Source organism: Salmo salar, chromosome ssa15 (assembly GCF_905237065.1).
Source record: "Salmo salar chromosome ssa15, Ssal_v3.1, whole genome shotgun sequence".
NCBI classification, from domain to species: domain Eukaryota; kingdom Metazoa; phylum Chordata; class Actinopteri; order Salmoniformes; family Salmonidae; genus Salmo; species Salmo salar.
This window is the reverse complement of record NC_059456.1, coordinates 82,901,065-83,166,014: the sequence shown is the minus strand read 5'-3', so window position 1 is coordinate 83,166,014 and position 264,950 is coordinate 82,901,065. Positions and strand designations below refer to the sequence as shown.

Below are 264,950 nucleotides of genomic sequence, written 5' to 3'. Positions count from 1 at the left end.
GCCACACGGGATATGTGTGGAAAATCTGGAAACTATTTGGATCTGTTGCCCCCTTCAAAATATACACATTTGCCACTCAAAAAGCTCTTGCCTTCATAAGAGGAAAGAGCAACATGTTTTTAGTTCATTTTCATTATGGATTATTGGCTAGCTAAAATAACCTAGTAAGGTGGCTAACGGCCATGCCTCAGGGAGAAGTTAGCCTTTGCTAAATACATATGTACAGTTGAAGTTGGAAGTTTACATACACCTTAGCCAAATACATTTAACTCCAGTAAAAAGTCCCGGTTTTAGGTCAGTTAGGATCACCACTTTATTTTAAGAATGTGAAATGTAAGAGAATGATTTCTTTCAGCTTTTATTTCTTTCATCACATTCCCAGTGGGTCAGAAGTTATACACTCAATTAGTATTTGGGAGCTTTGCTTTTAAATTGTTTAACTTAGGTCAAATGTTTCGGGTAGCCTTCCACAAGCTTCCCACAATAAGTTGGGTGAATTTTGGCCTATTCCTCCTGACAGAGCTGGTGTAACTGAGTCAGGTTTGTAGGCCTCCTTGCTCGCACACACTTTTTCAGTTCTGCCCACACATTTCCTATAGGATTGAGGTCAGGGCTTTGTGATGGCCACTCCAATACCTTGACTTTTTGTCCTTAAGCCATTTTGCCACAACTTTGGAAGTATGCTTGGGGTCATTGTCCATTTGGAAGACCCATTTGCGACCAAGCTTTAACTTCCTGACTGATGTCTTGAGATGTTGCTTCAATATATCCACATTTTCCATCTTCATGATGCTATCTATTTTGTGAAGTGCACCAGTCCCTCCTGCAGCAAAGCACCCCCACAACATAATGCTGCCACCCCCGTGCCTCACGGTTGGGATGGTGTTCTTCGGCTTGCAAGCGTCCCCCTTTTTCCTCCAAACATAACAATGGTCATTATGGCCAAACAGTTCTATTTTCATTTCATCAGACCAGAGCACCTTTCTCCAAAACGTACGATCTTTGTCCCCATGTGCCGTTGCAAACCGTAGTCTGGCTTTTTTTATGTCCGTTTTGGAGCAGTGGCTTCTTCCTTGCTGAGCGGCCTTTCAGGTTATGTCGATATAGGACTCATTTTACTGTGGATATAGATACTTTTGTACCTGTTTCCTCCAGCATCTTCACAAGGTCCTTTGCTGTTGTTCTGGGATTGATTTGCACTTTTCGCACCAAAGTACGTTCATCTCTAGGAGACAGAAGGCGTCTCCTTCCTGAGCGGTATGATGGCTGCGTGGTCCCATGGTGTTTATACTTGCGTAGTATTGTTTGTACAGATGAACATGGTACCTTCAGGCGTTTGGAAATTGCTCCCAAGGATGAACCAGACTTGTGGAGGTCTACAATTTTTTTTCTGAGGTCTTGGCTAATTTCTTTTGATTTTCCCATGATATCAAGCAAAGAGGCACTGAGTTTGAAGGTAGGCCTTGAAATACATCCACAGGTACACCTCCAATTGACTCAAATGATGTCAATAAGCCTATCAGAAGCTTCTAAACCCATGACATTTTCTGGAATGTTCCAAGCTGTTTAAAGGCACAGTCAACTTAGTGCATGTAAACTTCTGACCCACTGGAATTGTGATACAGTTAATTATATATAAGTGAAATAGTAAGTGAAATAATAAGTCAACTAATCTTCCTGTAAACAATTGTTAAAAAAAATACTTATCATGCCCAAAGTAGATGTCCTAACACACTTGCCAGAACTATAGTTTAACAAGACATTTGTGGAGTGGTTGAAAAACTAGTTTTAATGACTCCAACCTAAGTGTATGTAAACTTCTGACTTCAACTGTATGCAAGCCTACAATCGGAGTGAAAAACAGTTTGAGTAATTACTGTAGTAATTACTCAAACTTTTTAATCAAATCTGAAGATGTTTTTAAGGCTAGATCAAATTCTAATCACAATAAAATACAATCACAAATTCACTCCCACCAGTTTTGTTTGAGAGCCGTTTGGTTTTGCTTAGTAGGTTGAAGGGTCAGCATATCACAGTAGTGTTCTGCAGGTCTGGCTCTCCCTCTTGTGGTCATTGCCTGTAAATACCACTTGTTATTTCTGTACATAAGGAAAAAGATGGCAAATACTAAGATAATTCAGTTGAGAAGAATGCTCTGGAGATATATGCAAAAATGAGATGGACTATTTTCTTATGTTGTACCTATCTTCGAGGTCTCAATAAGCTTTGACAACTATATATCTATAATTGTTTTACTTTGGACTGGTTTGATTTTAATCAAGATTGTTTCCTAAAATCAGCGTTCATTCAGCTGCGTCAAGACCTTCTCACATACCAAGGAGACGTTCTGACTCAACCTGCTGCTCTATAAAGCTGCTCTGTAAAGCTGCTCTGTAAAGCTACCATACCGTTGGAACCAGGAAAAAGACAACAAACACAATCATGCGCTTTACTACTAACACTGCCTCAACTCAAACTGACAAGGATACAGGCCAATCAATCAGTTATCGTAGCGACGGGCATGCCTCTCTTCAACAAGCCAACCAACGCCTCTTTTTCTGCAGTAGAACAGCAGCCAGCCTCGCAGGACTCTTCATAGCTTTAACGCGACCGCAGCCATTCAGGCCCAACTCGATGGTTGTAGTGCACCAAGGGCTGACGGGACTGAATTCGTGTGTAGTGGCTTTGAATTTGTCACTCAGATAGGTGACATCCCTTACCTAGGAAGTGACTGAACTGATCTAGCGAGGAGCACTTGGGGAGTTGGACTCGGGAGTGAACCCTGAGACTGTATAGCAAATTTAGAGATGAATTTTAGAATAAGAATCATAGAATACCGGTGTGCAGAGCGTATATTGATGTGTCCTCCTCCCGGCCCAAAGTGGTTTTCTCACACTGCAGCCCTTGTCCAGACCCCACTGTGTGTAAGCCAGGTCATGTGGAGACAGCTGGCTTTTTTTTAAACCTCCTATCACGTATGCATAAACCAATGTAAAGGAATGTAGGGAAGATGGGGTCAGGGGCTCTAATGGGAGGAACTCCTCCAAGAGCCATCTGCCTGCTGCCAAGCTGGCTCAGAAAGACACACCCCAAAAACTGCACCCCTCTCTCCCGACGCAGGTCAGCAACTTCACCTCGGTAGCCTTACAAAACTCTCAGTTCAACATTTAACAGATACCTCATTGAAACTGAAAACGTTCATAATAGCATAGAAGGGAACCAAACGTAACACAGTGACACAAACACACATGCATACATTCACACACACGCCATGACTTTCTCTTCGGCAACCTCTGCAGTGTTCTGTTTTTCGTCAAGTTTTTTGTTTGAAGTGAAACTGCCTAGAGAGATGCGTTGCAGACCCAGTATAGAGGGATCCCATTATTTTCACACACAAAGTGTCGGTCTGTTTTTCTTTATCACAGCAAGACAATCATGTGTACAAGAGGCAGGCCGCAACATTTCACAAAAAAAAACTATGAGTCATAGTGCGTCTGACTCAATGGTTCCCGCTGCCACTGTGTCCAGTCCTGATCAGTATTTTTATTGAGAGGAATAAGTGATGCTGAGGAATGACTAATAATATGTATATCATGCAGTCACCATGGCTGATTTGAGGCAGTGTCTCTGTGATCAGTGCCTTGTCAGGTTTACCAACATGAAATAACCTGACTTGGCAAAAAGAATACATAGAAGTAATAAATGTCTTGTTTCAGTGTAATATTAAGCTCTGTAAAAGGTTGCAGACAGATTCCTGATAAGGCACTGCTCACAGCGGCCCAGCCAGGTTTTTGGTGGCTCTGTTATATTCCTCTATTGACATGTGAAGCCAGCTGAATTCTGAATAGAGTTGCAAAAAACTTTTATTGAAAAGTTCCTGGAATTTTGCAACCCTAATCCTGAATCCCAGTTAGAGTTGATTGTATACAGAGTTGTGCCGCCAGGCGCTGTGTTAACCAAAACAAACTACCTCTCCCATCCGCACATGTATTTTTGGCATGATTGTTTCGTCTATTTTAACACTAATTCATTTTATTTATTCCTTTTACTTCTCAAATGCTGGATGATTTACCTCAACACATCTCAAAATAAGCCTACAGATCAAGAGGGGGCTGTCGCCACTCCACGTCTCTTAGTGTTGGGGGGGTTGAAATGGCTCCTCTTTTTATTAAGTGTCGCCTTCAATGCATTTATGCTAACAACTTGGTTTGGACAGCTTGTAGCTGGGATATTATGACATTGCTTCCTCATGCTAGAGGCCTCAGTTAGCAATCATACAGAGTTAGTAGGTGTATGATGTAGTGTCAAGATTTCTGAAAGGTTTTATGAAACGGTTATGTTGGGATCCTGTCTTGATGTTTTAGTTGTCTTATGTCTTTGACATTGCTTGCTCAGGCTGCTCTCAGCAAAGTGTTCTACTGCCCCTCTTACTCATAGCTCATTGCTCTGGAATCCAGGTCTTTATTGTAAAACGCTGACGTACAGGACACAGCCCTATGGTGGCACAGTGCTTTACCAACAAAGCATGCTCTTTAAATGTTTCTGTGAAGGACTCAAGGAAGATGTGTGTGTAATCATAGGAAGGGGGAGTGAAACTGTCTTTATTTTCTTCTTGAGGCAAAGCTTTTCTTTTGCTAGAGAGCGATGAGAAAAGAGATGATGGAATGTGTATATCTCTGAGGAGGAAAGACTCTTTTTTAGTCTGTAGTCATATTGGTCACTTTTGGAATCTTTTCGTTTTGCTGTGATCGTTATCTGCTACCTCTTAATATGCGCTTGCTCACACACATGTCACAAACAAACACAGAACTACAATATGTGCACACACTCGGTGTCCACACTTTCACCAGCAGTTTTTGCCAATGATATACTCATGTTTCTGTCTCTGTGCTCTGACTTACGTCTGAATTCTTTTACTGATGATCACTATAGCAAATCTGCAATGATGTAGGCATCGCAGGGTCATTTAACAGTTTGTCTTTTAACATGGAATGCACATTTAAGCGCCGTTACCTTGGTGTGCCTAGAACCCAGAGCCTTATTTTAGGACAATATCAGGGGTTTAATGAAACAAATTACTTTTTCTTTTTTTTTTTTTTTTGGACCTTGTTCAAGTGGCTTTTCACAACTACATTCCTTTTATTGTCAAATCAATCTTTAGTGGTTTAGAGAATAACCATCAGCTCACCCCTTCTGGGAAACACATGTCAAATGATGATCCACCGGACACAAATATGCTTCACATCTTTAAAGCTGTGGGGCTCTCTTTAGGCAGATTCCTTAAAACATAGGTGATGCTTTAGGGACATACGTAAGGCCAACACAACATGTATATAGACACCATGTCACACCTAACAGTTTTTATTTAATACTATAGACCATCATAGTGCATTGCTCTGCAGAGAGGATGTGGTTCAGTATATTTGTGTGAAATACAACAAATGGCCATTCTTCCTCATATTTATGTTAAGTGCCATGCTATGCTAACGTAGTTGTTATTAGAGCCTATGTATACTTCTGCCAAATACAGTTGGTACTCTGTATGTAGCGAAAGTGTCACTGGAATGGAAGGCGGCGTGAACTGTTCTGAATCTTTACTCCTATTGGATGCCAGTAAATAGTTGTTAGCAAGCACTAGTGGTCGAGTTCTCCTTATGTATGTTTGTTTATAATCCTAACCGCTTTCCTTGATGTGTTCTCAAAGGACAATATGTTACTATTGAGTTTATGAAGTAGCATCTAAATTGATCTTGTGAAAAGTTGGTCCAGAAATGCAACATAACTGGTAAACTCTTGGACTAGTTGAACGTGGAATTGGTTGACTGTGACTTCTGCTAGTCATACTATTACTCATTAGTAATCAATCATTGTAATTGATTTCAAAGTCCGAAGATAAGTACTTTTATACATGCACACCATGTAATTCTCAAGACTAGATGCTTCAAAATGTCTTTCAACATAGCCATGTCATTGATCTAATTGATAGTATTATCATCGTCTTTGTTCAATCACCGCCCGTTCTGTATGTTTTACGTTTCTTTTATTCTTAAGTTGATCCATTGTACAATAATTTATGTGCATTGTATGTAGTATATAATGTTTTGGAAAATCACAAATAAACCGCTGTACATAATAATGCAAAGATCATGTGCATTTTCCTATTTTCTCAAGAAGAAACATACTAGATCTGTTACCCTCAAGGAGGGCCTGTATAAGTCTTGAAAATTGAATTCATTTGTATACACGGCACAAAAGCTCATGCTGTTTATTGATGCCTTCCTCACCAAAATATTGCTCTTGTTTTGTCCCATTTGGCCAGTAGAGAGAGCTAGTCTCCTGCTTAGTCAACTTCTTTCTCAGTCAACTGGCCCTCCTCCCCAGTCATGTTGGGACTAATGTGAATCATGCATATATGGATGGGTTCTAGGGATCAGCGAGAGGCCGAGTGGGGAAAACTAATGAGGGTTTTGTTTGTCAGTGCGCATACGTAGTTGGCTGGTGGTTGTGATCATATGGCTTGCCTTCTGAAAGTTGAATGTTTGAGATTTGTAAGTGCAATTCAATGTGTGTGGGTGTGTTTTTTTTTTTTTTTTTATCGTCCTTACTTTACACATTCAAATTGGGCCCCATTATGGCTGAGCAGATGCACTCACGAGGAGGAGGCCGGCTGTTTGGCTTCTTTTATGAAAGTCATCCAAACATCATTAGGCCAATCTCCACTCTCTGCCATGTGACTATCGAGAATGCCTTCGATGTACAGAAGTCTGTACTTCCTGGGAGAGGCAGAGAGATGGTTGAAGAAAAGGAGAGACAATTCTGGGATATTTCTTCTGAGATGCAAAAGAGAAAATAATTCCTTAGCCTCGACTTGTCGGCATCGCAGGCTTGTGGGGTTAGGTCTCATCACAGCGTCTGATGTGGCTGTGAGGTCCAATCCATGAGAGGCAAACTTGGCCACAGATGTCACATTTGTAGGCCGGCCTGAATGTTGTTGTTACCTCTTTGCTTCTCTATGTTGAGCTAAGGCTAATTTCGCTTGTCTGCAGCCCTCTGCGAAGTCCCTGCTGCCAGCGGAGACGGTCCTGAGCGGCAGCTTCCCAGGTGTTGACGTTGATGGCAAAGGACTTGAGGTCTTGCTTGCAGACATCTTTATAGCGTAGCTGTGGGTGGTCAGTTGGTCTCTTTCCAGCGGACAATTCTGTATAGAGAATATTAATTCCAACGAACGTGGCCCAGCCTGCGAAGTCGTCGCTGCCCCAGGAGAGAGAACATACTGGGTAGCTGTGCTCTCTCCAGGTTATGTCCAATATTCGCCACAGGTGGTGCAGGTGGAAGTTGTTTTGCCTTCGCTCTTGTTGTGAGTATGATGTCCAGGTTTTGCTGCCATACAGGAGCGAGCTGGTGAGACAAGCTTTGTACTGTACCTTTGTGTGTACTGTGGTTGTTCCATACCCTGTATGCCAGTCTACCAAAGGTGGAGACTGCTTTTCCGATGCGGCCGTTGATGATGGTGGACCCAAGGTAAGTGAAGTTGCTGGCGAGGTGGGTGCCAGCACATCCTTGTTTAACTCCACCTCAGATTTTGAAGGGGTCTGAAGTGGACACGTCGAACTGGATGGTGCCTTGTTGCATGTTGGTGTGGAAGGACTGAAGTTTTTGGGTTGGCAATAACCTCATTTTTATGAGTGTCTTAAACACTAGCCAGATGCTATGAAACAAAGTGTTGATTGCTAATTATCTGTGTGCGTCATGATTGCCTCATGAAGGACTCACTCGGAAGTGTTTATAAAATGTCATTCCTGCGTATTGCTTAACAAACCGCTAACAGTCAAGTTATTGATTCAGCCCCCTTCTGAGATGATTAGTCATATCCTGCTCTGCTCAGAGATTCAGTTGTTCCTTCCTGGAATATCGCTGAGTATAACAGAATAAATACAGTGCATTTGGAAAGTATTCAGATCCCTTGACTTTTTCCACATTTTGTTACGTTAGTCTTATTCTAAAATTGATTAAATTGTTTTTTCCCCTCATCAATTTACACACAATACCCCATAATGTCAAAGTAAAAACAGGCTTTTAGAAATTTTTGCAAAAAAATTTAATCTAATTGCATTTCCATAAGTATTCAGACCCTTTACTCAGTACTTTGTTGAAGCACCTTTGGCAGCGATTACAGCCTCCAGTCTTCTTGGGTATGACGCTACAAGCTTGTATCCTGAGCTGTCTGGGGCAGGTTTTCATCAAGGATCTCTGTACTTTGCTCCATACATCTTTCCCTTGATCCTGACTAGTCTCCCAGTCCCTGCCGCTGAAAAACATCCCCACAGCATGATGCTGCTGCCACCACCATACTTCACTGTAGGGCTGGTGCCAGGTTTCCTCCAGATGTGATGCTTGGCATTCAGGCCAAAGAGTTCAATCTTGGTTTCATCAGACCAGAGAATCTTGTTTCTCATGGTCAGAGTCCTTTTTAGGTGCCTTTTGGCAAACTCTAAGCGGGCTGTCATGTGCCTTTTACTGAGGAGTGACTTCTGTCTGGTCACTCTGCCATAAAGGCCTGTTTGGTGGAGTGCTGTAGAGTTGGTTCTCCTTCTGGAATGTTCTCCCATGTCCACAGAGGAATTCTGTGGGGTTCTTGGTCACCTCCCTGACCAAGGCCCTTCCCCCCCCGATTGCTCAGTTTGGCCCGACAGCCAGCTCTAGGAAGAGTCTTGGTGGTTCCAAACTTATTCCATTTAAGTATGATGGAGGCCACTGTGTTCTTGAGGAGCTTCAATGCTGCGGACATTTTTTGGTACCCTTCCCCAGATCTGTGCCTCGACACAATCCTGTCTCTGAGCTCTACGGACAATTTTTTTCAACATCATGACTTGGTTTTTGATCTGACATGACTGTCAACTGTGGGACCTTTTATATAGACAGTTGTGTGCCTTTGCAAATCATGTTCAATTAATTTAATTTACAGGTGGACTCCAATCAAGTTGTACAAACATCTCATCTTTTTCATTATGGGGTATTGTGTGTAGATTGATTAGGGGGGGAAAAAACAATTGCATCCCGTTTTAGAATAAGGCTCAAACGTAACAATGTGGAAAAGGGGAAGGCATCTGAATACTTTCCGACTGCACTGTATGTTCAACATACCTCCGCTGGACTACACATCGCTCCTCTTGCAGTGGCCCAGATGGGCTAGTTTGAGTTTCACAGGGCTAGTTTGGTAGCTCTGAGGAGGGAGATTGTCCTTGACCTTGAGCTGTGGAGTGCTAGAGGGGCGCTGGGCGGTTCAGCTAAGGAGTAGAGGGGGGCTGGAGGCAGTGGCGTGGCGGTTTGGGCTAGACTGCTTTGGGAGAAGGAGGAGGTTAGGGGAGAAAAAATACCTACTGTAACAGTACTGACGCACGATTTGAAACATGAAGGGAGGGCAAATGGAATCCCTGGCAGGAATCTCTAATCCCAGTGACTGGGTCATGGAGCCACTGGCGACAGCGTGAATGTACTTTGCAACCCACATGAGGGGGGGGAGAATCTAGCACTCTGATAGCCGATAACTAACAATTACCTATTCACTATTTGCCTTGATCTAAGTGCTCCAGGGAAAGGGGATAGAATCTAGCACTTGTTAAAGGTTTGATAACTATCAATTACTTATTTTCTTCTGTCTACAGTATATGCAAGGGACCCTCGACCCAGAATGTTGTGTTCCATGGAGGGTTTATTAAACTGTAGCATCGGGAAGTATGATAGGTGAACAGAGCACGCAGCACGAGCTGGGGAGACCGACTCGAGAAAAACGACAAGCCTGCCTCTCCTGAGACGCATTGTTTGAGCAGCGGAAAGTAATGGACCTTTTGGTTTCCTACCCAACAGCACAGAAGCCACCGTCCGGCCTTCCTATCTGTAGCTAGGGAGGACAGGACGTGGCCTGGTGGAAGTGTCTGCTTGAGAAAACAGTGCCAAAAAGCCTTCCCTTAAAGGGAAGATATTGCTAACCAGTACTATCTACCATTATCAACACTTCTTCGCTTTACTATTGTGTGTGTGATCCATCTTGACACAACATACAGTTGAAGTCGGAGGTTTACATACACCTTAGCCAAATACAGTTAAACTCAGTTTTTCACAATTCCTGACATTTAATCCTAGTAAAAAGTCCCTGTCTTAGGTCAGTTAGGATCACCACTTTATTTAAAGAATGTGAAATGTCAGAATAATAGTAGAGAATTATTTATTTAAGCTTTTATTTCTTTCATCACATTCCCAGTGGGTCAGAAGTTTACATACTAATTGAGTGTATTTGGTAGCATTGACTTTAAATTGTTTAACTTGGGTCAAATGTTGTTTTGGGTAGCCTTCCACAAGCTTCCCACAATAAGTTGGGTGAATTTTGGCCCATTCCTCCTGACAGAGCTGGTGTAAATGAGTCAGGTTTGTAGGCCTCCTTGCTCCCACACGCTTTTTCAGTTCTGCCCACACATTTTCTACAGGATTGAGGTCAGGGCTTTGTGATGGCCACTTCAATACCTTGACTTTGTTGTCCTTAAGCCATTTTGCCACAACTTTGGAAGTATGCTTGGGGTCATTGTCCATTTGGAAGACCCATTTGCAACCAAGCTTTAACTTCCTGACTGATGTCGCTTCAATATATCCACATAATTGTCCTTCCTCATGATGCCATCTATTTTGTGAAGTGCACCAGTCCCTCCTGCAGCAAAGCACCCGCACAACATGATGCTGCCACCTCCGTGCTTTTTTCCTCCAAACATAACGATGGTCATTATGGCCAAACAGTTCTATTTTTGTTTCATCAGACCAGAGGACATTTCTCCAAAAAGTACGATCTTTGTCCCCATGTGCAGTTGCAAACCGTAGTCTGGCTTTTTTATGTCAATTTTGGAGCAGTGGCTTCTTCCTTGCTGAGCGGCCTTTCAGGTTATGTCGATATAGGACTCGTTTTACTGTGGATATAGATACTTTTGTACCTGTTTCCTCCAGCATCTTCACAAGATCCTTTGCTGTTGTTCTAGGATTGATTTGCACTTTTCGCACCAAAGTACGTTCATCTCTAGGAGACAGAAGGCGTCTCCTTCCTGAGCGGTATGTCGGCTGCGTGGTCCCATGGTGTTTATACTTGCGTACTATTGTTTGTACAGATGAACGTGGTACATTTAGGCATTTGGAAAATGCTCCCAAGGATGAACCAGACTTGTGGAAGTCTACAATTTTTTTTCTGAGGTCTTGGCTGATTTCTTTTGATTTTCACATGATGTCAAGCAAAGAGGCGCTGAGTTTGAAGGTAGGCCTTGAAATACATCCACAGGTACACCTCCAGTGGACTCAAATTATGTCAATTAGCCAATCAGAAGCTTCTAAAGCCATGACATCATTTTCTGGAATTTTCCAAGCTGTTTAAAGGCACAGTCAACTTAGTGTATGTAAACATCTGACCCACTGGAATTGTGATATAGTGAATTATGAGTGAAATAATCTGTAAACAATTGTTGGAAAAATGTATTGTGTCATGCACAAAGTAGATGTCCTAACCGACTTGCCAGAACTCTAGTTTGTTAACAAAACAATTGTGGAGTGGTTGAAAAACGAGTTTTAATGACTCCAACTTAAGTGTATGTAAACTTCCGACTTCAACTGTATGCTGTGTTGTGAGCATGTTCTTGCTTGCTCTTTAGTGATTATGTATTCGTGTGTTTCTATTGACAAACTGATCAGTCTGTATACACTTGAGTATAGAAAACATTTGGGAAACATGCTATTTCCATGACAGACCTATCAGGTAAATCCAGGTGAAAGCTATGATCACTTATTGATGTCACTTGTTAAATCCACTTCAATCAGTGTAGATGAAGGGGAGGAGACAGGTTAAATAATGATTTTTTTAGCCTTGAGACAATTGAGACATGAATTGTGTGTGTGCCATTCAGTGGGTGAATGGGCAAGACAAAAGATTCGGAGAGTATTCAAACCCCTTCACTTTTTTCACATTTTGTTACATTACTGCCTTATTTCTAAAATGGATGAAATAGTTTTTTCCCCCGCATCAATCCACACATAATTCCCCATAACACCCCTTTTTTTGTGCAAATGTATTCAGATCCTTTACTCAGTACTTTGTTGAAGCAGCGATTACAGCCTCAAGTGTTCTTGGGTATGACGCTACAGGCTTGGCACACCTGTATTTGAGGAGTTTCTCCCGTTCTTCTTTGCAGATCCTCAAGCGATGTCAGATTGGATGTGGAGCGTCACTGCACAGCTATTTTCAGGTCTCTCCAGAGATGTTTGATCTGGTTCAAGTCCGGGCTCTGGCTGGGCCACTCAAGGACATTCAGAGACTTGTCCCACAGCTTGAGACTAGGCGGATTGTGGCCTACCCTGTTCATAACTAAACTGCTAATGTACGGGAAATTCTAGGTCTCGATTACACCCCCACCCTTAACCGTACTCACAGAAACTTACAGTCCGCATCGAAGAATGGGGAGCCGCCTAGACCCATCGTAGTCAAATTCCACTACCTTCTTGGGAAGGAGGATGTCCTTTGTAAGGCATCACAATATAGTTGGAATAGTATTTTATTTACAGTACATGGCACAATTAGCTTTTACCAACTAGCTGCGGCTGGATAGCCTCGGTGCTAGGAGGCGCAGTACTAATTAGCCTAGTCGTGGGAAGGCTTGACTGTAATTCCATGGTGGCCCAAGTTGGACCATCCTTGTTTTCAAATGTAGAAACCTAATGAACACATTTAGATAAATTTGCTGACCAGTAGTGGTGTAAAAAATTGGGGGCTTAAGGATATACCCTTCTCATTCATGGATTTGACTTATTCCAAATTAAGTTGGAAATGTAGCTGTCCAGTTGTTTTGAACATTGACTTGGGAAATGGGAATAATTTGGAATAAGTGCAATAACCTAGGTAGGACAGTCATCTTAACAGAATGAATGTGACCTGCTAGTGAAAATGGGAAGAGACGACCACCTTATGAAATCCTTCTTAGTGCGCGCCAGGACTGTTTTAAAGTTCAGTTTAAACAGAGCCTTAAATGAGCTTGTGACCTTTATCCCCAAATAAAGACCTGATGCTCCACCTTAAATGGGAAATTGGCAAACCCAATTCCTTCTGCTAACTGATTAAGGGGGAGGAGCACACTTTTTGTTAGGTTTAACTTATAACCAGAGAATGTCCAAGAGTTAGGGTATGGACTCCACAGGGTTAGAGATGTATAAAAGAAGATTGTCTGCATATAAGGACACCTTGTGAGTTAAGTCGCCCCTTAATCCTCTAGTCCACGTGCAGGCTGATAGCAAGAGGCTCAATAGCCATATCAAATAGGAAAGGGGATAAACAGCAACCCCCCCTATGGAGAGGGAAGTAGCTGGAGGTAACATTGTTGGTGCGAACAGAAGCTACTGGGGACGAGTACAAAATCTTAATCCAGGAAAGGAATTTCTTTAGTACTGTAAATAGATATTCCCACTCAACCCGGTTGTAAGCCTTCTCAGCATCAAGAGAGCTGACCCAACCCTCTGAACACAGTTTTGCATGTGTAATTTAATTTAACATCACTTCTGTTTCTATCTTTTGCATTACGCTATGTCTTATGATACTCATATGATCCAACATTTTTACTTGGCATTTGTTAGTTTTGAATTACATGTATACCATACATATTCTGGGTGATCTATGCTTTGCGGAGTATTCATCCCTCCTTGCACGTTTATAAGCAAAATATCAATGATTCCCTCTTTATTGTCTCTCTACAACCTCTGGCTGTAGAGTTGAGAGGGCAGAATAAAGAAGAGTAAATAGCCAGCTCATATTATAGAAAGATGCCCTACCTGAGACAAATCAGGTTTGGTCAGAGTTAATTATATTAGCCATCACTGTCTCTAAATGGCGCAAAAGGACCTTGTGAGAATTGTATAGTCGCAGCACAAAAGACTTATAGGGCGGTATGAGCCACAGTCTAGGGGATTCTTGTCCTTTTAAGCAAAACCTAAATAGTCGCCTGGGGCAGTGTCTGACTAGAAAGGCTTTCATTGTACATTGAGCTGAGGATAGGGAATAGTTTAGAGGAGAAATTCTTTTTAAAATGCAATAGGGAAGCCATCAGGCCCAGGAGCTTCACCACTCTGCATGGACTGGATTGCCAGAGTAGCTTCATAATTTATTGACGCATCCATGTTAGTTTGTTCATCTGAATTGAGACCGGGGATGTCCAGATTGTAAAGAGCAGAGTAGAATTACTTAAATTGATTTGATTGATTTCTTTGGGATTGGTAGAAGTTAAATCAGCTGCAAAATAGATTTCAGGTATGGTGATGCAAGCAGCAGATTGTCGAAGCTGGTGAGAACTTGCCAGCTTTCTCTCCGTGTTCATAAAATGGCTGCCTCGACTTAAACAGAAGCTGCTCCATTTGTTTAGTGGAAAGATTGTCAAATTCCAATTGGTGTAGCAGTCTCTCTTTGTAGAGTTCAAGAGTCAGAGAAGAGGCATACCTGTTGTCCACATCTAGAATGAGTTGAGATAGCTCTGATATGCTTTTTGTCATGCGCTGTGTATGAAATAATTTGGCCCCTTGGATATGCTTTTAATGATTCCCAGTCAGTAGAGTGAGACACATCAGGGGTGCAGTTGATCTGTAAAAAGACATCAATGTGAGTTGATATGTATTTTTTAAAGGCACTACAGGATAGTAGTAGGGAGTCAAGTCGTCACTCGCGTTGTGACACAGTACTGTCCGGAAAGTGGATATCTAGCAGGACAGGGCTATGGTCTGAGATAGGACAGGGCTATGGTCTGAGACAGGACAGGGCTATGGTCTGAGACAGGACAGGGCTATGGTCTGAGACAGGACAGGGCTATGGTCTGAGACAGGACAGGGCTATGGTCTGAGACAGGACAGGGCTATGGTCTGAGACAGGACAGGGCTATGGTCTGAGACGGGACAGGGCTATGGTCTGAGACGGGACAGGGCTATGGTCTGAGACAGGACAGGGCTATGGTCTGAGACAGGACAGGGCTATGGTCTGAGACAGGACAGGGCTATGGTCTGAGACGGGACAGGGCTATGGTCTGAGACGGGACAGGGCTTGGTCTGAGACGGACAGGGCTATGGTCTGAGACGGGACAGGGCTATGGTCTGAGACGGGACAGGGCTATGGTCTGAGACGGGACAGGGCTATGGTCTGAGACGGGACAGGGCTATGGTCTGAGACGGGACAGGGCTATGGTCTGAGACGGGACAGGGCTATGGTCTGAGACGGGACAGGGCTATGGTCTGAGATAATGATGCTGTGATATTGGCTATTAGTTAGAAAAAGAAGAATGATATTTTCCAGCAGGAAAAAGTCAATCCTAGAGTATGAGTGGTGGACTGGAGAAAAAACAGTACTGTGTAGCAGTGGGATTGCTCCTCCTGCATGGATTAGACAAATTATAGGATTCTAGAAATGAGTTGATTACTGCACCTGATTTTGAAATAACATTGTTGGGCTTCAGTCTGGATCTGTCTAGACTTGGATGTAATACACAATTGAAATCTCCACCCAGTATAAAATGATGAGAGATAAGGCCAGGAGGTGTTGCAATGTGGTCTGAGCATAATTGAGCGTCATCTCAATAAGGACCATAGAGGTTAGCCAGAGTAACCTGTGTGCTAAACAATTTCCCCATCACTATAATATATCTGCCATTAGTATCTGAAATGACGTTGGAGGAGAAACACAAAGTGCCTTTTCTGATAAGGATGGCTGCCCCTTTGGCTTTAACACCAAAGTTTGAGTGAAATATTTGGTCTACCCATCCTCTCTTTAGTTTATCATGGTCGCTGCACTGGAGATGGGTCTCTTGGAGAAAAACAATGTCCGGATTTAAAGACTTAAGATAAGCATACACTCGGCTATGCTTGACCACATGGTTAATTCCTTTTAAGTTCCAGGTGATAAAGCATGTGGTGCCTGGAGTTTGTGTATTAGTCATAGTAATCGTACTAACATTCATTCTAATCACATGGCCAGTGTGCTGAAAAGTTCAGAGTAATGAAATATAAAGAAAAATAAAAACAAGAAAATACCCAGAAAACCTTGGACCCATATGCTGGCCTTGCTGCATCTACCTCTCCTAGACTAGAGCAAAATACTACCATGTTAAACCGAACCTCAGTAGAGGTCTATCCAACTCACTTCTCTAATGTATCTTATGCAATATAATATTTGAAGGATAATAAAACAATATACACTACCGGTGAAAAGTTTTAGAACACCGACTCATTCAAGGGTTTTTCTTTATTTTTACTCTTTTCTACATTGTTGAATAATAGTGAAGAGATCACAACTATGAAATAGCACATATGGAATCATGTAGTAACCAAAAGCTGTTAAACAAATCAAAATATTTTATATTTGCGATTCTTCAAATAGCCACACGGTTTTGCCTTGATGACAGCTTTGCACACACTTGGCATTTTCTCACCTGGAATGCATTTCAATTAACAGGTGTGCCTTGTTAAAAGTTAATTTGTGGAATTTCTTTCCTTAATGCAGTTGAGCCAATCAGTTGTGTTGTGACAAGGAAGGTGTGGTATACAGAAGATAGACCTATTTGGTAAAAGACCAAGTCCTTATTATGGCAAGAACAGCTCACTTGCACATCATCATCTGCACATCTATCACTCCAGTGTTAATGCTAAATTGTAATTATTTCGCCTCCATGTCCTATTTATTGCCTTACCTCCTAATCTTACTACATTTGCACACACTGAACATATATTTTTCTATTGTGTTATTGACTGTATGTTTGTTTATCCCATGTGTAACTCTGTTGTTTTTTTGTCGCACTGCTTTGCTTTATCTTGGCCAGGTTGCAGTTGTAAATGAGAACTTGTTCTTAACTGGCCTACCTGGTTAAATAAAGGTGAAAAAAATATAAACAGGAAAGGATGACCCAGAGTTACTTCTGCTGCAGAGGATGAGTTCATTAGAGTTACCAGCCTCAGAAATTGCAGCCCAAATAAATGCTTCACAGAGTTCAAGTAACACACAGCAACTGTTTAGAGGAGACTGTGTGAATCAGGCCTTCATGGTTGAATTGCTGCAAAGAAACTACCACTAAAGGACACCAATAATAAGAAGAGACTTGCTTGGGCCAAGAAACATGAGCAATGGACATTCGAGCGGTAGAAATTTGTCCTTTGGTCTGGAGTCCAAATGTTTGGTTCCAACCGCCGTGTCTTTGTGAGACGTGGTGTGGGTGAACGGATGACCTCTGCATGTGTATTTCCCACCGTAAAGCATGGAGGAGGAGGTGTTATGGTGTGGGGGTGCTTTGCTGGTGACACTATATCTGATATATTTAGAATTCAAGGTACACTTAACCAGCATGGCTACCACAGCATTCTGCATCGATTCGACATCCCATCTGGTTTGTGCTTAGTGGGACTATCATTTGTTTTTCAACTAGACAATTGCCCAACACACCTCCAGGCTGTATAAGGGCTATTTGACCAAGAAGGATAGTGATGGAGTGCTGCATCAGATGACCTGGCCTCCACAATCACCCGACCTCAACCTAATTGAGATGGTTTGTGATGAGTCGGGCACCAGAGTGAAGGAAAAGCAGCTAATAAGTGCTCAGCATATGTGGGAACTCCTTCAAGCCTGTTGGAAAAGCATTCCAGGTGAAGCTGGTTGAGTGAATACCAAGAGTGTGCAAAGGGTGGGCATTTGAGGAATCTCAAATATAAAATATTTTAATTTGTTTAACACTTTTTTTTAGTTTACTACATGATTCCATAAGTGTTATTTCATAGTATTGATGTCTTCACTATTATGTATGTCCCCCCCCGACCAACCCCATCCACTTGGGATGACTTAAAGAATCCATAAAAATATATATACAATAATTGGAAAACAAACCCAGTATAATTCAACATTATTATAAATGTAAACATCCTAACAAGCCAGAACACCGAAAAATGACTGGCAAATGCTTGGTAAATAATACCTGTCCTGCAGTATTAATTACCGGCTGTACAACCTGTGGTCCCGTGCCAGCAGCCACTAAGCACCAAGGTAGACCGACCAGTCAAATGGTAAAGAATAATACACGTTTGGGAGTACAAACTTGTTAGTATTATACATGCTCATGGTATGTTAGTAGGGTATCCTATTAAGACATGGAAAGAGAGCTCAGTGTTCTTAGGTAGCTTGGCACCCATGTTTTGAATCCCACTGTCAAGAACTCCCTTATAATCTGGTCCCAATTCCCAAAATCACTTTAGCCTTAAACAAGCAAGCTGCTTCTCTCCATTAACATCTAATCTTTAAAAAAAATATATTTCACCTTTATTTAACCAGGTAGGCTAGTTGAGAACAAGTTCTCATTTACAACTGTGACCTGGCCAAGATAAAGCAAAGCAGTTCGACACATACAACAGCACAGAGTTACACATGGAATAAACAAGCGTACAGTCAATAACACAACAGAAAAAAAAAGTATATATACAGTGTGTGCAAATGGCGTGAGGAGGTAAGGCAATAAAATAGGCCAATCTTTTCCCAGTGTAACAGTGTAGGTTCCGTCCCTCTCTTCGCCCCAACCTGGGCTCGAACCAGGGACCTTTGCACACATAAACAACTGACACCCACGAAGCATCGTTACCCATCGCGCCACAAAAGCCGCGGCCCTTGCAACGCAAAGGGAAACCCTACTTCAGGTCTCAGAGCGAGTGACGTCACCGATTGAAACGCTATTAGCGCGCACCACCGCTAACTACTAAGCATTTCACATCGGTTACACCAGCGTCACAGATTGACACGGCATTCCAGTTCTGACATAGGAATGGACTGGTGTTTTTGTGACCTATTTGTTGATGACACATTTGTCTCATTCGATGCTCTGAGGGTTAATATTCCCAATACCCACTTTTTTAGATACCTGCAAACTCTCAGCTTTGCCAAAAAACATTTCCCTTCATTTCTACTAAGTGTCCAGTCGAGAGGTGCTTAGATCTTAACCCGTATCTGAAGGGCACACACATCTCCAGATTATATCACATAATACAGAACATTAATCTCGCCTTCCTTGGCAAATTCTAAATCTGCATGGGAGCAAGACATGGGTGGCAAGCTACCCAGAGATGTATGGTTACAAAGTATTGAGCATATCCACATCTCTTCATTTTGCATAAGGCATGGGTTCATTCAGTTAAACATTTTGCACTGTCTCCATTACTCAAATGACAGATTGGCAAAAATATATCAAAATAATGACCAAGTGTTTGACATGACACCAGTGTCCAGTGACTGTGGGATACATTTTGGTCATGCCAATCTTTGAGTGGCTTCTGGGACCCCATTTTGAGGCATTCTCACATATGTGTAATACAACTGTTAGCCTCAACTCATTCACCGCCATTTTTGGGGTACTTCCCCTAGACCAGAATACTACCACGCATCAGGCGAATGCAATAGCATTTGCCTCGCTGCTAGCACACCGCCTTGTCCTCTTTCACTGGAAGTCTATAAATAAAAATATATAAATAAAGTACAAAAAAAAAATAACAAAGGGATAATGGCCACTGTGTTCTTGGGGACCTTCAATGCTGCAGAAATGTTTTGGTATCCTTCCCCAGATCTGTGCCTCGACACAATCCTGTCTCGGAGCTCTACGGACAATTCCTTCGACCTCATGGCTTGGTTTTTGCTCTGACATGCACTGTCAACAGTGGGACCTTATATAGACAGGTGTGTGCCTTTCCAAATCATGTTCAATCAATTGAATTTACCACCGGTGGAATCCAATCTAGTTGTACAAACAACTCAAGGATGATGAATGGAAACAAGATGCACCTGAGCTCAATTTCGAGTCTCATAGCAAAGGATCTGAATACTTACCTAAATAAGATATTTCTGTTTAAAAAAAAAATACAAAAATGTCACTTTGTCATTATTGTGTATTGTGTGTAGATTGATGAGGAAAAAAAATTGTTTAATCCATTTTAGAATAAGGCTGTAATGTAACAACGTGGAAAAATTGAAGGGATTTGAATACTTTCCGAATACATTGTAAGTGCCTTACAATGGGGTATGGTAGTAGGTGCCAGGTGCAGCAGTTTGTGTCAAGAACTGCAACGCTGCTGGGTTTTTCACACTCAACAGTATTTGCGCGTGCGTGAGTGCGTGCGTGCGTGCGTGAGTGCGTGCGTGAGTGCGTGCGTGCGCGCTTGCACACTCTTGGAGCAGGTCCAGTGGCTGGTATTTCTAACCCTGCTGTCAGGGCCTAGCTACAGTCAGACCGTGGGAATGTGGTTAAGGATTTCTGTGGTATTTTTAATGTTTGTTATTAAATACTCCCACATGGGACCATGACCAAACCCTCTGCCCCCCTCTCTCGCTCTCGCTCTCTCCTTCTTCTCTTCCTCCCCTACATATTTTTCTTTCCCGGGGAGGAAAAGCGCCCTGGATCCGATAACAGCGTGGCTCACGTTACCGTGGAGATCCGGGAAGAGCAGCTGACAACTGTTACTGCAGCTGAAGAAGCGAAGCATCCATTGTCACTGCCAAGAGGCAGACTCTACTTTATACCAGCCCCACCCTGCACACCAGCTACAATATACAGGTAACTGACAAAATAAAGGAAACACCACCATAAAGTGTGTTAAATGGCTTTGAGCCGCCAGACTAGCTTCAATGCGCCTTGGTATAGATTCTACAAGTGTTTGGAAATTCCATAATTTGGTATTTTGTTGATGGTTGTGGAAAACGCTTTCTCAGGCTCAAGTTTTACGTTGGTTTGAGATCTGGTGACAGACAGGCACACACCCTATGCTCCTTTTGAGACCCCTCTTTCAAAGTCACTGAAATCTCTTCTAGCCAGGATAGTCAAAAATAATAGGCAACTAGACATTTTTATACATGACCCTAAGTAAGATGGGACGTTAATTGTTTAACTCAGGAACAACACCTGTGTGGAAGCACCTGCTTTCAATATACTTTGTATACCTCATTTACTGAAGTGGTTCATTTATTTTGGCAGTTGCAGTACATGTAGCTGCTATATCACTGGCTTGCACTGGGAGGAATTTGTCAAAATATGTATCTATCTGTTTGTGATACCAAAGCTGGACAGTTTCAGTTATTTCAGCGAGACATTTCCCCCATTACCCAGTGGGATTCCCAGTTAGATATGGAGCAACAGGTGATACTGTGTCCGTTAGCCAACACAAAGCAGACAGAATTTAACAAATATCAGCAGCCTATTTAGCCAGTGAGAGCCAACCCTCTGATGAACACAGTTTTGCATGTGTAATTTAATTTAACATCACTTCTGTTTCTATCTTTTGCATTACGCTATGTCTTATGATACTCATATGATCCAACATTTTTACTTGGCATTTATTAGTTTTGAATTACATGTATACCATAGATATTCTGGGTGATCTATGCTTTGCGGAGTATTCATCCCTCCTTGCATGTTTATAAGCAAAATATCAATGATTCCCTCTTTATTGTCTCTGTGGACACTCAATGCCAGCCATTAATGTACTTAATCATACACTACTTTTATCCCCCAAAGTTTCCCCTCAACTATCTTTTTTTAAGGATGCACGCAAGAGAGCATTCACAGAGACATAAAAAACGTCTTTTCCACACAAGCAGCCAAATTTATCCTTGCGGTTTTCCGTGTGTTTATTTTCATTTCTGGAGGAACAACATATCTGCGGGAAAACCAAAAGCTCAGGGCTGGTGCTTTCCCTCTATGGAGTGTAACGCTGGTAAAAATAGGACGTCTTTTTTGGGGACTGGGATTGAAATGTGTATCCCAGGGGGTTTGCTCAGATGGCATGATGGGGAATCATACTCTTCTCACTCCACAGAAAATTGTAAAAAAAACATTCACCCTCAAGACAATAGGAACTGGAACATTGTAATTGTCCATTTGATATCCCAATGATTTATTGTATAACTTTCATATGGAACAGCCACTCTTTTTCCTCAATTCCACTCACTTGCACGGCTCTCCATACCAGCTAATTACATGTTGACGGCTGGAACTGTAGGAAGTATGTGTGGGTTGAGAGGAATTCTGTCATTGGAAAATCCTCCTCTGCTCTGACCTTTGGTTTGAACTATGTTAAGTTAAAACTTCTTCGGGATCAGTGTCCCTTCCACGGGACAGTTGAGCTAACGTAGGCTAATGCGATTAGCATGAGGTTGTAAGTAACAAGAACATTTCCCAGGACATAGATATATCTGATATTGGCAGAAAGCTTTAAATTCTTGTTAATCTAACTGCACTGTCCAATTTACAGTAGCTATTACAGTGATACCATGCTATTGTTTGAGGAGAGTGCACAATTTTGAACATAAGGTATTAATAAACAAATTAGGCATATTTGGGCAGTCTTCATACAACAGTTTGGACATAAATGCAATGGTTCATTGGATCAGTCTAAACCTTTGCACATACACTGCTGCCATCTAGTGGCCAAAATGTATATCGCACCTGGGCTGGAATAATATATTATGGCGTTTCTCTTGCATTTCAAAGATGATGGTACAAAAAAATGCAAAAGAACGGTTGTTTTTTTCTTTGTATTATCTTTTACCAGATCTATTGTTTTATATTGTCCTACATTCCTTTCACATTTCCACAAACTTCAAAGTGTTTCCTTTCAAATGGTATCAAGAATATGCATATCCTTGCTTCAAAGCCTGAGCTACAGGCAGTTAGGTTTGAGTATGTCATTTCAGGCGAATTCTTTTTTTAAAGCGGCGGGTCCTTATTAATTTCAGGAATCCATGGTCACTACTTCAAGGGCCACATTAAGCACAGCAGCACAACAAATACCAACACACCCTGGATAACTGGCAGTCTGGGACTGGCCTATTGTACCATGTTTACCTCTGAGTTAACAAAGGAGAATTCTATAGGACTCAAAGGCCCATTCCACTCTAAGTTATCCATAATTAGAATGTCTGTAGTCTGTGTGTATGCCAGTGTCTGTCAGTGTGTCCATCTGTCTGTCAGTGTGTCTGTCTCCTCTCTGTCCAGCTCCAAATTGCAGACCTGGTCTATACTCCACAGCCTGTCATCATATCACTGCAGCGGCTGGGAGATGGAGTGGAGAGAAGTGGCTGTCGCCGCTGGATTGGTGGCTGGATCTTCTGGTGAGTCAAGTCTCTCTGCTGCTCCTGGATGGGAGGAAGACCTGGCTGGGGATAACAGGTTCGTATGGGCTTAGTGTCACATCTAGAGGCTTGTCTCTGTTAGTGACAGTTTCCTCAATGACTTGTCATCTCCCTCAGAGATCATAGTATTCGGCAGCAGTCCGCTGTCCGTCAGGGTGCGGACGGTTGGCCGGTCCTCTGTAGGGGCCGGCCAGATAGTGTAACTGTGACTAATAGAAAACACAGAATCATGCAGCGTGCACAAACAAAGATGTGCCTGTGTGTCTCCAGAGCTGGGAATGGCCCAGATGATTGGCTGCAAGAGGAAATCATTTCCACAGTTGCCGCTCCATTTCATATAGAGGGGTTTTGTATCTGTGTATTTTGTTCTGCATGTCCTCATACTCTCCAGTTGTAAGACTTTACTACAGTGCCTTGCAAAATAATTCATACCCCTGGGATTTCTTCACATTTTGTGTTACAAAGTGGGATTACTCAAAATACTCTAAGGTCAAAGTGGTTGATTAATACAAATGTAATAACTAAAATATAGTTGTCGCATACATATTCAGCCCCTTTGTTCAGGCAAGCCTACATTAGTTCAGGAGTAAAATTTGGCTCAACAAATCACATAAGTTACATGGACTCACTCTGTGGGAAATAATTAGGGGTTAACATAATTTTTTTAATGACTAACCTTTCCTCTGTCCCCCACGCATACAACATCTGTAAAGGCCCTCAGTCAAGTACTGCATTTCAAGCACAGATTCAACTACGAAGAACAGGGTGAGCCTCAAAGAAGGGCAGTGATTGGTAGATGGGTAACAATAACAAATCAGACATTGAATATCTCTTTAAGCATGGCCAAGTTAATAAGGATGCTGTGGATTATGTATAAACCACCCAAACAGCTCAAAGATACAGTCGTACTTCTGAACTGAGCTGCAGGACAGGAATGAAATTGTTTAGGGATGTCACCATGAGGCCATTAAAACAGATACAGAGTTCAATGGCTGTGATGGGAGAATGAGAATGGATCAACAACATTGTAGTGACTCCACAATAATGACTTAAATGACAGTGAAAATAATACAAATATACAGAGGAAAAATTCCAAAACACTATTTTGTATGCGACAAGGCACTAAAGTAATACTGCAAAAAAAAACACTGCAAAGGAATACACTTTTAGGTCTAAACACATCACAGAGTAACTGCCTCCTTATTTTCAAGCGTGGTGGTGGCTGCATCCAGGGGCGGAAATCCCGGGGGGGACGGGGGGGACACGACCCCCCCATCCTGGGAAAAATATGATTTGTCCCCCCCAATATATCACTGAAACATAACTATGTAATTTAAATAATATTAATAATACGCAATGAAAGCAACTGTGCTGATTATAGACACTTAATAGCGCGTTTTTAAGTTTCAAAAGATTGCGACCCCCCCCCCCACTCTTTGCCTCACAATGGTTCGATCCACTGCCAGTTCCTTAGTTGGCAAGGTAACAGAGGGGTCGTATCCACTGTCTGAAAGGCACTCAATGAACGTAACTGACGTGAGGTTAATCCAGTCAATCGCGCACACACACTAGCTGAATATGCAGAGCTAGCGTGCAAATATGAACTATTAAGCTAGCTAGTACCTATTCCATTTATGTGGCCTCGTCAAAGATGGAATCTTTGCTATCGTCAATTTATTCCAAGATCAGCATGCAAATGATGTAAGTTAGTGCTTCAAAGTCCCTGTGATAAGGTTAGCGATAAACTGGAGTCCAAACTGAACAGAACTACACTCTCTTCTACCATTGTCTTAAATATATTTAATGGTCTCGTTGCAAAAGCTAAATTGTCGCAAGGGAACTTTTATTTATTTATTTTATTTCACCTTTATTTAACCCGGGTAGCAAAGATTATAGCAAACACCACTGAAACGGAATTGGTGCTTGCTAGCTTTGCAAATTCAGCTATTGTTGGAAGCCAGCCAATATGAAACAAACTATTAAAATTACAAAAGGTTGCAGCATATGTTGTGTAAATGGTGAACTCATACAGCTGTCAACTCTTGTCATTTTAATCCGTTTCACATTTGCTAGCTACCTTTTAGATCGAAGCCCAAATAGAATGATAAAAGATAAGATGATAGAAGCCCATATCCTACTGTAAATAACCTATGTGTGTGTGTAGCCAGCCAGCCAGGTAGAAAAATGGCAGAAAAATAAAAGACGGACATCAGAGTATTTTTCAGTACACCAAAACGCAAAGTAAGAACCCTAGTAGCCTAATATCTCAAAGACTAGTTGATAAAATGTTCATAAGAAAGAAATGAAATTCTAATGGAAATGTTTCACAATGATGTCATTAGGCAGAGCAGGCAACAGATGGCACACAGACAGCAGAGTTGGGGACAGATATGTAGGGACAGACTGGCAGAGACAGGGAGTCTCAGGTAAGTTTGTTGAGTCTTTGTTTGGCAACATTATGAAAGGTTCTCAATTTTTTTTACTTGTAAAATAGGAACATAATTGGAAAATGCCATGGATACCCCCACTCAACTTAAACTGGTAACTGAACTAAGATTTGTTAAAGGCAATGGTATTGCTGTTGTGATTAGTTGTGTAGTTTTGGGTACCGGTAGTTAGGAGTACGGCAAACACCTTATTTCTTTGTTTCCTCAATATACATTTACCATATTACAATGTAGGCTATGTGTTACAGCACTACTTTTGGTGTCCCCCTCAGGAATTGCTCTTGAGAAAATGTCATGTAATTGTCCCCTCCAAAGTTGATATCAGATTTTCGCCCCTGGCTGCATCATGGTATGGGTATGCTTGACATCAGCAATTACTGGTGAGTTTTTCCAGGATAAAAGGAAATGAGATGGAGCTAAGCACAGGCAAAATCCTAGAGTAAAACCTGCTTCAGTCTGCTTTACACCAAACCCTGGGAGATGAATTCACCTTTCAGCAGGACAATAACCTACAACACAAGGATAAATGTACACTGGAGTTGCTTACCAAAAAGACAGTGACTGTTCCTGAGTGGCCAAGTTACAGTTTGACTAAAATCTGCTAGAGATTCTATAGCAAGACCTGAAAATGGCTGTTTAGTAATGATCCCAAACATCTTGACAGAGCTTGAAGAATTATGAAAAGAATAATGGGCTAATATTGCACAATGCAGGTGTGTAAAGCGCTTAGAAACGTACCCAAGTAGACTCAGCTGTAATCACAGCCTAAGGTGTTTTATAACATGTATTGACTCAGCGCACTGAATATTTTAGTTATTTAATTCCTATTAATCTTAATTCCTATTAAAATGCTAAAATTGTTCTTCCACTTTGACATTACAGAGTATTTTGTGTAGATTGTTTGCCACTTTGCCCACTTTGGTCAACTGGAAGAAAAAAATGTCTTCATATTTTTATAGCGGATATAGTATATATGGATTCCTCTCAAAGGGGCTAGGAAATATTATTGAAGGTGCCATAAGAATATCAGCCACCTTCAATCTGTGAGTAGAAGTGTAAAATAAGGTTATAGACTATAGTAGAGCAGCCAGATGTATTTGATGACTAGATGGTGGTGCTACTACTGCTAGGTCTGAACATGAGGGTGTAGCCCCCAGACCTGTTACAGTATGGAGAACTGCAGTCATGACTGGCAAAAGACGGCAGGCTGCAGCAGCCACAGAGTCAGGGCTGTGCTGTGTGTCTTACAGGAAATGACTTCACGAGGTGCTGGGACCTCCACCCCGCTCCGGGGTTGGTCTCTTTGGTCTCTCTGGTCTCTCTCTCTCTCTTGGGCCGCATCCTTCAGTTCAGCCTCAGACAGCCTAAAGTGGGTTATTTATTTTAGTTCGCTTGTGAGAGTTAAAAAAGGAATGTTTCAGCAACATTAAAGGTTTCCTGTTTTGATGACTCCCCCTCTGAAAGCATTCCCTCTGCAGAAAAGTCTCTCAAAAAGGAGCAGTGATAGTCTGCAAAAAAATGTATTTATCCAATTGAATCAAATCAAATGTTATTTGTCACATGCTTTGTAAGCAACAGGTGTAGACTAACAGTGAAAAACTTACAGCCCTTCCCAACAATGCCGAGAGAAAAATTGTAAAAACATAACACAAGGAATAAATACACAATGAGTAACAATAACTTGGTTATATACATGAGGTACAGGGGTACAAGGTAATTGAGGTAGATAGCCTATGTACATATAGGTAGGGTTAAAGTGACTAGGCAACATGATGGATAATAAGCATTAGTAGGAGCGTGTGATGAGTCAAAATAGTTACGTGCAAAGGGGGGTCAATGCAGACAGTCCAGGTAGCTTTTTGATGAACTATTTAGCAATCTTATGGGTTGCGGCTATTGACGCTTTGCCTATTGGATGGCTCATCGGAGGTCGTAGCAGGATTTCTTAGTGTCTGGATTAGTGTCCCGCTCCTTAAAAGCGGCAGCTCTAGCCTTTAGCTCAGTGTGGAAACAGAAACAGTCCTGTATCACGTGTACTGTGCGTCTTAAAATGCCTGTATCTTTGCACGTGACAGGGTCGTTTGATTACTTCATCAGTAGTGCCTCTATGCAGTTGCAGAATTGGTGATGTGAGACAGTGTGGGGATGTGAGACAGTGTGTAGTGCCTCAGTCTCTGTCTGCAGCTTCACACCATCAAAGCTGTCTGAACCCCCCCAGCCAAGCCCTGTGGGGCCCTGCTGCTGCTAACCTAGTGAATGGGGAACTGACTGTATCTGGACAGAGCCTTGGCCCCTGTCTCTCTCCCTCCTCTGGGTCTGTCCCCCCCCTCACATTCCTCCCTCCTCCTGCCTGAGCTCTGCAGCTGCTCCTCTTACTCATGCTGCTGCATGAGAGAGAGAATTTGGTTTTGGGGCAGTTGTTATAATATGTATGTTTAATACACTATATACAAAAGTATGTGGACACTCCTTCAAATTAGTGGATTTTGCTAATTCAGCCACACCCGTTGCTGACAGGTGTTTGCATGACTATGTGTTTGATTGTAATCTCCAAAGGCAAACATTGTAAATGGAATGGCCTTACTGAAGAGCTCAGTGACTTTCAACATGCCACCGTCATAGGGTGCCACCTTTCCTACAAGTTAGTTGGTCAAATGCTCAGCCGCAAAGTGGTAGGCCACACAAGCTCACAGAACGGGACCGACCTTTGCTGAAGCTCAATGCGCGTAAAAATCATCTGTCGTCGGTTGCAACATTCACTACCGAGTTCCAAACTGCCTCTGGAAGCAACGTCAGCACAATAACTCTTCGTCAGTCGCTTCATGAAATGGGTTTCCATGGCCGAGCAGCCGCACACATGGTTAAGATCACCATGCGCAATGCCAAGCATCAGCTCGAGTGGTGTAAAGCTCGCCGCCATTGGACTGGAGCAGTGGAAATGCGTTCTCTGGAGTGATGAATCACGCTTCACCATCTGGAAGTCCAACAAACAAATCTGGGTTTGGTGGATGCCAGGACAACGCTAAAGTTTGGTGGAGGAGGAACAATGGTCTGAGGCTGTTTTTCATAGTTCAGGCTAGGCCCCTTTGTTCCAGTGAAGGGAAATCTTAACACTACAGCATACAATGATACTCTAGTTGATTCTGTGTTTCCAACTTTGTTTCTACAGTTTGGGGAAGGAACTTTACTGTTACAGTATGACAATGCCCCCGTGCACAAAGTGAGGTCCATACAGATATGGTTTGTCGATCGGTGTGGAAGAATTTGACTGGCCTGCACAGAGCCCTGACCTCAACCCCATCGAACACCTTTTGGATGAATTGGAACGCCGACTGCAAGCCAGGCTTAAACGCCCGACCGCACTAATGCTCTTGTGGCTGAATGGAAGCAAGTCCCCACAGCAATGTTCCAACATCTAGTGGAAGGCTTTCCCAGAAGAGTGGAGGCTGTTATAGCAGCAAAGGGAGGGACCAACTCCATATTAATGCCCATGATTTTGGAATGAGATGTTCGACGAGCAGGTGTCCACATACTTTTGGTAATGTACTGTACGTAGGTGGCACTGTGCATTATCATTTCTGTGTGTTCACGCTTATGGCATTTACCAACTGTGCTAATCTGCCAAATCTCTTCAATCACCATGTTTACATGATGTTATAATTATTTTGCAAGATAAATGTTTACTTGGGTGAGGATCTGAAATAGCTGTGTCTCTGACAGACAGGCCACAGCTGACTGGAACAGCAATCCCCCATCACACACCCCAACCCACGCACACACACGTACAATCCCTCACACAGTCTCTCACACAAATACCTTACTGTGTCTAAAGCACATTTGTCTCTACCAAACCAAAGCCTTTTCTGATGGCTTTCTAAAACCCCTCCATGTTCCTCCTCTACATTTATGGCTGGACCAACGGGACGGTGGGGAGAACACTATCCAATCAGCCACTACATGCCCTGAGACAACTGGCTCTGCTGGCCCCTGGAAGATCCAGCCTCTGGTTCCTTGCTGCCATTTTCCTTCCTCTGTTTCTCCCAGACTCTCTCTTTCCATGGGAATTTCAGTAACAGGGAAAAAGGATTTTCCTCCTGACCAGAAATGCTACACCAATGTCTACTGGGATGAAGTAATGGAAGCTAATCTGCACAGACATAATAACAATAAAGGTCAATTAATAGTCTGTCAGATACGTTAATATTAGGAGGACAGTAGGACATTGAGTATGCACAGGGTGTGTTTGTTCATATCTTTCGTATAGGTGTGTGCGTCTGTGCGTGTGCGTGCGTGCTAGAGAGAGTATTATGTGTGGCGAGAGAAACCATGCTCTAGTTTAGCACTACTCTGTAGGGAAGAGAAAACATGACCCACTGGGCAAAAACTGGTTGAATCAGTGTTGTTTCCACATCATTTCAACCCCCAAAATCTATGTGATGGTGTTGAATCAACATGGAAAACTAGTTGGATTTGCAAAAAGTATTCAACGTAAGGCCATTGTATATTTTTTTCATTATATTTTTTTCACCTAACTTATAACCATTTCACAATGACATGGTGAAATGTTTTGTTGATTACACGTTGAATTCACATTAGTTGATAACTGAAGCAAATGGAAATCAAAACTAGACATTGAACTGATTTCTGTGCCCAGACGTAACATAAAAGTGAATCTGTGACACTCAAGTTAGTATGATATTTTACGTTTGGTATGGTTGCATAAGAGAGATGGTTACTTAAGTCAAAAACAAAACTATGGTGGTTGGTCAGGATGGATGGGTTGCCGTATAACGCGAAAGTCTAGCAAACCCAAAGGTTGCGAGTTTGAATCTCATCACAGACAACTTTAGGATTGGAGCTCATTAGCAACTTTTCAACTACTTTGTACTTATTAGCTACTTTGGAACTACTTGGCATGTTAACTAACCCTTCCCTAACCCTTTAACCTCTAAACTTAACCTCAGCCCCTAACCCTAACCCCTAGCCTAACTAACATTAGCCACCTAGCTAGAATTTGTCACATACAGTATTGGGCCAAATTCGTAACATATTGTATGTTTAGCAAATTCGTAACATATAATACGAAATGGGTGATGCACATACACAAATGAAGACATACCGAAAGATATCATACTAAATGGAATGTCTCACATTTGTGACTCGTTTCAGGAAACTATGCGTATGTCGCGGGTCACTACTTCACAGGAGAGCCATTTGAACGTAAACTTTTTTTTTTAAATTCAAAATGCAGTTTTTGACAGAAATGTCTTCTGGTAGCTTCTGGTCTTCTGGTAGCTCGTAAATTCACTCTGGCTATCTACCCCGATATCAGAGCACTCTCGTCTGAGTGTGCCGGAGTGCAGAATAACTGACAAATGTACAAATGCTCAGCACCCGTTGAATATGGCCGGTGTCAGTAAACGTTGGCAAAAAAAGCGTAAATTGTTGCCAGCAGCACAGTTGCAGTCACCAACACTCTGGATAACATAAAAACAGCCTGCTAGGGTGAGAAATGGTCAGTGTGCAGTTCTCTCACGTTAGCTAGTTAGCTTAAGTAATTGACTGTTGTTAGAACAGAATGCTCAGATCAAATATTGTTGGCGCTGCGGACTAAGACACTGCATCTCAGTGCTAGAGGCGTCACTACAGACCCTGGTTTGATCCCGGGCTGTATTACAACCGGCCGTGGTTGGGAGTCCCACAGGGCGGTGCACGACTTGCCTAATTAAATAAAGAATACAAATACAAATAAAAAAAGAGATGGGTGGGGCTAAAGCTTAAGAGGGTGTGAACGATGTTGAATGGGTATAGACAGAGAGGAGCTCTCCAGTAGGTACCAAATATTCAAAGGTCATTTTCTCAAAAGTGAAGTTACAAGTTTATCAACTTTCAAAGCGGAATTACTTTCCCATTGTTCCTCAAATGCAGTATATGATATACCATTTTGTAGCTCTGTGTCTCTGCTTTTATCTAATGTAAAAAACACAATTTCAAATGTTGTTACATAAGACTGAATCAAGGCAGTTGGTCACATTTACTGAATAATACGAAATGCTCTGAGGCCAGGTTGCACTCCCTGAGAGGCCAGAGTCAGTACTTAAACCCTGGGACCAGTCAACATGGAGTCATTCATCACATAATACCAGACCCAAACCCCCCTACTCGTCTGTCTGAGAGCGCTCTCCCAATAGCCAACCTCTTAAGGATCGGACCCTTTTTTTCAATTTTCGCCTAAAATGACATACCCAAATCTAACTGCCTGTAGCACAGGACCTGAAGCAAGGATATGCATATTCTTGATACCATTTCAAAGGAAACACTTTGAAGTTTGTGGAAATGTGAAATTAATGTAGGAGAATATAACACATTAGATCTGGTAAAATATGATACAAAGAAAAAAACTGGCATATTTGTTATATATATTTTAATCATCTTTGAAATGCAAGAGAAAGGCCAGAATGTATTATTCCAGTTTAGTCGCAATTTCGATTTTGGCCGCTAGATGGCAGCAGCGTATGTTCAAAGTTTTAGACTGATCCAATGAACCATTGCATTTCTGTTCAAAATGTTGTATCAAGTCTGCCCAAATGTGCCTAACTGGTTTATTAATACATTTTCAAGTACATAACTGTGCACTCTCCTCAAACAATAGCATGGTATTCTTTCACTCTAATATCTACTGTAAATGGGACAGTGCAGTTAGATTAACAAGAATTTAAGCTTTCTGCCCATATCAGATGTGTCTATGTCCTGGGAAATGTTCTTGTTACTTACAACCTCATGCTAATCGCATTAGGGCACGTTAGCTAAACCGTCCCGTGGGGGGGTCACCGATCCCGTAGAGTCCCAACCCCTTCACATAATGTGCACCCTACAAAATATGTGCCCCCTAACTTCTTACATATTACCTTTGAACTTCATTAAGGGAATGTTCTAATCTGCGCATCCATTGATGCAATTTCTCTCTTATTTATTACTGGAAACCAAGGTAACCTTACTCCATAATTGATACAGTGAATAATGTTGAGAAACCAGAGTATTGCCACATACATAAATCTAAAAGTAGGTCAAGATGAAAAGTGTTTCCAAGTCTTTTCCATAAACATGTTGATGTAATGGTGACCTACAAAAGCAGATGGGGTTGGGGGCCCTCTACAGTCGCCTGGCTGTTTTGGCCCAAATGCCTGTTGGCTGTACAGGAGAAAAAGAGCACCGGCCCTTTAAAAATCGCCTTCTCAACACACCGTTATGTCCTGTTCACTTTTTTTCTGTTCTTAATGTTTTTGAGTTTGATTTCTGGCCGTGTCAATATTAAAACTGGATATAAACTATTTCCCAACAAATTCCTCCTCCTCCGTGAAACAAAGCGATAGAATAAAACATGTTTTATCCTACTGTTGTTGCTCTTTTTTCCAACAGTAGGCAGATATGCTCCACTTGATGGAACATAAAGAGTGGGGTCTCCTCTGAGTGAGCAGCAGCAGCCCAGGCTCTCTGTCTCCACGGAATCCATTATGAATCTCAGAATCATTACTAAGGTCAGGGGGTCAAAGGGTTATGTCTGCTCTTACATCACAACCACGACCAGTGTTAATTAGCATTATCCATCATGGCCTCTCAACTCAACTTTCTTTACTCTCAGGACCAGACCAGGCCGATCGAACCTGTGCTCAACCATGGTTTGACCATGTGATCCAGTTGATGACGACAGAGGGGACATGATGTACCAGATTTTAACCCAAGGAAACAGTCCTCTGGAGATGTTAAACATCCTCTTGTGTGACTGATATTGGTGTCTAATACATGGTGCAGAAGCATCCAAAGCATGCTGTTAAACCCACCACTATGTCCTTGAGCTGAGAGCTCTGTCTGCTACAATCATCAGATATGGCCTTAAAGATGGGCCTCACAGAGATTTTAACCCAGGCCCAGGCAAGCATCTGCAGCCTGGGCAACAGGGAGGGAGGGATTGGACACGGAGGAGGAGAGAAGAGCATGCATTCTTGCTCTGTTCTGGTTGCATGTGAAGCTGAAGGCTATATTGCGTTACTGTGGTTCTGTGTGCTGTGGTGAGTCAGGCCTGTTTCCCAACAGCACCACATACACAGCCGGACCAGACCACACAGACACCAGGACCCCGCTGGGACTCTCTGCCCGCCTCTCACAGAATCTCTCCCTCTTGCTCTCGCTGTGTGTGTATTAATCCCACTGGACTGTTTCCTCTGTCATTCTCTGTCCTCAGTTCCCCATGTTTTTCTTTCCACCGTCTTTTTATCTAAATGTTGAAGATTCTTTGTCAGTATGCGGAAGAGGAAGCGACAAATTATACTACAAATGAAATAGGAGTCTGCAGCTGAATGCACAGTGATCCAAAAACAATCTGAGTATTGTTATCATAGGGGTAGATTTATTTCACTGGTTGTAAGGGTTGTGTACAGGCCAATATTAAACAAGATGAAAGCCTAAATCAAGCAGGAGAAAGGGAGGTTGACTTGGTTCCAGCCCAGTGAAGGAATTCCTCTTTCCCAAAGGGGAGTCGTTACATGCCGATTTTTTTTTTTTTTAAATGTTGCATTTTACAAGGGGATTGTAACGGAGCTCGTTTCAGGATACAGTGAGGGGAATGTAAAATAAGACATCCCCCCTAGCCGGCAGAGAAACATTCCATTCATACACACTAAGGCTTCCAAAAGGGTTCTTCGGCTGTCCCCATAGGAAAACCCTTTTTTTGTTCCAGGTAGAACTCTTTTGGGATCCATATCAAACCCTCTGTGTAAACGGTTCTACATGGTACTCAAAAGGGTTCTACCTGGAACCAAAAACGGTTCTTCAAAGGGTTCTCCTATGGGGACAACCGATGAACCCTTTTAGGTTCTGGATAGCACCTTTTCTAAGAGTGTATGGGTTCCGCTCCACAGACTCCCCAGTCTGACTGAGATCAGTACCCATCCTTAGTGGCTTTCTACTTCTACACTCGTATAACTGTGGCCTTTGGCATCGAGTCAACATCCACCTAGACTAGAATGATATATATTCCACACCATGTTCTCTAACAGACAGATCTCCAGTATCATGGAATCTACATTCAGAAAATAATATTTTCACATTACATCCCCAAAACTCAGATTGAAAGATTAAGTCATTTATGAAATACTGTACATTCTCCATCAACGGCACAGTTGCATGGTCCCAGTTGTTGGACGTAAACATTGCATAAGAAGAACATGTACATTCATTCCACATCTCTTTCAAAACGGTGTACATTGTAAGCAGGGCTACAGGGAGTCTAGACTTAGTGCCTCCTCTCTCCTGACAGTTGGAGAGCAGCGTTAGATTTAAGGCTTAGCAGAGGGGTTGGTAAACAAAACAGAGGGGAGAGGACACAGATCAATCACTGCAAACATCACACATCCACATCTGTAGGTGTTTGTGTGTGTGTTTCGGTTTGTGCGTGTTACATACCCACTCTAGTAGGACCTCAGCCATGCATTTAGTCATGTTAATGATAAACACATTCACTGTATTTGTGTGTGTTACATACCCACTCTAGTAGGACATCAGCCATGCATTTAGTCATGTTAATGATAAACACATTCACTGTATTTGTGTGTGTTACATACCCACTCTAGTAGGACCTCAGCCATGCATTTAGTCATGTCAATGATAAACACATTCACTGTATTTGTGTGTGTTACATACCCACTCTAGTAGGACCTCAGCCATGCATTTAGTCATGTTAATGATAAACACATTCACTGTATTTGTGTGTGTTACATACCCACTCTAGTAGGACCTCAGCCATGCATTTAGTCATGTTAATGATAAACACATTCACTGTATTTGTGTGTGTTACATACCCACTCTAGTAGGACCTCAGCCATGCATTTAGTCATGTCAATGATAAACACATTCACTGTATTTGTGTGTGTTACATACCCACTCTAGTAGGACCTCAGCCATGCATTTAGTCATGTCAATGATGAACACATTCACTGTATTTGTGTGTGTTACATACCCACTCTAGTAGGACCTCAGCCATGCATTTAGTCATGTCAATGATGAACACATTCACTGTATTTGTGTGTGTTACATACCCACTCTAGTAGGACCTCAGCCATGCATTTAGTCATGTTAATGATAAACACATTCACTGTATTTGTGTGTGTTACATACCCACTCTAGTAGGACCTCACCAATGCATTTAGTCATGTTAATGATAAACACATTCTCTGTGTTTGCCATGCTGCTCTGCCGACAGTGACGCACAGCATTGTTTTATTTTTCCAGAATGAAATTCATCTGGCTTGAACAGCCTTCATAACCTGCAGCCAATTTATCAAGTCGTATTACATTAATGAATGTTTCTGTATGTGGAACTCTGCTCTCTAGTTTGATCCACAAAACTGCAGACTAATTAGTCAAACTGACCCAGTCAACAGTTTACTAACAATTAGCTAATCATCCCATCTACTATCAGCTCTCCACAGTGTGAGACGGGCAGCTCCACAAGAGACATGTTAATCCATGTCCCCCTGGTTCACCTTTCCCCCTGGAGAAGAAATTGAATTAGGGTGAAATCCATCCCCTTGTGTGTGCAGTCAGACTGGGGACAGAATACTGCCTGTTGTGGCCCAGCAGGAAAGGCTAAACAGGGAGTACTGGGGGAGCTACTGTTATCACAAGATATGATTTGTGTGTGTGTGTGTGTGTGTGTGTGTGTGTGTGTGTGTGTGTGTGTGTGTGTGTGTGTGTGTGTGTGTGTGTGTGTGTGTGTGTGTGTGTGTGTGTGTGTGTGTGTGCATTCCTAGCAGTGAAACAGTGATGTTGGTATACAGTAGGACAAACAGCAGGGCTAAAGATCTCTTATCTTTACCATTGTTGTTTTGTATATCATTGTTTGCAGTCGAGGCATAGTTTGTTTTCCATGTGGATGTCATTCTTTTTGCTCTTTTAAATGATTTTTGCATCTGTGTTTTGCCTCCTGATATAGTGCTTCCTGCCATTGTCTTTAGTAGACTGCCTCCGGCCCTCTCTGAGCAGTGCACGTCCCTCCTACCTTAACCCCCCCCCCCCGCCGCCGCCGCAGCTCTGCTCTCTCACTCACACCGCTACACACATCGCTACCCACACTCTAATCCTCCCTTTTTCTTTCTCTACTCTCCGCTTCAGCTTCTGATGCAACTCTGACATAAGCTGCCCCAGAGTCAGCAATGGGGGGGGGGGCAACGGCGTACAGGCTGGGCATACGTGTGACTGTGTGTGTGTGAGAGAGAGAGAGAGGGAGAGTCCACCAGTCAGCTCAGAGTGGTTCATCTCTTTCTCCCACTTCCTCACTCTCTCCCTCTGTGCCTTTTGTTCCCGCCCCTCACTTTCTCCCTGCTAGCCTGGATAGAGGGAGCTGACACTGTGCCTGCCTGCTGTGGACTGGATATGGCGTAGAGACACCCTGACGCTAACCAAACTGGATGTTCACCCTACGAACTGGTAAGACCCTGCTTCAGCTCTACTCTAACTGTGATAGTATGCACTAGAAAAAAAGGATTCCAAAAGGGTTCTTCGGTTGTCCCCCTTTTGGATTCTATGTAGAACCCTCTGTGGAAAGGGTTCTATATGGAACACAAAAGGGTTCTACCTGCAACCAAAAAAGGTTCTTCAAAGGGTTCTCCTATGGGGACAGCCGAAGAACCCTTTAAGGTTCTAGATATAACTTTTTTTCCCCACGATTGTGGAAGGAGAAAGTCTCTGTAGAAATGCCTTATTTTGTGTGTGAGAACTGGCTGTTAATATAACAAGTCATTGGTGTAATAACTTTATGTTCTATGTAAACTTTTATTTTTTTAAGTCCGTGCTTTAGATATTAACTTTGTACCCAATAAAAGTGCTCTCTCTATCATTCTCGCCCTTTCCCTGGCTTCTTTCCCTCTCTTCTCTTCTCCCCCGGCTCATTATGCATCCCCCTGCTCATGTTACCGGCTTCCTCCTGTGGTTTTCAGCACAGGTTTCTCCTCTGCTCTGAGTGTGCTCCCACGCTCCCTCAAAGAAAGGAAGGAAAACAATGAGAAGCGTCTGCGGAGCCACGAGACAGAGCTGCTTTAGTTTGGCCTGTGTCTTTAATAGAGTGGAACATTTAAGTGTGGCTTTTTTTGTTGCTTGTTTTGTTGTTTTTGGAAGAACGTTTTCTTTTTGGGGCAGAGGGGTGAGAAAATTGGAAACAGACCCACCCACACTTTAGTGAGTCAGCCTGCATTTGTGGAGTGTTAACTTTAAGAGGACAGAAAAATTGTCGAAGAGAGGACCTGCTAAAGGCAGAGGGAATTTGTCTTTGGTTATTCTGTTGATGTCACTTAATCCCCTTAGTTTACATGTGCTTAGGAACCAGAGAGGAGGGTGCTCTGGCCTCTGCCATGGGCTTTTTTCAAAGGGAGGGAGTGGCTTGTGTTCATCTGGGACAATCCCAAGTGCTGAGTGCTGAGACCCTGTTCCTCACCCTGTTCCTCACCCTGTTCCTCACCCTGCTCCTCACCCTGCTCCCCACCCTGCTCCCAAACACTGTTTCCCTTTGCATACACAACTGTTGGAGGGGTAGCAGAGTTAACTTGACTGTGCGTAGGCTGGGGGAAGTCAGTGCATATGTTATCATAATAACACCAGGGGTTTGTTATGGCGATACATACAGTATTTAACCACCTTGTCACTACAAACTCAAAATCGATCACTCTCCACAGTGAACCGCATGCAGATTTGTTTTACGTTCATATACTGTACAAACAGACAATCTCAAAGAATGCTTTCTATCAAATCTTAGTTGTTAGATTTGTGTATTTTTGTCACCGACCGTAACAAATACCTTAATCAGGCTGATAATGTGGCATGCACCTCACTTTAGAGTAGCCTATCATTAGAGTAGCCTATCATTCCCTGTCCACATCCCACATCCACTCTTTGATCCTATCAATTTATCTAACTTTCTATCCATGTAGCCTTTGTCTTCTCCCTCAATCTGACTTGCTGTCTGTCACTCATCCATCTCTCTCCCCAGCCCTCTTCCTCCCTGCTGGAAGGGCAGCCTGTGTAGTCAGTGATAAGGGGCAACAGCAGTAGCCCTTCCTGTCCTGGCAGGAAGTGTTGATTTCCACTCTAGTCTCTGGGCAACCCTGTGCTGCGTCCACTGGGAACCTCCTTCCACTCTCAGCATGTGAACAGCTCGCAACACACATGGATACACATGCACACACACTCACACACGATTATTTTGATCAGAGTGGCTGTGATTTCATGCCCTACTGAGTAACACCTCATTCAGACTGGAGGTAGCATAGTGGTGTGGAGGGTGCACAGTGGCTGTGTGTGCTGGGTCTGAGCTGTGTCTATGGCTGTAGGTCAGGAAGGGTTAAGGGGTCACAAGGAGCCCAGGAGCAGGAGTTCAGAGCAGGATATCCTGTCAGGATATGGTTCTCTCTCCCCTCTATTCCCAGGCACGGGGGGCTGTGTTGGAGCTTGGAGTCAAAGCTGAGAGTGAAGGCAGGGGGCAGGGTGGGTATTGGCCTGGTGTAAAATGTCCCTCATGTTTCAAAACACATGGAGCGACACAAAGTTTACACATTGCCATCCAAGGGTTGTGTATCTATGGCAAACTTGTTTGGCGTATTTGATGTTGAACAATAGACAATGGTAGGCCTGATTAGTGCCTAGTAAATCAATATGGAAGTTGGGAAATTATAGCCTACCTTTTGTTTTGTTTGGTATTCCAGAGATATTCTTATCCCTGTGGAGTCCACATGAAGTCTTTAAGTGAAGAGGTGATTCAGATGAAGGGGTTGAGAGGCCAGGGTTGAGAGTAATGAGGTGGAGTTAGAGGGGTCATGGAGAAGATGAAGCTACAGGGCAGCAGATGGTCCAGAGGAGACAGATAAAACACTGGGGTGATTTCCTATCTTACTGCCTGCCCCCCTCTGGTGATAGACTGTAACTACAGATGCTGAAATTCAGGCCTGATAACAAACAGTGTTGATTGTTACAATCAGAAAGTATTTTAACTTAGTACTCGTGTGACATTTTATATAATTCTAGGTACATACAGTTATCACATACAAGGACTAGATAGGCAACAGTTTCCTTGGCATCATACAAGTAACCGATGCAAAGAGAGACAAAGGAAAGACAGCAGGAGAAAGCGTGAAAGGCTGTTTTTGGATCTCCGTTTCCAACACCCACCTCCTTTGTCTTGTTATCGTTGAGAATGGTGTGTTGAGATATGAAATCTCATTCTGAATGTCGTTACAGATATTTTGGTGCCCCTCTGGGATTCCCCCTGGGCTATTTTGTTCTCTCGTACCATATTGATATTGTCTACAAAAAAAATGCATGAAATCAGTGTCAAGTTCCATTTGAGTAGGAGATTTGCTTAACTATTTTTTTTCATGACAACAGTTGAGGTTGATAACTGTTCTAGAGAGACCGCCGCTTGGGCTGTTTTGGTTGGTTTTGGAAAGTGACTCGATGAGCCTGGTGGGGTACTGAGTGTGAACAGAGCTGCTGATAATGTCGAGGATGAGCTGCTGTAACCAAGACTTTCCAGTTGGGCCTCTGACACAGCCGTATGTTTCAGACGCTCGCTCTCACACACCCGCCCACCACGTTAGTGAATAAATGGACACTAAAAAAAACATGGAAAATGTGTTCTGCGTGTCCCTGTGAATTTGTGTGTATGAAGTGTCTGATGTACGTGTGACGGATAAGCCAGGGCCAACTGACATACAGTATGCTCACCATCATGCGCCTAATTGGTGTCCACTGCAGTTAGTCATGTATGTGTACAGGGATGTTTTGGTTTCTGTACTGTAAGATGAAGGGATACTACTGTAAATAAACCTGATGGAACTTTGCCTCAGTGACAGGATTTTACCGAACTGGTTCTGGTTCGACTGTTTCTTCATGTAGCCATATAACAGAGAACAGAGTGCATCGTTTTACTACAAACAGTGTGCACAGTAGTTTGACCATATTGTGCAGAACCACACACAGGGTTAAGAGGAGAGCATTATATTTGTTTTATCATAAAACCAATGAAGAGCCCCAAAAAATGGCCCATTCTTAACCGACTGAGCACTTTTCTCATTTAAAACGTGTAACATGGGATTTCCACCAAGGTGCTGAGTGCTTGGCAGAGAGTTGAGATTCTTTGCCAGGCCTTACTGTTGTACAGAATGTGATTTAGTCTTGCAGCAGCATTGAAATATTGGCTTGGTGTAGATGTGGAATGACTCACAATCCTGTACTGTAAACCCAGACCACACCCTACCTCACTGCTGCTCCCTGCTTTTACAAAGCTAGCACACCCTGTTATCCAATTTCTGTCAACCTCTTTCAAACACACACACACAGTACACGCATGCACACACAGACATGCGACTCCACCCTTCTCTAAACTTCCACTGATCTCATTCTCAAAAAAACTGTCACTGCATAAAAATCCCTTCTCTCTCGCTTGCTCTCTCTCTCTCTCTCAAAATACTGTTAGTGTTATAACTGTATGGCTGGTTATAACTGTATGGCTGCTTCCATAACTCCTTATCCAATATTCATCACATTCCTGTTGGCTTCTTAAAGAGAAGGACCATGCTGGTCACTGGGACCTCACAGCAGACGCTCTACTCCCTCCTCTCCCTTTCCATCTTTTAGTTTCTTTCTCTCACACTGCAGTAACAAGGTAGAAGCCTATCAATTGACATACACTGTGTACAAAACAGTAAGGATATCTGCTCTTTCCTTGACATGACTGACCAGGTGCAACTCAATATAAGGAAGGTGTCCTTAATGTTTTGTAAGTGTATATTTCTCTGTTTCACGCTCCCACGGGCTAGTGTTTCTGTTCAAGGATATTTACCAGGAGGTTTTCTGCATATAGTCACTACACTACTGATACTATTCACACCATTGTGTATTGTGTTTCATATTGGTGAACTGAGTCATACTCCACAGATTTTAAAATTATCTCATTTATATACACTCAAGTAAATGCACAGTACTGAATTTTCATAAGCAGACAAATGCATTCTGTCCACACATGTAGCTAACATAAAGCCCAACAGTGCCTTGATCTAAACAGCCTCATGAAGTTTGATTCAGTGGAAAGTCTCTTAACAGCTGGTCCACAGAACTCTAATGTAGTTACATCTGTTTCTATATTGAATTAAAATGCTCGTAATTACCAACTTGCTGCTTTAGGAGGACTTAGTGCCTCGGTTCTCTTTTAAGCACAGAACAGAAGTGGTTCTCTTTTAAGCACAGAACAGAAGTGGTTCTCTTTTAAGCACAGAACAGAAGTGGTTCTCTTTTAAGCACAGAACAGAAGTGGTTCTCTTTTAAGCACAGAACAGAACAGAAGTGGTTCTCTTTTAAGCACAGAACAGAACAGAAGTGGTTCTCTTTTAAGCACAGAACAGAAGTGGTTCTCTTTTAAGCACAGAACAGAAGTGGTTCTCTTTTAAGCACAGAACAGAAGTGATTCAAGGCAGGAAAACATATTTCACACTAATATATAGATGAAAATTCACAAATGTAAATTCTAAAAAGCTCTATTCAGGAAGATACCCATTCACAACCATGTCTATATTTAAATAGTGAGAAAACAACATTTTTATTATTTCTTAAACCATATACACTGAGATGCTGAATTACTGTGGATATCTCTTATCTTGATCATTTGTTCAGTGGTGATGGAGTAGGCCTACAAGGCATAATTTATACAACAGAATGTTAAGTTGTGTGTGTGTAAAGATCAATTGAGAGGCAGGGTGTTACATGAGTTGTGGTAAGCTGCAGGCTGTCTGCCTGACATTTTACACTAAACAACAACCACCACTGTTGGCAATCTCTGGTCTCCCGGTAGCTGAACGCCACATCGAATCGGATTAAACTCCCTAAATGGACGGCTTTATAGCTATGCTACCCCTTCCCTGGTCATCTTGATCAGACATTGTACTAGACATCAGAAAAATTAAAAGTCCCTGTTTGTGAATGAGTGTGTGCGTGTGTTTCTGTGTGTTGGAGACAAGAGTGTAGAGTAGATGCATTGAGGCCAGGGCAGGCAGAGAGAGATGTAATCGGATATAGTTGTTTCATATGACCGGGTTTGCAGGCTGGCTGGCATTCAGGGGCCAAGAGGTTTCAATAAAGGTCACAATGACAAAGACACACTGTGCTTGTGTTGTGTGTGCATGACTGACTGAATGCTGACATACACTTCTGTATATTGTATGTGTATGAAGGTACACTACCGGTCAAAAGTTTTAGAACACCAAGGGTTTTTCTTTATTTGTACTATTTTCCACATTGTAGAGTAATAGTGAAGAGCTCAAAACTATGATATAACAAATCAAAATATATTTGAGATTCTTTAAATAGCCACCCTTTGCCTTGATGACAGCTTTTCACCCTCTTGGCTTTCTCTCAACCAGCTTCATGAGGTCGTCACCTGGAATGCATTTCAATTAACAGGTGTGCCTTAAGGTCATTTGTGGAATGTATTTCCTTAATGCGTTTGAGCCAATCAGCTGTGTTGTGACAAGGTAGGGGGGTATACAGAAGATAGCCCTATTTGGTAAAAGACCAAGTCCATATTATGGCAAGAACAGCTCAAATAAGCAAAGAGAAACAACAGTTCATCATTACTTTAAGACATGAAGGTCAGTCAATGCGGAAAAAAAGTTTCTTCAAGTGCAGTCGCAAAAACTACCAGTGCTATGATGAAACTGTCTCTCAAGTGATAATGGCGCTGGAGAAGGCGGCAGAGGTTTTACGTGTCCCCAACAGATAATTTTTTTGTTTGTTTATTTGTGTTTTTTGTAACAGATTTTTTAAAATATTATTTTGTACATAATGTTGCCGCTACCGTCTCTTATGACCGAAAATACCTTCTGGACATCAGGACTGTGATTACTCACCACGGACTGGCAGAATCCTTTTTTTCCTTTAACGAGCCCGACGCGAACGATATACTGCTTTCTCGGGAACGGGCCCAGATCCTCGTGATTTGCATGAAGAGGAGGCAGAGAAAAAGGGGCCAAACGGCAGGCTGCCTTCTGAGAATTCCTAGGTGATCGAATAAAACCCCCCTCTTCCTTCCATTCCTGAGCAAACTTGCAATCTTTGGAGAATAAAATAGATGACCTACGCTCAAGATTAAACTACCAACAGGACATTCAAAACTGTAATATCTTATGCTTCACGGAGTCATGGCTGAACGACGACACTATCAACATACAGCTGGCTGGTTATACGCTGTACCGGCAGGATAGAACAGCGGCGTCTGGTGAGACAAGGGCGGGCTATTTATTTTTGTAAATAACAGCTGGTGCACGATATCTAAGGAAGTTTCGAGCTATTGCTCACCTGAGGTAGAGTATCTCATGATAAGCTGTAGACCACACTATCTACCTAGAGAGTTTTCATCTGAATTTGTCGTAGCTGTTTACATACCACCACAGTCAGATGCTGGCACTAAGACAGCAAACAAGAAAACGCTCACCCAGAGGCGGCGCTCCTAGTAGCCGGGGACTTTAATGTAGAGAAACTTAAATCTATTTTACCAAATTTCTATCCGCATGTAAATGTGCAACCAGGAGGGGGAAAAAAACTCTAGACCACCTTTACTCCACACACAGAGATGCATACAAAGCTCTCACTCGCCCTCCATTTGGCAAATCTGACCATAATTACGGTGAGGGAAAAAAGTATTTGATCCCCTGCTGATTTTGTACGTTTGCCCACTGACAAAGAAATGATCAGTCTATAATTTTAATGGTAGGTTTATTTGAACAGCGAGAGACAGAATAACAACAAAAAAATCCAGAAAAACGCATGTCAAAAATGTAATAAATTGATTTGCATTTTAATGAGGGAAATAAGTATTTGACCCCTCTGCAAAACATGACTTAGTACTTGGTGGTAAAACCCTTGTTGGCAATCACAGAGGTCAGACGTTTCTTGTAGTTGGCCACCAGTTTTGCACACATCTCGGGAGGGATTTTGTCCCACTCCTCTTTGCAGATCTTCTCCAAGTCATTAAGGTTTCGAGGCTGACGTTTGGCAAGTCGAACCTTCAGCTCCCTCCACAGATTTTCTATGGGATTAAGGTCTGGAGACTGGCTAGGCCACTCCAGGACCTTAATGTGCTTCTTCTTGAGCCACTCCTTTGTTGCCTTGGCCATGTATTTTGGGTCATTGTCATGCTGGAATACCCATCCACGACCCATTTTCAATGCCCTGGCTGAGGGAAGGAGGTTCTCACCCAAGATTTGACGGTACATGGCCCCGTCCATCGTCCCTTTGATGCGGTGAAGTTGTCCTGTCCCCTTAGCAGAAAAACACCCCCAAAGCATAATGTTTCCACCTCCATGTTTGACGGTGGGGATGGTGTTCTTGGGGTCATAGGCAGCATTCCTCCTCCTCCAAACACGGCGAGTTGAGTTGATGCCAAAGAGCTCCATTTTGGTCTCATCTGACCACAACACTTTCACCCAGTTGTCCTTTGAATCATTCACTTATTCATTGGCAAACTTCAGACGGGCATGTATATGTGCTTTCTTGAGCAGGGGGACCTTGCGGGTGCTGCAGGATTTCAGTCCTTCACGGCGTAGTGTGTTACCAATTGTTTTCTTGGTGACTATGGTCCCAGCTGCCTTGAGATCATTGACAAGATCCTCCCGTGTAGTTCTGGGCTGATTCCTCACCGTTCTCATGATCATTGCAACTCCACGAGGTGAGATCTTGCATGGAGCCCCAGGCCGAGGGAGATTGACAGTTATTTTGTGTTTCTTCCATTTGCGAATAATCGCACCAACTGTTGTCACCTTCTCACCAAGCTGCTTGGCGATGGTCTTGTAGCCCATTCCAGCCTTGTGTAGGTCTACAATCTTGTCCCTGACATCCTTGGAGAGCTCTTTGGTCTTGGCCATGGTGGAGAGTTTGGAATCTGATTTATTGGTTGATTGATTGCTTCTGTGGACAGGTGTCTTTTATACAGGTAACAAGCTGAGATTAGAAGCACTCCCTTTAAGAGTGTGCTCCTAATCTCAGCTCATTTCCTGTATAAAAGACACCTGGGAGACAGAAATCTTTCTGATTGAGAGGGGGTCAAATACTTATTTCCCTCATTAAAATGCAAATCAATTTATAACATTTTTGACGTGTTTTTCTGGATTTTTTTGTTGTTATTCTCTCTCACTCTTCAAATAAACCTACCATTAAAATTATAGACTGATCATTTCTTTGTCTGTGGGCAAACGTACAAAATCAGCAGGGGATCAAATACTTTTTTCCCTCACTGTATATCCTCCTGATTCCTGCTTTCAAGCAAAAATGAACTAGATCAATAAAAAAGTGGTCAGATGAAGCAGATGCTAAGTTACAAGACTGTTTTGCACGCACAGACTGGAATATGTTCCGGGATTCCTCCTATGGCATTGAGGAGTACACCACATCAGTCATTGACTTCATCAATAAGTGTATCGATGACGTTGTCCCCACAGTGACCGTACGTACATAGCCCAACAAGAAGCCATGGATTACAGGCAACATCCAAACTGAGCTAAAGGCTAGAGCTGCCGCTTTCAAGGAGCAGGACTCTAACCCGGAAGCTTATAAGAAATCCCGCTATGTCCTCCGACAAACCATCAAACAGGCAAAGCTTCAATACAGGACTAAGATTGAATCGTACTACACTGGTTCTGACGCTCGTCGGATGTGGCAGGGCTTGCAAACCATTACAGATTACAAAGGGAAGCACAGCCGAGAGCTGCCCAGTGACACGAGCCTACCAGATGAGCTAAACTACTTCTATGCTCGCTTCGAGGCAAATGGCACTAAAACATGCATGAGAGCACCAGCTGTTCCGGGAGACTGTGTGATCACGGTCTCTGCAGCCGATGTGAGTAAGACCTTTAAACAGGTCAACATTCTCAAGGCCGCAGGGCCAGACAGATTACCAGGACCTATACTGCGAGCATGCGCTGACCAACTGGCAAGTGTCTTCACTAACATTTTCAACCTCTCCCTGTCCGAGTGTAATACCAACATGTTTTAAGCAGACCACCATAGTGCCTGTGCCCAAGTACGCTAAGGTAACCTGCCTAAATGACTACCGACCCGTAGCACTCACATCTGTAGCCATGAAGTGCTTTGAAAGGCTTGTCACGGCTCACATCAACACCATTATCCCAGAAACCCTAGACCCACTCCAATTTGCATACTGCCCCAACAGATCCACAGATGATGCAAAGCTTTCATCAAGGCAAAGGGTGGCTATTTGAAGAATCTCAAATATAAAATATATTTTGATATACACTTTTTTGGTTACTACATGATTCCATATGTGTTGTGTCATAGTTTTGATGTCTTCACTATTATTCTACAATGTAGAAAATAGTAAAAATAAAGAAAAACCCTTGAATGAGTAGGTGTTCTAAAACTTTGGACCGGTAGTGTATGTTGGTAGGTTAAGGTTCTATCTGCATTTTTGTCAAAATGTAATTATTGACGTAGCCTTGTTCTGTTCAATGTTCTCTACCTATATAGTTCTCTAAAAACCACAGTTCAAATTGCTGACACCATTCAAACCAATGAGGGTTCGGAACTTTGAAGCCAGTTATCTCAGAATCATCTTTTTGCAGATAGAACCTTATATATTTTAGATCCCTGTGCCATTGATTTCTGTGCAGTTGTTTTTGTTCAGTTTTAGCATGGTTTCAATCCCTTTCGACTCACATGATTGACTTTGACTTAAATGAACACATCAGACATGTCATTATCAGGAGCTACATCTCAGAAAAAAGACATTGGCTAACAGTTGACTGCGCTGTTGCTGTCATTCTGAGAAGTAGGGCTGACAAAGACGATGTAATTAAACGGATAAAGTTAGCTGAATCTAAATTTGACCTTGCATTTCATTGAGGGACATGATTTAGAGTGTGTGTGTGTCTGCCTGCCTGCTCAGAGACAATAACCAGTACTGAAGGTTTAGGCTAGAGGCTGGGCTCAGTGTTTACTCTAACCCGTGTGCCGCATGGTGCCACAGCATGGAGCTTGGTGTCCCAGGGGCCCAGCTGAGCCCCGCCTGGTACCCAGACAATGGCTGCCTTCATCCTGGCTTCCTCCTTCCTCCATCCCTGTCTGCTGCCCTGCCTCCATCCTCTCTGGACCACCTTGTGATCTGGGGCAGAGGTTGCCAGGTCTGATCCTGAAAGGCCTAAAATAATATCTGTATCTAGTTAAATGACTTGGAATATACAGAAAAGTACATCTTGCCTATTCTTATGTAACTTAGAGGAAGCCCACGATCTTGCCGTGGAACTAGGTTTGGGGAATGTATTTGAGAGTACTCATCTTGCATCTTTTTGGAATCTTTGACTTATTTTGCATAGTGATCTGACATTTAAAACTGTGTGTGAGACAGTGAATCCTTGTCAGTTTGTGTAATTGTGCAGGTGGGAGTTAACTACGCACATATAGAACCCAGCGCACCACATCCTGTACATATAGAATTAACATAGAGGCCTCTTCCTCTCAAATTAACTGACATCTGAACACTGCTAAGAATCTTACAAAAAATACATTTCAACATGTTTTCACAGTGTCCTCTCTGATTCTAGCTTCTGTTTGGACATTTTGGATACATTTGATTCAATTATATTCTTGGAAATCCTAAGAGTGTGTTGCATTGGCTTTCAAAGATTGGTATTTAAGAATTAGGCACTGCTTCATCTGGGGAAAATAAAACAGTTTAGCATCAGTCTAGAGAAACAGATTGGCCACTGCTGTCTTTTCCATTTGGGTGTTACATACAGCGTGGTTCACGTTGGCCAGCGCCTTGCCTCCTGGGAACCTAAGCTTGTGCCTGTGTTTGATCATATGTGTGTGCAGTGGCGGTCGGTGCCGTTTAAGATGAGGGAGGACGATTTTCTTTATTTAGGAGCGTGGCCTTATTTCTATTACAGCATTTGGATTCACACAGCTCAATGTAACATCGATAGGTTTAGGCCAGGGTTTTCCAACCCTGTCCCTGGAGAGCTACCTTCCTGTAGGTTTTCACTCCAACCCTGTCCCTGGAGAGCTACCTTCCTGTAGGTTTTCACTCCAACCCTGTTCCTGGAGAGCTACCTTCCTGTAGGTTTTCACTCCAACCCTGTCCCTGGAGAGCTACCTTCCTGTAGGTTTTCACTCCAACCCTGTTCCTGGAGAGCTACCTTCCTGTAGGTTTTCACTCCAACCCCAGTTGTAACTAACCTGATTCAGCTTATCAACCAGCTAATTATTAGAATCAGTTGTGCAAGATTGGGGTTGGAGCAAAAACCTACAGAAAGGCAGCAGGGCTGGAGAGCCCTGGTTTAGGCTACTACATGATACTTGATTTTTCCCTATACCCACCATGAGGTTGCTACAACCTAGCCAACAAATTATGGTTTACAATGTAGGGGCACAGGTCGTGAACATTCTTAGTAATTAAGGTGACAGACCATGACATTCAATAACGCCTTGCACACTCTTGCCTGCATCTAGCTCATCTACAGGTGTAATCATTAGTCCAACAATTGCAAACGAGAGTTGCTATTGGACAAATTCAGGTATGTTTATCCACATTTGCTTCTGTTTAAGAAATGTTTTTTTTAACAGTAATGGCAGATTGAATACATCCCTGATCACCCGCAAACACAGTTCACTTTCATAGCAGCCACATATAAACAGCATGATCACTTTGCTCATTGTATAACTCCTTCTCGCATCTACGCGCTCTCCTCTCACCTTTTCCCTTCTCTTTGCACAACACAACACAACAGTGACCAGGCGAAAAAACCTTTCCAAGCCAAACCTTCATACCATAATCGCTTACCGCTACACACAGCCTACATTGTTATCACCATATTAGCTAACGTCCTAGTCAACATAGCTACTAGAACTAACGCGTTAGTAAACCCGCTACAATCATGCAGTCCAGTGTACAGCAAGCAGTTTAGCAGCCAACTACTTACCACATTTTATGCACTGCAGTGCTAAGCTAGCTGCAACTTATGCTTTCAGTACTAGATTCATTCTCTGATCCCTTGATTGTTTGGACAACATGTCAGTTCATGCTGCAACAGCTCTGATAGGTTGGAGGACATCCTCCGGATGTTGTCATAATTACATTGTAAGTCTATGGAAGGGGGTGAGAACCATGAGCCTCCTAGGTTTTGTATTGAAGTCAATGTACCCAGAGGAGGACTGAAGCTAGCTGTCCTCCGGCTACACCATGGTGCTACCCTACAGAGTGCTGCTGAGGCTACTGTAGACCTTCATTGCAAAACAGTGTGTTTTGAGTTAATTATTTGGTGACGTGATTATATGTATTATAGTTTAATCTAACCCTAACTTTTTTAATGTTTCACTATTTTTATCTTTATGAAATTCACTGAGGAGGATGGTTTTCCCCTTCCTCCTTTAAGGAGCCTACACTGGTGTGTGTGTACCTCGCTGTGGGCTGCTAGACTGCTGTGCCATTTCACTGACACACAGGCTGTGGTCTCGTTATTTTCAGCTCATACCGGATGTGATTCAGATTGGGGGATTGTGTAATTGACAAGACAAACCACACACGCGCACACATTCATAAACACCCACACTTTGGGAGGATTTCTGGTAAGGGTGCTGGGCTCCCCCTGAGCTTATGCATTTAAAGGTGAGTATGGGCTAGAGCACAGCTTGCATTAGGTTTCGTTTTTGGTGTGCATGAACAGTTTGTTTTACTGTTGGGCTTGGAAACTGGATCACAGATGCTGAGTGGAAATAAAAGCAGTGCTCAAGCTGGGAAAACAGCCTTTGAAAGATTAACTAAACTCTTTCATCTCATTGAGCACTTTGTCATTTCCTGTCCTCAAAACACACACTGTCCATGCAGGTGATGGTCAACTCCCTTCTCAAACCCTCACATTGTATTCTACGCTTCTCTACAAACGATGCAGACAACTCTGTCATTCAAATGTTTTAATATAAACGTCACTGTTTATATCATTACTGTTATACAAAGCCTCAGGATTACATGAAGAGGCAGTGGGAGGCCTGTGCATCATGTGACAGATAAAGGGACGTGTATGGGTTACCTTGTCTGAGAAATACACAGGAAGCCCTTGGTAACTATTCCTTCCTCTTCCAAGAAACGTTAATCTGTGATGTGACTCATAACAGGAGGAGAAAGGTATTGGTCAAGGAGCACCGTTTCCTAGAAGGCTATGCACTCATTAAGACATTTTGTAGAATTCATCTGTGAAAATTAAAAATGTCTAGATAAAGCTGACAAACATGACGTTTTCACTTTAGTCTTTTCTCACAGTTTCATATTTCCCTGCTATGCTGCCTGCTTCATGAGCCAATAACTACTTGACCACTTGTAAACAATCTTTATCATACTGTGCAGTTTACTTGATTGTGGTCATAAATGTACAAATTAAGCTTTAACCATACATGCAAATGCTACTTTGAGAAACATTTTGGAAGAGTGGATATGCGTTACTACACAAGTTGTAACATGTTTATAGTAGTGTTGTCCAGAAAGTGCAAGTAAAGGACTGTTGTAACAGTTATTCTGTTGCAATAAACAGCTGTTGCTATGTCAGCAGGTGGAGCTGTAGAAGCCATCTGACAACATCAACTGTGAACAAAGTTTCAGACACTGATAAGTAGTGGTTCGGATTGGCTACACAGTGTACCAATAGAAAGCTCCTATGCGGAAACAATGGTAGAGAGAACTCGTGTGACGCTATTTTTGGTGCTACCCGCTTAGATTTCTATTTTCGTCTTCTTCAGCGGCTGGACATACCAAGTTGCTTGCGATAACTAATTATTTCTCCCTCACTTGTAGCCTACTGACGAATCTCATCCTTGGCCACTGGTCTCTTTCCCTGTATGTTGCTAGACAGTCCTTTCACAAATAGGCATCACAGGACGAGTAACAGACATCACTGGCTTTTTGGAGGAATATTTATAATGTGGATATAGAACCTGTTGCGTTGTTGTGACTTATTCTTACAAGGTAACATTTTCTTTCATGTGCATAACTTGTGGATATCAGCTAATTGTTCTGTGTTATACAGTATTACAGCAGTAGGTTAACCTACCTACCAGATGAATCTGAGAATGTAGCCTATTATTGGTACGTGCAGTTAGGTCTGTCATTCTAGAAATAGGCAGCTAGGCTACATTTCCAAACATAAGTCCATTTCAAAGGGGCTACAAGCATCGTATCCTGGTGGGATGTCTTTTAAACGCTGCCCTCGAAGCAGATGTTCAGGGCAGCAGTTGTTTTTCAGAGTGAGAGAATTTGCATTCCACTGCTGAATTGTTACACATTTCTCGGGAAAATGTCTCTTACAATTTTCAGGTTCTTTGTTTTAAACAGCCTACACTTCTCATATACTTTATTTTAAGTTAGCTATCATATAGGGGGCATGGATAATTCATTGCTGGTGGTTGTGAGTAATAAACTTGATCTCCCCCGTCTGCAGATGGAATCACGGCGCCGGGACCTACCGTAGACAAAGACCGACGGGACAGCTTTTTTTCAGGAGTGTCAGGTAGCCCCCCTAAACTTGTCACTTGAACCGTGCACTGACAAATATGTAACAACTCATTGCCACACATCACCTCACTGTCTTCAGAATAGTAGACTTACAAATATTATAGCTTTTTCCTCCAGAACGAGCCATATGTTTAGATAGGCTACGTCTGTTTGCAAATTAGTCATCCCCAACCAACTATTCAAGGTTGTTTGAACAGGTCTCAAAAGTAATGCAGTTTTCAGAAACTGTCAGACCTAGCCTATTTTGTATGTTGATAACAATCTATGCACTGACAAATATGGAAATATTCAGAAGAAACATTTTGTTGTGGTATATGCTGCTAATGAACATGTTTATTTTTACTTCATAATTTGTCACTAGCACGATTCTCTAGATATATTTACTTTTAGAGCAACACAGACACAGAAGCGAGAGCATGCAAGCACACCACAAGACTACAGTAGGGGGACATTGGCTATGTTCTTATGTTCTCACACCACAAAGTACTACCAGAATAACAAAGTAAACACAGTACACATGAAGAAGTAAAACATGTTCAGCATCTGTTTATTTTGTACTTTTAGAAAGGCTGATATGTGTGTGGAATAGTTAGCACTGAGAGCTAAAGTCTGACTGTCCGTTAGATCTGAGTGATAGCCCTAGCTCTTGCTGTGCCAGGCATATGTTCCATCCATGCAAAAGAGTCCATCTTCCTGGAAAAACAGAGTGAGGTCATGTCCGAAGCTGCAGTGTCCCATTTCATGTGTCAGTCCGGGCCAACTGACACGGCTCTTCTCTTTTGTGTCCCTCTAATCTGTCTAGGGTTGGAAAACGACGGTATATTAGTTGACCAGTAAACTATCATCATTTTGGTATCTTTGAAGGATTTTATGTAATCTATCACAAGACATCTAGTGACGCTTTTGGTACTTCCGATAATCACAGGTGTCTGTAATAATGTCTGGCCTTCTGTGTGGCCGTCTCACATGTAAAATACAGTATTTGAAATAATTAAATAAGACGATAAAAAAAATTGAATGACAAAGCTGTTAAACATTATCCTCCAACTTAGTGAATACCATTGGGGTTTAATATGGTGTGTTTATTTGACTATGTCAATATGTATTTGTTTTAATATGGTGTGTTTATTTGACTATGTCAATATGTATTTGTTTTCTATGTATTTGGCGTCAAACTGGTGGCAGTTGTGAAAAAAGGCAATAGTTGGACGAGTTACAGAGGTAATTAAAATAGTTTTAAGATACATTTTTCATTAACTAGGCTATATTCTATTGAACCATCTGGTTTATCTACTACAAACTCATAGACAATATGGACACAAATATAATAAATGAATACTATATATTAATACTTAAAAAAATGTTTTATTCAAGTATAAATTACCAAAGTTACGACAGATTGCCATAGATTTTCTGTTAATTACCAAAATTACTGAAGATTTCGTTAACTTTGGTAAATGACCGGTAGCTTTACAATCCTCTAATCTGTCCCTATTCATCAGAACACTCTGCCTCTCATTCTCCTGTAGCTGTTAATGCTGCTCCGATGAAACGCACCAAATCCCCCTTAACGAAGTCAACGAGGTTATTAAAACTAGGCTGTGGTCAGTCAGTACCTTGTGGTTGTTACTCAGCTCCTCCTGGTGTGATTCTACCGCCACAATGGGTTTTTGTAGAGGGAAGATAATGTTTCCGTGGTGGGTTATGTGCCCAGGTAATAGTAATGTATCATTCCATAGCATGAAGCTCAGCATCAGTTAAATATCTTTTCTAGTCATTTGGATCATGCCCCCCTGTTCAGAGACTTGAACCGTGTCTGTGGTTTGGTCCTTGCCTGGACAAGGTATCTGTTGCTTGTAAAACCACGTAGTGAAGGGTTGTGATACCGAGAGTGAAGAGGATGGGAACCTAATAAACATATGGTCTTACATTTCCTTAACATACCAGGAGAGGAGGAAAATGTAGAGTGATCACAATAGCAAGATTGTTTTGCAGGGAGCTGCAGTAAAGATAAAGTTTCCGGTTTCTGGTTGAAACCAGGGTCAGCTGACTCCCTCCTTCCCTCCACACCATCGCTGCTGTCTTGAGAGAAAAAGCCCAGAGGGTTGAACTTAACTCTTTTATTCTTAGTCAGGGAGCTGGAGACTTTTATTCCTGTCTTATTGCTACTGTATGTACGACACTACTGAAGGATGGAGTGATCGTTCACGGTGCCTTATATCCATGAAGTCATTTGATATGGTTAGAGTTTCATTGTCCTTGTAGGGCCAGACCTTGTGATCTCTGGAACCAAACGTTATTGAACGTTAAATGTGAGTCTGGATCCCTGAGCTAGGCCTGTAAATTCTGCTGTGTCAAATCAATTAGTCAGGGTTTAACCTGGTGACTTGCCCCTATTTAAGTTGTCCAGAATTTGCTTTGGTAATGGCAGCATATGCCTATAGCATTTCCCTCTGAGGACAGTTGGACATGGTAGAAAGTTCAACTTCCAGCTCTGCACCAGGAGCTCTGTCTCTGTACTCAGGTTGCGGCGGTCTGGGCGCTGGTCTGTTGTCTGTCAATGGTTTGGTGGTGGCAGTCAGACTCAAAGACCAATGACCGTGGGTGACTTGTACTGGTCTAGGATCCGATTGCCTGTTGTTGCCAGGCAGGTCATGTGATCCCCTTTAGTCTCCGGCGTCTGGCCTGTGTAATGCAGACCACGAGAAAAGAGCAAAGGCCATGGAGAGCTGCATTCCCAGGATGCACTGTGGCTCTCCTCTTTACCGTTCTCTGGTAGTCAGATCAGTTCGTGTGAGAGGCTGTTGCTATAACGACAAGCAGGGAATCATAGTCTCACCTGTCTCTCTATCCTCCACATCACACCTTCTCTTTTTTTCTCTTGCTTAAACTTTATGCTTGATACCGCAATGTCTCCGATAGACAAAATCCCCTTTGCTTTACTAGAACATGGCTGTTCACAGAGCACCACTAGTCTATAACATGGCCTTCCTGTGGTCACTTTAAATGCCAGGAACCAAGAAAATAAATCTACTTCTAGATGGGAGGCTTGTTTACTGGATTTATAGATTGATAGGTTTCTGGTCTCTGATAACGACTGTGGGTTTGCAGTTATGTATTCAGTGTGTGTGTGTGTGTGTGTGTGTGTGTGTGTGTGTGTGTGTGTGTGTGTGTGTGTGTGTGTGTGTGTGTGTGTGTGTGTGTGTGTGTGTGTGTGTGTGTGTGTGTGTGTGTGTGTGTGTGTTACCAAGAATGTTAACGCCCTCTTGTTTTTGTTCATTCAGTCAGAAAAGTGTGACTGCATATTCATGAGGTGTGTTCCCTTCAAAGGTTTTCCCAGCACATTTGTTAAAGTTTAAAGTCTCAGAGAGTTCGAGAGAAAAGAGGGGGAGAGATAGATAACGAGGGAGAGAAAAAAAACTTGATAACTGCAGAGGGACTCAGGGACTCAAACTCAAAGAGCAAAAAAAGAAGAGCAACATAGAGAAGGAAGAGAGCGCAGGAGAGAGGGAAGAGAGCGCAGGAGAGAGGGAAGAGAGCGCAGGAGAGAGGGAAGAGAGCGCAGGAGAGAGGGAAGAGAGCGCAGGAGAGAGGGAAGAGAGCGCAGGAGAGAGGGAAGAGAGCGCAGGAGAGAGGGAAGAGAGCGCAGGAGAGAGTGAAGAGAGCGCAGGAGAGAGGGAAGAGAGCGCAGGAGAGAGGGAAGAGAGCGCAGGAGAGAGGGAAGAGAGCGCAGGAGAGAGGGAAGAGAGCGCAGGAGAGAGGGAAGAGAGCGCAGGAGAGAGGGAAGAGAGCGCAGGAGAGAGGGAAGAGAGCGCAGGAGAGAGGGAAGAGAGCGCAGGAGAGAGGGAAGAGAGCGCAGGAGAGAGGGAAGAGAGCGCAGGAGAGAGGGAAGAGAGCGCAGGAGAGAGGGAAGAGAGCGCAGGAGAGAGGGAAGAGAGCGCAGGAGAGAGTGAAGAGAGCGCAGGAGAGAGGGAAGAGAGCGCAGGAGAGAGGGAAGAGAGCGCAGGAGAGAGGGAAGAGAGCGCAGGAGAGAGGGAAGAGAGCGCAGGAGAGAGGGAAGAGAGCGCAGGAGAGAGGGAAGAGAGCGCAGGAGAGAGGGAAGAGAGCGCAGGAGAGAGGGAAGAGAGCGCAGGAGAGAGGGAAGAGAGCGCAGGAGAGAGGGAAGAGAGCGCAGGAGAGAGGGAAGAGAGCGCAGGAGAGAGGGAAGAGAGCGCAGGAGAGAGGGAAGAGAGCGCAGGAGAGAGGGAAGAGAGCGCAGGAGAGAGGGAAGAGAGCGCAGGAGAGAGGGAAGAGAGCGCAGGAGAGAGGGAAGAGAGCGCAGGAGAGAGGGAAGAGAGCGCAGGAGAGAGGGAAGAGAGCGCAGGAGAGAGGGAAGAGAGCAACAGAGAGAGAGGGAAGAGAGCAACAGAGAGAGAGGGAAGAGAGCAACAGAGAGAGAGAGGGAAGAGAGCAACAGAGAGAGAGGGAAGAGAGCAACAGAGAGAGAGGGAAGAGAGCAACAGAGAGAGAGAGGGAAGAGAGCAACAGAGAGAGAGAGGGAAGAGAGCAACAGAGAGAGAGGGAAGAGAGCAACAGAGAGAGAGGGAAGAGAGCAACAGAGAGAGAGGGAAGAGAGCAACAGAGAGAGAGAGAGGGAAGAGAGCAACAGAGAGAGAGAGGGAAGAGAGCAACAGAGAGAGAGGGAAGAGAGCAACAGAGAGAGAGGGAAGAGAGCAACAGAGAGAGAGGGAAGAGAGCAACAGAGAGAGAAGAGAAGAGAGCAACAGAGAGAGAAGAGAAGAGAGCAACAGAGAGAGAAGAGAAGAGAGCAACAGAGAGAGAAGAGAAGAGAGCAGGCAGAGAGAGAAGAGAAGAGAGCAGGCAGAGAGAGAAGAGAGTAGGCAGATGTAAGGATGTCAGAAATATGTCATTATCTGCATTTTTGTGTGTGCTCATGTGCAGTTTAACTTAACCACTGAATTATACTGTAGCCTCTCCTGCTCAGGAAGCAGTAAACGTAGCAGAAACTCTCCTTCATGACTCTCTCTCTGCCAAGCTGGCCTTTGCTTGTTCTGTGTTCACAGTACCTTAGGGTTAGCCACCCAGGGGCCTTCCTCTCCTCTTCTCCATCTATCCCCACCAGGAGCCTTCCTCCATCTCTCCCCACCCAGGGGCCTTCCTCTCCTCCATCTCTCCCCACCCAGGGGCCTTCCTCTCCTCCATCTCTCCCCACCCAGGGGCCTTCCTCTCCTCCATCTCTCTCCACCCAGGGGCCTTCCTCTCCTCCATCTCTCCCCACCCAGGGGCCTTCCTCTCCTCCATCTCTCCCCACCCAGGGGCCTTCCTCTCCTCCATCTCTCCCCACCCAGGGGCCTTCCTCTCCTCCATCTCTCCCCCACCCAGGGGCCTTCCTCTCCTCCATCTCTCCCCACCCAGGGGCCTTCCTCTCCTCCATCTCTCCCCACCCAGGGGCCTTCCTCTCCTCCATCTCTCCCCACCCAGGGGCCTTCCTCTCCTCCATCTCTCCCCACCCAGGGGCCTTCCTCTCCTCCATCTCTCCCCACCCAGGGGCCTTCCTCTCCTCCATCTCTCCCCACCCAGGGGCCCTCCTTTCCTCCATCTCTCCCCACCCAGTGGCCTTCCTCTCCTCCATCTCTCCCCACACAGGGGCCGCCTTCTCCTCCAGCATTCCCCACCCAGGAGCCAGACCACGACTCAATACACAACACTCCCATAATGCTGACCTCTGACCTCTGAGTTAAGTGTCAGAACTTTTGTTTACCTGTTCCGCTCTCAGGGTGATGTAGGAAGAGAGGGCGAAAGGGAAGAAGAGGCTTCAGGGAAGAATAGTACTCCAACAGTGGAACTGGACTTGTAACTACCATGTAACTGCCATGTTTTATTTGTAATGACAAATTCCACATAAAGTTTTACTTTAATGAAAGCATCTCGCATAGTGTTTCTCTTTGAAGTCATGGTTATATAGTAAATGAAATCTAATGTTGTGTCACATGCGCCGAATACAACCGGTGTAGACCTTATAGTTAAATGCTTACTTACAAGCCCTTAACCAACAATGCCGTTTTAAGAAACATAAGTGTAATGAAAGTTCTTACTGGGGAAAAAAACGAATTACAAATAAAAAACCATAATGAATAATTAAAGGGCAACACAAAAAATGACAGTATCGAGGCTATATACAGGGGTTACCGGTACAGAGTCAATGTGCATGTAGGTAGAGGTGAAGTGACTATGCATAGATAATAAACAGTGAGTATCAGAAGCGTAAAAATGGGGGTGTCGATGCAAATAGTCCGGGTTAGCTGTTCAGGAGTCTTATGGCTTGGGGGTAGAAGCTGTTAAGAAGCCTTTTGGACCTAGACATGGTGCTGTGGTACTGCTTGCCATGCGGTAGCAGAGAGAACAGTCTATGACTAGGGTGGCTGGAGTCTTTGGCAATTTTTAGGGCCTTCCTCTGACACCACCTGGTATAGAGGACCTGGATGGCAGGAAGCTTGGCCCCGGTGATGTACTGGGCCTTACACACTACCCTCTGTAGTGCCTTGCGGTCGGAGGCCGAGCAGTGATGCAACCAGTCAGGATGCTCTCAATGGTGCAGATGTTGAACTTTTTTGAGGATCTGAGGAACCATGCCAAATCTTTTCAGTCTCCTGATGGGGAATAGGCATTGTCGTGCCCTGTTCATGACTGTCTTGGTGTGTTTGGACCATGTTAGTTTGTTGGTGATGTGGACACCAAGGAACTTGACGCTCTCAACCTGCTCCACTGCAGCCTCGTCGATGTGAATGGGGGCGTGCTCGGTCCTCCTTTTCCCGTAGTCCACGATCATCTCCATTGTCTTGATCACGTTGAGCAAGAGGTTGTTATCCTGGCACCACACTGCCAGGTCTCTGACCTTCCCCCTATAGGCTGTCTCATCGTTGTCGGTGATCAGGCCTACCACTGTTGTGTTTTCGGCAAACTTAATGATGGTGTTGGAGTCGTGCTTGGCCACGCAGTCATGGGTGAAGAGGGAGTACGGGGGGGGGGGGACTGAGGGGACTGAGCACGCACTCCTGAGGGGCTCCAGTGTTGAGGATCAGTGTGGCAGATGTGTTGTTACCTACCCTTACCACCTGGGGGCTGCCCATCAGAAAGTCCAGGATCCAGTTGCAGATGGAGGTGTTTAGTCCCAGGGTCCTTAGCTTAGTGACGAGCTTTGAAGGCACTATGGTGTTGAATGCTGAGCTGTGGTCAATGAGTAGCATTCTCACATAGGTGTTCCTTTTGTCCTGGTGGGAAAGGGCAGTGTGGAGTGCAATAGAGATTGCATTATCTGTGGATCTGTTGGGGCGGTATGCAAATTGGAGTGGGTCTAGGGTTTTTGGTATAATGGTGTTGATGTGAGCCATGACCAGCTTTCCAAAGCACTTTATGGCTACAGACGTGAGTGCTACGGGTTGGTAGTCATTTAGGCAGGATACCTTCGTGTTCTTGGGCACAGGGACTATGGTGGTCTGCTTGAAACATGTTGGTATTACAGACTCGGGACAGGGAGAGGTTGAAAATGTCAGTGAAGACACTTGCCAATTGGTCAGCATATGCTCGGAGTACACGTCCTGGTAATCCGTTTGGCCCTAGGGCCTTGTGAATGTTGACGTGTTTAAAGGTCTTGCTCACATCAGCTGCGGAGAGTGTGATTACACAGTCATCTGGAACAGCTGGTGCTCTCATGCCTGCTTCAGTGTTACTTGCCTTGAAGTGAGCATAGAAGTAATTTAGCTCATCTGGTAGGTTCGTGTCACTGGGCAGCTTGCGGCTGTGCTTTCCTTTGTAGTCCGTAATAGTTTGCAAGCCCTTCCACATCTGACGAGCGTCAGAACCAGTGTAATACGATTCAATCTTATTCCTGTATTGAAGCTTTGCCTTTTTGATGGTTCATCGGATGGCATAACGGAATTTCTTATAAGCGTTCAGGTTAGAGTCCTGCTCCTTGAAAGCGGCAGCTCTACCCTTTGGTTCAGTGCGGATGTTACCTGTAATCCAAGGCTTCTGGTTGGGGTATGTACGTACGGTCGCTGTGGGGACGATGTCATCAATGCACTTATTGATGAAGTCTGTGACTGAGGTGGTATACTACTTAATCCCATTGGATGAATCCTGGAACATATTCCAGTCTGTGCCAGCAAAACAGTCCTATAGCTTAGCATCTGCTTCATCTGACCTCTTCCGTATTGAGCGAGTCACTGGTACTTCCTGTTTTAGTTTTTACTTGTAAGCTGGAATCTTTAGGATAGAGTTATGGTCAGATTTGCCAAATGGAGTGCGAGCTTTGTATGCGTCTCTGTGTGTGGAGTAAAGGTGGTCTCGAGTTTTATTTCCTCTGGTTGCTCATGTAACATGCTGTTAGAAATGAGGTAAAACGGATTTAAGTTTCCCTGCATCAAAGGCCCTGGCCACTAGGAGCGCTGACTCTGGATGAGCATTTTCTTGTTTGCTTATGACCTTATACAGCTCGTTGAGTGCGGTCTTTGTGCCAGCATCGGTTTGTGGTGGTAAATAGACAGCTATGAAAAATATAGTGTGGTCTACAGTTTATCATGAGATACTCTACCTCAGGCGATCAAAACCTTGAGACTTCCTTAATATTAGATTTTGTGCACCAGCTGTTATTGACGTATAGACATAGACCACCATCCCTTGTCTTACCGGAGGCAGCTGTTCTATCTTGCCGATGCAGCGTAAACCCAGCCAGCTGTATGCTATCTGTGTCGTCGTTCAGCCACGACTCAGTGAAACATAAGGTATTACAGTTTTTAATGTCCCGTTGGTAGGATAGTCTTGATCGGAGCTAATCCATTTTATTATCCAATGATTGCACGTTGGCTAATAGGACTGATGGTAGAGGTGGATTACCCACTCGCCGTCGGATCCTTACAAGGCACCCCGACCTACGTCCCCGATATCTCCGTTTCTTTTTGAATCACAGGGATTTGGGCCTTGTCGGGTATCAGCAGTAAATCCTTGGCGTCCGACTCGTTAAAGAAAACATGTATATCCAGTACGAGGTGAGTAATCGCTGTCTTGATACCCAGAAGGTATTTTGGTCATAAGAGACGGTGGTAGAAACATTATGTAGAAAATTAGTTTCAAATTACGAAAAAAAAACACAGTGCCACAATTGGTTAGTAGCCCATAAAACGGCAGCCATCTCCTCCCGCGCAATCTCAGATTTGTCAGTGCAACAGGCTTGTGACACACCCACCCTGGGATGAGAGGCTGCTATGGAGGCCGTTACTGGGTGCATTCTCTAAACAACATGACCTAGAATGAAACATGCAAGACAAGTGCAACCTTCCATATCATACCACGTAGGCTGCGGCACAGCACAGCGGCACTTGATGCGTCTCGTCTGTCAGTAACGATGTTAAGTTTTTTATTTTCTCTCTAAGAGATAGGGTGCTGATACAGTGGTGGCATGGCTGAAACAGGTGTGTGTTGTTGTGTGGTTTGTTGATGTGGGTGTGTTGGGCCAGGCTGACAAGGGGACCATGCCGATTCCTTTCCTTTGAAAGAGCTGCTGTGTTGAGTGTCCTATCTCACTGGGGCTTTGTGGGGAATGTGTTTGATTTCGGAGGTGGGTGGAGACACAAGAAGGGCCATGGGGGAGGTGAGCAGACCCGGAGGTCTGGAGGGTGTAGGGTAAGACTGATATAAAGATGTCATCTGTCACGTCTTAGCTACAGCACACCTGGCTACAGCTCACTTCCAGGGAACCATGTCATCTATTGTTCATCAGTTCCTGTGTGTTTGTGTGCGTGTGTGTGTCTTAGTGCTGAGCGATTAACCAGAATTTCGGTTATTTTTGTTTTTAAACAACTGATTCACCACTGTTCAATTTAGTTATTTTTTTTCTGTGAGCTCAATGGCAGTTTTTCTAGAGATAAATAAGATCAAACCCGAACTGTGTGATGTAGTTTCCAACAGGCCAATATTCAACAGAGGTTAGCGCAGAAAAGTGCAAATTAACTACAATGACCATAATCCATTGTGCGCCTACTTGTCTTGTCTGTGTTTCTTTTATATCTGATACATAAAAGAGAGAAGAAGGCGTGATTGAGGGATAGAAAGCAGTTGCTTCGCGAGGTATCTCTACCTAAAAAAAAAATACATTATCTAAGTGATTGATAGTTGGTATTCAGAGGTGGTAAAAGTATGCCTTATTTACTTTGAAGAACTACTAAAATAGTGATTTTGTCAGACAGCAGCTCTATAGAGATGAGATGATGACTTAGAATTAAATAATAAAATGTAAAAATGTAGTATACACAACTGAAATATTTTGTATAGTATTGTGAATAAATGATGCTTAATAAGTGATAAGTAGTAATGGGCAGTCAGTACCATCATGGGACTTTTACTGTGTGTAATGTCTTCCCTGTGGCTCAGTTGGTAGAGCATGGTGTGTGCAAAGCCAGGGTTGTGGGTTCGATTCCCACGGGGGGCCAGTACAAAAAACGAACCAAAAAAATATATATATATTTAGCAGACGCTCTTATCCAGAGCGACTTACTGTAGTGAAGGCATACATTTCATTATATATATATATATAAAAATGCATGAAATGTATGCCGTCACTACAGTAAGTCGCTCTGGATAAGAGCGTCTGCTAAATGACTAAAATGGAAATGGAAATGATGTGGTTGGTCCACTAGGGCCATCGCTTTAGGGTCATTTCGACACAGAGGGACGGCGATGACTGGAATGTTTATGTAGTGAATGTGACTGAGTCTGAATTTAGAATGGCCTGGTATAGCTTTGACGTGCCTGCCGTGCATGGAATGCCTTGTAAAAATGATTCTAAAAACACCTGTCAAGACAAACGCAATGATTTACATCTTGTTTTTATGACTGCTCAGAATAAGTTCAGCTTTTTAAAGGCACTTTACACATCTTCATAAGCTTTATTTTGGAAACCTGCAATGCAATTGGACTAAATTACACACAGAGGTTAGCGTAGGTTGCACGCACCACTAAGACAAACGCTATGGCAGGACACACACTATATTATTCACTGGAAGACTAAGGTATGGACAAACGGAGATACCCTCGAAATACTCTGAGACAGACAAGCAGGCATCCACACCCGCGCGCATACACACACACACACACACACACACTGGCTTTAAAGGGATAATCCAAACCACTAATTCTTATGATTAACAGTGTTAAACAGTGATAAATAACATTAATATGTGAAAACAATATTTTTTGTGGATAAATGTTTCATTTTGTCATTATAACAAGGTTGGTAACAACATGTGAAAATAGTTGTGGAAATCTGTTGCAGCTCAATTGGACAAAAAAAAAACCACAATGCAATGCTCTCTTACGCTGTCTGGCTAGCTAGCTAGCTACACACAAAATGACCAAAGTCAATATCAGCATGTGAAGTAGCTAGCTAGCTGTAAAACCACCTAAACCAACTGCACTATTCATTTAAGAATTTCAACCTGCAGTTTGTCTCGAGTGCCGAGTATGTTGCTACGGCAACAATGGCCCTTTCCCACAGACACAGCAGGCGCATTGCAAGGTGGTAGGTTACTTGAAGAAGAAACTGAGTTGAATAATTTGGTGCAATGTTTAGATTGAACACATCTAAGCAAAATATAAACTTTGTCCTGTGGGTCGGCAGCTAGCCTAGCGGTTAAGAGCGTTGGGCTAGTAACCGAAAGGTCACTGGTTTGAATTTCTGAGCAGGCTAGGTGAAAAATCTGTGGATGTGCCCTTGAGCAAGGCACTTAACCCTAACTGCTCCTGTAAGTCTCTCTGGATAAGAATGTCTGATAAAAGACTAAAATGTAGAATGTCATGACGATATAGACTGATGGATGTGTTCTAGACAGTGTATGCCCATACCATCTATTGGCTGATTTGGTGATCTGAAGTACAGGTCATCATTTTAAAGTGTTATGAAATGTGATAAGGGATAACACTCTCTTCATTAACAAGGACCTTCTAGGTATGACAAGTTCCTACACGATTTCCTAATTTCACAGATGGACCACTTAGAAGTAAAATCATGGTGACCATTTTTATTTGAACCACTGACAGAGCATAGACTTTCACCAAATTGACAGGAATTTCATGATTTTCTTTGGGGGGGTGGATTATCCCTTTAAGGGAGTGACTGACCGGATAGCCTCACCAGCTGCTGCTGAAGCAGAGGGTCTGAATGGCCCTGACAGCTGTGGATTCCTTCAGACCCTCAACAAAAAAGAGAGAGAGAGCTATCAGGGTATACAGTATGTGAGTGACAGGTGTTATGATTGGAAATCCTGTCTTGCACAAGGTTGATTTAGCAACAGTTAAGAGAAAAACACCAATATCATGACTGTGGTAAGACACCACTGAATGCTGGGGAAGCACACATGTATTACACTACATTACTAATACATTCAGGTTTATAGGAGTCAATGGCCTTGATGAAACAGAGTAGCTTTTAACTATCAATCCCTTACTAACTCTTCCATCTCTCTTCTCTCTGTTGCTGTTGGTTAATTTGTTTGTTGTCCTGGCGCCTATGTAGTGAGTTATCCATTAATTCACTCAGTTGAATGGGTAGCAGCTCCCCTTCAGCCATTTACTGGCTGGGCTACTGGCTGCATGAAGCTGGGGATGGGGAGATGGGAGAGGAGAGTCCTGCTGGCCCCTAGTCTTTCAGCTCAAATTCCATGTGAGGAAGAAAGTATTTTTTTGGTCTTGACAATACTGAACTAGCAACACAATCATTTGACAGCCTGTCTGAATAGATGTAGAGTTATATCTCTACACTCATGGTTTGTTTGTAGAAACATCTGGTGTACATTATGTTTACTACTGTTCATTTCATAACAGCGTCACGTGGTTATTTAACAACAGTAGTAAAGTGCATATGTTCTATGTTTGCATCTGAAGTGTGTATTTGCGTTCATTTGGCCACTGTGAGCTTGGCTTTGGTTATAGCTTTACATAATACCATCTCACCAGAAGTTACTGGCTGGGAAGAAACCAAACCGAGGCTAAACTTTGCAAACAGGAAGTGTTTCTTTCTGTCTCATTGTTGTATTTTTATAGACTGCACTTCCTTTTGCCTGCTGTGGTTGCCATGGTTACATCCGCCCCCTGATCTCTGGTGGTGTTTATGGGATGGCCCAGGGCAAAGCAGAGCAAGGCTCGTCTGTCTGTCTGTCTGTCTGTCTGTCTGTCTGTCTGTCTGTCTGTCTGTCTGTCTGTCTGTCTGTCTGTCTGTCTGTCTGTCTGTCTGTCTGTCTGTCTGTCTGTCTGTCTGTCTGTCTGTCTGTCTGTGTCGAGCTGAGCCTGAATAACGGCAGTGAGAGGAGGAGGATGTGGTCTGCTCAAAGATGACTACAGAAGGGTGTAGCACCTCTGACTAATTATAGAGCACAGAGGCAGAAGTGCTGCTGTGTGTGTTTTCATCTCTTGCTATTTTGAAGCGTGGTTGGCTTGTTGTTTGGGACCTGGCCTTGTTTCTGTCTCCGTCTCTGTCCCCCTGTATGTGGCTGAAACATGAGTTCTGATCACTAAGACGTCCTTGCTTGAGCAGGAAACCAAACAATAGACTGCTATCAAAAACGATGTCAGGGGAGCAGTTGGTGGGGAGGGCTGTGTGTGTTTGTTTGTGTGCGTATGTCTAATGTAAAAAATGTCTGAGTGCTTTTCTGGTGAAGATTAAAGCACTTGCTCTGTTCTCCCTGCTCTCTGGGGCTGTCTGGCTCTCTGGAACCCATATTCACACTGCTCCGTCTTTGTAAAGGGAGTAATGGCTGGATACAAAACCTGAACAGAAGCCTGTCGAGAGCGAGAGAAAGGGAGAGAGAAAGGGAGAGAGGGTATAGAGAAACTGGATAAGTGCAGAGGGACGCAGACACTTGGTTGTGGCCCCTTTAAGAGCGGCGCAGGAGGTTTTAGGGCCCAGTTCTGAGAGCTTTTGTCCAACTTTTTGTACAGTGACAAATCTCACCCAATTAATACCAGTAGTATTTCAATCACCCATGTTACGGTAATGGAATCTTTCTAATGTTCCGTAGTAACACACTGTATGGAGAGACGGTGAAGCCCTCGTAATACATGGCCCATTGTGTTGTTTTCTCCCTGCACCTCCTGAACCTGCAAAAGGAAACCTGAGGTGTTCTGGAAACTCAGGTCAGGACAGAGGAAACCTTAGCCTGGACAGAATGCATAATGCATAAACCTCTGCTCCACTGTCAAAGAAAGAGGTAGACACACACACACACACACACACACGCATGCACACGCATGCACACGCATGCACACGCATGCACACACACACACATTGTGAGTTGATATTTGTTAGCTTTGACATTGTTTCCCTTGTCTACAGGTACCTGTAATCTATTCTGTCTTGAACAGTGTATATATAATGAGATGTGCTTGTCTTAGCTGAGAAGTTAGAGAGAAAGTCTCTGTTTTTATTCAGAAATTAAACTGGTCTGTGTTTTCCCTGGAGCTGTCAGCCATTGTTGACAGATCCATTTCACTTCACTATGTTTGTTATCCTTGTTATACAAGCTGCCCTGTGGGCAGAACCTTTCAATGCTGATCCCTCTCTCTCTCTATGCTAGAGCTGCTGCAATCAGATAACACACACAGAGGTAGGCCTCAGGTGATTTACATAACGATGAGGGCTGGAAGCACACCTTCCCTTGGTTGTCTATAAATAGCTCTCTGGCAGCCCTGTCCTACCACACAATCAAATGAGCTGGCCTGATAGGATCACATCACACTATACCAGTCACACTGACAGGATCACACTATACCAGTCACACTGACAGGATCACATCACACTATACCAGTCACACTGACAGGATCACACTATACCAGTCACACTGACAGGATCACATCACACTATACCAGTCACACTGACAGGATCACACTATACCAGTCACACTGACAGGATCACATCACACTATACCAGTCACACTGACAGGATCACATCACACTATACCAGTCACACTGACAGGATCACACTATACCAGTCACACTGACAGGATCACATCACACTATACCAGTCACACTGACAGGACAATCACACTATACCAGTCACACTGACAGGATCACACTATACCAGTCACACTGACAGGATCACATCACACTATACCAGTCACACCGACAGGAACATCACACTATACCAGTCACACTGACAGGATCACATCACACTATACCAGTCACACTGACAGGATCACACTATACCAGTCACACTGACAGGATCACACTATACCAGTCACACTGACAGGATCACACTATACCAGTCACACTGACAGGATCACACTATACCAGTCACACTGACAGGATCACACTATACCAGTCACACTGACAGGATCACACTATACCAGTCACACTGACAGGATCACATCACACTATACCAGTCACACTGACAGGATCACACTATACCAGTCACACTGACAGGATCACACTATACCAGTCACACTGACAGGATCACACTATACCAGTCACACTGACAGGATCACACTATACCAGTCACACTGACAGGATCACACTATACCAGTCACACTGACAGGATCACACTATACCAGTCACACTGACAGGATCACACTATACCAGTCACACTGACAGGATCACACTATACCAGTCACACCGACAGGATCACACTATACCAGTCACACCGACAGGATCACACTATACCAGTCACACCGACAGGATCACACTATACCAGTCACACCGACAGGATCACACTATACCAGTCACACCGACAGGATCACACTATACCAGTCACACCGACAGGATCACACTATACCAGTCACACCGACAGGATCACACTATACCAGTCACACCGACAGGATCACACTATACCAGTCACACCGACAGGATCACACTATACCAGTCACACTGACAGGATCACACTATACCAGTCACACTGACAGGATCCCATCACACTATACCAGTCACACTGACAGGATCACATCACACTATACCAGTCACACCGACAGGATCACATCACACTATACCAGTCACACCGACAGGATCACACTATACCAGTCACACCGACAGGATCACACTATACCAGTCACACTGCCAGCCTGAGAGAAGCCATTCACAGGACCCCATACAATGTCTTATTCCACAGCGGTTATTTTGGGCTTGTTTATATCTTCTTCCTATGGGAAAGTTTAAGCAATTGTATTTCAGAAGTCATACTAATCTCCAGTGCTTTATCAAGCTGGAGTTGTTTCTTTTCTGATGTCCCTGTTATGTGTGCTGTTTGTTTTTAGTTCTGTTCTAAAGTGTATTAGTGGGAGGTCGATGGACACAGTGGGCCATGAACATTCCTGCTGTAATTCCTGGCATACTTTCCCTGCAGAGAAAATATACATACTGCTGCTCTCTGTCAAACCCCTCTTTTATCTGACCCGACGTTCTGTCTATCATACTGCTACAGCTCAGAGAGAGGGGAGGATGGGAGAAGAGAGGACAGGGAGGAGAGGATGAGAGAATAGGAGAAGAGAGGAGAGGACAGGGAGGAGAGGATAAGATAACTGAGGAGAAAGGAGTGGACAAGGGAGGAGAGGATAAAATAATAGAGGGGACAGGAAGGAGAGGATAAAATAATAGAGTGGACAGGAAGGAGAGGATAAAAGAATAGAGGGGACAGGAGTGGACAGGAAGGAGAGGATAAAAGAATAGAGGGGACAGGAGGGGACAGGAAGGAGAGGAAGGAGAGGATATGTCATGTGTCAGTGTGCAGCGGTTAGGACAGAGTCAGGCGCAGGACACAGAACTGAGTAAAAGACGTACTTTACTCGAAAAGAAACAACAACAATTTCCACGCAGGGAAAAACACACCAGCTCACAGAGGTCTAGAACACTAAACAAAGAACTAACACACACAAAACCATGTGGGAACCAGAGGGTTAAATAGGGAATAAATTACAACTTAATGGGAACCAGGTGTGTACAATCAAGACAAAACTAATGGAAAAAAGAAACGTAGATCGGTGGCAGCTAGAAAGCCGGGGACGTCGTCCGCCGAACGAACAAGGAGAGGCACCAACTTCGGCGGAGGTCGTGACAGGATAAGAGAATAGAGAGGAGAGGAGTTGACCGGGAGGAAAGAGCAGGGTGGAGGGGAGGGGAAAGGTCCTGTTGAAAGGTTCAAACCAATAAAGCCCTTCATCCTCTAGCAGTGGACTGGAACATAGTTTAGCACTCCCAGTAGGATCCAGGCCAACCATCACAGCAACACATATCTCACTAGTGACTACCTACCCTGACTGACCCACAGCCAGACGGATAGGCCTCACTAGTGACTACCTACCCTGACTGACCCACAGCCAGACAGATAGGCCTCACTAGTGACTAACTACCCTGACTGACCCACAGCCAGACGGATAGGCCTCACTAGTGACTAACTACCCTGACTGACCCACAGCCAGACGGATAGGCCTCACTAGTGACCACCTACCCTGACTGACCCACAGCCAGATGCATAGGCTTCTGTTGTCAACAACTGCATTACAATGATCAAGAATACCGCTATATTGTATGCATATTTTGTATGCATATTTTGTATGCATTCAGTCCTAGGGTTGTAACAGTAATTGAATAACCGTGTAACTGACAGTTATAGATGAAGACTGCCATGAAAGTAAAACAACCGTCGAAACTGTTTTTGGCCTTCATTTGTAAAAAAATCTATTAAAAAACTGTTACTTTCTTTTCATGTAGATACGCTTTACCTAAGAGCGGGAGTGTTTACTAATGTTTTGTTAACTTAGTCTGTTAAACTGTCTACATCTCCTCCTCTTTCCAACTGTCATTAGATGGTCGAGCAGCTAATCCGCTAGATACATGGGGGTGGAGAAACACTAGTCTATAGGCCATGGCACTTCAGTAAAGAAATCCTGTGATGTGTGGACTTTGTTTTGTACAATGCACGTTTTCAAGGTTATTCTGGCTCTGAGGCCTATAATGCGCTAATGTTGTGTCAAATGGACAATGCACCAATCCTCTCCAACCTGCCATGGTATAATTTGATATAGATCTTTTCTTAATTTATAGTCTAATAATCGCTGATAAATAGGCTATGGATGTGTGTATTTGTTTCTCTTTTAATGATTGTCATACTATAACATAGCTGTCTCTCCCCTTCATACTTTCCCTGTTAATTCCTATTTTATAGCCTACTTTCGGAAAGCCTAATGGAGGCCTAGTTTTATTTTTAAAATGTTTTAAGTAAAGGAGAAATATTTGCTCTTGTGTATGACAGACGCTGGTGGCTTTAATTGACGGGTCCTTTTTATGGGGTGTTCGTTTGTGAGTTCGCTGATTCTCTCTCTAGGCCTGTGAGGTTGACCAAATGGTTGGATTGGAGCAGTGAGGAGGCAAATCGAGGAAGACTTTTGTCAATGTGAGGATTTTATTAGCAAACATGAAGCTGTAAAGCCGGCGACTCTACAAGTACCCAAGAAAGCAAAGGTAACTGAACTAAATGACTATAGCCCCATTGCACTCACTTCTGTCATCATGAAGTGCTTTGTGAGGCTAGTTAAGGATCATATCACCGCTACCTTACCTGACACCCTAGACACACTTCAATTTGTATTCCGCCCCAATAGATCCACAGACGATGCAGTCGCCATCCCACTGCACAATCCCATCTGGACAAGAGGAATACCTATGTAAGAATGCTTCCAGACAGCAACGTCACAAGGCCTATATACCAGTAGTATTATATTATGTAAATTCAGAAAGTGTCCTAAACTAGCATGTCTGGACTCCATCTCTTTAATAAGAATCAAACGCTTCTGTCATGATTTCATCTTATAAAAGGCCTATTTTTAGTAGCTTAGGCTACATTATTTCTATGACGACACGGGGCGAGACCCAGATGCAGACACAGGAGGCAGATGGTTCGAGTCTCTGATATTTATTAAAATGCAAGGGGCAGGTCGAGGACAGGCAGAAGTTCATAAACCAGGTCAAAGTCCGAAGGTACAGGGGGGCAGGCAGGCTCGAGGTCAGGGCAGGCAGAACAGGTCAGAACCAGGAGGGCTAGAAAACAGAGATTAGGAAAAACAGGAGCACAGAAAAACACGCTGGTAGGCTTGACAAGATAGTATGAACTGTCCATGACTGACCCAGCAGACTCGGACCGACTCCGCAACGCTGTCTCCCTGCAAGGAGCCACCATTGAAAAACACGATAAGCTACTTCAGAGCCTTATGGAAGGTCTCCATATGCTGTTTGGATGCCATGACCAGGGTTTCAAGACGTTACTAGAGCAATTCCATGGACTATCTATCAGGCAGCATGCCAACGGAGACCTCCCGGACGCTCAGTAATTCCCCAGCCAGTGATGATTTTGTACAGCCTACCCGGCTTCCCGAGAACCCCGCTTACTTCCTCCTGAGCGCTATGTTGGGGACCCTGGAACCTGCCAGTTGTTTCTTTCCCAGTGCTCCCTCATCTTTGACCTGCAGTCCTCTTTGTTCCCTTCGGACCATTCGAGAATAGCGTATCTTATAACGCTAATGTCTGGTAAGGCGCTCTCCTGGGCAACGGCGGTTTGGGAGCAACTATCCGCCATTTGCGTTCGTTTGTAGGATTTCATTGCGGAGGTGAGGAAGGTATTCAATTCTCTGGTGTCTGGGAGAGAGGTGGCCCAAAAGCTACTTCGACTACGCCAAGAACCGCGTAGTGTGGCAGACTACGCAGTAGACTTTCACACGTTAGCCGCCAAGAGTGCCTGGAAACCGGAGTCTCTGTTCCTTACCTTTCTTCATGGACTATCCGAGGAGATTAAAGACGAGCTCGCAGCTCGGGAGTTACCCCTGGACCTCAATTCCCTCATAGCCTTAACCATAAGGATCGATGGACGTCTATGGGAGCGCAGGAAGGAGAGGTCTGTTTTCGGCCCCACTCGTTCGTCCACGGCTGCTTGCTCACCCCCCAAGAACCCGGAAGTCCCCGACGCCTGCATTTCCGAGAGGATCCGAAGGCATCCGAAGGCAGTCCCCTCGGGAATCATCGGGAACGAGCGACTCATTTTCTACTGTGCCTACGCAATGGGGCAGAGCTAGGTTGTCGCTTCAGGGACGACTACAGAGGCTTAACTCCAACAGTTGCCTGTTGTGGTGCTACAGGCCATTACAAATCCGCCTGTCTGGTAAAAGACCAGACTCATCAGCTAGGTAAGAGTACTATGGTGGGCCAGTTAGTACTATAACGACACGGGGCGAGACCCAGATGCAGACACAGGAGCCAGATGGTTCGAATCTCTGATATTTATTAAAATACAAGGGCCATGACGAGGACAGGCAGAAGTTCATTAACCAGGTCAGAGACCCGAAAGGTACAGGGGGGCAGGCAGCAGAGGTGTGGACTCAAGCCACATGACTTGGACTCACTTTAAGTCACAAATATGATGACTTGCAGCTTGACTTTGACTTTAACACCAATGACTCGTGACTTAACTTGGACTTGAGCCTTTTGACTCGAACTGACTTGATACCCTCTCCAAGAAAATATTAAAAATGATGCTATTAAAAAAAGTGTGCAGTGCATCAACTCTTCATATAACGGATTACCGTTTGAATCGGACAGCAGCCAATCAAATTGTGCCAGCTGAGAAAAAGTTGCACGTGGCAATGCAGAGGAATGGTGGGTGAATTCAGTTGGAGCCCCTGGAAAGATGATACCCAAAAGTATTATTTTCGGATATAAAGACTACGCTGTAGTCAACAAAAAACGGATTGCAACTTGCAAAACATGCGGGACGAAAATGACAGACGGAGGAGCAACAACTTCCAACTTTGTTCGACATTTGAAGCTGCACAAAGAATGTTAAGTCGTGGCTAATATAGCCGACAGCTATATATAACTTTGCTTGTGTAGCATGTAGGCTAACGTAACATTAAGTCAACGAGCCTCTACACAGTCAATCAGTGCGGGAACGTAATCATTGCACCCAGGATTGAGCTACAACTGGCTAGGCAGTTGGTAGCCTAAATCCTGCCTGATGTTACTGCTGTTCCTAAAACCATTGACATACGTTAGCCTACTGTAACCAAACACACAGAGTGAGCCTACAGAGTGTGTGTGTGTGTGTGTATGTTAAGGTTGGGTATTGTGTACAAGCCTACATCACCCGATTGCGCCCCATAGTGGGGGTCTTTCTCATGGCTACCCATGTATTTCCATGGAAATATGTTTATTTGGAAAGTAATATATATATATATATATAAATATATATATATATATATATATATATACACTGCTCAAAAAAATAAAGGGAACACTTAAACAACACATCCTAGATCTGAATGAAATAAATAATCTTATTAAATACTTTTTTCTTTACATAGTTGAATGTGCTGACAACAAAATCACACAAAAATAATCAATGGAAATCCAATTTATCAACCCATGGAGGTCTGGATTTGGAGTCACACTCAAAATTAAAGTGGAAAACCACACTACAGGCTGATCCAACTTTGATGTAATGTCCTTAAAACAAGTCAAAATTAGGCTCAGTAGTGTGTGTGGCATCCACGTGCCTGTATGACCTCCCTATAACGCCTGGGCATGCTCCTGATGAGGTGGCGGGTGGTCTCCTGAGGGATCTCCTCCCAGACCTGGACTAAAGCATCCGCCAACTCCTGGACAGTCTGTGGTGCAACGTGGCGTTGGTGGATGGAGCGAGACATGATGTCCTAGATGTGCTCAATTGGATTCAGGTCTGGGGAACGGGCGGGCCGGTCCATAGCATCAATGCCTTCCTCTTGCAGGAACTGCTGACACACTCCAGCCACATGAGGTCTAGCATTGTCTTACATTAGGAGGAACCCAGGGCCAACCGCACCAGCATATGGTCTCACAAGGGGTCTGAGGATCTCATCTCTGTACCTAATGGCAGTCAGGCTACCTCTGGCGAGCACATGGAGGGCTGTGCGGCCCCCCAAAGAAATGCCACCCCACACCATGACTGACCCACCGCCAAACCGGTCATGCTGGAGGATGTTGCAGGCAGCAGAACGTTCTCCACGGCGTCTCCAGACTGTCACATCTGTCACATGTGCTCAGTGTGAACCTGCTTTCATCTGTGAAGAGCACAGGGCGCCAGTGGCGAATTTACCAATCTTGGTGTTCTCTGGCAAATGCCAAACGTCCTGCACGGTGTTGGGCTGTAAGCACAACTCCCACCTGTGGACGTCGGGCCCTCATACCACCCTCATAGAGTCTGTTTCTGAGCGTTTGAGCAGACACATGCACATTTGTGGCCTGCTGGAGGTCATTTTGCAGGGCTCTGGCAGTGCTCCTCCTGCTCCTCCTTGCACAAAGGCGGAGGTAGCGGTCCTGCTGCTGGGTTGTTGCCCTCCTACGGCCTCCTCCACATCTCCTGATGTACTGGCCTGTCTCCTGGTAGCGCCTCCATGCTCTGGACACTACGCTGACAGACACAGCAAACCTTCTTGCCACAGCTCGCATTGATGTGCCGTCCTGGATGAGCTGCACTACCTGAGCCACTTGTGTGGGTTGTAGACTCCGTCTCATGCTACCACTAGAGTGAAAGCACCGCCAGCATTCAAAAGTGACCAAAACATCAGCCAGGAAGCATAGGAACTGAGAACTGGTCTGTGGTCTCCACCTGCAGAACCACTCCTTTATTGGGGGTGTCTTGCTTATTGCCTATAATTTCCACCTGTTGTCTATTCCATTTGCACAACAGTATGTGAAATGTATTGTCAATTAGTGTAGCTTCCTAAGTGGACAATTTGATTTCACAGACGTGTGATTGACTTGGAGTTACATTGTGTTGTTTAAGTGTTACCTTTATTTTTTGGAGCAGTATAAATATATATATATATATATATATATATATATATATATACTTCTCAAAAAAATTAAGGGAACATATATATATATATATATAAAGCATTCATGATTTGCGTAAATGTAATATACTAACTATTACTCTTGTTAAAAATATGAAAACCACGCTGGTAGGCTTGACCAGAAAGCACAAACTGGCTACAGAGAACACAGGTATAAATACACTGGGGATAATGCGAAGATGGGCGACACCTGGAGGGGGGTGGAGACGAGAACAAAGGCAGGTGAAACAGATTAGGTTGGAGTGGAGGCAAGCACAAAGACAGGTGAAACAGATCAGGTTGGAGTGGAGGCATGCACAAAGACAGGTGAAACAGATCAGGTTGGAGTGGAGGCATGCACAAAGACAGGTGAAACAGATCAGGTTGGAGTGGAGGCATGCACAAAGACAGGTGAAACAGATCAGGTTGGAGTGGAGGCAAGCACAAAGGCAGGTGAAACAGATTAGGTTGGAGTGGAGGCAAGCACAAAGACGGGTGAAACAGATCAGGTTGGAGTGGAGGCATGCACAAAGACAGGTGAAACAGATCAGGTTGGAGTGGAGGCATGCACAAAGACAGGTGAAACAGATCAGGTTGGAGTGGAGGCATGCACAAAGACAGGTGAAACAGATCAGGTTGGAGTGGAGGCATGCACAAAGACAGGTGAAACAGATCAGGTTGGAGTGGAGGCATGCACAAAGACAGGTGAAACAGATCAGGTTGGAGTGGAGGCATGCACAAAGACAGGTGAAACAGATCAGGTTGGAGTGGAGGCATGCACAAAGACAGGTGAAACAGATCAGGTTGGAGTGGAGGCAAGCACAAAGACAGGTGAAACAGATCAGGTTGGAGTGGAGGCATGCACAAAGACAGGTGAAACAGATCAGGTTGGAGTGGAGGCATGCACAAAGACAGGTGAAACAGATCAGGGTGTGACAATTTCTCTCATTACGGTGTCCTCTCTACACTGCCATCGAATGACCGCAGCAGCAGGGTTTGTGACGTTAGAAGTGAGAGTGATTTTTGTTCGGTGTGTCAAAATAGAATAAGTATACTTTTTTTATATGTAGAAAAGGTAGACATATCTTTATTTTGACATACGAAAATGCAACAGATCCTCTTCAATCTGCCATTTCTTACTTTCTATATTAATATAAATTATAAGTAATAACCTAAATAATAATAATGAAATGCCATGATAATAAAAAAGTGTAATGGCTTGTTTTAAAATAAAATATTTGGAAGTAAATTCATATAAAAGTGTAAAAACAGAATTGTTACCTCCCGTTTTTACATAGGGCCTTATAGGCCTAAGACAACTAACATTTCAACAAAAAGGAAAAACCAGTAACAAGGTGTAATACAATAGTGAAATGCATGTTTCTTTTGAGTCTTATTGCCTATGCGTGACGTTGTGCCAGTGACAATCCTCTCCAATCTTACATTTCTTAATCAGTAGACTAGACTAATACTTAGAGGTGATAACTTGAATACTTATATTTCGATGTTACTGATAATAATGGTAAAAGTAAAGTTGCAGAGATAAAAGCCACTTGTTTCTTTCTGAATAGTTATGTCGGTGAACGTGTACATTGGCCTGGCCAAGTACCGTATCCTCAAATTCCAAGACCGTCACAGCCCTATTCAGTCCTTAAGTTTACTGCAGGGCTATGCTACCTGTTGTAGCTTGGCTGGAACAGTTCCGTTATGTTTCCACATGTTGAAAACAAAGGGCAGCTCCGAGACGTACACAGCACAGCTAACCCTGCAGGAAATCCTGTGCTGCAGACAGGAATGGCATGCCAGGGTTGACCTAATGCACTACACACACACACACACACACACACACACACACACACACACACACACACACACACACACACACACAGCAACAGGTGGGCCTGCAGGAACAGGGAAGAGGAAAGGAGGTGTTGAATTATACTGAGAGATGGTGAAAGTACAACACACACATAGAGGGTGGGATCATAATAACACGGTGACTTTCTCAGGGGTGTCAGGTTGTCATAACAATCCCCTGCTTCGACCTCTCCCTTTTCTTATCCTCTGCTCTCTCCCCTCTCCTCCTCCCCTCTGCTCTCTCCCCTCTCCTCCTCTCCCCTCCCCTCTGCTCTCTCCCCTCCCCTCTCCTCCTCTCCCCTCTCCTCCTCTCCTCTCTGCTCTCTCCCCTCCCCTCTCCTCCTCTGCTCTCTCCCCTCCCCTCTCCTCTCCCCTCTCCTCCTCTCCTCTCTGCTCTCTCCTCCCCTCCCCTCTGCTCTCTCCTCTCCCCTCTCCTCTCCTCTCCCCTCTCCTCCTCTCCTCTCTCCCCTCTCCTCCCCTCTGCTCTCTCCCCTCTCCTCCTTTCTCCTCCTCTCCTCTCTCCCTGGGTGGAGATTATAAGAGTACATGACCATTAAGGCCAGATAGTTCTTCAAGATGTTCAAACCATCATATATGACCAGCAGAGTCAAATAATAATCACAGCGTGAACGGAACTGAACCCTTCCACTGTTGAACTTGACTTGTGTTTTCAGCTTGGGCAAGTGTAGTGTGTCGTAGTAGAGTACATTTTGTATTAAAAAGGAACATTTTGGAAGAGACAGTCAGATAATTGATACATTAGCATACACTGGAATGTAGACCAGAGGATACAGTGGTGGTTGTACACCTGGCTGTCACCACTGACACAATTCTGTAGACTGCCTTCAATACTTTAATGTGAGTGACAAGACTTATCTACAAACACTAAGGAACTGTGCACACTTACACTCAGACACACTCCTTTGCAGTTGCTACATCCATTTTTGGACGTATTAATCATATGTACCCATTGATTCTTGAAGGATATAACTTGTTCATGACATGTACCCATTGATTCTTGAAGGATATAACTTATTAATGAGTGTGGCGCTGTAAAGGGCAAACCCTCTTACCACGCCCTTCCAGAACCCCAGCTGGACTCTATTAGCCTCCTAACTGGGAAGGTTCTAGAAGGGCGTGGTAAGAGGGTTTGCCCTTTACAGCACCACAATGCCTCATGAGTTAGTTCAACTGTCATACTCCATCAGAACCCAAAATATAAGCTTGTTTTACTCCAATATTTGTAAACAAAGTCAATGTAAACACACTGTATAGCCTCAACATATTTTTATGTCATGGATGGACTGTTCCTTTTCTGTTGTTGTTGCTTTCTACTGTGGTTCGCTTTGTTATCATTTCAACTGCGAATATCTTCAGCAAGGTTACTTTTTAAAAACTGCGTACACGTTATGCTCAGACATATTCAAGCCTTTTTTTCCTTGGAGGATGTGGTTTGTGCTACATATCCTCTCGGCCGATGGATCAGGACCTCTGATGAGGAGGACAAACAAAAGTCACCATTGAAATTAGCAGCAAAGCCTGAAAGAAATGTTCCTCCCACCCCAAAATAGATGTGGAATCCATGCCAATTAGAGCCTCCATTCCAGTCAGGATCAACAAGAGGAGGAGGGGGAGGGGGAGTGGGAGGAGGGGGGATGGAGGGGGAGGTGTCTGACCAAAGTGGAGCAGATGTCACTTGGTCAACACTTCCTGTTTTGTTGGCCTTTTTATTTTGAGACGGCTAATTTGGAGGGCCAACCAGTCGCTGAGTCTTTGGCTCTGTGTGGAGCTGGGCCTGAGATTTACACTGACACTTTGGCTCCCATTGTTCCCATTTCCCTTTTCTCTTAGCAGACCTGACCACAGAGGACATCACTCAGCTTCAGCTCAGTGTGTCTGTCTGTCTGCCTGCCTCCATCACCACAGACTTGCCACAACTATCTTTTTACCAGACTTTACTTGTTTTTTAACCCCAAAATAAGGACACAAATCAGCAGTTCACATCTGTTCGTTTTTTCCCCTGGATGTGTGTACTTACTCCAGGTTCGTACTACAGTTATGATGGTGTACAAATAACTTGTTCATGCAGAATGAACACGTCAGCTCATGAGTGGTGATAGAGGTTATAAGAGGTAAAGTGGGTCAAGTTACAGAAAGACTCTCGGTTTCATACTTTCTCAATCAGTCATTCTGTGTTCTGCCTAATAATCTTGAGGGACCAGAGGGATAGAAGTTCCCGTACACACTGGTCATACTGGTAGAACCGATCTAGGGCGAAGAACGATAGAGTTCTGGGAAGGAGATGAGGAGGAGTGACTGATTGTCTGTTCAGTGTCCAGTGGGACTCATCCTAGCCCTGAACCAGGCTTCAACAGACACATCTGATCTTCATCATCACATCACACCATGACTTGTTGGCTCTGAGGAACAGTTTGTCCATCGGCCAGGTTCAGATTTCAGACACTCATTGTCAAGACGCACAGTTGACCTGTGAGTAGGGCTGACCGTATTATCGCCACACCGACGGTCATGTATCACTAACATTGAGTGGCTGCTGCCAACATACTGACTCAAATCTGTAGCCACTTTAATAATTCAAAATTGGATGTAATAAATGTATCACTAGTCACTTTAAACAATGCCACTTTATATAATGTTTATATTACTCATCTCATATGTATATGAGATGAGTTGCACCCTCGACAACTACTATGATTATTATTATTTGACCATGCTGGTCATTTATGAACATTTGAACATCTTTGCCATGTTCTGTTATAATCTCCACCCGGCACAGCCAGAAGAGGACTGGCCACCCCTCATAGCCTGGTTCCTCTCTAGGTTTCTTCCTAGGTTTTGGCCTTTCTAGGGAGTTTTTCCTAGCCACCGTGCTTCTACACCTGCATTGCTTGCTGTTTGGGGTTTTAGGCTGGGTTTCTGTACAGCACTATGAGATATCAGCTGATGTAAGAAGGGCTATATAAATAAATTTGATTATATACTGTACTCTATACCATCTACTGCATCTTGCCTATGCCGTTCGGCCATCACTCATCCATATATTTTTATGTACATATTCTTATTCATTCCTTTACACTTGTGTGTGTATAAGGTAGTTGTTGTGAAATTGTTAGATTACTTGTTAGATATTACTGCATGGTCAGAACTAGAAGCACAAGCATTTCGCTACACTCGCTTTAACATCTGCTAACCATGTGTATGTGACAAATAAAATTTGATTTGCTTTGATGAACGCAGTAAAATTCTAGGTGACCGTTGAGTCACGGAAATGTCCTCTTATGCACTCTGGACATGCGTTAGTAGTACCCAACTCACTAACGATCATCAGGTCCTAACTGCCTGGTACTCAGGGCTCTATTGTCCCTCCATCAGGTCCTAACGGCCTGGTACTCAGGGCTCTATTGTCCCTCCATCAGGTCCTAACGGCCTGGTACTCAGGGCTCTATTGTCCCTCCATCAGGTCCTAATGGCCTGGTACTCAGGGCTCTATTGTCCCTCCATCAGGTCCTAATGGCCTGGTACTCAGGGCTCTATTGTCCCTCCATCAGGTCCTAACTGCCTGGTACTCAGGGCTCTATTGTCCCTCCATCAGGTCCTAATGGCCTGGTACTCAAGGCTCTATTGTCCCTCCATCAGGTCCTAATGGCCTGGTACTCAGGGCTCTATTGTCCCTCTAACCACTCTGACATCAATGCAAATGCCATCGAAAAGCACATCAAACACATAATCAGAACAGTACATGCTTTTAAAACTCACCTCACTGTGATTGAAGAATTTGAAGAAGTTCAACAGCAGGTTGAAACTGAGTGGAAAACATGGTCGTTGTGGATGTTGTTTCAAAGCCAAACACAATGAAATGGACAGTGCTTTCTAAGGTGATGATTTCATTTAAAACACCCATATACATAGCATTGGTCTATATGAGTCCAAGCCCCCCCAGAAATCCTGAATTAAATGAATGATTGTGCCGTTATACGATAGATAGCCTACTGCGTATTACACATGGCAGAAAAATAAAACAAAAATACTGATTTAAGATATCTTTGGCACATAATTGGTCTAGCCTAAATTAAACAAATTCAAAGTTATTCCACAATTACAGTGAATTTGTATTTTATTTAGAATTTATGTGTATAATTAATACGCTGACACATGACCTTTTAGCTACTGAATATCTCACCACCATGTGTTTTCATCTCCTCTCTCTCCTTCATTCCTTTTTCCAGCACGCAGAGAGAGGGGCTGTCAACAGTTTAATCAAATATGTTTCATTGTGAAAACATGTTACTATCGATGTTCCCCAACAGATGTCACTTATTTTCCCAAATTAAGCACTGGGGAGCTGCAGGAACAGGGTGGAGAGCCCATGGCATACAGAGTGTGGGAGGAATATCACCTGCCTTACGTGAACTAACCGGAGTAGCCTACCTGATAAGCTGTGGACCACACTATCTATCTAGAGAGTTTTCATCTCTATTTTTCATAGCTGTTTACATACCACCACAGCCTGAGGCTGGCACTAAGACTGCATTGAACGAGCTACATTCCGCCATAAGCAAACAAGAAAACGCTCACCCAGAGGCGGCGCTCCTAGTAGCCAGGGACTTTAATGTAGAGAAACTGAAATCTATTTTACCAAATTTCTATCCGCATGTAAATGTGCAACCAGAGGGGAAAAAAACTCTGGACCGGAGTGTGACAAGTGTAGGTCCAAGAGGCTTCTTAACAGCTTCTACCCCCAAGCCATAAGACTCCTGAACATCTAATCAAATGGCTACCCAGACTATTTGCATTGCCCCCCTCCCCTCCCCCTCTTTTACACCGCTGCTACTCTCTGTTGTTATCATCTATGCATATTCACTTTAATAACTCTACCTACATGTACATATTACCTCGACTAAACGGTGCCCCTGCACATTGACTCTGTACCGGTACCCCCTGTATATCGTCTCGCTATTGTTATTTACTGCTGCTCTTTAATGATTTGTTACTTTTATTTCTTACTCTTATCCGTATTTTTTAAACTGCATTGTTGTTTAGGGGCTCGTAAGTAAGCATTTCACTGTAAGGTCTGCACCTGCTGTATTCAGCCATGTGACTAATAACATTTGATTAGATTTGACATGAGTGAAATGAACCAATGGGAAAGCAGCCTCCATTAACTATTCCAGTGCATACAGACGATATCTCTTTTTGCCCTTGTTCCTGCCCATTGGATGATGGGCCATTCTAAATCTAAACTAATTTGACATTTCAGTAAAGACAAGATTAAATTGAGAATAGTCTGATGGGTGAAAATATGATCACTTGATGAGAGAACAGCGTGTGCAGCCTGAGGCTCATCAATAGCCTATAGTCACATCATGCAGTATATTTACACTGCCGTTCAAAAGTTTGGGATCTCTTAGAAACGTCCTTGTTTTTTAAAGAAAAGCACACTTTTTGTCCTTTAAAATAACATCAAATTGATCAGCAATACAGTGTAGACATTGTTAATGTTGTAAATGACTATTGTAGCTGGAAACGGCTGATTTTTAATGGAATATCTAAATAGGTGTACAGAGGCCCATTATCAGCAACCATCACTCCTGTGTTCCAATGGCACGTTGTGTTAGCTAATCCAAGTTTATCATTAGAAAACCCTTTTGCAATTATGTTAGCACAGCTGAAAACTCTCTTCACTGTTGATGTTGAGACTGGTGTTTTGCTGGTATTATTTAATGAAGCTGCCTGTTGAGGACTTGTGAGGCGTCTGTTTCTCAAACTAGACACTAATGTACTTGTCCTCTTGCTCAGTTGTGCACAGTTTTCAGCTGTGATAACATAATTGCAAAAGGGTTTTCTAATGATCAATTAGCCTTTTAAAATGATAAACTTGGATTAGCTAACACAACATGCCATTGGAACACAGGAGTGATGGTTGCTGATAATGGGCCTCTGTACGCCTATGTAGATATTCCATTAAAAATCAGCCGTTTCCAGCTACAATAGTCATTTACAACATTAACAATGTCTACACTGTATTTCTGATCAATTTGATGTTTTTTTAATGGACAAAACATTTGTTTTTCTTTCAAAAACAAGGACATTTCTAAGTGACCCCAAACTTTTGAACGGTAGTGTATCTCTTGATTTCCAAGGCATTGTAAGGTTTGTATCATTCACAACTAAAGTTTCTAGCATATTGGACCTGTTTCAAATGATCACTTTTATGGTCGACATAGACAATTCATATGCACACTTGCTCCGGAATGGGAAAAATTGCCTTTCTATTTTATTCAGCTAAGTTCAATTATATTTTTCTTACTATAAAATCATATAATATAACAGAGGCAAGGGACTTGTAAGTATATATTTTCTGCTAAATGAACAAGTCTACAGCCTATGGCATGGAGCATAGCCAGATAACATACAGTACACCAACTCATTTTCTGTTCTTCTGAAATACGTTTTATTCATATCATAATGTTTGTTTAGACCTGCCTAAAATAAATAATGGATTTATTGTGATGGTGTGTCTTCAATTGATTTATTATACTTTTTAAAATGTATTAGTTCCAGAGGCAGGCGTCAGCTGCTTGTACGTTTGGAGGCCTGGAGATGCTAAACGTGTTATGTTCATTAACGGTCAATTACCGTGAGAGCGGCAATCTTTTGCATGACAATAACCAGATGACAAAATGTCATGACTGCCATGGTCAGACAAACAGGGTCTCTTTCTCACCTGACACACAGGCAAACACACACCCACACACTCACCCCCTTTCCCAGTAGGATCCATTACTGTGGAAACTAAAGGCGAGTCTTAAGTGTCTTTCTTGTGAGAAACAAACTAGTTGTGTAGGTAAATGTGGTCCCTCTCTTTGTGTTCTAAATATAGCTGGTAGTGGGTGAGAGATGGAAACAGGAAAGACACTGGTGTTTTCTGCTGATGAGTGGCCCCTCTGTTTCCTTGTATGAGACGCTGCTGTTACGTTCCTGGAATAATCCACGTGTTCCTCTGACTCCCAAATCTCACCCTATTCGCTATATAGTACACTACTTTTGACTAGGGCCCATAGGGCTGTGGTCAAAAGTAGTGCACTATATAGCGAACAGGGTGCCATTTGATCGCATCCACAGAGCCTGTTGACTCCTCGTCAAGAAGGATTTAAATCATTCCAAACATTGATGGCGTTCATGCAGCCCCTGCCAAGTCTTTCTCCTCCCTCCACTCCAGCCTCCTAATATGGATGCCCTAAACCCAAGGCTGTGTCAGAACATGTTAGTGCACAGGTGTTACAGCTGCATTTACACACAAACAACAACTGGACTTTGACAGACAGAAATGTCTATCAGAACGTCCCCCCACCACCACATTCTTACACAGAAACACACTACAGCGTGCGCACTCACACACACACTCACGCAGACACACACACACACACTCACGCAGACACACACTCACACACCTCATCAGCTCCTTTTCATTCGTACAACAGGGTCGTGAAAAGCGAATCTTTCATTCTATTGATAAACGCAGCGTTTTATTGTTGGTTCATTAGCAGTGGGGAGTGATTGATGTAACAGTACTAGTCTAGTGAACAATGGACTGTTTGTGTAATGATACAGTATATGTTGATGCTGTGCACTGAGGGCCTGTAAACAGCCCTTTGATTTCCATGGACGTCCGAACTAAAGCATGAGTTACATCATCCGTTTCCCCATTCAGGGGTTGAGAGCACACAGCTGGCTATAGCAGTGTGTATGAAGGAGGCTTTTCTCCTCAAACACAGTGTGCACCACGCTAAACACTAACGCTGACAATTGCCAGGGACCTCACGAAACGATATTATCACAATGCTTAGGTGGCGATGACAATATATATTGCGAGTCTCACAATTCAACAGCAGTGTTAATGGAATCTACGGTCTCTCACCCTCAGTCACAACACAACCTCTTTAACCCAGCTGTGAGGTGAAGATTTACTGCCTGCAGATCTTTACACTAGACAGAAACACTCAGTGTTTATACAGGATTTTCCCCTTTCACCTTTTTTTTTACTGGTGCTGCTCATAATTTGGACACAGGCCAAGTCAACTTTCATGAGTGACATGTACATAATTTGACTCAGACACTTGAGACCTGGCATGTAGTTATAAACTCTCTACCCAAGACTGGCTGGGAAATGTCATGGCAAGTCTTTTTATTTTATTTTTTGTCTGTATGCGAGTGCGTGTGCACGTGTCAATACTGTGTAGGAAGACCTGCATCTCTTTCCCAAACCCTTCCTGGATCCTGTTGTAGAACGTGGTGAGGCATCTTTCCCACTGACTCCCCCATGTAATGCAAATGTCCCGGAGCAGCATGCAAAGCCATAAACATCTGCCATTTATGTCACTGAAGAATGTAGAGTTAGGAGAGGAGTGCAGCCCATTGGAAGAAAATAGAGCCCTGGGAGAGTTAAGTGTTACTGCTGTACTGTAAGAAAACACTTGAACTGAAGTCCAGAGGTTGGTAGTAAGAAATTGATTTTCTGAGAAACTCAACTCCCTCCCTCCCTCCCTCCCTCCCTCCCTCCCTCCCTCCCTCCCTCCCTCCCTCCCTCCCTCCTCCCTCCCTCCCTCCCTCCCTCCCACTATCAGAGTCCTCGGTGTCGGCGCCCCTGGGGTCAGTCCCCATGGACCTGCGTGTGACGGAGCGTGTGATGCGGCCGGGTTCGGACACAGCCCTGCTGACGCCCCTGCACCCCCCGCTGCTCCTCAGCCCCTTCTCCCCCCAGGCCTGCACCCCTTTCTCGCAGCAGCAGCTGCACCAGCACATACGGGTATGTTCTGTATGGCTATGCCCAGTCCCAGCACACAGTCCCCAAACACTCTCACCCTGATGCCACTGGAATCCATGCATTTCATTACATGTACTGTATTTAATGTTTAATGCCTGTAATGTTTACATTTGTGCAAATCATATTAGTAATGACTTTCATGCTCCATTCAAGCTCATTAGTCCAAGTCTTTCTGTCACCCATATGTCACACATTCCCAGTCCAGAGGGGCACTTTTTCCTGTTTCCACACATACTTTACTGAGTGTCTCATCGTATTTCAGTTCAACATGGAACAACGGAGACGTGAGCAGGAGCAGGAGAAACAGCAAGAGCTGCAGCAGCTGTGGCACAAGGACAAGAGCCAACAGAGTGAGTTTTACTGTGTGTGTGTGTTTAGTTGTACTATCTTTGTGGGGACCAGAAGTCCTCACAAAGACTGGAAAACAAGGGACAACTCGGACAAGTGTGGACATTTCGCTGGTCCCCACAAGGATAAAGGCTATTTTAGGCAAATTTAAAATGAGGGTTAGTGGTTAAGGGTAGGTTAGGTGTAGGAAAAATAGTATTTTGAATGGGAATCAATTGTTTGGTCCCCACGTGGACAGAAAAACATACGTGTGTGTGTGTGTGTGTGTGTGTGTGTGTGTGTGTGTGTGTGTGTGTGTGTGTGTGTGTGCGCTTGTACATTGTAGTATTGTTGCCCTGATTTGAAAATGTTCTGCACATTCTGGTGTAAAGAGAAATAGATCCATCAATGTCACTTTCACAAGATAAACATCCTGCACACACACACACACACACACACACACACACACACACACACACACACACACACACACTCTGCAAATGTACATTTTCACCCCAACTAACGTAAGAATGCCTTGTGCAGAAAAACCATGTAAACCCACCCATTTGAGAGGCATTTCCCTCTGCCTTTTCCCAGCAAACTGAGTCATCATCAATTATCAATTAAAACAGTAATGTTGTGCTCTGTCTTTGTGTGGCCATAAATACATCTGTGTGGTCTCTGAGCACTCCTCCAGTCAGACAGTATCTGGTAGGGCCCTGAAGAGGAGGGGAGGGGATGAGCTGAGTAATGTTGTTTTGACCTCTGCCCTGTGGGTCCCAAACCTGGTTCTCTGTGAGTGGCTGTCAATGGACCATTGTGGCTCTGAGCTGCTTATCTCTGTGTTTTGTGGGCTGGAGCTGAGGCATGCTAGACTTCACGTGTTACCTCGTCCTCACACAGAGCCCACTGTTCCCGTTGCCTTACACACACACACACACACACACACACACACACACACACACACACACACACACACACACACTGGGAAGGCCAGGTCCATCTGTGGATAGAGGGAGAGACTAATAGAGGGCCATTCCCATTGTTTATTTAATTTTTTTAATTTCACCTTTATTTAACCAGGTAGGCTAGTTGAGAACAAGTTCTCATTTACAATTGCGACCTGGCCAAGATAAAGCAAAGCAGTTCGACACATACAACAACACAGAGTTACACATGGAATAAACAAACATACAGTCAATAATACAGTAGAAAAAGTCTATATAAAGTGTGTGCAAATGAGGTAGGATAAGGGAGGTAAGGCAATAAATAGGCCATGGTGGTGAAGTAATTACAATATAGCAATTAAACACTGGAATGGTAGATGTGCAGAAGATGAATGTGCAAGTAGAGATACTGGGGTGCAAAGGAGCAAGATAAATAAATAAATACAGTATGGGGATGAGGTAGTTGTTATAGACTATATACAGTATGACACTCCTCCTATCTTCAGTTACCAGACCCTGCAGTGTGATTGGTCTGATGGCCTCTATATCTGTGTTGATTGACAGGTGCCGTGGCCAGTTCCCTGGTGAAGCAGAAACTCCAGGAGGTGATTCTGAAGAAGCAGAAACAACAAGCCCTGGAGAGGACCAGCTCCAACCCTCTCAGTGGTCCCCCTGTGGGCTACAGGTGAGAACTCTTTACACCTTCAGTAGAATGTGGGCTACAGGTGAGAACTCTTTACACCTTCAGTAGAATGTGGGCTACAGGTGAGAACTCTTTACACCTTCAGTAGAATGTGGGCTACAGGTGAGAACTCTTTACACCTTCAGTAGAATGTGGGCTACAGGTGAGAACTCTTTACACCTTCAGTAGAATGTGGGCTACAGGTGAGAACTCTTTACACCTTCAGTAGAATGTGGGCTACAGGTGAGAACTCTTTACACCTTCAGTAGAATGTGGGCTACAGGTGGGAACTCTTTACACCTTCAGTAGAATGTGGGCTACAGGTGAGAACTCTTTACACCTTCAGTAGAATGTGGGCTACAGGTGAGAACTCTTTACACCTTCAGTAGAATGTGGGCTACAGGTGAGAACTCTTTACACCTTCAGTAGAATGTGGGCTACAGGTGAGAACTCTTTACACCTTCAGTAGCATGCTTTCATTTTTTACCATTACATATGTGTCAGTATGTGTGTTGTGCTGAGTCATTTCACCTTGATTTCAGTTTCCAATTGATTATCCGACTGACTGTGTTGTGTGTCTGTGTTTTGTTTCTGTAGGGAGCTGGCTCCAGACCCCAGTGGGCCCCCCCAGCCTCTAGTGTCCCCCCCCGCACAGGGTTCCAGCGACGGCTCAGATGACACTCCTCTACGCAGGGCAGGTGAGACACCAACACACACACACACACACACACACACACACACACACACACACACACACACACACACACACACACACACACACACTAAACCAGGTGTTTGCCATGCAAATGTTTAGTTCTCACATGCCTTGTGCCTCAGGCCCTGATGCTATGAGGTTACACTCTATAATTAGCCCATAAGATCCTTGTTGCAAAGCTGTAATGCTGTCAGCTGAAGCACGGTCCCTGCCCTACACACAGCCCAGAGAGATGACTGACAGAGTATTCATTATAACACAGTTTTGACACGCAGTTAATTAGCCACGTGGCTGCACACTACTTCATCACTGTCATCCTGTTCATAATACCTGTTTGGAATCGGATCTAGGCTTCACAATGCCTGTAGAACCTGTTTTAAAGAAGCTCACGGTAAATCTAGATGTTTCCTACATATGGTACATTCTGTACATCAGCAGAATTAAACTGCTGAGAATGTATGAATGGAAAGGAAATTCTTTCTTTCAATGGTATTGATCCTGATTTCTACATTGTGCTCGGCTAGTAACTTTCTTTTGTATTGGATAGTTTTCGGAGACAGTAAATGTATACTAATGACGTTATCTCTGTCGTTGAGCAGCCTCAGAGCCCAACCTGAAGGTGAAACACAAGCTGAAGAAACACCTGAACACTCGTAAGAGTCCTCTGACACGCAAGGAGAGTGCCCCTTCCCCCATCAAACACCGGGTGCCCGACACTCTGGGTAAGTCCCTCACTCCCCCTAACACTGCTGCCCGCTAGGCTCTGTGGTGCCAGGGCTAATAGAATGACTGGGACATGTTGTGTTTTGAACTCTCTCTCTCGCCCTTTCTCTCTCTCCCTCCCTTTCCCCCCTTTTCTCTCTGCAGACTCGTCCCCCAGCAGCAGTAGCACACCAGTGTCTGGCTGCAGCTCGCCTAACGACAGTCTACCCAATGAGAACGGAGTGCTGCAGTCTATTGGCGGGCTGTCCCATGAGGTTATTATCCGATTGGTATTTACCCAGCCTCCCTTCCCCTTCCCCTACACACACATACACCTATACATATACATGAAGCTTTGATTATCCTCTAGTGTGTTTGTGTGGAGATGGGACCAGTAGAGCCTTAGTTTCTGGACTGTTTGTTCAGTGTGTTTCTCTAAGCTATGCGGTCTGGGTAATGAAATGTTTAAAACAGTGATACTGGATAAGGACATCTGTCTGTAGCCCTATAGCTGAACACAACACCAGATCTGGTCACCTAATCAAACTCTCTCCACCTCGTTGAACACAACACCAGATCACCTAATCAAACTCTCTCCACCTCGTTGAACACAACACCAGATCACCTAATCAAACTCTCTCCACCTTGTTGAACACAACACCAGATCACCTAATCAAACTCTCTCCACCTCGTTGAACACAACACCAGATCACCTAATCAAACTCTCTCCACCTCGTTGAACACAACACCAGATCACCTAATCAAACTCTCTCCACCTCGTTGAACACAACACCAGATCACCTAATCAAACTCTCTCCACTTCGTTGAACACAACACCAGATCACCTAATCAAACTCTCTCCACTTCGTTGAACACAACACCAGATCACCTAATCAAACTCTCTCCACTTCGTTGAACACAACACCAGATCTGGTCACCTAATCAAACTCTCTCCACCTCGTTGAACACAACACCAGATCACCTAATCAAACTCTCTCCACCTCGTTGAACACAACACCAGATCACCTAATCAAACTCTCTCCACCTCGTTGAACACAACACCAGATCACCTAATCAAACTCTCTCCACCTCGTTGAACACAACACCAGATCACCTAATCAAACTCTCTCCACCTCGTTGAACACAACACCAGATCACCTAATCAAACTCTCTCCACCTCGTTGAACACAACACCAGATCACCTAATCAAACTCTCTCCACCTCGTCGTCTAGCCTTGGCCTATCAGAATAAGCAGGCTGTCCCACATGCATTTTGTATGATACTCTCACTTGTGTATACACTTAAACACTACACAAACACACTCTCTCTGTCACACACACACACACACACACACACACACACACACACACACACACACACACACACACACACACACACACACACACACACACACACACACACACACACACACACTCACTATGTATTCACTAACATAAAATCACATAATCACATACATGTACAGTACACACAAGACCTGCACCTGCTGAGGTACCCATCAGGTTTGAGAGTAACACAGTCATGTGTTACTGTTGTGTCCCCTCAGGCCCAGAGACTACTGCTCCAGGATGGGTCTCTAGCCCACTTCACCGTCCAGAGTTCCTCTGTCCTACCCACCATCACCCTGGGCCTGCCAGCCAACGCCAGGGTAAGCATATCACACAACCTGAAGAAAAAGATGTAGATGTTATGGAGGTTATGAATTCAATGCCTTTCATAATTATAATGAGAGAGAGCAATTGTAAAAAATAACAACACTAAGATTGTTCTTTGATAGCAACTAGTTAACTTACCGCCACATTCTATGCGTATGTGTACAGAGTGATGGAGACTTGTCCCCTCTGAAGGTGGGCCGGGTGCCTATGGTGGCGGGAGGGCAGTCTGTCTACCTTCCCCTGGGGACGGAGGAGCAGAGTGGGTCGCTGTCCCCTCACTTCCAGCCTGTCCTCATCCTGGAGCCCTCCGGACTGGTGCACGCCCCAATGCTCGCTGGTGAGACACCACAGCATTCACATACAATTCTGGCTTGTAAGAAGTTTGACTTCCAATAAACATTGCCTTTGTATACGGTAGTGAAAATTCCTTTCACATGAAACTTGACTTTGACATAGAACAGGAGAAGTCCTTGCCAGGAATGTGCTAGTTATAAAAGTATGAAACAATACTGAATTGCTAAGGTGGATTCTGTCGCCATTAGGACTTTTCTTCAGCCTCCTGTGAAAGAGCAATGGAGAAAAAGTTTATGCTGCTGCCATAGGTATTGTGACACTGCCACCTTGTGGCCTTGACAAACAGTCAGACTTACAGCCACACTGCCTGTTTCCTCTGGTCTCAGTTCCAGGCCTGGGCCCTGTTCCTCTGCAGTTTTCCCCCCAGACGGATCATCTGGCCCCGGAAGGGGGCCCTCACAAGCCTCTGAGCCGGACTCGCTCAGAGCCCCTGCCCCAGAGCCCCAGATCCCTTCACCCCCATCTGCTGCAGCAGCACCACAACTGCCAACTTTTGGAGAGACTTAAACAGCAGACACATCTGGGAAAGGTGAGTGACTTACACACCCTCACAAATCCCTCTTTGCTCACATATACTCTCATGCTCACTCACTCTGTTGTAATGGATTATCGATTTTTGTACAATCCAAGGAGGGCTTCATCTGCCAGCAGCTGTCTTTTTTGGCAAAAATACATCGATAGAATTTAATGAATAAAGCTAAATGGATCATTATATGTGTGTTCAAGCTGATGTCTAAGACCAGTGAGAAGCCTCGTCTTAAACAGATCCCCTCAGAGGACATGGACTCTGAGGAGGTGGGGCCAGCGCCCAGCGACATCTATCAGGGCAGAGCAAGGGCGGAGTCACTGAGGGAGGCGGAGCTCGTGTCTGCGGCAGACAGCCAGGGAGGACAGATCAACCTGCAACACACACTCATACTCAACCAGGTAAGATACAGACACACAGAGGATGGTAGAGGAACACTAGAACATGTCTCCTTGAACCTCCAGCAGAGAGCAGCAAAGGGTTTGATATTTTGTTGGTGCAGGTTTGGCATACTCTTATGTATATAGATTTCTGTGGGTTGAAAATCACAACAATCTCTCTCCATCTATCTCCCTCTCTCTCTATCTCCCTCTCTCTCTATCTCCCTCTCGCTCTATCTCCCTCTCTCTCTATCTCCCTCTCTCTCTATCTCCCTCTCTCTCTCTAGTCGTTGCTATGGGAGAAACAGAAACAGCTGCAGCAGCTGCGTCGCCAGACAGCCCACATGGAGACACTGGCGGTACCTATTATGCTTGGCGGTGCCCACCGCCCCCTCTCCCGTACCCAGTCCTCGCCAGCCTCCACATCCCTCACGTTGCCAGACAAACCCCTACCCCTGTCCACCCCAGAACCACAGAGCAAACCACGCTTCACCACAGGTAAGAAGTGAACCACACACACAGACACACTGCCACCACGAGGACCTACCTAGGTGTAGGTTATTAACCCTACTGTGGCCGTATTTCAATCTGAGGCCTGCTCAGGGATTCTCTGATCAATTGATATTATTTCATTGCATTTGTTTGATTAGCTTCCTCATTGTGGTTAGATCTGTCTTATAGCTGTTGATTTGGAGGAAATGGGTAGTAATCACGGGAAATAGTCACGTTAATGTCTGTGTTTGGTTGCAGGTCTGGTTTATGACTCTCAGATGCTGAAGCACCAGTGCACATGTGGTGACAACAGCAGCCACCCAGAGCATGCTGGGAGGATCCAGAGTATCTGGTCACGTCTCCAGGAGAGAGGTCTCAGGGGACAGTGTGAGGTACAAACATCATCATTATCATTACACACGTATTACACATACATCCATATCACTGATTACAAGTTACTAGAAGACACCATAGCTGTCTCCAACTGGTCCATTATCTGTTGCTCTGTCTGGTCCGTGTTCCAACAGACTATCCGAGGTAGGAAGGCCACTCTGGAGGAGCTGCAGTCGGTCCATTCAGAGCGTCATGTCCTTCTCTATGGCACCAACCCTCTTAACCGCCTCAAACTGGACAACCGCAAGCTGTCCGGTACGTCCTCACTACAGATGTTATGATGTACTGGTCGACTGCATCAGGCCTTGTGCCAGAAGCCTTTAGGTCAGTGGCTCCCAACGCTGGTCTGGAGTACCCCTAACAGCACACAGTTTTGTTGTCGCCCTAGACAAACATGTCTGATTCAACTCATTGTGGGCCTAAAGATTAGTTGACAAGTTGAATCAGGTGTGCTTGTCGGGGGCTACAATAAAAATGTGTACTGTTGGGAGTACTCGAGGACCGGAGTTGGGAACCACTGCTTTACGTAACTGGTAACAGTTTGGCAACAGCACTGTAAAGTAAAGCTACTTACTCTGGTGTCCCTAGTAACTCTGGTGTCCCTAGTAACTCTGGTGTCCCTAGTAACTCTGGTGTCCCTAGTAACTCTGGTGTCCCTAGTAACTAGGGATTTGTCTTTGGTTAAAGTTACAGCTGAGTGATAGTGATAGCACTTAGGAATCCGTTAGGTTTAGTAGTCAACTCATTTATGTATTTAAGTTGTCACTACAGTGGTGGTACACAAACGTACAGTAATGTGTGATACTCATTTCTAATGTAAGATTGTATGAAAAGGAGCTGTTAACATTGATTGTTTGGTTAATAAAACCTCTTTGCATTTTTCTCCCTCAGGCATTCTCTCTCAAAGGATGTTTGTAATGCTGCCATGTGGAGGAGTAGGGGTACGTGAGAGGCCCAACACACACACACACACACACACACACACACACACACACACACACACATTTTCCCCTAGCTCTCTCTCACTCACAACACTCACAACATCTCTCGATTTCAGTTGGCAATTCTTCCCTCCAAGTCCTTGACAACGGTTATATGATACGGTCCATTCAGATTGATTAGAGTGATGGTAGTTGTTGATGTTGTTTCCAGGAGAGGGCCATGAGAAGACGAGGCGGTGGAAATGAAAGAGGAAAACATGAGTGCGTTGGGACATGTCAATAAATTGCCTGACGATCTCCATCGGACCGTGACAATTCAAACTAATAGAAACAATATGCGCATGACGAGGGATAAAAGAAATGCCTCCAATTTCATTGTCTGCGCCAGACGGCTAGAAATGCGAGTTTGTGAACAAACAGAAAAAAAGAATGAAAGGATAGATAAAATGGAGTGGACAGGAGAATGTTTAAGTCCCTGAGGGAATGCCAACCCCTCAGGTCTGTATATACAACACCATGAATGCGTGGTCCTGTTTCTCTGTTGCTTGGATAGCAAATCTCTATGGCACAGAGTGTGTCTGTGTAAATATATCAGACAGCTATTTTATAGTCCGGTAAATGATGGAGGTGAGGTCGGTTTATAGTGTGCCTGTAGTACTATTAGACGGTGTTGTTTAAACCATGGAAAGAAAAACACCTCACCTGATACACTGTAACTCCCTATAGCATGCTAGCAGATTCTAAACACATGGTTATGACCTCTTCCATCAAGCTTGACTGCTGTCCTGTCACTCACCCTCATGTTGTTTTGGTTTTTGATTGGCAGGTGGATAATGACACAATCTGGAACGAGTCTCATACGTCCACGGCATCGCGCATGGCTGCAGGCAGCGTCACAGAGCTGGCCTTCAGAGTGGCCAAAGGAGAACTCAAGGTAAGACACCGATCTGGACTCCATTCCTCATCCAATCACACTCTGGTCTGCCTCACCAGCTGCCTTAGGCCACTTGACAAAGAATACTGAATGATAATGCTTTGTTTTGTTTGACTGTTTCTCTCCAGAATGGCTTTGCAGTGGTGAGACCCCCAGGCCACCATGCTGACCCCTCCAACCCAATGTGAGTCTGTTTCATATTCTCATATCTACTGTGTGTGTGTGTTGATTTTCGTGTATACTATACTCCTTGTGGTGGTGCGTGCCCAGGCTAACCACAGCGGGCTCTGCTGAGCTTTGCAGTGTCAGCAGCCTGTCTGACGATGGATATTTATGGGCTGATAGTGAAGCTGGGAAGGAGAAGAACAGAGAAGATTTATGCCTCTTCTCTACTCTCCTCCGATTAGTGTGCTGAGTTGGCTCCTAGGAATTCCACCATTTTCTCTCTTATCCTAACCACTATCATCTTGTATTGATAATGTATGTTTCTCTGCCCTCCACCCTGTCTCTCTCTCTCTCTCTCTCTCTCTGCCTCTCTCTCTCTCTGCCTCTCTCTCTGCCTCTCTGCCTCTCTCTCTCTCTGCCTCTCTCTCTCTCTGCCTCTCTCTCTCTCTGCCTCCTCTCTCTCTGCCTCTCTCTCTCTCTACCTCTCTCTCTCTCTACCTCTCTCTCTGCCTCTCTCTGCCTCTCTGCCTCTCTCTGCCTCTCTCTCTCTGCCTCTCTCTCTCTGCCTCTCTCTCTCTCTCTCTCTCTCTCTCTCTGCCTCTCTCTCTCTCTGCCTCTCTCTCTCTGCCTCTCTCTCTCTCTGCCTCTCTCTCTCTCTGCCTCTCTCTCTCTGCCTCTCTCTCTCTCTCTCTGTCTCTCTCTGCCTGTCTCTCTCTGCCTCTCTCTGCCTGTCTCTCTCTGCCTCTCTCTGCCTCTCTCTCGCTCTGCCTCTCTCTCGCTCTGCCTCTCTCTCTCTCTGCCTCTCTCTCTCTCTCTGCCTCTCTCTCTCTCTGCCTCTCTCTCTCTCTCTCTCTCGGCCTCTCTCTCTCTCTCTCTCGGCCTCTCTCTCTCTCTCTCTCTGCCTCTCTGCCTCTCTCTGCCTGTCTCTCTCTGTCTCTCTCTGCCTCTCTCTGCCTCTCTCTGCCTGTCTCTCTCTGCCTCTCTCTGCCTCTCTCTCGCTCTGCCTCTCTCTCGCTCTGCCTCTCTCTCTCTCTGCCTCTCTCTCTCTCTCTCTGCCTCTCTCTCTCTCTGCCTCTCTCTCTCTCTGCCTCTCTGATACAGGGGTTTCTGCTATTTCAACTCAGTGGCCATCGCAGCCAAACAGCTGCAACAGAAACTGAGTGCCAACAAGATCCTCATCGTTGACTGGGTAAGGGTGTCCTCGTCTCAGTTGAATTAGTACTATTTTGACAATAACTACTAGTACTGACCTTCATGATGTACTGTATGTATAAACACATGAATTATGTACAGGTAACTGCCAAAATAAAGGAAACACCAACATAAAATGTCTTAATAGGGCGTTGGGCCACCACGAGCCAGAACAGCTTCAATGCACCTTGACATAGATTCTACAAGTGTCTGGAACTCTATTGGAGGGATGCGACACCATTCTTCCATGAGAAATTCAATAATTTAGTTTTGTTGATGGAGGTGGAAAACACTGTCTCAGGCGCCACTCCAGAATCCCTTTAAACCCCCTATGGTCCTTTGAGATCTGAAGTCTCTTCTAGCCATGGTAGCCAAAATAATTAACAACATTTTATACATAACCCTAAGCATTATGGGATGTTTACATTGCTTAATTAACTCAGGAACCACACCTGTGTGGAAGCACTGCTTTTAATATACTTTGTATCCCTCATTTATTTGTGTTTCCTTTATTCTGGCAGTTACCTGTATGTGTACATGTATGTAAACACAGGTACAGTATACACATGAGTTCTGTCTCACATTAGTTACTGGTTACTATTGATTAGGCCTAGGATATGACATAACACAAGCCAGCAGTTATTGGTTTTAATGATACCAAATGTTCTCTTCCATCTCTGTCCTGTTGCTAGGATGTTCACCATGGTAATGGGACCCAGGAAGTGTTTTACAATGATCCCAGTGTGCTGTATATCTCACTGCATCGCTATGACGACGGCAACTTCTTCCCTGGCAGCGGCGGGCCGGCTGAGGTAATTGACATCATTGGTTCAGCTCTACACGGGGAATTCTGCTAGTAGGCCCAGACGACGTCAAGAGAAACTCAAAGAGCTAGCTAGGTTCCAAAGTTACAGTGGAGAGACGTCTGTCGAGATTAAACTACATGTGCTGTGCCTCTAGCACCTCTGTTACTCTTATTGACTGTATCCTCCTCTCCATGGAGAATGCTTTGTCTCAGTAGGTCTCTGTGTGTGTCTGTGTTGTAGGTGGGATCTGGTGCTGGAGAGGGCTTCAATGTCAATGTGGCCTGGACTGGAGGTCTGGACCCCCCTATGAGTAATGCTGAGTACATCACTGCTTTTAGGTAAGACAGCTCCGACCAAGGTTATTCTAGTGAACAGAAACTAAAACTAAAACCAATCATGAAAAAAGTCAACTGAAATAAAATAATGAACCAACAGAAAATACTAAAACTGTTATCTTTGACTGACTCCAAAACCAACCAAAATAAAAACCATGATGAATTATGTTCAGTTTTTGTTCTCTTTCTTGAAAGTTTTGGCAAAAATGTAATGGAGTTTTCAATGGGGTTTCTAGCTTTTTTTGTAATGGGGTTTTCAAGCAAGGTCACATTGAGATTCACTTTTACTGCAGCGGGCTAAATCAGGGTCACACGGAGTGAATAATTGGTAGTCTTAAACAAATCTACTTTGAAATAAAAGTATAGACCTAAAAAAAACAAAGACACTTGTACCATGTCAGATATAGAGTTGAAATGTATAACATTTTGAGTTTGCATCCCAATATTAAACTTTATATAAATCACAGAATATAAATATAACAAAACTGTTTGACATAGAAACACCGGATTTTTGTCGTGTTTTTATTATGAACAATATGAACAACATTCCACCCATAGGGTCAAAGAGGGCGTTTTTGGTCATTGACTGCAGGAAAGGGTTACAGGTAGACTCAGTGAAATGACGTTGCCATGGTGAGCGCCGCAGCTATTGGTCGCGTTCCCCTGCTCAGACCTTGCATGAATCAACCAGGTCATCCACTGTGCAGTCGGGCACCAGATTGCGATAACATGTTGGTTGTGTTCCTTTACTCAGACGTTGTTGACGCATGCCAGATCTTACAACGCCTAGATAGATAGATAGATAGATAGATAGATAGATAGATAGATAGATAGATAGATAGATAGATAGATAGATAGATAGATAGATAGATAGATAGATATACGTATCAGTTAACCACATCATATGGTATAGCAGTCTGGTGCCTGACTCCACATTCGATGACATGCACACAACCATTGGTTGATGCATGCAGCGTGTAAGCAGGGGAATGCGACCATGATGTAATTAGCTGATAGGTAAAATACCTATCCAGGTATTGTAAGATCTGGCAGGCGCCAGCAACGTCTGAGTAGAGCAACGTACCCATTGAGTTAAGTGTGATGCAAGACTGTTCTCCTACAACATGGTGCTTCAGGACCAAAACAGCGTCACGTTTCAACGCTCCTGGTTGTTGAGGAAATTGACCCACTACTACTGTTTACTTGGTGCGTCTTTGTCATCTCGCTGACTCTACATTTTAACCTAATGTAACTTGACCTGACCCATCACATTGTTTTACTGCCCCCCAGTGGCAAGAAGTGACATCACCCACAAGTTCCAAAACGATACAAATCAATGATGTGTGTCTCAGAGTTAAAAGTCGGGTGGAGACGAATGGTTAGTTTCGTCAGTTGTCCTGTTAACCCCTTCCCAGCCAGTGTTCCCAGCTAGCTAGTTTATGATGCAGCATGACGCTAGTTAAAAGGTGTAAAATGAAGTGATGTTTATTTCGATGGGTGAGGGAGAAACATCTTGGTCACCATCTGGATGTCACTGTGACATGTCGCTGGCGGTAGCTAACGTGGCGTAGCTAACGTGGCCATTTTGTTCTATCCCACTTGATTTTTATCCCCAGGATAGCAGCCTACACGAGAAATAAATTGCAATATTGGTAGTAACCATCTGGGTGTCAGCGTGATTCAGTCTACTGCTCACTGGGGAGAGTTTGCTCTACAATCCGGCAAAACAACATGGGGCACAGTGTCCTTCACTCCAGTTTACCGAGCACTGCTGTCAATATACTGTAAATTGATTGACGCACTTCTGAATCCCAGTAATTTGAAGTGCATGTGTATGGTCCCAATTTAACATTTTAATACGATTTTTTGTAAGATTAAATTGTCTCCAGGTTTGGTTGTTGTTGTATTAAACAGACATTTCACTGACACTTCCTCCATGGCACTTAATTGCCACCGGTGGGTAGTTTAAAGTTCTAATGAAGTCTCTGTATGTTGGTTTGGTCTGCTGTCTGGTGGCAACCATAGGAAACTGTAGCAACCACACGTAAGAGGGTCCACACTGCAGGCACACAACCAAGTGGGTGGGCCCCACCTCTAAGCCAGCGTAACAAAATGAGAATGACAACATAGTACTGGAAAAGTTTCAACAAAAGTTTTTAACTTCAACTTAATAAGTAACAAACCAGAGTATTCCTAATATACCTTACTTTTCCACACAATAATGCACCATCCTTGGAAATAATAATTATAACTCTGTTTTTGTTATCTGAAAATACATATTTTGTTGCCACACGTCTGTCCCACACAGATTTAGAATGCGCAACAAATTTGTTGGTGAAATATTGTCGGTCAGTTTCTCTAAACTCCAGGGGTAGGGAATGCTGCCATCCACCACATACCTCTACACCCCTCCCCACCTCCCTGTCTCCTCTCTCTCATTCCTGTTCTCCTCCTCGCCTCTCTCCTTCCCTCTCTCTGATTGATCTTTAATGAGCCCTCTCCCTCTCTCTCTTGTTCTCCCTGTAGTCTGTCTATAGCTGGGCTCACAGGGGAGTATGGAGGTTTTATTGGTCTACAGGGGAGGCAGGGTTAGTTAGTGCGGTGGGGAGTGGGGGGGTCTGGGCTGGAGGAATCCAAACGCAGGATAATGAACCCAAATGGATCCCAGATGGCATGCTGTCAGTGACGTGAGGAGAGTGACAAGCTCCAAATGGGAACCAGACGCGCCTATGGCGGCTTTGAACTCGGGCGGCAGCGGAGATGCCTGCGTTAGCTTCCTTGCTAGCTGGCGGCTCTGCTCTGCACTGTGCTGGTTGACTCTGACAGAGAGGGGTGATGGACACCAGCCCAGAAAACAACAGGAGGCCCACTCCCTAGCAGCTCAACCCCAACCATGCTCTCCTCACTGTCTGAAACAGCCAGGCAGGGCTGTTAGTGGACTAAATGACATAGATGTTGTTTAATGTTTCTCCCTGCAGGACGGTGGTGATGCCCATAGCTCAGGAGTTCTCCCCTGACGTGGTCCTGGTCTCCTCAGGGTTCGATGCAGCAGAGGGACACCCTGCACCTCTAGGGGGTTACAAGGTCACCGCCAAATGTAAGCAAGGTTTTCCTCAGTACACTTTAGACCCCGAGCTAGCCTATAAAGTGGTTTTAGAGCTTTGCTAGTTAGTTCTTGATAAATGGAAGGTAAGACATTTATAAGCATTGACCTGGTACACAATATAAAATGGCATGATAAAAATCAAGTAGGAGGGACAATACAGATGTTGGATCTTACTGTAATCCCCCTGTTGCAGGATAGCTTTTCTGCAATTTAGGAAATGTTCAACTTGTAGTGTATTTGAAGTTTAAAAAGGCTCCTAAAGTTAGTACTTTGCACTTTGAAATTTCAGACTTGATTTTCCCCTCGCGAAAAAATGGATCAACATCTACAAAAATCCACATAATCATTTACATTTCCCTTTTGCTGCAGGATTATTTTCCTGCTGTAGCAAACTGGCTCAAATGAAGATCCTACATTTGTAGTTGTATTTTTGTTAGTGTTGTAAGTGTGTGTCTTTAGGGATTTACTGTATGTTAATCTGCGCTGTAAATATCATTAAGATTGATACATGCCCTGCAGTATATTCCCATGTTGTCAATCTAGAAAAGGGGTTGACATGCCGTATTGAACATGATTTAGGCTAGTTTAACATGCAAAGTTCCCGTGCTTAATTGGCCACCACATCCCATATTGACTGTTGATGTGGATGTGTCCGTCAGGTTTTGGGTTCCTTACCCGGCAGCTGATGGGTCTGGCTGGAGGCCGGGTGATCATGGCTCTGGAGGGAGGTCACGACCTCACGGCCATCTGTGACGCCTCTGAGGCCTGCGTCAGTGCTCTGCTGGGTATTGAGGTGAGACTGGTTTAAGGAGCATTAAAGCAGTTTATAAACGACTTTAAAACCCCTTCCTAAATCATGTTAAGTACACCACACAGGTGTATGTGAAGTGTATTCCCTCATAAGGAATATTCAATGATATGAGTAAGAGGAAATCTATGGAGGGCTGTTAAGGTGAATGTTGTTGATGAGTGGTCTGATGCCTTCCTGTCCCACGGTGTTGTCCATACAGGAGCCTCTGTCAGAGGAGGTGCTGCTGCAGAAGCCCAATGCTAACAGTGTTCGCTCGCTACTGAGAGTCATACAGATACATGGTAGGTAAACAGTCATTCAACTCCTCATGTCTCAAATAAAGGACACCTCTGTCCCCCTTTTCCCTCTCTGTTTCTCTCTCTATTGTATTCTTGTCTATCCCTTTATTCTTGTCTGATCCTAATTATTGTAAAATGCAGAGACTTCCTGAGTACACACAATGATTTAATACAGTAGGCTACGAGGCTATTAATCATATTGATCTTTCACTATATGGACCCATGTAGTAGGAGGGACTAGCATTTGTCAGTTGGACGTTCAGACCTTCTGACTGCAGCCGAAGTGCCCACTGCTCTCATCCAAGTGTTTGTGCTTACTGGCTTTGGTTTAGGCAAATAAAGTGACCTGTTTTTCAGGTCAGTATTGGCAGTCCCTGAAGCTGTTCAGTAGCTCTGTGGGACTGTCCTACCTGGGTGCTCAGAGGAGAGACTGTGAGGAGACTGATGCTGTCAATGCTCTGGCCTCTCTGTCTGTGGGGGTCCTGACCAGCAGGAGGTATGACTTGACCACCAGTACCCAACACTCCAAAATGTTCACAGTAAAGGGCAGACTCCCCTGTACAGTATGTTACAAATGTGATGCATGATGTTTTCCCTAACCAACGTCTCTGTGTTTCCCCCAGCCACCCAGACGAGCCTATGGAGCAAGATGAGGACTCCATGTAGAAGATGCTGACCTTTGACCTCACAGACCTCTCCTTCAGGACATCCCAATAGCCTTGGAGATCCTTCCCTGTCACACGATGAGGGGGAGGAGTGTAGATTGTGGATCTCTGCCTTAACCAATGAGGCCCTAAAACCACACAGTGCCTCAAAGACCACCGTCCATTCTCCTCAGACTATATGCAGCGCACCTTAACACAGTGAAGAATGAACTCAACACAGTGGAACTAATGTATCCTTCTGACACAACACCAAAGCCCTGTCAGTGTATATGTGCGATAAAAGATGTTCTCATACAACTGATGATTAAATTAACTCTGTCCATGGTCTAGCCCCAGCAATACAGAGTCATTTATATTGTGTGTAGTCAGAAGGATACCAGCCCGGTGCTGTGATATTGACCACTTTTTGGCCTTTTTAAAAAAAAAGTACAGACGACCTAGGTCTTACTGAGGCACTTACAGTAAAGCAATACTAGCACCAGGTCTGTGGGTGTCTGTTGTTGTGTCAGTGAGCAGAGCAGACACCAGTCAGTGGCTCTGAGGATGGCCCTGGAGAGAGAGAGACCGAGACCGGCCAGCACCTGGCAACTGCTGAATGGCTCAGTCAATCCTTGATGATGTCATTAATATTCAGTTGAACCACTAAAGAAGAAAATGAAGATGTGGTTTTATCTGTCGTTTTTGCACTGTGCATTCCGTAATGTGAACCGTTGAAAATTCCAAACCTCGGGGGGGGCTCTAGATTATTTAATTATCTGTTCAACTTTGAGGATTGGAAGATATTTTTCTCCTCTGAAATTCACTCACATTCTAAGAAGACTCATGCATGTATACACAAATTAGTATTTCTAAGTGCATTTGCAAAAACTTCCTGTTTGCCCAGATTGTATTCTGATTATTCCACTGCTGTTCTTAGACCAGTGTCTTTATACATTGTTCGCATGGACACACACACACACACACACACACACACACACACACACACACACACACACACACACACACACACACACACACACACACACACACACACACACACACACACACACAGTCAGAAATGCATTTCATTCGCACACTATTTCCCTTTATGTCTTACTGACATGATGAGGACCAAACTGAAACAAATAAACCAATGAATCTTATGAAGAGCTGAAGACCCACCACTGTTTGGGAGGAAATACTAAATGTATGTTCATTCCTACGGTAGCTATATTGTATCGTTTTATTATGCTAGTCAAAGGCTCTAATGCACTTAATGGACATCTCCCAAAGAAAACTGTCTTAAATATGTCTGCAGTGTGACCATATTACTGCAGTGGACCAGTGAGGTTACAGTGTTAAGTTGGTGTTTGTTTTTTCAGGACCAGCATTTTGACCTGTAGACATGCCTATTTTATTGTGTACATTCATTTCACAGTTCAGTTGCCTTGTTGTTATCCACAAGCAGTTATATCAAGTAGAGCTGAATACGGTTGGTTATATCAAGTAGAGCTGAATACGGTTGGTTTGGTGTGTTATTCTATGAAAGCCTTCTTTATGGACCATCCAACAGACTATTACTGTTCGCACTATGGAGATGTTGCTTTAGGATGGTGCGTACTTCTCCTATAGACCTTGTGGAGAGAGTCCATCTCCACTCGAATGTATGATACAGTACTTGACATCATGCTGATTATTCATTTTCAGATATACTGTACCTATACACAGCCACGCTAAGCTCCAAACTGCTCCAAACTGAAACTAGTTTGTGAGAATTCCTCAAGCCTATTTTGTGTGTTCATGAAATGACATCCAACTTAGATCGTTTTTGTTGTGAGTTGAAATGTTTACCACATTCCACTTTCCACAGTTCCATTTTCTACATTCATTCTAGATGTTATGTAGTTTGTCTTAATGAGCGTTTCATCTAGATTGCGCTCATTGTTGGAAGCTATTCGCTGAATGAAGAGAGACTGGCCACCATCAAATTCAGAAGACATAGTTATGAAATGTGTTTTAAGATTCACAATATTATTTTGTATATGACCCCGTACCTCTGGAGTGTGGCTAAATGTTTAAATGTATCATACGCTCTCTATTACTGCGTATTATTGCGTTTTCCATGTTGAAGAAGTCATGTTCTTTTTTTTAATCCAAAATCAAAGAGAAGACTGAGAGCATCCACTTCTGTCTAAAACAATATTTACAAGGCGTCTTTTAAAAGGAACATGCTCTCTGTGCTGGTGCTCTGACTGGTGACACACATCAATGTTGTCTTAACTAGACATTCTTCTCTAACCTCAGCTGCATCCTCACCTCTAGTTGGCATTGAGAGAGAGAGAATGGTAACCATGCTAACAAGTCTTTTAGCCCTTTCCTCTTATACTCTGTACCAACCACTGTGGATAGCTATGTGTGTCTAGGAGACCGTGTATGTGCAAGAAAGTAATAACTATTGCCAGTTTTCATTGTTCATTATTCATTATTGTTTGTACTAGCTATATGTTTTGTTTTCAAGACTCTGGGCAATGTTTGCCCATAAGGTCGCCTCAAAGACTTGTATAAAATTAAATAGAAGCAGCCACCATCATTCAAACGCTCTTAGAACTGACAGTGACTGTGGTGTCTGTCTCTTAGAACTGACAGTGACTGTGGTGTCTGTCTCTTAGAACTGACAGTGACCGTGGTGTCTGTCTCTTAGAACTGACAGTGACTGTAGTTGTGCCTGTCTCTTAGAACTGACAGTGACTGTGTTGTGCCTGTCTCTTAGAACTGACAGTGACTGTGGTGTCTGTCTCTTAGAACTGACAGTGACTGTGGTGTCTGTCTCTTAGAACTGACAGTGACTGTAGTTGTGCCTGTCTCTTAGAACTGACAGTGACTGTGTTGTGCCTGTCTCTTAGAACTGACAGTGACTGTGGTGTCTGTCTCTTAGAACTGACAGTGACTGTGGTGTCTGTCTCTTAGAACTGACAGTGACTGTGGTGTCTGTCTCTTAGAACTGACAGTGACTGTGTTGTGCCTGTCTCTTAGAACTGACAGTGACTGTGTTGTGCCTGTCTCTTAGAACTGACAGTGACTGTGTTGTCTGTCTCTTAGAACTGACAATGACTGTGTTGTCTGTCTCTTAGAACTGACAGTGACTGCGGTGTCTGTCTCGTAGTGCACCAGTGGGTATCTGTTGTCTATGAAGGGTTTAACTCTGTTAGAGTTAAAGTGTGTTGAATACTGTACATTAACTCTCCTGTAAAGTTTTCCAGGGGTCTATGGGCCACGCTCATTTTGTCTTAGTGGCCAGTGGGCCACTCCTCTCCATTTCTTTTTATGTTGTCCTTTTTATGATCTACTTGCTGTCTTTTTTATGATCTACTTGCTAAAGTCACTGTAAATAGATACTCAAGACCAAAATGCATCACACATGTGCCTTGAATCATGTATTGGTAGCCTTCACTAACAAGTTTAGAATAACAGAAAATTACATTGAATCTTTTTTCATACTTTTATTTCACCTTGTTTGTTTCCTCCATATTTCCTATGTATGTATAGAAAGAATGTCTATTTTGTACTGTTTTTCTCTTAATTAAAATTGAAAATGTTGTGTGTGTACATGTGTAGGTGTGACGTGTTTGATATACAGTCTCATGGTCCATTAATGCATGTATCCACATGTGCTTCTGTGGTTGGGTATATGATAAGATTTCTTTCCAACCAATAAATATTTTAGAGGCCTTATTTTCCCCCAAAAGAACAACAGCTTTATGTGCAATTATACCTTAGTCTGCCAGAGCAGACTTCTTAACGAGGCGTATGTTCTAGAGCACTAATTAAGGCTGACAGGGTAACTCGTCGATAGATCCCTGGTAACCCAGGTTATTTCACACACAAACACAAAGAAGGATAATAATCTATGTATTTCATATGTATTTGGTGTTTAGAAATGCTGCTGTGTAATCGTCCATCTCCAAATGTTGACTGCTGATGGTGGACCATGCTGGTGTAGTCGCAGTACAGGGTTTAAGGTGAGACCGGTTATAAGACGACACTGAGAAAGATGCTCAAATACACATTTTATTATATGGACAAGAAAATCACAAGGCATATTTTATCCACATATCTACAATTGTAATAAAAATACATTCTTTACAGCAACTGATTCCCTTTTAATCAAGAATGTTCTATTGGTTGTGACTACATGTATTTACACTAGAATAGGAACATTCACATGACTTACATTTGTGTACAAAACTGTTTCTAAGTCAAAGTTGCAATTTCCAGGTCATAAAAAGCTATAGTTGTCCCTCTTCCAGGCCTGCTGGTAGCTCAAAATTGTTGTCCCGCTGATTCTGTGTGCGCTCGAGGAAGCCGTGTCTCTACAGTACCTCTCCAGAGGCAGGGCAGGGCTGAGACCTGTGATTTAGTTGGTCCAGAGGTGTAAGTACAAACCAGTAATCAAAGGGATTGCAGACCAACGCGAAGGCTTCTCAATCGCCTTGGTCGGATGCTGGGGAGACACAAGATAGAAACATTCTGTAAGTGCTACAACAAAATGCTAAATATGCTATTTCCTTTTGCTTTAAAGAAAACACACTCTTAGTTCATGATGCCTAATGAAATCTCTGTACTCTCTAACAGTTAAACTGGTAATGGGCGTAAACTCCCTCCAGTATTAAAATGTTCATGTCCATTTTCACTGGAGGTCAGGGCTGTGTGTTTTGTTGAACATGTCCTTGTAAAATGTGGTATTTTCATTAAATGCAACTGGACAATATCAATAAACATGCATATAAAGGCAAAAGTAAACTCAATAAATAAGTATAAATGTCCAATCGAAAGCCAGAGTGTGGCAATAAGTTCAGCAACAAGAACAAAGCAGGCTAAAACACCAATGTATATTTGATCTCCTTGAAAGACAGGGATGAACAATGACGCCTCCCTGACAGAATACACATCATTCATGTGGCATACACACACACACACACACACACACACACACACACACACACACACACACACACACACACACACACACACACACACATCCCGAAGCAACCCCATAGAATAGCAGGGAGAACCTTCGCATGAGAAAGGTTAAGAAGACATTAACTGGAGAATACAACGGGACCCTAATGAGAAAGGAGCAAAGCATGTCTTCCTTCAGAGTCAGATTGCAGACACAACAACAACGGCCATCCCAGCAAACACAAACACTGAGAACGCATCTCTCATGTCTAACCGCCCGTTTCTCCTATATTCATTTCACCTGGTATTTAAGAAAGGGTCAAAGGACATTTCGCTTTCATTCACCTCAAACACAATTTCTAGAGGACAGTGTTTGAGAATGTCACAGCGAGTAACATGTCAACGTGGGCTAGGTTGTATGAACACACTGTGCTGACTGTAGTATGAAAAAGATATCCCTCAGAAGCGTGGTAACGGTACCTCTTGTGAAGTGGCTAAAGCAGTGGTTTCAAATGGCAAATGTGTTGCCACTGGTGAAGGGAGGCACGGCCACTGATGAGGCGTCTGATAGCCATCTTTACCATGGAGATGTGGAACTGGAAGCATCAATGGCACCTCTTTCATCTAACTTAGTGGTTTGTGGGAGTGCAGTAGACAGCCATCACTTCTCCTTTGATGGCTAACTGCTGCATGGTTTCTCAAAACCAGGTTATTTTTGTTGAGCCTCGTCAAGATCTATCTCATTTTCGTCCAGTGTAGCAAGTTTAAGCCAAAACGAAAGGAAAGAATTTCAAAGGAAAGTTTTAGTACCAAAATAATAAAAAAGGGACTTGGTTTGGGCGTAGGAAAGTGAAACTTGTAATGTTACTTTTTCCGCAATCATTTGGCTTCAAAGGCCGATTAATATTATCTAAAATGATGAGACTATGAGGTACAATGAGTTATGGCTGGCTGGGTAAAACTCTCTCTCTCTCTCTCTCTCTGGAGGAATGTATTCTTATATGCCTTTCACATAAGTATAAATATATATATAAAAAAACATAAAGTCTATTGAGAAGTTGCATATGATTAATTTCATGATTTCTTGTCCAAATACAATTTGTACATGTATAGAAACTAGAAAACAAAGAAGATTATGTATGGTGTGATTTGTTAGGGTTCAAAGGCTATTTCTTACAAAATGTATGAAATAACAGCTCTATGGCCTCCTATTAGGTCCATAATCATGATGATAATCATGGGATACATTTAGCTACCATCGTATATCAATTTTCAGGACAAACTGATCTTGTAGAATAGTTACAGTATACCTTGAATGTAAAAAGAGATTTGTGGTAACCTAAGATGTACTGTTCTATGATCCTCCCTTGTGATTTATTTACTGTGCAAAGTTATTAGGTTTCATTCTAGCAAATGTCCAGCATTGCATTTGATACTTTATTAAAACACCAGGTTAATCACTGATCACCTTCAGCAGATCTGTTGAATTACTACTTCTTTGCATGCAATATAAAACAGTGACATTTTGTTTTGGAAAGATACTATTGAGTATGAATGGTTTGTATGGTGCATACCTGGTGTAGAGTGGTGAAGGAGTTAGATGATGTGAGGATGAGGGTCAGAGAGCAGGGGTCAGAGGTCATGGGAGATTTGGTCCGGAGGGCGCAGCTGTGGGAGGGCGCGGGGGCAGGAGGGGAGGACGAGAGGGTGTTAGAGAGGTAAGTGGGAGGGCTAGTGGGTAGCGGACATGGACCAGGCCCCCTCCATCCTCCACACTGAGAATGCATAGCTGAGTCTCTCGTGGGCTAGGTAGTTACAGCTGGCCAGCTTGGCGTCCATCTCATCACTCTGCAGGACTTGGTAGAGGAAGTCAATGTAGCGCGAGGCCAGCTTCAGGATCTGGATCTTGCTCAGCTTGTCTGACGGCAGCGTGGGGATGATCTTACGAAGCGAGGCAAAGGCGTCGTTCAGGGACTGCGTCCGTTGGCGCTCCCGTACATTGGCGACCACCCGCTGGTGCTGAGGGTCCTCTAGGGGCTGGCCTGGGATGGGGAGAGGAGACAGGGAGGGCTGGGGACTCTTCTTAGGCCTCTTTGGTCCTGATGGGATCAGACTGGGAGGCCCTCCTGTTGTTGACTTGTTGTCCTCTGTTGGCGATGAAATGTTGTCTTTCCTGGTGACCCTTTTACGCCCGCCAGCCCCTGGTGTTACCACCACCACAGGGCATTTGTTTGGAGCGCAGTCTGGCTCTTCCTCGCTGGACACCACCCCTCCCTCAGGGTATTCACCACAGCTTGACGGATCCTCTCTCATGGCAGTCTATCTACCTAACCCTGTTTCTACACCTACACTGTTTCAATACCACTCCTCTGTTATCTCATTCAGGGCCTCTAATGGGCTATGCCTCCTTTAGTTTCTCTGTTCTATGGCAAGCCTGTATATAGAAATACCAGAAGTGATCTGCCAGGTCTGCTAGCAATAGAAAGCAAATGGAAAAATAATCAATTCTCAGTATTGGAAATCCATATGTTGCCTACATCTAGACATGACAACAATGTAACAATACAATCTGCTCGCTACATTCAGAACGGCAGTTGCGTCCAGTATCCTAGCTCAATGTAAGACAGCAGCCAACCTGCATCTGGCTTTTTAAAGAAGAAAGAGGATGTAACTTGTAAGTTCCCACCCATCTGTTCCACAGATTGGTCCAGCTGGGTTCTAAGGCACAGCCAGGCCAAGCATAACAGGAAGAGAATGCGTTTTGTGATTGGTAAGGGTAAAGGGATGAGGCGGAGACAAAGGCACGTGGGTTGACCAATCAGATGAGGATATTCTGCCGTTCTTTTTCGTATAAGTTGTCCAAGTTTATAGGTTCCAGATTTCTTCCAAAACAAGTAGCTCCCCTCCCCCATACCTCCTTTTCCCTTCTTAAAGTCTCCACAACTCAACACCATCATCAATTCCTTTGGATTTTGAAAGTAGGAACTAGACAATATTCTCCTCACATGATGTACTATAACTCCTCAGGACAGACCTCATTAGTGTGCCCAGGTTTCTAAGAATAATTAGAGCCTTTGCATGAGGAAGAGAAAAAACACTCTTTAGTAGTACTAGAGAGATAGATACTATAGAACTAGGCTGTCATTATCTTAGCCTTTCATCGAACTGAATCGTCTGTACAGTTTCATTGCATTCAGTTTCACAGTTCCATTGTTTTGTGAGTCAGAAAAAGCCTCAGAGACAGTGTGTTCAGATTTGCTTTGTTTTACTGGAGACCTGGCGCAGTCTTCTGAGCGGTAGGCTAAAGGGGAAACTGGCATACCAGAGTAGCAGTGAAGTCTAATAGCAAAATTAGCTCAAGTAAAGGAAAGAATGAGAGGTTCTGAATCTAAGGGGTGCCTCTGGGAACATTTGTTTCATCCTCTGTGCCAGAACACGAACATACCCTTCAGTTCTACCACCATCACTCAAACATTGCGGACATCCACAACACCAGAACAAAATCTATTGCTTGACTTTTGAGATTCGATTCGAAAATGCCTAAGTCCAAAACAGTTACATGAATGCCCTCCAATGTAAAAGTGCACTGAATGCATCAGGGACATTGGGTTGTGTTGCACTAGGGTACAATGTTTATACGTGGAATCACTTGAGTGCATTTTGTATGTGGTGTGGGTTATTCTCTGAAGAAATGTGGACCTGCGGAAAGAGACTTCATGTCAACATACTTACAGTACACAAACAAAATTCACCTACATCTGTTTTACCTACCAAGATTAAGTACGTGCCAAACTTTCTAGGTAAAACACATGCCAGACTTCCACTGTCCGGTCCAGATGGGCAGTAAAGGCGGTGGAATCGGTGATCTGTTGATTTAAAATAATTATCTTGGTATAATCAGGAAACAGACCTGAATGAATACCCAACAGTGGTCAGCGTATAGGCCTAGTATAACAAGCAACATTACCTTTAAAATCCTTCATTTTTGGACATCAATAATGATATATACCCATTGATTCTTGAAAGATATAACTAATAAACGTCAACTGTCGTACCACACCAGTACCCCAAATATAAGCTTGTTTTACTCCAATGTTTGTAAACAATGAAAATGTAAACAAACACTGTATAGCGTCAAAACACGGTGTTCATTTTGATGTCCTAGATGGTTAATCCTATATATACAGTATATATACACTACTGTTCAAAAGTTTGGGGTCACTTAGAAATGTTCTTGTTTTTGAAAGAAAATATAATTTTTGGTCCTTTAAAATAACATCAAATTGATCAGCAATACAGAGTAGACATTGTTAATGTTGTAAATGTCTATTGTAGCTGGAAATGGCAGATTTTTTTATGGAATATCTACATAGGTGTACAGAGGCCCATTATCAGCAACCATCACTCCTGTGTTCCAGTGGCACGTTGTGTTAGCTAATCCAAGTTTATCATTTTAAAAGGCTAATTGATCATTAGAAAACCCTTTTGCAATGATGTTAGGGTCTAGGCAGAGTTGCAAAGAAAAAGCCATATCTCAGACTGGCCAATAAAAATAAAAGATTAAGATGGGCAAAAGAACACAGACACTGGACAGAGGAACTCTGCCTAGAAGCCCAGCATCCCGGAGTCACCTCTTCACTGTTGACGTTGAGACTGGTGCTTTGCGGGTATTATTTAATGAAGCTGCCAGTTGAGGACTTGTGAGGTGTCTGTTTCTCAGGCTAGACACTCTAATGTACTTGTCCTCTTGCTCAGTTGTGCACCGGGGCCTCCCACTCCTCTTTCTATTCTGGTTAGAGCCAGTTTGTGCTGTTCTGTGAAGGGAGTAGTACACAGCGTTGTATGAGATCTTCAGTTTCTTGGCAATTTCTCATATGGAATAGCCTTCATTTCTCAGAACAAGAATAGACATGAGTTTCAGAAGGAATTCCTTTGTTTCTGGCAATTTTGAGACTGTAATCGAACCCACAAATGCTGATGCTCCAGATACTCAACTAGTCTAAAGAAGGCCAGTTTTATTGCTTCTTTAATCAGAACAAAAGTTTTCAGCTGTGCTAACATAATTGCGGAAGGGTTTTCTAATGATCAATTAGCCTTTTACATTTTTTAAATGTTTTATTTAACCTTTATTTAACCAGGTAGGCCAGTTGAGAACAAGTTCTCCTTTACAACTGCGACCAACTGTGAAAATGATAAACTTGGATTAGCTAACACAGCGTGCCATTGGAACACAGGAGTGATGGTTGCTGATAATGGGCCTCTGTACACCTATGTAGATATTCCCCCCAAAATCTGCCGTTTCCAGCTACAATAGTCATTTACAACATTAACAATGTCTACACTGTATTTCTGATCAATTTGATGTTATTTTAAAGGACCAAAAATGTGCTTTTCTTTAAAAAACAAGGACATTTCTAAGTGACCCCAACATTTTTTGAACGGTAGTGTATATATGTGATGGAATGTGTAGGCATTATGGACAGTATGTGGATAGAATATATAGTATATTTGAAGAATACGTGGATAGAATAGTATATGTACAGCAATAGTTGAATAGGATAGACTTGAGTAGAATACAGTATATACATATGAAATGGGTTAAACAGTATGTAAACATTATTGAAGTGACCAGTGTTCCATTATTAAAGTGACCAGTGTTCCATGTCTATGTACATAGAGTTTGGCAGCAGCCGATAAGGTGCAGAGATGAGTAACCATGTGGTAGCCGGCTAGTGACTAAGTTCAGGGCAGGTTACTGGGTGTAGGCCAGCTAGAGACTGCTATTTAACAGTCTGATGGCCTTGAGAAAGAAGCTGTTTTTCAGTCTCTCTGTCCCAGCTTTGATGCACCTGTGCTGACCTCGTCTATGAATTTGAGAGTGGATACATTTCTCCAGGCCCATCCCTTAGCTTTTTACCAAAACAGAGGTGGGGTGACCGCTTTGTTATTGTTTCAATGAAAGACTCTAGCTTTAATTGGTACAATGGAGTGCATTGTTAGTGTGTCCTCCTCAGAGTCATCGAGACGCCTGTGACTGATCAAACTATTTATACATTACAATTCCATTGAACACCCTCACCGTAAAAATAAATATCTCAGAGCTAACGGAATAATGGAAAATGGATATCAGGGTTGATATAAACACACATATACACAGCACATTTCCAAAGAGGGGCCAAGCGTACTCACAATACCCTGTGTTGTATGGAAAGCCCCCTGGAGATAGCCGACGTCTGGAAAAGGTAAGAAATCTCTGCCTTCTCCTGTTTGAACTGCACGCTCAAACGAGGACTTAGCCTAAATATTTCCACTGAGAGAGACGGCAGAATGTTATCACATGTGGAGGTTATATACACACCCTCACGCATATGCACAGACATACACACCTACATGCCCTTATACACACAGACACACACATGCACCACATGAATAGACACACACGCATATACACACAAACATCCCTGTAACACAAACATTACTCCACATTTGGATATAGAGATGTGATGACAGCATATGGGTATACCTGAGACCTTTACTCAATCAGAGAAACAGTAAATCATCTCCAGCTCAGATATAAAACGGAGGGGTGCATAAGAACTGAGACAGGTATCGTCTTCTGACTGGTTCTACCTTGCGTGCCACTATGTCATTGTCTCTGTAACATGGAGAAATGCCTGACAGAAAAAACAAGAAGAACCCTGTCTCAGAGTAGAAAAAGGGAATGAACGAAGGAGAGAAGCAGGGAGAAAAAAAGTCTCCCCAAACAGAACCAGATGGAGGGTGTGGGGGCGCTCTTTGATCTCCTCTACTCTGCCTGATTGATGTTGCACATTTCATTTCCTTGTCAGGGATGTGACATAATGTTTCGGCCACTATTTTCTCTTTTTTACTAAATCTCTCTTTTTTCTGCAGTGGTAACACACCAAACAATGAAAAGACTGACCATTGAAATCAAACATGCTGGAAAAAGACAACTTGACTGGAAATAGTTGTGAACGCTCCAGTTCTGAACCCTCCAGTTCTACTCGTAATGAAGCAGTTCACAGCCAACGTGTCATAATAAGACACAGTGAAACTGCTGTGTGTGAGGGAACATGTCTGTTATAGCATGGCTGACATCCACCGGAATGTTCTATACTTTAGCTATGACCTCAGTCCACATCTATTCTAATTCAACAAGAGAAATGAGCAGTAGTAAAGCAGAGATCTCCAATGGTGTAACCCAAAGCTTTAATGATGACTGCAAACACACTGCTTTAATATCTAATTTCCCGACAGGTTATTTTGGACTCAGAATTGCTATTTAATAGATCTATTATACGGTGGTGAGTGAGTTATGACTCTACACAGGGTTTTTTCAATTATTCTTACAATATTTTGTGTGTGAAACATTGGCAGCCTTGAAGAAAAACTCCATTGCATGTTAAATTCGTATTATTTTCCCACATGCCAGATACTTTGAAATAACACTCAAACCAATCCCAAAGAATGGAAGCTAACAAAGTGATGAATTGCACAAATTCCAACAGGGATACTTTCCCCTCCCTCCTGTCACACAGGCACCCTTCACCCCACTGCCCAAAGCTGTGGGACACCCCCACATCTGGCCTCCATTTCCTCCAGCGAAGAGACACTTCCTGTGGGCAGGGTTTGAGGGGGAAAGGGACTGCATGTCTAATGTTTGGATATGCTGAGGGTGCAGCAGGGGCAGAGGTGATATAGATTTGGACACAGTTCAGGGTCAGAGGGGTATCAACTAATGTTATGGTTAGAGCAGGATGGGCTTGGCCTGGATAAGAGACGGTTGCAGTAAAGAATATTACTGAAATCTCATTGTCTCCTTAACATTTTTAAAAGTTTCAAAATATCAGTCTACAGTGACAGACCATTATTGGTTGCAACTTTCTCCTAATATTTTAGTAAATGTAGAGCAGTGTTGTTTGATAGAAATACAGTAACATTTACATTTTAGTCATTTAGCAGACGCTCTTATCCAGAGTGAATACATACATTTCATGCATTTTTTGTTGTTGTACTGGCCCCCCGTGGGAATCGAACCCACAACCCTGGCGTTGCACACACCATGCTTTACCAACTGAGCCACAGTAAGACATCAAATGTAACACTGTGTAAATTAAACTACTGTATAGTAAACAGTATATACAGCTAGTAGGAATATTTAGGCATCTAAGACATCTTACGGCCGTTCTAGAGACCTGTCTTAGAGTAAATCCATAAAAAGTGTCCTTTATATCTGACATTGCTTGAAAAGCGGTGGGATATTTGTTTTGAAGTTGGCTCTTGTAAACCCCCCCCCACCTTATGTTCGAAAAAGACTCTGTTTCTTTACTATTCCAAGATGGGGGCTTTAGAATGCTTTTTTATGGATAAAGTTCATAATCCCCAAAAATATGCCGGCCTACTGATTCTAAGGATTGACAAATTATAATTCTCTCTTGCTCTCTACCCCCACCCCCTCTCTCTCTGCTACTGTGATGGCACACTGTGGTATTTCACCCAATAGATATGGGAGTTAATCAAAATTGGGTTTGTTTTCAAATTCTTTGTGGATCTGTGTAATCTGAGGGAAATATGTGTCTCTAATATGGTCATACATTTGGCAGGAGGTTAGGAAGTGCAGCTCAGTTTCCACCTCATTTTGTGGGCAGTGTGCACATAGCCTGTCTTCTCTTGAGAGCCAGGTCTGCTTACAGCCGCCTTTCTCAATAGCAAGGCTATGCACACTAAGTCTCTACATAGTCAAAGGTTTCCTTAAATTGGGGTCAGTCACAGTGGTCAGGTATTCTACCACTGTATACTCTCTGTTTAGGGCTAAATAGCATTCTAGTTTGCTCTGTTTTTTTGTTAATTCTTTCCATTGTGTCAAGTAATTATCTTTTTGTTTTCTCATGATTTGGTTGGGTCTACTGTAATTGTGTTGCTGTCCTGGGCCTCTGTGGGGTCTGTTTGTGTTTGTGAACAGAGCACCAGGACCAGCTTGCTTAGGGGACTCTTCTCCAGGTTCATCTCTCTGTAGGTGACGGCTTTATTATGGAAGGTTTGGGAATCACTTCCTTTTAGGTGGTTGTAGAATTTAACGGCTCTTTTCTGGATTTTGATAATTAGCGGGTATCAGCCTAATTCTGCTCTGCATGCATTATTTGGTGTTTACGTTGTACATGGGGGATATTTTTGCAGAATTCTGCATGCAGAGTCTCAATTTGGTGTTTGTCCCGTTTTGTGAATTCTTGGTTGGTGAGCGGACCCCAGACCTCACAACCATAAAGGGCAATGGGTTCTATAACTGATTTAACTTATTTTTAGCCAGATCCTAATTGGTATGTCGAATTTTATGTTCCTTTTGATGGTATAGAAGGCCCTTCTTGCCTTGTCTGTCTGTCTGTCTGTCTCTCCCTCGTTGTCTGATTGAAAATTGCTACAGTATTTTGGAGAAAAGGGTGCAATGAAATGAATAAAAAAGTGGTGCCTCTTCAAAGCCCAGCATATTACCAGGAGTTTAAAGTTACCTGTGGTGCCAAAGGAGTTTTAATATGCACTGGGAAATGGCACACGCCCTCGCAAGTCAGGCTCTGCCTCTAAAGGTAAACCAATCTGCCTCTTAATAACTAAATGGCAATTTATAAATTACAACTCAAATCTCTGCCACAATAGCACCAAATGATTCTCTCCAAACACACTGTAGCACAGCAAAGTCAAGTCCCAGTCCAACTCTCCAGCAGAGGATGCCAAAGGCACTATAGTAGTGAATTAGTAGTGGGTGGCTAGTGGCCTGGAATGTTTTTGGGGTACTCTCCCTGACATAGGCCACCTGTGTGCTCTCTGATGGTGTCAAGTCAAGTTACCTCGATATTCCTCTTTACTATTTATATAAATAATATTGGTTTATCTGCAAAAACCTGTAACATTCATCTGTATGCAGATGACACTGTTATGTATGGTATTTCCCCAATGTCTGACCAGGCTATGTTGGAGCTGTAATCTGATGATGTTGCCTTGCAGAAAGTCCTTGTTGATTTAAATTGGTACTTAATGCAGGAAAAACTACATGTATGCTGTTTTCTAATTCTCATAGAAATATTTTAGATGGCTTCCACATTTATGCATTGGATGGTTCTTTCATTGAGCAGGTTCCCACCTATAAATATCTGGGCTTTTGGATTGACAATCATTTGGAGTTTAAAAAGCATACAGATGAGCTAGTTAAGAAGCTGAGATTGAAAGTAGGCTTATTTTATAGAAATAGATCATGCATCTCCCTAAACAGCAGGAAGCAGATTGTACAAATTTCCTGGCAGTTCTTGACTATGGTGACATTTGGATGCCGTCTACCATTGCGCCCTTTGCTTTATCACATGCGACAGGTTTAATATGCATCACTGCATCCAGTTTCAAAAGGTGGTCTGGTCCTCATTGAAGTCCCGTAGATCACTTCATTATCCCCTTGTTGTTTACAAATCTCTACTACACAATATTCCAACCTACCTCACTTTACTCTTAACATTTTAAAATATGAGACACCAAACCCTTTCACAGGTCTCAAGGTTCACAACTTTCGACATTCCACTAGTACGTACCGATAAAAGGTAAATTCACCTTCAGTTTTAGTGCCTCCAATTTTTGGAATAGCCTACCAAACTCCCTACATCTTGACACTCTGGTGCCTCTTGGCCAGTTTAAGACTTTAATGTTGAATGAATTTAATGAGAATCACAACTGTTTTGATTGAATGTAAATAACTGTACTTGTGGTGTTTGAAGTTGTAAGTGTTGATTCTGTAATTTGTTGTTTACTTTTATTTTTATTGATCATTTTGAATTTGTTGTATTGTTGTCCTCGGGTCACCATTGTAAATGAGACCCTGGTCTCAATGGGTTCCCTGAATAAATAAAAGTTAAATGTCAACATCCAAGATACAATTAATTGCATGAAAACAACAGTATGTTTATTATTTAGCGTTACATAACACCTTGAATTTTGTTATCATTTTGAGGAGAATTTTAATCTGCAATATTCCATGATATAAGGTTGGGTTCAATTCCATTTAAATTCCTGTCGATTCAGGAAGTACACTGAAATTCTTCAAATTCTTGGAATTTGGTTTACTTTCTGAATTGACTAGAATTTAAATAGAATTGACCACAACCACCGACAGGTGACGTCACTCCTACGCAACGCTCATCCCTAAATCAGTGCAGGCGGAATCGTCGCACGATCTGATGTAAGACAATGTCCCAACTCTGCTCTGTCTGTTGTTTGTTATCTAGGCCATACGTTTTAGTCATGCTGTATGATCACATGAGATGTCATCTCCCCCCCCCCCCCCTTTCCTTAGGAACAATAAAGGAGCGATAGAGATGTGCCTTTTGTTAAGTAAATCACATGATAAATGAGCTGAAAAGGAGACTGAAGTATGACTTTAAGCCTGCACTGAATTCTGTGTTGGCTTGTTTTTAGCTGTCCTAACTAAACTAAACCAAAAAAATAGAGACCTCTTCTTATCCGCTGTTGACCTGGCTTAAAACTTGTAATTTTCCACCACTTCTGTAAAAACACAAAACAAAAAACACAAATTGGGAGACACTGGAATTGTAATTTAAAGTGAAGTGTTTACAGTAAACACGCTAAGATGGGGGACATGTTTGTATGTACAATACTGAGTTCACCCATCTTACATTGCAGTTAGTAGGCCAGGCCTACAGCACATGTGAATATTAGATACTTTATATTTATATTTGTATCAGGGACAAGATTAAACAAACATGTGTGATTTGTAATTGTATTTGAAAATCAGTTCACTTTAGATTCATACACAATGAACAGCTATAAGGCTATGATATTGTACTTTGTGAATTGATTCAAAGTGGTTGTTGAGGAAAGACTTGATCTTCGGGGGAGACACAATGCTGAATGTTTATCTTACAAATAAACAGTGGTGGAAAACAAATGTCATACTTGAGTAAAAGTAAAGATAAAGTACATGAATAGAAAATGACTTAAGTAAAAGTGAAAGTCACCCAGTAAAATATTACTTGAGTAAGTCTAAAAATATATGTTTTTAAATGTACTCATGTACAGTGGTCTTCAGTTGACATACTTGAGTAAAAGTAAAAAGTAAAAGTAAATGCTATACATCAAATGTCTTATATTAAGCAAACCAGACGGCACAGGGGCACACTCCAACGCTCAGACATAATTTACAAACTCAGTATTTGTGTTTAGTGAGTCTCCCAGATCAGAGGCAGTAGGGATGACAATGCGTTATATTGATAGGTGCATGAATTGGACCATATTGCTGTCCTGCCTCAGCATTTGAAATGTAACGAGTACTTTTGGGTGTGAGGGAAAATGTATGGTAGAAAAAAGTACATATTTTCCTTAGGAATCTAGTGGAGTAAAAGTAAAAAGTACAGATACCCCAAAAAACAACTGAAGTAGAACTTGTATGAAGAGATATCCAAGGCTTCAGAAGACTTAACCTGTATAAATTAAAAGAGCAAAATTATGTCTGTCCACAGTTCAAATGTTGAAGTCAGTAACTTAGTAGGACAGAGGGTGTGAAAGAGATGACTCTAACAATGCTTTCCAGGAATAACATCCCATGAGGCCCCACTCTGAAAGGTCAAAACAGTTTAACAGTTGTCACTTTCACATGCTGTACCCATCTTCAATTAGAACAACAAATCGACCTTGACAAACCAGCGTAAATACACTGAACATTGTCAAAGACTCCAGTCACCCAAGTCATAGACTATTCTTTCTGCTACCGCACAGCAAGCAGTACCGGAGCGCCAAATCTAGTTCCAAAATGCTCCTTAACAGCTTCTACTCCCAAGCCATAAGACTGCTGAACAATTAATCAAATGGCCACCTGGACTATTTACATTGACCCCCCCACACCCCATTGTTTTTACACTGCTGCTATTTGCTGTTTATTATCTATGCATAGTCACTTTACCCCTACCTACATGTACAAATTACCTTGACTAACCTGTACCCCAGCATATTGACTCGGTACCGGTACCCCCTGTATATAGCCTCATTATTGTTATTTTAATGTGTTAGCTTTTATTTTATTTTTTACTTTAGTTTATTTAGTAAATATTTTCTCAACTCTATTTCCTGAACTGCATTGTTGGTTACAGGTTTGTAAGTAAGCATTTCACGGTAAGGTCTACACGTGTTGTATTCGACGCATGTGACAAATTGATTTGAACACAAATATAAATGCAACATGTAAAGTGTTGGTCCCATGTTTCATGACCTGATATAAAATATCCCAGAAATGTTCCATATGCACAAAAATCTTACTTCTCTAAAATTTTGTGCGCAAATTTGTTTACATCCCTGTTAGTGAGCATTGTATCCTTTGTCAAGATAATCCATCCATCTGACAGGTGTGGCATATGAAGAATCTGCAGAGGAGTATTTCTGTCTGTAATAAAGCCCTTTTGTGGAGAAAATCTCATTCTGATTAGCTGGGCCTGGCTCCCTTGTGGGGTCTTCTTGGCTCCCAAGTTGGCTGGCCTATGTCCTCCCGGGCCCACCCATGACTGCGCCCCTGCCAAGTCATGTGAAATCCATAGATTAGGGCCTAATTAATTTATTTCAATTGACTGATTTCCTTATATAAACTGTAACTCAGCAAAATCTTTGAATGTTGCGTTTATATTTTTGTTCACTAAACATTTCTCACACTAAAAGGACCTGGCAGGCAAAAATAATCTCTTAAAGGGACATATGCTGGTGATTGTCCTAAGGCTACAATGTACTAAAACTTCCAATGAAGAATAATCACATTTGATTGTTAACCTATGGTTGCCTCAATGTTCTCTGTTGATTTCAGAAGAGCAAAACAGACATTCATCCTTATGAAAGCCCTTTTACAAAAAGTCCCACTGTACCATACAAATCACCACACCCTGTCTCAGGGATGGTTAACTCTGGAAATTCCTTTTGTCTCTACTGAGTTAGGAAATCAGCTTTTAGTTTTCTTGCACCTTATTTGTGGAACAATCTTCAAAATGTTCTTACATTTTATGTTCTGGTTTTTCTAGGCCAATTCAGAAAGCTGACTGAGGACCTTATTGCTGATTAATGTGTTTGTTTTTTATGACCATATTTTTCTTTCTGCTTGCATTTTGTATTTATATTTTCATGTGTGTATTTTCTGTCATTTATGTTACTCAGGGCTCATCTATAAAAAATACCTTGGTCTCAGCATGACTCCCTGATAAAATGAAGGTTAAATAAATAGAAAATGATTAAGTAGGTACCCCTCGATATGACACACTGGTTTCTGTCTTCCAACCTATCTTGCCCTACAAAACACATATTGACAGCTCATGGCCTGCGTATTTTGCAAAACTTTGTGCACAGTGCCCTCTACTGACATATCACGTCGGAAATCGCATTAAAACAAATTAAACTACATTTCCCCTTAACCTTTCGGTAGCACCTCGAACGTCCACACATTCCATTGGATCACATCACATTCTCGTCCTATGGCGTCCGAGAATTACAAACCCATCCATTTATATTCAAATTCGTATGAATCGTTCTCGTATAGAGATTCAATCTGTCAAAAATAGCTGTCAACAGTGGGGAAGTGAACACCATTTTCTACCATTTGGAAGACTATTTGGACGATAGAGATGGGATCTGGTCAAAGTGCGACCAGGAAAGTGTCTTTTGGAGTGGATGATGAGGACAGAGTACGGGTTCTTCGTGGAGTAAAGGTAACATTCTTGGCTGCTATCATAATTCTAACTAGCTAGCTAGTTACACTAACGTTAGCAAGGTGGTGTTCAAATGTGTCACCAGCGTGAGACGAATGTTTCAATTTAATAGCTATTTGTCTAACTGGTACAATAGTATTTGATCCAATGGCTGTGAAAGGATGCTAGCTACATGTAGTGAGTGATGCTGCCAGACTAGCGCAGCGATGCCACCCCTATGTCTGTCACCTTGTATGAACTGGGCGAGGTTAATAACGTTAGCTAGCTAGGACATACGTGGTCATATAAAATGAGCCATTTAGGCGGATGTATGCAGGAGAAGAAACATGTCATCACAGCAATGTATGTTAGCTAACTAGACATAATCTCGAGGCCTACTGTTCTAGTGGTTTACACTATAAGCCGATTGGGTATGGTAGCCAGCTAGTGACTAGCCAGACATCTGCAGGTAGGATCATGTTGACCAGACCACTCGCGCGAATGTTGATTTTGTCCACCCACACCAGACGCGATCAGGACACGCAGGTTGAAATGTCAAAACGAACTCCGAACCAACTATATTAATTTGGGGACAGGTTAAAAAAAGCATTTAAACATTTATGGCAATTTCGCTAGCTAATTTCTCCTGGGATATAAACATTGGGTTGTTATTCTACCGGAAATGCATAAGGTCCTCAACTCCGACAATTAATCCACAGATAAAAGGGTAAACCAAATTCGTTTCTAATAATCTCTCCCCTTCAGGCTTCTTCTTTAGCCTTTATATGGCAGTTGGCAACCAATTTAAAGGCGCATTACCACCACCAACTGGACTGGAGTGTGGACAAATTAGCTAGCAATAGGACAATAGCAAGCTAGCTAGCTAAATTACAATACATGTTTAATCAAATCAAAGTTTATTTGTCACGTGTGCCGAATACAACAGGTGTAGACCTTACAGTGAAATGCTTACTTACAGGCTCTAACCAATAGTGCAAAAAAGGTATTAGGTGAACAATAGCTAAGTAAAGAAATAAAAACAACAGTAAAAAGACAGTGAAAAACAGTAGCGAGGCTATATACAGTAGCAAGGCTATAAAAGTAGCGAGGCTACATACAGTCACCGGTTAGTCAGGCTGATTGAGGTAGTATGTACATGTAGATATGGTTAAAGTGACTATGCATATATGATGAACAGAGAGTAGCAGTAGCGTAAAGAGGGGTTGGTGGGTGGCGGGACACAATGCAGATAGCCCGGTTAGCCAATGTGCGGGAGCATTGGTTGGTCGGGCCAATTGAGGTAGTATGTACATATGTACATGAATGTATAGTTAAAGTGACTGTGCATATATGATAAACAGAGAGTAGCAGCAGTGTAAAAGAGGGGTTTGGGGGGGGGCACACAATGCAAATAGTCCGGGTAGCCATTTGATTACCTGGGGTAAAAACTGTTGAGAAGCCTTTTTGTCCTAGACTTGGCACTCTGGTACCGCTTGCCATGCGGTAGTAGAGAGAACAGTCTGACTGGGGTGGCTAGGGTCTTTGACAATTTTTAGGGCCTTCCTCTGACACCGCCTGGTATATAGGTCCTGGATGGCAGGCAGCTTAGCCCCAGTGATGTACTGGGCCGTACGCACTACTATGCTTTTCAACCTATCCCCAAATTAATATAGTTGGTTCAGAGGTCGACCGATTATGACTTTTCAACGCCGCTACCGATTATTGGAGGACCAAAAAAAAAGCCAATACCGATTAATTGGCCGTTTTAAAATGTATTTGTGATAATGACAATTACAACAATACTGAATGAACACTATTTTAACTTAATATAATACATAAATACTATCAATTTAGCATCAAATAAATAATGAAACATGTTCAATTTGGTTTACATAATGCAAAAACAAAGTGTTGGAGAAGAAAGTAAAAGTGCAATATGTACCATGTAAAAAAGCTAACGTTTAAGTTCCTTGCTCAGAACATGAGAACATATGAAAGCTGGTGGTTCCTTTTAACATGAGTCTTCAATATTCCCAGGCAAGAAGTTTTAGGTTGTAGTTATTATAGGAATTATAGGACTATTTCTCTCTATACGATTTGTATTTCATATACCTTTGACTATTAGATGTTCTTATAGGCACTTTAGTATTGCCAGTGTAACAGTATAGCTTCCGTCCCTCTCCTCGCTCCTAACTGGGCTCGAACCAGGAACACATCAACAACAGCCACCCTCGAAGCAGCATTACCCATGCAGAGCAAGGGGAACAACTACTCCAAGTCTCAGAGCGAGTGACGTTTGAAACGCAATTAGCGCGCACCCCGGCTAACTAGCTAGCCATTTCACATCGGTTACACCAGCCTAATCTTGGGAGTTGATAGGCTTGAAGTCATAAACAGCGCAATGCTTGAAGAATTGCGAAGGGGTGCTGGCAAAACGCACGAAAGTGCTGTTTGAATGAATGCTTACGAGCCTGCTGGTGCCTACCACCGCTCAGTCAGACTGCTCTATCAAATATCAAATCATAGACTTAATTATAATATAATAAACACACAGAAATACGAGCCTTAGGTCATTAATATGGTCGAATCCGGAAACTATCATCTCGAAAAAGAAATGTTTATTTTTTTCAGTGAAATACGGAACCGTTCCATATTTTATCTAACGGGTGGCATCCCTAAGTCTAAATATTCCTGTTACATTGCACAACCTTCAATGTTATGTCATAATTACTTCAAATTCTGGCAAATTAATTCGCAACGAGCCAGGCGGCCCAAACTGTTGCATATACCCTGACTCTGCGTGCAATGAACGCATGAGAACAGACACAATTTCACCTGGTTAATATTGCCTGCTAACCTGGATTTCTTTTAGCTAAATATGCAGGTTTAAAAATATATACTTCTGTGTATTGATTTTAAGAAAGGCATTGATGTTTATGGTTAGGTACAGTCGTGCAACGTTTGTGCTTTTTTCTTAAATGCGCTTTTGTTAAATCATCCCCCGTTTGGCAAAGTTGGCTGTCTTTGTTAGGAAGAAATAGTATTCACACAGTTCGCAACGAGCCAGGCGGCCCAAACTGCTGCATATACCCTGACTCTGTTGCAGAGGTGACACATTTCCCCTAGTTAAAAGAAATGTATGTTAGCAGGCAATATTAACTAAATATGCAGGTTTAAAAATATATACTTGTGTATTGATTTTAAGAAAGACATTGAAATTTATGGTTAGGTACACGTTGGAGCAACGACAGTCCTTTTTCGCGAATGCGCACCGCATCGATTATATGCAACGCAGGACAGGCTAGATAACTACACATGGTTGATGATATTACTAGTTTAACTAGTGATAATGATCGATTGATTTGTTTTTTATAAGATAAGTTTAATGCTAGCTAGCAACTTACCTTGGCTTCTTACTGCATTCGCGTAACAGGCAGGCTGCTCGTGGAGTGCAATGTAAAGCAGGTGGTTAGAGCGTTGGACTAGTTAACCGTAAGGTTGCAAGATTGAATCCCCAAGCTGACAAGGTAAAAATATGTCGTTCTGCCCCTGAACAAGGCAGTTAACCCGTCATTGAAAATAAGAATGTGTTCTTAACTGACTTGCCTAGTTAAAAAATATAACATTTTTTTTTTTTTTTATCGGCAAATCGGTGGCCAAAAATACCGATTACCGATTGTTATGAAAACTTTAAATCGGCCCTAATTAATCGGCCATTCCGATTAATCGGTCAACCTCTAGTTCAGAGTTGATTTAGATTTTTCAATCTGCATGTCCTGATCGCGTCTGGTGTGGGTCGACAAAATGAACATGCGTGCGATGTGAGAGCGGTCTGGTCAGCATGTAACGCGATCGTGGCAAAATACATTTAGACATGCATGTTATTTAATAATTTCATCCAAACTGCTCGCGCGCATCAAAGAGCGTCTGCGTAGTCAGGCGCTAAAATAGTTTTGGTTATATTTTTTGATGCTTGACGCGCTGAAAGTCCCGCCTCTCCCATCTCCTCATTGGTTTTTAGGAACATATACCCACATGGGGGATTGAAAGATGAACTGAGGTCCACGCTCCAGTCCAATTCGTGGTGGTAATTCACCTTAAAGTTGGTTGCCAACCGCCATATAAAGTCCACAGAAGAAGAAAACTGACAGAGGAGAGATTTCTAGAAACGAACTAACTGTAAACGTCCCCTTTTATCTGTGTATTTATTCTCGGAGTAGAGAACACGCACTCAAAATGGGTCAAAATTCTACAAAGAACCAAGAAAAAAGGACCTTGTGCATTTCAGGTAAAATAACAACCCGATGTTTATGTCCAAGGACAAATTTGCTAGCAAGCTAATGACTATGACTATTGTAGCTGGAAACGGCTGAGTTTTTATGGAATATCTACATAGGCGTACAGAGGCCCATTATCAGAAACCATCACTCCTGTGTTCCAATGCCATGCTGCGTTAGCTAATCCAAGTTTATCATTTTAAAAGGCTAATTGATCATTAGAAAACCCTTTTGCAATTATGTTATCACAGATGAAAACTGTTGTCCTGATTAAAGAAGCAATAAAACTGGCCTTAGACTAGTTGAGTATCTGGAGCATCAGCATTTGTGGGTTCGATTACAGTCTCAAAATGGCCAGAAACAAAGAAATTCCTTCTGAAACTCGTCAGTCTATTCTTGTTCTGAGAAATGAAGGCTATTCCATATGAGAAATTGCCAAGAAACTGAAGATCTCGTACAACGCTGTGTACTACTCCCTTCACAGAACAGCGCAAACTGGCTCTAACCAGAATAGAAAGAGGAGTGGGAGGCCCCGGTGCACAACTGAGCAAGAGGACAAGTACATTAGAGTGTCTAGCCTGAGAAACCGATGCCTCACAAGTCCTCAACTGGCAGCTTCATTAAATAATACCCGCAAAACACCAGTCTCAACATCAACAGTGAAGAGGTGACTCCAGGATGCTGGCCTTCTGTTTCGTCCAAATCAGATGTTGGGTACTATATTTAGTATCATCTGAATCCTATAAATTAAAATAGGCAATTTGGGTGCAATCAATTATCTTAATTTCTCAGAGATCAAATAAAAGTTCAACAAAATAATGTTTCAGGAATGCCAATTTTACCTCTAACTACAGAAACGGATTTCAGAACAATCTCTGATGGTGGGTGTCATAGCTTGCTGAAATGACATGGAATGACTCAGCTGTTAAATTAGAAAATCTTGCGCCTGCTCAGCTGGGCACACACACTCATTGCAAACTGTTGAACCTTTGCACCTGCTGTCTGCCCTACGGGGAGTTTAGTCTAGAATAGACGTTGCCTTGTAAAATAAAAAAAGTATCTTCTTGCTATTGATCAGTTTCTCTGAACTTATATCAACACATTATCATTGTCAACTAGTGAATAGAGTTTGATTATGGCATACAAAGGTTTTAAGAGTAACACATTTTTCAAAATTATGTGACGTACAACTACTGATAAACCCTTAACGAATCCTTTATAAATTGTAAATAAAGAGGTTACTGAAAAATGACAAAATAAATCCCAAGGGTTTTCGGAGATATGTTAGCCTTAATGCTAATCTTCCCTCTCGTCACTGTTTTGTTCAGCTGTCAGAGGATGTTCTCCAGAGGATGAGGGGAGCAGGTCCTGCCAACCAAACAGCAGACCTCAAACCACCGCCCCCCACCAGCCCCACGAAAGAAAGTAAGCTAATTTACCACCTCCACTTTTCAGTCCTGCTCAACTCTTTAGGACCCAACATAACAGAAAAAATGTAATAGCTGATGATAAATCTGTTTCACACAAGTAAGTGGGTTTTGAGACTTGAATGTACAGCCTCATCAACCAGAGTAGGTGACACACTTTACTAACGGGTCACAATAATACACCAAGGACATACAGTGCCTTTGGAAAGTATTCAGACCCCTTGACTTTTTCTACATTTTAAGTTACAGCCTTATTCTAAAATTGATTTTAAAACTTTTTTTCCCTCATCAATCTACACACAATACCCTATAATGGCAAAGCAAAAACAGGTTTATAGAAATGTTTGCTAATTTCTTAAAAATATAAATATCACATTTACATAAGTATTCTGACCCTTTACTCAGTACTTTGTTGAAGCTCCTTTGTGATTTACAGAATCGATTTACAGAATGTGATTTACAGAATCGAGTCTTTTTGGGTAGGACGCTACAAGCTTGGCACACGTGTAGTTCTTCTTTGCAGATCTTCTCAAGCTCTGTCAGGTTGGACGGGGAGCGTTGCTGCACAGCTATTTTCAGGTCTTTCCAGAGATGTTTGATCAGGTTCAAGTCCGAGCTCTGATTGGGCCACTCAAGGACATTCAGAGACTTGCCCCGAAGCCACTCCTGCGTTTTCTTGGCTGTTTGCTTAGGGTTGTTGTTCTTTTGGAAGGTGAACCTTCGCCCCAGCTCTGGAGCAGGTTTTCATCAAGGATCTCTCTGTACTTTGCTCCGTTCATCCAGTCCCTGCTGCTGAAAACATCCCCACAGCATGATACTGCCACCACCATGCTTCACCGTAGGGATGGTGCCAGGTTTCCTCCAGACATGACGCTTGGCATTCAGTCCAAAGAGTCCAATCTTGGTTTCATCAGACCAGAGAATCTTGTTTCTCATGGTCTGAGAGTCTTTAGGTGCCTTTTGGCAAACTCTAAGCGGGCTGTCATGTGCCTTTTACGGAGGAGTGACGTCCGTCTGGCCACTCTACCATAAAGGCCTGATTGGTGTAGTGCTGCAGAGATGGTTGTCCTTCTGGACGGTTCTCCCATCTCCACAGAGGAGCTCTGGAGCTCTGTCTGAGTGACCATCGGGTTCTTTGTCACGTACCTGACCAAGGCCCTTCTGCCCCGATTGCTCAGTTTAGCCTGGCGGCCAGCTCTAGGAAGAGTCTTGGTGGTTTCAAACTTCTTCCATTTAATAATGATGGAGGCCACTGTATTCTTGGGGACCTTCAATGCTGCAGACATCTTTTGGAACCCTTTCCCAGATCTGTACTGAGACACAATCTTGTCTCGGAGCTCTACGGACAATTCCTTCAACCTCATGGCTTGGTTTTTGCTCTGACATGCACTTTCAACTGTGGGACCTTATATAGATGGATGTGTGCCTTTCCAAATCATGACCAATCAATTTAATTTAGCACAGGTGGACTCCAATCAAGTTGTAGAGACATGTCAAGGATGATCAATGGAAACAGGATCCACCGGAGCTCAATTTGGAGTCTCATAGCAAAGGGTCTGAATACTTATGCAACATTTCAAAAACCTGTTTTCACTTTGTCAGTATGGGGTGTTCTTGTGTGTAGATATTTTTTAATCCATTTTAGAATAAGGCTGTAACTAGGAATGCACGATATATCGGTGAACATATCGGAATCAGCCGATATTAGCTAAGAATGCCAACATCGGTATCGGCCCGATGTCTAGTTTAACCTCTATGGGCTAGGTGGGACGCTAGCGTGCCACCCGTGGTGCACTCCATCAACAGCAGGTGCATTTCAAGAGCGGCAAATTTGAATCCAAATAAATGTCAAAATTCAAATTTTTCAAAAATACAACTATTTTACACCATTTAAAAGATAAACATCTCCTTAATCTAACCACGTTTTACGATTTCAAAAAGGTTTTACGGCGAAAGCATAAATTTAGAGTATGTTAGGACAGTACATTTACAAGAGTTGTGTGTAATGTTTTGTCAAGTCAAAGACAGGGTCACCAAAACCATAAAACCAGCTAAAATGATGCACTAACCTTTTACAATCTCCATCAGATGACACTCCTAGGACATTATGTTAGACAATGCATGCATTTTTAGTTCTATCAAGTTCATATTTATATCCAAAAACAGCGTTTTACTATGGCATTGATGTTGAGGAAATCGTTTCCCTCCAATAACCGGCAGTCAAGTCAGCGTCACAAATTAAATAATTAAAATTAGAAAACATTGGTAAAATATTATATTGTCATTTAAAGAATTATAGATTTACATCTCTTGAAAGCAATCAACTTGCCAGATTTAAAAATAACCTTACTGGGAAATCACACTTTGCAATAATCTGAGCACTGCGCCCAGAAAAATATGCGTTGCGATACAGACTAGACGTCATGTTGGGGAGATCTAAAATCGAAAATACTATGTAAATAATCCATTACCTTTGATTCTCTTCATCAGATGTCACTTCCAGGTATCACAGGTCCATAACGAATGTAGTTTTGTTCAAAAAAGCTCATCATTTATGTCCAAAAATCTCCGTCTTGTTAGCACATGATCTAAGCCAGCCGGACTTCTCGTCATGAACGAGGGGAAAAAATATATTTACGTTCGTTCAAACATGTCAAACGTTGTATAGCATAAATCATTAGGGCCTTTTTTAACCAGAACATGAATAATATTCAAGGTGGACGAATGCATACTCTTTTATAACGTATTGGAACGAGGGTACCCAACATGAACTCGCGCGCCAGGTGTCTAATGGGACATCATCGTTCCATGGCTCTTGTTCGGTCAGATCTCCCTCCAGAAGACTCAAAACACTTTGTAAAGGCTGGTGACATCTAGTGGAAGCAATAGGAAGTGCCAAAATATTCCTCAGCCCCTGTGTTTTTCAATGGGATAGGTTTAAAGTCAATACAACACATCAGGTATCCACTTCCTGTCAGAAAATGTCTCAGGGTTTTGCCTGCCAAATGAGTTCTGTTATACTCACAGACACCATTCAAACAGTTTTGGAAACTTTAGAGTGTTTTCTATCCATATATAATAAGTATATGCATATTCTAGTTACTGGGTAGGATTAGTAACCAGATTAAATCGGGTACATTTTTTTATCCAGACGTGCAAATGCTGCCCCCTAGCCCTAACAGGTTAACAACGATGTCAAAGCTGACGTGCATACCTATATAACGTATGTACATGACGTAATGATGCCACGTAAAATGTTGCGCTACACGTGCAACACAGCATTCCTAACCTAGCCCACAATGTCTGCTGTGTGCATCGAGCAGTCAACAAGTCGAGCAGTCATTTGAAAGAGTAAGATTTTTTCAGCAAGACAACTTAAAGGCAAAATGCATTAAAGCCAAGATAATGGAATTCATTGCCCTTGACAATCAACCGTTCTCTGTCGTGGGTGATGTTGGCTTTCGCCGACTGGTCGAGCACCGATACACACTACCATGTGCGCTATTTTTCAGATGTCGCCCTACCGGAGTTACACAGTAATAGCGTCACTGCTATACATACTATGGAATGCCGTTTGGGTCTTTGCGTGTCAAAAAAGATACAGTAGCACTGTCAAAGCTGTATAAAAAAAGTCTACAAACATGCAAACACTGGCCACGAACAATGTGTTTACAATATCACGTTGGTAATAAAGCATCATTTGTTTGACCGCAGCTTCTGGGGTAGCTAGCTTTAGCTTGGTACCTTGCTAGCACCAATACAACCAGCCTGAAAACAATGACCAGTAGAAACTGCAGTTATTTTCATTATTCTTAGCAATGATTTAGGAATCCTTGTAAGTATTAGCTAGGTTGCCACTTGTTTGCCTATTGAAATAGAACTTCAGTTCATGAAAATAAATAGCTAGCTAGCTACTTAACCCTGTTGCCCAAAGCTAACGTTATAAGCAGCCAGCTAGCTTCATCTGGCATCTGAACACTGTTTGCATCCATGAGCTAGCTAGCTTTTTTTTTATGACCAGCACTGTAGGTGCGCGAGACAACTTTACCAGCATCATAGCATACGTATCGATGAATCGTTGTGACATATGAAATACGAGTGATAGTGTAATCAATGTGTAATAACTATGTTAAAAATTGTGACGTGCAGTCATATTCAGGTCCTAAGGGAGGAGGGAGGGAGGGAGGAGGTCCAGTGGTTTAGTTGGATGAAGACAAAAGGCGGAACGAGGGATAAAATAAAAGGAGGGCGCTGACGCTCCGCTTCATATCCTCCACTTAAATAGTGTTATTTGACGTATCTTTTTTGACACACAAAGACCCAAACGGCGTTCCTTAGTGGTCCTGGTTGAGAATGAAACGAATGAACAAATGAACAGCACAGCAAGTAAGTGAAGGAAATAGGTTTTGATTATGTTTTTACTGGTAATGGGGACATATGTAAATGCCAACAAAATAACTTTTTGGTGTGTGTGTGTGTGTGTGTGTGTGTGTGTGTGTGTGTGTAACCTTTTTATTTAACTAGGCAAGTCAGTTAAGAACAAATTCTTATTTACAATGACAGCCCGGACGACGCTGGGTCAATTGTGCTCCGCCCTATGGGACTCCCAATCACGGCCGGATGTGATACAGCCTGGATTCGAACCAGGGACTGTAGTTACGCCTCTTGCACTGAGATGCAGTGCCTTAGACCGCGCTGCATCCATGTGTGTGTGCTAACTATTTAACTGTACTAGAATGCTTAAAAGGCCGCTTAGTTTTTTTAATATCGGTTATCGGTATCGTTTTTTTTTGGGCAAGGAAGATATCGGTATCGGCCAAAAATGTCATATCGGTGCATTACTAGCTGTAACGTAACAAAATGTGGAAAAAGTCAGAGGTCTGAATACTTTCCAAAGGCACTATATATGCAAATAATTGTCCAATATTGACTACTTTTTGTGATCAAGTCAGTGCCCTCGTACATAGATTCGCAGATGCTATCAAGGGTGCAGTGAAATGCTTATGTTCCTAGCTTCAGTGGTGTGGTAATATCTAACTATAACAATACAAATAGCTACCTAGACTATCTGCATTGAACCCCCTTTGCACTAACTCTTTTGACTCATAACATACGCTGCTGCTATTGCATACTATCTATCTGGTTACCTAGTCACTTTAACCTACCTATATGTACATGTCTACCTCAGTTACCTCGTATCCCTGCACATCGACTCGGTACTGGTACGCTGTGTGTATAGCCAAGTTATCATTACTCATTGTGTATTTATTCCTCTTGTTATTATCATTCTATTTTTGTCTCTGCATTGTTAGTAAGTAAGCATTTCACAGTTATTATACACCAAGCAATCGACAAATCAAATTTGGTTTGACATGTATAATAGAAAAAGTAAAATGAAGAAAAAAACTAGAAATTAAGAAATACCAGAGCGAGCAATGTCAGAGTCCGGAATAAATATATATATATATATATATATAGACTGTGTGTATATGTACAGTATCAGTCAAAAGTTTGGACACACCTACTTATTCCAGGGTTTTTCTTTATTTTTACTATTTTCTACATTGTAGAAAATGTGCCTTGTTAAAAGTTTATTTGTGGAATGTATTTCCTTCCTAATGCGTTTGAGCCAATCAGTTGGGTTGTGACAAGATAGGAGTGGTATACAGAAGATGGCCCTATTTGGTAAAAGACAAAGTCTATATTATGGCAAGAACATCTCAAAAGGCTAATAGAAATGACAGTCCATCATTACTTTAAACATGAAGGTCAGTCAATCTGGAACACTTTCAAGAACTTTCAAAGTTTGTATAAGTGCAGTTGCAAGAACCATCAAGTGCAAAACACGAGCAATGGGACCAGTGGAAATCTGGACCAGCATCATCATTCCATCAGCAATCTAGTGTTTCAAGACTGTAATATGGCTCCACCTATGGTATGCTAGTGTAGACATGCTAGTGTAGGCCCCGGTGCACAAATGAGCAAGAGACAAGTACATTAGAGTGTCTAGTTTGAGAAACAGACGCCTCACAAGTCCTCAACTGGCAGCTTCATTAAATAATACCTGCTGTTATGACGTTGCCCTCTTTGGGTACAGCGAGCACCATCCCCCTCTCCCTCTCTATACCCCTTTTAACCAGGCTCTGTAAGAGAGGTCGTAAATTCCTGGAGGAGATCCTCTCCTCATGGCCACAGTATAGAGAGAGAGTGAGTTTCATAGAGAGAACAAAGGAATTTCTTCCACCTCACAGAACTGGAGAACCGAACGACATTTATGTTCTGGAGAAGGTATAAAAGATCGGTGAAGAATCCAGCTACAAACTGGTCCGTTTGGTACAATTCTTTGAAACTCTTGAGAGACTATACCGCCACATTACCATAACCATGTTTATAGAAGAGTCTCAGGATTGAGACTTACATCTAATGGTTGTATAAAATGAATGAATAAGGATGAAGCTATTTGTGAGATGATGGGATGCTATGTAATGATGTTAATGTGAGAGAATTGTATTTCTGTTTAAAGTTTCACTAAGTCATTGGCACGCCCCCAGGGGCACAGACAGGACCTGGTGTCATGAGACAGCCTTTTTCTCATGTCCCGAAGAAAACCTAGGTGGGGTTTTTATATCACCAGACTATTTAATGAAGCTGCCTTTTCAGTTTCTCAAACTAGACACTAATGTACTTGTCCTCTTGCTCAGTTGTGCACTGGCGCCTCCCACTCCTCTTTCTATTCTGGTTAGAGCCAGTTTGCGCTGTTCTGTGAAGGGAGTAGTACACATCGTTGTACGAGGTCTTCAATTTCTTGCATGGAATAGCCTTTGTTTCTCAGAACAAGAATAGACTGACAAGTTTCAAAAGAAAGTTATTTGTTTCTGGCCATTTTGAGACTGTAATCGAAACCTACAAATGCTGATGCTCCAGATACTCAACTAGTCTAAAGAAGGCCAGTTTTATTGCTTCTTTAATCAGAACAACATTTTTCAGCTGTGCTAACATAATTGCAAAAGGGTTTTCTAATAATCAATTAGCCTTTTAAAATGATAAACTTGGATTAGCTAACACAGCATGCCATTGGAACACAGGAGTGATGGTTGCTGATAATGGGCCTCTGTTCACAAAATGTGAAAAACGTCAAGGGGTCTGAATACTTTCCGAAGGCACTGTACATAGACAAAGGTGTGATGAATGTTGTTGTTTGCAGGTCCCCCTCCCTCTCCCCGTCCATCGCCAACCCAGCAGCAGCGCCAACCCGGGCCTCAGCCCAGTCCACAGACAGCCCACTCTGACACCAAGGAGGAGCTCAAGAAGAGGTGGGGTTCTGAGTGAAGGACAGTTACCTGGGGGGGAGGCCTTGTAAAGGCCTGGTAAAAGTCTCATGACCGTAATGTTCATTTAATCGGCTCCAAAACAAAAACATTGCAGACCAAACAATAACACTAGTGTTTAGGTGGTTTATTTTTCTGATATTGACTTTCTCCTTTCACCTGTACTAAAAGACACGTTATGTGAAAAGTAATCCCTTATGAAGCTAAATATAAAATGAGATGATTTTTGACAATTGTCTTCTATTGTAGACGTTTCACACAGGTCATACATGTGGTATTTCTTGCCCCCTTGTGGGATGTTGTAAATGGCACAGTTAAAACAGAATGGCACCATTGTAGGATGAACAGTTGTGTGTTTCATGCAGCGTGTCAGATCACAAATGCGTGTGTGTGTGTGTGTTCCTCAGGTATGAGCGGCAGCAAACAGTGGTTCAGGAGGAGTTAACGAAGGTGGCCCGGTGGGAGAGAGAGGCAGCCAGGACAGAGATGAGCAAAGCACTGTACAGAGAGAGGCTTCAATCATGCCAGGAGAGGGAAAAGACCAAACTACTAGTAAATCTCTCTCTCTCTTCATCTTCTTCTCTTTCTAGCTTTAGTTCTCTCTCTGTGTCTTTCTTTCTCTGTCTCACTCCCTCTGTTTTATCTTGTATTCCCCTCTGTAACGTCTCTCTCTCATCTTGGAGAGCCACGGTGTGTTCAGGCTTTTTGGAGTAATGTATAATCACACCTCTAGGTATCTGTCATTGGGAACTTTTTCTTTCCACTCTACTTTGCATGATCTTTCTCTGTTGCTTCATGTATCTGTGTGGGACATTCTCTGAAACCACAATCATTGCAGTGTCCGCTAGCATGCCATAGGTGGAGCCATATTACAGTCTTGAAACACTAGATTGCTGATGGAATGATGATGCTGGTCCATGTCTCATGCCCCCCCCCAAAAAGAAATAAATAAACAACCACAAACGGTGAACTCTAACAGTCTGAAGCCGGCAGTCGAGCTTCACCTTGGCAATATGCATTATACACACAGGTAAACGTGTGTGAACAGGTGTCGTAAACATACATACGTGGTGCATCCACAGGCAGTCCTATGAAGAGATGCACACTGCACAGACATGCACTGGTACATGCATTTACATAGGACATATTCCTGTCACATCTTTGCATTGTTATCTTCCTCAAGTCCCCTCGGGTTAGTAAGGAGCCTGGTTAAGTTTTCTTTCACAAATAGAGCATTTGACAGCGCTCAAATTGCTTCTTTTTGATTATACCAATTTCCACCTAACCCTGTTTCTCTCCCCACCCCCCTTCTCCTCCCACGCTCCCCCCTCCCTCACTCATCACCCCCAAGGTTGTGCTATCTTATGGTGTGTGAGCGGTAAATTGGACCCAGAGAGTTTCCTGGGGCTTTAGATAGGAGGGGAACACGTGTTTTACACGCAGCCCTTTTCAGGAAGCCTGCACAGAGATGTGTTTTGGAGGCTCTTATCTTCGCTCAGACACACGTCGGACACTAATAGAAATTCGTTGGAGAGGGAGCGTGTGGGGAATGCTCAATGAGCCACCGGAGCCCGGGCCTCTGATGTGAGAGGAGGGGTTCCTCCCCCCCCTCACACCCTTCCTCTCCCCCCTTTCCATCTCCCCAAAATGTCCCCTCCCTGCCTCCTGATTAGTCAGGACATTAATGACAGTGATTGTAACCGTGGCAACCCTTAACCTTGGTGGATCTGCAGCTGTATTAGTATACCATCCTCCATCCTCCAAAAATGTGGAAGGAGACATGATTTCCATGGAAGATCCTAACTGAATACGGTACCAATGGCCTGTTTATGCTTTACAGTGGAGATGATGCAGGCTGACCCTCCATGTTAGTGAGGAGAATGTGGGGTTGTAGGGGAGTCATCCAGGCCTACATTGTGCTCTGCCTTGCCTGACATGCTCTCCTAGGCTCTGGCCTGGGCGTCAATGGCTCTGTGAATGGACTCAACTCCAAGAGATCCAGGATAAACTGGAGCTCTGGCATAGCCTAACCACCAATCTGCATCCCTATCAGTTACTGATGACAGGGTCTGTCCCAGAGCGTGAAGTCACAAGCTCTGCTATGTAAAAGCCTAATTACGATCACCAGAACAGCTAAACCAAAACGTTTTGATGACCATTTGGGCTCTAAAATGAGTTCATTATGATCAAATCCGATCCCCACAGTGAAGTCTTTTAACGTTCGCTACAAATCGAGATATGAGTAAATAGTGATCGATTCTGACTACTACTACTACAGTCTCAAGTCAAAGTTGAGGCCTGAGTCTTGAGGCTCCAAGTCCAAGTAAAGTCTCAAGTTCTTTTCTTTTCTATTAAGTCGTGTCCAAGTCATCTGACTCGAGTCCATACCTCTGATTAGTATAAGGAAAGTAACTGGTTAATGAAGCATCATTTGACTTCTAGGCTAATTTCCTGGGGGACTATTGTTGGTGTTAGTGATGGTTCACTATTTGACCATGGACCCGCTGGTCTGATCAATAACTCCCCTTCTGTGATTCACTGTCTCTGACAAACAAACAAAAGGTCTCTGCATCAACTCAATTCATTAGCACACTATTACACTCATTGTTCAGCCCCTCGTGTCTTTTGTCAGACTGTGTAAGAGAATAGCAATGTTATTATTAGAGGGAAGATGATAAAAGCGTTTCTCTTGTCTTTGTCGGGGTTGGCGCCGAGCATCAGCCAAGGTCACTAAAAGCCAAGTCACTGGAGGATATGAAGCGGAGCGTCAGCGCCCTCCTTTTATTTTATCCCTCGTTCCGCCTTTTGTCTTCATCCAACTAAACCACTGGACCTCCTCCCTCCCTCCCTCCCTCCCTCCCTCCCTCCCTCCCTCCCTCCCTCCCTCCCTCCCTCCCTCCCTCCCCCTCTATCTGCCAAGGCCCTTGCTGCTCTGCGCCCTACAGTATGAATACTCATTGTTAATAGCACATTTTCAGAAGATGAGAGAGAGAGACACTAAAGGGATTTTGTCTTTTAAAACGTATTAATGCCGTTTTGCAGTCTGTCAGCAGAAATGGCTAGATAGTCATATTAGCATACTGTGGATTCTTCCCCCTCTCAGCTCTGTACAATTAAAAAGCTAATTTCATTAGCAGCCTCCCAGCTTTGCCATCTATGGTTTCTCAGGGCTGTTTGCACATTGCGACTTACTACATGAATCACAGTGAATCCTTAGTACATACCGCATAAATACATATGTAACAAGATCTGTATTTGTTATGGCTCGACCGTACGGTATCTTATCCCTCACAGCAAGTCCTGTTTGGCTTGGTTCCTTCCCTTGTCTAACCCCTTCCCTTGTCTTTGACATGTCCTTTTAGAGTTAAGTGGTTGTAAACTTTGTTATCGCTACATTAGCATGCAGTTAACCTGATGCTTTTGTGAATGTATGACAAGGTTAACTGCAGGCAGTGCCCCCAATCCCAACCGGATTTCCATTAGACACTTCCTCATCTCAACACCAGATGGCAGTATAAGTATTCCATATCCCAGGTCTGGGTCTATGTGCTGCATGAAGGCCTACAGTAGGCCACTCGTCTACCTAAGTGTGTCATTTCCCTCTCCTAGGAAAGCTATAGACAAATGTTATGATATCACCCCAGATAATCGAATGAGCCCTAATCGCTCTCATTTTCACAAGGATATCCGTCCAGCAGACTAAGCCATTTACCTCCATTATAATATGGATGGTAGAGTGGTGCTGTACAACAGTATAAGCATAGTAAACTATTGTGAAGATGGATAGGGGATTTGAAGTGGCAAGCTGCTTTGTGAGCCGACAGATGTTTAGTTTGATTGGAAATCTTTACCTTTCCGTTTTACGTTATTCACGTTTCCTCAGCTGTGGAGCCTATTGTCTCTAAAACTAGCGTCTTACATACTCCGACTACATTCCTTTATTGGTTTTCCTCCAAATTGGAACAGCTGTGTGCTCAGCGCTTCTAGAAAGATCCACTCTACTTACTGTAGACATATAGCAGCCTGCTTCATTACTGTGGCTCAGATGCATACAAAATATAAATCCAGCTATATATTGTTAGCGTTTATGCTTTTGGCTCGTGTTCATACAGAAACCTTGTTAGAGGTTGAAGCAAACGGCTGAGAGGAGCAGAGCAGTGAAGAGCTTCTGCTCTGTTGTGATGCAATAGTTTACAACTGGCAAGAACTGTGCCAGTTGAGGGTTAGTATGAAATCGATCAGACCAGATTGAGGGGAGTCCCAGGTGACAGTTTTGGCTGTCCTCTCGTTGTCGTGACCTGCCGTGTGTGATAGATTGGACAGCCCTGGGTTCTTCTCTGAGATGGCAGACAGAGCCACTAGTTATCTGTCCTTAGATCTTCTGTAGTGTATCCCTGGTCCTCTAGAACACAATCAGTACAATTCTCTTCACTCACAAATCATTTTCTGCTGGACTGCTCAGTATGGATGCTGCAGAAGTTTAAAGTTAGCTAGTAAATTTGAGTCTTTTTGGTTTGTAACTTCTTGTAGGGTGCTCACACCTCTTGTGTTGATTCAATTCATACCCTTGTTCTCTCTCTCGTTTATCAGAGGGCTAGTAGTGGCAGCAGTAATCGGGGCTGTGCAGAGAGAGTGAACAGGGCTTGCACAGATAACCCAGCTATCGGTAATTGTAATCTCAGAGCTGACATCTTTCTGCATGTAAAGCTATTAAGGCTCCGCTAGCTGCCTCTCACAAGCAGCCCAGAATGGCAGTAATTGCAGATGAGATGACGGCAGGTGGAGGGGACAGAGATTTTATCCCTCACACTCTGAACAGGCGCACCACGGCACACAACACACCCGCTGCTCACTACTCTCCTCTCAGAACGTGTGGAGTGAGAGGGAATTAGTCAGTTGGCTTAAGCTGCTTCTGGAGATCTTAAACAGTAGAGACAGAACACTGTGGGATTATTTGTGTCTGATTTAGTTTAGTTTACAATGTGAACAGACTGTCACTGCTTTGTTCAGTCAATAATCATTGGTTTGACTGATAACTGAGGTCTGAAAGATGCCTAATGAGACATATTATTGGCTGATATCAAGGGTATTTGCACATAATCTGGTGTGTGTGTGTGTGTGTGTGTGTGTGTGTGTGTGTGTGTGTGTGTGTGTGTGTTTGATTGATTTGTTTACATACATTGTGAGACTAGCTTAAGCCTTTATACTCTTTGTGAATGTGTGTGAGTGCCTCTCTCCCTGCTCCTTTTTATTTAACATCATTACTGTCAGGGCAGCCGGTTCCTCTTGGATAAGAAGAACTGGAGTTGTTTTCCACCAAGGAGCCGTGCTGTAGAGTTATTAATGGTAGAAGAGATGGGGGAGAGGAAAGCCGGTGGCCCATATTGTCCTGCTCTCCAGACACCTTCCACTCTGGGTAATCACTTTGATTACTAACTGCTCATTTATTGCATAGCTGGGAGCTATGTGTTAAATACATGCATCAAAGTAAATAAACAGAGGAGAGGAGCAGACGGAGCTGTGGCTGCTGCTATCAGATGGCTACTCGGCACAGCACAAACAACCCAGAGGAGAAGAGACGCAGGCAGAGTGCAGGGGTGTACAGGCTCTGTGGGGTTGAGTTAGTGAGCGGTGCCCTTTTAATGTGCTCTAGACTAACTGTACTGTTAGTACAATCAGTTCTAGATTAGAGTCTTCTCTCTCTCTCTCTCTCTCTCTCTCTCCTCTCTCTCTCTGGGCCTTCCTGTTTCTCTGTATCCACTCCATCCGGCCTAGGTTCTGAGTTACAGCCCAACAGATAACCAGGCATGGACGGCCTTATTTATGAGTAACCAGCGCCTAGCAAGCTTCATTTCAAGACTTATCTGTGTAATTCATGTTTGGCTGAGTATTATCTGCGGGCTCCAGATTCCCGGAGAAGGAGAGAGCCCGTCCGATTGCCTTTTGTCTCTGCTACAAATTAAAAGAGGATCTGTTATTTTAAATGACGAGGTCTGTGTGTGGTCAGGGAGAAAGGGATTAGGCCTGGCGCTATAGTGCTGCTGGTCCATTGGTTCAATTCAGGGTGTCGCTCATTAGTATTAGTGATGGTGCGTGCATGTCGATGTCCAAATGTAAGGCTCTCAGATTGTATGTTAGCTATAGAGATGAGGCTGTAATTTAGCAGCTTGCTGTTCCTATAGAGAAAGTACACTGAAACCCCATCCCGTCTTGACCATATACTGTATAATGTGACGTGTGCCTGGCTACATATGTAGGCTGGAACAAGCTCTTTTCTTGAAAAACATGTGGCACACAAACTGCAAGTGTGAAGACTGGCAGACATGCAGACAGTAAGTCAGACATACAGACAGTAAGAGCGTAACACAGCAGAAGTGTTTTCAGAGCTAATTCCCCTCTCCTTGCTCAACTTTCAGCCAGTCCTGAACACCAGGGACTAATAGAGAGATTTTCCTTAGGCGTTTTACTGTGATTGTAACGCCTGTAATTTACGCTGGAGCTGCTGTCATCTTCACTCCTGGCCTGGCTGGCTGAGTCTAGAGGGGAGAGGAGAAGCTATAATGAAGCAGACACATACTGGAGACTTGAGGGTCTTTAAACGGTGTCAAAGACCCTTCCACACAGGAAAGGACAGGTGAAGCTCTAAGCAGTGACACCAGCCAGAGCGATCCTCTAGGCTAAATGCATTGTGTTTTGAAGCACGTGCTGGCTTGATTAGGAACCCTGTTTGAAGAACAGTACAGTGACTGAAAGCTCTCTAAACTTTGGACCCTGGTTGATTTCTGTGAGTGGAGAAAGAGAAAGTCAACGTCTCAGAAATATTCTTTACTTTGAGTTGCAGAAAAGGGCCTTGGGGTTTGAGAACTGTCTTAACGGGGCAGAACTCTCAATTCAAAGAAAACACTGTAGGACAGTTCTACCAACCCCATAGCTGTAGCCCACAGCCTCTATCTCAGACAGTGGGAAGTAACCATCCTTTACTTGGCTCTTTGTACCGTCTAGTTTTTATACCCCACCGAGGCTTTCTCACAAGAGCAGAACTCTTTATGAAATCAGATTACCACCCCTCCCATCCTGCAGCCTATTTATTTAACACACCCATTCTGTGTTTAGTAGATTTACCATTCAGCAGCCTATTTATTTAACACACCCATTCTGTGTTTAGTAGATTTACCATTCAGCAGCCTATTTATTTATTTAACACACCCATTCTGTGTTTAGTAGATTTACCATTCAGCAGCCTATTTATTTAACACACCCATTCTGTGTTTAGTAGATTTACCATTCAGCAGCCTATTTATTTAACACACCCATTCTGTGTTTAGTAGATTTACCATTCAGCAGCCTATTTATTTAACACACCCATTCTGTGTTTAGTAGATTTACCATTCAGCAGCCTTTCAAAATGATGACGAATCATCCCTCTGCTTCTCGCTTGACCCCCTCCTTTACCCACTCTGCCTCTCAATATTCACCACAGCGGCCCGCTTACTTTTCTTAACTTCCTTTTCATCTCTCTCTCTTTCTTTTCCTTCCCGTCCCTCACGTTCTCTATCGCTCACCTTTGTAGCCTGCTGAAGAGGTGGATGCCTGGGTAAGCACAGCCTGATGTTCTGTTAATATCCTCTTTTCCTCCCTGTTCCACCGTGTTGTTGTTTCCCTGCGTTAAGGCTGTATGTGTGCATGCAGACAGGCCACTCTGCCGCTGCGCTACAGAGCTATCCAGTTAGAAAATTGCATATGATCTGCGTGCTGATGGAGGTTGTTTTCTGTGCGAGAGACACGGGAGATGGGAGGAAAATGGGGTGATTTTCGCCTGGGTGTAATTTAAGGTTGCGTTCTGTTGTCTGGCTGTTACATGCTATGCTCTCTCTCTCTCAGCACTGCAGGAAGCCCTCGCATTGCCTCTAGCGTCTGCCTTGCACTCTGAGCACAGCCAAGGGGGTGGGGTGTGTGTGTGTGTGTGTGTGTGTGTGTGTGTGTGTGTGTGTGTGTGTGTGTGTGTGTGTGTGTGTCTTTAAGTGCATCCCTGCTGTGCTATGTCCATCTATGTGCATCTCGTCAGCCTGAGCCCCAGTGACCTGACCCCGACCTCCGTGGCCATTTCCTCAGTTGTCTCCAGACACTTTAAGGAAAGCAGCTGTCCTCCGTGACGTCTGTTGCTCCGTGTCCCTCCTCTCCACTCAGCTCTTAATCTCTTCACATACTACTAAACTAACTGTCCTACAGCCATACACTACATACTTCCTCCTCTTTCTCTGGCTGCTGTACTTCTACTGATCTCTCTCTCTCTTCTACCTCTCCCACAGACACTACTGTCTCTTTGGTATTTGCTACAGCGAAATTCTATCAATTCCCTGGTTTTCCAGAAGTCGTAGTTGGGGGATTCCGGATTTCCTGCTTATTCCCTCCTGATTCCGGGAATCCTCTAACCGGAATTTGTGGAAAATCAAGGAATTTATTGAGCGTTTTTTGTTTTGCTGTTGCAACACTGGCTACAGTTATTACAGGCCACTACACAGGAAACTCACTGGAGTGGACACACCACAGCACACAGCCAGAGAGACAGGAGCACAGTGTCATGGATGAGGACGAGGAGTACTCCGGCCTGCGTGTCAGTAGCATGTTTTGTAGTTGTTTGTAGTCATGGGGGTTGGATGTGTTCCTGAATGGTACTTCCTCATCATCATCATTTTCAATGCTTTGCTTTCTTTCACTCTGCTTGCTTTTGGGATCCTTTCAGTGTTTTAATGTCCTCTTTGCATTGTGACCGACTGTCCAGCCATGTACAGAGTAGTCTGACGAGTGACTCCCTGGCCAACCTGACCACAGTGTGTGTGCTTTCTCTCTTTCAGGCTAAACAGTTGGAGAAGAAGGAGGCAGAGCTGAAAGCACTGGATGCCTTTTTCAAGGAGCAGTTGGCACAACTGGAGAAGAGGGTACGAGACCATTCTCTAAAGAGAAACACACAGTAATACTATGCTACACACCACTGTCCCTGACGTACAGTGTAATGCTCCCATTTCTTCCCAAGCATAAATCAACGTAATTATGAAAATGGATATAAATGGGGATTGTTTCTTGACTTAATTATGAAGCCAGCCGTTAAAGCGTGAACATTCTCTGTGCGCCTCTTCACTGAATGTGTTGGGTGAAATTTAGCCCATCTGTTGTGATGAGCTTTCTCCGCATCACAAATGCACCCAGTAGTCCCATGCTTTCACTTTACTACCATGGTCAACAAGAGCAATTTACCCATAGAGGGGGGAGGGGAAAGTAGTGTTTTTCTGGCTTTTAAGACCTTTCCCATCATTTTCCCTGACATTTCCGAGACATAAAAGTGGTGATGTGAAGCGCTAAGCAGCAGCCCTAACAGGCGCTGGCAGAGAGGACCTTTAATATGTCAGGCAGAGCAGAGGTAGTCCTGTAGGACCAGTAGGGAGACTCCTGGGGAGTTAGCATGCTATTTGTCTTGCGCTGCTGGCAGGGAAAGATGCAACTTGGGAACTGTGTCAGGAATTTGATAGGGCAACAATTGCCTCCCATAGAGACACAGCAACAGTTAGAGAAAGGTAACGTAACATAAGTGATTTACTGTTAATGGAAGCAGTGTTGGAGTCAAAGGGTTGATATTTTAAACATGTAGCCTACTGTATGATGGTGGTAGTAATGGTGGAGACAGCTTTCATACTACATTTATTATGACATGCTTTGTTACTCTTGGCCACAGATGGACTGGTCTGGGCTTGACTGTTTTCACACATTTTAAATAGCCTTTTTAATAGTAACTCTGAGTTCTATTACAGGGTAGTGAAGTGCTCAGATGGCTGCAAACGACAAAGATAATTACGAATATTTTCTCCCTGAGGTGGCGAGATGAAGTCCATCTGCTTCATACTGGAGGTCATAAAGTGATGTCTTTGTTCAGCTGGCCTACACAACTACGCCTTGATTGGCCCCATCGTCGTTTAGACGAGTGAGGAGGAGACATTAAATGGAATGGGCTTTCCTTGCAGTGTGAGACGCGATGGAGCAGAAAGCGTCTGAGTGAAGCTGCCTTAAAGCCCATTGAGCTATTGGCTAATGAAGTCAGGGCCATTCTCCAAGATTTGCGATTTAATTTTTCAGAAAGAACAGACGTTTTCTTCTTCCCTATGTCTCGTCTCTCCCTCTCATCATTTACACACAGGACAAAGGAATGTTCTCCTCTTGTGCGTTCAGTCAAATGGACTGGTTGATTTAGAATAAGGTCCTTTTTTAAATGAAGGGAGGGATCTGTTGGTATTGGGTGTGAAATGGTCCTCACCAACCTGTGTGTACCCTTATAGAAGACTCTGGCACCGCTGTCATTTCCTCTGCGTGTCTTATTATATTGCTTCATTGATGGAAGCACCTTGTTGTCGCCAGAAATCTCCCCCAGCCGCACACTAACAATCATAGTCTGTCTTATGTGGATTAGCCCACATTTTAAAGCACTGCAAGGCAACGCTTTTCTTAGTTTTTCTGCCGACTGCTGTTACTGTGTGGCAGTCTCAGGAACAAGGACTTATATCAGAAATGTTTTACACCCTGCTAGATTATTATTGTAAAATGTATTCATAGCCTTTTTGTGTTTGTTCACTTAGGATCCATTATTTAAACTAGATAGCATGTCCAATCATACGTTCCGATCTTCATGCATGGTCATGTGAAAACCAAGGGTTTGAGAGGGACGTATTACCAGGAGAATGGCTGTTCATGGTTTGTTGTAGCACTAATTTACCACACCACTGTCTTCTTTATAAACATTTAGTTCCATGTCATGTAGCAAACACTTTCCTCACTACCATTCTTTCCTGTCAGTCAGACTTTGACCACCGCATTGTAAACTGTCAAAGTGCCTGTTTGGGCACCAGGGGGCAGCTGTCTTGTGACAGTCTCCAATATTGGTTCGGTCCACAGGCAGGCAGGCGTTGTAGATTAGCACAGACTGATCATTAATTACCATGCAATCATCATAAATAAACATTTAATATCCAGCCTCTATTCACCCGAGCAACACATTGAGCCACCATGTGTATGATAGCAGTGAGTCGTCTAGGCCCTGTGTCAGATGCCTCTGTTTATATTTACCTCATTATAAGAACGCGGCGTTTGCCAAAGGGATCAGTGACTGGCAGTGAAATGTTATGCGCAGTATTTGCTGTTGGGCTTTGGTTGTGTTATGATGGAGCCGGACCAGGGAGGCAGATAATGCTGTGAAGTTGGCGTGTCTGTTCAAACTGCTGTCACTCTGTTTGGGGGAGGTGGGTAAGTCCCTGCCTGACAGACTGAATCAGAGAAGAAGAGGGATTCTGGACTTCATACCCTGACTTCCCATTACAGCCAATGGAAGCCGTTCATTGGAGCTGTCTGTCTACAATGTATATAGGTAGGCTGCAACTCTGACGGTCTGAAACTGTGAGGAAGGCTTTCGATGAGAGCGAGAGTGTTTATGAAGACGCCACACGTAATCGCCTCACGTCTGTGAATTCTCCTGAATGCTGGAAGTCAGAGAGCTGTGAAAACTACTGGTTGTAAACAGCAATGTCCCGCTGCTGTTTGAATTAGCACAGGCTCTCACTAATCCAGCTAAAGCCTTCTGCTGGCTCCACTGCTCTTGTCTACATCCCTCTGCTGCACCGCTCCTTGCTTCATATATCTGCGTTTCAAGGCTCCCTCAGCCCCCCACCCAGTACCCCCTCTTTCTCTCTCTCTCTCCTCCTTGTCACTAGTTGCAAAGCACTTTGACACACTTGAACGTGGGTATGAGATAATAATCCTCCTGAAATCCTGACAGCCGTGTTGACACGCTGTCGGCAGGGGCCTCGTTCTGGAAATATCTGCATGACTCCCCCATCCGACCAGCTGAAGCAGCGTTTACCTGAATGGACAGAGAGCAGAGCAGCCGGCCGCCAGACAGCTAGCCCCCTTTAGCCTCGAGGCCCGCAGTAGCAAACCAATCACAAATTAATTTTCTTCAAAGCTTAAGGGGAGACAAATGCATTTTTATTTAATATTTTTTTTAGCAAGGATTATTTTCCCAGCATGCCATACAGATGTAGGCACATGTCAGGGGCTCCAGGGGGTATAATACCTCTCTGCCTCTTAAACTGCAGGGGCAGCGGTTAGAACGATAGAGGACGGGAGAAGCATTCTAATCAGAATACTGTACAGGGTGCCTTTTCTCCGCATTAAAACCATATTTTGCTGTGTTGCCGGTTTGTTATGGAAATGTAAGAAAACTTTGATGCTTTCATGTGAAAGTTATCTGCTTATGTGTTACGTGAGCTCTAAATTAGCCGTATCAATATTTAAAGCGCAGTATGTTCCATCTGGAGATGTTGATAGCCTAAACATTGGGATGGGAACATTACCTAACATTTACCCTTCTATAAAGCATTAGAGTAAGAATGACCCATCGGTAGTGTTGCTTTTATTTAGATTTTCTTTGGATCTTTCCGCTCTGTAATGTTGGGCACAAAAGTTATAGCTCATCTCCCGATACAAAATCTGAGTTTGCTCAGACAGACAGCTCATACAAAGAGAGACAACGAGAGAGACATTTTGTTAGTTCATTGTGCTGTCACTCAGCAACTTACATGGATTTACTAGGAGTTAAATGGAAGGTGTTGTCTAAACCAGAGATTCTGGAGGACTAACACATCCTCCAGACACCACCAGACACCACCAGACACCACCAGACACCTCCAGACACCTCCAGACACCACCAGACACCACCAGACACCACCAGACACCACCAGACACCACCAGACACCTCCAGACACCTCCAGGCACCTCCAGACACCTCCAGACACCTCCAGACACCTCCAGGCACCTCCAGACACCACCAGACACCTCTAGAAGAACAGACCAGACACTGAGTGACTGGGACATCCATTACTGATCTCCTTGACTCCTTATTGCCTGCAGGAGAGGATCCATCTCAAACACAAGCGGCAGGTTGAGGTTAATACGTCTGGTGTCTAAATATCTCACTGCAGAATTCACTTTGCCCTCACTTTTCCTTTGGTTTTCTCAAAATGATCGCTAAAACAGGAGTGTGCGTGGGCTGGAAGCCTGGTCTTTTTACAGCGTGTCAAAGTAGCGTGGCAGTTGGTGTCAGCGGTGGGATCGTTTGCCTGGGGGATAAGTGCTCCTGGTGGAGGTGTGTAAAACAGCGCTTAGCCCACATCAACACCAAGGCAGAGCCACCCTGCACAGATTAAGATATTGATTGGATTAGCGCAGCAGGAAATGGCACTGGGGCTGGAAGGAGGGAGTGAAGGATGGTGGAAGATGAGTGTGGCTGACTGGGGTTGCCAGCCAACGAGACGAGCCAGGTGCCAGCTGCTGGTTAATGCGGGTAGCATTGCACACAGCAACGGGTGCCTTAGCACAGCTGTATTCAGGAATGCAAGAGAGAGTCCCATCTTTAGTGTCATCTTCTCCTTGTTGTATTCACAAGGGGTGGGTTTAAATGCCACTGGGCCATTCCCTGTGGACCCATAATACCCCTACTGCACATACAGTAGGAGAGAGCTTGGACTTTCTACTGTTTTAATAACAGACACAAGATGGTAATAGTCTCTCAACAGGGCTTCTGAACCATCCTACGGCATTTCATCAACGTTTTCAATGAATCCAGGTATTTACATTCACCTCATTTTATATATACCCAGTCCCAGCTGTCAGTTTATTTTGGTGAAATATTTGGGACATCCAAAGACGCCTCTAAGCCCCCCTGGATAAATGTGAAGGAAGAGCTCCAGGTATTGAGGATTAGTTTTTTGTTTTGGGTTGTTCTATGTGCTCCCTGGTGGTATGAACAGGCCTGAATGGAGATCAGCCAGTCAAGGCTCTTTGAATGGATAAGAAGGAGATTGAGTACTATTGTAGTATCTAGGTCAGTGTCTGCAGTCTCACTTCACTGTCTCACCTTGCCAGCCCTCATTGTAGTGCAGACATAGAGCCACACACACACAGACATTCACGCACTCACTCACTCACTCACTCACTCACTCACTCACTCACTCACTCACTCACTCACTCACTCACTCACTCACTCACTCACCACTCACTCACTCACTCACTCACACACAGACTATATTCCAGCATTTTCACTCACATAAATGGGTTAATCATTTTAGGCATGCACCACGTGGCTACACAATACTTATTCCAGAGAAGCACAGTGGGTCACTGCTCTTTGGTAATTGCAAGCATCATAATCTCCTGGACCGGTGTTCACACAATAACAGTCCCCGCTGCAGTTCCTACTGTAGCTAGTTATGAGAACCTCTTCACAGCCTCATTAAAGCCATTAACATTTAAGAAGCGGCAGCCCTTAATGGGGGCTTCAGAGAGAGCTCAGTTCAGCCAGAGGGAGATGAGGCTGAGCAGCGGTGGGCCTTGTCTGGCCCGACTCCTCCCTCCTCCTTTCACTCTGACTGGAGAGGATGAGGGGAAGGAAACGGATGATAATTTGTCCTCTTTGATAGTTATCGGATTAGGTGTGAATGCGTACGAGTGTTGCTCCCCTGTTTCCACTGTCGGCTTCCTCCCCTTCAGATGACTTGTGCAGGGATTAGATGGTGTGAAATATGACAGAGACTGACCCCACTGGAACTTGGTGAATTGATGGGGATTCAGGGTTGGGGTTAAGCGATGATCCCATCACATTCCTGCTCTACTCACTTCAATTACCCCCTGCTTTCCCTCCCTCTCCCTGTCAGAGGAGAAATATCCAAAATAATTAAGGGAAGCCTGTTTAGCCTGGGTTTATGGATGGCATTCTGAGGCACGGCCGTTACCTCATTAAACTGAGGTGCTGCCTGTCAAGGTACACATGGAAATGGGATTCCACCATGGCTCTCTTTCCTGGGCAGCCACATCAGTGATTGTGGAACTGAAAACCTACGGTACAGAGGCATGTAGTCTCTATGACAGGGATGTAGGCATTAGACCTGCAGTGCTTTGGACCGATTTGATTGTGTGCTATGGGCATGGAGTCTCTTCAGCAGTAGTTAGAGCTGTTACTGAGGACTGCGTGGGTGATGATGGTCTCTGGGATGGTCTCTATAGCCTAGTGAAGAGACTGTGTGTCAGTGACCAGACCTGGGAACACCCACTAACTACACCATTATGGTCATTAAGGTTTTAACATCTTTACAGGTTCCTCTGTACACTTTAGCAAGGCATTTAACTGCAATTACATCAGCTTAATATTTAGTTCTTAAATGAACTGGCTGTTACCGAAGGCAAGGATTTGGGACGGTGGGAAACAGAGGTGGTGATACTGACGATAGTTGTAGTAGTATTTTAATTAGCATTGAAATCATTGCTGGATTGTATCATAAAAAAAATCTATGCCATCAATTTTATGGCTTCTCCACATCTCTCCAACTACAGCTAACCTGACCGTCTATGGACGGTTGTTGAAAGAATCCGCCAGGTGTGAATGCTCAGTTGGTCACTGCTGTACAGTACATACTGTAGATGTGTTCGAATGTTGGGGGAAAACGATCCACTAGATGCATTTGGTCAGTATTGGGAGGTAATTGATGTGCATTTTATCAGGGGATCATGTTATTTTCTTTCATCATGTACAATTGTACACTAACTTACGCCTACCTGTAAAATTCTGCGTTTCCTCATCATGTTTATTTTAATATTTCAGAATTTGGATCGATACAAGCAAACCGAGAAACAGTTCCACGACCAAGCCACAAAATCCGAAGCTCTTGTAAAGTAAGTAAAACCGCCTGTTCATCTGTAGTATTGTTCACTTCCAGACTCCTATGTAGATGGGCCCCATCTCAACACCACAGACAGTCATTCACAAGCTATAACACTTGAAAGCATTCTACAAGATCTGTGATGGATCCGTGTACTCTGTAGAGAGCTTTTTCATCTCTGCTTTGCTGTAAATTATACAGTGATTGTATACTAGTTGCTCCCCTGATTTGTCTCCCACTACAATTCACAGTAATTGATGTTGTCAGAATGGCAGAAGAGCTTGTATAAAATCGGTTTCCAGAGCCAACTAGTGCTGTGCTTTTGGTTTCCATGGAGATGGGTTGGCTCCCTTATACTCCAACAATACACATGATGAGGTGCATTTTTTCCCTCTAATTCACAAGAAAATGAAATGTCTTTCTCAGATGGAAACAGCCCAGGGATAGCAAGGTGCTGTGAATGTTTTCTCGTTATTATCATAGATAAGACATGGTAACAGTAACAGGTATGGCTGAGAGAACTGGAGAATGACAGATACAGTATCTATGACAGAATGTATTCACCTGTGCCTGGGCTGCAGACTCAGATTAACATTCCCCCTGAGCAGATCTGACGCTCGTGGAATGAATGCAGATTGTTTGTAGTGCCATACAACTGCTGGACAATGGAGGTAGGCTAGTAGCCCATCACACTTACACACTTTGCCTACTCATTATCGCCAAAGTAAATGTCAGTGTAAATTCAATTCAATTAACCTCAACCGTACTTTATGCATGAGCAAATCACCTGCCCAGATAGCAATCTTTTCTTCCCCAAACACTCCCCTGTGCAAAGTCCTGTAAATCCAATAAGCTTTATTTGGCAACTGTTTGATTAATCAGCATTCAAGAATGTATTTTTCAGCTAAATAATTCTAATGAGAGGTGGGGAAACTGCTGACAAATGACACTGCAGTTCTAACTTTATTTCAGAATAGGGAGGCATTTATTTCCATTTCCTGTCAAATTGTGAGCTTTCACTATTCGCCTCATCACATTGCCTACCAGTTTACTTGCCTTCTTAGCTAATGCATTTACTAATGCATGTTTTCCAAAGACTGACCTCAATTCTGCACAGTACAGGGATACCCTAATGACTATAGATGTCCATAGTAAATCCATGAGCTTTATTGGAAAGCCCTGATGTTAAAGAAGTGTTAAGCTCCATTTAGTTTGCATGGTTATGGTGAGTATTGAACATCTGGTGTTTCAGTCCCATTGTAACGAGCTTAAACCTATTTTATAATACACTGTTCATTTGGTCCATCCTTCCCGACGTGTTCATATAGAACCCAGTAGAATCATGTAATACCAGAATCCTGTGCTACTTTGGCGGTGAGACCCTGTAGATATGAGAGCACAGAACGAATCATCATTTTTATTCAGAACTATGATATGAATCAAACTGCAGTTGGGGACAAAGGTCCTGTACGGGGATGACATCAGTCAATTCATTGTCATGCTGTAGATATACTGTAATCAGTAATCCAGTTAATTACCATGTCCAAAAGTTGGAAGTAGAGCAGAGTAGTAGAACTACAATCTGAGATAAATGTGTTCAAATCCCCTAATGTCTTGGGGAAAGGCAGCTCTTCTCTCTTCTGCATCATGTGTAAATGAAGCAGTGTGTGTCAGGATGGTGGCAGCTGGTTAGGGACTGCTGTAATCCCTGCCTGTTCTGTGCTAGCATAGCTCCTTGTTGCTAACTAACGCAGGCCTCTAATCAGGGATTTGAGCTGCTAAGCTCACGTTAGCGTGTTGCCGTCTGAAGACACTTCCTCCCAGGCAGGAGAAATGGCTACACACGCTCCTATCAGATGGCCATACGATCAGAGCGAGATGTGTGTGTGTGATGTGAGATGGATGTTGCGAGATGGATGTTTCGAAGATTGAGTGAGCACACTGGGGTAAGAAGATCAAGGGCAGTGGGTTGCGGTTGGCCTGGGGAGGGGTTACAGTGGAATAGAAGCCAGGATGTGGTCAGGGGTTATGCAGCAAGACTGGGTCTAAGGTTAGGGGGTTAAAATAGGGCTGCAAGGCCTGGGCTGGGTTTGCAGAAGTTGTACTTTTCCTGAGCTCTACTACCAGAGCTTAAGCAGACAGTGTCAGTTTGCCTGGCTCCTACCTGCCTGCCTCTTCCACGGCATGGCACTCACTGTGTGATGTTTTAATTCCGTTTTTAATCCCTAGACTTGGAGAGGGTTTGCCAGGAGCGTCCTGTCCCTGCTTGTCGTCCCTGCTTGTCGTCCCTGTGTGCACGCTGCCGCCTCATCTGGGCTGCAGGTCTCCTGACTCTCCTGGAACATGACAAGGCTGCTTTCTAATCTCTCTGTCTCTGTCCCTCACTGCTACCCGACTTAACTCCCGTTCTAGCACACAGAGCAGAGCACAGAGCCAAGGAAAGATGGGATTCAACTGCTTTAAGTCAATCTCTAGTGTCCATAGTCTTCTAGCTGTTTTCTCTCTTACATCAGACACTCTACCTCTCTGACAGATGCTCTGCCTATCAGATATCTTCAATTGAAGAGAGATAATGTGCTTTATTGGGGTGTACAAGTGCAGTAGTGGCCAAGGCGCTCAGTAGTTTGTAGCAGTCTTGAAGCATTGCTGTTAATGCTGTATTGTGACACTTCTTCTTCATTGTCTGTAACGCACACCTTTTGAGCCTCCCAGACAAAGGAGGGTATCTTTGATGGAACAGTCGAGGTGGCTGCACCATTAATCATCTTGGCAACATGCCAAGGCACTGCAGACCTGTCTGAGGTGAACAGAGCACCCTGCTACTGACGAGCTCCCCTCACTGAAGACAAAAGACGACACAGAAACTAGCTGTTCTATGGTATTGATATTAGCAGAATGCCCTGTAGTAACACATTGACATTACCATAGCCTAGCTCTGGTAGAGTAGAGAGGGGGAAGAGAGAGAGGATATCAGACTGATCAGGGGGCTGTACTGTCAGACACAGCGTGCTAGCCACAGCTAACAACTGGCCAATTAGCTAGCTCCAGCCAGACATTGCTCTTGTTGTTCTTGCTCCTGGTGTTATGGCTTCGCAGAGAAAAGGCCCTCATTATAGAAGACACCGGCTGTCCAGGGAGTTTCAAACTGGCACTCCTCAGTGGTTGAGCACAGAACCGGACCAGCCCTGGGCCTGCTCTCCTTCCCTTTGCTGCTATATTACTATCTCTACCATGATACACTACCACAGCTTTTGTTCATGATCATTCATGATACGGCTGTCTGGTGCGAACAGCAACTATGCTGTAATTGAGATTGTCATGCATAAAAGATGACCACTTTGTAGAGGTCATAAGGATCCTCATTTTGACATGCACTACTCTCTACTGTAATTGTGGCTGAAATGTAAGGAAAGATCCTGTCTGCCTTGTGATCCATGAGACAGCCCTGAATAAGACAGCCTGACCATTCCTTTACAGCAACTCTCTCTCTGTGTGTGTGTGTGTGTGTGTGTGTGTGTCATCAACAAAAATAGTGACAACTATTTTTCAGTGGCAATTGACAAGACTATAACTAATTAAATACACCCAGAAAAAACTAACTTAACTAAAATCATTTTTCATTTCAGTTGACTAAAATGAGACGAGATGTTTTTTTTCTGTGACATTAAATCTGACTACTAAATTAACTAGACAAGAGTTTTTGGAGAGATTGAGAGCTTTTCGGTGATAAGCACTATTTAATATTAGTATCACAGATGTGCAGTTCTGTTCAGCAGTGGGAAGGACGTGCAACACCCTGCAAACACAGCCTACATCAGCTGGTGAGCTGCGGGGGAGCAAGCGATGAGTGTGGGCAGACACATCGTGCAGGCGGCTCTCTTGCCTCACCTTAGCTAACCAGTATCCACCAGCCTTCTAGTTAGCTACCCTTTGCCTAGTTAAGAAACACCATCTGCTTTCCAAAATGTTAAACAATAGCAGCATTGAGTTTAATAGTAAAACAACAGTCAAGCTGTTTTTCTCTCCCTTGATTAGGATATAGAGAAGTAGGCTGTCTTTGAAATGTTTAGTCTCGCTCAACCCTCCCACTTTCCCCACTGCATTTCATATCCAGGTTCTGTAGCCAATGTAGCCAAGTCTCCCTCTTTTCCTCAGAGAAAACGGCTTGACTAGCCATGAGGCTACCGTTCAAAAGACGAGCCATAATACCGGGTCTGCGTTTTTTCTTTTCTTCTTTCTAACGTGCATTAGCGGGCTGCATTTTACATTCATAAAGAATATTGCGAGCCATTATAAAACTAGGCAGACCGAACCGTTAACCATTTGTTTAGGCTACATCTTGTTCAGTCATGTTACCTCATTAGCTAGCAACATTTTGGAGCGTTCAGATAGAAATATACTATGTAGAACAATCATGCCTCTCTGACATGTTGAATAAAGAATAATGTTGGCTCTGTTACATGAATAGTTAGCTCTATTCGAGAACGTTTTTCAAATGAACGTGGCCCTGATAACATCACCAGTAGCCTATATGCAAACATTTAGTAGCACAGAAGAAAACGAAAAGAGATTGTCGCTGCACTATTTCTGACTGGTTAAATCATTTTATGTTGAGTTAATATGGACCCAGTGACTCAGACTTGAGCACTGGGACTTGGACTTCAGCGCAGGGGATTTTGGACTCGATTCGAACACGAGGTTTACTGACTAGACTGCATCACTGGGCAAAACAGTTATTAGCTCCCAGTCAGTCATTAACCCCCCTTCTTCTTTTGGACATCAATGTGGCTGCTGCGTCTGTGGAACGTTGATAACAATGGTAGCGACGCGACCAAGTGATCGAAGTGCAACCCATACTACTTTGCCAATACTTTGAGGCACCATCTGGTGATTGTGCTCTGCAGTAGTAATTGTCAGCGGTGTCAGATCCCTGCCTGTGTATGAGCTGAGCTCTCAGCGCTCTGCCTCGGGCAACTCCAGGGCTGACAGGCTTAAGTGGGGGAGCATTGTGTGGAGGAGAGGAGGGAGAAGAGTCCAGCCCTGCAGGTGAGATTGGCTGGGGGAGGAAAGGAGAGTGGAGGGGAGGAGGCCTGCGCTCCTCACCAGCTCAGTAAATGTAAAAGCTGTCAAAGCCGGGACCCTCATCTGTCTGCCGAGCAACAGCCAGGGTTAAAGAAACGCACCTCTAATCTAGTTAATTCCAGCCCCTCCATCCCCAAAACATGTCAGTGAATTCCCCTGCAGATACAATTTGGGGACTTTACAGTGTACAGCCAGTGTGATTCATGTATTTATCTGGCTCTTGCAGTAATCTGCTGTGGCTTGGCTGAGGATGGCAGATCAGAGTTATCTCGAGGCGATGCAGTAGCTACTCTCTCTGACATTTGAGTGAGCGCTGGTTGCCCACAACAGCAGCAGTGTAGAGATATGGGTGCCTCTCCTCTGACTCCTTCTGATAGCACCTGATCAGCTATGAGTTACAGGACTAGCACACACACAACCTCTGCCCTCAGCCAATCACATTCAACACAACAACTCTTTTTGGAGTTTGTTTGTGCTGCTTAGCATTTCTATTGATTTGAATATACCTATTGCAGGCTTGCTAATGGAACCTTTTGTAATTATGTTTCCTCTTTCCATTTGATTTCTAGTCTTTCATTTTTCCTTTTGCCTCTAAGCTCGGCAGACTTTCAGAAGTCATCCTTTGTTTTGCCACTGCGCGTTCTCTGGAGGAGATTAAAAATAATTGAAATCTGCAGTAATTAAGGCCTCTGTGTGTTCCGTTATATTTACTTACAGATTTTGAATTCCGAAATTACTGCTCATATGCACAGCCTGCTTCACTCAAAGCGGCCTAAGCGGCTCAGTTAATATTTTTATTTAAGACCTCGCCTTCAATTTGGTTCAATTCGGTTCAGCTTTGGCTGCGGCAAACCAATTTTCTGCTTCAGGCCCCTTTAATAAACCTGCTGCGCTATCTGGAGCTTCCTTCCCTGATGAAGGCAGTTTATTTTAAATTAAAGGAGAGTTCCTTATCTTACCAGCGCAAAGAAGAGCGTTGCTTTAGTCTTTTTCTCTGCCGCTGTCGTTATTAAACAGACGAAGGAAGAGCTTCAGCATTGGGTAAAACGGGGATCTGATACACGGACTCATCCTCCCTTAAACACGCCTTGATGGGCTGTTGATGGAGATTTATTTCCCATCCTTCGTATTTCTCTTCTCTCCTCTTAACCGTTCAGATAAGACAAGGAAGCGATAGCATATCGCTCTGCTGCTTGGTAATATGCTGCGTGATGTGATGGGAGCCTTGGATGTGTTTTAATTGAAATGCCGGGGTTGGCTTGCACGCTGACTCAAAACTGACCCCAGGTTTTAATTCGGGTTTCAATTAAGCGCAGTGTCAAACGGTCCTCTGAGAGTATCTGTTGGAGTGCATTGCAGAGGGTGCGGGAGAGGATGGGAGGGTTTATTGCACATGACTTTGCATAATCAATCAAATTTCATTAAGCATGGCAACCTGGCAATGAATCTGCCACAAAGTTCCATCACTGAGAAATAGGAATGCAGAGACCAATTATGTTACATATCACATATCATATTATAACAAGCTAATTCCATCTCTGAATTCAGCCTGATTTGATCAGCTCATTTTGATTCGTTCAATTAGGAATGATTTATTCATTTTTGCACTGTTTGTAATCTGTAGCCGTATGCCGGTTGTGGTTAATAGAAAGCGGTTGTACTGTACTAAGCAGCCCCCAATATTCAAGTCAACATCTTTCGGAAGACACAACCATAAACCGTTTAGTCTGTGTCTATGGGAATCTTGGCGCTCAGTGACATCACTGTTGAAAGGTTGCCAGGGTGACCGTGTGTCCCTGCCTCCTCTAGACACAGCACCAGGTTATTTATCATCGTTGTATTAGTCAATGTCGCGCTTGTCGCCGGCTCTATTAGTGAATATCCTCTCTGCTGGTAATTCAGTTTAACCTGTCTCTCCCCACCTATTCATTCCACTAAAGTGTCCGCAGGATGGAGAGGGAGACATTTGTACACACTGGGGGATGTTGGTGTGTGTTTGTGTGTATTGGTATGTAATGGGAAATATGAGTGTGTGTATTGGTATGTAATGGGAAATATGAGTGTGTGTATTGGTATGTAATGGGAAATATGAGTGTGTGTATTGGTATGTAATGTGAAATATGAGTGTGTGTTTGTGTGTATTGGTATGTAATGTGAAATATGAGTGTGTATTTATGTGAGACGGGAGGTTTCTTTTCAGGTACAATGTGGAAACAGTTTTAATGTAGATGAATCCAGAATAGTGGTGTCATTTAGCTTTCTTATGAACTTAGACCATTTTATTCTCTTAAAGTGTCCTTCACATCAATCCAGTGGAGATTTTAGCATGTAAATCTTGGTGGGGCAAATTCAACCAACATTTTATTTTGTTTAGAGGCATGTCAGCGACTCCACTACACAACAGTAAACAATACATTAAATGCACTATAACGGTGACAAACGGTGCCCACAAACTGTTAGGGCCAACATAAAGCTGTCCCAACATCAGAGCTTTCTTTTCAGCACCATGGAGTTAATCCTTACCACTGTTACACCTGGCTATCACTCAATAAGAACCGCATTCTCCTTCAATAATAACGAATGTCGACATTACTTTTTGACTTTTGAACCATACACCAACATTCTTATATTTCTATTCAGGAAATGTAACTTTACTCTCTTTTAAGCCTCCACACAGAATGAAAGAGAGAGAGAGACGCGGACTCAGCGGTTAGCCAACCATTTTTATTATTTTATTATGTGGTCTAAAAAGGAAGGAAAATACAATCACTAGGATCCACTTTTATAGACAATATACCAACACACAGATTGCGCAAACAAAACAACCGTTGCAATATCAACTGGAATTACATGGGTCTATTACTGAACCTTTTGTGGAGCAGAAATATTTGAATGGGAAGAGACTGTCACTGCCAAACATGGTTACAGACCCAACAACATTATATAGTATCCCTTCCTCATGGTTACAGACCCAACAACATTATATAGTATCCCCTCCTCATGGTTACAGACCCAACAACATTATATAGTATCCCTCCTCATGGTTACAGACCCAACAACATTATATAGTATCCCCTCCTCATGGTTACAGACCCAACAACATTATATAGTATCCCCTCCTCATGGTTACAGACCCAACAGCATTATATAGTATCTCCTCCTCATGGTTACAGACCCAACAACATTATATAGTATCCACTCCTCATGGTTACAGACCCAACAACATTATATAGTATCTCCTCCTCATGGTTACAGACCCAACAACATTATATAGTATCCCCTCCTCATGGTTACAGACCCAACAACATTATATAGTATCCCCTCCTCATGGTTACAGACCCAACAACATTATATAGTATCTCCTCCTCATGGTTACAGACCCAACAACATTATATAGTATCCCCTCCTCATGGTTACAGACCCAACAGCATTATATAGTATCTCCTCCTCATGGTTACAGACCCAACAACATTATATAGTATCCCCTCCTCATGGTTACAGACCCAACAACATTATATAGTATCCCCTCCTCATGGTTACAGACCCAACAACATTATATAGTATCCCCTCCTCATGGTTACAGACCCAACAACATTATATAGTATCCCTCCTCATGGTTACAGATCCAACAACATTATATAGTATCTCCTCCTCATGGTTACAGACCCAACAACATTATATAGTATCCACTCCTCATGGTTACAGACCCAACAACATTATATAGTATCTCCTCCTCATGGTTACAGACCCAACAACATTATATAGTATCCCATCCTCATGGTTACAGACCCAACAACATTATATAGTATCCCCTCCTCATGGTTACAGACCCAACAACATTATATAGTATCTCCTCCTCATGGTTACAGACCCAACAACATTATATAGTATCCCCTCCTCATGGTTACAGACCCAACAACATTATATAGTATCCCCTCCTCATGGTTACAGACCCAACAACATTATATAGTATCCACTCCTCATGGTTACAGACCCAACAACATTATATAGTATCCCCTCCTCATGGTTACAGACCCAACAACATTATATAGTATCCCTCCTCAGGGTTACAGACCCAACAACATTATATAGTATCCCCTCCTCATGGTTACAGACCCAACACCATTATATAGTATCCCTCCTCATGGTTACAGACCCAACAACATTATATAGTATCCCCTCCTCATGGTTACAGACCCAACAACATTATATAGAATCCCTTCCTCATGGTTACAGACCCAACAACATTATATAGTATCCCTCCTCATGGTTACAGACCCAACAACATTATATAGTATCCACTCCTCATGGTTACAGACCCAACAACATTATATAGTATCTCCTCCTCATGGTTACAGACCCAACAACATTATATAGTATCCACTCCTCATGGTTACAGACCCAACAACATTATATAGTATCCCTCCTCATGGTTACAGACCCAACAGCATTATATAGTATCCCCTCCTCATGGTTACAGACCCAACAACATTATATAGTATCCCTCCTCATGGTTACAGACCCAACAACATTATATAGTATTGTATCTCCTCATGGTTACAGACCCAACAACATTATATAGTATCCCCTCCTCATGGTTACAGACCCAACAACATTATATAGTATCCCCTCCTCATGGTTACAGACCCAACAACATTATATAGTATCCCCTCCTCATGGTTACAGACCCAACAACATTATATAGTATCCCCTCCTCATGGTTACAGACCCAACAACATTATATAGTATCCCCTCCTCATGGTTACAGACCCAACAACATTATATAGTATCCCCTCCTCATGGTTACAGACCCAACAACATTATATAGTATCCCCTCCTCATGGTTACAGACCCAACAACATTATATAGTATTGTATCTCCTCATGGTTACAGACCCAACAACATTATATAGTATCCCTCCTCATGGTTACAGACCCAACAGCATTATATAGTATCCCCTCCTCATGGTTACAGACCCAACAACATTATATAGTATCCCTCCTCATGGTTACAGACCCAACAACATTATATAGTATTGTATCTCCTCATGGTTACAGACCCAACAACATTATATAGTATTGTATCTCCTCATGGTTACAGACCCAACAACATTATATAGTATCCCCTCCTCATGGTTACAGACCCAACAACATTATATAGTATCCCCTCCTCATGGTTACAGACCCAACAACATTATATAGTATCCCCTCCTCATGGTTACAGACCCAACAACATTATATAGTATCCCCTCCTCATGGTTACAGACCCAACAACATTATATAGTATCCCCTCCTCATGGTTACAGACCCAACAACATTATATAGTATCCCTCCTCATGGTTACAGACCCAACAACATTATATAGTATCCCTCCTCATGGTTACAGACCCAACAACATTATATAGTATCCCCTCCTCATGGTTACAGACCCAACAACATTATATAGTATCCCTCCTCATGGTTACAGACCCAACAACATTATATAGTATCCCAGCCTCATGGTTACAGACCCAACAACATTATATAGTATCCCCTCCTCATGGTTACAGACCCAACAACATTATATAGTATCCCCTCCTCATGGTTACAGACCCAACAGCATTATATAGTATCCCCTCCTCATGGTTACAGACCCAACAGCATTATATAGTATCCCCTCCTCATGGTTACAGACCCAACAACATTATATAGTATCCCTCCTCATGGTTACAGACCCAACAACATTATATAGTATCCCTCCTCATGGTTACAGACCCAACAACATTATATAGTATCCCCTCCTCATGGTTACAGACCCAACAACATTATATAGTATCTCCTCCTCATGGTTACAGACCCAACAACATTATATAGTATCCCCTCCTCATGGTTACAGACCCAACAACATTATATAGTATCCCTCCTCATGGTTACAGACCCAACAACATTATATAGTATCCCCTCCTCATGGTTACAGACCCAACAACATTATATAGTATCCCCTGCTCATGGTTACAGACCCAACAACATTATATAGTATCCCCTCCTCATGGTTACAGACCCAACAACATTATATAGTATCCCCTCCTCATGGTTACAGACCCAACAACATTATATAGTATCCCCTCCTCATGGTTACAGACCCAACAACATTATATAGTATTGTATCTCCTCATGGTTACAGACCCAACAACATTATATAGTATCCCTCCTCATGGTTACAGACCCAACAGCATTATATAGTATCCCCTCCTCATGGTTACAGACCCAACAACATTATATAGTATCCCTCCTCATGGTTACAGACCCAACAACATTATATAGTATTGTATCTCCTCATGGTTACAGACCCAACAACATTATATAGTATTGTATCTCCTCATGGTTACAGACCCAACAACATTATATAGTATCCCCTCCTCATGGTTACAGACCCAACAACATTATATAGTATCCCCTCCTCATGGTTACAGACCCAACAACATTATATAGTATCCCTCCTCATGGTTACAGACCCAACAACATTATATAGTATCTCCTCCTCATGGTTACAGACCCAACAACATTATATAGTATCCCCTCCTCATGGTTACAGACCCAACAACATTATATAGTATCCCCTCCTCATGGTTACAGACCCAACAACATTATATAGTATCCCCTCCTCATGGTTACAGACCCAACAACATTATATAGTATCCCTCCTCATGGTTACAGACCCAACAACATTATATAGTATCCCAGCCTCATGGTTACAGACCCAACAACATTATATAGTATCCCCTCCTCATGGTTACAGACCCAACAACATTATATAGTATCCCCTCCTCATGGTTACAGACCCAACAACATTATATAGTATCCCCTCCTCATGGTTACAGACCCAACAACATTATATAGTATCCCCTCCTCATGGTTACAGACCCAACAACATTATATAGTATCCCTCCTCATGGTTACAGACCCAACAACATTATATAGTATCCCCTCCTCATGGTTACAGACCCAACAACATTATATAGTATCCCCTGCTCATGGTTACAGACCCAACAACATTATATAGTATCCCCTCCTCATGGTTACAGACCCAACAACATTATATAGTATCCCCTCCTCATGGTTACAGACCCAACAACATTATATAGTATCCCCTCCTCATGGTTACAGACCCAACAACATTATATAGTATTGTATCTCCTCATGGTTACAGACCCAACAACATTATATAGTATCCCTCCTCATGGTTACAGACCCAACAGCATTATATAGTATCCCCTCCTCATGGTTACAGACCCAACAACATTATATAGTATCCCTCCTCATGGTTACAGACCCAACAACATTATATAGTATTGTATCTCCTCATGGTTACAGACCCAACAACATTATATAGTATTGTATCTCCTCATGGTTACAGACCCAACAACATTATATAGTATCCCCTCCTCATGGTTACAGACCCAACAACATTATATAGTATCCCCTCCTCATGGTTACAGACCCAACAACATTATATAGTATCCCTCCTCATGGTTACAGACCCAACAACATTATATAGTATCTCCTCCTCATGGTTACAGACCCAACAACATTATATAGTATCCCCTCCTCATGGTTACAGACCCAACAACATTATATAGTATCCCCTCCTCATGGTTACAGACCCAACAACATTATATAGTATCCCCTCCTCATGGTTACAGACCCAACAACATTATATAGTATCCCTCCTCATGGTTACAGACCCAACAACATTATATAGTATCCCAGCCTCATGGTTACAGACCCAACAACATTATATAGTATCCCCTCCTCATGGTTACAGACCCAACAACATTATATAGTATCCCCTCCTCATGGTTACAGACCCAACAGCATTATATAGTATCCCCTCCTCATGGTTACAGACCCAACAACATTATATAGTATCCCTCCTCATGGTTACAGACCCAACAACATTATATAGTATCCCCTCCTCATGGTTACAGACCCAACAACATTATATAGTATCCCCTCCTCATGGTTACAGACCCAACAGCATTATATAGTATCCCCTCCTCATGGTTACAGACCCAACAGCATTATATAGTATCCCCTCCTCATGGTTACAGACCCAACAACATTATATAGTATCCACTCCTCATGGTTACAGACCCAACAACATTATATAGTATCCCTCCTCATGGTTACAGACCCAACAACATTATATAGTATCCCTCCTCATGGTTACAGACCCAACAACATTATATAGTATCCCCTCCTCATGGTTACAGACCCAACAACATTATATAGTATCCCCTCCTCATGGTTACAGACCCAACAACATTATATAGTATCCCCTCCTCATGGTTACAGACCCAACAACATTATATAGTATCCCCTCCTCATGGTTACAGACCCAACAACATTATATAGTATCCCCTCCTCATGGTTACAGACCCAACAACATTATATAGTATCTCCTCCTCATGGTTACAGACCCAACAACATTATATAGTATCCCCTCCTCATGGTTACAGACCCAACAACATTATATAGTATCCCCTCCTCATGGTTACAGACCCAACAACATTATATAGTATCCCCTCCTCATGGTTACAGACCCAACAACATTATATAGTATCCCCTCCTCATGGTTACAGACCCAACAACATTATATAGTATCCCCTCCTCATGGTTACAGACCCAACAACATTATATAGTATCTCCTCCTCATGGTTACAGACCCAACAACATTATATAGTATCCCCTCCTCATGGTTACAGACCCAACAACATTATATAGTATCCCTCCTCATGGTTACAGACCCAACAACATTATATAGTATCCCCTCATGGTTACAGACCCAACAACATTATATAGTATCCACTCCTCATGGTTACAGACCCAACAACATTATATAGTATCCCTCCTCATGGTTACAAACTCAACAACATTATATAGTATCCCCTCCTCATGGTTACAGACCCAACAACATTATATAGTATCCCTCCTCATGGTTACAGACCCAACAACATTATATAGTATCCCTCCTCATGGTTACAGACCCAACAACATTATATAGTATCCCCTCCTCATGGTTACAGACCCAACAACATTATATAGTATCCCCTCCTCATGGTTACAGACCCAACAGCATTATATAGTATCCCCTCCTCATGGTTACAGACCCAACAGCATTATATAGTATCCCCTCCTCATGGTTACAGACCCAACAACATTATATAGTATCCCCTCCTCATGGTTACAGACCCAACAACATTATATAGTATCCCTCCTCATGGTTACAGACCCAACAACATTATATAGTATTGTATCTCCTCATGGTTACAGACCCAACAACATTATATAGTATCCCTCCTCATGGTTACAGACCCAACAACATTATATAGTATCCCCTCCTCATGGTTACAGACCCAACAACATTATATAGTATCCCCTCCTCATGGTTACAGACCCAACAACATTATATAGTATCCCTCCTCATGGTTACAAACCCAACAACATTATATAGTATCCCCTCCTCATGGTTACAGACCCAACAACATTATATAGTATCCACTCCTCATGGTTACAGACCCAACAACATTATATAGTATCCCTCCTCATGGTTACAGACCCAACAACATTATATAGTATCCCTCCTCATGGTTACAGACCCAACAACATTATATAGTATCCCCTCCTCATGGTTACAGACCCAACAACATTATATAGTATCCCTCCTCATGGTTACAGACCCAACAACATTATATAGTATCCCCTCCTCATGGTTACAGACCCAACAACATTATATAGTATCCCCTCCTCATGGTTACAGACCCAACAACATTATATAGTATCCCCTCCTCATGGTTACAGACCCAACAACATTATATAGTATCTCCTCCTCATGGTTACAGACCCAACAACATTATATAGTATCCCCTCCTCATGGTTACAGACCCAACAACATTATATAGTATCCCTCCTCATGGTTACAGACCCAACAACATTATATAGTATCCCCTCATGGTTACAGACCCAACAACATTATATAGTATCCCCTCCTCATGGTTACAGACCCAACAACATTATATAGTATCCCCTCCTCATGGTTACAGACCCAACAACATTATATAGTATCCCCTCCTCATGGTTACAGACCCAACAACATTATATAGTATCCCCTCCTCATGGTTACAGACCCAACAACATTATATAGTATCTCCTCCTCATGGTTACAGACCCAACAACATTATATAGTATCTCCTCCTCATGGTTACAGACCTAACAACATTATATAGTATCCCCTCCTCATGGTTACAGACCCAACAACATTATATAGTATCCCCTCCTCATGGTTACAGACCCAACAACATTATATAGTATCTCCTCCTCATGGTTACAGACCCAACAACATTATATAGTATCCCTTCCTCATGGTTACAGACCCAACAACATTATATAGTATCCCCTCCTCATGGTTACAGACCAAACAACATTATATAGTATCCCCTCCTCATGGTTACAGACCCAACAACATTAGATAGTATCCCCTCCTCATGGTTACAGACCAAACAACATTATATAGTATCCCATCCTCATGGTTACAGACCCAACAACATTATATAGTATCTCCTCCTCAAGGTTACAGACCCAACAACATTATATAGTATCCCTCCTCATGGTTACAGACCCAACAGCATTATATAGTATCCCCTCCTCATGGTTACAGACCCAACAACATTATATAGTATCTCCTCCTCATGGTTACAGACCCAACAACATTATATAGTATCCCCTCCTCATGGTTACAGACCCAACAACATTATATAGTATCCCCTCCTCATGGTTACAGACCCAACAACATTATATAGTATCCACTCCTCATGGTTACAGACCCAACAACATTATATAGTATCCCTCCTCATGGTTACAGACCCAACAACATTATATAGTATCTCCTCCTCATGGTTACAGACCCAACAACATTATATAGTATCCCTTCCTCATGGTTACAGACCCAACAACATTATATAGTATCCCCTCCTCATGGTTACAGACCCAACAACATTATATATTATCCACTCCTCATGGTTACAGACCCAACAACATTATATAGTATCCCTCCTCATGGTTACAGACCCAACAACATTATATAGTATCCCTTCCTCATGGTTACAGACCCAACAACATTATATAGTATCCCCTCCTCATGGTTACAGACCCAACAACATTATATAATATCCACTCCTCATGGTTACAGACCCAACAACATTATATAGTATCCCTCCTCATGGTTACAGACCCAACAACATTATATAGTATCCCCTCCTCATCGTTACAGACCCAACAACATTATATAGTATCCCTCCTCATGGTTACAGACCCAACAACATTATATAGTATTGTATCTCCTCATGGTTACAGACCCAACAACATTATATAGTATCCCCTCCTCATGGTTACAGACCCAACAACATTATATAGTATCCCTCCTCATGGTTACAGACCCAACAACATTATATAGTATCCACTCCTCATGGTTACAGACCCAACAACATTATATAGTATCCCCTCCTCATGGTTACAGACCCAACAACATTATATAGTATCCCCTCCTCATGGTTACAGACCCAACAACATTATATAGTATCCCATCCTCATGGTTACAGACCCAACAACATTATATAGTATCTCCTCCTCATGGTTACAGACCCAACAACATTATATAGTATCCCCTCCTCATGGTTACAGACCCAACAACATTATATAGTATCCCTCCTCATGGTTACAGACCCAACAACATTATATAGTATCCCTCCTCATGGTTACAGACCCAACAACATTATATAGTATCCCCTCCTCATGGTTACAGACCCAACAACATTATATAGTATCCACTGCTCATGGTTACAGACCCAAAAACATTATATAGTATCCCCTCCTCATGGTTCCAGACCCAACAACATTATATAGTATCCCCTCCTCATGGTTACAGACCCAACAACATTATATAGTATCCCTCCTCATGGTTACAGACCCAACAACATTATATAGTATCCCCTCCTCATGGTTACAGACCCAACAACATTATATAGTATCTCCTCCTCATGGTTACAGACCCAACAACATTATATAGTATCCCTCCTCATGGTTACAGACCCAACAACATTATATAGTATCCCTCCTCATGGTTACAGACCCAACAACATTATATAGTATCTCCTCCTCATGGTTACAGACCCAACAACATTATATAGTATCTCCTCCTCATGGTTACAGACCCAACAACATTATATAGTATCTCCTCCTCATGGTTACAGACCCAACAACATTATATAGTATCTCCTCCTCATGGTTACAGACCCAACAACATTATATAGTATCTCCTCCTCATGGTTACAGACCCAACAACATTATATAGTATCCCTCCTCATGGTTACAGACCCAACAACATTATATAGTATCCCTCCTCATGGTTACAGACCCAACAACATTATATAGTATCCCTCCTCATGGTTACAGACCCAACAACATTATATAGTATCCCTCCTCATGGTTACAGACCCAACAACATTATATAGTATCCCTCCTCATGGTTACAGACCCAACAGCATTATATAGTATCCCTCCTCATGGTTACAGACCCAACAACATTATATAGTATCTCCTCCTCATGGTTACAGACCCAACAACATTATATAGTATCCCTCCTCATGGTTACAGACCCAACAACATTATATAGTATCCCTTCCTCATGGTTACAGACCCAACAACATTATATAGTATCCCTCCTCATGGTTACAGACCCAACAACATTATATAGTATCCCCTCCTCATGGTTACAGACCCAACAACATTATATAGTATCCCCTCCTCATTGTTACAGACCCAACAACATTATATAGTATCTCCTCCTCATGGTTACAGACCCAACAGCATTATATAGTATCCCCTCCTCATGGTTACAGACCCAACAACATTATATAGTATCCCTCCTCATGGTTACAGACCCAACAACATTATATAGAATTGTATCTCCTCGTGGTTACAGACCCAACAACATTATATAGTATTGTATCTCCTCATGGTTACAGACCCAACAACATTATATAGTATCCCCTCCTCATGGTTACAGACCCAACAACATTATATAGTATCCCCTCCTCATGGTTACAGACCCAACAACATTATATAGTATCCCCTCCTCATGGTTACAGACCCAACAACATTATATAGTATCCCCTCCTCATGGTTACAGACCCAACAACATTATATAGTATCCCCTCCTCATGGTTACAGACCCAACAACATTATATAGTATCCCTCCTCATGGTTACAGACCCAACAACATTATATAGTATCCCTCCTCATGGTTACAGACCCAACAACATTATATAGTATCCCCTCCTCATGGTTACAGACCCAACAACATTATATAGTATCCCTCCTCATGGTTACAGACCCAACAACATTATATAGTATCCCAGCCTCATGGTTACAGACCCAACAACATTATATAGTATCCCCTGCTCATGGTTACAGACCCAACAACATTATATAGTATCCCCTCCTCATGGTTACAGACCCAACAGCATTATATAGTATCCCCTCCTCATGGTTACAGACCCAACAGCATTATATAGTATCCCCTCCTCATGGTTACAGACCCAACAACATTATATAGTATCCCTCCTCATGGTTACAGACCCAACAACATTATATAGTATCCCTCCTCATGGTTACAGACCCAACAACATTATATAGTATCCCCTCCTCATGGTTACAGACCCAACAACATTATATAGTATCCCCTCCTCATGGTTACAGACCCAACAACATTATATAGTATCCCCTCCTCATGGTTACAGACCCAACAACATTATATAGTATCTCCTCCTCATGGTTACAGACCCAACAACATTATATAGTATCCCCTCCTCATGGTTACAGACCCAACAACATTATATAGTATCCCTCCTCATGGTTACAGACCCAACAACATTATATAGTATCCCCTCCTCATGGTTACAGACCCAACAACATTATATAGTATCCCCTGCTCATGGTTACAGACCCAACAACATTATATAGTATCCCCTCCTCATGGTTACAGACCCAACAACATTATATAGTATCCCCTCCTCATGGTTACAGACCCAACAACATTATATAGTATCCCTCCTCATGGTTACAGACCCAACAGCATTATATAGTATCCCCTCCTCATGGTTACAGACCCAACAACATTATATAGTATCCCTCCTCATGGTTACAGACCCAACAACATTATATAGTATTGTATCTCCTCATGGTTACAGACCCAACAACATTATATAGTATTGTATCTCCTCATGGTTACAGACCCAACAACATTACATAGTATCCCCTCCTCATGGTTACAGACCCAACAACATTATATAGTATCCCCTCCTCATGGTTACAGACCCAACAACATTATATAGTATCCCCTCCTCATGGTTACAGACCCAACAACATTATATAGTATCCCCTCCTCATGGTTACAGACCCAACAACATTATATAGTATCCCCTCCTCATGGTTACAGACCCAACAACATTATATAGTATCCCTCCTCATGGTTACAGACCCAACAACATTATATAGTATCCCTCCTCATGGTTACAGACCCAACAACATTATATAGTATCCCCTCCTCATGGTTACAGACCCAACAACATTATATAGTATCCCTCCTCATGGTTACAGACCCAACAACATTATATAGTATCCCAGCCTCATGGTTACAGACCCAACAACATTATATAGTATCCCCTCCTCATGGTTACAGACCCAACAACATTATATAGTATCCCCTCCTCATGGTTACAGACCCAACAGCATTATATAGTATCCCCTCCTCATGGTTACAGACCCAACAACATTATATAGTATCCCTCCTCATGGTTACAGACCCAACAACATTATATAGTATCCCAGCCTCATGGTTACAGACCCAACAACATTATATAGTATCCCCTCCTCATGGTTACAGACCCAACAACATTATATAGTATCCCCTCCTCATGGTTACAGACCCAACAACATTATATAGTATCCCCTCCTCATGGTTACAGACCCAACAGCATTATATAGTATCCCCTCCTCATGGTTACAGACCCAACAGCATTATATAGTATCCCCTCCTCATGGTTACAGACCCAACAACATTATATAGTATCCACTCCTCATTGTTACAGACCCAACAACATTATATAGTATCCCTCCTCATGGTTACAAACCCAACAACATTATATAGTATCCCCTCCTCATGGTTACAGACCCAACAACATTATATAGTATCTCCTCCTCATGGTTACAGACCCAACAACATTATATAGTATCTCCTCCTCATGGTTACAGACCTAACAACATTATATAGTATCCCCTCCTCATGGTTACAGACCCAACAACATTATATAGTATCCCCTCCTCATGGTTACAGACCCAACAACATTATATAGTATCTCCTCCTCATGGTTACAGACCCAACAACATTATATAGTATCTCCTCCTCATGGTTACAGACCCAACAACATTATATAGTATCCCTTCCTCATGGTTACAGACCCAACAACATTATATAGTATCCCCTCCTCATGGTTACAGACCAAACAACATTATATAGTATCCCCTCCTCATGGTTACAGACCCAACAACATTAGATAGTATCCCCTCCTCATGGTTACAGACCAAACAACATTATATAGTATCCCATCCTCATGGTTACAGACCCAACAACATTATATAGTATCTCCTCCTCAAGGTTACAGACCCAACAACATTATATAGTATCCCTCCTCATGGTTACAGACCCAACAGCATTATATAGTATCCCCTCCTCATGGTTACAGACCCAACAACATTATATAGTATCTCCTCCTCATGGTTACAGACCCAACAACATTATATAGTATCCCCTCCTCATGGTTACAGACCCAACAACATTATATAGTATCCCCTCCTCATGGTTACAGACCCAACAACATTATATAGTATCCACTCCTCATGGTTACAGACCCAACAACATTATATAGTATCCCTCCTCATGGTTACAGACCCAACAACATTATATAGTATCTCCTCCTCATGGTTACAGACCCAACAACATTATATAGTATCCCTTCCTCATGGTTACAGACCCAACAACATTATATAGTATCCCCTCCTCATGGTTACAGACCCAACAACATTATATATTATCCACTCCTCATGGTTACAGACCCAACAACATTATATAGTATCCCTCCTCATGGTTACAGACCCAACAACATTATATAGTATCCCTTCCTCATGGTTACAGACCCAACAACATTATATAGTATCCCCTCCTCATGGTTACAGACCCAACAACATTATATAATATCCACTCCTCATGGTTACAGACCCAACAACATTATATAGTATCCCTCCTCATGGTTACAGACCCAACAACATTATATAGTATCCCCTCCTCATCGTTACAGACCCAACAACATTATATAGTATCCCTCCTCATGGTTACAGACCCAACAACATTATATAGTATTGTATCTCCTCATGGTTACAGACCCAACAACATTATATAGTATCCCTCCTCATGGTTACAGACCCAACAACATTATATAGTATCCACTCCTCATGGTTACAGACCCAACAACATTATATAGTATCCCCTCCTCATGGTTACAGACCCAACAACATTATATAGTATCCCCTCCTCATGGTTACAGACCCAACAACATTATATAGTATCCCATCCTCATGGTTACAGACCCAACAACATTATATAGTATCTCCTCCTCATGGTTACAGACCCAACAACATTATATAGTATCCCTCCTCATGGTTACAGACCCAACAACATTATATAGTATCCCTCCTCATGGTTACAGACCCAATAACATTATATAGTATTGTATCTCCTCATGGTTACAGACCCAACAACATTATATAGTATCCCCTCCTCATGGTTACAGACCCAACAACATTATATAGTATCCCCTCCTCATGGTTACAGACCCAACAACATTATATAGTATCCCTCCTCATGGTTACAGACCCAACAATATTATATAGTATCCACTGCTCATGGTTACAGACCCAAAAACATTATATAGTATCCCCTCCTCATGGTTACAGACCCAACAACATTATATAGTATCCACTGCTCATGGTTACAGACCCAAAAACATTATATAGTATCCCCTCCTCATGGTTCCAGACCCAACAACATTATATAGTATCCCCTCCTCATGGTTACAGACCCAACAACATTATATAGTATCCCTCCTCATGGTTACAGACCCAACAACATTATATAGTATCCCCTCCTCATGGTTACAGACCCAACAACATTATATAGTATCTCCTCCTCATGGTTACAGACCCAACAACATTATATAGTATCCCTCCTCATGGTTACAGACCCAACAACATTATATAGTATTCCTCCTCATGGTTACAGACCCAACAACATTATATAGTATCTCCTCCTCATGGTTACAGACCCAACAACATTATATAGTATCTCCTCCTCATGGTTACAGACCCAACAACATTATATAGTATCTCCTCCTCATGGTTACAGACCCAACAACATTATATAGTATCTCCTCCTCATGGTTACAGACCCAACAACATTATATAGTATCTCCTCCTCATGGTTACAGACCCAACAACATTATATAGTATCCCTCCTCATGGTTACAGACCCAACAACATTATATAGTATCCCTCCTCATGGTTACAGACCCAACAACATTATATAGTATCCCTCCTCATGGTTACAGACCCAACAACATTATATAGTATCCCTCCTCATGGTTACAGACCCAACAACATTATATAGTATCCCTCCTCATGGTTACAGACCCAACAACATTATATAGTATCCCTTCCTCATGGTTACAGACCCAACAACATTATATAGTATCCCTCCTCATGGTTACAGACCCAACAACATTATATAGTATCCCCTCCTCATGGTTACAGACCCAACAACATTATATAGTATCCCCTCCTCATTGTTACAGACCCAACAACATTATATAGTATCTCCTCCTCATGGTTACAGACCCAACAACATTATATAGTATCTCCTCCTCATGGTTACAGACCCAACAACATTATATAGTATCCCTTCCTCATGGTTACAGACCCAACAACATTATATAGTATCCCCTCCTCATGGTTACGGACCCAACAACATTATATAGTATCCCTCCTCATGGTTACGGACCCAACAACATTATATAGTATCCCATCCTCATGGTTACGGACCCAACAACATTATATAGTATCCCCTCCTCATGGTTACGGACCCAACAACATTATATAGTATCCCCTCCTCATGGTTACGGACCCAACAACATTATATAGTATCCACTCCTCATGGTTACGGACCCAACAACATTATATAGTATCCCTCCTCATGGTTACAGACCCAACAACATTATATAGTATCCCCTCCTCATGGTTACAGACCCAACAACATTATATAGTATCCCCTCCTCATGGTTACAGACCCAACAACATTATATAGTATCCCTCCTCATGGTTACAGACCCAACAACATTATATAGTATCCCCTCCTCATGGTTACAGACCCAACAACATTATATAGTATCCCCTCCTCATGGTTACAGACCCAACAACATTATATAGTATCCCAGCCTCATGGTTACAGACCCAACAACATTATATAGTATCCCATCCTCATGGTTACAGACCCAACAACATTATATAGTATCCCCTCCTCATGGTTACAGACCCAACAACATTATATAGTATCCCTACTCATGGTTACAGACCCAACAACATTATATAGTATCCCTACTCATGGTTACAGACCCAACAACATTATATAGTATCCACTCCTCATGGTTACAGACCCAACAACATTATATAGTATCCACTCCTCATGGTTACAGACCCAACAACATTATATAGTATCCCTACTCATGGTTACAGACCCAACAACATTATATAGTATCCCTCCTCATGGTTACAGACCCAACAACATTATATAGTATCTCCTCCTCATGGTTACAGACCCAACAACATTATATAGTATCCCTCCTCATGGTTACAGACCCAACAACATTATATAGTATCCACTCCTCATGGTTAAAGACCCAACAACATTATATAGTATCTCCTCCTCATGGTTACAGACCCAACAACATTATATAGTATCCCCTCCTCATTGTTACAGACCCAACAACATTATATAGTATCCCCTCCTCATGGTTACAGACCCAACAACATTATATAGTATCCCCTCCTCATGGTTACAGACCCAACAACATTATATAGTATCCCTCCTCATGGTTACAGACCCAACAACATTATATAGTATCCCTTCCTCATGGTTACAGACCCAACAACATTATACAGTGTAGTATCCCCTCATGGTTACAGACCCAACAACTTTATATCGTATGCCCTCCTCGTGGAGAAAGCACATGAGCTAATTATAATCGCATTATAATATCCACCCTGCACAGCCAGAAGAGGACTGGCCACCCCTCATAGCCTGGTTCCTCTCTAGGTTTCTTCCTAGGTTTTTGGCCTTTCTAGGGAGTTTTTCCTAGGGAGTTTTTCCTAGCCACCGTGCTTCTTTCACATGCATTGCTTGCTGTTGGGGGTTTTAGGCTGCTGTACAGAAGTACAGCACTTTGAGATATCAGCTGATGTACGAAGGGCTATATAAATACATTTGATTTGATTTGATTAATTATAATACACAAAGTAAGCAAAACAATGAAATGCATCATTCTAACATTGCCTAAAATTATGAATAAGATCCTGAGATATACCTATATAAGCAATATAACAATGTAGATGTACAAACTATGACATAAGGGAATGATGTTCGGATAAGAGGCAAGCTGTAATTTCGATTAAGACATGAGCGAGCTGAGATGGACGAGCTGAGATATTCCTATGCGTTCAGCACTTTTGAAATGGACAGCGATATAATTCAGAATATGGGCTGTTCTTACAGTATTCTCCCTGTACACCAAGTCAGAATAGTAGGCTAAATAATAGGGGCACATAAGCAAGCAAAAAATGCACTCACAATATTCGATGATGACATTTCTCTAAAACAGGCTACATGTGTACCACCTAATCAGAACAGTAGGCTAAGTTCTGAGGGGGAGAGAGCCTAAATTCTTAGAGTGAGACACATGGCTACTAACAGCTTACTACACAACATACACTTAGTATTACTTTCTTAGTATCAGTATACATATATCCCCGGCATATCACTTATGCAGCATCATACAAGACATACAGTGCCTTCTGAAAGTTTTCAGGCCCCTTGACTTTTTCCACATTTTGCAAATGTATTAAATATAAAAACAGATACCTTATTTACATAAGTATTCAGACCCTTTGCTATGAGACTCGAATTTGAGCTCAGGTGCATCCTGTTTGCATTGATCATCTTTGAGATGTTTGAGAGTCCGCCTGTGGTAAATTCAATTGATTGTACATGATTTGGAAAGGCACACACCTGTCTATATAAGGCCCCACAGTTGACAGTGCATGTCAGAGCAAAAACCAAGCCATGAGGTAAAAGGAATTGTCCGTAGAGCTCCAAGACAGGATTATTTTGAGGCACAGATCTGGGGGGAAGGGTACCAAAAAATGTCTGCAGCATTGAAGGTCCCCAATAATACAGTGGCCTCCATCATTCTTAAATGGAAGAAGTTTGGAACCACCAAGACTCTTCCTAGAGCTGGCCGCCCGGCCAAACTGAGCAAACTGGGGAGAAGGGCCTTAGTCAGGGAGGTGACCAAGAACAAGATGGTCACTCTGACAGAGCTCCAGAGTTCCTCTGTGGAGATGGGAGGACAACCACTTCTGCAGCTCTCCACCAATCATGCCTTTATGGTAGAGTGGCCAGACGGAAGCCACTCCTCAGTAAAAGGCACATGACAGCCCGTTTGCAGTTTGCCAAAAGGCACCTAAAGACTCTCAGACCATGAGAAACAAGATTCTCTGGTCTGATGACCAGAGAATCTGGGCCTTCCCTGTAGCTCAGTTGGTAGAGCATGGCGTTTGCAACGCCAGGGTTGTGGGTTCGTTTCCCACGGGGGGCCAGCACAGAAAAAAAAAAAAATATGTATGTAATGTATGCATTCACTACTGTAAGTCGCTCTGGATAAGAGCGTCTGCTAAATGACAAAAAAAAAAAATGATGAAACCAAGATTGAACTCTTTGGCCTGAATGCCACGTGTCACGTCTGGAGGAATTCTGGCACCATCCCTATGGTGAAGCGTGGTGGTGGTGGCGGCATCATCCTGTGGGGATGTTTTTCAGCGGTATGGACTACCGTAGGAGACTAGTCAGGATCGAGGCAAAGATGAACAGAGCAAAGTACAGAGATCCTTGATGAAAACCTGCCCCAGAGTGCTCAGGACCTCAAACTGGGGCAAAGGTTCACCTTCCAACAGGACAACAACCCTAAGCACACAGCCAAGACAACACAGGAGTTGGTTCTGGAAAAGTCTCTGAATGTCCTTGAGTTGCCCAGCCAGAGCCCAGACTTGAACCCAATTGAACATCTCTGGAGAGAACTGAAAATAGCTGTGCAGCAATGCTTCCCATCCAACCTGACAGAGCTTGAGAGGATCTGCAGAGAAGAATAGGAGAAACTCCCCAAATACAGGTGTGCCAAGCTTGTAGCATCATACCCAAGAAGACTCGAGGCTGTAATTGCTGCCAAAAGTGCTTCAACAAAGTACTGAGTGAAGTGTCTAAATACTTATGAAAATGTAATATTTCCGTTTTTTTTATTTGTATAAATTTGCTAAATGTATAACTTTTTTTTGCTTTGTCATTATGGGGTATTGTGTGTAAATTGATGAGGTAGCACACTGGAGTTCTGCGGTCGGAAAGGAATGTACATACTAGATGTCTACCAACTTAGCCGCAATTAAGTGCACATGAGCAGCGACTATGTCGCATGCCTGCATCACATGTGCAGTGTTAAGGTTTCTCTGCCTTGGTTCAGTAGCATCAACATGTCCTGTGGACAGTGCATCAATTTACTCACAAACTGTGTCAATCACCACACAACCAGAGAAGATGAACCACGCCTACACTCTGTTTTCCCTGGCTGCCCCTCCACCACAAAAAACACTGAGCTAGGCTTCTTTATTAACTCAAGGACATTTTGACATTTTACATTTTTTACATTGTTTGCTAAACTGATATGTGACACGAATTAATGCCAGAATTACTTGCGAAACAGGCATTTTTTAAATGTAGTATTATTATTATTATTATTATTATTATAGAATTTGTTTTAAACAGGTGAGGCTCAAAGCATGTGGGGCTCAAAACCTGAATGATGGCTCATCACTGCATCAATCACCTGAAATGATTTTCACAAAAATACAATGTGACTGATCATACAGTGTAGTAATGTTAGACATGTTGCTTGCTGTGTTCTAATAAAAATCCTTAAGCTGTGTCTCTTTGATGACCTCTGGGCTGACACCTGACCTGTGTGTGTCGACAGAGCAAGGAACACCGAGCCTGTGTGCATCAACCTGCAGTCCCAGATCCTCAACTGCTACAAGGAGAACCGGGAGCAGACATTGCAATGCTCAGACCTGGCCAAAACGTACATGCAGTGCATCGACGCAGCCAAGAAGGTCAGTGTTCACTATAGGCTTTCATTCAGTAGATGCCTGGAGGTTTTCATGACCTCTTCTACACAGATGGCTAAATATATTATATAGTCAATTCACCTGTTCATCTTTTTTTCCCCAACCACATCTAGTAAATATAGAACTGTATTTTTGTCCCTGCTTCAAATAAGTAGAGCCCAGGTTCCCAAAGCATCTTAAGGCTAAATTCATCATTAGAACCTTCGTTTGAGCATCGTTAAATCTCAGAGCTGTTTCCCAAAAACCATCGTTACTAAAGTCGCACTTGAAAGCGCTTGTTATTTACCGACTGCCTCAGACCACTCGTAGAACAGCTAAGTGCAACGTTAGATGCTTTTCTGCCCTTCTGCATCACATTAAACACAGAAGATCTCTGCTTAACACAGAATCAAGTTTATCGGTCTCGCTGTGACTGCCGATAACTTCAGAACGAAATCGACTACAAATACAAAGTTACCAATGTCTTTGCAATTTTTACAATCCTAGGATAAAAAGAGGCTTCAACTGAAAACCCAGATGACTGCAAAGATCAATACAGTATAGGCTACATATTTAAATCATATTGAAATGAATTTCATGTTAATTCAATTAAGTTTTATTTTGCTAATTGTACGCTATTGTCTGCCATTTTTGCCTCATTATATTTCATGACGTGTAGTCTAACAAGATGTGTGCAAATGATGTGCAAAATCTTGATTCAGAGCGTTATTATAGGGTAGCTATAGGGGAATGCTTATAAGCATTAGAATAAGCTGTTTCAATATTTGCAGCCATAGGTGATAATATCCCTCTAGAATCTGATCTGTCGTTAGTATTGTGGAATAATTATAATGTTAAGGTAAGATTTTAATGGAGAAAGCTGATCTGAGAGCAGTGCTGCTTTTCTTTCAATTCTGTCAGTATGGACACATGCCTCAACAACGCACTTAGTGAGCGTTCTCTCTGTGTGGTGTTTTGGGAACCTCATGTTACATCTTCGGTCGTTGTAGGAACGATGCATCGTTAAAACACCCGGAAGCTTAAGTTCCATCGCTATGGGGAAGCTGGACCTTGTCTACCTGAGTGTAAGCAGTAGTCAAAGTAAAGAGGTTTCTAGCATCTCTGCCCCCAAGTCAACTCTGTCTCCCTTACAGTTTTTAAGCCTCCTCTTCACAAGAGTGCTACCCCTAGATATAGAGACAGTTCCTTGAAGTTTGTGTACTAGTAGCATGATATTCTACTGTAAGAGTTGAAAGTGCACTTGATAATCTATACATGCCACGTACTGCACTGCTCTGGTCTGGTGTGGCTCTACACTGAGGAAAGCTCCAGGGCGCTCCAGCTCCTTGCCTGGCAAGCACTCATAAAGCATGTGCTAATCAGCTCTGTGAACCTCCTCTCCTCCAGCCCTGTGTGTGTGTGTGTGTGTGTGTGTGTGTGTGTGTGTGTGTGTGTGTGTGTGTGTGTGTGTGTGTGTGTGTGTGTGTGTGTGTGTGTGTGTGTGTGTGTGTGTGTGTGTGTGTGTGTGTGTGTGTGTGTGTGTGTGTGTGTGTGCGCGTGTGTGTGCGTGCCATTCCATCGCACCAATCTGAGCCAACAAGGAACTTTCTCTCTACATTAGCCCAACTAGATAGGGGTTTGAAGTCGGGATACCTTTGAAGAGACTCTCTGTGAATCCCAAACCAGCCCCTCGTCCCTACCAACTCGCTTGGAGGGCCCTCCGTTGTCACGTGTCGCTGACATAACTCAGAGGGGGAATTCAAGAGCGACGAGGAGATCAAATTAACCTTTCAACTTCCGGACACACTCTTGACTTTATTGATGCAGTTCATATTCCACATTTAAATAATAAAACGAGCATGAAATTCTAATGAAAAAATATCCCCTATCGTTTTACAAGATCTATAAACCTCAGTATCATCAATCAATCATGTATTTTTGAAGCCCTTTTTATCTCAGTAGATGTCACAAAGTGCTTATACAGAAAACCAGCCTAAAACCCCAAAGAGCAAGCAATGCAGATGTAGAAGCACGGTGTTTAGGACCATAACAGTTTAACATTTAATTTGGGAGGTATTTCATATGTGTCAAGCCTTGAATTCATACACAAACAAATACAGGTGGCTTATAATTAGGCATGCCTCTCCATTATTTTGTGTGAAATTCCACAATCTAAAAATAAGGTGGTTATGGGATACCACTTCACTCTGAAGCCGGTGGAGTAGCTGGTTCGGTCGAAGTGGCAATCGGAGGATCTAATAAGCCCCTAACCTTCCATAATTTTCGCTCCCTCAGCTTTGGGACACTTGTGCATTTGGAGGACGCTCGCGCAAATGGAGGGGCGAGGGGAAGGGGTGATTTGGGATTCAGCCTCTCTTTCTAAAAGAGTTTCGATTTGGTTTTAGTCATTTTAAAGTATATTGAATTTGCAGAGCAGGGAACGTCATCAGTTCATGGAGCGTTTTCTATCCATGTCTGAGGCCAGTTTGATGTAAACATGGTGTGGAACCAGAAGACTTTCCTGTGAAATGCTGGTATCCATTTCATACACAGACCAAAATCCCACTAATTTACCATGCCTGCATTTTTATACCAGCTTTCTTGTCCATCTGAAAGGCGTAGGGGGAATATAAAACCCACCTAAAGACCTTGTCATGATTCCTGAATTTTTACAGACCATGTAACCAAAATATTGTTTCTGTGGGACTGGTTCTCTGATTTGTTTTTGTTGCAGGTAAATTAATAAACACTTCCCTAATTTGAAATGCAAACAGCCCCCATGGTTTAACAACACCCCCCCCCCCCCTCCACCACCACCACCCCTCCCAATTTGCCAGTTACCCACTGATATGTATAAACGGGGTATACCTGCAAATAAATGGTCAATAAGGGTTTGTTTGAAAGGGGGTCATATAAACATATTATTTGCAGGTCTGAAATAGGTGTAGTCTAGTTACTGTATGATTTCATTGAAGTTAGTGTAGGAGGAGGCTGACAGAACAGACCCACTGCAGACCTCACACACTGCCTTATTAATGCTCAGCAAGAAAAGGCATCTTCAGGTGTGTGTGTGTGTGTGTTGTGTATCTCCCCCTCTGTTTGGTGAAGATGGGCTTGGGTTAAGGTGATGGTTAGAGGGGAGGAACAGAGGCAGGCCTTATTAGAGAGGGGATGTCTGAGGCCAGAGCGGAGCCAGTGAGGTGGCGTCTGGGGAGGGGAGCGCGTGAGGCTAGGAGGAGGCTGGGAGGCGCCCACCATCGTCCCTGTCTCGGATAATGAGTTGAGATTGCCTGATCCGTCTCCACGCTCCGCTGGATTCTCAAGTAATTTACAGAGAGAGAGATGCCCTGACTTTGATGGTGATAGATGTTTTGAGCTTTCCTGCATTTAGCACAAAAGAAAAAGGTTGGAGGGAGAAAGAGAGAGAAAGAGACAGGGAGCGATGAGAATGCACTGGTTAGGGTAGCGTGTCTGATGCCGGATTGATGTTGCAGTACGACCAGGGTCGGTTTTAGACCTCAGAAACTTTTAATGCTGTTTTCTCCCTGTGCGCTCCCTTCCCTGTAGCCCAGACTTGGCATAGACCGCCAATGGAGGCTTTTGTGTTCAAGTCTGGGCATTATTCCCAAAGCCCCACTGTCAGACTTGGGAAGGAGTGAGTGTACCTTAAACCCTCCCTCTGGCTCCACCTGTCCTGCAGCAGTTTACACCTCCAGCCTGTGTTGAATGTTGAATGTGTTGGACTGCTTCATGCAGACTTTCCCTTTAGGGTAAATGCTCCAGTGTCTATTGCCCACCCCAAATGTATTAGGTACAGTTGAAGTTGGAAGTTTACATACACGTTAGCCAAATACATTTAAACTCAGTTTTTCACAATTCCCGACATTTAATCCTAGTAAAAATCCCCTGTCTTAGGTCAGTTGGGATCAGCACTTTATTTTAAGAATGTGAAATGTCAGAATAATAGTAGAGAGAATTATTTATTTCAGCTTTTATTTCTTTCATCACATTCCCAGTGGGTCAGAAGTTTACATACACTCAATTAGTATTTGGTAGCATTGCCTTTTAAATTGTTTAACTTGGGTCAAACGTTTCTGGTAGCCTTCCACAAGCTTCCCACAATAAGTTGGGTGAATTTTGGCCCATTCCTCCTGACAGAGCTGGTGTAACTGAGTCAGGCTTGTAGGCCTCCTTGCTCGCACATGCTTTTTCAGTTCTGCCCACAAATGTTCTATAGGATTGAGGTCAGGGCTTTGTGATGGCCACTCAAATTTCTTGACTTACCTGTCCTTAACTTCTCTAGGGCCAGTGGGACGATTTCGTCCCACCTACGTAACAGCCAGTGGAATCCCGTGGCGCGTTATTCAAATACCTTAGAAATGCTATTAGTTCAATTTGTCAAACATATGACTATTTTACACCATTTTAAAGATAAGACTCTCGTTAATCTAACCACACTTTCCGATTTCAAAAAGGCTTTACAACGAAAGCAAAACATTAGATTATGTCAGCAGAGTACCGAGCCAGAAATAATCAGACACCCATTTTTCAAGCTAGCATATAATGTCACATAAACCCAAACCACAGCTAAATGCAGCACTAACCTTTGATGATCTTCATCAGATAACAATCTTAGGACATTATGTTATACAATACATGCATGTTTTGTTCAATGAAGTTCATATTTATATCAAAAACCAGCTTTTTACATTAGCATGTGACGTTCAGAACTAGCATACCCCCGCAAACTTCCGGTGAATTTACTAAATTACTCACGATAAACGTTCACAAAAAACATAACAATTATTTTAAGAATTATAGATACAGAACTCCTCTGTCCGATTTTAAAATAGCTTTTCGGTGAAAGCACATTTTGCAATATTCTAAGTAGATAGCCCGGCATCACAGGGCTAGCTATTTAGACACCCACCAAGTTTAGCCCTCACCAAAGTCAGATTTACTATAAGAAAAATGTTATTACCTTTGCTGTTCTTTGTCAGAATGCACTCCCAGGACTTCTACTTCAATAACAAATGTTGGTTTGGTTCAAAATAATCCATAGTTATATCCAAATAGCGGCGTTTTGTTCGTGCGTTCAAGACACTATCCGAAAGGGTAAAGAAGGGTGACGCGCCCGACGCGTTTCGTGACAAAAAATTCGAAATATTCCAATACCGTACTTCGAAGCATGTCAACCGCTGTTTAAAATCAATTTTTATGCAATTTTTCTCGTAAAAAAGCAATAATATTCCGACCGGGAATCTGTGTTTTAGTACAAAGAGAGAGAAAATAAAAACATGGGGTCGCCTCGTGCACGCGCCTCAGTCTCATTGTCCTCTGATAGACCACTTACCAAAGGCGCTAATGTTTTTCAGCCAGGGGCTGAAATTACATCATTCAGCTTTTCCCGGGTTCTGAGAGCCTATGGGAGCCGTAGGAAGTGTCACGTTACAGCAAAGATCCTCAGTTTTCAATAAAGAGAGTCAAGAAGAACAAGAACTTGTCAGACAGGCCACTTCCTGTAAGGAATCTTCTCAGGTTTTTGCCTGCCATATGAGTTCTGTTATACTCACAGACACCATTCAAACAGTTTTAGAAACTTTAGGGTGTTTTCTATCCAAAGCCAATAATTATATGCATATTCTAGTTTCTGGGCAGTAGTAATAACCAGATTAAATCGGGTACGTTTTTTATCCGGCCGTGTAAATACTGCCCCCTAGCCCTAACAGGTTAAGCCACAATGACCCCCAAGTATGCTTGGGGTCATTGTCCATTTGGAAGACCCATTTGCGACCAAGCTTTAACTTCCTGACTGATGTCTTGAGATGTTGCTTCAATATATCCACATAATTGTCCTTCCTCATGATTCCATCTATTTTGTGAAGTGCACCAGGCCCTCCTGCAGCAAAGCACCCCCACAACGTGATGCTGTCACCCCCGTGCTTCACGGTTGGGATGGTGTTCTTCGGCTTGCAAGCATCCCCCTTTTGTACCTGTTTCCTCCAGCATCTTCACGAGGTCCTGCTGTTGTTCTGGGATCGATTTGCACTTTTCGCACCAAAGTACGTTCATCTCTAGGAGACAGAACGCGTCTCCTTCCTGAGCGGTATGATGGCTGCGTGGTCCCATGGTATTTATACTTGCATACTATTGTTTGTACAGATGAACGTGGTACCTTCAGGTGTTTGGAAGTTGCTCCCAAGGATGAACCAAACTTGTGGAGGTCCACCATTTTTTTCTGAGGTCTTGGCTGATTTCTTTTGATTTTCCCATGATGTCAAGCAAAGAGGCACGGTGTTTGAAGGTAGGCCTTGAAATACATCCAGGGGTACACCTCCAATTGACTCAAATGATGTCAATTAGCCTATCAGAAGTTTCTAAAGCCATGACATAATTTTCTGGAATTTTCCAAGCTGTTCAAAGGCACAGTCAACTTAGCTTATGTAAACTTCTGACCCACTGGAATTGTCATACAGTGAATTATAAGTGAAATAATCTGTCTGTAAACAATTGTTGGAAAAATGACTTGTGTCATGCACAAAGTAGATGTCCCTATCGACTTGCCAAAACTATAGTTTGTTGACAAGAAATTTGTGGAGTGGTTGAAAAACTTGTTTTAATGACTCCAATCTAAGTGTATTTAAACTTCTGACTTCAACTGTATATTTGTGCATCTTTTTCCAGAAGCTGGATGTACCTACCCACATGGAGTGATATTCACCACCTTTTATGTTTTATGGAACTGCAGTTATTTTGTTTACAGTGGGTCCCAAACTGTGGGTCGCTGGATGTCATTTAGTAATTTCATTATTATACATTACATTTCTTAAGATCGGTCACAGGAAAATCTATCATCGGTTAAATGTTTTCAATCAGAAGTTTTTATAAATCAATTCTTTACTTATTCTTTTGGTCTAGGTATGTTTTCATTGGTGGTTCACAAAGCAAAACGTTTGCGAACTCCTGGCCTATAGGACAGTCTGTATTTGTTACTGAGGTTGTGTCTGCCTTTTTCTAATGGTGTGCTGCTCAGTTCTGACCTGTCCCTGTGCTGTACTGAAGCTGCCACCTCATGTCTTAACATACCTGAGCTCCTGATGTTGACAATTCTGCAGCCTCAGCTCTCTGATTGGCTGCCCTGCGCTGTTGTCGATGCGGCAAGTTTATTTTCATTTCAGACCCTGGGGTTACCGTCTTCTCCCCTGCCTGTCATAGGTCTCTGAGACACACAAGCTCCTCTGCCAGCGCTACTCTAATCCTGTCAGCCTCACAAACACACTCACTCACTTTCTCTCTCTAGTGCGCACACGCACGCATCCAAACCTGCTCCTCGCCATCAGCCGTCAGCTCCACTGTCCATCAGGACACACTTTGTAGATTTACTGAGTGCATTATGTTCGATCCACTCAGTCCGTTGGCAAGGGCAGAATATTCCCAGCAGCTTGGTTAACTACCCAAGCTGTTGGACCCTTCCTGGTTTATGGAAGTAGAGAGACCGCAACAGCAGGCCGGCAGGTCAACCACCAGTGGTATCTATCTGCTTTGTAGCCTTGGGCGGGCCCCAGTGATCGAGGGCTGTTAATAACATGATTAATGGGAGTGTATGCTGTGTCTGAGTCTTTAATGATGTGTGAACAGATCAAGTCAAGGCAAATGAACTCTGTATTTCCCCAGGATGACGTAAGTATGGTTCTACAGTAGATCTGAGGGAGCTGATGTTTTTTAATCAGACAACCAAAGTTCAAGTGAGAAAAACCTATTGATCTGTTTTAGATTGAACTTATGCTGCAGGGCAGATATTACACTGTTAACACCCTGTCAACAGAGAGATGAGAAGAAATATAGGAATAAAAACAACAGATAAGAAATAAAGGGGAGAGGTAAGAAACAGAGCGGGAAAGAGAATAAATATATGGACTAGGTCTCTTAAGGCAGGAGATGGAGGAGCTGGGAGTGAGAGAGAGTAGTGCTATTTAAGGAGGTGAAGAGAGATGGACAGCAGAGGGACACGGAGAGGAGAGGGATGCCAGTCCAGGTCCCTCATCACTCAGTCTTAATGAAGAGCAATGTGTTCCTGGCTGCACAGGGCCTATACAGACCGCAGGCTTCTGTCCAACCAGACTGTCACACTGCAGTAATCACTGCTCCACACACAGCTGAATATGGACCAGACCAGTAGCTACACTTCTATAGCTGAATCCAGATAAGTAACTACAATTCTACAGCCAAAGCCTAATTAACTAATCATCAATACTCTTCACATACAGTATGTTATAATTTGCAGATGTATGTCTAAATTCACACCAGTAAAACTTTTGCCAGATGCAAAACTTCAAGAGCATAAGTAGGACAACAAGACAAGTTGTACAACAAAGTTTCCCTGTCTAGTGGCACTATACTTTCTTCACTTAGTTTTATTTCAGTCTTCTTTGGCAATTACATAGGTTAGTGTTCCATCCATGTGTAGGGTGAAGAGGCTGTCCCAGCTCTATGACCTCTTGTGATTCAGTCAGTGTCCAGTGAAGAGGGTGACAGTGTTGACAGCCAGACCATCGCCCTGTGAGAGAGAGCCAGTCCAGTGTGTTAGACTGAAGAGCCCCCTCTCTGCTCTATGTGGCCCTCAGCAGAGCCTCATTAAAGAGGCAGGAGCCAGGCTGGGGAGGGACTGGCCCTAATCACTAGTTATCTATCTGACTGCAGCCCAGAACACACAGCAACACACACGGTAGAGGCATAGTCAAGCAGGCCTGCAGTGGAGAATCATTCCAATTATTTCAATGTGAATCCCCAGCGCGGCGAGCACACTAGTGTGTGAAGTCAAACACGGCAGTCGGAGGTTGGAAACTTTGGCCTCGCTCTCTCCACTCGTGTGCTGAGAGAGAGTGCGAGCGAGAGAGAGATGTTGTATAAGGGGCAGGAGCTGTAATTGTGTTTTTCTGTTTGTGTTTGAACTCCCTGTATATCTCTCTTTTATGTTTCTTCCTCGTTCTTTCTTTCACACTCCTTCACAGTGGATTCACTGGTTTAATTTTCTTATTGTCTGAGGTGTCGTCATAAAAAGCCTTTCCCTCCTTTCAGACATGAATTGATCCAGGCTCGGAGAAGCAGCCAATCAGATCCAAGACCATTATCTCTCTGGCGTCACCTTGCTATTCGGCACATTGTTTTCAGACAACACAACATGCAATAACGACGGCACACTTGACTAGTGAATAGTACGGCGCATCGGGGGAAAATTTGTTTCCAATTTAGTCCAACAATTGTAAAGGTTTATGTAATGTGTGTTTTATAATGATAGTTTGGTTTCAGGGCCTAAGTATTGTTCAAGGAAAGGGTATACTGGAACATCTCTGTTATAATGGTATTCATGTTTTTCTTCCACAGACAAAAACAGTGAGGTAAATGTACAAGTGGATCGATTTGTTTTCTCCATCACATTACAAGACGTTGTGCGCATCTCTGCCTGTTTGGAGTAAAAACGATCAATGTATCTCTGAAGTCACTAAAGTCTTCCAACTTAAAACCCGGCCTCTTCATTTGGTTCATAACCTCTGTCGTGTCTTTGGCGTCATTAAAAGTGAAGACTGTTATTTTATCAAATCAATTCTCTGTAATTATTATTACGTGATTAAACTAATCATGTAAATGTAATTAACTAGGAAGTCGGGGCACCACGGAAAATCTTCAGATTACAAAGTTATAATTTTCCTAATATAACTCTTCAGATATTTTAATATCTGATCAATTAGTCTTCTAATTAATTAATAATTCTTTACCTCACGTCAGTCTCATTCCAAACGTTGTAAATTGTTGGTTATCTGCACGAACCCAGCCTAAACTATGAATCATCCATACACCAGTTGGCTTAATCATTATTTACTAACTAACTAAATAATCACAGAAATGCATAACAAACAAACAGTAGATATTGGTTACTAACAATGATAGGGAAGATCCCCTAGTGGGCTAAACCGATATGACGGCTTGGTGGACAAAGGAAAGGGGTGTGAACTGAGAGAGCTGGAAAGACAAAATGGATCACTACACACAGTGGATAATTATATTCATTGAAATGCTAATCCTTTGCACATGAACGCTCGCTCATTCGGGAATAATTGCAATCAATATATTTACGCCATTATGTAGTTGTTGTCTTCTCTGTTGGAATCATCGGTCAGTTCATCAGAGAGTCTCTGGCTACTCATGATGGCGGCTCCTGATAGTGTCTTTTGAAATGGATACGTCAGGCGTCCATGGTTCTTAGAGTAGATGTTTCGGCGGTTGTCGGTATTCACATCCCAGGTTTACATCATTTCTAGCTGCAGACTAGTAATTAGTATCTAAGATTTGCTCTTATTCTGTAGGGATCGATAGTCTCAGAGTTTAACCATTTCCAGCCGTGTAGCCAATGCTCCACGTAGTATAGTTTTCTAGTTTTGGTGCTCAAACCTGAACCACCTCAGCTTACACCGAGGTATGCGTGGTCTGAGAGGTTCATCTCACTCTGGAGATTCGTCCACGTCGATCAGTGTTCTCGCACTAGATTTACTACCTTTCCAGCTGCAGTCTGTTAGGCTGTCATCTAGGACTCACTTCTTCTTGGGTGATCAATAGTTCAGAGTTCATACCATTTCACGTGTAGCGCAAGATCTCACGTTTCCTGGCCTGTAGGGTTGAAATTAGAATTAGCCCTTTTTAAACGTGAGGACAAGTCCTCCCGTATTTGGACTTTGGGTCACGGGGGCTTTTATATTTATTTAGAAAAGGGGTTGGTTCATAATTTACAACCAATGCCTATTCACTTGGGGCGTGGCTCCTGACAGTTAAACTTTACAATGAAGGCAAATTCTCTCATTTTAAAAGGTTAACATCACAATACATCATTTCACAAGTAGTTTCATCTTAACTCATTCATTTTATACAATAATTAGGTGCAAGCCTCATAAATGAGGAACCTGTATAAACAAAGTTAGGGTAATGTGGCTGTATTGTCTTTCATGAGGTCACAAACATGAAACAAAACGGACTGGGTCGTAGCTGGCTTCTCCACCGAACGTTTACACATTCTCCAAAATATGGATATTGTTCAATTCTCAAATATTGGAATGTAGTAGAATTTGGCAGTTCCTTTGTTCTACTGTGAAACACTCTCTCTCTCCATACTGCATGGCCAGGGAGAGTCTCTTCATGGAATTTATGATGTGGGGGTTAAGTTATAAAACTGCCCCCCCTCCTAACAGGATAAGGGGGTTGTTCACATCTCTGCTAGCCAACTCACTGAAAGGGCTAGGGTCATGACACCAGCCCCCATCACAATCACAATGTTAACCTCTTCACCCAGCCACTGATGTAAAGTGTCTCCCCTGCCGTTCATGAAAGAGTCTGTCTTTTGTTTTTCTGTACTGTAATTTGCTGGGCCTGTTAGGCTGTGCTGTGCACTACAGTAGCACTACTATAATGGGAATTATAAGCACTCATTTTTGCACTCTGTTTTGTCGCTATGGATTATTCAAAATGTTCTGCTTGGCGTTGTGAGATTACATTTACTGGTGACAGAGAGGGTGTGTTGGTTCTCTGTTTCTTTATCTCCTTCTCTTCTTTCAGTCTCCGTCTTTCTCATTTCTCACTCTGTTTCTTTCGCTTTCTCAACCCACATTAATTTATTCAGCTTCACCTCACCTGCCCATTAGCTGCTAAGCCCCTTGTTAGGACCAGAGAAAGCCCCCCGTCTCATATACTGTACGGTCTTTCCAACCTCGAGTACTGTCAAGCTGGCACACGCAGTGCATTTGGAAAGTATTCAGACCCCTTCCCTTTTTCCACATTTTGTTACGTTACAGCCTTATTCTAAAATGGATTAAATACATTTTTTTCCTCATCAATCTTTATTTTATTTAACCTTTATTTAACTAGGCAAGTCAGTTAAGAACAATTTTTTATTTACAATGAAGGCCTACCGGGGAACAGTGGGTTATAACTACCTTGTTCAGGGGTTAGAAAGACAGATTTTACCTTGTCAGCTCGGAGATTCGACCCAGCAACCATTCGGTTTCTGGCCCAATGCTCTAACCACTAGTCTACCTAGTGGTTATACCCCATAATGACAAAGTGAAAACAAGTTTTTAGAAATACATGCAAATGTATTAAAAATAAAAGACGGAAATACCTTATTAACATAAGTATTCAGAACCTTTGCTATGAGATTCGAAATTGAGCTCGGGTGCATCCTGTTTGCATTTATCATCTTTGAGATGTTTCTACAACTTGATTGGAGTCCACCTGTGGTAAATTCAATTGATTGGACATGATTTGGAAAGGCACACACCTGTCTATATGAGGTCCCACAGTTGACCGTGCATGTCAGAGCAAAAACCAAGCCATGACGTTGAAGGAATTATCCATAGAGCTCCAAGACAGGATTGTGTCGAGGCACAGATCTGGGGAAGGGTACCTAAAAATGTCTGCACCATTGAATGTCCCCAAGAACACAGTGGTCTCCATCATTCTTAAATGGAAGAAGTTTGGAACCACCAAGACTCTTCCTGAAGCTGGCCGCCCGGCCAAACTGAGCAATCGAGGGAGAAGGGCCTTAGTCATGGAGGTGACAAAAACCTTATGGCCACTCTGACAGAGCTCCAGAATTCTTCTGTGGAGATGGGAGAACCTTCCAGAAGGACAACCATCTCTGCAGCACTCCACCAATCAGGCCTTTATGGTAGATTGACTAGACGGAAGCCACTCCTCAGTAAAAGGCACATGACAGCCTGCTTGGAGTTTGCCAAAAGGTCTGATGAAACCAAGTTTGAACTCTTTGGCCTGAATGCCAAGCGTCACGTCTGGAGGAAACCTGTCACCATCGCTACGGTGAAGCATGGTGGTGGCAGCATCATGCTGTGGGGATGTTTTTCAGCGGCACAGACTGGGAGACTAGTCAGGATCAAGGGAAAGGTTAACAGAGCAAAGTATAACGAGGTCTTTGATGAAATCCTGCTCCAGAGCGCTCAGAACCTCCGACTGGGGTGAAGCTTCACCTTCCAACAGGACAACGACCCTAAGCACACAGCCAAGACGACGCAGGTGGCTTCGGGATAAGTCTCTGAATGTCCTTGAGTTGCCCAGACTTAAACCCGATCGAACATCTCTGGAGAGACCTGAAAATAGTTGTGCCGCGACGATCCCCATCCAACCTGACAGAGCTTGAGAGGATCTGCAGAGAAGAATGGGAGAAACTCCCCAAATACAGGTGTGCCAAGCTTGTAGCATCATACCCAAGAAGACTCAAGGCTGTAATCGCTGCCAAAGGTGCTTCAACAAACTATTTTTGCTTTATTTATTTTGAACCTTTATTTAACTTGGCAAGTCAGTTAAGAACAAATTCTTATTTACAATGACAGCCTTCCGGGGAACAGTGGGTTAACTGCCTTGTTCAGGGGCAGAACAAAACACTTTTTGCTTTGTTATTGTGTGTAGATTAGTGTGGAACAAAAACAATTTAATCAATTTTAGAATAAGGCTGTAACAAAACATGGAAAATGTCAAGGTTCTGAATACTTTCCAAATGCCTTCCAGAATACATTGACGATTGATAAAGCTATATCTCACCTCTTGAGTAGTTTCTACCACGGTTCAGCAAAGTGGTCTAGCATTAACAGTGATGCGTTAAACATTGTCTTGCTCTACCCCTTCCCCTCTCTCTCTCTTTCCCTTTTCTATCCTCCATCTCTTTTGTTGTTTCACTGAGTGCTATCGAACAGCACATCAAGATGAATCCAAAGCCACCATTTTGGGCTTTCATTAGCGCTGTGGCCCAGGCGGCACCGTCAACACAAAGATTTCAAACATCCATCAGTAGAGGGATCTACACAATGGGCTCCAGGGGTTGCTGGCTGACCTTTCCACAGAGCCTCTCCTCTTGCGCCACCAGCCTCACTCTTTCTCTGTCTCTCACTCTCTCTCTGTCTCTCTGTGTGATAGATCAGATCATAACTCAGGTCCAGGGCCCACGTATTGTGGAGTTGAAAGCCACCTCAAATGCTGAACAATCGGCATACTGGCTTTTCTGTAGTGCATTTCCCAGAACGCCTGTGCCTGGGGTTGGGCCCTGTTTTATCCCCGTGGGTGAAAGGCTGTGTAAGGCCCCCAGCTGAGATAAATGTACAGCCTGCCTGGGGGGGGGGTTCGATTGGCTTTGTTAAACAAGGCCAAACGCCTGGCCGCTCTGCATCCACCTGGCCACTTTGGCTCACTGGCCCTCACATCACAATGCAATCCAATTTCCTCTTTGTACCTTCAAAATAATTTCTCCCCTTTTCTAAAATGTTTTAATAAAATAAATGTGTTGGTTGTTTTTTGTGGCATCCTGACTTCCCCATTCAAGGCTGGGTTGATGTGCTCACTTTCATGTGCAACTTCAAAGCAATTGATCCCTCTCCTCGTCAATACAATCATCAGAAATAATACATGGAAAATAGTAAATAATACATCAGGGGCTAGGAGCAGTTATCTCTCCACACAGGAAAGCTCTTAGTGGAAAAACAGGCACTTGCATCACATCTCTGGGAAAAAATGTCCTTGCCTGCCTGTCTCTGTGGCGGAGTGGAGGTTATCGCCCAGGAATTCCAATTGCCTGCCAGTCATCAGATAAGATGAATTTCCAATTGAGCTAAGCCTTGGCCATGGAGAAAGGACGAGTGCTCGGTTCCTTTCCTTTATGCCCCAAAACTATCTGAGCAGAAAATAAATGCCATTGCCACTGCCATGGAGGAATCAGGCTTGTATAACTTGCCTCTCAGATGGAATGTTGTCACCAGATGGTTGAGATGTGTTCCTGGCTTTAAAAATTGACTGCTTTCTAAACTGAATGAGTATCGGTGACATACAGCATATATTCACTTTCCATAAATTAAGTATGGAAGTTACAAAATAATTATTTATTTTTAATTGATAAAGATGAAAGAAAAGAAGAGTCTAATCATCAATAATGTACAGACACTCCTTTTCATTCTCTACCTTCAGCTGGTTAGATGGCTCTGTCTGGACACGCAGGTTAGCCTTTTTTGGCATGAATCTTGTTCTGGAGGCAGCTCTGCAGAGTGGTCACTAGCTGGCACAGCCACTAAGTCATACAATCTGATTTAAACCTAACTTTAACCCTAACCTTAACCACACTGCTAACCTTAATGCCTAACCCTAACCATAAATTAAGACCAAAAAACACATTTTTGTTTTCATAGACTTTTGCAATATAGACAATTTTGACTTTGCAGCTGGCCTATCCAAGGGGAAATCGCTCAGTTCTGCCTCTAGGACACAGAACAGCATCAGACCGATTTGACATCACTCCCAGACACAGTCGCAGAGGTCATAGTTCGCATGTACAGTGGCAAGAAAAGGTATGTGAACCCTTTGGAATTACCTGGATTTCTGCATAAATTGGTCATCAAATTTGATCCAAGTCACAACAATAGACAAACATAGTGTGCTTAAACTAATAACACACAAATTATTGTATTCTTCATGTCTATATTGAATAGATCATTTTAACATTCACAGTGTAGGTTGGAAAAAGTATGTGAACCCCTAGGCTAATGACTTGTCCAAAAGCTAATTGGAATCATGAGTCCGCTAACCTGGAGTCCAAGCAATGAGATGAGATTGGAAATGTTGGTTAGAGCTGCCTTGCCCTGTAAAAAAAACACTCACAAAATTTGAGTTTGCTATTCACAAGATGCATTGCCTGATGTGAACCATGCCTCAAACGAAAGACATTTCAGAAGACCTAAGATTAAGAATTGTTGACTTGCATAAAGCTGGAAAGGTTTACAAAAGTATCTCTAAAAGCCTTGATGTTCATCAGTCCACGGTAAGACAAATTGAATATAAATGGAGAAAGTTCAGCACTGTTGCTACACTCCCTAGGAATGTCCATCCTGCTAAGATGACTGCAAGAGCACAGCACAGAATGTTAAATGAGGTTAAGAAGAATCCTAGAGTGTCAGCTAAAGACTTACAGAAATCTCTGGAATATGCTAACATCTCTATTGACGAGTCTACGATACGTAAAACACTAAACAAGAATGGCGTTCATGGGAGGACACCACGGAAGAAGCCACTGCTGTCCAAAAAAAACGTTGCTGCACGTCTGAAGTTTGCAAAAGTGCACCTGAATGTTCCACAGCGCTACTGGCAAAATATTCTGTGGACAGATTCAACTATAGTTGAGTTGTTTGGAAGGAACACACAACACTATGTGTGGAGGAAAAAAGGGCACAGCACACCAACATAGAAACCTCATCCTAACTGTAAATTATGGTGGAGGGAGCATCATGGTTTTGGGCTGCTTTGCTGCCTCAGGGCCTGGACAGTTTGCTATCATAGACGGAAAAATGAATTCCCAAGTTTATCAAGACATTTTGCAGGAGAATGTTAGGCTATCTGTCCGCCAATTGAAGCTCAACAACAGAATGGCCTCAACAGAAGAAAATATGCCTTCTGGAGTGGTCCAGTCAGTGTCCTGACCTCAACCTGATTTGAGATGCTGTAGCATGACCTCGAGAGCCATTCACACCTGACATCCCAAGAATATTGCTAAACTGAAACAGTTTTGTAAAGAGGAATGGTCCAAAATTCCTCCTGACCGTTGTGCAGGTCTGATCCGCAATTACAGAAAACGTTTGGTTGAGGTTATTGCTGCCAAAGGAGGGTCAACCAGCTATTAAATACAAGGGTTCTCATGCTTTTTTTTGCACTGTGAATGTTTACACGGTGTGTTCAATAAAGACATGAAAACGTATAATTGTTTGTGTGTTATTAGTTTAAGCAGACTGTGTTTGTCTATTGTTGTGACCTAGATGAAGATCAGATCAAATTTTATGACCAATTTATGCAGAAATCCAGGAATCTCCAAAGGGTTCACATACTTTTTCTTGCCACTGTATGTTCTCTTCTGGGTTGACTTCTCATCACTGTGGTGATTATTTAGAGGTCAGCGGTCAACGTGCTGCAGTCGGACCCCAGTGGTCAGAGCTTCCTGCTGAGGAAAACCTCTTAGCTAATCAAGACTGACCCTACAACAGCTCAAACACAACTATAGCTCCCACGAGAGCTATAGGAGAACCTATTACATTTTGAAGGTGTGTGTATGTGTCTGTAAGTGTGTTTAACGGTATTGTGTTGGCTCTGACTGGGGTTAGAGTTAGTCAATAGCTATCCCCCCCAGATAAAGTGAAACAAGGGCACACTTGCACAGCCTGTATTCACACTGTGGGAACTTAATTGGCACGCTCTGCAAGTCTCTCCCTGACACACACACACACACACACACACACACACACACTTTCCCTGCAGGCAGAGGCGTTGGTTTGTGGCGAGCAGCCACGTACCTCACACTGCTCTGATGGGATGTGTTGAGGTCTTCGTCATGACGTTAGGCGTATTGATTCTGCTGCTCTCTGATTTGGCTGTGTGTCTCGGCAGGCTTCTCAGTGTGTACTACGCTGCAGGTCAATATCCCATTCTGCATCCTGCCTGGATCCTGCCTGCATCCTGCCTGGCCTGCCAAGGTTCCGAGCGTTGTTCCAGATGAACCTCTGTAACATGCCGTTATTCCTGCCTCCTCTGCAGCAGCACTTTGCTCTCCATGCTTGGCCCTGTCGGTCTGTTGAGTGTCTGGATGCTTTCAGAGCTCTGGCCAAATAAATACATGAGGATGCAGGAAGTGCTCTATGAATCACCTGGAACCAATTTGTGCACCAAATCTAGTTATGATGCTGTCAGAGCCTACAGTACCCACTGGGCACAGACGTCAGTTCAACGTTGAGTTTTCATTTGGTTGAGGTGTCAACTAATGTGAATTCAATGTGAAATCAACCAAAATGTCACCATGTCATTGGATTCACATAGATTTATTTTTTTAATGGTTTGGAAACAACATTGATTTAATTGAACCCGTTTTTGCCCAGTGGGTACATTCTAGAAACGTTTTTAAAGACTAAGGCAATCACTGACAACCTAATGATTTTTTTCCCCCAATTTCTTTCCATCATCCTTGCTTCTTTCTCTGAATGAATGGACAAACTGTGGCTGTACAGTATGCTTCTTTGTTGTTGTCAGAGATGGAGAGGTCTTCTCCAACAGTAATCTATGAGTACTTTCTATGAAAGTGCCAGTGGTTCCGCCCCACCGAGAGAATCACTACAATTACCTGACCTGACCACAGACATCATTCCTGCCGACTTTTGGTGGGTGCTGATTAGAAGAGAGACTCCTCCCCCTAGTCACACATGCTATTCACACCCCTGACCTTAGCATCACAGCACTAAGGTCAGGGGGTGGGGCAGACATTATCTAATGGACAGGTCTGACAGAGGAGCGGAAATCATGGTGCTCGCCTTACAAGACCAAAGGGGGTCAGCGGCTTGGTAGACGTTTTGATAACAATTGAGCTGAAGTGAGTTTGAAGACGTGTGTGTTGTTGGGCTGTGTATTGATCTGAAGTATTGGTGATTTGACGTTGTCCTCTCCTTGTTTTCAGAACCTGCTGGTAAACCATGGATGAAGAGCAGTGGAGAAGGCTGAATGAAACTCATGTCCAGGAACAGATTTACTGCAGCACAAGACTGGCACTTCCAAACTTCTCGCTGATTCATATTTAGGGGCAAAGAGCTGCTTTGGTGTTAGCATAATGCCTTTTATACATTGTTTTAATCATTTTATCTTCATTTTGAAGTTGCACTACGTAGACGCTACTGTACATTTTTACAGGGTAAAATAGATATTTGAAAGAGGACTGACTGAAGATGGTTTTAAGTTGTATTTTTTAACAATATACTCAGGACTTCCTGACCATTTATCAGGTTTCTATCATATCCATTCCATTATTTCATCAATTAAACCATATCCCTATGCTGATGTCTGTCTGCTTCTTGGTTTGGCTATAGCTATGCCTGTATAGTACTTGTAAGTGGCTATATTGAACCACTTTCTTCTGTTTCTTTGTAAAACTCAGAACGCACGTAGAAAGCAACACATTTCTTCATGGTCATTCATTCTCTTGACATTTATTCTCGTTCTGTTTCTTGGTGTTTATTCTCGTTCTGTTTCTTGGTGTTTATTCTCGTTCTGTTTCTTGGTGTTTATTCTCGTTCTGTTTCTTGGTGTTTATTCTCGTTCTGTTTCTTGCCGTTTATTCTCGTTCTGTTTCTTGGCGTTTATTCTCGTTCTCTTTCTTAATATTTATTCTCGTTCTGTTTCTTGACATTTATTCTGTTTCTTGGCGTTTTATTCATAGAGAAAACATGTCATTCTGGGATAGATGTGTTTTGGGGGTTGCCATGGCAACAGGAGAGCGAGGGTGGGTAGTAGATGATAACCCTGGTGTCTGTTGGAAAGACCAGCTCATACAGATGTTTGAGCTGCCTGTGAGCATGTTATCCAGCCCACCAGAGACACTCTCCTCTCTATTCAAAGGCGAAAACATCAAGGCAGTTTAATTTTGGTATGACAGAGATGAGACGTGGTCATGAGGTAAGTGGTGTTACGCCTCACCAGTCGTTTAAACAACTGGAAAGTGTCTCAACCCCGGAAGCACCCATCCCCATGTGGCTGTCATCACAAAGATCAAGTGGTGTTTCCTATTGGCCCAATTCATTAAAGCACTGCTAAGAGTCATACTTCTGAGAGGAATACTGTCTGTATTCCTAGGAGAGGAGGCTGTGGCTGTGATTGATCTCAGAGCAGGGGGTTTTTCACGTCAAGCCGTGGTGACAGAATTTGTAGCCTGACATGCAGGGGTGGATGGGTGTATAACAGACGCAGCACAGGACGACGGAGCCTCAGTAATCATTCTGCCATGCGTCTCTCATGAGGAGCGCTGCCTTTCATAAGGTTCTCAATCAGAGTGCTGTGAGGAGTGACAGGGTAAAGCGACCTCACACACAACCCTGTAGAGGAAATGGAGAGAGAGGATCTAAGGCCACCATAATAACCTTGTGACAACAGTAGTACTATTGTGTTGGACACCCCCACATGTGCCTCTGACATTTTGAGGATGATAACCCTTTGGGCAAACAATGTGGGAGGTGGTGGGTCTGTGTTATTAGAGGAGCACTGGCTTATCCAGTCATATCACTGGGGCTGCTGGGAGGAGGAGTCCACAGAGGCTAGTCACACCCAGCTGACATTTATCCTCAGGCTACACAGACCCCCCCCCCCCCGCTTCACTTATTAGCTCTTCTTATTCCGCCTGCTCTGTGTGTAAAGAGGAGAATAATTACAGCAGTGTGTAGGTTCGGACGGTCAGATATCTGCTTTATTGCTTTTTTTCATTCTGCTGGAGTCATCGCATGTCAAGTGGTGTAAGTAAGGAACACCATCCTTCATTTTTAAAAAGGTATTTATTTCACCTTTATTTAACCAGGTAGGCTAGTTGAGAACAAGTTCTCATTTACAACTACGACCTGGCCAAGATAAAGCAAAGCAGTGCGACACAAACAACAACAGAGTTACACATGGAATAAACAAAGATACAGTCAATAATACAATAGAGAAAGTCTATATACATTGTGTGCAAATGAGGTAGGATAAGGGGGTGAGGCAATAAATAGGCCATAGTGGTGAAATTATTACAGTATGGCAGATTAAACACTGGGGTGATAGATGTGCAGAAGATGAGTGTGCAAGTAGCGGTACTGGGGTGCAAAGGAGCAAAATAAATAACAATATGGTGATGAGGTAGTTGGATGGGCTATTTACAGATGGGCTATGTACAGGTGCAGTGGTCTGTGAGCTTCTATGACAGCTGGTGCTTAAAACTAGTGAGGGAGATATGAGTCTCCAGCTTCAGTGATTTTTGCAGTTCGTTCCAGTCATTGGCAGCAGAGAACTGGAAGGAAAGGCTGCCGAAGGAGGAATTGGCTTTGGGGGTGACCAGTGAAATATACCTGCTGGAGCGCGTGCTACGAGTGGATGCTGCTATGGTGACCAGCGAGCTGAGATAAGGCAGGGCTTTACCTAGCAACGACTTATAGATGACCTGCAGCCAGTGGGTTTGGCGACGGATATGAAGCGAGGGCCAGTCAATGAGAGCGTACAGGTCGCAGTGGTGGGTAGTATATGGGGCTTTGGTGACAAAACGGATGGCACTGTGATAGACTGCATCCAATTTGCTGAGTAGAGTGTTGGGGGCTATTTTGTAAATGACATCGCCGATGTCAAGGGTCGGTAGGATAGTCAGTTTTACAAGGCTATGTTTGGCAGCATGAGTGAAGGATGCTTTGTTTCGAAATAGGAAGCCGATTCTAGATTTAATTTTGGATTGGAGATGCTTAATGTGAGTCTGGAAGGAGAGTTTACAGTCTAACCAGACACCTAGGTATTTGTAGTTGTCCACATATTCTAAGTCAGAACCGTCCAGAGTAGTGATGCTGGACAGGTGGGTAGGTGTGGGGAGCGATCGGTTGAAGAGCATGCATTTAGTTTTGCTTGCATTTAAGAGCAGTTGGAGGCCACAGAAGGAGAGCTGTATGGCATTGAAGCTCATCTGGAAGTTAGTGAACACAGTGTCCAAAGAAGAGCCAGAAGTATACAGAATGGTGTTGTATGCGTAGAGGTGGATCAAAGAATCACCAGCAGCAAGAGCGACATCATTGATGTATACAGAGAAAAGAGTCGGCCCGAGGATTGAACCCTGTGGCACCCCCATAGAGACTGCCAGAGGTCCGGTAAACAGGCCCTCCGATTTGACACACTGAACTCTGTCAGAGAAGTAGTTGGGGAACCAGGCGAGGCAGTCATTTGAGAAACCAAGGCTGTTGAGTCTGCCGATGAGGATGTGGTGATTAACAGAGGTGTGAGGTGACTGGTTGTGCTGAATCACTAGAAGCAGCCACCCAGGGCCCAGAGTCAGTACTATAAATGAGCAGCTACCCAGGGCCCAGAGTCAGTACTATAAATGAGCAGCTACCCAGGGCCCAGAGTCAGAACTATAAATGAGCAGCTACCCAGGGCCCAGAGTCAGTACTTGATGAAGGTTGATGAATATGGCTGCACAGTAATGTCTCTTATCGATGGCGGTTATGATATCGTTTAGGACCTTGAGCGTGGCTGAGATGCACCCATGACCAGCTCTGAAACCAGATTGCATAGCGGAGAAGGTATGGTGAGATTCGAAACAGTCAGTGATCAGTTTGTTAACTTGGCTTTCGAAGACCTTAGAAAGGCAGTATAGGATGGATATAGGTCTGTAGCAGTTTGGGTCTAGAGTGTCACCAACTTTGAAGAGTGGGATGACCGCGGCAGCTTTCCAATCTTTGGGGATCTCAGACGATACGAAAGAGAGGTTGAACAGGCTAGTAATAGGGGTTGCAACAATTTCATGACCCCCCATGAGCATGGAAACACGGCTCACACAAGTGCACACACCCTCTCAATCAACAAAGACAGGAAAACAGCTGCTGCATACTATATGATGTTGTATCATTTCAACTCCTTCTCCTGTCTCAATCTCAGCTGATCATGCAAAGAATGCTCACGTGACACATTTTGACTTTGAACGCTGCTTTGGAACTATTTTCCTTCGAAAAACTAAGGAATTCTAAGAGTAGTGTTTTTTAGCTAGAGAGTAATTTCATATGAAAAGCAGCTTTACAGTACTGAGAGACCACCTAATTGGTCTCAACACATAGAAATGTAACATTATAGGAAGCTGCTGGCGGGCAATCTAAATAAAAGATGACTTGATGCGGTCACGTAGAAGTTGCCACGGTAACCGCTGCCTGAATGCCTTGAGAGATGAGTTTTAAGGCACCAGGTTAGAAAATGACATCCTCTGCATTCAAATGCGTCTTCTGTTGATCCCATGTCTCAACCAATTACCACAGGAGCTATCGCTGCAGATGTGTTCCATTCAGCCTGCTGAAAGCCTCCTTTTAAATGTGAACACGTACGTTTAACACCCACGGATGCATCTCAGGAAGCACAGTACGACACTGAAGCACGTTCTTTTCGTATCCATTCATATTCATTTCATATCCATTCCATTTAATGTCCGCGAATAGTCTCTTGCTGTTGCACATGGGACTAACAGAGTGTGACTTTTGTAAACAGGCTTGTTCATAACTAAGTTATTAACTTCTTCGGGATCAGTTCCCGTCCACGGGACGGTTGAGCTAACATAGGCTAATGCGATTAGCATGAGGTTGTAAGTAACAAGAACATTTCCCAGGACATAGACATATCTCATATGGGAAGAAAGCTTAAATTCTTGTTAAATCTAACTGCACTGTACAATTTACAGTAGCTATTACAGTGAAAGAATACCATGCTATTGTTTGAGGAGAGTGCACAATTGTGAACATGAAAAGTTTTTAATAAACAAATAAGACACATTTGAGCAGTCTTGATACCACATTTTGAACAGAAATGCAATGGTTCATTGGATCAGTCTAAAACTTTGAACATACACTGCTGCCGTCTAGTGGCCAAAATTGCACCTGGGCTAGAATAATACATTATGGCCTTTCACTTGCATTTCAAAGATGATGGTACAAAAAAAATACAAAAGAGCGGTTGTTTTTTTCTTTGTATTATCTTTTACCAGATCTATTGTGTTATATTCTTCTACATTCATTTCACATTTCCACCAACATCAAAGTGTTTCATTTCAAATGGTACCAAGAATATGCATATCCTTGCTTCTGGGCCTGAGCTACAGGCAGTTAGATTTGGGTATGTCATTTTATGCAAACATTTTAAAAGGGGGCGGATCCTTATTATACACAGTGTTCAAAACATTAGGAACACCTGCTCTTTCCATCACATAGCGAGACCAGGTGAAAGTTACGATCCCTTATTGATGTCACTTATTAAATTCCCTTCAATCAGTGTAGACAAAGGGGAGAACATAGGTTAAAGAAGGATTTTTAACCCTTGAGACAATTGAAACATGGTTTGTGTGAATTGTGTGAAGATTTAAGTGCCTTTGAACGGGGTATGGCAGTAGGTTCCAGGTGCACCGATTTGAGTTTATTTATTATTTAAAAAAATTATTTCACCTTTATTTAACCAGGTAGGCAAGTTGACAACAAGTTCTCATTTACAACTGCGACCTGGCCAAGATAAAGCAAAGCAGTTCGACACATAACAACACAGAGTTACACATGGAGTAAAACAAACATACACTCAATAATACAGTAGAATAATAAGTCTATATACAATGTGAGCAAAATGAGGTGAGATAAGGGAGGTAAAGGCAATACATAGGCCATGGTGGCGAAGTAAATACAATATGGCAATTAAAACACTGGAATGGTAGATTTGACAGTAGATGAGTGTGCAAAGGAGCAAAATAAATCAATAAATACAGTAGGGGAAGAGGTAGTTGTTTGGGCTATTTACAGATGGGCTATGTACAGGTGCAGTGATCTGTGAGCTGCTCTGACAGCTGGTGCTTAAAGCTAGTGAGGGAGATAAGTGTTTCCAGTTTCAGAGATTTTTGTAGTTCGTTCCAGTCATTGGCAGCAGAGAGCTGGAAGGAGAGGCGGCCAAAGGAGGAATTGGCTTTGGGGGTAACAAGTAAGATATACCTGCTGGAACGCGTGCTACGGGTGGGTGCAGCTATGGTGACCAGCGAGCTGAGATATGGCGGGACTTTACCTAGCAGGGTCTTGTAGATGACCTGGAGCCAGTGGGTTTGGCGACGAGTATGAAGCGAGGGCCAGCCAACTAGAGCGTACAGGTCGCAGTGGTGGGTAGTATATGGAGCTTTGGTGACAAAACGGATGGCACTGTGATAGACTGCATCCAATTTGTTGAGTAGAGTGTTGGAGGCTATTTTGTAAATGACATCGCCAAAGTGGAGGATCGGTAAGATGGTCAGTTTTACGAGGGTATGTTTGGCAGCATGAGTGAAGGATGTTTTGTTGCGAAATAGGAAGCCAATTCTAGATTTAACTTTGGATTGGAGATGTTTTATGTGAGTCTGGAAGGAGAATTTACAGTCTAACCAGACACCTAGGTATTTGTAGTTGTCCACATATTCTAAGTCAGAACCGTCCAGAGTAGTGATGCTGGACGGGCGGGCAGGTGCAGGCAGCGATCGGTTGAAGAGCATGCATTTAGTTTTACTTGTATTTAAGAGCAGTTGTAGCCCACGGAAGGAGAGTTGTATGGCATTGAAGCTCGTCTGGAGGTTTGTTAACACAGTGTCCAAAGATGGGCCAGAAGTATACAGAATGGTGTCATCTGCGTAGAGGTGGATCAGAGACTCATCAGCAGCAAGAGCGACATCATTGATATATACAGAGAAGAGAGTCGGCCCAAGAATTGAACCCTGTGGCACCCTCATAGAGACTGCCAGAGGCCCGGACAACAGGCCCTCAGATTTGACACACTGAACTCTGTTGGAGAAGTAGTTGGTGAACCAGTCGAGGCAATCATTTGAGAAACCAAGGCTGTTGAGTCTGCCGATGAGGATGTGGTGATTGACAGACTCGAAAGCCTTGGCCAGGTCAATGAATACGGCTGCACAGTACTGTTTCTTATCGATGGCTGTTATGATATCGTTTAGGACCTTGAGCGTGGCTGAGGTGCACCCATGACCAGCTCTGAAACCAGATTGCATAGCGGAGAAGGTACGGTGGGATTCGAAATGGTCGGAGATCTGTTTGTTAATTTGGCGTTCGAAGACCTTAGAAAGGCAGGGTAGGATGGATATAGGTCTGTAGCAGTTTGGGTCAAGAGTATCCCCCCTTTGAAGAGGGGGATGACCACAGCTGCTTTCCAATATTTGGGAATCTCAGACGACACGAAAGAGAGGTTGAACAGGCTAGTAATAGGGGTTGCAACAATTTCGGCAGATCATTTTAGAAAGAGAGGGTCCAGATTGTCTAGCCCGGCTGATTTGTGGGGGTCCAGATTTTGCAGCTCTTTCAGAACATCAGCTGACTGGATTTGGGAGAAGGAGAAATGGGGAAGGCTTGGGCAAGTTGCTGTGGGGGGTGCAGTGCTGTTGACCGGGGTAGGGGTGGCCAGGTGGAAAGCATGGCCAGCCGTAGTAAAATGCTTATTGAAATTCTCAATTATAGTGGATTTATCGGTGGTGACAGAGTTTCCTATCTTCAGTGCAGTGGGCAGCTGGGATGAGGTGCTCTTATTCTCCATGGACTTTACAATGTCCCAGAACTTTTTTGAGTTTGTGTTGCAGGAAGCAAATTTCTGCTTGATAAAGCTAGCCTTGGCTTTTCTAACTGCCTGTGTATATTGGTTTCTAACTTCCCTAAAAAGTTGCATTTCACGGGGGCTGTTCGATGCTAATGCAGAACGCCTAAGGATGTTTTTGTGTTGGTTAAGGGTAGTCAAGTCTGGAGAGAACGGCTATATCTGTTCCTGGTTCTAAATTTCTTGAATGGGGCATACTTATTTAAGATGGTGAGGAAGGCATTTAAAAAAAATAACCAGGCATCCTCTACTGACGGGATGAGGTCGATATCCTTCCAGGATACCCGGGCCAGGTCGATTAGAAAGGCCTGCTCGCTGAAGTGTTTCGGGGAGCGTTTTATAGTGATGAGTGGAGATCGTTTGACTGCTGACCCATTACGGATGTAGGCAATGAGGCAGTGATCGCTGAGATCTTGGTTGAAAACAGCGGAGGTGTATTTAGAGGGCAAGTTGGTTAGGATGATATCTATCAGGGTGCCTGTGATTACGGCATTGGGGTTGTACCTGGTAGGTTCATTGATAATTTGTGTGAGATTGAGGGCATCAAGCTTAGATTGTAGGATGGCCGGGGTGTTAAGTATGTCACAGTTTAGGTCACCTAGCAGCACGAACTCTGAAGATAGATGGGGGGCAATCAATTCACATATGGTATCCAGAGCACAGCTGGGGGCAGAGGGTGGTCTATAGCAGGCGGCAACGGTGAGAGACTTGTTTTTAGAGAGGTGGATTTTTAAAAGTAGAACCTCAAATTGTTTGGGTGCAGACCTGGATAGTAGGACAGAACTCTGCAGGCTATATCTGCAGTAGATTGCAACACTGCCCCCTTTGGCCGTTCTATCTTGTCTGAAAATGTTGTAGTTAGGGATAGAGATTTCAGAGTTATTGGTGGTCTTCCTAAGCCAGGATTCAGACACGGCTAAGACATCCGGGTTGGCAGAGTGTGCTAAAGCAGTGAATAAAACAAACTTAGGGAGGAGGCTTCTAATGTTAACATGCATGAAACCAAAGCTTTTACGATTACAGAAGTCATCAAAAGAGAGCGCCTGGGGAATAGGAGTGGAGCTAGGCACTGCAGGGCCTGGATTCACCTCTACATCGCCAGAGGAACAGAGGATAAGGGTATGGCTAAAAGCCATGAGAATTGGATGTCTAGGACGTCCGGAACAGAGAGTAAAAGGAGCAGGTTTCTGGGGGCGATAAAATAGATTCAAGGTATAGTGTACAGACAAAGGTATGGTAGGATGTGAATACAGTGGAGGTAAACCTGGGTATTGAGTGATGATGAAAGAGATATTGTCTCTAGAAACATCATTGAAACCAGGTGAATGTGTCAAGGATTGCAACACTGCTGGGTTTTTCACACTCAATAGTTTCCCGTTTGTATCAAGAATGGTCCACCACCCAAAGGACATCCACCCAACTTGACACAACTGTTATCTACGAACATAGACAGGGCTCTAACTCCTCTAGCTCCACAATGAAATAGGGTGCAGGCCAGGCAGCAGGCTGTTAGCCAGCCTGCCAGCTTAGTGGAATCTGCCACTAGCACAGTCAGTGTAGTTAGCTCAGCTATCCCCATTGAGACCGTGTCTGTGCCTCGATCTAGGTTGGGCAAAATTAAAAATGGCGGTGTTCGCTTTAGCAATCTCACTAGTATAAAGACCTCCTCCATTCCTGCCATTATTGAAAGAGATTGTGATACCTCACATCTCAAAATTGGGTTACTTAATGTTAGATCCCTCACTTCAAAGGCAGTTATAGTCAATGAACTAATCACTGATCATAATCTTAATGTGATTGGCCTGACTGAAACATGGCTTAAGCCTGATGAATTTACTGTGTTAAATGAGGCCTCACCCCCTGGTTACACTAGTGACCATACCCCCCGTGCATCCGGCAAAGGCGGAGGTGTTGCTAATATTTACGATAGCAAATTTCAATGTACAAAAAAAAAAACAATGACGTTTTCGTCTTTTGAGCTTCTAGTCATGAAATCTATGCAGCCTACTCACTCACTTTTTATAGCTACTGTTTACAGGCCTCCTGGGCCATATGCAGTGTTCCTCACTGAGTTCCCTGAATTCCTATCGGATCTTGTAGTCATAGCAGATAATATTCTAATTTTTGGTGACTTTAACATTCACATGGAAAAGTCCACAGACCCACTCCAAAAGGCTTTCGGAGCCATCATCGACTCAGTGGGTTTTGTCCAACATGTCTCTGGACCTACTCACTGCCACAGTCATACTCTGGACCTAGTTTTGTCCCATGGAATAAATGTTGTGGATCTTAATGTTTTTCCTCATAATCCTGGATTATCGGACCACCATTTTATTGCGTTTGCAATCGCAACAAATAATCTGCTCAGACTCCAACCAAGGAGCATTAAAAGTCGTGCTATAAATTCTCAGACAACCCAAAGATTCCTTGATGCCCTTCCAGACTCCCTCTGCCTACCCAAGGACGTCAGAGGACAAAAATCAGTTAACCACCTAACCGAGGAACTCAATTTAACCTTGCGCAATACCCTAGATGCAGTTGCACCCCTAAAAATTTAAAACATCTGTCATAAGAAACTAGCTCCCTGGTATCCAGAAAATACACGAGCTCTGAAGCAAGCTTCCAGAAAATTGGAACGGAAATGGCGCCACACCAAACTGGAAGTCTTCCGACTAGCTTGGAAAGACAGTACCGTGCAGTATCGAAGAGCCCTCACTGCTGCTCGATCATCCTATTTTTCCAACTTAATTGAGGAAAATAAGAACAATCCGAAATGTCTTTTTGATACTGTCGCAAAGCTAACTAAAAAGCAGCCTTCGCAAATGGAGGATGGCTTTCACTTCAGCAGTAATACATTTATGAACTTCTTTGAGGAAAAGATCATGATCATTAGAAAGCAAATTACGGACTCCTCTTTAAATCTGGGTATTCCTCCAAAGCTCCATTGTCCTGAGTCTACACAACTCTGCCAGGACCTAGGATCAAGGGAGATACTAAAGTGTTTTAGTACTATATCTCTTGACACAATGATGAAAATAATCATGGCCTCCAAACCCTCAAGCTACTGGACCCTATTCCAACTAAACTACTGAAAGAGCTGCTTCCTGTGCTTGGACCTCCTATGTTGAACATAATAAACGGCTCTCTATCCACCGGATGTGTACCAAGCTCACTAAAAGTGGCAGTAATAAAGCCTCTCTTGAAAAAGCCAAATCTTGACCCAGAAATTATAAAAAAAACTATCGGCCTATATCGAATCTTCCATTCCTCTCAAAAAATGTTGAAAAAGCTGTTGCACAGCAACTCACTGCCTTCCTGAAGACAAACAATGTATACGAAACGCTTCAGTCTGGTTTTAGACCCCATCATAGCACTGAGACTGCACTTGTGAAGGTGGTAAATGACCTTTTAATGACGTCAGACCGAGGCTCTGCATCTGTCCTCGTGCTCCTAGATCTTAGTGCCGCTTTTGATACCATCGATCACCACATTCTTTTGGAGAGATTGGAAACCCAAATTGGTCTACATGGACAAGTTCTGGCCTGGTTTAGATCTTATCTGTCGGAAAGATATCAGTTTGTCTCTGTGAATGGTTTGTCCTCTTACAAATCAATTGTAAATTTCGGTGTTCCTCAAGGTTCCGTTTTAGGACCACTATTGTTTTCACTATATATTTTACCTCTTGGGGATGTCATTCGAAAACATAATGTTAAATTTCACTGCTATGCGGACGACACAGAGCTGTACATTTCAATGAAACATGGTGAAGCCCCAAAATTGCCCTCGCTAGAAGCCTGTGTTTCAGACATAAAGAAGTGGATGGCTGCAAACTTTCTACTTTTAAACTCGGACAAAACAGAGATGCTTGTTCTAGGTCCCAAGAAACAAAGAGATCTTCTGTTGAATCTGACAATTAATCTGGATGGTTGTACAGTCGTCTCAAATAAAACTGTGAAGGACCTCGGCGTTACTCTGGACCCTGATCTCTCTTTTGAAGAACATATCAAGACTGTTTCAAGGACAGCTTTTTTCCATCTACGTAACATTGCAAAAATCAGAAACTTTCTGTCCAAAAATGATGCAGAAAAATGTATCCATGCTTTTGTTACTTCTAGGCTGGACTACTGCAATGCTCTACTTTCCGGCTACCCGGATAATGCACTAAACAAACTTCAGTTAGTGCTAAATACGGCTGCTAGAATCCTGACTAGAACCAAAAAATTTGATCATATTACTCCAGTGCTAGCCTCCCTACACTGGCTTCCTGTTAAGGTAAGGGCTGATTTCAAGGTTTTACTGCTAACCTACAAAGCATTACATGGGCTTGCTCCTACCTATCTTTCCGATTTGGTCCTGCCGTACATACCTACACGTACGCTACGGTCACAAGACGCAGGCCTCCTAATTGTCCCTAGAATTTCTAAGCAAACGGCTGGAGGTAGGGCTTTCTCCTATAGAGCTCCATTCTTATGGAATGGTCTGCCTACCAATGTGAGAGACGCAGACTTGGTCTCAACCTTTAAGTCTTTACTGAAGACTTATCTCTTCAGTAGGTCCTATGATTAAGTATAGTCTGGCCCAGGAGTGTGAAGGTGAACGGAAAGGCTGGAGCAACAAACCGCCCTTGCTGTCTCTGCCTTGCCGGTTCCCCTCTTTCCACTGGGATTCTCTGCCTCTAACCCTTTTACAGGGGCTGAGTCACTGGCTTACTGGTGTTCTTCCATGCCGTCCATGGGAGGGGTGCGTCACTTGAGTGGGTTGAGTCACTGACGTGGTCTTCCTATCTGGGTTGGCGCCCCCCCCTTGGGTTGTGCCATGGCGGAGATCGTTGTGGGCTATACTCGGCCTTGTCTTAGGACGGTAAGTTGGTGGTTGGAGACATCCCTCTAGTGGTGTGGGGGCTGTGCTTTGGCAAAGTGGGTGGGGTTATATCCTGCCTGTTTGGCCCTGTCCGGGGTATCATCGGATGGGGCCACAGTGTCTTCTGATCCCTCCTGTCTCAGCCTCCAGTATTTATGCTGCAGTAGTTTATGTGTCGGGGGCTAGGGTCAGTCTGTTACATCTGGAGTATTTCTCTTGTCTTATCCGGTGTCCTGTGTGAATTTAAATATGCTCTCTCTAATTCTCTCTTTCTCTCTTTCTGTCTTTCTCTCGGAGGACCTGAGCCCTAGGACCATGCCTCAGGACTACCTGGTATGATGACTCCTTGCTGTCCCCAGTCCACCTGGCCGTGCTGCTGCTCCAGTTTCAACTGTTCTGCCTGCGGCTATGGAACCCTGACCTGTTCACCGGACGTGCTTGTTGCACCCTCGACAACTACTATGATTATTATTATTTGACCATGCTGGTCATTTATGAACATTTTAACATCTTGACCATGTTCTGTTATAATATCCACCCTGCACAGCCAGAAGAGGACTGGCCACCCCTCATAGCCTGGTTCCTCTCTAGGTTTCTTCCTAGGTTTTTGGCCTTTCTAGGGAGTTTTTCCTAGGGAGTTTTTCCTAGCCACCGTGCTTCTTTCACATGCATTGCTTGCTGTTTGGGGTTTTAGGCTGGGTTTCTGTACAGCACTTTGAGATATCAGCTGATGTACGAAGGGCTATATAAATAAATTTGATTTGATTTGATTTGAACTGTGGGAAGCATCAGAGGTCAAAATGTGTCAGCATCACTATGGAATGCTTTAGACACCTTCTAGAGTCCATGCTTCCAACAAGGGGTGGCAATTCAATATTAGGAAGGTGTTCCTGTGTAAATACATTGTTCCAGGGATAAAGACATTATAGTGATATGGAAATTGTACTGAAAGCATTTCATTGAATTCCCTTGCATGCCAACTTGTAAGTGTGATGGAAGGTTGTTCGTTGGGGATGGGATTTTCTGCAGTCTCTGCTTGCATTCACAGGTCTACTCTATACCTCCTATTATTCTTCATACGCCACTGGCTTTACCTCCTCTCTACCTACATTTAAAACCCATTTAGCATCTCATGCAGCAGAGATCCTCGCACCTGAAGGGGGAAATAATGGCACATGAAGATACGGTATGTAAGGCTCAAAGTACAGGACAATTACTTTACACAAGCCTGGTAAATGTTATGGACTGAACATGGACCACCAAGTGTTTCTACCACCAACCCACTCTACCCCTCCCATGCTGCGGTGTAGACTAACATCTCTCTCAGTAGTCTCCAAACAGTGGTTCTCCCTCCTCCCAGGCTCCTACATAAGCCAGCTCACTAGGAGAGCAGTACTCTGACAATGGTCCTTAATTAGAGCGTGCCTCTGTCTGACAGCCTCTATTCTGCTCCAGCATGTCCTGCTCTACATAACAGCTCCACACAATCCCTGCTACCAGCTTCACAGCCGCTTCACGACTAATTCAATCCACTCCCATCTTAGCCCCAGTGGTTAATGCAGAGCGGAACCAGTCTTATTCTAATTGAATAAGACCTGGTTAGTCCGCCTCTTCTCGCCCAGCCTGGATCAGGGATTGCTAAGGAAGAAAGGCAGTGGTTAGGGAGAATGCTGATACACTGGTTGGAATTAGCAGTTTCTCATCACCAAGGGTAGAGTGACACAAAAATTACAACAATATCAATGGGCTACATAAAAAAACATTAGCTGACTCGGGCTGGCTGATCTGGACGTTTCTGACAAGTTATAAATAGCTCTCTAAGGTATGCAATGACCTACATGACAAGAGGAACTGATGATGCACTACCCAACTTAGAAATGACGCCTTGTGCATTCTACTATTACAACTTTCAACATTAAGTTTAAAGCTGGACTGAGTTCCTTTAAAACACCTACTCATTCAAGGGTTTTTCTTTATTTGTACTATTTTCTACATTGTAGAATAATAGTGAAGACATCAAAACTATAAAATAACACATATGGAATCGTAGTAACCAAAAAAGTGTTAAACAAATCAAAATATATTTATATTTGAGATTCTTCAAAGTAGTCACCCTTTGCCTTGATGACAGCTTTGCACACTCTTGGCATTCTCTCAACCAGCTTCATGAGGTCGTCACCTGGAATGTGGAATTTCTTTTCTTCTTAATGCATTTGAGCCAATCAGCTGTCCAGCTTTAAACGTCCTCTTGAAAGTTGTAATAGTAGAATGCACACGGTGTCATTTCTAAGTTGGGTAGTGCATCGTCAGTTCCTCTTGTCATGTCGGTCATTGCATACCTTAGAGAGATATTTACAACTTGTCAGAAACGCCCAGATCAACTTGCCCATGTCAGCTAACGTTTTTTTATGTAGCCCATAGTTGTAATTTTTGTGTCACTCAGATATCATATTAGACATGGCAAAATTAGACACATTAGACATGGAAAAATGGATAGAAGTTTTGCTTTGAAACCCCTGCCCCCTCCTGCAGACACCTCACCCTACAGTTTGGAATCCACTGCTGTAGAGGAGTGTGACAATAAAACCTCTCATCATTGATTTGGCACAATGCTACGCAGTGAACTTTCCTTATTATTTTTACTTTACTTTCAGTTCTTCCCTCTCCAACACACCCTCCCCTCTATCTCTCTTCGTGGTGGGTGGTTGCCTTGCCTCCCCTGACTGCCCTTTGGCATTACAGCACACACAGCAGGCCTTGGCACTGTGGCACAGCACACACTCATTAAAATCACACTCAGTGGCTCTGCTTCTCTCTCACACACACCAGCTCTCTCATACACACCCATCACTTCTTTTGGAGGACAACAGGAGGCACCCTCTCTGAAACATTAGTTTACCTGTAAACCCATCTCCCCATATTAACCTGGGCACTCAGCAACTTTTAGTATACACGTTTTGAATTAGTGGTGACTCGAGGAACCCTGAAGATCTTCAAAGAACCGTTGCTAGTCAATAGTTAATATTTGCACCTTCGGTTAGTTTGAGGGGTTCTTGGAGTAACCTTGAATGGTTCAATGTAGCAACAGGTTCCTTGAAAAACCCTTGAGTGGAGGCATTCTTAGTAAGGGCGTGGCTTTAAGATATATATTTTTGGGGCCAGTAATTGTAATTTCTGTTAATCTGTTCTGTTGTATTGTCATCACATGTTAAGGTTGAACAGTGACAGATTTGTAGCTTCACTGAGGCTGAGAAAGAAGAAGGAACCCGCATACTGCTTGTGATAGTATCACTGCTCTTTAATAAGCTTTACGTATCAGACTCAAGGCCTTCGTCAGAGTTTTTCTGAGTTTTTTAAATTAGCACCCTTATGTAGACCTAGACCCAACCACATCCGTTCCACGGATCGTGTTGGAGTCGAGAGAAAACAAATAAGTGCTACCAAATATAACAATATGCATTTCATAAATATTAAAATAAAGTGTTTATAAAACGTATTAAACACATCTGTAAAACCACAATGAGGACATCGACCTACCAAGCAAGTTTTCATAGATCATTGGTTACAGCGCAAGAAAAAGCTTCACTGAGGCTAACAGAGGTGTATGAGTTCCTCAAGAGACTGTGCAAATCCCAAAGTTGGAAGAGTTTGTCACGGTAGTCATAGGATTGAGACCAAAACGCAGCGGGAATATGTACACTCATCTTCTTTATTAAGGAAAAAGAAGGAAAAACCCAAAACAAACACGTATACAAAACATAACGACGAATAACAGGCCGGTAAGGCACAAAGCTATACACAGCACAATCTCCCACAAAAAAAACCCCATGAAAACAAACTCCTACTTATAGGACCTTCAATCAGAAGCAACAATAACCAGCTGCTTCCAATTGAAGGTCCAACCCCAATAAACTAAACATAGAAATAGACTAGACTAGACAGAACATAGAAATACACTAACATAGAACAGTGCCCAAAAACCCCGGAATACATAAATCAAACACCCCTCTACATAGACACACACCCCGAACCACATAAACCAAATACCCCCTGCCACGTCCTGACCAAACTACAATAACAAATAACCCCTATACTGGTCAGGACGTGACAGAGTTACCATTTTATTACTATATGTAATCAGCAATGTTAATATTATATTAGAATATGTAATATGCATAAATATTCAAGGTAAATTAAATTTGCAGTGTACGAACTTAACATGCTGAACAGGAATGCATGCTAACAGAAGGCCAAAAACAACTCTCTGAAAGCAATGCCACCAATCTGATAGGCTGCCACCTCTACAATATTATTATTAAAAAGGTTCAACGTTAAACCCTTCCCCTCACAAACAGTTTCCGGTTTGAATCTTCAGACAGGGGTTCCTCGAATACCATTTTCAGGGGGGTTCCTTGAGGAACCATTTTGATCTGGAAAGTGTAGGCTGACTGTGTATAGTATGTGATGACTAATCAAACCCACATAAACTGTTGCCCTTATAGTATTGCCATTATTGTGATTATCAACCCACTCTTGTCGTGGTTATTAATATCAACCTCCTCTGTATCATATTGACTGCCAGTGTGCCTGGTCTGATAGTCTCTGTCTGCGTACGCCTGCAAGTGCGTCCTCTTGTCCAGTCGTCCCCAGGGGAAATCAGCTCAGAGCATGTAGCGTTTTTATCACCTCCTCCATCTGATTAGCCAGAAGAATGGCCTGGTCCCTGACAAGCCTATATACAGCTAAAGACTTCTCCCTTATGACATTACACCTCCGGATAAAAGAGTTCCACATCTCTGTAATGCCATTAGGCCGGAGGGGAGGGGAGAGGTTGGCCTGCTTAACCCTATCGTTTGAGGACTACATCAATTGAAGAGCGAGCGCACAATTTAATCCCTCTATAGGAATTAGGATTACACCACCGTCTTCCTTTTATCGCTCATCTTTTTACTCCGGGCCGCATTTCCTTTTTCCTCCCTTTCTTTCCCCCATAATGGTCCCTGCGAAGTGGCTTAGTGCTTCATTATTGTAGATTTCTTCCTTTATCGTGAGAGTTCCTGTTCCAGCAGCGGGAGCCCATATTCAGTTCTACCAAAGAGTCTCGCTCTGGCCCACAGCACTTCCTTCCCGCTCCTCTGGCCATGTGGCTACGATGAAAATGATCACTGTTGATAAAAGTAATATTTGTTGTTGTTCATTATTCATCATTAACTTGCGATGCTCTTCAGTAACAAGCATCTGACACAATAGACCATGTATTATTCCATGATAATCCAGTTGTCCATCAATGTTCATGCTGCTGCATATTTACCTTGAAAACAAGTGGTTGTTCGAAATCATCAGTGTTGCAGAGGAATGTGTGTCAACAGCCTGTCAAATCAAACTAGATAATGACATGGAGTTCTGCCTAGAAACGGCATTGATGATGTCTTGATTGGTAGCCCACCACCTAGTTCAGCTCTCCTATTGGCCAAGCATACTGTGAAACCCACTATATTCTATAAATCCAACTGCTCGTTATCTGCCCCTGGTCTATGTATACTCTTTAGTAAGCCCTGTTATCTGCTTCCTTCAGTGGTTTATCATCCTGACAGCTTATTATACTGTACATATACATGTAGGTAGCTGTTGATGGTTTGGTGGTGATGGACACACTTTTCCCACACTGCTAACAGGTGGTTGCTATGGTATCATGTTTAACACAGTTTCTCCTCAGTGGGTGGTAAGAAAACAATTGGAGAGAAGAAAACGTTCTAAGCTAACAGTAAGTTTTTTCTCAACATGTATACAGCAGGTTGAACTGCTCATTACTGTAGAGCCTCAAATATAGGACCCACATACTCTTACTAACATACACTGAATAAAATATCTGTTCCTCAGTAACACATTTACTACACTTGTACAGTAAAACCTGTATTAATAAATCTTGTACAAGTACCTGTGTTTTTGCCGTGAAGGGCTTGAGGTACCCTCTGACAACGATAGATGGCAGTCTTGTACTCGGAGTGTGCTGATAATACCAATGGAGCCAAGCCACTCTTTGACTTTATATTTTTAGTTTCTACCAGGAAGGCTACGGTCTTGCCTCAGATCAGATCAAAAATGCACAACACAATACTTATAAGTACTGCGGGATGTATCAAGGGATGCTATGAATTATGACACGCTGTGAGGTGTGTATGTACACAGAAACATCCATACACCTCCGCATTCTCAATATTTGCTGACGACACAGATGTTCACAGTGATGCATCCTCTGCCAATTACAGTCTAGCATTAGAACTAGCTGTTAGAAAAAGCACAATCGGAAAAAAAGACTTGACAAGGTGCACAGTCAGGAAAAATGCTACTACACATCAATACAAGCTTAGTACATACCAATAACCCCTCTGGCATTGTATCAATCCAACCCCTACCCAGTGGGTAGCCCTGGCATAGAAACTCTCTAGTTGTGCAACCATGTGTGCCATGTTGACTGCCTTGCCTGGCCCCTCCCACCTGTTACTCTCTTTAGTACACCAGCCAGCGCAACCTCCATAAGTCTGTGTCTGTCATGCTCCGCATATGAAACAGAAGTGATGACCACTGTGATTTAGTGCTGCTGGCGCAGGTTCTGGCTGTCTGTTTGAGTAGAGCACAGGGCTCCTCTTTTTACAACAGATCCACAGTGACATGATTCATGGTGTCCTGCCTCAGAGGGGGGCAATGCACCCCAGCCGTGCTCACACCATGCAGGGCTGGCCCAGCCATTAGATCATAGGCCTGATGCACTGACACACAGGAGATTTTCCAGTATGATGCACTCTTATACACACACACAGAGTACAGACACAAATGAGCAAATCAGATCATCAAAATCCTCATCATATACTAATGTAACTGTATATTCTCAGGTTGTGTAGCCCTGGTTCAAAATACACACACAGTCTGAGAAGTAGAGGAGAGACTGTAGCAAATTGGTCCTCACCTGCATAATTCAGGTGGACCTGCTACTCCTAAGTGGGAAATGGTGTCATTGTTTGGCCCTGTGTTTGTTCCACAGACATTGACACAGAGGGCTGGTCACTTTGAGAGAACGCGTTGGCATTCCACATTACAGTGAATTTATATCACCTCAGGTGCACTGTTCACACAATGGTGAGCTTCATTATATGGAGAACATTTATAAAAGCTTCACCTGTCGATCATGTCACTCTGGCAGGTGGGGTGGGGTGGGGGGGTGTTGTGGTCCTGCAGGTGGTCTGCAGTCAGCTCCACTGTCCCTGTCTGTCTCTCCTGGCTTGGCTGTGCCTGCTGGCGCTAGAGATAGCATAGCTATACTCCCAGGTTCCCCAGCTGTGCTACGGTAGGATGGGGCTGTACGCAGAGCAGAACAGAGCAGAGCAGAGCAGAACAGAGCAGAGCAGAACAGAACAGAACAGAGCAGAGCAGAGCAGAGCAGAACAGAGCAGAACAGAACAGAACAGAACAGAGCAGAACAGAGCAGAGCAGAGCAGAGCAGAACAGAGCAGAGCAGAGCAGAGCAGAGCAGAGCAGAACAGAGCAGAGCAGAGCAGAGCAGAGCAGAGCAGAGCAGAGCAGAACAGAGCAGAGCAGAGCAGAGCAGAGCAGAGCAGATCAGAGCAGAGCAGAGCAGAGCAGAGCAGAGCATAACATAACATAACATAACATAACATAACATAACATAACATAACATAACATAACATAACATAACATAACATAACAGAGCAGAGCAGAGCAGAGCAGAGCAGAACACGCCGGTGGAGGGGAGTAAGAAGAAATCACAAGACCAAAACAAACAGTGCACCTCCTCCGCTGTAGCAGAACAAGGCTATAGATTTCTGTCTGTCTCTCTGAGGGACAGGTTCTGTATCATTACTAGAGAGATGGTTGGTGGTTTGTGGGAGATGGGAAAGAAGCAGGGGTAACGCTTAATACGGTTGCTCTATACAACTGTAATGACTCTAGTTACAACATTGTATCAACATGCTCTTATCTAAACACATGCAGAAACACACACACCCTTTCCAATATCCAGGATGGTCTGGGTGTTGTGACTTGCTCCACAACATTCTCTAGAGGTAGGCTGCGTGTTTGTGGCATCAAGGCATGGGGAATGGTATTCTGCCACAGCTGACATTCCCCCTGCACATCTGTATGACCCACAGCCTGCTAATGTTTCTGTGATTGACAGGAAGAGACACACGGACTGTCCCTGAGTCACTCCCCATTTCCATCAGGATCAGGGAACTGCGGAGCGGCAAGGGACCAGCATGGAAAAGAGAACGCTGTATTATTAATATTACCCCAGATGTTTTTAGTGCCACAGCAGGCAAATCCTAGTCCGCATACTGAATGTGTTTGTTGTGTTTGTTCATTCACTGGCAGTCCGGACTATACCAACATTTCATCAGAATACATTAAATTCATGTAGCTAGCGAAAGCAGACAGACTCTATCTCCCAGAGGTATTATAAGCTTAGTAGAGCAACCCAAATATGAAGCTCAGAATAGAGACTTCAGTGCTTTCTTGCTGTATTTCAATAATGCTATTTGGGACTGACCCGGAAACCTGGTTATCACTTTTGATAAATTACAGCTTTCAGTCCAGTTCTGTAAGGGGAGGTTAACATATGGGAGATCACAACTTGATCGAGCTGAATAGTTTTGGGGATTTCTGTCTCGGTAAGCAAAACAATTGTGCCCATGCTCCCAGCAGTCCACTGGTGTGAGTGCTTCTCATTTTGAAGAGTCTAATAATGTGAGAGCTTGTTTTGGCGACGCAGCTGGTATGTTTGACTAGGCAGGCTTGCGTGTGGACAGCCGCGCAGTCCAATTGGTACGTAGTTGATGTGGTGCTGGGGTCGGAGAAAGGTCAGCCCTCACTTGGAGTTCAGCATCTGCAACTTTCTCACAGGCAGATACAGCCAGGAGGGAGGGAGGGAGGGAGGGAGGGAGGGAGGGGGAGGGAGGGAGACCAAAGACCCTCAGGATCAATAAACAAAGTAAGATATGAATCTCATATCGTTATATTCACAAATCATTTATTTTTCTCACATACAAGTAACTGCCAAAATAAAAGAAACACCAACATAAAGTGTCTTAATAGGGCGTTGGGCCGCCACAAGCTGCCAGCTTCAATGTGCCTTGGCATAGATTCTACAAGTGCCTGGAACTCTATTGGAGGGATGCGACACCATTCTTCTGCAAGAAATTCCATAATTTGATATTTATGTTGATGGTGGAAACGCTGTCTCAGGCGTCGCTCCAGAATCTCCTATAAGTGTTCAATTGGTGTGACTGAGACACACACACACACACACACACACACACACACACACACACACACACACACACACACACACACACACACACACACACACACACACACACACACACACACACACACACACACACACACACATACACACCCACTTTAAACCTCCATGCTCCTTTGAGACCCCTCTTTCAAAGTCACTGAGATCTCTTCAAGCCATGGTAGCCAAAATAATGAGCAACTGGTCATTTTATACATAACCCTGAGCATTATAGGATGTTTTAATTGCTTAATTAACTCAGGAACCACACCTGCGTGGAAGAACCTGCTTTCAGTATAGACTGAACAAAAATATAAATGCAACATGTAAAGTGTTGGTCCCATGTTTCATGAGCTGATATAAAATATCCCAGAAACCTGCGGGATCGTCTGAGACCAGCCACCCGGACAGCTGATGAAACTGTGGGTTTGCACAACCTAAGAATTTCTGCACAAACTGTCAGAAATCGTCTCAGGGAAGCTCATCTGCATCCTTGTCGTCTTCATCAGGGTCTCGACCTGACTGTAGTTCGGCGTCATAACCGACTTCACTGGGAAAATGCTCACCTTTGATGGCCACTGGCACGCTGGAGAAACTGTAGTGGGCACATGGCAGACAGTGTGTATGGTGTTGTGTGGGTGACCAGTTTGCTGATGTCAATGTTGTGAACAGAGTGCCCTGTGGTGGTGGTGGGGTTATGGTATGGGCAGGCATAAGCTACGGACAATGAACACAATTTCATTTTATCGATGGCAATTTGAATGCACAGAGATACCTGACGAGATCCTGAGGCCCAGTGTCGTGCCATTTATCCACCACCATCAGTTCATGTTTCAGCATGATAATGCTCGGCCCCATGTCATAAGGATCTGTACACAATTCCTGGAAGCTAAAAATATCCCAGTTCTGTTATGGCCTGCAGAATTATCAGACATGTCACCCATTGAGAATGTTTGGGAGAATGTCTGAATCGGCGTGTTCGACAGCGTGTTCCAGTCCTTGCCAATATCCAGTAACTTCGCACAGAGGAGTGGGACAACATTCCACAGGCCACAATCAACAGCCTGATCAACTCTATGCAAAGGAGATGTGTTGCGCTGCATGAGGCAAATGGTGGTCACACCAGATACTGACTGGTTTTCTGATCCACGCCCCTAACTTTTATTTTAAGGTATCTGTGACCAACTGATGCATATCTGTATTCCCATTCATGTGAAATCCATAGATTGGGACCAATGAAATATTTAAATTGACTGATTTCCTTAAATTAACTGTAACTCAGTAAAATCTTAGAAATTGTTGCATTTAGCGTTTATATTTTTGTTCAGTGTACTTTGTATCCCTCATTTACTCACGTGTTTCCTTTGTTTTGGCAGTTACTTTTACAATTTGTAAAACAGATCAGTTTATTCCTCTCTTACACAATGCATGCTGGCCTTTCCCATGTTGAGAAAGCATCTAGTGTAAATTAGAGCATTGTTCCTCAGTGCTGCTGTGCTGCCTGTCTGAAGGGATTATGATTGTGATCGTTCCTACTGTAGCCTATGAATTGGTCAGAGTGTAACATGCTGCGCCTGTAAGCCTATTAGGAAAGGGAATTCACTGAGTCCTTTCTTAGGATAAGCCAACTGTAAACACTACATGCATGAGCGGCGAGAAGCCTGGACTAAACGTGGGATTTAAGGGAAGAAAAGAGGAAACAATACATGGGGGAGAAAATCACTGCATCTGCAGAAACGTCTGCAGACAAATCCCTTAATGGTGAAAAAGATGCTGGGATTTACATTTTGCTGTTTCCCCCTCAGTGACCATAGTTTGAGAAACATGAAGAGGCTCAGCTCAATCTGCCAGAGAAGACTTGGCGGCCATGGCACTTTCACTGGGTTATATGGAGCACAAGCTAGGAAACCATAGGAAGTGGAGTACAGCAAGGATAGGAATCTTTCCTGTCTATATATCTGTGTGGTTAAACCATTGTTTACTTCATGCTCATTTAAGTTTAAATTGATACTTAAACCAATAAAATATTTAAGCTCATTCCATGGAGTGTCTGGCGGTTTTTGCTTTTTCCTTTCAATTAAGCCCTATACAACCAGGTGAGGAGAGTTCCTTACTAATTGGTGACATTAATGCATCAATCAAGTACAAGGAAGCAGCGAAAACCCACAGACACTCGGCTCTCCATGGAATGAGTTTGACACGTGCATTAAACCAAATAAAAATTGGGATATTATTTGCGGAAGAAAGGATGAAGCTTTTTATGTCCAGTGATGCTGGTATTTTCATAGAAGAGGACACTACATCACTCTTCCTCTGTCAGCATACTGAGGGCGGTGGGTGTTCAGGTGTGTTGACACAGAGCATCACAGTCACTCAGGCTGAAAAGACATTCTGGCACTTTCCTGGAGTCTGAGGAGACCAGTGCACTCTCGCTTGAAGGCCGAGGCACAATTCACTCTCTGTTAGCCCCTGGTTGGCATGTGGGTTTAACAGCAACATAGAGGTCGAAACAGTGGGAATTAAATGATTCACCTCCATGCACAGGACTGGTTATGCAATACACACACATTTATGAGCACACACGTCAAAGGTATTCATAAATGTGCAAGGTTTAAATTCTCGCCATTTTCCCATGCAAATGTAAAGGTGTTACATTAATACATTTTCTCCCACTCAATACTGCTCTTCAGTGCATACTGTACCATAAATACAACCACACCATTACAATACCACATAACAAATTCCTTCCTTCCCCATCACACTCTTGACTCTTCCATCCAAGCTTGAGACCTCCCTATAACCATCAGAGAGGGAGTACATCTCTGAGCTCTGAGCTGTGATTCAGTCTAATGCCTGGGTGGTGAGGGGTGAGCCTCTGGCAGGGGCTGGATGTGTGATATCAGCCATCATGGTGGGCCCATCAGCCTGCCAAGGTTCCAGGGCTTACCCTCATCCACTCTCCTCACTGGTTTTCCTCAGGCTGGAGGCTAGAGCCTGTTACTGGGGATGAAGCATGCAGGCTAGAGGCTGTACACTGGTTTACCATAGGCTGGATTACACAACACCACACAGCAGCTGACTTTACCCCACAGAGGACACCAGACCTTACCGTTGAGACACTATAGGGCTTTCTCCGAATAGGGTGCCATTTCGGACACAGACTGTTTTACCATGTGTTTCCTATTATTTGTCAACATAAACAAGGCCTCGTCTAATCTTTGTTTTCCACATGCAGAGTGCCTGTTCTCTGGGACCCTCTGCTCATATAAACTCTCCCAGTTGAGGCAGACAGTGATGCCTTGGGTGGCTTAGAGAACCCATCACTACCACCTACCTCCAGATGGATCTGCTCATTTCAGGCAGAGCTGGGATCTCTCCACACAACTCCTAACGCTCAACTCTCCTAGGAGCCAGTGTTGACAGGGTCTGCCTAATTGTAAATTGTAAAATCACCATATCATGATTGGGAAACTCGTCTCCTTGGTCAGTGAATAGGCAAGCAACAGGTAATCATTGCTTTGATAGACAGTATGTGAAATAGGTGGGGGAACATTCCTGAGACATAAAGCATTAGTTTAATCCATTCATCACATATACTGTACATAACTCCGACTGAAAGGGTATCATTTTATGCCTATAGAGGCCATCAGTTACCCTGCCATTCATGCACAACAGAATAAGTCTATGTCACAGTCAGAGGATAATGCCGATACAAGTGGCCCTTTCTTAAGACGCCAGCATAACAAGCAATTGTCTGTGCCTCGCATACTCCCTTTAAAGCAACCTGGTGTCAGAGCATTTCGTATTATACTTTATTTAAATCCGAGACACTCCATTTAGTATCATTTGTTTCGTTTCGTATGGTATGTATTCATTTGTGGATGCCATCATCATAGTATATGCAGGACTGGTTTTGACTGGAAGCATTCGGCAGGCTTTAGCAAAACTGATTTCTCTGGGAGGTGTCCTCTAATATATAATATATGCCATTTAGCAGATGCTTTTAGCCAAAGCAATTTATAGTTATGCATTTTACGTATTGGTGACCCCAGGAATGTAACCCACAACTCTGGCAGAGCAAGCACCATGCTCTACCAGCTGAGCCAAATAGGACCACTCTCCTCCTCTCCATCTTCCTCTACTCACAGAGGTCTGAGATAGATAATGACATTCTCAAGGAGGGGAGTGAGGGCCTCGATTAATCCCACCCCTCTGACTCAGAGAGGCCCAGGTTCCAGCAGAGTGCTCCTCTAAACGCCCCCCAGTTTCCTCCCTGTAGCCCCTTCCTTGGGCTGCGTTAATCAGACTCTTTGAGGCCACGTGGTGTTTAAAACGCCACTGGGGAAATCTCCCTCGCTACTCCTCACTTCATCTGGAATTAATCCAGGCCGTCTGAAAGAGGAGATGATTTTGAGGAGTCGGGGTGGGAGAATTAAGGCATGGCATGAACTGGGCTCCGCTCTGCAGCCAGGTACCCTGGACGTGATCTTCACCCTTAATGTGCTGAAAAAGGTTTAGTCTGAGACCTTTCAACAGCAGAGCAGAGAGGACTCAGATGGAGCTGCTCAGGGAAGGTAAGAGATGACAGCAGATTTCTAGGTTTCATTGGGGGAACTGTGTCACATGTCATTCCATTCCACTGTACCTACAATGACCTGTAACCCTTGACAGTTATAGCTGAGCATATGAGGAGCATTCGAATGATAGAGCTTTCTTAGCAGCACAAAAACACTTGGTGGCAACAGTTTTTTACCATGACCTCTACTGTACATATAGACGGCCACGTGAACATAAATGCATATTATCATTTCATGTATTCACATCTCTTTGTAATTTCTTTATTTGTCATAAGGACAGCTACCGTACGTGTGTACTATTTTTATTACTGCTGTCACGCCCTGACCTGAGAGAGACGTTTTTCTCTGTTTGGTTGGGTCAGGATGTGACATGGGGTGGGCATTCTATGTTTTCTATTTCTTTGTGTTTAGCCGAGTATGGTTCCTAATCAGAGGCAGCTGTCTATCGTTGTCTCTGATTGGGAATCATACTTAGGCAGCCCTTTTGCCCACTTTCAGTTGTGGGATCTTGTTTTTGTACAGCTCAGTGTAAGCTTGCCGAATGTGACGTTAGGGTTCCTTTTTGTTGTTTTGTTTTGTTTGTTTTGTTTGTTTGAGTTATAATAAAATGTATCATGAGCACTTACCACGCTGCACCTTGGTCTCCTCTCTACGACGATCGTTACAACTGCCAACTTCTGGCCTCTGATTGCCAAAATGCCTCTTGTCTGAGTAATGTTGACACAAGAGAGATAAGGTTAACCTGCTTTTGCTGGGTCAGAGTTCTTATGAAAGAAATGTTCACATCTCTGACATTTACCATCACTGTTAACCACCAGGAGCGACAGGGTCAGAGTCAAGAGGATTATTATTGCAACTTAAGGAAATAAAATATACTTGTCTCCACCTTTGTCAACATATTTCTACTGCAATTTCAATGTCAATGGTCTTTCCTTTCACTGAGTTTCCATTGAATCTGTGTTTCCATATCAGCAGAATTCAGAAGACAGTTGATGCATTCTGAGTAACAGAGATCCTTTTAAATGACTAGTATTCTTATTTCACTGAGCACCAACTCATAACAGACAGACATGGACAGGAGTCTGTAATGCTGGTGGTCGGTTTGTCCCACTTGGGCCACCCTCCCTGCCTTCCCTCTCCAGACTCTCAGCCTGCCTGTGGGAGACACTGCAGTAGCCGTGCCTGTAACAGTAGCAGTACTGCCTGCCAGTCTGAAGCTGACGAGCTCTGGCCTTGACCCACCCACATCAGCAGATCCAGAAAATGAATAATAAATACACCAGCGAGTCTTTTCCACGTTCCTGTCATCACTTGTTTGGTGTGTCCTCCCATGACCCTCTCCCCATGTGCAGAAAGGGCACAGTTGTCAGAAGAGTCTAAGCTGTTTCTTTTCTCTATACAGGCACAGACAGGGTCACTTAACATGAGCAGTACTTACTGTTGGTAGTATACAATTCATGGCTCCAAATGTGGAAGTTGTGTTTCTCGCAGTTTAAATCTCTGATGTGAAACATGAACACTTAAAAAATGTGCCATCAGAATTACCCTTTACAGGGTGTCTTCCACTGGGGTAATGATCAACAAAACATCCTACAAACTAGAGTATCATAATTGTATGGCCACTGTGCAATTGACAGCCTACTGGTCTATGTAGAGGCACTAACCCAACACAACTCAACCAAGTCCATACTAAATTGCATAAGATTCTGAGTAACCTTTTGGGTGTTTTAAGCCTCTGCGGCCTCGCTCATGCCTGTCCAATTCCCCCTCAGGCCCCATCCGCCCTGCACCCCATCCCACACTGTGTACCGTACAGCTGAGCAAGCCTGGTCTGCTTTGTGTGATAGCACAGATTTAATAATAACACCGTTTTGGGATGAGAATTGAATTTCATACTTGGACGCCCTGACACTACATGAGTTTCTTTTTAATAAAGAGCAGAGCCACTCGGCCTAAAGGAGATAGCTTTTCTCTTCTCGCCTCTGTAAGCATAAACTCAACTGTGCTGGTTGCTCCACCATACACCTTCGCGTTGGATAGGACATCTGCTGGGTTGATCACTGCAATTTCTAAGACTGCTCTTCTCTCTCTCCTTGCTCCTTCCACATGCAATCTCCTCTCAGCCTTTTACCTCCAAGTCCATCAGCAGTACAGGTTGCCTTCTCTGAACTGGAGAGAGCTGGCCAGTACTCTGACTTATCATGTCTAAAACCAAACTGATATTAAAATTAGTCTTGGTGGGGTAAGAAGATAACAGTGCCCTTCGTCATTTTTGGGTCAGTGAAGTATTCTTTCTTCTTTTGGCTATTTTCCAAGCTTAAAAGGATAAACACTCACAACACCATGGGCCAGAAAAGGTTGAATACATTGGCCATGCTGTCAAACCAGCATGAATTCTACCATGTTCAAAACAACTGGAAACTCAGAACTGGGAAATCTCAGATATCAGTGAGTTCAAGACAACTGGGAACTCTGAAAATAACTAGTTCTGGCTGGGAAAATACGTTTTGAACGGTCATCCAACTCAGAATTCCAAGCAGGGAACTCTGGTCTCTTTCTAGAGCTCCGACCTGAAGATCACATCATGATTCAACCTTGTTTTTTTCAGAGTTCCCAGTAGTTGTGAAAGCACCTTTGATAACAAAATTTGTCCACAAGAAAGACTGCCATGCCACCTTCCTGTTCAAGTGAGCACAGCACAAAAACAGTGAGTTCAAAAATGTCTTGTATGCTGCTGCATAAATTAGATAATCTGCTTTTCTTCACGAGGAGGGGATATGATATAATGTTGTTGGGTCTGTAACCACGTTTGGCAGTGACAGTCTCTTCCCATTCAAATATTTGTTTTCAACAAAAAGTTCAGTAATTGACCCATGTAATTCCAGTTGATATTGCAAGAGTTATTTTGTTTGTGCAATGCGCTGTCTGTGCGTCAGTATGTTGTCTATAAAAGAGGATCTTCGTGATTGTATTTTTCTTCCTTTTTAGACCACATAGGCCTAATAAAATACTTCAGATGGTAGGCTAACCTGTCTGAATCTATCTGAATTTCTGTCGGTGTCCATTTTGAAAGTGCTGAACGAATCGACCTACCTCGTCGCAGCTTGTTTGCTTGCACTTGCTTATACTTAGAGCTAAGTGTTAATGATACAAGAACAAACAGTATGGACCTCCCGAGTGGCGCAGTGGTCTAAGGCACTGCATTGCAGTGTTAGGGGCATTACTACAGACCTGGGTTCATTCCTGGGCTGTGGCTGGGAGTCCCATAGGACGGCTGTCACGTTGGTATAATGGAATCTGGAGACTGGCGCAGGAATGCGTAATAGGGTTTTTTATTTACCCAAATTACAGAGCGCCACGTAAAGGCACAGGGACGAAGACCAAACAAACACATCCAAAACACAGGGTTGAAACCCAAACAAAAGAGCGAGGAGTACCTCGAATAAATACACCGGGGCGAGACCCGTAACATACACTCACACAATGATACCACATGGGACAAGACCTGTAATCATCCAAAACAACACAGCACAGGTACTCACACAACCAACGGACATTGGAACAATAATCGACCGCCCAATGGTGAACCAAAGGGCACACTTATACAATTACTAATCATTGAGGAAATGGGACCAGGTGTGCATAATGACACAATTCCGGAGGGATCCGTGACAACGGCGCACAATTGGCCCAGCGTCGTCCAGGTTAGGGGAGGGTTGGCCGGGGGGGGGTGCTTTACTTGGCTCATCGTGCCCTAGCGACTCCTTGTGGCGGGCCGGGTGCCTGCAGGGTGACCCCGGTAGCCAGTTGAACGGTGTTTCCTCTGACACATTGGTGCGGCTAGCTTCCGGGTTAAGCAGGCGGATGGTAAGGAGCACGGTTAGTCGGGTCATGTTTTGGAGGATGCATGACTCCACCTTTGCCTCCTGAACGATGAGACAAGATCGAAATTGGGGGGTAAAAAAAAAGAAAAAAAAGAAGAAACGTGAATTTACTGAACATAAATGTAATAATATTTGTATATGGTCCAAAAGTCCAAACTCATATTGGAGTTCGTTATTATTGAAGGACAATGAGGTTCTTATCGACTAGAAACCACATTTGTTTAAGCAACTCAGCCATATCAGCTATGGTTTTAAAAAGTCAGTAAATGAGGCTGAATGAACTGTTTCACTGCCAGACGAGGCCCCGCAGATAACCAGGTGTAGCGATGGTAAGGATTCACTCAATGGTGCTGAAAGGAAAGCTCCGCTGTCGGGACAGCCCTAACAGTATGTGGGCATGGTTTGTCACCGTTATACTGCTATTAATGTATTGTTTAGTGTTGTGTTGTGGCTTTGGTGGCATGCATCATGGTGTTTGCCCCACCAAGATGTACATACTAAAATTGCCACTGTAACTAAGAGTAGAATATGTTTCTAAACACTTCTACATGAATGTGGATTCTACCATGATTACAGATAATCCTGAATGAATTGTGAATAATGATGAGTGAGAAAGTTACAGATGCACAAATGTCATACCCCCATGAAGTACTTACCTCTCACCATTATAATAACAGGGGAGGTTAGCATTTGGGGGGGGAGTATGATATCTGTAACTTTCTCACTCATCATTATTCACAATTCATTCAGGATTATCTGTAATCATGGTAGCATCCACATTCACGTAGAAGTGTTTAGAAACATGTTGTCTTCTTATTTACCATAAAGTGACTCCAAAATGATACAATACAGTATTTACTAATTATTTATATTCGTAACAAAATAATCTGAAACACAACCTGTAATGTCTTGTCTGTGGTGTGGCGGAAAGAAGCGCAGGAAGCAGCGAACACTGTGTGGTAATTTTAATTAAGAACCACCCGTACAAAATAAGAGGTCTCCCAACAACAGGGAAAAAATACAATGAACAAGCACAGTCAACAAACGCAGTTGACATACAGAAAAACAATCCCGCACAATAGGGTGCGGGCCAGCTGAACTAAATAGCCCTCTTAATTACCTAACTCAGGGCAGGTGAGAAAACATAAAAAAAAGGGAAAAACAAAAAGGGAATCGGTGGTAGCTAATAGGCCGGTGACGACGACCGCCGAGCGCCACCCGAGCAGGAGGGGCGCCACCGTCGGTAGGAATCGTGACAGTACCCCCCCTCCTGACGCGCGCCCCTGCAGCGCGCCGACACCGGCCTCGAGGCCGACCCGGAGGACGAGGCGCAGGGCGATCCGGACGGAGGCGGTGGAACTCCTTCAACATGGATGGGTCCAAGACGTCCTCCGCCGGCACCCAGCACCTCTCCTCCGGACCGTACCCCTCCCAGTCCACAAGGTACTGCAGGCCCCCCGCCCGGCGTCTCGAGTCCAGAATGGCCCTTACGCTGTACGCCGGGGACCCCCCGATGTCCAGGGGGGGTGGAGGGACCTCCGGCACCTCATCTTCTTGTAGGGGACCAGCCACCACCGGCCTGAGGAGAGACACATGAAACGAGGGGTTAATACGGTAATAGGAAGGGAGTTGCAACCGATAACACACCTCGTTTATCCTCCTCAGGACTTTGAAGGGCCCCACACACTGCGGCCCCAGCTTCCGGCAGGGCACGCGGAGAGACAGGTTCCGGGTCGAGAGCCAGACCCTGTCACCCGGTGCGAACACCGGCGCCTCACTGCGGTGGCGGTCAGCACTCCTTTTCTGCCTAGCACTGGCCTCCTTCAGTGAGTCCTGTACTGCTTTCCAGGTCTCCTTGGAGTGCTGAACCCAGTCCTCCACCGCAGGAGCCTCGGTCTGGCTCTGGTGCCATGGGGCCAGGACCGGCTGGTACCCTAGCACACACTGGAAGGGTGACATGTTAGTAGAGGAGTGGCGAAGTGAGTTCTGGGCTAACTCTGCCCAAGGAATATACCTCGCCCACTCCCCTGGCCGGTCCCAGCAATACGACCTCAGGAACCTGCCCACCTCCTGGTTCACCCTCTCCGCCTGCCCATTGCTCTCGGGGTGATAACCGGAGGTTAAACTGACCGAGACCCCCAGCCGCTCCATAAACGCCTTCCAGACCCTGGATGTGAACTGGGAACCCCGATCAGAGACAATATCCTCCGGCACCCCGTAGTGCCGGAAGACGTGGGTAAATAGGGCCTCCGCAGTCTGCAGGGCCGTAGGGAGACCGGGCAAGGGGAGGAGACGGCAGGACTTAGAAAACCGATCCACAACCACCAGAATCGCAGTGTTCCCCTGAGAGGGGGGAAGATCTGTCAGGAAGTCGATAGACAGGTGCGACCATGGCCGTTGCGGAACGGGGAGGGGCTGTAACTTCCCTCTCGGTAAATGCCTAGGAGCCTTACTCTGGGCACAGACCGAACAGGAAGAGACATATGACCTCACGTCCTTAGCCAAGGTGGGCCACCAATACTTCCCCCTTAGACTCCGCCCTGTCCTCTCTACACCAGGATGACCCGCCGCAGGTAGCGTGTGCGCCCACCGAATCAACCGATCGCGAACATCGAGCGGCACATACATGCGCCCCACGGGCACCTGCGCAGGCGCAGGATCCAACACCAGTGCCCGCTCGATGTCCGCGTCCACCTCCCACACCACTGGTGCCACCAGCCTAGACGCTGGAATGATGGGAGTTGGATCGATGGGGCGGTCATCCGTGTCATACAGACGGGACAGCGCGTCGGCTTTAGTATTAAGGGAACCCGGTCTATATGAGATGGTAAACCTAAACCGGGCGAAGAACATGGCCCACCTTGCCTGACGTGGATTCAGTCTCCTCGCTGCCCGGATGTACTCCAGGTTTCGGTGGTCGGTCCAGATGAGAAAGGGGTGCTTAGCCCCCTCAAGCCAGTGTCGCCACACCCTCAAGGCTTTGACTACCGCTAGCAACTCCCTGTCCCCCACATCGTAGTTACGCTCCGCCGAACTGAGCTTCCTTGAGAAGAAAGCGCAGGGGCGGAGTTTCGGTGGCGCACCCGAGCGCTGTGATAGCACGGCACCCACCCCAGCCTCGGATGCGTCCACCTCTACCACGAAAGCTAAAGATGGGTCCGGGTGCGCCAACACGGGCGCGTCGGTGAACAGGGTCTTCAACTTCTTGAAGGCTCCGTCCGCCTCCGTCGACCATCTCAAACGCGCCGCTACCTGGCTAAACCCCCGGATAAACCTCCGGTAGTAGTTGGCAAAGCCCAAGAACCGCTGCACCTCCTTCACCGTGGTTGGAGTCGGCCAATTACGCACGGCCTTAACGCGGTCACACTCCATCACCACCCCCGTGGTGGAAATGCGATAACCCAGAAAGGAGACGGCTCGTTTGAAAAACTCACACTTCTCAGCCTTAACGTATAGGTCATGCTCCAGCAGTCTACCAAGCACCCTGCGCACCAGGGACACATGCGCGGAGCGGGTGGCGGAATATATCAGAATGTCATCGATATAGACAATCACGCCCTGCCCGTGCAGGTCCCTGAGAATCTCGTCAACAAAGGATTGAAAGACGGCTGGAGCATTTTTCAACCCATACGGCATGACGAGGTACTCATAATGGCCTGATGTGGTACTAAAGGCGGTTTTCCACTCGTCTCCCTTCTTGATACGCACCAGGTTATACGCGCTCCTGAGATCCAATTTTGTGAAGAACTGTGCTCCGTGAAATGATTCCACCGCCGTAGCGATAAGAGGTAGTGGGTAACTAAACCCCACCGTGATCGCGTTTAGACCTCTATAATCAATGCACGGACGCAGACCTCCCTCCTTTTTCTTCACAAAAAAGAAACTCGAGGAAGCGGGTGAGATGGAGGGCCGAATGTACCCCTGTCCCAAGGATTCCGTGACGTATGTCTCCATAGCCGCCGTCTCCTCTTGTGACAAGGGGTACACGTGACTCCTGGGAAGCGCAGCGTTAACCTGGAGATCTATCGCACAATCCCCCTGTCGATGAGGTGGTAATTTAGTCGCTCTCTTTTTACAAAAAGCGATCGCCAAATCGGCGTATTCAGGGGGAATGCGCACGGTGGACACCTGGTCTGGACTCTCCACCGACGTGGCACCTATGGAAACTCCTAGACATTTCCCTGAACACTCCTCCGACCACCCCTGGAGAACCCCCTGTTTCCATGAAATGAGGGGATTGTGACCAGCCAGCCAGGGGACCCCCAGCACCACTGGAAACGCAGGTGAATCAATAAGGAAAAAGTTAATGCTTTCCCTATGATTCCCCAGCGTTACCATGTCCAGCGGCACCGTAGACTCCCTGACTAGCCCTGACCCTAATGGTCGGCTATCTAAGGAGTGCACGGGGAAGGGGGAATCTATCGGCACCCGTGGAATGCCCAGCTTAATGGCAAGTCCACGGTCCATAAAGTTCCCAGCTGCGCCTGAATCGACTAGCGCCCTATGCTGGGAAGAGGGAAAAAATTTAGAAAATGAAACAGGCAAAAACACATGACCAACAGGGGGTTCTGGGCGAATCTGGTGCTGACTCACCTGAGGTGACCGAGAAGTGTTCTGCCTGCCTTCTCGACTCCCAGACTGGCTCCTCCAGCACCGGTCGGCCGTGTGTCCTCTCCGACCACAGCTGGTGCAGGAGGAGCCACCTCCTCCGGTGCCCCTTGGCACGGCCCCCCTACCTCCATAGGGGTAGGGGCGGGGGTGCACGGGGGTGGAAACGGGCAGGACCCTCTCCGAACGCCCGCGGGCAGCCAGCAAATTGTCCAACCGTATGGACATGTCAATGAGTTCGTCCAGGGATAGATTGGTGTCCCTACAGGCCAGCTCCCCTGCGGACGTCCGCCCGGAGACTACACCGGTAGTGGTCTATGAGGGCCCTGTCATTCCACCCCGCTCCAGCAGCCAAGGTCCTAAACTCCAGCGCGAAGTCTTGAGCGCTCCTCGTCTCCTGCCTGAGGTGGAACAGCCGTTCACCCGCCGCTTTACCTTCGGGGGTGGTCGAAAACAGCCCGAAAGCGGCGGGTAAACTCTGGGTAGTGGTCCCTCGCCGAGTCTGGAGCGTTCCAGACCGCATTAGCCCACTCCAGAGCTCGGCCCGTCAGGCAGGAAACGAGGGCACTTACGCTCTCCTCTCCTGTAGGAGCAGGTCTGACGGTGGCCAGGTACAACTCTAGCTGGAGAAGAAACCCCTTGCACCCAGCCGCCGTCCCATCGTACTCCCTCGGGAGTGCCAGGCGAAGCGCGCCAGAGCCAGACGTCGTAGGAGGAGGAGATGGTTGTATCGGGGGGGTGTAGGTGGAGAGAGGATACCACTCCTCTCCCATCGTTCCATCCTCTCCATCATCTGGTCCATGGCGGATCCGATGCGATGCAGGACCGATGTATTGTGCTGGACACGTTCCTCCATTGAGGGTAGTGGAGTGCCCGCTGCTCCCGCTGATTCCATGCTCCTTCTGGTGGTGCGGGATTCTGTAATGTCTTGTCTGTGGTGTGGCGGAAAGAAGCGCAGGAAGCAGCGAACACTGTGTGGTAATTTTAATTAAGAACCACCCGTACAAAATAAGAGGTCTCCCAACAACAGGGAAAAAATACAATGAACAAGCACAGTCAACAAACGCAGTTGACATACAGAAAAACAATCCCGCACAATAGGGTGCGGGCCAGCTGAACTAAATAGCCCTCTTAATTACCTAACTCAGGGCAGGTGAGAAAACATAAAAAAAGGGAAAAACAAAAAGGGAATCGGTGGTAGCTAATAGGCCGGTGACGACGACCGCCGAGCGCCACCCGAGCAGGAGGGGGCGCCACCGTCGGTAGGAATCGTGACACAACCAAAACAAACAGCAAATGCATCCAACAAATGTGTAGAGTCATAAGGTTGATGTAGTCATTGCATGCTATGAATATTCCAAAAAAAACGTAACCTTTTACTACTTAGATTCAAATATACTTTAAGTGAATTTGTCCCAATACTTTTGCAAAAAGTGCTGTAATTTTTAAACGGTTCACATGATATGGATGAAAATACCCTGCACTTTAACCCCATGGTCATTGTTTGATTTCAAATCCAAACTTTTGAAGTATAGAGCCAAAAGAAGAATTATTGTCCCAATAATTACAGAGGACACTGTAAATCCAGGGTTGTTTACAGGACAGTGATCATCATAGAGGGATGCCAGTGATACAGCAGTGAGAGAAGAGGGCAAGCAATGAAGAACTGCCTTCTTTTTTGATAAACAAAACGGCCCTTCATGTTCCTGTTGTAATCTATTAAAAAACAAACACAATGTGTTTGAAGACTACCATATCAAATCATTGATAGAATTTTAGATGAATGCCAACATTGAATAGCATACGGCAGGAGTGCAGTTAAACCCAATTTAGGGATCAAACCAAGTTAGGAGACTGCAGGGAGAATGATAGTATTTGTTTAAAGTGTTTTCTCAAACTTCTCCGGGGACCCAATTTCAAGTAGAGCAACCACAGCATATTTACTCAAATCGTCAGCAGCCAAATGATTGACAACAAAACAAACAAAAAGATTGCTGAAGCTCTATTCAGCGACATTGTATTATGAATGTGTGGATGGCCTGTGTGGAATGTGTGGATGGCTTGCCCTCCACACCACCAGGGTATGGGCTAGTAGTCATGACCTGCAGGAGGGCCCCTGACCTGGGAGATAGGCTGTCCACACCAGGCCTCCCAGTTGGGACCACTGGTTAAAGAGGTTTAATTAACTCACATCTCATTGTTTCACAGCCATCTTATTTCTGGGGGTCTGAGTTAAGAATCTAGCCAACGGCGTGGGCCGCCAGTTATTATAACTCACTGACTCATAAAGAAACACTTTTACATACAAACCAAAGACTTCCCAAACCTCCCAGGCTGAATAATGGGTCCAAATTAATCTATCTCAATGCAGTTTTTTTAATTCAAAATAGCACTTCCAATTTCTCTTTTTTAATTCATGGTTGCCATTGGATGTATCAATTGTGCGGGGAGGAGAGGAGAGGGACGTTTTTTATTAATTGGTTTGATATGGATTAGATATGAGAGCTGTTCCCACACTCCCCTGCAATCGCATTTCAATTAATAACACCCACTGAGGCGTTGCCTGCAGATGTGGAATAAAGATGGCCTGTCACTCACACTGCGAGGAAGCATTTGCAATTTGTCACTGGCTTCCTCCTCTCTCTCTCTCCCTAAACCTCAATATTTTTCTGCTGAAATCACGCCACATTTTATTCATTTATTTATTCTCCCTGGGATTGGTTGGGTCAGAGTGGGGAGAGAAAAGCACAGAGCTGTTAAGAGGTTTCTCTTTACGGAGATGGCATGCAACTTTAAAACCTGTCCTAGTGCGCCACATTTCAAATGAGATGGGAGACAACACAGCCATTTCCTATTAGGTTGAGCCTCTCTCCTTTCTCGGCTGAATGGTAACCTGCAGAACCAACCCCTCCCTCTTCCCTTTTTCTCGCCTCTTCTGGACTCTCTTTCTCCATAGTTATTCTCAATTGACAACGGCTATTTATTTCAGAAAACTAAATAGGAAATCTCAGAGGATCAATTGTTCTCTCTAAAAGGAGCTTACTTTTCACATCATTTTTTTCTCCTTCTCCTCATCTGTTCACTCTGGCAAGGTTGGCTTGATGCAACAAGCAACTAGCATCCAGATTGGTCAGGCTCCAATGGGGCTGAGATAAGGAATGCAGACAGGGTCTCCCAGGGCCCATCTCAAGGCTTTAGTTCAAAAGGAGCTGGACGGTACCATTTTCTCTACAGTATACCCTACCAAACTGAGAGCTTGGGACTACAGTGAGGGGAAAAGTATTTGATCCCCTGCTGATTTTGTACATTTGCCCACTGACAAAGAAATGATCATTCTATAATTTTAATGGTAGGTTTATTTGAACAGTGAGAGACAGAATAACAACAAAAAAATCCAGAAAAACGCATGTCAAAACTGTTATAAATTGATTTGCATTTTAATGAGGGAAATAAGTATTTGACCCCTCTGCAAAACATGACTTAGTACTTGGTGGCAAAACCCTTGTTGGCAATCACAGAGGTCAGATGTTTCTTGTAGTTGGCCACCAGGTTTGCACACATCTCAGGAGGGATTTTGTCACACTCCTCTTTGCAGATTTTCTCCAAGTCATTAAGGTTGAGGCTGAAGTTTGGCAAGTAGAACCTTCAACTCCCTCCACAGATTTTCTATGGGATTAAGGTCTGGAGACTGGCTAGGCCACTCCAGGACCTTAATGTGCTTCTTCTTGAGCCACTCCTTTGTTGCCTTGGTTGTGTGTTTTGGGTCATTGTCATGCTGGAATACCCATCAACGGCCCATTTTGAATGCCCTGGCTGAGGGAAGGATGTTCTCACCCAAGATTTAACGATGTATGGCCCCGTCCATCGTCCCTTTGATGCGGTGAATTGTCCTGTCCCCTTAGCAGAACAACACCCCCAAAGCATAATGTTTCCACCTCCATGTTTGATGGTGGGGATGGTGTTCCTTCTCCTCCAAACATGGCGAGTTGAGTTGATGCCAAAGAGCTCCATTTTGGTCTCATCTGACCACAACACTTTCACCCAGTTGTCCTCTGAATCATTCGGATGTTCATTGGCAAACTTCAGACGGGCATGTATATGTGCTTTCTTGAGCAGGGGGACCGTGCGGGCGCTGCAGGATTTCAGTCCTTCACGGCGTAGTGTGTTACCAATTGTTTTCTTGGTGACTATGGTCCCAGCTGCCTTGAGATCATTGACAAGATCCTCCCGTGTAGTTCTGGGCAGATTCCTCACCGTTCTCATGATCATTGCAACTCCACGAGGTGAGATCTTGCATGGAGCCCTAGGCCGAGGGAGATTGACAGTTCGTTTGTGTTTCTTCCATTTGCGAATAATCGCACCAACTGTTGTCACCTTCTCACCAAGCTGCTTGGCGATGGTCTTGTAGCCCATTCCAGCCTTGTGTAGGTCTATAATCTTGTCCCTGACATCCTTGGAGAGCTCTTTGGTCTTGGCCATGGTGGAGAGTTTGGAATCTGTTTGATTGATTGCTTCTGTGGACAGGTGTCTTTTATACAGGTAACAAACTGAGATTAGGAGCACTTCCTTTAAGAGTGTGCTCCTAATCTCAGCTCGTTACCTGTATAAAAGACACTTGGGAGCCAGAAATCTTTCTGATTGAGAGGGGATCAAATACTTATTTCCCTCATTAAAATGCAAATCAATTTATAACATTTTTGACCTGTGTTTTTCTGGATTTTTTTGTTGTTATTCTGTCTCTCACTGTTCAAATAAACCTACCATTAAAATTATAGACTGATAATTTCTTTGTCAGTGGGCAAACGTACAAAATCAGCAGGGGATCAAATACTTTTTTCCCCTCACTGTATAAGGTTCTATCTGCCACCCATCACGGCCACCTAATCATCCCCAGTTTACAATTGGCTCATTCATCCCCCTCCTCTCCCCTGAAGCTATTCCCCAGGTCGTTGCTGTAAATGAGAATGTGTTCTCAGTCAACTTACCTGGTAAAATAACGGTAAAATAAATAAATAAATAAATCTGCAATAAAAGGAAGTTCCGAACCATCATTGGTTTGAATGGTGTCAGCAATTTCTATATTGTATTCGTGAATTGGGGTATTTAGAGTACTATATAGGTAGAGAACACTGAACAGGACAAATATGCAATAGAACCTTATAGCCCCAAGCTCTCAAAACCACAAACATTGTCAGGTCTGAAAAGGATGGTTGCTATGAAGAGAACTCCTGACTTACTGACATACACTGGGGTAATGGTTTTGTCTTCCACAGCAGCTTTCCTCAGAAGGTGTCCTCATAACTGTCTCTGACTGTCAATGTGAAGTGAACATAATGTGAGTATATGGAGCAGAGTCTTTGTTACTGTAACTTTGGACTGTGTGTTGCTGTACACAACTAGGGAGGGAGGGAGGGAAAAATAAACAACAAGTGGGAGGGAGATCAAATGAAATAGAATGGGGAAAAGCAAGCAGAGAACAGAACTATGAAAATAGAAGCAAGGGGGAACAAATTAATGAATGGCAGATGAAATGGCACATGTCAGAGTGGTGCAGGGACGGATAGAGCAGGAGAGGAGCGGGAGAGGAGCGGCAGAGGAGCGGGAGAAGAGTGGAGTTTGCTGCTGAATGGCGGAATATGAATCACAGGCAGAGCAGAGCGGTGATGTGCCGGCTCATTTGGGAGCTGATGTGTCGGGGAGCGGCGGATGGGTGTTAATGAGGAGACTACGTGACTCTCTAAAAAGCCTGATGCATCCCAGAGCGGCCCGGGGGGAACAGAGAGGGGGAACAGCGCTGGGGGATGAGGAGAGGAGAGAGGGGGCCAAACTCTAAAACCTGGAGGCTCCCACTACACTGCTTCACCATGTAGCCTGGGACAGAGCTTCTCTTGTCATTAGCAGAGACAGGTGTATTTTTCTAGCAATGAATGACAACTGTCTGACTAGGATTTTCATGTCACGTTTACATGTAACTGTACAGGTGTTTTAGACATGTTGGCATAATAACCCCAGGGTTTCCGAAAAGAGTAGTGAAATACAGGCCATCTGTGAACACATCTGGCTTGTTTGTTATCACTGATTGCAACCACCCAACATTTTGATTGGAATATAACTGAACTCACATTGTTCCTTAATCCAGCTCTCTAGGAGGAATATACGGTTTACAATTACTGTTACATAAGTCGAAATGCTGATTGCTCATACCTGTAATTGCCTGCAGTGCTGATAACAGTTGTACCATTCGTTAAATTGGAAGCAACACAGTGTAGGATAGTGTCGACAGGAGAAAGATAGGGAATAACTCCATATTTGGCCTAAAATAAATAATGTGCCATCTCCCATTACAGACAGCTCACCTGTATATGCAGAACACATTAATGACTTGTAGCTGATTGAACTTGTTTGTTTGTGTCCTCATCGGTCTGAAAAACAGTGTCTGGATGAGAATTGAAAAAAAGACTGCCTTATAAAACCAAAATCAGGCCGTCTAACAAATTCTCAGAAAGCACCCCCTAAAAAAATTTGATGGCTAGTTAAATCAAATTAAACACAAATGTAGCAGTCATTGTTCAGGAGGCTGGGTGCTCCTCTTGCGGCACCAGTCATTGTTCAGGAGGCTGGGTGCTCCTCTTGCGGCACCAGTCATTGTTCAGGAGGCTGGGTGCTCCTCTTGCGGCACCAGTCATTGTTCAGGAGGCTGGGTGCTCCTCTTGCGGCACCAGTCATTGTTCAGGAGGCTGGGTGCTCCTCTTGCGGCACCAGTGCTGATTTAAGCAGAAACGACTGCTAGGGGGCACCAAAGTTTTCCATCATCAGTTTTCCTCTTGTTTCCACTCACTGACAGTCACTCAGTTAGCCCATGTCAGCTAACATTTGAAAGATTGTTAGGTAAATTAGTCTAGCCAGCTATCTAAACCTTGTAGTAATCATGCTCAAATATAAAGATCCAGTTCATTTAAAAATAGGAGTCCCCTTACACTTCAATGTTTTAGCATGTAAATCATGGTGGGGCAAAAAATACATATATGTTTTTGATGCATGCCAGCAAAGCCACTACACTAAACAATACATTAATTGCACTATAATGGTGATAAACGGTGCCCACAAACTGTTAGGGCCTACATAAAGCTGTCTCAACAGTAGTCCCAATACCTTACCACTGCTACAACTGGCTATCAGCGGATCCTTGTCTGGCAACGAATCAGTTCATTCAGTGTCATTTACTGCCTTAAAAAAAACATAACTGATATGGCTGATTTGCTTTAACAAATGTGGTTTCTGCTGACAATTGAGATGTACAAACTATGGCATAAGGGGACAACGAGCGGATAAGATGCGATCAGTAATTTCGATTAAGACATGAATGAATGAGCTAGGACAGACGTAGTCAATATAACTATTTGTTCAGCACTTTTGAAATGTACAGCGACAGAATTCAGAACATGGGCTGTTCTTACAGCATTCTCCCTGTACACCAAGTCAGAACTGTAGGATAAATAAAGGGGGCATTTAAGCAGACAATGAAAGCTCTTACAATATTAGATGATTACATTTCTCTAAAACAGGCTATAGGCTACATGTGCACCACCAAGTCAGAACAGTAGGCAAAATGTATTTTAATTTAAAAAAAATTAACTAGGCAAGTCAGTTAAGAACAAATTCTTATTTACAATGACAGCTTAGTGGTTTACCTGTCTTGTTCAGTGGCAGAACAACAGATTTTTACCTGGTCAGCTCAGGGATTTGATCTAGCAACCTTTCGGTTACTGGCCCAACACTCTAACCACCAACAACGGGGTGGCTACCTGCTGCCACATTAAGAGGGGAAAAGGGATAAAATTATAAGGGTGAGGCACATGAGCTAATAACAGCTTACTACATTCACTTAGTATTACTTTCTTAGCTACAGTATTTTTATTTAATTCATTTTTTTTACCTTTATTTAACTAGGCAAGTCAGTTAAGAACAAATTCTTATTTTCAATGATGACCTAGGAACAGTGGGTTAACTGCCTTGTTCAAGGGCAGAACAACAGATTTTACCTTGTCAGCTCGGGGATTCAATCTTGCAAAATTTTGGTTACAAGTCCAACACTCTAACCACTAGGCTACCTGCCGCCTACCTGCCACATATTACATAATTTATGCAGCAGAATACAAGACATTTTTGGACTCACCTTGCCTTGCTGTGCTCACTTGAACAGGAAGGTGGCGCGGCGGTCCTTAGTGGGTGTCACGCTGGTATGAATGATTTGGGAGACAGACGCAGGATTGCGTAATAGAGTTTTTTATTTCACCCAAATTACGGCGTGCCGTGTAAAGGCATGTGGATGAAGACAAAACAAACACTATACAAAACACAGGGTAGAAACCCAAACAAAAGAGCGAGGAGTACCTTGAATAAATAACACACGTGCACAATGATTAACACATGGGACGAGACCCATAATCATCTGCGCAATCCACAATGGTACGAAAGCCAAAACACACAGCACAGGTACTTACACGACCAACGGACATTGTAACAATAATCGACAGGACAATGGTAAACCAAGGACACACTTATACAATTACTAATCACTGGGAATAGGGGCCAGGTGTGCGTAATGAAAGTTCCGGAGGGATCCGTGACAGTACCCCCCTGACGCGCTGCACCAGCAGTGCAACAACACCGGCCTCGAAGGCGATCACAGGAACCCAAGCGGGTCACTCAGGACCCGATGCAGCTGCCGAGGTTGCGTCATAGTCGGACGGGCCAGTTGCCGCTGCCGAAGATGCGGCGGCGTCGAATGGACCAGTTGCAGTGGCGTCGGATGGACCGGTTGTGGCGGCGTCGGACAGGCCAGTTGCAGCTGCTGAAGTTGTGGTAGCGCCGGACGGACCAGTCGCAGCTTCGTCGGACGGGCCATTCCCACTGTCTCCCTTACTGGTCGATTATTCTGTCACGCTGGTATGAATGATTTGGGAGACAGGCACAGGAATGCGTAATATTTTTTATATTTCAACCAAATTATGGTGTGCCGTGTAAAGGCATGGGGACGAAGACCAAACAAACACTATACAAAACACAGGGTAGAAACCCAAACAAAAGAGCGAGGAGTACCTCGAATAAATAACACACGCTCACAATGATTAACACACAGGACGAGACCCGTAATCATCTGCGCAATCCACAATGGCACAAAAGCCAAAACACACAGCACAGGTACTTACACGAGCCAGGTGCGCGTAATGTTCCGGAGGGATCTGTGACAGTGGGCAAATTTTGACATCAAACTTTGTCATCAAAGTCTGGAATTCCCTGAATTTATGGTGCATTCAAGACAACTGGGAACTCTGAAAAAAAACAAGGGTGAATCATGATGACGTCAGTGATCTTCAGGTCAGAGCTCTAGAAAGAGACCAGAGTTCCCGACCTACAATTCCGAGTTGGATGACCGTACTTTCCCAGTTGGAGCAAATTTGTTTCTGAATTCCCAGTTGTCTGGAACACACTGAAGTCAGAATTCCAGGTTCCAAGTTTCTAGTTGTTTTGAGCACGGCAGAAGTCATGCTGGATTAACAGCATGGCCAATGTTGAATGTTTATCCTTTTAAGCTTGGAAAAGACCCAGACTTGGGACCACACACCCACTCCACTCAATAGCAAGCTAGTGATTGCTTTGCAATGCTTGCAGTTAGACATTGATTCCTTCTAAACAACTCATTGTTGAATTTGCGATTTCCAACTTGTTGTGTAATGTTTATGTCCAATGGCTGATGAGCACCGATACGTTTTATCGATATTTATCTTCATATGACAAGGATTCAAAAGTATCTGCCAGTAGATTGTCGACTTGATTCATGATGGTGACTGCTAGCTAAGATTTTGAAAGTATGATGTTGACATGATCAATCCAATCAAAGCTACTGTAGATATAACGTGATTTGACATAATTTTATCTGTGGCCAATGACCTTGAGCCTTCTTGGATGGGCATGTCTAATGTAACTTTATGGCAGCACCCAAGGGGCTTGAATTTGAAAGCGCTATCCTTAGATTGTCCCCATGAGTGACAGAACAGTGAGCCAATCACAGCGCAACTAAAGAACATTACCAACCCCTACACTCTGTATTTTCCGCTGGCTGCCCCACCACCACAGAAAGCACTGAGCTAGGCTGAAACACATGCATTTTGGAGCTGCCTTACTCAAGAAAGCAAAAAAGAGACCAAGTTTCAATGAGTACATTTTTACATTGTTTGCGAACTGATATGTGACACGTATTAATTCCAAAATAACAGGTAACCCCCCCCCCCATTTTATATTAAAAATAAAATGTTTAAGCTAAAAAGGTGGGGCTCAAAACATGCTCTGAATGACGATTCGCCACTAGTTGGGATTCTAGCAAAATGCCGATACATGGGAGATAATATAAGACAAGTACTGGAAACAATAGAACACTATGAAAAATCTGGTAAACCAGGCCTGGTATTCATAGCTGATTTTGAAAAGGCTTTTGATAAACTACGACTGGAATTTATATATAAATGCCTGGAATATTTCAATTTTGGAGAATCTCTTATATAATGGATAAAAGTTATGTATACTAATCCTAGGTGTAAAATAGTAAAGAATGGCTACTTCTCAGAAAGTATTAAACTGTCAAGAGGAGTAAAACAAGGTTGTCCACTATCGGCATATCTATATATTATGGCCATCAAAATGTTAGCTATTAAAATCAGATCCAATATTAATATCAAGGGGCTAGAAATCCGGGGTTTAAAATCCACAATTTGGATACCTCCACAGTCTCATAGAGGATCTAGATAATTTTTTCTAACCTGTCTGGATTACAATTAAATTATGATATACTATGATATAATAAAGTATACTATATTACGTATTGGATCACACATTTTACATTACTGTGTAGTTTACCAATAAAACAGTCTGATAGTGATGTGGACATACATGCTATTCATATCCCGAAAGAAAGAAATTAACAATACATTTTTATGGAAAGTTAGCAAAAATAGATAAGATCTTGCTTCCATGGAAAGGAAAATACCTGTCTATTTGTGGAAAAATCACCCTGATTAACTCTTAGGTCATATCCCAGTTTACCTATTTACTTATGGTTTTGCCTATACCTAGCGACCTGTTTTTAATATTATATAAGCAAACAATATTCAATTTTATTTTAAACGGCAAGCCAGACAAAATTAAACAAGCCTATTTATATAATGAATATAAATTCGGAGGGCAGAAATGATTAAATAGGAAAGCATTAGACCTCTCACTATAGGCTGGTTTTCTAGCAGATTAGTAAGGATGTCTCACCCTATGTTCAAGAGTTCCTCTGTCCAGTGTCTGCGTTCTTTGTCCCATCTTAATCTTTTCTTTTTATTGGCCAGTCTGAGATATGGCTTTTTCTTTGCAACCCTGCCTAGAAGGCCAGCATCCCGGAGTCGCCTCTTCACTGTTGACATTGAGGCTGGCGTTTTGCAGGTACTATTTAATGAAGCTGCCAGTTGAGGACTTGTGAGGCGTCTGTTTCTCAAACTAGATACTCTAATGTACTTGTCCTCTTGCTCAGTTGTGCACCGGGCCTTTCACTCCTCTTTCTATTCTGGTTAGTGTGAATTTGCGCTGTTCTGTGAAGGGAGTAGTACACAGTGTTGTCATTTACAACATTAACAATGTCTACACTGTATTTCTGATCAATTTGATGTAATTTTAATGGACAAAAAATGTGCTTTTCTTTCAAAAACAAGGACATTTCTAAGTGACTCCAAACCATTCGATGGTAGTGTATATATGGGGGACACAACCAAACCAGCTCTGCAGATTTAGCTGCAAAGAGACAGAATCATTAGATAATTTGTTTTGATACTGTCCATATGTAGCTTGTTTTTGGTCGCAGGTCCAGGAATGGCTGAGGAATTGCAACATTAACCTGGAGCTAACTCTGCAAATAGTGATTTGAAAAGTCATAGTCAATCGATCAATAAAAAAATTATACTTTTAACAAACATTTTCACCTTTAATATACAATCTGTAGAAACTATGAGAATAGAAAGGTTCAGAACTTTTGTGAAACACCGCAACACAGTTGAAAAATATATGGGTAAATAGAAATCAAAACTGGATGATGTTCAGAGATAGATGGGAGAGGTTGAGTGGAGCTGAAGGGTGGGACTAAAAATAACAAGATAACTAATGTAAAATATACTGTGTTCGTCAAATGTACAGTTGAAGTCGGAAGTTTACATACACTTAGGTTGGAATCATTAAAACTCGTTTTTCAACCACTCCACAAATTTCTTGTTAACAAACTATTGTTTCGGCAAGTCGGTTAGGACATCTACTTTGTGCATGACACAGATAATTTTTCTAACAATTGTTTACAGAAAGATTATTTCACTTATTATTCACTGTATGACAATTCCAGAGGGTCAGAAGTTTACATACACTAAGTTGACTGTGCCTTTAAACAGCTTGGAAAATTCCAGAAGATTATGTCATGGCTTTAGAAGCTTCTGATTGACATCATTTGAGTCAATTGGAAGTGTACATATGGATGTATTTCAAGGCCCACCTTCAAACTCAGTGGCTCTTTGCTTGACATCATGGGAAAATCAAAAGAAATCAGCCAAGACTTCAGAAAAAAATTGTAGCCCTCCACAAGTCTGGTTCATCCTTGGGAGCAAATTCCAAACACCTGAAGGTACCTGAAGATACCACGTTCATCTGTACAAACAATAGTACGCAAGTATAAACACCATGGAACCACGCAGCCGTCATATCGCTCAGGAAGGAGACGCATTCTGTCTCCTAGAGATGAACATACTTTGGTGTGAAAAGTGCAAATCAATCCCAGAACAACAGTAAAGGACCTTGTGAAGATGCTGGAGGAAACAGGTACAAAAGTATCTATATCCACAGTAAAACGAGTCCTATAACGACATAACCTGAAAGGCCGCTCAACAAGGAAGAAGCCACTGTTCCAAAGCCGCCATAAAAAAACCAGACTACGGTTTGCAACTGCATATGGGGACAAAGATTGTACTTTTTGGAGAAATGTCCTCTGGTCTGATGAAATGAAAATAGAACTGCTTGGCCATAATGACCATCGTTATGTTTGGAGGAAAAAGGGGGATGCTTGCAAGCCGAAGAACACCATCCCAACCGTGAAGCACGGGGGTGGCAGCATCTTGTTGTTGGGGTGCTTTGCTGCAGGAGGGACTGGTGCACTTCACAAGCTAAATGGCCTCATGAGGGGGTGAAATTCTGTGGATATACAGTGGGGGAAAAAAGTATTTGATCCCCTGCTGATTTTGTACGTTTGCCCACTGATAAAGAAAGGATCAGTCTATAATTTTAATGGTAGGTTTATTTGAACAGTGAGAGACAGAATAACAACAAAAATATCCAGAAAAACGCATGTCACAAATGTTATAAATTGATTTGCATTTTAATGAGGGAAATAAGTATTTGACCCCTCTGCAAAACATGACTTAGTACTTGGTGGCAAAACCCTTGTTGGCAATCACACATCTCAGGAGGGATTTTGTCACACTCCTCTTTGCAGATCTTCTCCAAGTCATTAAGGTTTTGAGGCTGATGTTTGGCAACTCGAACCTTCAGCTCCCTCCACAGATTTTCTATGGGATTAAGGTCTGGAGACTGGCTAGGCCACTCCAGGACCTTAATGTGCTTCTTAAAATACATTGTGTCAGTAAAATGTATATAGTATGTACTGTATAAGCTGGACGTAGAATCTTAAGTGTTGTTATCCATTAGTTTACTTCAATTAGCGGTAGGGCTTTGGGAAAAGGAAATATATTTTCAAATAAAAATTATATATATATATAATAACAGTCAAAAGTTTGGACACACCCACTCATTCCAGGTGTTTTCTTTATTTTGACTATTTTCTACATTATCAAATAATAGTGAAGACATCAAAGCTATGACATAACACATATGGAATCATGTAGTAACCAAAAAAGTGTTAAACAATCAAAATGTATTTTATATTTGAAATTCTTCAAAGTAGCCACCCTTTGTCTTGATGACAGCTTTGCATCAAGGCAAGAGGTTGGCTGGGGCTAGAAACATTAGCAGCTTTAACTTTAAAGCTGCAAATGTTTCGCTCCACCGACAAGAGGGGGGCCAGAGCTAGAAACGGCCCTGGTCTGCTAATTGACGTTTTAAGTTATGCTCTTCTCTACCAAGCAACACTATTGAGGATGTAGAGCGGCACCTTGCCTTGAATTAAACAATGTGACTTCATACTGGAAAAAATCAATGCGCTGAATGCAATTTCTTTGGCTGAAACATGGTGAGACATGGAGGCCCATTAGGGATGCCAAAAGGTGACATTCTCATTCAATGTGGAGAGCTTAGAGACTGTGAACTAACAACAGGCGTGATCCTGCAATATCCTTGTCACCACCGCTTTAGCGAGCTAATACACTGCCAAAATGTTCATTCTTCTCAAACAGAATGCATTATAAGACTTTATTAAAAACATTCATACTCCAAGGGTTTTGTAAAAATGTCCCCCATGAATAATTTATACCACTTTTATAATTGAACCTATCCCTAAGGGTATAAAGGCTTTGCTGTAAGAATAGAAAGGTTCCTGCTGTTTGCGATGTCGATTGTAAAGCCATGAGAAGTTTAATTAGAACTGATTTATACAGATTTTTATCAATGATGTTTAATCAACCCTCAGGTTACTAGGATTACACTAGATTAGATTACACTGGCACTGTTTATACTGTACATTCTTCATTCACCTCTGTCATAGACATTGTGTAAGGTAAGATGACGTCTGTCTCCACCCCCTTTCATTTCCCTGTCCTCTGCTCGTCACTCGTTGATGATGGCTCCCTGATATGGAAGGTGTTTTTCTCCCCTCCTTCCTCAGCCCTGACAGGCTCTAATCCACATATTTTGTCTCCCTGCATCATTCCAGCTTGATTTCACACAAGTAATTTCCCCTGCGCCGCATCCGTCTCTACCTTTCTTACAGGCGGTGCTCTCCACTGGCGATTCGGCGCATCCCGAGTGCTATTACAGCATCACTTTGCATTTAGATAACCGCCGCCTCTCCCAACAAATTGGCCCGCCACAGCAAATGTCTGAGCTTGTGGTGAGGGGGATGAACAGTTTTGGATTGAGCACACCTGGCTGGCTCTTCTTCCCTGGCCTTAGCAGTCATATCGAACCACAAACACACTCACACACTGAGCATTACAACACCTGACAGTGGCTAACACAGCTAGCCTATCATTGAAGAAGAATAGAGTCATCAGAATCTGGGAGAGAGAGAGAGAGAGAGAGAGAGAGAGAGAGAGGAAGCGGGAGGGAGAGGGAGAGAGAGAGAGAGAGAGAGAAAGAAAGAAAGAAAGATAGTTAGGAATAGAGAGAGTGTGAGCAGGACCTATGAAGAAACACAATCAGTATGTCTTGGTTGACTCCGTCATATCCTCACCTGGTCTGTCCTATCATTGCTATGCGGATGACACTCAATTACTTTTCTCCTTACCCCCTTCTGACACCCAGGTCGCAACACGCATATCTTCCTGCCTGGCAGATATCTCAGCTTGGATGTCAGTCCACCACCTCAAGCTCAATCTCAACAAGACAGAGCTGCTCTTCCTCCCAGTTGACAACTCAATGGTGTCCCCCTCCCAGAGTGCAAAAACCTTGGCGTGATCCTGGACAACACCCTGTCGTTCTCTGCAAACATCAAAGCAGTGACTTGCTACGACCCTTCCTCACACAGGAAGCGGAGCTGGTCCTAATTCAGGCACCTGTCTGGACTGCTGCAACTTGCTGTTGGCTGGGCTCCCCGCTTGTGCCATCAAACCCCTGCAACGTGTATTCATGGATGCCAAAGAAAGCCAGGCTTCCCCAAATATTTGACCAATAAAAAAATATATATATATAAAATAATGAATCTAACCAGAGAAATCATCCGAGCCTGGGGAAATTGCTCCCCTCTGTCTCAGTATGTGAAGCCCATGTATCTGATGCTGTCTGGACCAAAAGAGTATGACACGTTGCCGCCGTATCATTTGATTAATTGATGCCAGCAAGCATTTGGCCTTCCTTAATGAATCAGCATTGAGCTGAGTTCAACTGTGGGTTGTCCTGGCGCAGCAAACGCCCCCAAGGGAGGCCAGTTTGGATTTGGCTTTACACAAATCAAATCACATCCTGAGCAAAATGTCATCATTGTCAGGTCTGCTTGGTCTGTGTCTGGTCTGTTTCTGGTCTGCTTGTGTTGATGTCCTGCAGTAGCTAGTTTGCTAAATTGGCTCTTTCCAAAGCCATGGATGGAGATGGGGATTGGGACTTGTGGCTTTAACTTCATTCTTTGTACAGGCCAATGATTGTGACGGTAATTCTGATCTAACCATAAATTAATATATTGTGCCACTGGCCTGTCACGATTTAAGTTCAATATGTAACCTAGAAGGCTCGCTTTAACTAGCTAGCTTACTTAGCTGGTTAATTTTTTCCCATTCGAGGAATTTAGGCTAACAAGCATTTTAGCTAGGTAGCTTATGAATACAAAGACAAAAAATGCACAGAGCCATATACTGTTTTGACAACATGAAAGAGAGGTGGACGGCATTGGCGTTCAACTAGTTGTCGTGTCTTTGGGGTACCATTAAACTGAATACATGTTTATCAATTAACTCCCTGTAATTATTATCACGCGATTAAACTGATTACTCGTTTAATTGTAATTAACTAGGAGATCGGGGCACCAAGGAAAATATTCAGATTACAAAGCTATAATTTTCCTAATATAACTATCCTATATTATAACATTATATATTATATTCTATTATAGTATAGGCCGATTATCTTCTGGTTTAAATGGTGTATTTTACCTCGCGTCCAGTCTCATTCCAAACGTCGTAAATTGTTGTATCTGCACGAACCCAGTCTTTACTAAAATCATCCATACATCAATTGTCTTAAAATCATTTATTTACTAAACTAAGTAATTCACAGAAAGTATACAAACAGTAATTATCATCACAAAGAATTGGTAGAGTAATGTGCCCTAGTGGGCTAAAACAGGCATGGCTGGTGTCTTGTTAACAATGGGTCATAAACGGTCAGCTGAGGACACACAAAGTTCATTAATATTAACAATTGACATGCTAATCCTTTGCACATGAACGCTCACTCATTTGAGAACAATTGCAATCAATATATATTTACGCTCAGTGTGTCGTCGAGATCCTTGTTGGAGCGTCGTTCTGTTGGAGAGTTTCTCTCTCTCTCTCTCTCTCTCTCTCTCTCTCTCTCTATCTCTCTCGGTTAGAATGGATCTTTCAAAGCGACATTCATTAATGTCGTCATAGAATGGATGTTTCGTTGGTCTTCGCGTTCAATGATATAATTTACTTAGCTGCAGACTAATAATTAATATCAAAGACTTGTTCTTATTCTGTCGGTATCAATAGTCTAAAAGTTAACCACGTGGTATAGTTCACTTTCAGTAGAGTACTTGGATGGTCAAACCTATTGGCCAACTCGCAATGGAGTGGAGGCCGGGTCTGGAGAAATGTAAATCAGGGTATAGTTTTATAGTGAACATGTCACATGACGCCTGGTCCTGTCTGTGTCCCTGGGGCCATGCCGATGACTGAGTTAAGCTTGGTACAGAAATATAATTCTATCACATTAACATCAGTACATAGCATCTCAATGTATTACAAATAGCTTTATCCTTATTAATACATTCTATACAACCATGTGGATGCAAGTCTCAAGGCTGAGGCTATTATATAAACCGTTTTATGGTAATATGGCTATATTGTCTCTTCTGAGTATCACAAAATTGTACCAAGCGGACCAGTTCGTAGCTGGATTCTTCACCAATCTTTCATACCTTCTCCAGAACACAAATGTCGCTTGGCTCCCCAATTCTGTGAGTTGGTGAAATCAGTACCATGGACAGCCACATGATATTTAGCAACATTGATTGGACTAAATTGTTTGTGGTATCTTTAAGTTTGCTTTCAGTGTATTAAACTAAGCATATATAGCCTTGTATATAGCCTTGAAGATTTGATGATGTTTAAATGTTTAAGTGTAAATGGTGCTGGAAAAGCAGAGGCGAATGTCTCTGCTGAGCTGACTTGCAGTAACTCCGTGGTTCTAAATCAGTAGTTGCTTAATAAACTGTCGAAAACATTATTAACTTGCTTGACCATGCTGCAGGTCATATAACTGTTTGTTACGTGCAATATTTGCTTTGTGGACTTCACCAGACAGATGATGCTCTCCGGTTTTGTGATGAAACAAACGCATGTGTAGTTGAATTTCTTCCGCCACTGTGTGACTGTTGTCTTTTTGTTGTCACAGCCTTATTGTATATCATGGTGGCGTATGAACGAATGGGCTGTAGAGCAAACAACACAATTATCACCCTTCATACCCCCTTCTCACCTTGGGGAAACCAATTCACTTAGCTACTGTCATTCAGTAGTAGGAAGACCAACACATTACTAGAAGATACAAAAATGTTTTCTGTTTTACATTTTCATTTTTACCAGAACAGCAAAGCAACTAGATCAGGTCAAGTGTAGCACTGAGTGCTGAGTGTCACAACATGCCAGCTTTATGTGGCATCACTCATCCCTTCCCCTACACACACTATACAGTAACTCTCACTAAATATGAAGCCAATGACAAGACACTACTGAAGGGCAAGGAAAAACAAACCATCCATCTCACACCTTTGTCAGTGTTATTCAATAGAGAGAGGTTTGGCACTACTGTCTCTGCATTTTCCATACAAAATAAAGCCATGCTGTTTGATCACTGTAAAACTGTACATTTAGAATAATATTAAGTCTTACATTCAGTGTACATAGTACTCTAGGAAGTGGTACATATGCATAGGCCCCCCTCTCTCTCTAATAAGATTGTGTGTGATAACTGCTGCTGTCAGAATTGCATAATTCATCTCAGTTGAGTGGAGCTTGGATTGCCGATAGGGGGTGAATGTTAGTAAGTGCTGCCATGTCTTTGGGAGAGGGCGATGCATTACAATCACTTAGGGATGCAGAGAGAGGCAGCCTGTGGAGTGGAGATGGCCACTGGTGCTTACTCACTGCGACCTACACCAGTGCTATGCTCCCTGTAGCCACCATAATCAGGTCATGTTTTGCTGATGAATTGCAAATGGTGGTTGTGGAGCTGGAGATTAAGGGATAGTTCTGACTCTGGGCCCTGGGTAGCTGCTCATTTATAGTCCTGACTCTGGGCCCTGGGTAGCTGCTCATTTATAGTACTGACTCTGGGCCCTGGGTAGCTGCTCATTTATAGTCCTGACTCTGGGCCCTGGGTAGCTGCTCATTTATAGTACTGACTCTGGGCCCTGGGTAGCTGCTCATTTATAGTACTGACTTTGGGCCCTGGGTAGCTGTTCATATATATAGTACTGACTGGGCCCTGGGTAGCTGCTCATTTATAGTACTGACTCTGGGCCCTGGGTAGCTGCTCATTTATAGCACTGACTTTGGGCCCTGGGTAGCTGTTCATATATATAGTACTGACTGGGCCCTGGGTAGCTGCTCATTTATAGTACTGACTCTGGGCCCTGGGTAGCTGCTCATTTATAGTACTGACTCTGGGCCCTGGGTAGCTGCTCATTTATAGTACTGACTCTGGGCCCTGGGTAGCTGCTCATATATATAGTACTGACTCTGGGCCCTGGGTAGCTGCTCATTTATAGTACTGACTCTGGGCCCTGGGTAGCTGCTCATTTATAGTACTGACTCTGGGCCCTGGGTAGCTGCTCATTTATAGTACTGACTTTGGGCCTTGGGTAGCTGTTCATATATATAGTACTGACTGGGCCCTGGGTAGCTGCTCATTTATAGTACTGACTCTGGGCCCTGGGTAGCTGCTCATTTATAGTACAGACTCTGGGCCCTGGGTAGCTGCTCATTTATAGTACTGACTCTGGGCCCTGGGTAGCTGCTCATTTATAGTACTGACTTTGGGCCCTGGGTAGATGTTCATGTATATAGTACTGACTGGGCCCTGGGTAGCTGCTCATTTATAGTACTGACTCTGGGCCCTGGGTAGCTGCTCATTTATAGTACTGACTCTGGGCCCTGGGTAGCTGCTCATTTATAGTACTGACTCTGGGACCTGGGTAGCTGCTCATATATATAGTACGGACTCTGGGCCCTGGGTAGCTGCTCATTTATAGTACTGACTCTGGGCCCTGGGTAGCTGCTCATTTATAGTACTGACTTTGGGCCCTGGGTAGCTGTTCATATATATAGTACTGACTGGGCCCTGGGTAGCTGCTCATATATATAGTACTGACTCTGGGCCCTGGGTAGCTGCTCATTTATAGTACTGACTCTGGGCCCTGGAGAGCTGCTCATATATATAGTACTGACTCTGGGCCCTGGGTAGCTGCTCATTTATAGTACTGACTCTGGGCCCTGGGTAGCTGCTCATTTATAGTACTGACTTTGGGCCCTGGGTAGCTGTTCATATATATAGTACTGACTGGGCCCTGGGTAGCTGCTCATATATATAGTACTGACTGGGCCCTGGGTAGCTGTTCATATATATAGTACTGACTGGGCCCTGGGTAGCTACTCATATATATAGTACTGACTCTGGGCCCTGGGTAGCTGCTCATTTATAGTACTGACTCTGGGCCCTGGGTAGCTGCTCATATATATAGTACTGACTCTGGGCCCTGGGTAGCTGCTCATTTATAGTACTGACTCTGGGCCCTGGGTAGCTGCTCATTTATAGTACTGACTCTGGGCCCTGGGTAGCTGCTCATTTATAGTACTGACTCTGGGACCTGGGTAGCTGCTCATATATATAGTACTGACTCTGGGCCCTGGGTAGCTGCTCATTTATAGTACTGACTCTGGGCCCTGGGTAGCTGCTCATTTATAGTACTGACTTTGGGCCCTGGGTAGCTGTTCATATATATAGTACTGACTGGGCCCTGGGTAGCTGCTCATATATATAGTACTGACTCTGGGCCCTGGGTAGCTGCTCATTTATAGTACTGACTCTGGGCCCTGGAGAGCTGCTCATATATATAGTACTGACTCTGGGCCCTGGGTAGCTGCTCATTTATAGTACTGACTCTGGGCCCTGGGTAGCTGCTCATTTATAGTACTGACTCTGGGCCCTGGGTAGCTGCTCATTTATAGTACTGACTCTGGGACCTGGGTAGCTGCTCATATATATAGTACTGACTCTGGGCCCTGGAGAGCTGCTCATTTATAGTACTGACTCTGGGCCCTGGGTAGCTGCTCATTTATAGTACTGACTCTGGGCCCTGGGTAGCTGCTCATTTATAGTACTGACTTTGGGCCCTGGGTAGCTGTTCATATATATAGTACTGACTGGGCCCTGGGTAGCTGCTCATTTATAGTACTGACTCTGGGCCCTGGGTAGCTGCTCATTTATAGTACTGACTCTGGGCCCTGGGTAGCTGCTCATTTATAGTACTGACTCTGGGCCCTGGGTAGCTGCTCATTTATAGTACTGACTTTGGGCCCTGGGTAGATGTTCATGTATATAGTACTGACTGGGCCCTGGGTAGCTGCTCATTTATAGTACTGACTCTGGGCCCTGGGTAGCTGCTCATTTATAGTACTGACTCTGGGCCCTGGGTAGCTGCTCATTTATAGTACTGACTCTGGGACCTGGGTAGCTGCTCATATATATAGTACTGACTCTGGGCCCTGGGTAGCTGCTCATTTATAGTACTGACTCTGGGCCCTGGGTAGCTGCTCATTTATAGTACTGACTTTGGGCCCTAGGTTGCTGTTCATATATATAGTACTGACTGGGCCCTGGGTAGCTGCTCATATATATAGTACTGACTCTGGGCCCTGGGTAGCTGCTCATTTATAGTACTGACTCTGGGCCCTGGAGAGCTGCTCATATATATAGTACTGACTCTGGGCCCTGGGTAGCTGCTCATTTATAGTACTGACTCTGGGCCCTGGGTAGCTGCTCATTTATAGTACTGACTTTGGGCCCTGGGTAGCTGTTCATATATATAGTACTGACTGGGCCCTGGGTAGCTGCTCATATATATAGTACTGACTGGGCCCTGGGTAGCTGTTCATATATATAGTACTGACTGGGCCCTGGGTAGCTACTCATATATATAGTACTGACTCTGGGCCCTGGGTAGCTGCTCATTTATAGTACTGACTCTGGGCCCTGGGTAGCTGCTCATATATATAGTACTGACTCTGGGCCCTGGGTAGCTGCTCATTTATAGTTCTGACTCTGGGCCCTGGGTAGCTGCTCATTTATAGTACTGACTCTGGGCCCTGGGTAGCTGCTCATTTATAGTACTGACTCTGGGACCTGGGTAGCGGCTCATATATATAGTACTGACTCTGGGCCCTGGGTAGCTGCTCATTTATAGTACTGACTTTGGGCCCTGGGTAGCTGTTCATATATATAGTACTGACTGGGCCCTGGGTAGCTGCTCATATATATAGTACTGACTCTGGGCCCTGGGTAGCTGCTCATTTATAGTACTGACTCTGGGCCCTGGAGAGCTGCTCATATATATAGTACTGACTCTGGGCCCTGGGTAGCTGCTCATTTATAGTACTGACTCTGGGCCCTGGGTAGCTGCTCATTTATAGTACTGACTTTGGGCCCTGGGTAGCTGTTCATATATATAGTACTGACTGGGCCCTGGGTAGCTGCTCATATATATAGTACTGACTGGGCCCTGGGTAGCTGTTCATATATATAGTACTGACTGGGCCCTGGGTAGCTACTCATATATATAGTACTGACTCTGGGCCCTGGGTAGCTGCTCATTTATAGTACTGACTCTGGGCCCTGGGTAGCTGCTCATATATATAGTACTGACTCTGGGCCCTGGGTAGCTGCTCATTTATAGTTCTGACTCTGGGCCCTGGGTAGCTGCTCATTTATAGTACTGACTCTGGGCCCTGGGTAGCTGCTCATTTATAGTACTGACTCTGGGCCCTGGGTGGCTGCTTCTAGTGATTCAGCACAACCAGTCACCTCACATCTTTGGATGGAAACTGAGGTGACAGAGAAAAGTTGACACAAAACTGGATTTGACCATAAACTGATGGGATTAATGGTAACAATCTATAGCCATATATTTGGGATATGACTAGGCCTACATTTCAATATAACTAGTTGACATGACACTGATAGAAGGAGTCATATGCGTTAGCTGAAGCAGACTCCTTTGCTTTCTAACTCTAATCTAACTCCAGCCAGTGTTTTAGTGACACGTGCTAGGCCAGTGGGTGACAGCCCAGCCATACCATTAAACGCACACCCTGACACCAAGGCCAAGCCATAATTACCCAGCCAAGGGAAACAAAAAAGACTCACTTTTAAGGAGTCTGTCCTTTGAGCAGGCAAACTGCCTCTCCCACCCACCCACGCTCGCCTCGCTCCCACACTTCTTAGGGGAGTTAATTTGCCCACTGAGTGGTGTCTCAGGCGGTAAAGAATACTGTGATCTTCATGATCAAAAACAGGCTACAAAATGTAACAAACACCTCCCATCTCTCTCTCTTCACTGTACGTACGCCCCCGTAGCCTGAAACATCAGAGGCAGTTGAGGAATGAAGCCTGAGCTTTTTGGATTTGTTTCGAAGAGAAAATAACGTTGGTCTCTAATTACTTTCCTCCAAGCTAGCTCTTTCTGACGAGATTGTAATTATGATTGGGTGTTGGAAGAAGTGGATGAAATGGATGGCATGGTTTAAGGCGATGCCAGCCGGATGGGGAGAGATAGGCTCCGAGCAGAGTTGTTAAAACATTAAACACACTCTGGATCCATGTCATCCTCACCCGGGGTGCCAACGCAACAGGGCACAGCCCGTCAGAGTACAGAACCGTCACAGCTTCAGGACTCAGCATCGCCACTAGAGGTCTGAGAGCTGTTCACAGCGTGAGGCTCTGTGTGAAGAACAAGGTGTTGCAGCAGCGTATGAGTTAGTTATAAATGTGATTAGAGGGTTATCTACATAAATCACCTGTTGCATAAAGTTGCCAGGAAATGAAATTTCACAGATATATTATGCAAATAGAGATGGAGGGAGCATGGAGTCATGGAGAGGACAGGAGGGGATATGAGAGGAGTGAAGAGGAGTGAGGAGAGCAGAGAAGAGGAGTCAGAGGACAGGAGACATGGCAGGAGTGGGCTCCAAGACCCAAGGCAGCCTTCATCTCCCCCTCATCTCACAGGGCTCACCTTGCCTTACGACAGGCTTTGATCTGGATTAAGCCCCCCATGTCCCTGTAGAATTACGAATACCCCAAAACACACATCTCGGTTCAAACACCTCTCCTGTGTTTTGCTGAGCACATTTCCTATACGGCTGACTCATTAAAACAACATTATGGTATATGAGGAACAGCAGCCAGGGTCATACAACGTAAACCTAACCCTAAACTCTCTAGAGTCTACATTAATGACGAGGTTCTGATTTTCCGCACAATCTAAGGACTTTTTCCATAATGCTTGTCAAGCTATGTGAGACATGGATGAATACACACAACAATCAACATAAATGATGAAAGCGGTTTCTATAGTGGATTATTAGTAAGCCTCTGATTCTAAATTGATTCTAAATTAAATTGTATGATGTGGAAGGACTGAAGATGCACATAACTTTTTAGATTGAAAACAATAGTGTGAATTAACAACCTGCCTAAAAAACTAAACACACACACACACGCAAGCACGGACAGACACTCTACAGTACAAAAGCAGCGGCACATCAGCGAGATGACCACATCCCGTCCTGTTGGAACCCTACACCCCAACGGCCTACATGAAAACGCACTTCCGCCCCGTCATCACCAATGTGGTAACCAACAGTATTATCCAATATTCACAGGGGAAAATAAAGATAATTTCAGGGGCTCAGCTCCGCTATCAAGCCAGCCACACTTGGGTTTATGTACCATGCAGAACTGAGCTGCCAGCCAGCCTGCCACACAATATGTGATACTATACTGAAGCTCTATCAAATAGATTATGTCAAACGATTAATCTCTTTATAGAGAGAAATAAAACCAGATCAAAAATGGATTTGGATTATTCTGAGTGTAAGTCTGTGGATGTCTGTGCTAGCATTTGTGAGAGGCTGTGTGTAATCATGCCGTGTATACCGACCGGTATGTGTAAAAATTAATGATGATCTGAAACTGGGGGAGGGCAAGAACACCTTGGCAGTGAGTCTGTGGGTCATCTGTGAGTTGGATGTTTTTTGGATTGTGTATGGCTCAGAAAGAGGGACCTTTTTCAAATTTGGGGAAATATACTGCTCAAAAAAATAAAGGGAACACTTAAACAACACATCCTAGATCTGAATGAAAGAAATAATCTTATTAAATACTTTTTTCTTTACATAGTTGAATGTGCTGACAACAAAATCACACAAAAATAATCAATGGAAATCCAATTTATCAACCCATGGAGGTCTGGATTTGGAGTCACACTCAAAATTAAAGTGGAAAACCACACTACAGGCTGATCCAACTTTGATGTAATGTCCTTAAAATGAGGCTCAGTAGTGTGTGTGGCCTCCACGTGCCTGTATGACCTCCCTACAACGCCTGGGCATGCTCCTGATGAGGTGGCGGATGGTCTCCTGAGGGATCTCCTCCCAGACCTGGACTAAAGCATCCGCCAACTCCTGGACAGTCTGTGGTGCAACGTGGCGTTGGCGGATGGAGCGAGACATGATGTCCCAGATGTGCTCAATTGGATTCAGGTCTGGGGAACGGGTGGGCCAGTCCATAGCATCAATGCCTTCCTCTTGCAGGAACTGCTGACACACTCCAGCCACATGAGGTCTAGCATTGTCTTGCATTAGGAGGAACCCAGGGCCAACCGCACCAGCATATGGTCTCACAAGGGGTCTGAGGATCTCATCTCGGTACCTAATGGCAGTCAGGCTACCTCTGGCGAGCACATGGAGGGCTGTGCGGCCCCCCAAAGAAATGCCACCCCACACCATGACTGACCCCCCGCCAAACCGGTCATGCTGGAGGATATTGTAGGAAGGAGAACGTTCTCCACGGCGTCTCCAGACTCTGTCACGTCTGTCACATGTGTTCAGTGTGAACCTGCTTTCATCTGTGAAGAGCACAGGGCGCCAGTGGCGAATTTGCCAATCTTGGTGTTCTCTGGCAAATGCCAAACGTCCTGCACGGTGTTGGGCTGTAAGCACAACCCCCACCTGTGGACGTCGGGCCCTCATACTACCCTCATGGAGTCTGTTTCTGACTGTTTGAGCAGACACAGGCACATTTGTGGCCTGCTGGAGGTCATTTTGCAGGGCTCTGGCAGTGCTTCTTCTGCTCATCCTTGCACAAATGCGGAGGTAGCGGTCCTGCTGCCGGGTTGTTGCCCTCCTACGGCCTCCTCCATGTCTCCTGATGTACTGGCCTGTCTCCTGGTAGCGCCTCCATGCTCTGGACACTACGCTGACAGACACAGCAAACCTTCTTGCCACAGCTCGCATTGATGTGCCATCCTAGATGAGCTGCACTAGCTGAGCCACTTGTGTGGGTTGTAGACTCCGTCTCATGCTACCACTAGAGTGAAAGCACCACCAGCATTCAAAAGTGACCAAAACATCAGCCAGGAAGCATAGGAACTGAGAATTGGTCTGTGGTCCCCACCTGCAGAACCACTCCTTTATTGGGGGTGTCTTGCTAATTCCATTTGCACAACAGCATGTGAAATTTATTGTCAATCAGTGTTGCTTCCTAAGTGGACAGTTTGATTTCACAGAAGTGTGATTGACTTGGAGTTACATTGTGTTGTTTAAGTGTTCCCTTTATTTTTTTGAGCAGTGTATAATTGTTAACAGACATGTTAGTCACCAGCAGATGGGACCTCCTCCATCCTCATCATCTGGTCACTTTTGATGTTCTTTGTGAAGAACCTGAACAGGAGAGGGACACTCCTGGTCAAGAGTCAGGTCCATCAGTTGCTGGATTTGTGAGAACATTTGCCAAATAGCATAGGTATTGCATATTGTCCATAGTTAACCTACCTAGCTGTGATGATGACCCAGAGACGGCAATCATTACACACATTTTTGCTACTAACTATTTCACTCTTTTGACGCTCGTGTATATTTGCTGAGTGTTTTGCAGCGTTTGTTTGCCTCTATTTCCTTTTGAGAAGTGTTTCTAATTTTCATAATAGTGTTTCTTTTCATTTTTTTTCCCTTTCCTGAAACTTGCCTGTTGTAATTTGTCAGGCAAACATTCATGTATTGAGTCGTTTTGTTCCAAAATGGTAATACAGGCTCGGGGAGAATTGTGGGGATAACATGTGGGGATACTTAATTTTTTATTTAGTTTTAAGGGTTTCAAAAGGGTTCTTAGGTTGTCCCAATAAGACAGAGGTAGGCAACCCTGGTCCTGGAGTGCCACAGACACTTCATGTTTTCATGTTTAAACGACCTGGAGGACCATGGCCCAAATTCACAAAACCTTCTTAAGGAAATTTCTTCTTAACTGCCATTTTAGAAGAAATTTAAGCAAATTTGATATTACTCAAAACATTTCTTGGAAATGTTCTTGCGCTATTTTTTATGTTTCTCCTTAAGAATAAATTTGAATCTTGAAAATAAAGTTATTGGAAATGTTGTTCATTCCAAGATAGCCAAACCCTTGTCTTAAACTCATGGCAGTGAGAGAAGAAGCTCATGAAAGCAAATGAACATGTTTAATTCACTCACAAGCTTCATCTGAAAGTTTCAGTATTCATTATTTTAAACCCAAGAACATGTTTTATAGCAGTAATCTCAGTACGAAATATGCTAACATGATTGCCATTGCTAGCTAGATAGCTAGCTAAATCGGTTGTCTAGCAACAATCATCTTAAGAAGATTCATAAGAAAATCATTAAATCTTAAGATATTGTTGAGGAATTGGACTTACGAACTATCTTATGAACTTCTTGTTTTTTTCTTAATTAAGAAGCTTCTTAAGTTTTTGCATAAGAAGTGTTTTGTGAATCTGGGCCCAGGTGTGTTTAATTTAGGCAATCACCGAAATGATGCCTAGATGGTGTGGTGCCTAGTTGGAACAAAATCCTGCAGTATCTACAGCACTCCAGGAACAGGGTTGTTTACCCTTGCCATAGGAGAACCCGAAACAAAACAAACTACGGAAGACTTAGTATCCAAAACTAAATTTGAGTAGGGTTGGAGTAGGATTCTACACAGACCAGTGTGGCATAACCAATCAGGTGCTCTAGTAGGCCTATATGCAAATAGACCGTTGCCATATATGGATCCGTGCCATTCACTTTAAACTGGACTGTGTTTTCACCATAAGAGTTTGTGAGTAGATGTGCTTGTTTTGAGATCAAAGCGAGAGCTGCATGTAGCCATGTGTGCACATTATTAGCCCAGTTATAGATCATTTGTAGTCAGCAATGGGGGAGTATTTGCTTCCTACAAGAGCACAAAACCTGTACATTTCTATAAATCTTTGAAAAGCAAGTCAGTCAGGCAGAGGGTAGCATAATCCATCTGATTCTCTGTAATAATGGGATGAGAATAATAATGCATTTTATTTTGTAAAGTGGTTTCTTGATCAAACAACACAACAATATTTTCATTCACCTCCTTGTCTGAAAGACAAGTGGATAAACAGTTTAATGTCAAGCCCTGCATGTTTTTTTTTTAAGTCTCATAGAATGTAGGTCTACAATGAACACCACACATAGGCTGAATGATAGAATAGCTATTTCCATGTTCAAATGTTATGGGATGCATTTTCTCTATTGTTTTTGATGGTAGGCCCTATGTTAGGCCTACATGATGATCAAATAGCCACAGTAGCCTACTTGGCCACTGTTAAAACGGTAACTTATTGCGGGTACAGCCTCAGTGTTCACAGTAAACGTGCTTTCAGAGAGCTGACATTTGCTCTGTGCGGAAAAAAAATGGAGGGAACATTGCATGGAACCCAAAACAGTTCTTCCTGGAACCAAAAAGGGTTCTTCAAAGGGTTATCCTATGGGATAGCCGAAGAACCCGTTTTGGTTCTCGATGGCACTTTTTCCCCAAAGAGAATACCTTCAACTAAAGCTGTTTACTAACACAGAGGGCATTTAAATGAGTTTCAGCTGGTCGGGTGAAGAGGGGAACAGGCCAGCCATATACTGAACGCAATCCTCAATGATAACTCTCTGCTCCTTTATCCAATAAAAAATCCTGCATCTTATGGAAATCCTCGTTCCTCCTGTGCCTACCTTTACCTCCCGTGGCCGTGAGACAACGTATGGCGACCCTTAGACACTAATAGGCTACATCAAACTATTATGTTGGAATGGTTTAACTTCATGAAAAATGATCTTCAATCAATCAGTGTTTGTAAAAAAAATTCTGACAGACGACGTTGCCCTATAACAGGGCTTTCGAGTCCAGCGGTCACTACGGTGCCTAACGCTGCCACCTACATGCGGTAGGCGGCGACGCGACCCAGCAGACAGCGGCCGCGCGCATTCCTGCCGCTCAGAACGAGGCTGAGTTGCTATCCGGAGCTCACCGCATACGGCTCCATTCATGCTGTGAGAAGCTCAAGACTCGGAACTCGGAGCTTTGGACGAGTATCGTGACAGTAGTGGAAATGTCTGCAAGTTTAATATTTTAATCATGCTGAGGAAAACAAACCCCAAGATCACAATTATCCGTAAGTAGAGCAAAACTTTTCTCCAACAACTTGACTTATAATGCGGTTATTACAGTGTAATTTGTAGCGTAGTTTGTGGCTCCATTGAGTGACATTCCTTCTCTCTCCCCCAATGCTTTCCCCCGATGTTTCTATTTATCGTGTCGTCGTATCAGTATAATTCGGATAGGCAAACGAGGACTCAATGAATGCGGCTCTGGGGGATCGTTTTAGTTCAAGTATCTGCGATCTCTCAGTTTATTCAGGTTTGGGCACACCGCATTCTTTGGCAAAATGATTGAACGACATATTTGATATCATTGGCAAGTTGGTGAAGTAGACCAGTTACATTGTACTTGACGAATGCATACAAGTAGCCTATCAAGCAGCCGTGTGTAGGCTTCATAGCTGGGGCGTTATCTCACATGCTTAAATGTATGCAGGTTAATAAAATAGGAGCGCAACGAAATTAATTTTCAACTACATAATTTGCACACAGAGAGCTTGAGGTTTGCCACCGTATCATTGCCTGGAGAAAAATGAAACAGCAAATGGCAATTTATTGAAGTCATTTTAAAAGCGTTGACATGTCTTGGTGCGGGTGAATCCCATCTCATCAACATGCGCTGACACTTTAATGTCATCTTATGAAGTTCTGACACTGAATTCGTAGGTGACGGCTGGTTGGGCGATGTTGGATGTAGGTGAGCCTATGCAATTCGTTTAGATGCCGAAGAGAATGGATAAAAGTGGTGGCCTATGACTATGCTGGAACGTGTTGATTAGACGCTCGAAAATAACATCCACTTTAGACTCTCCATCCAGGCTAATGCTTGATGGGAATGTAATTGGATGTTATTGCTGAACGCATATTAATGTTCAGACATCAGTGTGCCTATGAGATTTTTCTTGAAATGTGATTCCTTGTATTTCCTCATTTATTTGGGGGGATTAAGCATGGTGTTCGCGTCCCGTTTTTAGCTGTTACCAGTGGGCTATGTAGGAGGCTATGTAGCCTCTACTTGCTCTCATTCATTATTTTGAACCTTATTCCAAGTAGATAGAATAGTCTCTTGATATGTTGTCGCATTGTTAGGATTCCCTATCGCAGTGTGTTTGGGTTTGTAGCCTACATGCATGCGGTGCTGGCCGTGGGTGTGCACCGAGAATCTCTATTGATGTTCTTCCCACTCCCACAGCATATGCACCATTGGTAGGTTTATATCGCCTAATGTGTATATAAATAGGCTACTATATGTAATGACATTTTTATTAGGATTGTATAGCCTACTGGTAGGTTATGTGATTAAGGGGATGCAAATGTGTTTTTAGGCTACGCATAACCAAACAGTCACTTTTCTTATTATGGGAGCCTTATTGGAATACTCCATACACTACCGCCCAAGTTTTGTTTAGCCTACACTGTGGATTAGATAGCCTGTTTATTGGTAGGCCTTACTCATAAATAGCACAATGTGGATGACAGGCTATAATTAGCAATCACTGGATGTAACAACCTTTGTAGGCTATTCCTTCTCAATTATCAATATTTACAATCATTTTGATTTAATTTGTACAGACATCTATCTGTAAGATGTCAGCGCATTCATCTTGCTGGCGGCAGTTTTATAGATACAGTGCATTCGGAAAGTTTCCAGACCTCTAGACTTTTTCCTTATTTTGTTACGTTACAACCTTATTCTAAAATCAATTAAAAAAAAATCCTCACACAATACCCCATTTATTTAAATTTTTTATATATAATTGTATTATTTGTATACATTTTTTTAACCTTTATTTAACTAGGCAAGTCCGTTAAGAACAAATTGAATAATGCATTTTTTTGAATAATACATTTTTACAAATGTATTAAAAATAAAAAACAGAAATACCTTATTTACATAAGTATTCAGACCCTTTGCTATGAGACTCGAAATTGAGATCAGGTGCATCCTGTTTCCATTGATCATCCTTGAGATGTTTCTACAACTTGATTGGAGTCCACCTGTAGTAAATTCAATTGATTGGACATGATTTGGAAAGGCACACACCTGTCTATATAAGGTCCCACAGTTGACAGTGCATGTCAGAGCAAAAACCAAGCCATGAGGTCGAAGGAATTGTCCATAGAGCTCCGAGACAGGATTGTGTCGAGGCACAGATCTGGGGAAGGATACCAAAAAATGTCTGCAGAATTGGACGGTCCCCAGGATTGAAGGTATACAGTGGCCTCCATTCTTAAATGGAAGAAGTTTGGAACACCCAAGACTCTTCCTAGAGCTGAACGTAATACATATGCTACAGTAGCCTACAATCTGCACATATATACAGTTGAAGTTGGAAGTTTACATACACTTAGGTTGGAGTCATTAACACTCGTTTTTCAACCATCTACACATTTCTTGTTAACAAACTATAGTTTTTGGCAAGTCGGTTAGGACATCTACTTTGTGCATGACACAAGTCATTTTTCCAACAATTGTTTACAGACAGATTATTTCACTTATAACCCCCAACATGCACTAAGTTGACTGTTCCTTTAAACAGCTTGGACAATTCCAGAAAATGATGTCATGGCTTTAGAAGCTTCGGATAGGCTAATTGACATAATTTAAGTCAATTGGAGGTGTACCTGTGGATGTATTTCAAGGCCCACCTTCAAACTCAGTGCCATGATCAGTGCTTCAAAATCAGCCAAGACCTCAGAAAAATAATTGTAGACCTCCACAAGTCTGGTTCATCCTTGGGAACAATTTCCAAATGCCTGAAAGTACCACGTTCATCTGTACAAACAATAGTACGTAAGTATAAACACCATGGGACCACACAGCCGTCATACCACTCAGGAAGGAGACGCGTTCTGTCTCCTAGAGATGAACGTACTTTGGTGCGAAAATGCGATCAATCCCAGAACAACAGCAAAGGATCTTGTGAAGATGCTGGAGGGAACAGGTACAAAAGTATCTATATCCACAGTAAAACGAGTCCTATATCGACATAACCTGAAAGGCCGCTAAGCAAGGAAGAAGCCACTGCTCCAAAACCGCCATAAAAAAAGCCAGACTACGGTTTGCAACTGCACACGAGGACAAAGATCGTAGTTTTTGGAGAAATGTCCTCTGGTCTGATGAAACAAAAATAGAACTGTATGGCCATAATGACCATCGTTATGTTTGGAGGAAAAAGGGGGCGGGCTTGCAAGCCGAAGAACACCATCCCAACCATGAAGCACGGGGGTGGCAGCATCATGTTGTGGGGGTGCTTTGCTGCAGGAGGGACTGGTTCACTTCACAAAATAGATGATATCATGGGGATAT

At 43.4% G+C, this 264,950-nt stretch overlaps 4 protein-coding genes across 13 annotated transcripts in view; 3 read left to right on the top strand and 1 right to left on the bottom strand.

Moving 5' to 3' along the window:
- The first annotated feature begins 23,093 nt into the window (after nt 1-23,093).
- LOC106572365 (histone deacetylase 7) lies at nt 23,094-105,859 on the top strand. Of its 8 annotated transcripts, XM_014146434.2 has the most exons (27): nt 23,094-23,182; nt 37,034-37,134; nt 52,185-52,253; nt 85,653-85,834; nt 86,115-86,202; nt 87,691-87,811; nt 88,406-88,506; nt 89,123-89,245; nt 89,391-89,515; nt 90,791-90,892; nt 91,065-91,236; nt 91,580-91,782; nt 91,980-92,180; nt 92,447-92,657; nt 92,910-93,043; nt 93,179-93,299; nt 93,936-93,985; nt 94,812-94,919; nt 95,048-95,103; nt 96,186-96,273; nt 96,968-97,087; nt 97,322-97,419; nt 100,395-100,513; nt 101,182-101,315; nt 101,533-101,614; nt 101,969-102,107; nt 102,235-105,859. In XM_014146434.2, exons 2-27 carry the CDS (start codon nt 37,116-37,118, stop codon nt 102,275-102,277), a joined length of 3,009 nt encoding a protein of 1,002 aa, XP_014001909.1. In that variant the 5' UTR covers nt 23,094-23,182; nt 37,034-37,115; the 3' UTR covers nt 102,278-105,859. The 8 variants fall into 8 exon arrangements, with proteins under 8 accessions (XP_014001909.1, XP_014001912.1, XP_014001913.1 ...); XM_014146437.2 differs by lacking the exon at nt 23,094-23,182 and having other exon boundaries at nt 36,837-37,134; nt 92,004-92,180; XM_014146438.2 differs by lacking the exon at nt 23,094-23,182 and having other exon boundaries at nt 36,849-37,134; nt 91,092-91,236.
- A 450-nt stretch (nt 105,860-106,309) lies between these two features.
- Nucleotides 106,310-110,727, bottom strand: LOC106572367 (twist-related protein 2). The gene is made up of 2 exons (XM_014146444.2): nt 108,789-110,727; nt 106,310-106,756 (listed from the first exon to the last, which is right to left on the bottom strand). Exon 1 carries the CDS (start codon nt 109,525-109,527, stop codon nt 108,946-108,948), a length of 582 nt encoding a protein of 193 aa, XP_014001919.1. The 5' UTR covers nt 109,528-110,727; the 3' UTR covers nt 106,310-106,756; nt 108,789-108,945.
- Nucleotides 110,728-121,682: 10,955 nt separating this feature from the next.
- chchd6a (coiled-coil-helix-coiled-coil-helix domain containing 6a) lies at nt 121,683-197,355 on the top strand. 2 transcript variants are annotated; one of them, XM_045695189.1, is made up of 9 exons: nt 121,683-121,970; nt 127,555-127,651; nt 134,858-134,966; nt 135,389-135,533; nt 142,552-142,575; nt 143,837-143,920; nt 150,679-150,749; nt 178,317-178,452; nt 196,979-197,355. In XM_045695189.1, exons 1-9 carry the CDS (start codon nt 121,887-121,889, stop codon nt 197,000-197,002), a joined length of 774 nt encoding a protein of 257 aa, XP_045551145.1. In that variant the 5' UTR covers nt 121,683-121,886; the 3' UTR covers nt 197,003-197,355. The 2 variants fall into 2 exon arrangements, with proteins under 2 accessions (XP_045551145.1, NP_001135034.1); NM_001141562.1 differs by lacking the exon at nt 142,552-142,575 and having other exon boundaries at nt 121,834-121,970; nt 196,979-197,350.
- A 64,144-nt stretch (nt 197,356-261,499) lies between these two features.
- LOC106572368 (plexin-A1) overlaps nt 261,500-264,950 on the top strand; it is a 269,207-nt gene continuing 265,756 nt past the window's right edge. For both annotated transcript variants that reach the window (XM_014146446.2, XM_014146445.2), the window contains exon 1: nt 261,500-261,654. The gene's annotated coding sequence lies outside the window, so the exon portion shown is untranslated. The remainder of the gene's footprint in view (nt 261,655-264,950) is intronic.

Coding starts and splice junctions, on each gene's coding strand:
- LOC106572367 (XM_014146444.2), bottom strand. CDS start 109,527: ATGAGAGAGGATCCGTCAAGCTGTGGTGAATACCCTGAGGGAGGGGTG.
- LOC106572365 (XM_014146434.2), top strand. Junction 89,246..89,390: donor CCGGGTGCCCGACACTCTGG/GTAAGTCCCTCA, acceptor TTCTCTCTGCAG/ACTCGTCCCCCAGCAGCAGT. Junction 92,658..92,909: donor CAAACCACGCTTCACCACAG/GTAAGAAGTGAA, acceptor GTTTGGTTGCAG/GTCTGGTTTATGACTCTCAG.
- chchd6a (XM_045695189.1), top strand. CDS start 121,887: ATGGGATCTGGTCAAAGTGCGACCAGGAAAGTGTCTTTTGGAGTGGAT. Junction 121,971..127,554: donor GGGTTCTTCGTGGAGTAAAG/GTAACATTCTTG, acceptor TGTTTTGTTCAG/CTGTCAGAGGATGTTCTCCA. Junction 143,921..150,678: donor TGGCACAACTGGAGAAGAGG/GTACGAGACCAT, acceptor TTAATATTTCAG/AATTTGGATCGATACAAGCA.